This window comes from Scomber japonicus, chromosome 9 (assembly GCF_027409825.1).
Source record: "Scomber japonicus isolate fScoJap1 chromosome 9, fScoJap1.pri, whole genome shotgun sequence".
NCBI lineage: Eukaryota > Metazoa > Chordata > Actinopteri > Scombriformes > Scombridae > Scomber > Scomber japonicus.
Window position 1 is genome coordinate 12796550 of NC_070586.1, and position 270636 is coordinate 13067185.

At 38.8% G+C, this 270636-nt stretch overlaps 19 protein-coding genes across 20 annotated transcripts; 11 read left to right on the forward strand and 8 right to left on the reverse strand.

Annotated features, from left to right (window-relative positions):
• Positions 1-21388: 21388 nt before the first annotated feature.
• Positions 21389-33283, reverse strand: ptgs1 (prostaglandin-endoperoxide synthase 1). The gene is made up of 11 exons (XM_053325279.1): positions 33201-33283; positions 33037-33111; positions 30210-30326; positions 28984-29124; positions 28497-28640; positions 28225-28406; positions 28047-28130; positions 26564-26810; positions 25957-26243; positions 23591-23738; positions 21389-22739 (listed from the first exon to the last, which is right to left on the reverse strand). Exons 1-11 carry the CDS (start codon positions 33205-33207, stop codon positions 22390-22392), a joined length of 1782 nt encoding a protein of 593 aa, XP_053181254.1. The 5' UTR covers positions 33208-33283; the 3' UTR covers positions 21389-22389.
• Positions 33284-49208: 15925 nt separating this feature from the next.
• lhx6b (LIM homeobox 6b) lies at positions 49209-58059 on the forward strand. The gene is made up of 8 exons (XM_053325284.1): positions 49209-49298; positions 49892-50023; positions 50474-50595; positions 52615-52835; positions 54362-54462; positions 54596-54691; positions 55656-55827; positions 57892-58059. The coding sequence occupies exons 1-8, from the start codon at positions 49296-49298 to the stop codon at positions 57972-57974; spliced, it is 930 nt and encodes a 309-aa protein (XP_053181259.1). The 5' UTR covers positions 49209-49295; the 3' UTR covers positions 57975-58059.
• Positions 58060-67487: 9428 nt separating this feature from the next.
• krt1-c5 (keratin, type 1, gene c5) lies at positions 67488-75833 on the forward strand. The gene is made up of 8 exons (XM_053325283.1): positions 67488-67886; positions 68267-68349; positions 70085-70241; positions 71841-72005; positions 72559-72684; positions 74292-74509; positions 75103-75131; positions 75718-75833. The coding sequence occupies exons 1-8, from the start codon at positions 67488-67490 to the stop codon at positions 75831-75833; spliced, it is 1293 nt and encodes a 430-aa protein (XP_053181258.1).
• A 2782-nt stretch (positions 75834-78615) lies between these two features.
• On the forward strand, positions 78616-95144 carry LOC128364869 (protein shortage in chiasmata 1 ortholog). Its single transcript, XM_053325492.1, has 28 exons — positions 78616-78692; positions 80273-80336; positions 81262-81391; positions 82188-82275; positions 82396-82592; positions 82700-82862; positions 83024-83129; positions 83213-83348; positions 83446-83544; positions 83913-84036; positions 84180-84274; positions 84849-85097; positions 85199-85672; positions 86438-86653; positions 87249-87443; positions 87588-87680; positions 87771-87952; positions 88377-88449; positions 88852-88915; positions 89484-89656; positions 89740-89845; positions 91089-91200; positions 92003-92124; positions 92299-92386; positions 92665-92838; positions 93027-93176; positions 94208-94976; positions 95059-95144. Exons 1-28 carry the CDS (start codon positions 78616-78618, stop codon positions 95142-95144), a joined length of 4605 nt encoding a protein of 1534 aa, XP_053181467.1.
• A 5304-nt stretch (positions 95145-100448) lies between these two features.
• On the forward strand, positions 100449-100788 carry tal2 (T-cell acute lymphocytic leukemia 2). Its single transcript, XM_053325292.1, has one exon. The coding sequence runs from the start codon at positions 100449-100451 to the stop codon at positions 100785-100787; it is 339 nt and encodes a 112-aa protein (XP_053181267.1). The 3' UTR covers position 100788.
• Positions 100789-106665: 5877 nt separating this feature from the next.
• On the forward strand, positions 106666-111542 carry LOC128364690 (UDP-glucuronosyltransferase 2A1-like). The gene is made up of 6 exons (XM_053325281.1): positions 106666-107758; positions 108228-108376; positions 108465-108596; positions 109473-109560; positions 109995-110214; positions 110758-111542. The coding sequence occupies exons 1-6, from the start codon at positions 107035-107037 to the stop codon at positions 111035-111037; spliced, it is 1593 nt and encodes a 530-aa protein (XP_053181256.1). The 5' UTR covers positions 106666-107034; the 3' UTR covers positions 111038-111542.
• Positions 111543-111774: 232 nt separating this feature from the next.
• Positions 111775-120672, reverse strand: LOC128364870 (RNA exonuclease 1 homolog). The gene is made up of 17 exons (XM_053325493.1): positions 120525-120672; positions 118023-119278; positions 117828-117950; positions 117647-117742; positions 116634-116904; positions 115688-116010; positions 115408-115551; positions 115197-115311; positions 115033-115104; positions 114813-114953; positions 114546-114659; positions 114382-114455; positions 114194-114298; positions 113592-113707; positions 113200-113338; positions 112125-112245; positions 111775-111884 (listed from the first exon to the last, which is right to left on the reverse strand). Exons 1-17 carry the CDS (start codon positions 120670-120672, stop codon positions 111793-111795), a joined length of 3450 nt encoding a protein of 1149 aa, XP_053181468.1. The 3' UTR covers positions 111775-111792.
• A 1249-nt stretch (positions 120673-121921) lies between these two features.
• Positions 121922-127049, forward strand: poli (polymerase (DNA directed) iota). The gene is made up of 9 exons (XM_053325265.1): positions 121922-122041; positions 122129-122293; positions 123199-123345; positions 123589-123825; positions 123928-124106; positions 124230-124321; positions 124424-124557; positions 125573-125793; positions 125996-127049. The coding sequence occupies exons 1-9, from the start codon at positions 122005-122007 to the stop codon at positions 126833-126835; spliced, it is 2052 nt and encodes a 683-aa protein (XP_053181240.1). The 5' UTR covers positions 121922-122004; the 3' UTR covers positions 126836-127049.
• A 1820-nt stretch (positions 127050-128869) lies between these two features.
• On the forward strand, positions 128870-132867 carry LOC128365090 (ras-related protein Rab-27B-like). Its single transcript, XM_053325722.1, has 5 exons — positions 128870-129025; positions 129431-129516; positions 130594-130697; positions 131190-131313; positions 132678-132867. Exons 1-5 carry the CDS (start codon positions 128873-128875, stop codon positions 132865-132867), a joined length of 657 nt encoding a protein of 218 aa, XP_053181697.1. The 5' UTR covers positions 128870-128872.
• Positions 132868-137649: 4782 nt separating this feature from the next.
• LOC128365060 (sia-alpha-2,3-Gal-beta-1,4-GlcNAc-R:alpha 2,8-sialyltransferase-like) lies at positions 137650-143384 on the reverse strand. The gene is made up of 4 exons (XM_053325678.1): positions 143227-143384; positions 141827-141949; positions 139684-140241; positions 137650-137932 (listed from the first exon to the last, which is right to left on the reverse strand). The coding sequence occupies exons 1-4, from the start codon at positions 143382-143384 to the stop codon at positions 137650-137652; spliced, it is 1122 nt and encodes a 373-aa protein (XP_053181653.1).
• A 2345-nt stretch (positions 143385-145729) lies between these two features.
• LOC128364494 (cyclin-G2-like) lies at positions 145730-150889 on the reverse strand. The gene is made up of 7 exons (XM_053325027.1): positions 150256-150889; positions 149989-150126; positions 149452-149702; positions 149236-149314; positions 149045-149143; positions 148154-148356; positions 145730-146553 (listed from the first exon to the last, which is right to left on the reverse strand). Exons 1-7 carry the CDS (start codon positions 150391-150393, stop codon positions 146442-146444), a joined length of 1020 nt encoding a protein of 339 aa, XP_053181002.1. The 5' UTR covers positions 150394-150889; the 3' UTR covers positions 145730-146441.
• A 654-nt stretch (positions 150890-151543) lies between these two features.
• LOC128364871 (coiled-coil domain-containing protein 158-like) lies at positions 151544-163020 on the forward strand. The gene is made up of 23 exons (XM_053325494.1): positions 151544-151640; positions 151733-151790; positions 152276-152424; positions 154091-154263; positions 154361-154470; positions 154550-154871; positions 154971-155026; positions 155666-155776; positions 155891-155972; positions 156304-156423; positions 157141-157338; positions 157550-157786; positions 157897-158065; positions 158609-158761; positions 159174-159286; positions 159800-159958; positions 160426-160518; positions 160753-160875; positions 161240-161394; positions 161700-161762; positions 161943-162004; positions 162285-162434; positions 162936-163020. The coding sequence occupies exons 1-22, from the start codon at positions 151544-151546 to the stop codon at positions 162386-162388; spliced, it is 2907 nt and encodes a 968-aa protein (XP_053181469.1). The 3' UTR covers positions 162389-162434; positions 162936-163020.
• Positions 163021-180503: 17483 nt separating this feature from the next.
• Positions 180504-198273, forward strand: scarb2a (scavenger receptor class B, member 2a). Of its 2 annotated transcripts, XM_053325891.1 has the most exons (13): positions 180504-181030; positions 185801-185958; positions 186162-186309; positions 186635-186829; positions 187662-187753; positions 188801-188920; positions 189313-189491; positions 191266-191384; positions 191676-191749; positions 191908-191959; positions 192051-192203; positions 193726-193773; positions 194125-198273. In XM_053325891.1, exons 1-13 carry the CDS (start codon positions 180908-180910, stop codon positions 194257-194259), a joined length of 1596 nt encoding a protein of 531 aa, XP_053181866.1. In that variant the 5' UTR covers positions 180504-180907; the 3' UTR covers positions 194260-198273. The 2 variants fall into 2 exon arrangements, with proteins under 2 accessions (XP_053181866.1, XP_053181867.1); XM_053325892.1 differs by lacking the exon at positions 193726-193773 and having other exon boundaries at positions 180505-181030.
• A 7487-nt stretch (positions 198274-205760) lies between these two features.
• Positions 205761-218238, reverse strand: ppef2a (protein phosphatase with EF-hand domain 2a). The gene is made up of 17 exons (XM_053325890.1): positions 218187-218238; positions 216998-217006; positions 216484-216611; positions 216328-216382; positions 216061-216236; positions 215433-215547; positions 215268-215314; positions 214471-214637; positions 214319-214355; positions 213790-213939; positions 213383-213718; positions 211048-211233; positions 209646-209788; positions 209392-209498; positions 207232-207398; positions 207055-207142; positions 205761-206014 (listed from the first exon to the last, which is right to left on the reverse strand). The coding sequence occupies exons 1-17, from the start codon at positions 218236-218238 to the stop codon at positions 205761-205763; spliced, it is 2217 nt and encodes a 738-aa protein (XP_053181865.1).
• A 5367-nt stretch (positions 218239-223605) lies between these two features.
• Positions 223606-230863, forward strand: LOC128365234 (flavin reductase (NADPH)-like). The gene is made up of 5 exons (XM_053325895.1): positions 223606-223665; positions 225717-225945; positions 227387-227588; positions 228832-228996; positions 230062-230863. The coding sequence occupies exons 2-5, from the start codon at positions 225811-225813 to the stop codon at positions 230205-230207; spliced, it is 648 nt and encodes a 215-aa protein (XP_053181870.1). The 5' UTR covers positions 223606-223665; positions 225717-225810; the 3' UTR covers positions 230208-230863.
• A 5472-nt stretch (positions 230864-236335) lies between these two features.
• LOC128365228 (long-chain-fatty-acid--CoA ligase ACSBG2-like) lies at positions 236336-250907 on the reverse strand. The gene is made up of 15 exons (XM_053325889.1): positions 250773-250907; positions 249230-249304; positions 248815-249062; positions 246273-246556; positions 244838-244926; positions 244087-244207; positions 243880-243960; positions 243467-243616; positions 242571-242738; positions 242311-242492; positions 241246-241479; positions 239666-239883; positions 238357-238496; positions 238011-238254; positions 236336-237174 (listed from the first exon to the last, which is right to left on the reverse strand). The coding sequence occupies exons 2-15, from the start codon at positions 249292-249294 to the stop codon at positions 237086-237088; spliced, it is 2313 nt and encodes a 770-aa protein (XP_053181864.1). The 5' UTR covers positions 249295-249304; positions 250773-250907; the 3' UTR covers positions 236336-237085.
• A 2468-nt stretch (positions 250908-253375) lies between these two features.
• hint2 (histidine triad nucleotide binding protein 2) lies at positions 253376-256771 on the reverse strand. The gene is made up of 5 exons (XM_053325896.1): positions 256558-256771; positions 255422-255559; positions 255171-255275; positions 253990-254062; positions 253376-253891 (listed from the first exon to the last, which is right to left on the reverse strand). The coding sequence occupies exons 1-5, from the start codon at positions 256642-256644 to the stop codon at positions 253800-253802; spliced, it is 495 nt and encodes a 164-aa protein (XP_053181871.1). The 5' UTR covers positions 256645-256771; the 3' UTR covers positions 253376-253799.
• Positions 256772-257695: 924 nt separating this feature from the next.
• Positions 257696-262547, forward strand: mrps30 (mitochondrial ribosomal protein S30). The gene is made up of 5 exons (XM_053325894.1): positions 257696-258301; positions 258921-259066; positions 260024-260129; positions 260857-261033; positions 262097-262547. The coding sequence occupies exons 1-5, from the start codon at positions 257701-257703 to the stop codon at positions 262354-262356; spliced, it is 1290 nt and encodes a 429-aa protein (XP_053181869.1). The 5' UTR covers positions 257696-257700; the 3' UTR covers positions 262357-262547.
• Positions 262548-263337: 790 nt separating this feature from the next.
• emb (embigin) lies at positions 263338-268529 on the reverse strand. Its single transcript, XM_053325899.1, has 9 exons — positions 268412-268529; positions 266793-266876; positions 266215-266398; positions 265740-265822; positions 265473-265609; positions 264547-264708; positions 263727-263847; positions 263599-263632; positions 263338-263506 (listed from the first exon to the last, which is right to left on the reverse strand). The coding sequence occupies exons 1-9, from the start codon at positions 268482-268484 to the stop codon at positions 263446-263448; spliced, it is 939 nt and encodes a 312-aa protein (XP_053181874.1). The 5' UTR covers positions 268485-268529; the 3' UTR covers positions 263338-263445.
• Between the last annotated feature and the right edge of the window lie 2107 nt (positions 268530-270636).

The window sequence follows — 270636 nt, forward strand, 5'->3', positions numbered from 1 at the left end:
TTAGTGCACAAAAACTGTAATAGGTATCAAATGAAGTACTCAATTGGTATCAGTATCACTTTAAGGGCGCTTGGATTGGGACAGTTATGATGATTTTTTAAACATTATCCCTCCCTATTAATGACCCGCTAGAAGTGTGTGGTGGTGTATGTATCTACAAAGACCCTGCCCGCTGTCTGTATTTAGGTACTTATTATTTCTCTGTGTCTGAGACAAAAACATAACAATGCTGCTATGCCAAAGACACAACTCGCCCTAGTTTGCCTCTGATTTGCTTGGCCTGAAGATTACATTTCTCACATAGTCGTTACTGAAAGAACAGGAAGTTTTTGCTGTTCTTCTGTCTTGTAAATGTGCTTGAAATCTTAAAGTCTGTCATAATTTCTACAAATGCAGTTAATCTATTCACAGTATAGGTAGCAACCTACTTGTGGAGGGTGAGAAAAATCATAAGTATTAAGTTTTAGATTTTCTTGAAATTGTTAACCATGACAAGATCCAGTGACGTCTGCGTTACTGAGATGTGCCCGCCACTTTAGTGGATGAAAGAGACACAAAGGAAGCTAGCAATCCAATCACAGTATAACACTTAATGTAATTTAATGTTGTGTTTTAAATAGAATGAACAGTTTTTGAAATAGTGTTAATGTTTATTAATTAATGAATGAGTGACGGTACAGCATGAGCCATATAAACATCACAAAGCAGGCAGTTAATAATTAGACCAAGAAAATAATTATGTCTTGAATAGTTGTGAACCTGTCCTTTGCATGCTGGGACAGGCTGAATGAATGGACTTGTATTTTCATTTAAGCCAAAAGTGACCGGCCTTTGGTGCAGAGCAGGTTAAAACTGCAATTCAGGTCATACCATAGGAAAATAAAAAAGTGGGATTGTGAAATACATCTTATCTATTGTGTACATTTACACAGTGCTTGTACTGTATGCCCAAGTTCCCTAGTTTTGTGTTTTTTGTAACTATAGGAAGAAAAAGCTGCAGTGTCTGATTATCTCACTGAACTTCTGCGAGTATGAGGGGAGGACAGGAAGTCCTATTACAACTGCACGGAGGGTTAAAGATATGGGTGTTAGGTGACAGTAGCACTATGAAACCCATCATACTTTATTAGTTCCTGCAAATATTCTGCAGTAGTGGAAGAATAACTGAGATCATTTAAGTAAAAGTAGCAAAATCACAATACAGAAATATTAATTTACAAGTAAAAACATTGCATTCAAAATCTTACTGAAGTAAAAGTACAAAAGTATTGGTTGCAAAATGTAATTAAAGTATAAAAAGAGTATTCATGCAACATGACCTCACTCACTGTCATATTTATTATATATGTGTATATGCACAGTGCCTATATTCACACCTGCATCTAAAAGATATTACTAAACTTAAATGTAACCTTTAACCAACTCTTAACCCTAAAATTGGACGATTTACCTTGAAGGAAGCTGCTTTACAGTATCCTTCCTATGCTATCAAAGCACTTCCTGGTTAGTTTAGTTTGTGTCAAGAATGGGTTCAGGATAAGTCTCTACAGTGACTGAGTGGTTGTCCAGAGCGGGTGGAGTGTCTTCTTGTCGGTTCTCAGATGTCGGCTCCATCTGCACCGTGACCAGGCTCGGCCCTGGAGGTCTGGCACAAGTGTCTGACATGTTGGGGCTCTGCTCAATCACTGCCACACAGTCGTTATCTTCAAAAGCTCTGTACGAGAGACACAACATTTTAGTTTAATGCATGTTTTAGAAAGAAAAATTGCAGTTTTCTTTCACTGCATTATAACAAATTAATCTGTTCGTAGGTTTGTCCTGCTGCTTGACGTTCAGCATGTGGTATGGTAACACCTTAATTACAGTGGCTGGCTTTGTGTCTTTGTGTGTGTGTGTGTGTGTGTGTGTGTGTGTGTGTGTTGGAGGAGGGTGGAAGAGGTTGGAGGGTGTCTAGCACATGCAACAAGCGGCTGTCTGTTGCTTGTTGTTTTCTCTCCCAGCTGGACGCTCATGCATCAGGAGCACAGAGCTTCTGTGCAGACGACACAGACAGACTGTAGACGAATGGTTTGACTGCAAACACACACAACAACAATCCTTGGACACGTGTACAGTAAGTATCAATACACTCAGTGGTATTTCTATTGCACTGAAATAGATAAAAAGCTGTGTATATTGAATATCTTTCAGAAAATGCAGTTTTTAAGTTTTTAAGTCTTTCTACTTTTTTTAACTGATTGATGTGATGCAGTGTAGAGTGCTGTGTTTGTTGTAATGATCCAGATTTAATCAAGTGCAAATATAGCTCACATCTAGTTGCTGATGGCACCAGATGTTGCACAACATGCTCTAAATGGAGCAAATTTGGATTTCTTTTATACGTCTGTTGAATGCATGAAAGCAGTTTGTGGCGCTGCATTCATTGCTGTTCCTCGGGTTAATTGTTGTGGTTGTGTAGATTTTCATGAGGATGATGAGGAGAGAGACAGAGTGAGAGAGGAAGCTGTATTATTTCCAAATGTTGTTACTGGGCCATCTTGAACATAAAGAAAACAAATTACAACACTGGTTGTGCAGGTAATAAAGGACCTGGTCATTTAGATTTTAGGTGGTGCACTTGCAGAAAAATGCAAACAACAGATGAAACAACAAATCTTATAAGATCATCAAAAATATTTGAGACATAGTAATATCGGCAAACCATCATGGTGGAAGCCATTAAATAATACAAATAATAATACAAAAAAAAAACTAAATCTTTCAAAGAAGAATTAATTCAACATTTAATGTAGCCACCTAAAAAACTGAGGATGGAGATTATCTCGTACTGAAGTGACACATTTATCTTATTCAAAGCTGTTTTTGTGCAGATTACGTGCAATTTGCCTGCACTTCCTTTTAACAGTACAACCTGTAACTGTCCTGAGACATTATATTCTGCTGCATTGTTTTAAATAAATTTGACAAACACTTGGAGAAAAGCAACAGTACACTTAACAATAAGTTTTGTCACATGTTAAAGTACAAAAACAGTGAACAGTATGGATATGATTTCATTGTCCTTAAGCAATTTCCATTTATTGTCTTATTATAGAAACTACTCAACGTTTGACAATCAGTACTGAAGGAATACAAGTCAGTGTGTGGGATAAAAACATATTAATGACATGTTAAACAGTGTAAATGATCTGTTGCGAGCATTGTGAGTCAAACAAATTCACACCCCCAGGCTCTTAGCATCATGTTAGTGTAACCAGCCACTCGGCCAAATAAACCATGAAATTCACTGGTGCATGTGATTCATCACTGATGACTGATGCCCTGCTGTCAGATAGAGGTTTCAGTTACAGGTGGAAGTATTTCCACCATAATATTTTAATTTATTTTACTAATGTTGTAAATAAAAAAGAGCAAATTAATGGAGATGATAATTCTCACTCAAGACCACAGTATTAAAAATGTGATGTCACTTTGGGTATAACCTTTTGGCAATATAATAAAATATCTAGTGTATAAATTGTTAATTTAAAATAAATTCAAATGTAAGATATGTCAAGAAGCATTTCAGACCAGAAAAAGATTTCTCCTTTTAGTAAGGGGGTTCTTTTAAACATGCTAAACTGACACAAAACATCTCGTTGTTGTCTTGTTTCTTTCTGGTGCATTCTTTCAATGCACACTGAGCCCTTTAACCTTCATCATTATACATTCAGTTTTGACCCTTTAATCATAAATTAGCCTGTTGAGATGACAGCTATGCTTTTGGCATGTTTCCCTTCCATATCTCTAATACTTACCTGTGCAAATTTAGCATTGCATAAGTAAAATTTGTGTCACGTTCAAACAATAAAGGTCCTGGCCTTACATGGCCACGTTGAGGATCATGAAAGCCTATATGATCAGACGGGTAGCTTTCCTTGCAGGGACCAATAACTGATCTTCACAGTACAAAGCTCCGCAGCCTCTTTTCATGTCACTTTCATTGAGTGGAGGGCCAATGTGCGAGCTCTATAAAGTGGCTGAGCCCATTCAAGGGACTAAATAGGACAAAGCTGAGCTCGCTGCGGTGCCACAGACTCACAACCAAAATAGGAATGAAGTAAAGGGAGAAAGGGGGGCGGGGTGCATTAACAGCAAGAGAGAGAGAGAGAGAGAGAGAGAGAGAGAGAGAGAGAGAGAGAGAGAGAGAGAGAGAGAGAAACATAATGTTAAATTCAGCTGCTGAATACATTTGCTGCAAACTGATCAAAAGTGAATCGGCAAACAGCACATTCACAGCTGTTTGTTGTGCTGAAATGTAGTCTAGGATGTGGTGGTGGTGACATGTTTTCTCACCTTTTTCCATCATGTGTTAAATAATTCTGATTAAAATGAGGTAATTACGTGCTCTTACCAGGACATGGTTTTACATACATTCATATAGAGCTTATGAATAAACCAAGACAACAACTTGAACATGTCATTTGCAACATGCTGGCATCATTTAAAGAGACAGGTAAAGGATTTAATATACCTACCCACATTAATTTCAGGATCACTCACTCTGGCTTTTTGTTTATAAAATTCAAAGACTTGCCTTTTAAATGAGACCAGGATTATGACTGTAATGAAAATGGTTGAAAAGCAGTAACCTTCTTATTTTGGGTACATTATTTTCAGGCTTGTGCAGTTTTTTGTTGTTGTTGTTTTTTGTACCTCGCCAGGAATTAATGTTGGCTCCGTGCATATGGCTGTCTGTCCTGCCACCTTTGAGGCTACGGTTGTTAATACGTTTCTCCCATGTGTTGTTTGCGTCGCCCACTCTCATATTTTGGATTGTATTTTCGGCTCCAACATGCACTGATATATTTGAGCAGCTTCTGGTAGCTAACCAGTCAGAACAGAGTGATCCCATCGGGAAGGATCTTAAAGAGACAAAAGCTAAAACGGCCTGTTAAGAGACAGAGGCTGAACTGAGGGGCTGCATGAAGAGCCAGAATTAGATAAATAAGGTGTTTGTTGAACTGTAAGTCATGCAAAGATATTCCAGTACAGGCCCAGATTGAAAATATAGGCCTGGAAATGTGCATTATATGTCATTTTTAAAGGCATGCTCTGGGTGCTCTGAGGTTCATTTGAGGGTATTATTCCTCAGTAAGACCTCACATTTCTGTCAGCCAGTCAGAAAGTAGGTGGTCTGCATTAATATCCATCATAGACAGTAAAAATGACCATATTCCCATTTGAAACTCTTTCACACTTCACACTTTCCCAGCTGACACCATGGATGAAGCTGTATGGCAGTCACATTACGCCTCCCAGGGAGCTCTGCAGTAGGATGCATGTCTGTGTTTCCATCTGGATGCTCCCACAGATGACTTCTCACCTCTGTTTACTAATCCTGTCCAGCTTGGCAGTCTCAGCCCAACTTGGTGAGTAAAAGAAAGTCTGTATTTTATGTCGTCTGATTGTCTCTGAAACTCTGTATTCATACATGTGTTTTCCAGGTTTGGAAGATGTGTTCTTCAGTCCCCAGGACCAGACTGTCAGAGAAGGAGAAAGTACTTTTTTCCAGTGTGTGTCAGGTGAAAGTTCACCTCCTGCGAGCATCACCTGGGTCCAAGATGGGAAGGTGGTCACAAGAGGTAGGCAGATTCAGGTAAGCAATGATGAACAACAGCTTAATTTTCTTCAAATAGATTTCAGAATTTTTGGGATTCATTTAATGGATTTCAGCAGCTTCAAAGGACCTTAAGACACGACTTCATCTTTTAGGAAACATTTTAGAGAGACTGAAACATAACTTTAGATCATGCAAGAGAAGAGAAGATGAGAGGCTGTATTAATAGAGCGAAAATGCAGCAGGTTGGAGGAAAATTTAAAAAAATCAAGTAATTCTCTTAATAAACTCTTAATAACTTTTCTCATCTAAAAAAAAGGATTTTCATTAACACTTCACTTAACATTTATGTAATTTTGTGTGATACAGGAAATAGACACATTTAAGAGTTTAGAGTAATAAAGAATCTAATATACCAATACTGATACAAATTGTAAAGAATCTAATTTATAAAGGTTGTTTGAAAATTAATGTCTAGGAAACACTTTCTTTCTTAGAGTTTGCACAATTTGGACCACCTGCTCTGTAAAATGTCCAAGAAATTAACTTTAATTACCTTAAAATTACATAAAAAATGTCCTCTACCTGTAAAATAAAGTGTTAACAGATTTTCTTAAAGGCAGCAGACCAAAGTATTTTCTTGTTTAGGGTGAGTATGGAGGAGGGAACCAGAAGAAGACATCAGGCACTCTGCATCTTTTCAACGTAACATTAGAGGATGATGGGATTTACATTTGTGTCACACGCAATTCTTTACTAAACATCAGCAAGAAGAGTGTGCCAGCTAGACTAACCGTGCAGGGTAAGTATTTTTACATATTTTTGGTAACTTGTTATTTTAAGTCTCCATATTTAGCAGTAAGTCGGGATAAAAAAGCAACTTTACGTTGTGTATACGTCTGTCTGTATGTCTTGCAGGGGTCCCTCGACGCCTGCAGATCATGCAGGGCCCTAACAACATCACTGTTGCCATGGGAACAGAGGTATCCATGCACTGTGCTGTCCGTGGCTTCCCTGTTCCCATGGTGCACTGGTTCAAAGACGGCTGCGTCCTGACAAACTGCTCGACCTCGTTTAGCCTCCAAAACAATGGACAGCTGCTCACATTCAGGTCTGACACTGCACGGGACAAAAGGAATATTAATTCTTTATTGTTTTTCTGCTAAATTGAAATGATGAACCCAGAACTATGCACTGAAAATGTTTTATTCTGCAGTGGGTTAGCTCAGGAATATGTTTAATATATGTTACAACATTTTGCTTTCAGTGTTTAAGATGGTGGAACACAGCTTTGATTTTAGATTCATGCTGAAGCTATTATTCACACTTTCTGGAGCTTTGATGCTCTGGAAGTATTTTTAAAACATTTTTATTATTTCCAGCAATGTGACGAAGAAGGACGAGGGCTTCTATCATTGTGAAGCATCCAACCATAAAGAGACAATCAAGTCGAACCCAGCCTTCTTACTTTTAGCTGGTACTGTATGCCAACATCTGCAGTAAATTGTTTTGGAGCCACAAACTTACATGTTGTGACACATGTTGTGTTTCCAGAGATGGACTGGAGTTTCGTCCAGCAGCCCACAAACCAGACGGTGAAGAGAGGAGAGAGCGTCACACTCACCTGCCGGCCTCCGTACAGCCGGCCCAAAGCTCAGGTGTCTTGGTTCAAAAACAACAAACTTCTGATTCCAACAGCTCATATAAACGTGCTGCCCGGTGGAGACCTCTTCTTCCACAGGTGTGTGTGTGTGCTTGTGTTTTGCACCTACCTATGTGGCCACCAGTATGGTTATTAGAGGGCCCAACTTTGTTGACTGAGACCATAATGACTCTCTTTGAGTTAGTATTTCTAAAGAAAAGTGCTTTTTGACGGGGAATCAATTAGAGCCAGCATCTAGTGGCCATCAGTGGTATTACACTTTAAGATACTTCCACAGTGGCTTCTGCCTCAAGCCATGTCAGTTGGTGGTTAGTAGGAACTAGATACAGGGTTGGCGACAGAGCCGTGGTCATTCCTATAAAAGTTGATCAGTAGCGTATGAAGCCAAAAAAAAGCCACTACCCGCTAACTTTAACTTTACTTTAACTTTTTGGGCTGCTGTTGGACACAAAAGTTGTAATTCCACAGTTTAGCCACTATGTCAAATTGGCTTCAAAGCCCAGTGCACTGGGAGCTTGATTTACATCAACGTTTACTAGCTTATAGTCTTCTTCTTGTCTGCCTTTGCCATGTTTCATTGCGCATTACTGCCACCGACTCTCAGTCAGTGGAATTGGCAGCAGGATTGTGAATCATGTCACCCATATGCATGTGTGATATGAACAAAATGGAGACTGACTTGTAAAAACACTGCTCCATAGTGCTACTAGTGGTCAAAGACTCCGCAGGGTACCTTTAATATCTTGGTAGATATACCCACATAATAAATTATTGTATTAGCTTTAGCACTCTTTAACTTTATTGAAACTATATTACACGGCCTGTAATTTAAGGGCTACATACAGTGATAGGAAGGATTTTAAACATTTATACAAGTGACAAACATGGTCAAGCATGTGTTTTATGTTCTCTGCAGTGTGCAGGAGTTCGACAGGGGAAACTACTTCTGCAGGGCTGCCAACATCCACCTTCAAAGATTTCTCACCTCTAAAAGAGCAACTCTGAGTGTGCTAGGTAAGCCATTACAACAGATCTTCCACACTGTGCCATTCATCAATCAAACCAGTGATTTCTGAAGAGTCCTTCTAAATTGTTTCACCTTGCAGAACCTCCATCAGTCAAACTGTGGCCTCAGGTGCTGACGGTGCCAGTGGGTGCACGGGTGGTGCTAGAGTGTCAAGTGTCAGGTCACCCTTTACCCTCCATCAGCTGGGTCAAGAGAGGTAATTCCAAGCAGACTGGAGGCAAGATCGCTTTGGGGTAAGTTCATACAACACATTCAAAATGTGTCTTTGTCAAGAGTTTGTGTGTTCTGTTACTGAAATCAAAAGACAATATTTTCCAGCTTTTTACTCCTGTTCTCACTGATATAAAGAACAGGACAACTGGTTTATAACATGTAGCCAACATATGGCATATAACATGTGACCCAACAGATTGAGAAATGCCACCCTCATCATCCAGTCCGTCCGGAGCTACGATGAGGGCATGTACATGTGCGAGGCCTCCAACACACTAGGTCAAAGTCACGGCACAACCATGCTGAGAGTTGCTGGTAACTTTTACACCAACATACTTTGAAAGGATTTTAAAAATCCCATTCACTGTCGATCACTTGCTCTCACTTTGTTAATGTCTCAATCCTCAGACCTTCATCAAGCAAGATTCATACAAAGAGCACTGGTACCATACACTATACATAAATGTAAAAAAAACCCCAAAAAATCACAACCAACCTCTGAATGTAAACGAAACAAGTGCTGAGCTCTTACACTAGATTGTAAGTCTAATCAAAAAGTATATCAATAAATATAAATTCAAAAGGATTTTAAGGTTGGAACACATTAACCTACATTCATTTTAGCATGCAGAGTGTGACTCACTTTTTCTCTTCCCTCCTCCCAGTGAGTCCTATCATAGTGACCTCTGTAGGTGAAGTGAGATGTATGATTGGGGCTTCAGCAGTCCTGCCCTGTAGTGCTGTTGGGATTCTGCCCATCACATATACCTGGACCCGGGGCAGAGCGGAGACAAACTCCCTCATCAGTCTGACTGAGGACAGGCACATTGATGGTGAGTAATTTATGCAAGAGGTGGAAAGACATGAAAACTATCTATACCTACCTCAACTGTGAATACGTGTCAGCTCTCTGTAATTTCTGCTTTGTTATCTTACTCACGTGTAGAAGCTGGAGCTCTGCATATCTCCAGTGTGCAGAAGTCTGATGCAGGGGAATATTACTGTACTGCTGAGAACCGAGCCGGGCGACATCAGAGACGCCAAATACTCACTGTCACAGGTATGTTGATGTCAACTCACCATTTCATTCCTGTACTGGAAGATATTAACAAAAACATGCTGTTGGTATATTCAACTCGGGTACTTATTCGTGTGCTCCGTCACTACATGTCGATCTGATGAATGATCCACAATAACACACAACAAATGTGCAATTACAATATTTATATAGCTGATAAGATGATTCTTTGACAGCTTTTGCACAAGTTTCACTTCTTGCTGATTCTCTTTCATGCGTTCCTCTGACCTAAGCTGAAGATCACCCAATTGATAGAGGCAAGCAGACAAGACTGGTATTGTCTGCTGTGAGTAATGACAATGTGAAAATCTCTGCTATGGCTTGTGTGGTGACACTGTTTTTGCTCTAAAAATCGGAGCAAATCTGTACTTGCTTTCCATGTGTGGTCTCGGTCCAGAAGCTGTGATTTATTCTTAAATGTGCGTGATCTTTAAAGCTGTACATGTGGTGACTTGCCATTGTCAGTAGGTAACATTTCTGCTCTGATATTTGTGGCTTGTAACTTGGTTATTACTTGTTTTTTGAGGCAATGTTCATTTGTAATGTTGTGTGACACTTCTTTCTTGCATACTTTTATGTCCTGAAACATTTATTATCATATTTTGCAGAGCACCAACACTAGCAAAGAGCTGCAAATTTCTCCTTCAAGTGTGGCTGAGCAACATGCTAAGATAACACATCCTCCACATGTAAAGGCGCAGCATAAGGAGACCATATGTACGTGTTTGAGCTACTAAATTAATGGTACTACATATTAATGAAAACAATGCATTAAATGTTTTTTTTCACTCATTTCAGGCTCCTCATCAGACTGTGATGTTTCAACAAATAGAGCTATCCCTTTTTCTACATTTTCAAGAGGAGCGGTGGCTGAGTCTAAGATGCAACAACGGTCACTGCACCCTCTCTCGCAGCTCACGACCAATCCAACCAAGCCTTTGATTACACAGATGCAGCCTCCTATGTTGCCACCTCCTCCACACCCAAACTTCCAGTCGGTGGACCTCCACACCCAACTTCCAGTGATTAGTGATCCTCTTTCAGTTTTAAATAGTGAACCGACAATAACACAGAGCCAGACATCAGTAGTCACCAGTGAGGGTTTGGTTACAGGCCTTGAGTATCCAAGTCAAACTCATTTGACGGAAACACCATCACGTTCACGATTTCAGCATCAAGTCAGTGAAGAAATGTCAATAGAGCCTGATTCCCCAGGCTCTGACACTCAAACTTCCCACAAACCTTTTATTGAGACGCCCGTATCTCAATTGCCACCAAAGCTTGTTAGTGGACCTGCTATCTTTACCGAGCTGGATTCATACTCACTGACTCAAACACGAGGCAATGTAAGCCAATCTACAACAAGCCAATCAGTTTCAATCACCATGTCCACGTCATCACAAACTGAAATGCACCAATCTGTAACTGAGTCTCACCAGTTGGTTACAGAAAATCAATTTTCACTGACCTACGATGAGCCAACCTCAACCCAGATTACTCAAACTAAGCTGGTTCAAGCAGGTCAGTCTCTACATCGGAGAACACATCAACAGCCTTCACCAACCATCTCACAAATATCTCAAACATATCATCAGCGTTTCAACCAAAGTGTCCATCCAAAGTTCCATTTTGAGCATCATGTGCCGTCCATACAACCTCTGCCTTCTTTGGTCACCAAACCCCAAGAATCCCAGACTCACCAACAACCTTCTCCTATGCTACCAAAACCAACCTTAACCATATATACACCCCCTCAAATCCAACCTCGGTCATCCCCAACGTCCCATCGAGTGCCTTACTCAAGACCTCCTCAACCCCAAACTGAATCTTTCCCACTCCAACACACTATTAAAATCCAGCCTTCAGTCTCATCCACCCATATTCCTGTCCGCACGTCTGATCCATCACACCTTGACCCTGAGGTCCCTGTTGTCCATCAAGTGAACGTGTCCAATCAGGTACAACAAAACATTAGCCAGCAAGGTCAACCAGTTCAGTCGGCCAAATCAGCCAATGACACGGAGCTTACAGAGTGGCTGAAAAGGAACACCTCCCAATCACCTATGACCAGCAATGATCCCAGGTAGGTGAGATAAAAAGATGGTGGAGTTTTGGTCAGTGCATCGATAGAGAAAACTACAAGATTTCACTTTTGTTTGTCTCTTATACTCCAGGGTGACACAGCAGTCTCCATCATGGCTGCCAGTGCTGGAAAAACATGACATCCCCATTGTGGTGGGAGTGGGTGTCTCGCTGGCCTTCATCTTCATTACTGTGACCTTCTACTCAGTTGTCCAGAAGAACGAACCTGCACCAACAAGCCGAGCAGGTCAAATATCATGTTAGCATGCCATTTTCAACTCTGAGCATATTAAAGCCTTATACCATTCTCATATGGCAAATAGCTTTATCTAGAGTCACTTACAAGTGAGGCAATACAATCAAGCGTTAGAGGACTGTGACTCAGAGTCTTGGTACACATTCTCAAGTAGCAGACCAGGTACAAGTGCAATGAGAAAGAGCGTTAGATATAAAGTTTTGTTGTTTCTTTTGAACATTTTTTTTTAAATCATTAAAGTCAGAAACAATTGGAAGTTGATAAATGTATAAGAACTACTATCAACACAAAAAGGTAGTACAACCATCAACAAAATGCTAAAAGGTCAAAAAAGGGGTTCAGCTGAGTTTTCAGGAGTTCTCAGACAATGGGTAAGACTGGAACCTGGGGGAAAACTGCTGGCCTGACTATCTAAAAAACTGGGCCCAGCCAACAAACAGTGCTGGCCTGGCTGAGTCAGTGAGCTTTGGAGGTGCTGGTAGGTGGATTTTGTTACCAGTGAACATTGCCTGGCTGGTTATTTCCCCCTGTTTCCAGTCTTTGTGCTAAGCTAACTAGTTGCTCACTGTAGCTTCAGGTTGAACTCAAAGATAGTTTGTGAGAGTGGTATTTGGCATATTAGTATTAAAGCATTATAGTATTTCTTTAAATTACAACAAAAATGTTCTTGACAGCTCAAAGGAATCTAGGCGTCCCCATACGACACAATGAACGTCGAGCAGCGGGACGAACCTATGAAAACAGGTGAATATGTTATAATGTTGTGCAAAAAACTGCAATTTTTCTTTCTAAAACATGCATTAAACTAAAATGTTGTGTTTCTCGTACAGAGCTTTTGAAGATGACGACTGTGTGGCAGTGATTGAGCAGAGCCCCAACATGTCAGACACTTGTGCCAGACCTCCAGGGCCGAGCCTGGTCACGGTGCAGATGGAGCCGACATCTGAGAACCGACAAGAAGACACTCCACCCGCTCTGGACAACCACTCAGTCACTGTAGAGACTTATCCTGAACCCATTCTTGACACAAAGGTTTGATGACACAGAAATACATGAATGTGACAAGATGAAATTTTTGGTTCACTGGCCATTAACAGATTAAACTAACCAGGAAGCACTATGATAGCACAGAAAGGATGGAGCAGTTGCTTTTTTACCCACTCTCTGTTAAAAATATCAAAGCCCAGAGGTAATAATTAAGCCATGTTAGCAGTGTGTTAACAGAATAACAAAACAATGTTTTTTCCCAACACTGTTTTTAGTATAGTCCTCTCTGAGGCCTGTTGTGCACAATGTGGACCTAATATCCTGTATTTATTTACATCTATATTTGTTGTCTTTTGATTATAGTCTACATTTTTGGTGACTTTGGCGATCCTCGTACTTTTTTATCTTGCACCTAACCCTGCAGGTCAAAATTTTCACTTGTCCAACACCAACAAATGGACAAATTTATCATCAGCTCTACTTTGAACTGTGAAACTAAAGTTGTGAGGGAGTGAGCAAAAGTTAAAGTTGTACCTTTCTTCCTAAACCGAATCCTGACAGCAAACATCTTGACTTGCTGAGGGAAATCTATCAAGTCTCTCAAGTTTCAACATCAAAATTATTGCTATATTGTTTTTATTTTTTAGATTTTTTGCTAATATTTTTAGCAAGTTAATACATGACATTACTTTCACATTACATCTCATATTTTATATTTTGGATGTGGAGCATCAGTTTATCATAATAACAGTTCTTTTTCAAGTTACTCTGGTCCTCTGAGGTAGGCTATGGCACTGGCATAGGTTGACCTGTAAGCATTTCATGTGGTGTGAAGTGTGTTCTGTGGTTAATTTGCATTCTTATTAGTGCTAGTGGCAAAGCGAGTGTCTACCAATTTAAACTTGCTGTCTGCACATATTTTGGCTATTTTTGCTGTCAGACTGCCGTTCACTCTTTCCACCACCTCTTGTGATAAACATTCTAGGATATGTTTTTATCCCGAAGGTTTTGGTCAATTTTTTTGCCAGGCAGTTCATAAAATGTTTTGTTTGGTATTCCAAACCAGGAAATTATTCTCTTTACACCTTTACTACAGCAGTATTGTTTTTGTACAGATAACATCCTACTGATAGAAGAAAAGCAATACATGTCTCTTTGTCACATGTGACAATATGGGCCTATCAAATACTGTCCTCGTTTTTTTCTGGCATCACTCTGCTCTGTAAACAAATGTGTTCCAGGTGTAGGTGTTACAGATGTCGTTGCGCACTTTGCATTTCCTGTTGAGATAGAGTTTGTTTTATTTATGTGCGCCTCATATTTGCATATTGTCATCTGTTTAGGCACAGCAACCTGCAAATCTACCACCAGTTTGTGATGCGTAACAGGTTTCCATGTTGCAGTCAGGAACTATCATCTGTATAGATAGAGGCTGTTTTCCCATTTTGCCAATTTACATGCTTACTCTTCATGCTCTCAGTTATGCTGCTTGCAAATAAGTGTGTGGGAGTGATTCTACTTTCAATGCATCATATTGTATGTGTGTGTGTGTGTGTGTGTGTGTGTGTGTGTGTGTTTTGACCTTATGTATGCTGACCACAGTCCCAACTCTGCACTAACCAGTGTTTGGCTTTTGGATTGCACATTTTATTTGTTGCTGCCCCTGCTGGAAGAAAGGTTGCAGGGTTAGGCAAAGTAACAAAATTAAACAGTAACCAGCCATCTAGATGCAAATAGGTGAGCAGTGTTTTTCTGTCACAGAATAATGCCACAGAATTTGGTATTAGTAGTGTCAAAATTTGATAAACTACAGATAATGGCTCTTTCTGCAGCTACTACTGCTCTTAGGCAGAGTAGCTCCCATTGTTACCTGTGCTCTCCTGCTCATTTTTAAAGCTGAAACCAAATCACATCTCTTACAATAATTACAACCCTTCTAGTACCCCCAAGGTAACGAAAAAGTCAACTTGTTTGGCCTAAAATCTGTAGTGTCAGTGTTTTGATGTGTAATGAGAATTATAAATATCACAGTGTCATCCATCATTCTACAGGCTTGTGACTCTTAGTTTCACTCGGGTTATCATTCAGGGCTGCATTCCTGTCTATTTCAGATTGATCCGTCTCTGGAGGAAGAGAAGGGCTGCAGTCTATCGCAGCCCAGCATCCAGCTTCAGTGTGCTGAGGACTGCACGAGTAACAGAGGAGACAACCACAGCCCGTGCCAGGATGCTTTGCCTCCTCCATCATCTTTGCCCTCCCGCTCACCTTCACCCTCTCCGCCATCCAGACATGAGGAAAGCCTGCGCTCCTCGTTAACCCTACAAAGTGCTGAGCCATTTGTAGCACCCATCCACCACAGCCTTAGCATTTCACGTGGCAACCCTCCCCTGCTGCTCTCTCACCATGTCTCCTTGGGCCTCACTACAGTCGCAGTGGATGTCCATTTTTACCCAGCGGCCACTACGTCAATGGCATTAGGCACTAACACTCATATCAGCTCAGTTTCTAATTCCACCTCAGTGACTGCTCCTCTGTTTAGTCCCTCATTAGCTAACAGTCAGGAGAATGACCAGTCCACTGCCCGACTGCATCAGTGTAAGTAGCTACAGAACAAATGTACGGTCATATTGGTCTTAGGAATATTCACTCGGTCACCCATTCACTTTTACTGAAGCCTTAAATACTAGCTGTTATCGTGTGTTTACTATTTTGATAAAATCTCCAGTCGGCTCTGGTGGCCTCAAATAGAAAAAACTGCAGCACTGTGTTTGAGTAGCGAAGTTATTATTTTAGTGAATTTCAGCACAATATTTAGCACATTATCACACAAACGGACTATAAACTATAGTGTTGCCCTTATCAGAACCATGACATCACAACCTTTTTTAGGATCAAGCGTAGGGCAAGTTCATGGAGTTCAGCATTTTGTGAAACTTCTCTGCGTTCTTGCTGTGGGCTGGATGACAGGATTGAACGTATGGGGTTAGCTTCGCTTACCATCAAGACTGGAAGCAGTGGGAAACAGTTAGCCTTTAAGCTCACCAATTAACGCAAAGTATCTTCTGTGTTTAATTTGGAAACAAACAGAAACATAAAACTATTTCTTTAACATTGTTTGCTGTTCACATAGTTACATTTCTTTTTGTGTACAGATTCAACATATGAGATATGACGTATTAACTGGCCTGCTTTAGCAACCCTGTGTCCTAGAAATTACATTTAGACAATTAAAAGCAAGTATGTTTAGCTAGAAATGTAACGCTGGCTGAATTATGTTTTCTGTCATCATAATGAGAAAATGTTGTTAATTAACATATTTGGCAAGTTGCAAAAATGTTGGGATAATTGAGACAACTTACCAAATTGTTCGATATCCGATCTTGCAGTAAAATATCTGTAAGTAGAAACTGCAGCATTAGGGAAAGATTATGGTCTTGGTGTAATACAAACAAAAATGTCAGCCATGATTAAAAGCATAACATGTTTCTTATTTAAACAAAATTAAGATATTTCACCATACTGAAAACACGGCCGTGTTACTGATCTTCTCGCCTAACTCTTGGCAATAAAACGTATAAATGTGTTTTTCAAAAAATCAAACTTTGGGACTAGCATCCCCATATTTCGCAAATGTGTGTTTAATAGCTTTAGTGGAGCACTTTCTGTATTAATACCTATATTGGTTATATTAATTACTGTCATGTTGCATGTTTGACTGTATAGTCCAAGCTAATTCTGAATACAACTGCAGCTTTATCCTGTTATAGTCCTGCTTTCTTTCTTTATTTCACTACTGAAAAATGAAAGAGAAAATGTCTATGTGTAGTATTTCTTGTATTATTATTTATGTAAAAGTGTTTCACTCTGATTCATATTGTGTAATTGGTTATGGGTTATTTCAAGTAAATTAAGGCGTAAGTGTGTTGTAGAGTATTTACTTCTTTAGTGAAACAGCCAAGGATACATTACTTTGTTGGAAAATATTGCAAATTTTATGACTGTACACAACCTGTTTCAGTTCTGCTTGTTCTGTAATATGAAACTACTTGACTGTTACACCTTTTTTGAAACCAAAGGAAGGTAAGAGGGGCTCTATTAATAAACATTTAGACAATACAACCGTCGTTATCATTGACTTAAATACAAATGAGACAACAAGGAACAGGTGTCATGACACAAGGGCAGGCTTGGAGCTAATTGGCTGGGGTGGACACACGGAGCAGGACGAGGCTAACGAGACTGATGCAGGGCAGGTACGTAGAGAAAGAGTGCGAGCAGACAACTGATAACAGAAAACACTCCAGCCTTAAATGTCAGTAGGCCACACTGCTAACAAAGAACACACACTGTATGCCACAAAGCTAATTTGGCTGTAGGATAATCTGAGACATGCAAACTCTCTCTCGAACACTTTCTTTACCCTATAACTGATACGTGACCATTTGGAGAGTGAATTACATTAAATTTAAATTTGGCGGTTCAGAGAAACCAGGCTGAAACACATTCTCGGAACTATCTCCTCATAAAACAAACTTCATTACCAGTTCTGAAGCACAGTGGCTTTTATATCAAGTCTGCATGTAACAACATAAAAACTAAAAGACAACTCTGGATAACTTGTTTCAATCAAGGTAGAAAGCAACAGTATCTCAAGTGGTCCTGTTGTTTGTCCCACTCAGTCCAGTCTTAAACAGGCAGAAAAGCCTGAGGGCACTAGTGGAGAGTCAGATTCAAATATTATATCAACTTGTATCACAACTTACTTCAAATATATTAGAATTTAGCTTCTTATTGCAGAATTTAACATTCATTTTCATCCCTGGCATGAATTTATTTTTTAAAACTGACTGTTGCATAAATTGCTTTAGTCATTTCCATTCCATTGCTGTTTCATATGAAAATAAATTGTTAATCATATCACAAAGAAACATTTACATGTGTTTTGCATACTTTTTAAAAAATATATAAACCTACAGCTCCCTTACTGGCAGCGGTTCACAGATGCAGGTCAGCAGTGTTATGCTCTGTTGCATTTACCTTGGAAGTTGAAAGTCGGAGCTAGGAATGACGTCACATCCAACTTCGATTTGTTCCAGTTAGAAGTCAGCAAACCAGTTTTAGCCAGGTTAGCCACTGATAGAAATACCAGCTGATAAAAACCCATTTTGCTGTATTTTGCTCATACAAACAGCGTAGCAACATGTCTACAGATAGAAGTTGGACCGTGTTGTGTGTGCGACTGATTTAATGAGACACAAAGAAGACAAAACTGATAATAAACAGGATTAATACAGTGTTCACACTGTTAATGCACGGGGCTACCATCTTGGTTTTTGAGGTTCGGGCTTGTGGGATAAGTCCGACCTTCTGAGTTGGAGATCCGAGTTCAGGGGGCGTTCCAGTTTAAATTTTCAACTGGGAGCTCAGAAGTCCCAATTTGCGAGTACAACTGGAACGCACCATTAGTATTGGTTCTTTAAGTTAAATAGTTACTCCAAGTTGTTGCTATTAAAAGTCAACACATGTTCAAAGCTTGTGAAGTACTTTTATTGCCAGGCAGAATTTAAAGTGTAATTTTCTGTGTTTGTTCTGTGATAATGGAGGTTGATGGCTTCAGTCTCTACGTAGCATCAAACTAGAAAGAGACAATCAGTTCTCAATTTTCCCTTAGATCAAATTGCCGACACTTATTGTACACAATATATAATTTATATACAATCAATAGTTTTGAGTCATTTTGATGTGACATAAGCTGAAAGTCTTTTTTTCTGCCATTAAGAAACTGAAATGTTCATAACACTGCTGAGTGAACAAGTGAAGCAGACCACACTGACAGAGGTGCAACCATGTTAAAACCTTTGGAGGGCAGTATAATACTTTCTGCAATTAAAGACAGTGTTGCAATCACAAATTGTATATCATACAGTAAAAATAAATCCAGCACAGTGTAATCTAGTGTAAAGTCAATCATTTCTCTTTCAAAGCTTTTCACCACAAATGCTTCTATAGCAGTAGATTATGTTTACATATTAGTATACCTACTGGACCAAATGCTGTTGTGTCTCCAAAGTGGCTTTTCAAACAGTACTGGACTTTTTCAAATGATTTGTCTTACTGTTTTATCAGAAATCCAACAATAATTCAGTGTATATCCATTACAAAGTGCTGCTGAACTGATTGTATCTGTTTTAAGTCAAAAATCCATATACCAGTAATGCCATTGGGTGCCAGTGGAGTCATTTGTCAATCCCTCTTTGAGGTGAGTCAAGAGAGGAAACATCGAGCAGACTGGAAGACTTGAAACGTGTCTTTACTAAAAAGTAGAGACAGAGGTAAATTCTAGTTATTTTATTTTAATAATAATCAGTTCACAGATCATTCATATTCTAATGTTGTTCACATGTGATTTAATGGATGGTTTTATCTGGTGCTTTTTATTATAATGGAACTTGCCTCAAACTACGGTGGCCGAGACCCGCCATAGCTGCAAATAAAAGTAACGCTGCAAACAAAAACAAACGCTGCTGCAAATAAAAAGAAACACTGCTGCATATAAAAGAAACGCTGCAAATAAAAAGACACACCGCAGCAAACAAAAAAAACCGCTGCAAATAAAAACAAACGCCGCTGCAAATAAAAACAAACGCCGCTGCAAATAAAAGAAACACCGCAGCAAACAAAAAAAAAAACACCGCAGCATATAATAAAAAAAAACGATGCAAATAAAAAAAGACACAACGGAAGTGGATTACCGGGGACTGTTTTTGCCGAAACACCGGAAGAAGAAACAACAACAACAACAGGACTACGAATTGGAAAACGAACTTGTTGTATTGTTAGCTTCGGCTAACACGGGGAGACCACTAACGAGAGTGGAAACAACTGACGGCTACATAGTTCCGGCAGCTTATTACTGTCGTTGTTGTTGTTGCTTGTACGTGTAGGTCAGGAAAAGACGTAAAAGGGACCGTATATGGTTTGTTATTTGTGTTATTACGTTACGTGTTGGACTAAATACATGGACATATTGAGGAAAGTATTTCGATGTTATGGAAACGGATTTCATATTTCACAAGAATGGATACTTGGCGAGCTGTACAGAAAGTCCTGAGTCATAAGATGATCGTTGTGGATAAAGGGAAGACTTTGAAGGTATGTAGAGATTATAGCTGTTTTTACTTTAGCTGAGTGGCTGAATACTATTACGGCTGTGAGCAACCAATATAATTCGTGAGTGGTCTTGAATGAATCAGGGCAACCTATGCTTTCTAACAATGTACGGCATGAATAAATATGTTTAAGGGTTGGTGTTTAAAACATTCAGAAGGACTTGTGGCTACCTCCCAACCTACGACCCGTCCCGTAGGCGGAACAGCGTGTTTTAAGTGTCTGCAGTTCCGATCCTCATCCCCATGTTGGCTGAAACAGACAAGTCACCCTCAAACACTACCATTTTCACTTACTTTCTAGTTCGTTTTCCAATTCGTACTCCTGTTGTTGTTGTTTCTTCTTCCGGTGTTTCGGCAAAAACAGTCCCCGGTAATCCACTTCCGTTGTCTTTTTTTATTTGCATCGTTTTTTTTATTATATGCTGCGGTGTTTTTTTTTGTTTGCTGCGGTGTGTCTTTTTATTTGCAGCGTTTCTTTTATATGCAGCAGTGTTTCTTTTTATTTGCAGCAGCGTTTGTTTTTGTTTGCAGCGTTACTTTTATTTGCAGCTATGGCGGGTCTCGGCCACCGTATCAAACACTTTGGGGGGCTCTTTCATACCATCAGCCATTAGATGGCACGCACAACAGCTCCCAGTAGCTCCCACTCCCACTAAAAAAAGGCTAATGCTGTTCTTACTGTGTAAATCCCAGGAACATTGCACACATTTATAATCTCAGGAACTTCTGCATATTGCTTATTTATATATTGCAGATTCATTTACACAGAGATTGTTTATTTTATCATTTCCTTTTTATGCTGCTACTTTTTTCAAACTGTATTGCTGTGTCACCTCGACTCTTGAGCAATCAAGATACGTTTTATCTTGTCTGATCTTATCAGCACAGGCTGCACAGCGCAGGATGTTCAGCTTCATTGCACTAATGACCTCACTGCTTTGGTGTCATGCTCCTCTGTGTGTGCATTTCTTACAAATCTAAAGACGTAACCACAAAATTGACACATGAAACAGAGAAGTAACCCTATTAATGTGTCTTGACACAACAGCAACACCACTATACGCAACCACGACTACATCCTGTCAGTCAGTCTATGAGAACTCAGACAGAATGGCGCAACAAGTCACATCACATTTGTACATTTAGTATTGAGAGATGTAGGTTTTTCTCAATTCATGTTATGGATAATTAGTTAAACATAATTAATACTATTATTGCTTTCCTTTTTTCACTAAAATACCCAATTTTTCATATGACCACCTTCAAGTGGTTAAATGTACAAGAAACGGAGAAAAATGCAAACTCAACTGCAACAACCCAATTTATTTCAGGACAACTGACATCTGAAGCTTTTTCTCAGTGCCTATGAAATTGCAAACGTGTCCTTTAAACTTGGAGAAAGAAAAACATCTTTATTGACAAGAAGCACAAGACAGAGCGTTTTTATTCACATTTAGCCAAAACAACAATGTATCACCTCATTAGGCAGCCATTATAACCAAATTAAGTGGAAGTAAGCAGGCGGGAAGCCAGTCAGGGATCTAGTCCTGGTTGAATCTAGTCAGACTGGTTTGTTTAGGCCTCCCTGGTTTATTATTATGACTCTGGTGCCACTTAATCCCCAAACTGCACCAGTGAAAGTCCTCAGTAACAGTTTTCTCACATTTGATCTGAAACAGCCTCTAAAAACATTTATTGGGTGTAATATTAACCGAACTAAGACTTGTGTCTATTGACACAGACCAAACGTCACAGTACAGAGCTTCTCTGATGACATGTTGTTAGCAGCTTTTCATATTTGTGTTTGTCTGCTGATTCCTGAAAGCAGGACTTGAAGATGTGTTTTTACTCTTTGGGGACTTTTTTGTACATGAAATTTGCCGCAGGTGTAAGCAGAATATAGAGCCTTATATGGCAATTTTAGGGGCGTGGGTTATGCTAATTATTACATGTACTTTCTCATGAACAGGTGGTATTCATCAGGCTAAAACGAACAATTTACGACACGTTCAGTAGGAACACTCGTATGAGCAAACAGAATAGGTCACATTCACCCATTTACACACCTTCATACACCATTCATATACTGATGGGGCTACCACGCAGGGTGCCGACCATCATCATCATCAACTCATCAGATGGAGACTAACCATTCACACACATTCATACACCATTGGCGCAGCCATCAGGAGTAATTTGGGTTAAGGTACATGTGGACTGGAGGAGCTGGGAATCTTCCGATTGGTGGACGAACGCCCTATCTCCTGAGCCACAGCCGTCCCCCAATAAACTGCAAGACAATATTAGTAAAATCATTAAAGCTCTGTTGAAGGTTTCCTTGGTTTTGCCTCCTCTTCATTTCGTGGAACATGGAAGTCCACGTAAGGACACCACTTGGTGTTGAGGCACACCAGTTTCTTCAAAGTGGAGGTTTTGACGATATTGAAGCCCGTCTCTCCCCCAAAGGTGCTGGGCTTCCAGTAGTCAGGGGAGCAGATAGGGTTTCCCATCAGGCCTTTCAGGGAGAAGGGAGCTCCCATCTCTACCATACTCTCACCAAATATACCGTTAGTACGGGCCTTCTCCAGTAGGACGCCGGGGTAGAACTCCAAAGCATCTATGTCACCGTAAAGCTCCTCTAAACCTTCGGCCATTTCTACATCATCTGTTTGGAAAAGAGAAAAATCAGTCACTTATGATTAAAGAAATACACTTATTTAGAGAGTTTGATAAGAAGACTGAACAAAACTAGAGACAAGAGGTTAGTTTTTTGACTTTTTTTCCAATCTTTGTGTTTTGGTGAAATTTTGGACCATTTGGAGATTTATTGAAATGAAGCCATGTGAGAAGTTTAGATGGAAAAATCACTGGAGCTGTTAACAACTCATAGACATCTGAAATGTGAGCTTGACTACACACTGCTTTTTGTAAGACGTCAAAAGCCAAAAAAGGTTGAAAACCACTGGTTTCATCTTTAACGATGTGTTGTATTTTTTTTTTTAAAGTATATTTTTTCGAGCTTTTTTGCCTTTAATGTACAGGACAGTGGAGATAGACAGGAAACAGGAGGCAGAAAGAGGGGGAATGACATGCAGGATAAGACCGCTCGGCTCGGGATTCAAACCGGGGTCACCTGCAACGAGGGCTATAGCCTCAACACATGGGGCGGGTGCTCTACCCGCTGAGCTATGCTCAACCCCGATGTGTTGTATTTTAAAAGCTTGTTATATTATCCATTGTGTCAAATCTTCATCTGAAAAGTATTTAAATCTGTCAAATAAATGTAGTGGAGTAGAAAGTATACATTACATAAAATTAAACAATCAAGTAAAATACATGTACCTCAAAAACTACTTGAAATCTCATATCCTTCAGATGTGCACAATATCCAATAACTGCTGTATCATTATGGTTTATAACAAATATCCTGTGACCCCTTTAATGTACCTTTGTGAGACTTAAGGGGAGTATGCAAAGAGAGTCTCAAAAGCAAATTACAATATCATTCCTGCTCACCAGTGAATTCATAGAAGGAGCGGTATGGCTTGAGGTTGAACTTCTTCCTGTATTCATTGAAAGGCTGCACACGCACTGCTCTAGACTCTCTGATGACCATTTCTGCCACTTTGAGCAATAATTCATGAATATTGTGACCTCCACCTATCTGAAAAACACAAAGAAAAAAAGTTACAACAACTTTATTCTGATGAACTGAGCACATCCAGATGAAGAGCTCTTTCCTGTATTGTTGAGCAGGTAACACCATGCAGCAATCAGCCAGTCAGTATTTTTGCAACGCTGCACATCTGTGATGCTGCAGAAAGACAACATCTAAGAATCTCACTTGATTCTAAGAGATTATTTCAGGAGGAAATGTTGTGGTATAATGGTCACAAAAATATGCTGTGTCAAATGTTTCACCATCTCTGCGGTTTGAGAGAAGATTTTGTCAAGTAGTTTGAGGTTTCTAGTGAGCAGAGGAGCAGGCAGTACGTGATGAATAGGAGAAACAAGGAGTCTTGTAACAGTGTGTCCTACTATTATACCCTCTGTCTTATGGTCACTAAATGTATCTGCCAGTACAGGATATATTAGGCTCAATGTGGCATGTGAATTGTACTTGTTTAGGATACTTTTCATGAAAATCTTTCAACCATTAGACTAAGTATGTGTCATATACAACATTATCAAAACACATTTCAGAGTGAAAGATAGATGATAAATATAAGCTCAACTTCCTCTGTGGCCTCTCTTCTCGTATATCAGTTTCTTTACTGTGCTAAATGGCCTAACGAGTCACCAAGTTGCTTAGTTCACACTGTCAAAGTAGAACAGTAGTCAGGTAGCCATATAACACTTAAAAAGGTTTTGCTTGCCATAATCGTTCCTCCTTTTATTATAGCTGAGTCACCAGAATAAAATGTCTGCTTTGAATCTTTGCATTTAAATACGTAGAATATCAACATTTGTGAAGTGAAATCTATGTGAGCTGACTTTCATGTTCGGAGGAGTTGGGTGGTTGGCTAGAAATGTTGCAAAGCACATAGTTGCAAAAGCTTAAAAACAGCAGAAGCCACTGTTGGAGACCACTGCACACTTCCCCTTTCAACCGACAAAAGCAGGTATTTTTAGTGTAGTGTATTTTTTTATACGTATGGACATTTGTAGCCATTTTTCTGGCGACAAAACTGGATATTTCAACCCAAACCATGCTCTATTCCTAACCCTTACCACGTGTTTTCTGTGCCTAAATCTAACCAGACTCTAACCCACAGTCTTAAAACATAAAACATCATTATTCAACTGATAACAGCCATGTGCTTTGAATGTAAGCTACGTTCACACTGCAGGCCTTAATGCTCAATTCCGATTTTTTTGTTTGGCTGTTCATATTACACCTTTAAATGTGGCCTGTCTGCGGACTGCAATATGAACAGCCCACGCTCCTGAAGTGACCCCATGCTCAGTTGATCATTAATGACGTCACACACAGAACAGTGTTTACAGAAGCGAACATGGCAACAGCTGGTGAAGTTACTGGTAGTCTCATTTATGGTCTAATGTTAAAAACTGTGTGTGGCGGCAGCCGGGAAATTTGAGAGCGTGTGATGTTAAAAAGGAGGAAGAGGAGAAAGAAAATGAATACTTTAATGATGTTTGCAGAGCATTAGCTGTGTGTTGCTGTGTGTTGCTCCAGAATAACTTCAAAGTCGCATTAAATGCCACCTGACTGTTCAGATTGCGGTCGCATTCAAAAATCTGATATCCGATTCAGTACCACATTTGAAAGTGGCCTGAATCGGATTTGGAAATGTCAGATTCAATGCGACTTGTGCTGTTCACGTTGTCAGAAACAAATGAGATATGGGTCACATTTGAGCGAACAAATCGGATTCAGGTCACTTTTAACTGCAGTGTGAACGTAGCCTAAGTGATGGGGAAAACACTTATACAGTATATATTACAAAGTTGTCCAAATTAGTCGAATGAAGTGATTATTTTCCAAGGTTACAACCTTTCCAGTGCAAGTTTCCCTCTATTTATTACTATCCTTTCTCTGCTACTCAACATGAGCACAGATACACTTTCAGCAGATGAATGTGAAAACAGCTTTTTAGTGTCAAACGCTGCACATACATCACTTTGCACAGTGAAGCTCAAACATCCAAATGAAGGAAGAAGAATAAAAACAAATATTTGAGTGGAGGGGGACTTTAGATTTTCTATCTCATCCCTACAATATTATTTTCATTTTGAAGTTGTCCGAAATGTAACTAAGTCTAATCTTCCTGTCTAAAAAGCAAATAAACTGTAAGACTTTAGCTGCATTTGCACTGCTAACACTTGATTCTAGTGCCCAGTGAGTATTGGTGCTTCACTACCTGTCCTGCAGGCTGTCGAGAGAAAGCATCGACCATTTTCTCCACTCCGTAATGCATGAGGAGTGAGGTGTTGTAGTAAAACTGGGTGTGCGGGATATCATCTCCGTCAATGAGGAAGCTGTCAGGCATCAGTGGGTGCCAGTGATAGAGCTGGCAGAACTCCAGGGCGATGCGGTTGCTGTACTGGAAACGTGAGGTGAAGAGCAGGGGGGGATCGAACGTCAGCTTCAGCATGTAACCGCTCAACTGCTGCACGTACTCCTCTATTATAATGTTGATGATCTCCCCTGGGGGGCAAAAAAATCACACTGAATAAAGGCTTATAGAAGTGAAAAATATTTAAAGATGCTTGAAGAAGGCAGGTTTTGAAACATTCCTAAATGGCAAGTTAACACCTGGGGTGGACAAAAAAATGAGAACACACAATGTTGTGCAGTCAAATACAATACCACAGCATGTCAGCTCGAAAAAAGTTTAATATACATCTATTATGTCATTAAATATTAAACACTAGGTCAATGTTTCATGCAGAGTTGTATTTTGCAACGTATTTTCCCCTTGTATGTAAATGGCAGGGAAAGCAGGTTTTCCCTTCAGTGGCTCTCACCTATGATGATGAGTCTGGCAGTCTGGAAGAGCTGCTCATCGTCCCAGGTAGGATGTTCTGCCTGCAGGATGTCACAGACCCTGTTATGCTCCCTCAGCCATATGGTCGCATACATGGTGAGACCCGGCAGCATGCCAAAAACCTCCTGACCGATGGCCAGACGCTGCTCTTGAGGGAACTTTTCAGGATACAGCATGTGCACAGGGGCATCAGATATTTTAGGGGGGTACACCTCACCGTTTACTAACTGTGGATGAAAAAAAAATGTGTGAAGAGAAAGGTTAAAAGATAAATCATCATTCTTGTTTTTAAGCTATTTGTACTTCTCACTTTCTTTCAAGTGTTAAATATGCGTTCTTTGCGCCTTTGTGAGTGAAACACCACTCTCATGCAGAACGGCTTTTTAGATAAGGCTGGTTTGAGGAAGTTCCTCTCAAGGCCTGATCACCACTTGAAGCATGCGAAAGACAAAGTAATGTGTTATCAGCCTCCCGCGATATATACTGACTGATGGATAAAATTGTGTTTCTTCACAACCATATCCTTATCACTACTATCTAGAAAATGTGCTGCCGCTACTATTTTCAGAAGTTGACGTGACACAGGAAGTGAAAGCTATTTACAGCTAACACCCTATAGATGCACAAGACACAGACAAGAAGTGCATGCATGACTGATACCCCGACTATATCCAGACGTTAGGAAACTATTACTGATATTAACTTAATGACTACCAAAATAACTTTATATTTCAAATAGTAAATGCAACTAGTTACTTAGTAGGATAGTGTTAATAAAGTGACATTTAGAAGTGTCACTGAGGCACTTTGTCAGCTGAAATTACCAATTTAAAGCAACAATTATAGAAATAGACTTATTCTGTTTCTTTCAAGGAAGAGTTCATAATATTCCAAGTAAAACAATAGTTAGGTGCCCAAAAATAGGGAAAAGGCTTTGATTGAAGTAATCGTTCTTCCTTTTATTACAGCCCAGTCACCAGAATAAAATGTTGGCATTGTACGCTTCTGCAAACCACAGATAAATTAAATCTCTACATACTTTACAGCTGAAACTGAAAGGTCTAATTTAAAGTAACAGTACCAGAAGTACACTTATTTGTTTTCTTGTTGAGAGTAAGATGAGAAGATCTAAATTACTCAAATGTTAAGACTTTGTAGGACCCTCTTATTAGAATGGTATTTAATACCTATTTCACAATCATATCAGCAAAGTATGATGGAAAACTAGTACAGTGTAGGTAGGATATGGCTTAAAATTACATTATATAATTCAATACATTTTCAGCACTTCCCAGCAGCAGCACTACATAATAATCATTCTTAATGATGTTATTCATTAAATAAATGTGACGTGAACCCATATGAAAAGCATAAAATGGAAACGTCCCTGTTATGAGAGTGGATGTATTAGAAGATGTGTACACTAGACTGACATGGCAAACAGTGTTAATATGCATGAATACCTGATATTTCAGCTTTCCATCTGTATGAAGCCGTAGTTGATGCTGTCGCACGAGATTGTCTCCATATATATTGCTCGCATCTACCTGGGTGAGTATAAGATTGATTATGATTATTAGATTTATTGTTTAAATGAGATCTTGACTGGAAGTGACTGCTGAATGTCAGTATGTGTCTCACTCCGTGTCCTAGAGCCTTGGTGAAGCCTCCCTGAACTGCATGGTCTGTCTTGAAGAACTGATGGGTGAAATGTTGCGCCATGAAGGCAAACATCAGATTGGTTCCCTGAGGATCTGGCCTGAACTGCTTTCTCTTAAAGAAACGCTCCGCCAACACTTTGGGATCAGGGAGAACAGGTTTGCCTGCAGAGGGAGAAACATGTCAGTAACATTATATGATCTCTTGTTCTGGAAAGTCACCTGTGTGTAGTTGTGCTGGTTTAACCTTCTCACCTTTAGTTCCCATGGGCAAAGGGCAGTCTTTAGGTACAGGAGGTAGAAGCCGGGTGTAGTAGGAGGTGTTGTAGTAGGACTCCCAGCTAAGGTATCCATACTTAGTATTGTAGGTCGGAGGGCTTGAAATAAGGTCACTTCGGACTATAGGATGATGAAAGTACAAATGATGAACCAGCTGCATGTTTCATCAAAGCTGAAGCAACCTGCAGTTCTGAAATAATGTCAATATAACCTCATCACACCTAACCCAAAGCAGCCTAGAACCCAGAAATATGTATACATTTTTAATCATGGTGACAAACAAAACTCCTGCCTGTATGGATATGTTCAAGTATACAGGATACATATTGTGAACATAAGAGAAGAACTGAAGAAAATGTTTGTCGCCTCGACAAAGTGGTCTGTGGTCTGTCATCAGTGATTCTGCTGATTGTATGGGTGGAAGTTGACTCAGCGTTTAGGAGGTTTTAATCTTATCACCTACCTGTCAGCACATATCTCATAAATATATCGTGCAGGAAAGAGCTGTTGACCAGGTCCCAGAACCACTTGAAGTGTGTCAGGAGGTAGTGAACCACCGAAGGGCTGGGCTTTAGCATGCGGCGAATGCGGGTCCAGAACTCCGCTACAGACAAAAATCAAGAATAAACATTGTTGAGAAACACATAATATATACATACACATAAAATAATGTATTAATTATTAATAAAGGGTCTCTCTTCGTAAAGTAGCCCTCATATTTTAGAGCATATGTCAGGCGATTATCTGTGTTAATGTCAAAAAATCTCATGTAAAGAGCCAAACCAACAATGAACTGATCATAGTAACAAGTATAGTGTGTTTATCCAAAGTCTTATCTTATTCCTCTGTGTCATAGGCCTTCATTGTAGTCCAAAAACTATTATAAACACATGAACGAGCCACACTACTGCACTGGGTGACATGTTCGTTTTTCCCAAAGAGTATGATTACTAGTTTGTTTAGTAGCAGCTCCAGTGTCAAGTTTTTACTCTCCAGACAGTTTTGACTGAACTAAATTTCTTTGGGGAATTTACAACATCTGAGTCAGAGTCTGATCAATACAACGAGCATGAAAAAACGGCGATTGATTACTGTGAATGAAAATGCACCTTCTTGTTATTACTCTTTGGAGCCGTTTCTAACCAAACTGACGGGGACAATGAACACGTCAACCTGTATACCTATACTTGTACATTGGGTTAATTCATTGTTGTTTTGGCTCTGCACATGAGGTTTGTTGACAGTACAAAAAATATAGAAAATTGTCAGACTCTTTAAAAAAATATTCTTATTATGGATATCCATAATAAGAATATTTTTTTAAAGAGTCTGATATCTGAACCCTGTATCTGAGTGTGGTAATAGAAACCAATCCAAAACTACACCCATTTTATCCTGTTTCTGGTGACTACATCCTTTTATTTCCCTCTTTAAAAGGTTTCTTACATTTATTATCTCACCGGAAGCTGAAAAAATAAACACCATGACTGCTGCAGTAATTCAATTGTTAATTGTTCCATATCCTGGAACAACCACACTCTGTTTTGAAATTACACAGAATAAGGGTTAATGGTCATCAAGGGGAATTCGGGAGGTTTCCCAGAGGATTAAGTGGAAGTCACATGGCTGTGACTGTAATACAAATCCACAGTTTGACAAACAGATACTCAGATTTTTTTTTAAACTTACGAATAGTGCAGTTTTCCCCGTAGAAACCAGTGCGAGAGCAGTCACATTCATAGCGGTTTGTCCCAAATCTCACACACACTCCTGAGTGCTGACAAGGGTAGTAGCAACAGGGATTCGCTGCAAACAAAGAAAAGTCAAGTTCATTTTATTCATGCTGTAGATCAACATCACAAAACACAAATAAACCCCACCAACAGAGAAACTTTAACAGGTGGGAAAAAGAAAAAGGTCATCTGCTTTGTGCAACTGAACCTCAGACAGAGTAATCTGTTAGATAAAACGGTTGATCGTCACTGAGGTGACTTTGAACAGATGGTGTGATGATTCAGAGTGATACTGAAAGCAGAGGTGAAAAACCAAAGATGAAGCTCAGACAACCCAAAAGTGATGCACTAAAAGACTGCATACTTAATTATACTGTAGCTCACATTGTGTGGAGTAGATATCGTAAAGCAGCTTCCTTCAAGGTAAATCGTCCAATTTTAGGGTTAAGAGTTGGTTAAAGGTTAAATTTCAGTCTAGTAATATCTTTTAGAGGCAGGTGTGAATATAGGCACTGTGCATATACACATATATTATAAATATGACAGTGAGTGAGGTCATGTTGCATGAATACTCGCAATGTTTATACTTTAATTACATTTTGCAACCAATACTTTTGTACTTTTACTTCAGTAAGATTTTGAATGCAATGTTTTTACTTGTAAATTAATATTTCTGTATTGTGATTTTGCTACTTTTACTTAAATGATTTCAGTTATTCTTCCACTACTGCAGAATATTTGCAAGAACTAATAGTATAATGGGTGCCATAATGCTACTGTCACCTAACACCCATATCTTTAACCCTCCGTGCAGTTGTAATAGGACTTCCTGTCCTCCCCTCATACTTGCAGAAGTTCAGTGAGATAATCAGAAGCTGCAGCTTTTTCTTCCTTATTAGTTGAGAATGAGTCAGTAGATAAGCGTGGTCATGAACAACTGATAGATTTACGTTTCTGAAAAGAAAGCGTATAAATGCATGCATGTTGTAAATAGAGTAGTTGATTGAGTCAGTGAACTTATGTTGGCCTTTCTCTTTCAGGGAAGCACGCCTCAAATATTTTGATTTAGCTTTCTGATGCAGAAAAACACAAATAGTTACAAAAAACACAAAACTACAGTACAGCATACAGTACAAGCACTGTGTAAATGTACACAATAGATAAGATGTATTTCATAATCCCACATTTTTATTTTCCTATGGTATGACCTGAATTGCAGTTTTAGTCTGCTCTGCACCAAAGGCTGGTCACTTTTGGCTTAAATGAAAATACAAGTCCATTCATTCAGCCTGTCCCAGCATGCAAAGGACAGGTTCACAACTATTCAAGTCATAATTATTTTCTTGGTCTAATTATTAACTGCCTGCTTTGTGATGTTTATATGGCTCATGCTGTGCCGTCACTCATTAATTAATAAACATTAACACTATTTCAAACACTGTTCTTTCTATTTAAAGCACAACATTAAATTACATTAAGTGTTATACTGTGATTGGATTGCTAGCTTCCATTGTGTCTCTTTCATCCACTAAAGTGGCGGGAACGTCTCAGTAGCCCAGACGTCACTGGATCTTGTCATGGTTAACAATTTCAAGGAAATCTAAAACTTAATACTTATGATTTTTCTCACCCTCCAAAACTACTGTGAATAAATTAACTGCATTTGTAGAAATTATGACAGACTTTACAATTTGCAGAAGACAGAAGAACAGCAAAAACTTCCTGTTCTTTCAGTAACGACTATGTGAGAAATGTAATCTTCAGGCCAAGCAAATCAGAGGCAAACTAGGGAGAGTTATGTCTTTGGCATAGCAGCATTGTTATGTTTGTGTCTCAGACACAGAGAAATAATAAGTACCTAAATACAGACAGCGGGCAGGGTCTTTGTAGATACATACACCACCACACATTTGTAGTGGGTCATTAATAGGGAGGGGTAATGTTTAAAAAATCATCATAACTGTCCCAATCCAAGCGCCCTTAAAGTGACACCGATACCAATTGAGTACTTCATTTGATACCTATTACAGTTTTTGTGCACTAACTTTTATCCAGCCTAACAGGCGTGTAGCGTAGCCACACTTTAGAGCGTTTAGGTGGCATCTTGGCGGCTAAACTGTTAAGCGTGCTAATTCAAACCACCACAGACGGTTTGTAGCTGCTGTGGCTGTGGGCCAATCACGTTGCATTAAATTGAAGAACACTTGCGTTGATTGGCTGTGAGCAAGATCATAGAAATAGTCATATTTTCTAGCTCTGGGTGCAAAAATGGATCGATTGCAGGTATCGTTTGATGGTTTCGATACAACTTGGTATCAATTTATTTCAGTCGATACCTTAAAGGCGTTGAGTACCGATACACAGCCCTAGTCATAAGTCATGATTGAGTGTGATTTCTTTGGTATGAGTCAGTATATTGTTTTTCAGGAAAATCCTGCATAGTGTACCTTTAATTTAAATTTATTGGAATTTATTATTATAATTATTATTTATTTATTTATTATTATAGGAGTAGATTGCATTAATCACCTGTTCACAGCTGATGTTAACACGTTTTCATTTCATTAAAAAAAAACAACCACCTCGACGCAGGTTTAAAAAGACGGTGAGCTAAACAGATATAATTCATAGATAAAAGTCTCTTAACCTCAAAATTATGTATAACATGTTTTGAAAATTGTTTAACACAGTTTTACAATAAATTCACGCCAATTTTGTCCCCAAAAATCCAACTTTTCTGTCCAAATATGAAACAACTGTGACGAATAATAAAAGTTTCTTACCAACACTTGAGTCACTGGCACATGATGAGCTTTCCAGCAGCAACAAAGACACCCAGATAGTCAGGAAACTAAACCCTGCAAGCATCACAACAGCTGAAAATTACAAGTGTGGATAACATAATTTTAAAAAGGCAGGTGTTTCATCAAATATTTTTTGGACGTACCTTTCATGGCTTCCACACTACGAGAGGTCGAAATTGGTGAATAATAAAAGGCTAAAAAAAAAAATAATTAAAAAAGGTTCACAGTTTTATTCTGTTTCTAGAAAGCAAATTTGAAAACTGAAGGAGATGTTTCTCCATATCAGCACATACTGACATGGTCTAATTGGCTGTGTAACATTAATATTGAGAATGGGCGGTCTCAAAGTTGCCACTACTTCCTCTATTTAGCCCTCAATAAAACTTCTGCAAGTGACTCCAAATTATCTTGATTTCTTAGTGTTGCTCGGCAGGGACAAATTGATCACAACATAATGTTTAAACCCCTTTTAATATGTTTTTTTCTCTCAGAATAAAACGATCTGTTTCCAAATGAAAAAATATAATGTTTATGTATCATTCATATAATTAAAGTGGCAGGAAACTATCTCACACTGGTGCGACACGGGACAGTCTCACAGAGCTCTGTCGCCACCTGCTGGCAAACATATAAAACAACCAGTCTTCATTAAAGTAAGCCCATTGAATTTAAATTTTAATTAAAATACTGAGAAGCTAATGACTGATACATGCACTCACGAAACACTCCATTACCCTCAATGTTGGGTGTGCAAGATAATAATGCTAGAAATAATTATCTTTTTTTAATTATCTAGATTTTTTTTTAAAGGGCGTTCAATCCAGTAATCATAAGTAATGAATTATGTTAATTTGGTCTGAATTCTTGTTGTTTGTTAGGACTGTTTCCAAAAGCTTGCTCTGTTGACTTATGCCTGTCTCTTTATACCCTGATCAGAAGGCCTAAAAACACCCTGCAGAGGTCAGCAGTCTATCACGAAACTAACACACACATACAGAGAGAGAGACACTGACACTAATTAGGAATCTGATTTGTGTCTTTAAAGAGGAAAAATAGAAACATGAAAACTCGTTTGCAGCTGCGCAGGCTTCTTAATAAAGAAAATGAACTACACAATACAGTCGAGCTGCCAGGTGCTGCTCTTTGATTCTTTCCCATGGCGGCATTATCTGAGCCAAACCTGTGTGAGATTTTTGCCTGTTGAAGTAACTCTCCAGTGTAATTTCCCACATACTGTAGCAATTTTAGGTCTTAGCTTGTCTGCTGTGTCTTTTTTTTCAGATAAGTTCAATCTTGATCAAAAAAATGTCCTTCTTTAACTTCTCCTTGAAGCTTGTATGTTACTGAATATGCTTTTTTGGATTCAAATAGAGTCATTATCAAAGTGATTTTGTTTCCATTACCGCTGTAATTACAGTTAGTTTGTGTGTCACGTTTCTCTATTCTCACATCTTAAATATTTTCTGTGAATTCTTAACATTTATCTAGTAAAAGTCTTCCTGATTAAATGTCTGCAAGTGGTTCTTCTGATAAGGTTTGCTTTCCACATCCTGTCATCTTCAAGAAGAGTTCAGTACAATGTTGTGCCTCACGTACCGTTTTGACCCAAAACTGAATGAGCTCAGCTTCTTCTTCTCAGAGACCGTATTGTGTCGTCTGCCAAGTTTGTTCAGTGTGCGTTAAAGGGTGTGTGTGCAGCCCTAAGGCTTTAAGACAAAGAGAAGGTCCAGCTGGTCATAATGTCTGCTCTTAAAACTATAGTGTACATCTTATAATAACATTATTTTCAATCAATTGTGACAATAAAAGTGTTTAACAGGTTTGAGAAATTATTATTTCTTTGACAGAAAATGCAGCTAAATTGAATTAAATATCATTGTTTGGGAGTGTAGATGTGAGGAGATGCCTTTGAGTGCAGTGGGAAATTGTACAGTAGTGCATTTTAACCCTGCCAAGACCCATAATCCATCTTTCTCCAGAAAAGTCCTGGAAAACTGGGAATACTTTTTCTTTTTAGTTTAGGCAATGATACTCAGAGGTACCTGACATGGATATCATGTTAATAATAAACTTAAATGCTCCGGTATTATCAGTATATTTCTTGCATGCAAGGTGGATTTTTTTTGTGGATCATGGATTACTGCCTGAATTAGTCAATCAAATATGATAATTTAAATACATGTGATTCATTTTTCATTTTCTTTTCTATAGTTCTTATCTCTTTCCTGCCTCACTAGACTGTTTCCTGCACTGCTATAACTTGTGAATTTCCCCTCTGGGGATCAATAAAGCCTGATCTTATCTTATTTGTCCGATTTCACTTGTAGTAAATCCACAATGACCTGGATGAAGCAAAATCTCCATGTTGCTGATAAAGGTTGCTGAAATGTTGCTGTTATCCCACCCAACATAAATCAGTAAGGCTGCATGCCTTAATTTTTCATTTTCATTTCTTTTTTCAGTCCAAAGTTATAATCAGATTTAGCTTTTCAGAAACCAATATCAGGTTTTGTGCTTGCTATACATGTTATTTTCTCAATGTCATTTGCCACTGAAATACAGCAGCATTCAATTTGGAGCCTATATGAAAAACTTTTAGAGAGAGGAATAAATAATGAGGAGCACTTGAATGCAGCACACTATTTTACCCCTCCCAGTGCTTATATTAGGCCCTATATGCTTTCTGTTGTAGGCATAGGTCTACTCTTTTTACAACTAACCCTGATCCGTCTTCAAAACAGCATCGACTCATATTTTCACTTTGAATAAATTTAGAAACCAGAAAATTTGTCAGCCTTGTGTTGATTTTGTTTGATTTTCAGTGCTTTGCATTGTGAGTATTTAGTCTTTAAGTTTCATAACTGAAAACTTAGAGCATCAGTACATCAACCTTTAGTGGATGTTTAGTTTACCAACCAACTTCAAACAGCAACCTGTATTTGAATTACACTCTGTTTCCTAGACATGTTGGCCGTGATTGATATGAAAAAGAATGAGACGCATCAGGAACTAATTATCAAATCATCATTTCCCGCCTTACAAGTGCCTGTAAAGGACTCCTATCTGCGCCGGGCTCGTAGACGTGCTGCTGGTTGCCATGGTGCTGCTGGCACAGGCTGCAGGCCGAGCCTTGTTGCTTCCTATAGCATTCCTGGTAATTGAGATCAGATGCTCCTCTGAGTGGAACCTGGACTGGGAGTAACCTGGAAGCATTTATTTTATGGGGAAGATGTTTAGTTAAGCCATGCTCCTGCTCTAAATGAGCCTCGGTGCAGCTCTGGTGATGAATACGATTGGTGAAAGCACTGAAAGCTGGTTCCTGACTTCTTCCTTCCCCGGGATCAGGTTACAGATTAGCAGACTTCCTGTCCAGTTGTGGAATGGGCCAATCCAACTGACGGAGCGGCAATGGGGGTACAGACGAGGGCATCGTGTGTTATCTCAGATGTGGTTTTTGACAGAGCCCCACAGCGGTGGGTCCTTAAACAGCCCTTCAGGTATCATTTGTTAAACCAGCTGATTGTAGAGGAGGACAGACCTCATCTGGAGTCAGCTGGTGGTCCACATAGACAACGATAGGCGGACTGTACTTAAAGCTGCAACGGTCAATATCTTTATATAAACAATGGATCAAATGGCTTTTTACAATGTGAGGGGGGTTTCTCAAATGATGAATGCACATTGAATTATCACCAAACTCTGCAGTACCTCTCAGCTCTTTTTAACTTTTTAGTCTGGGGCCCCTCTGTGTGGAGTTTGCATGTTCTCCTCGTGGCTGCATGGGTTCTCTCCGGCCTCCTCCACACAGACCAAAAACATGCAGGTTGGGTTAATTGGTCACTGCAAATTGCCCGTATACAGTAGGTGTGAATGTGAGTGTGAATGGTTGTTGTCTAATCTATGTTAGCCCTGCGATGGACTGGCCCAATGACAACCGGGATTGGCTCTAGCCCCCCCCCCCCACGACCTTCTGTAGCATAAGCAGTGTGAGAAAAAAATTGACAAACAAACTAATTAATAGTCTGTTTTTAACTCATTGTTTTGATTTTCTACCCAGAATCATAAACACTCACTGAACACCATCTGTCCAACACCAAACTGCAGACAGACAAAGGTAGCAACGAGCTGGTGAACATAGTGGAACATTTAGCAGCTAAAGATTCATTTTTCTCCAGAATTGGTGGATAACAGAAGAGCAAATTCTGGGCTTGCATTTGTCAGGTCCAGGGAAGCTACTGTATGCTAAGTTTGCCCTTTGTCCTGTTAATGTGTAAATTGTTCACTGACAACTTTATGAGGTAATAATATGTTAGCTGTGTTTTCTGCTTGTTTCTGCTGCCCACAAGTGGCCAAAATAATCAATGAATCCAATATTAACTTGATACAGTGAACATAACAGTTGACTATTAACACATTCAGTGCCTGGAGAGCAACTTTAGCAATCACTTGGAGTCATGTTTCTGGTAACCTGTTTTTTTTTTTTCCTTTTTAGCTCTGGTTTGGTCTCCACCACCTCCTGAAGGAAATATGTGGCTCTTTAGCTGCTGAATGCTTCACTGTTTTCACCAGCTGATAGCTAACTTAGTGCACAGAGCAGTTTATGAGACCTTTTTTCTTCGTGTAGCCTACACACATTGCTGCTGTCAGAAATTAGAGAATGAGGGACCTAAAATGGGGTAAAGAGTTTGGACGACCTGCATAGAATTCAAGAGTTTGATGAAAATTAAACCAAAACATTAAAGCTGCCAGCGAAAAATCCAAAAAATGAACTGAAAGATGCGACAAGTAGAGCCGAGGGGGACTGCAGAGTCAAGTTATAATTCTCTGTCAGCACTTTAGCATTAGACATTGTCATCTGACCCACTGTTGATATAAATATATTGATTAGACCAGCTTGAATAAATGCACTGGATACTCCCAGTACCGTGTATACATTCCTGGAGAAAGGAGACTTTATTTTTAATCAGTTGGTTTGGATCTCGTCTTGAGCTTAGCGTGCTCACATGATGTGTACTGAGAATAGTGGAGCTCACGTTGTATTGTGGGTTAGGTCTTGGCGGTCATAATCCTCTGGCCTTTACACTACATGCTGCAAATGATCAGAGCGCTGTAGGAGGAGCAAGATTTGGAGTCATTCATCAGCTGTCAGAGAGCTGGCACAGCTCACCATAGAATAACAAGGGACTCCCCTCACTGTAGCGTAGTCACTCTGCACACATTTTCACAGTTTCAAGCTCATTGGCTGCAGCCCTCAAAAGTTAAGGGTGCATGAAAAACAAACACAAGCGGGTACTTCACTTAACTATTCATCACTGTGTCACTTGACCAGAAGCTAGCATTAGTCATGAAAGTGGTAAATACATGCTGTGCCACAACACATCAGGGTAAAGTGTTTTTGTCCAAAGTATATTACCTCTTTGCACTTTCTGCTTTATCACACACTCCTGCCTAATATGGTGAATGACTATTTTGTTAAAACAAACACTGACGGAGTTCTGGTTATGCTCCAGGTTGTAGATCCTTTCCAGCGCACCTCCGTTTCCTGTCCCACCTTCTTCTCTTACCCCAGTTGATCAGAGTGTAAGCGTGCCACCACCAGCCACCTCTCCTTGACACCGCTCGAGTCTGCTCCTCATTCAGAGCTGCTAGGATCAACGGAGCGGCAGGATATTGCAGTCGGCATCAAACCAAACACGCAATGCGTCCTGCACAAGTAATCTCCATGTTGAGCCTATATGAAGTGACAGTTTACACACTTGAACTCGGAGCCGGCCTGTGTGTATGAGGAGGTTGGGTGGGCGATGGTGGAGTGTACGTGCGCTGACCTAAAGGGTTTTCTGTGATTAGGAGCCCCATTCACCTCTGATTGCTCTGGGTCACAGCAGGTGAGTGCAAGTGGTCGGAAGGAAGTAATTTTCCTTCTGGAGCTGGTTACCTGATTGGGTAAGTAGCTGATCTCTGACACTGACCCAAGTCCCCGAATATATCTGAAGCTGAGGCAAAGAGCTGGATCCTGATCAGAGGCGAGACCGGGGGTGAGATTAAATCACACTGAAAAATAACAAATGTGTTCTACTCCTGAAATTGAACTTCGTATGTATTATTGTCATATTTTCGTTATCACGCAGTGTGCGGTGCAATTTACGGGAACATATTTGAACTATCATACCTGTTGTTTTACATATGTTCTACTTATTTCTCTTTTTTCTGTCTACGCTAATTGTTTAATGGCTAAATCTAAATAAAAAATACTTTTTAGATATCTGTCACACAGGGTAACATGCCTCTCCACTCTAACAGGGCAACAAATAAAATTGGAACTTCATCAATCTGCTCAAAGAAATGTCTCTTCTCACTTCAAAGAGGAGGTGAGAGGTTAAATTCATCAACGTGGTATAAATGGAGATTAGAGGTCAGACTCAGCAACACATTAGAGATCCTGACTCTGTAAAGATTTAGGGTCTTGTAGATGGATACTTCAACTTTTTGCTTGAAAACCTTAAAGGGGATATTTCATGTGTTGGTTTTTGTTGTCATTTTCAGTTTTTTAATACTGTTATGATGTTAGATATCTATGTTAAAAATAGTTGAAGTTCCAAAATTTGAGGTGAACGTGTGTAAAAAATACTCCATGAAAGTCAAAAGCCAAGACTTTAGCTTGCTCTGAATGCTTTGTTTGCAATGTTACCACTACTTCCTCCTTTTGATGACATCAGATTATTCGCCCATGCCCACAAACAGCCCATTCTGCAGCCATTTTTCAATTTTGGATAAGATTCAGGCATTTGAGAAGTTTCTATTTCCAGTAAAGAATGAAAAAGACAAGTGAAATCAAACCACTATTGTTTGGTCACATAGTCTCCAAGATGCAGATATGGAAAAGCAAACCAATCAGAACAGAGTGGGCTCATCGGTTACGGGGTCTTAAAGAGACGGGAGCTAAAATGGCCTCTTTCTCACAGAGGCTGAACTGAGGGGCAAAACATTCTAGTAAAAAAAATCACATTATGAAAGTTATCCATCTCCTTTTGTGGGCAGTAAAAAAAAACTAGCAGCAGCATTTGTTGGATCTGATGTTTGATTTCAAATGTGTAGTGATCCCTTGTAAGCTTGTGCTGGAATAAGTGTTCTTTGTTTATTGGTTTTCAGCACAAATCTGTGTCAGTAAGGGTCTGGGATCATTGTGTTGTCTCTTCTGATGGTAAGACAAGATGCATTTGAGGATTCACTTAATTTTGCTGTGCTCACTGGCTACTCGAGAGGTTTATGCTTTTACCCAGCAGAGGAGAAACATCAGCTCTCTTTTGTCCCTCCTTTAGTGGAATTGATCAGCTGCTTCCTGGCTGTAAATAAAGAGGCATACTGTAATCCACTTGATAAATATCAAGCAGAATACGGCAATCAGCCGAAAGCAATTTGCATGTCTGTGCTCAAGCCAGCGGCTCGTGATTTTCTCTCCTGTCATCTATCATAGACCACACGCTCGGGCCAAAATACACAATACCCCCAAATTGCTGTCATATGGAGTGCAAGCCCTGAAAAAAAGCCCTTCATTTTTCCTTGTCTGTACTTCAAATAAACTTGTATTTGTGAAATAACTGGTGAGAGGGGTTTTTTTCTCTCCTATGCAAAATTTCAGAGAGAGGGATGGTGTAATGTGCCATTTCCTTTGTTTGTTGAAAGCTTGGCTGCAGGACTGTAATCTAGATGGGTTTGATCTCAGAGTGGATGCAGCCTGTTGAATGTCGCTGGATGCAGCGCTGGATGGTGAGTCTTCAAATGTCAAACTGATTCTGCACCAAGCTCCCAAAGGCAAACATTCACTGTCTCCGTTTTTCTTGTGTTATTCTCATGCTTCCTTACACCCTTGGTAGCCACTCCTTTTAAAAAGCTCTCATTCTCATGCAGACATCATTAAATGGACATTTGCGGGACGCTTTCATCCAAAGTCCTCTTCTTACACAGACTGTACTCGTATCCAACTCTTATCTCGAACATCTAACAATATTCACATGAACCACGGTGGCAGAGGCTCTACACAAACAAGCTAAGACTGCCGTGTTGCGTTCAGGCCTCTCTCATTAGTCCTCTCAACATTTTCCTTCAGCCGATATTCCAAGCAGAGCATCCATCATCCCTGTTACGTGGCTTTGTGCTGGTTCTCTGTAACATGCAACCATTGAAAGAAGGCGCTATGAATCATTCCTGTTGCATTTTTTTTCTGCACCTCGCCCAAAAGAAAACTGAGAGTTGGATAACATCACGAACAACATGAAATCGACCTTTACAGAAGCTGAGAGAAGACGTTCATTTTTTAATTCCATTATCTCACAATCATGTCTTTGTTTATTTATTAATTTATCTAACAGGAACAAGAGAGATAAACACTGTTTGTCTACATACAATAACAAGAAGTAAGCCTTTGTTACTTGTTAGACTTTTTCCTTCAGGTTAAATTAACACAAGCAAACAAGTGGATGAGACCAATTCAGGATAAAAAACAACAAAACGGATAAAAGTCAAGTCTATACGCGCGTGTGTGTGTGTGTGTGTGTGTGTGTGTGTGTGTGTGTGTGTGTGTGTGTGTGTGTGTGTGTGTGTGTGTGTGTGTGTGTGTGTGTGTGTGTGTGTGTGTGTGTGTGTGTGTGTGTGTGTGTGTGTGTGAGAATGTATTGTACTGTAGCAACAAGAAGTGTTTAATGTCCTGGATCCTTTCAAAAGCCATTCAAGTTCACATCTTAATATTGTTACAGCTGTTGTTTGACTTGTTTTCATTTCATTTTTCTACATTTTAATTATCATTATCATGTGTAATTCACTCAAGCTCATTTGATTTTAGTGTTGTCACCAGATGTTTGTGATGAGGTTAAACTTTTAAGATCCCCTTCAGACATGTTTTTCGAAAGATAAAAATACTCAAACAAAGAAACAGCATTTACATTATAAACAATGTAACAATTTATCTTAAAATGACATCTACCCCTTCTCCATCATTAAAAATTACACAGAGCACAGAGAACCCTTTGACTTTGAGCAGATTAACGTGAAAACAAACTGTACAAATGTCACTCTGCACAGTGAAGCTCACAAATCGAACTGAAAGAGCAAGAAGCAAAACACATTTTGGACAGGAGTGGGACTTTAAGGGACTCTGTATATGGAAGATCTTGGCTATTTAACTTGATTTCAGAAGTCAAATGTTAGTCTTTGTGGCTGTTTCAGATGTTTATGTTGCTGTGACTGTGGATACACAACAGATAAATTACAGGAAAGACAAATGATATTTAATTTATTGTAATGCTTTCATGTTTTACAGCAATAAATGTATGGCACAAGCATAAAATTGTCTTGTTATAATCTTGACAAAAATCATTAATTATATCGTGATAACAAGGTTAGTAAGTGTTAAAGCTCCTGAAAATATCGTTTCAAATCTTACAGTTAAAATTTTAAAAAATATATAACATTTATAACACGCTACTCTGCATCATCAGGACTTCAGTGACAGTCGCCTGGCAGCAAACAATCCCACAAACTGATTGATGCAACAAAGTATATCATTGTTGTCAAAGCAGTGGAAAGAACAAATACAGAACAGCACAAACTACCCTCAGATTAAATAACCAAAACAAGTCTAAACTTTACAAAAATATGTTGATGTTGGACCCCACTGCTCAGAGTAAGAGATTATTTAGAAAAAAAAGGTTTTAGGGTTTTTTAATGATGGGAAAACAGAGTCTGACATTTCAAGATAACAGGATAATTCATGTGTCATTTCGAGACAGGAGTATAATTAACATTTGCCACCACAGCGGCTCTTGGCTGCTGTAACACGCATAGAAAAAGCTGCAGTAATGTAGCATCAGTAGTTATGATTGACAGCCAAAACCAGCTGAGAACATATTTTGATTAAGAGACGCCAAGAAGTGTCAAAGTCCGTTTGCACAACCTAATGCTGGAACCATTAAAAAACCCACAATATGTGCTTCATGGCTCATTTTTAGTATGATTGCCTGTCTTTTATTGATTGATTTTTATATTGATTTTTAAGATTTGACTTTCCAAAAAGCAAGAAAAAGTGTTTGCTTCTGGCAACAAAAAAAAATCAAGTGACTTTTTGCCGACTTCACATAATTCCCCACATTAATCCACTTCAAATGAACAGCAGTAGCTTTTAATAGTGAGATTATACGTTTTGAGGCATGACTTTAACTCATTTGGTGAGTAAAGGCCAGTGTGTTTCATAAGCATTGTTATTCACTTATAACAAAAGGACCCCACCTTAAACCTGCTTGTTTCCTAACATTCAACACCGTAAATAAGATTTTGCCCTCATTTGAACCCCCCTGAACCTCCACAGCCAGCGGACGAAGCACGTCATACATTGTTGACATACCAGTCATCAAACTGTCCACTGGGGCCCATTGGATGAGTCTAATAGCTTTAGCATGTGCTACGGTTTGTTTTTATTGTGGCAATGTGCAGGTTTTCTTATTGTTAGTGTGGAACTCAGACAGCTGTGCGTAAAGGAAGGGCAGGGCTGCAGGACAGAGTGGCCACGCACACACACACACACACACACACACACACACACACACACACACACACACACATTTACAGTAGCAATGCTGTGACTTTCACACATCCACCGAGCTGCACAGGATGCAACAGGTGACCCATCCTCAGCTATTACCATTGTCATAATGTTGCTGCACATTTTATGTCGCCATATCTTAAAGGAGGAAATTCTGTAGGGGTGAGGTACAGGAAAACACAAGCGAGAAGTCACAGTTAAAGGTGTGCTGCATTATGCACGTTTTGTTCACAAATTAAAAGTGCTGTTAATTTTTCATGCATCATTATTACTATAAAAAAAATTAAATAAATCATTATAGTAATTTAGATCAAGGATTCAGGTGTCTCAATTAAACTTAGACTTAGCACACCATTATATTTCTATAAATAACCACAAAGGATGGTATTTCCTCCATCATTGCCAATTTTTAAAAAACAGCAGGAAATTCAGTCAGAGATGCGAGAGAGCCGACCGTTAATAGAAATGGTTGACTCTACTCTTTGGGGAAATTCTCAGCAGTAAAATGGATTCTGCTCAGAGAACTAATTCCCCATGAATAAACATACATAAATATTAAATCTTAGTGAAATAAACAATACCAAGAATATAAGGAGGCGATTAGAGTGGTGCCAGGTTATAATGTCCGTACTGTACACCTACATGAATGTGATTGCTGCTACATAGTTGTTAATGAGCCAATGATTGTGATGCATGAATGAAACAGCTGAGTCAAGCTCAGAGATCTGTCTGATTTAACACCATGCTTCACTCTTTTCTCTCCACTCTGTCATTTTTGATTACCAACAGGGCAAAGCAGACACCTGCCCTAAAACTTCAAGGGCCCCAAAAACATATTTATCAACTGGTTTTGAGCCAATGTAGCTACATTTTTGTTTGGGACCACTAAAACCCAGTATGAACAGGCATGATAAGGTGGGTGCTGCTTTGTTGGGTTAGCAAACATGGACTGGGTTAATAATCATAAATCCAATACTAAGTTTGTGTGTTAATAGTGAGGATACACTAACTAGTTTCAAATTAGTGATTTACTAAATCAGGTTGCACCATTAAAACATAGGAAATGTCTTATAGTAGCTAAACACGCAAGTAATGTGTAAATCAGTTGCAAGGAAATATCTGTTGTGCCGTCCATTAAGCAGGAACTGGATAACTGTTAATCCTTTATAAATGTATGACTTTGTTTTATTTATACTCGATCTGCCTGGAGAAACTAAAGAATTAGTACTGTTCACGGGTTTACAGTAAGAGGAAAATATCCAATTATGTTAAACAACGGGTCAGATATTAGCAAGCTAACGTTAGATTTGTTGGCATTCGGCTAGCTAACGCAACAGTTACACCTGTCAGGTGGTTTAAGTTTACAGCCCTTTAAAATTAGGTAAATGTTTTGTTATGTATTTGTGTCCCTACTAATGTTGATATCCTATATGTGAATCATGTTAAATTGTTGTTTGTGTAAGAAATATGCTCTACAAATAAACTTGAGTCCACTGTACATCATACAGTGGTTTAAACGTAGGTTTTGACACTATGGGTAAATGCTGGAAAATGGTCTGCAGAGCATCGGTTTCAGTCTAATCTCTCTGAAGAGCCCTTGTGTCTGATCCAATCTGCATCTACGCTGGTCACAACCCCGTCAAACTGGTCGAGACTGGCCAAAAACCTTCACTCTTGCATACCATCAAAAACGAGTGATAATAATGGAGGTGAAATAACACTCTTTCCTCCTTTAAAACGTCCTTCATCTTGACCAGCGCACTTCCAGTTTGACCCCGCTCCATCTGGCAATTACAGTTAATGCACAGAGCCGCTGAAGTGCATTACAGTGACAATACCAGAGGCTGAGACAATGTCATTCTGCTGTTACAGGTAGGAGCCCAAATGCCTTTTAAAGTGATCAATACAAATGAAAGTGTCATTGATTTCACGGAAACCTTTACTTTGAGTCGTTTTATTGTCTCTGTATGGGCTGGAAGCTCAGTGATTATAGAGAAAGAAATCTAAAGCTGTGGCCTCGGTGTGTAACAACCTTTACCTCAAAGGAAAGATTTTTGTTCTGTGAAATCTCTAAAATGTCAACATATCAGAGGACTAAAGCTCTCCAGTTTACTTTAAGACACCAAAAACACAAGGATTGGAAAAAAGAATTTAAAAATTGTTGGTTGGTTTGATTAGCTGGCCAGTTAGTTAGATGGGGTTGGTTGTTTATGGTTGTGCCATTGGTTGTTTTTGCTTGGTTTATTTTGTTGGTTGGTTGGTTGTGTTTGTTTGTTTGTTTGTTTGGTTGGTTGGTTGTTTATGGTTGTTCCATTGGTTGGTTTGGTTGGTTGGTTGGTTAGATGGTTGTGCATGTTTGTTTGTTTAGTTGGTTGGTTGAATGGTTGGTTGGTTGTTTGGTTGGTTGGTTGGTTGGTTGTTTGGTTGAGTGGTTGGTTGGTTGTTTGGTTGGTTGGTTGTTTGGTTGAGTGGTTGATTTTGTTTTATTGGTTGGTTGTTTAGTTGGTTGCTTAGTTGGTTGGTTGAGTGGTTGATTTTGTTTTATTGGTTGGTTGTTTAGTTGGTTGCTTAGTTGGTTGGTTGAGTGGTTGATTTTGTTAGATGGTTGGTTGGTTGGTTGGTTGGCTAATTCCCTCTATTCCGCATTTATAACCAGTATATGAAGTTAATAAATGGCTTATAACACACTATAATGTAGTTAAACTCAGATGTAAGGATATTTTAGTCTTACTTATTTTCTTATGACTTACATAACTTTTCTAGTGGAGACATATTTTAGTAATATTACAACTTAATGTAATGTAATGTGCAATTATAATATTGTAACTATATTACAACGATGTGTTACTGTGTGTTTATTCATTTCCAAAGTCTTGGAAAACTTAAAAAAACTTTTGTTGTTTTTTTCCAGTTTAGTATTATAAAGTCAGGACATTGACGCTGATAATAGCTATTTGTGGATTTTTGGTAGGCTATATTTGTTTCTTAAGTATCTTCATGAGGGACTTTCATTTTGTGGGTCCATATGCACTTTGTTAGTGGCATTATTAGGGAAAAGTGAGATTATAGTATACAATCTTTAATTATCAAGTAATTTAATTAGATTTTCCAAACTAACTTAAGTCAGTTTTATTTATATGGCCGAAAGTCTTAACAGAGGTAATCTCAGGGCACTTTCAGGGCAGGTCTTGACAGTATTCTAGTTCATTTACAGAGACCCAACATCCCCCAGCACAACAGCAGAAAAACGAGGAGAAACCTTGAGCAGAACCAGGCTCTGGGTGGTGGGTGGCCATTTGCCTCAACTGGCTGTGTTGAGAGAAAAAGAAGGAAGAGTACAGAGAGAGACAGAGAGCCCACAACACAATGCAAGACCTACATAGAGATGAGCAACAATAATAATAATAATAATAAAGACTTATAATATTAATAATTGTAGCAGTGGGTGTTGAGCATCATGGGGACAGTGGGTAGCTCACAATCACAGATTCAGATTCTGCAGCTTCTGCAGCAGAAATACCTGCAGAAATAGGAGAGAGAAAAGAGACAAGAAAGCACAAAACTGTAGCAGAGGGATGATGAATAGTGGAGAGGGAGAGAAGAGGAGCTCAGTGCATCATGGGAAGTCCCCCCCACAGTCTTGGCCTCGCAGCATAACTTGGGACTGATCCAAGGCAAGCTTGAGCCGGGCCTAACTATAAGCTTTATCAAAAAGGAAAGTTTTAAAACAAATCTTACATGTAAACTAAAATAACAGATACTGAATAAGAAGCATTATACTTCTTGGTAAAGCAAAAAATTAAGTTGGGGAAAGTATTGACTCATAAAATTAAGTTGCAGTAATGGAAAATGTTGAGTTGCCCAAAACTGTGAATTTATTTTTTTAAAAACTTAACTGATTTGTCTGTTATTAGCAGTTGAAGTAATTTATGTAAGTTGGTCCAGCAAATATTTTGTTGTTAAACCTGATAAATGTCCAGTATTCATTTTTGAGTATTTGAGTATGTGTATATAGTAGGTATTAAACACGTTTTGAGAGCTGGTAAAAATACATAAAAGGGTGTTCAGTCACCAGAAATACATCAGTCCTTTTTGTAATTATATTTTGAATGTGAACCTTTCAAATTGTAGCAATGAGGTTTGTCTCATATGAGTCTACATTACTTATCTTCATGTCAATCCTGTCTCAGTCTTCAGTGTAAAAATATTGAAGACTCCCTTCTTGGGCCTTTGAATTCAGAATTGCAGCTGAAGGGAGCATGATGAACAATATGTAAAATGAAGGGGATCCCTATAAAATAATTTCTTTAGATGGATAATTATCATTTTATAGCATCATCATCATCATCCTATCACTCTGCATTCAGAAGTGCTGCAGTGGTGAAAAGATTTCCATAAACTGGTCAAAAAAAAACTCTGGCCTCCAATCTGCAACCATAATTGTTTTCAGAAAAAAAGATGAATTTGTGGGTGTTTCCAGAGTTTTTAAATCCTTTCTTCTGTAAACATATGCCCCAAATATTCCTACTAGCCTACAGAAAGGAGGTTAAGCCCGGGTCTGCTGGTCCAGCGGGCAGCATCACATCCTGTCTGACTGAACTGGGTGTAAACTTTCAATCGAGGCGGAGAGAAACCACAGCGGACCTTCAGTACTGGGAGGGACACTGGTGCCACTGGTTTGAGTCCCAGTCACGTTAATGAAGTTGGATTATTATTTGCGTGGAAGAGGGGAAAGCATCTGTCTGTTTTCGAGGAGAAAGCCTACAAAGAGCCATGGTATACGGAAATATTTGGATATTTTGCCTGTGATGTTCTGGAAAAATGAAAATTCACTCGAGGGAGAAACTTTTATTGGACGATGTTTTCGGCGCTTTTGGGAGGTTTTCCAAGTATGAAGTATATGTTTTTTAATTCCCAGCTCTTCTTACTATATTGCCTCCAATATTTATATCGAAGCTGGTCATTAACATAATCTTGCATTGCTGTTAATTTCGTCGAGATGAAGGACAACACGGACTTCGGATTGCCACCCAAACGCAGATTTTTTGGCAGCTTATGAATGCAGCTGTAATCACCCAGGGGAGCCTCAAGTACTTAAATGGGTCCATCACGAGAAAGAGACAATCAAGCTCCTTTATGCTTCAAGATCAGCTGCAGTTTCTGCACATTGTCTATTATGAATAGACCTATCTCCAATTGAGCCTCTTCACTTTGGAGATTTTTTCGATTTTCGATTATACAGCTATTGAAATTAGGATGCGACGCTGTTTTTTTGTCTCTCTTTAGCTTGGTGGCTCGGTTGCCTTTTCTTGATTGACAGATGAAATTGACACTCGGGTTGCCTCTTATGAAGCGAAGCGTTTCAATCCACCGCTAATTGCAGATATAGTCCCATCCTTTCTTTTCTCTGCGTTTGATTGCATGGGAATATAGCCTCCTATTGCGCACAAGAGGAATGATCGATCATATATAGTTTTTTTTTCTTCTAATTGCATCAAAATTTCTTTTGTTGCCAGGGTTTAAATGCAGGAGAAACTGTTATTCGTTGTTTTGGACCGGATATAGTGTGGGTTGGGGCAGAGATGCGTAATGCGCAGAGCAAGCTCCATCTTCTCTCCAAATAGGCAGCGTTCAAGACCCGAAAATGGTGAGTCACAAACATCTGGACGAGTTTGGTGTGCAGCCTTTTGATTTCTTTGTGTTTCTATCTGTTAGGTTTCCTTGATTCCTCTTCTTCGCTCTCTTCTTAAACTTTTCGCCTGCGGGTAAAACCTCCGCGGGGCTCTAATGATTTGACAGAAGGTTTAATCATGACTGTGTCTCCAGGCTGTGTGCGTTAATGATCTGGGATGAGATGGAGAATAAAGCCACTAGTTTATCCACTTCTAAATTGCTGAATAGAGTTCACATGATGCTGTATTTCAAGCTGTAGCTAATAAATCTCTATAAGATTTTCAAATGAGGCTTTAAATTATGGATTGTAGTGGCACGTACGTGGATGTGTGCGCCTTTAAATTGTAGTAAATGTAAAGATTATAGTGTCATGGAGAAAATAAATCTCTAAAAAAAATGGCATCACGTCATTTCAGTGAGACTTTAGTGTTTAGTTTTTTAGTTATAATAGCGTATTGCACCGACTAGACCGACTATTTTCAGCTATGCTTTCCTTTACAAAATACTATAAAATTATGAAACTGCTCCGATGTTCTTCTCCATATTAAACCGACTTTTATGAAACAGTCTAAGTCGGAGGTGAAGAAGGAGTCCGGGGAGTCCAGTCCGTCGGAGGCCGCCTGTCTCTGCTCTCCTCCGGCGGCCAAGAACCAGTGCGCCAGCTGTGGCATGGAGATCCATGACCGGTACCTGCTGAAGGTGAGAAACAGCCTGAAAAAAACCCCAAAACATTTTAAGCCAGAGAAGAAAAACAGAGGGAGAAATTCAACAAGAAGGGTCACAGAGATTTAACATCCTTCAACTGCGTCAATTAATCATATTTGAAGCTTTGTGTTTATCTTTGTTTTTAAGCTCCAAAATGTTTTATTTCTTTTTGCAATGGAGTGACATTTTGTTTGACATTTCATCTGATCTTCAGGCTTCATTATTCTGCTTTGTTTATTCTCCTTTTCCCCCTCAACAAATTATTTTTTAGGCCTGTTTATCTTTTGTTTGTGGATTTCCTGCTTTGCATGAAGGAAATTATGATTTAAAACCTCGTTGTTAAACATCTAAATTAAGTGATGGAGACTTTTTCTTCTCAGTTTTGTATCAATGCAATGATGACATGCATTATCTTGTAATAAGTGTGATTGTGTCTCCACTCAGGTCAACAACCTGAACTGGCACCTGGGCTGTTTGGAGTGCTCAGTGTGCAGGGCGAGTCTGCACCAACACAGCAGCTGCTACGTGAAAAACAAAGAAATCTACTGCAAACTGGATTATTTCAGGTAGGATTGGGTTTGATTATTTTATAAAACAAGCATTTCTGATCGTTAAAAGCTTGATTTAGTTTTGGATAGTCAAACTGAAAGTATCTGTTTTAATAAATAGGCTGCAACAATTAAGTCAACAGTCCTACGTCTATAATATCCAATAAACTAATATTAATATATTTTGATTAACGTTCAATTTAATTTCGTCAATTGCTGAAATTAGATTAAAACAATTCACTTATAAATTTAATTAAAATGTGTAGTTTTTTTAAAAGTTGATTTCTATTCAGAGTTTATTTTAGTTTAGTTTTTTGGTCGTTTCGTCTCAACATGTCGATTCTGGAAAAATTGACAAACAGCCTGCACACGCAAAACATGTGATTAATGGTGATAGTTTCATTTAGCTGCAGATGTGTTTAGCTGCATTTGAGAAGTGTTTAAAAGACAAAGAAATAAACGGTGAATAAATGGTGAAAAAACACACAAATGAAAAATCCGACTTTATGCAGTAGGATATTTATTTCCCTCTGAAGTAGGCTACAACTGCGTCTGCGCAGCACAAAATATCATATATATATATATGTATATATATATACATATTTATTTATTTATATTTCAGATTACCTTAAAATTCCTCACATGGACTGATGCTTGTGCTGCAATATTTAAAGAGGAAACTGTCCCTCTTAAATCGGCTTTCATCTTTTAAAAACGTTACATAAAAAAACAGCCAAATCGAATAAAAGTCACTGTTTTTATAGGCCTAAAGCAAAATTGTCTGTAGACATGTAGGATATTTTTTATGCTTTTTAAAAAAAAAATTCTGAAAAAACAAACAGAGAAAATCTCAATGAAGAAGAAAATGTTATCACTTAATATTTCAGACTTAAAATGAGGCTCAAAGATCTTCACTGGCCTGAACTGAAAGTGGAAAAAAAGATTACTGAAATATTTTTCTGTTCTGGTGATAAATTATTGGTTATAATGTGGTTTATTTTTATGGGTGTTTTTATAGCTAATTGATCGTTGGTCTCTGAGGTCAATTTGAACTCAAGTACAACACAATTTGGCTCCCCAATTTAGGGAATCATTATTTTATGAGTAAGAAATCTGCTCTCAGCAATACTGAGCTTCTCAGCACCAAACCAGCAGCAAGACAATAGTAATATAGCAGCATCAGATCTATGAACACGAACCTCAGTGAATGAAGCTGGGGCCCCAGACCATCAGATCCCTGGTTTAATGCATGTTTGTGGGTTTTGATAGTTTGATTAATTCCAAATTCATTGTCTCTTATTGTCCATCATTATAACACAAAGCTAGTTTTGCAGCCATGTCTTGGAAACAGAAACTGGCAAAACAATCTCACATCGAGGTCTATTTAGTTATTGTGGAGCTTTGTATCATATCATAAAATCCTCCTCAGTAGAGTGTGTCCAGTTGCAAATGTAGATGTAGAAAGTTCACTCTTGAGCTTAGAAAGAGAACAAAATCTCACCAGTCAAGCCTTTTATTATTTTAATTTGCATGTATTTTCCTCTCACATGGTGCATCTTCCTAAAATAATTAAATAAATAACCACAAACCAACTGATCAGTCCAGTACTGGTTAATCTCTGAATTTCTGTTTCTGTAATGAAGCTGCAGTGTGTGGTTTTGTGTATGAACTGTATGGAGTTGAACAGAAGGGGAGGGCCATCAATAGTGAATGGACTGCACTTATATAGGTCTTTTCTAGACTTCTGGCCACTTGAAGCTCCTTTACACTTCAAGCCACAATCACACACCCATGGTGGCAAGCTACCACGCAAGGTGCTGGCGCAACCATCTGGAATAATTTGGGGTTCAGTACCTTGCCCAAGGACACTTTAACATGTGGACTGGAAGAGCCAGAAGTCGAACCGCCAATCTTCCGATTAGTGGGCCACAGTCGGTCCCACAACACGTTTTTGCCTTCGAGCCTCAAATAAAAGAACAATAAACTCTGATGCCTCCAATCTAAATCTTCACCTTCTTGTTTCCTTCTCCCTTACAGTAGGTTCGGCACCAAGTGCGCCCAGTGTGGCCGTCAGGTGTACGCCAGCGACTGGGTGAGGCGGGCCCGGGGCAGCGTGTATCACCTGGCCTGTTTCGCCTGTTTCTCCTGTAAGAGGCAGCTGTCCACTGGGGAGGAGTTCGGCCTGGTGGAGGGCAGGGTGCTCTGCCGCAGCCACTACGACATCATGCTGGACAACCTTCGCAGGGCCGCTGAAAACGGTAACGCTTGCCTTCAGAAATGTACTCTGATGATCCAACAACACAAAGTCTGTAGCAGTGAAAGTCTCAGAAACAGATGAAGCGAAAATATTCTGGAAACTCTTGATCACTTGAGCTCAAATGTTTCCAGTCTTCCCTTAGGATATTTTTCCACACTGGTTGACAACTTCACACATGTAAAAAGGCCTTTTTCTGAATGTGTTCGCTTCATACACTCTTATTGATTCAAATATTAAAATCTAAAGCCTCACTTTTACTGCTGCATCATTACTGGGCAATCCTAGATAACATGTTCTTCATTTTCAACATGAAATCCAAATATTTGATCCCAAAAAACATTTGAGCAGCCGTTGTCCAAACAACATGAGTTTTTAATGATGGACACAGGTGGCCGCAACATGTGAGAGGTTTAGTAGGTTGATTGACTTTCAAAAGAAGAGAAATCTAATGAAATAATCACTTAAAATACTAAAACTTGAAGGTAGGGTGGTGACAAGGAATGCTTCATCTACTAATATCACCAACTCGAATGTCCAGTTTATCATATTACAGCTGAAAAATCATGACACACACATTAAAAATATGGGTTAAGATTTTACCCAGTTTGGATCCATATATCAAAGACACAATACTGGTTTAAAAAGCAACTCTGTTTGTTTTCACCTAATTATAGTGTTATTATTTTTTACTTTTATTTACTGCACCCAAACTAAAGCTTGTTAAAATCTACTCTACACTTACATAGTTTGTTAATGGTTGGTCATTACTGTATTTTTTGAATGTCACATGCACATTGTTTAGTACAAGAAAAAATACATTTGTGACCGTTTTTAGCTAAAACTTGTAGTGTGTTCCCAAGGCAGCATTAGTACATGCAGGGGCCCCTGGGCACTGAAGCTCATTTCCCACAAAAAGCTTTTATTTTATTCTGATTTGATAACACAGCTGTTGGGTGGAACCCTTGTAACTCCATAATAACCAAAATCAAGAGAATGGGTCAAGCGTTGTTTGGTATTCCCGTAGAGCCCAACAAAAAGACAAAAAAAAAAAAAAGCACACACATTTATTTTCTCCCATTCTTGAGGGCCCCTTTCTGCCCAAGGGCCCAGATTGCCTGCATGGTAGATCTGGCCATGTGTGTACCCAACTTCGAGTATTATTGGTACTATATCCACCCAAACTGGGTAAAAGTTTAACCCAGTGTTTCTTTACTGTTAATCATGTGCGATAGATAGAATAATCCATATTAAAAAGGTTATGTCCCCACACGTTTCTCTCTGACAACTCTGGATGTAAACTGCTGTGGTGCATGACTTCCTTCAGTTAGGCTTGACGGTCGCGATGGTTTAAATACTTTGGACTGTGCGGTTGTTGGATAGAAAACATTTTAATCATGTTACATGTGTTGTTTGGACAAATCTTCAGTTTTATAACACAGACTTTGTGGAGCTGTAGCAAGATTAAATTGTTTTGTGTAACTTCATAATATGATGACAAGAAGGAAACCTGCTCTGATCTTTCATCAGGCACAGGACTGACTCTGGAAGGAGCGCTGCCCTCAGATCAGGACTGCCAACCCAAACCAGCCAAGAGGGCGCGGACATCGTTCACCGCAGAGCAACTGCAGGTAGACTCTGCACTGACTTGTGTGTGTATGTGTGTGTGTGTGTGTGTGTGTGTGTGTGTGTGTGTGTGTGTGTAGTTACACTCTAAGCCCTCTGTGTGTCACATTCATGACTGAAGGCAGTCTTTCTTTGCAGGTGATGCAGACGCAGTTCGCTCAGGACAACAACCCTGACGCCCAGACTCTGCAGAAACTGGCAGAAATGACGGGACTGAGCAGGCGAGTCATACAGGTATGAAAAAATGAAACATAAAACAACATAACATAACACAACACAACATGGGAAAAGGTTGTGAGATGATAAACAGGATAAGAAGCCTGTTGAATATTTGCTCTCTTTCTTATGAAACGAGCCTCTTCAGGGCTTTAGAATTAGTCGAATTAAACATTTGGTTCACATTAAAACACAAATGGCGATGATGGAAACGATCACAGCTCACATGGGATGAGGTGTTGTAGATAAACGTTTTGTTTTGTTTTAAGGGGTCACAAGCCAAAAGAATTAGAAAGCCATTGACATAAATAATGCTTCATATAAAGGTTTTATCTGGTTTCTGATGAATATTTGAAGGTCGATACTGATGCAAGTATTTCCGGATTAAACAAATAATTTTTTGTTGACGTTCATATTCTTTGGATTTGACATCTTTTAGACAAATAATGAACTAAATCCAGATAATCCCCTCCACAATTGTATTCATAGAGAAATCTTATTTAGACTAATAATTCTCAAACCTTTTATGTCCCTTAAAATATGTGACCCCTCTGCATCACATGTTTGACCAAAAGCTGTTTTTAACCTGTGAGATTGTTTGGATTGTAAAATATTTAGAGACTGGAACAGTATCCAGTATTTCAAAAGAAGAAAGTAAAATGTGAAAAATGCTTTTAATCATCTTGTGACCCTTCAGATTCAGGGAGTGGTGCTTTCTTTAGACCATTTTAAAGACTCTGAAACAAAGTGTACTTCATAGTAAGGCACACTGTAGATTTTACACTTTGACCCCATTGATCTGACGACTAAAATCCTCCCACACCGCACGGAAATGATCTCCCCTATGTCAACAAACAAACAATTAATATAGGTCTGGTGAGAGGAACATCAACCCAACCAGGACCCTGAATTTCACAATATTGTTCAAATACATTGTGCACTTCTTTGCTGCATGTTTCTCAACATCTGCCACATTTCCCAGGTGTGGTTTCAGAACTGCCGTGCGAGGCACAAAAAGCAGCCGCCCCCGAACAGCTTCTCTCAGAGCGCCCCGCTGTCCAGGATGCCCCCGTCGCTGCCAGATGATATCCACTACTCACCGTTCAGCAGCCCGGACCGGCCACATCTACTGGCCCTGCACGGATACCTGGAGAGTGAGTCTTTTTGTTGGTGCCACTTTGTGCTCCCTGAACAAAGACAAATGTCACACATTTTAATGATATTTTGGAAAAAGCAGAATGACACACTCTTCCTTATAATGTTTTTAGACTATTTTCCACCATTTTAAGTGTTTTCATAATCAGCTGAGTGTGTGCAGAGATTCGAGATTCAAAAGGTTTTATTTGTCACATTATACAATATACGCAATAATAGGCAGGTGGCATACATGAAGTAAAAAAAAAAAAAAAGTAATATTAAAAAAATCTAAATTCAAGGTAAAACATAATAAATAAGTGTAATAGTACTATTTACATTACATGTATATTGGCCTACTGTGTAGGTGGGTTGTGCAGTTTTTTAAGGCAAACTATGCAAAAAATGGAGCCCCATGGTATTCGAGTGGTTACCGCTTATGCCACATAATGGCAGCGTCCCTGGTTCGATTCTGGCAAGGAACCTTTGCTGTAAGTCATTCCTCTCTCTCTCTCTCTCTCTCTCTCTCTCTCTCTCTCTCTCTCTCTCTCTCTCTCCCTCTTTCCTGTGGGCCTCTATGCCAGCTGCTTTCAAATAAAGGCACAATGCCCAAAAGTAAATCGTTAAAAGAAAAACTATGCAAAAAATCACTGTTCATGCTCAAGTGTAAATGTGTAAAGTCGGACTCCAACTAAAGATTATTTGAATTATTGATGAGTCTGTCAATTATTTCTTTCTTGTTTGGTCCACAAAATGTCAGAAAATGATGAATCACTGTTTCTCACAGCCCCAGGCGACGTCTTCAAATGTTGTGTTTTGTCTACAACCAAAAATATTCCGCTCATCTATCAAAAAAGAGGCTGAAGGCAGAATTTGGACATTTTTCTTCTTAAAAAATGACTCAAAACAATAAATAGATTATCTAAATAGTTGGGGATTAATTTAATTGATTGCAACTACTCGATTAATTGACTAATCGTTGCAGCTTAAGTATTTGGAGTCAATTTTATTTGTATAGCCCAATATCACAAATCAAATGCCTCAGGGGATTTTACAGTCTGTGTAGCAATACAACATCCTCTGTCCTGAGAGATTCAAATAAGGAAAAACTCCCTAAAAAACCCCTTAATGGGAAAAAAATGTAAGAAACCTCGGAGGAGGGATCCGACAGATGTGCAATAGATGTGTACAGAATAGACTAAAAGGGCAAAATTACGTAAATACAGCATGAAAATACAGGATAAACAAATATTATCTGAATATGTTGAGGATCTTTTTCCGTACATCAGACGATCTTTTTTATTTTATTTAAAAGGGACCATGTACAGTTTTAACCATAAATGTAACATTTGATGCACTGTATGAGAGTGAACTTAAAGCTAGTTTTCATCTTTAGTCACAATTAAAATATATTACAGCACAGTCAATAAAAAGCATGATACAGAACATAAAGAATGAAACAGAATAAACATAGTACAAAGGATACAAAATATTACAACAGCACATCACACACGGCCAAAGTGTCAACTAGAGTGACTAATGAATGTTTGTGTAATTATAATCAAGAATATTTGTGTTCATAAGAAGATCATAGGATGAGACTTAAAATCAGTGGTTACAGAGCTGAGCAGATTTTACTGTACCGAAGAAGCTGCAGCTCTTCATGTTATCAGGTGGAGAAGTCCACTGAGTCGAAAAAGCTGACTGCCCAAAATGCAGTATGATGACGAGATATGGCACAATCTCATATAGACGATATTCTTGGGGATTTTATAGAGTTCACGGAGCAAAAATACACAATAAATCAGTTTCTAGTGGCTTAATTCATTGTTTGCTTGGATATTTTCAAGCAATCTATAATAACTCTACAGACATCTTAAACTCTTATGTTGTCTACTTTGTGTTTGTCATTTGTCTTGTTGCGTGTGATGTATGCACTGATGCTTTTACACAAATTAAGTTCTTAATGGATAAATAAAAGTTGTTTTGAATTTGAATTCGACACTTTGGGAGTTTCCATCCCTCCTCTTAACCCTCTTGTGGTTCCTCTAACTCATGTTGTCTCTCTTGTCGTCTTCCTGCAGGTCATCCCTTCTCAGTTCTTGCACCCCCGGGCCATTTGACCCATCCGTCCATCTCTCTACCACAGCTTCCCATCAGCCGCTGACCGACCCCCCCGGCGTCAAAATCTCCACTGTCACCACCACTCTGATATTGTGAAAACCAAAAAAAAACTTTGGGACACACTGTCAGTAATCTGCTCTGCTTGGAAGTCTAATCCTCGGGCGACTGGAGCTACAATCCGACGATCTGTTTTCAATCTGCCGGATTCTTCGTTGTGAAACTGCTGAGCTAAACTTGTCTTTTAAAGACGGCAGACTGTGGAGAAATGTCCCGCCTCCATGCCAACATGGGAGATTTTTTATTTTTTTTTGGTGATGCAGAGAAGAAGACCACTTTTGTTTCATTTTCCTTTTTTTTGATGGGACACAAAACATTGCATCAGGTCAGGATTTTTTCCTTTTGTTTACCCACTCATACAAGGTATTTTATTTGCTGCAATATGAGCTTTCCAGAAAAAAAAAGAAGAAAACAAGGAATGTTTTAGCAGTATTACAGTAAAACCTCAGCATTTTTTGTATTGGTGAAGAGCACATTTGCAGCTTTATTGTCGTTTGTTGTTGTATTGTTGTCATAAAAATGGAAACTCTTATTTATTCAGAACAAGACTTTACAAAAAGCACTTTTAAATGTGTCTTGAAATGGAGCAAATCAGTGATTGTACATTGTAAATACTGCTACGGTTTAATAAAATGTATCAGATCTGTTATGAAAATGAATAATTCAGCATCAGGTTGATTTATTCGGGCAGAGAGCAGGAAGGGGAGTGTGTGTGTGTGTGTGTGTGTGTGCTTTGTCACAGCCTAATTTTGGGATGAATTTCAGACTTAGGACCAGTTACATGGGGACCTTTTGTGCAACTGAGGACAAAAGCAGTGTCCCCAATTGGGAAAAGGCAGATTGGGTCAGTGGTTATGGTTAGTGTTAGCTTAAGTCTCCAGGAAATTAATGTCTGTGTCATATGTCTATGCAACGTCCCCAAGAGTGACTGTGGTCTGACGGGAAGTGAGGCCATTTTAGGAAAGTGAAGACGTTTTTTGCCAATGGGTTTAAGTTTGGTTTAGGGTAAAGATTGGGGTTAGACATTTAGTTGTGATGTTTGAGGGTAGGTTTAGGGGCTAGGGGGGAATGCATTATGTCAATAAATGTCCTCCGTATGATAGCTATAAGAATGTGTGTGTGCCTGTGTGTGGCTGAAAATGTCAGGACTAACCAGCATTTTCCAAGACAGAGAGATGTGCATCCACATTGTATCAGGAGGCTATTTAAACACCCACAGCTACTAAATCTAAAGGTCGCCTGTCGAGAGGCCAAGTACTCGCTGTAACCTGTTATTGAGAGCAATAACCTGCACATCATCTTCAATTTAGATGCTGTACTTAACGATTATAGACGCCTTCACTCAAAATGTAGCCATTGATCGGGCAGTTTGTTGGCTTCCAGGAGGCATTTTAACACAGATTATCTACAGTTGTTACATTGATTGATGGCACTTAACCGGCCGTGATGGGAAAAATAAATGAGAGACTTTGAGTTAAAGGATATCGTTATATCTGGATTTCCTAAACAGGATCAATGTGCCTTTTTGTTTTTTTTGTTTTTTAGCACTGAAGTAAATTCTTTGAGCGAGCCACGCCCATCCACTTCTCCCTTCACAACCCTGTTTACATTTACAGTACTGACACTCAGAGAGAGGCGGCAGAGAGGGGCCGATTCACCATTGCTAAGGAAAATTTTTCTTAGTTTAAAAAATGTGACAAAAAGATAAGATATTATAGCTCAGGCCATTAAAATAGGTTATTGAAGAATTGTGTCATTATACAGTTAAAAAAAAAAACCTCTAGATGACTTCAAATATATCTTCCACCGCAGTTTCACGTTACCTCTGGTATATTCATCAATACTAATTCATCTGCAATAAGCTGAATATCAAATTTACCATCGCTAATAACCCAAAGAACATCTTTGCAAGATTTAAAACACTTCCGCACTGTAACCATTTTCCATATGCATACGAGAAAAATTACATCATACATAAAAAAAAACTTCTCTTGAGTTGGAAATTTAACCTGAAGGCTGATCTCAGGCAATTTAATAAATAAACTAATACTCCTGCAAAGAGAGTGGCATCAATCTTCACATCTAACACTTGTCAAGAAAGTGAATTGTATTTCCCAAAATGGGTTTAAGGAGGAGGGGGAAAGAAATCCCTGTCTTTTTAGGTTGCTGTTTATTCTGTCCGAAATTGGATAGTGTTGACTGGCTAAAGGGTCTTTTTTTTCTTTTTTTTTTTTACAGTAAACCTGAACACAAACATCTAATTCGAACAAAAATGCAGAAGCAGTAGCATCAAATCTGCATTAATACAGTTTCAGGTGACAGCAAGGTTTGCTCGTGGAGGAGCAGGAATGTCAGAAATACGACAGTTTGACCGAGCACTGCCTTCACACAGATAACATGACTACAGCAGATAAAAACATACACACAATGGCTCCCTTATACCGCTTTGAGATTTAATTAAAGATGGCCCAACATTGACTGGGCCAGGTGTGTGTGAGCATCATTGTCTGATTTTTTTGTATGTAGGAGTGTACTGTATGGGATGAAGGTAGAAGAGCACGACTTATATTATCAGACAATGTGAAATATGAGATTGAGATTTCCTGAACTTCTTCTTAAAATTAAACTTTCTTCTAATCAGTCACGTTCAATTAATTCAATCTAGGAGGAAACCTGTTCAGTAAAACCATGTTCCTCCTTGTAAAATCTTAGAACAAAAGCTGTCTTCATGCTGAGCAGAGAGATGATTATCAGGCTGATACAGTGTGGGCCACCTGCCAGTACTACACTGTAAAAACTCACATTTCTCCCCCATTTAAGTCCTTCTCAGAAACGAGTGCTCAAGGCAGCGTTTAGGCATGCCTCTCTCCATGCACAAGCATCCCTGAGCATTTAAGCCGCCCCGTTTTGTCATCATGTCATGCGTCCGCCCCGGTGATTGGCAGCTTCAAGTGGTTGCAGATGAAAGCGGCCCCCCATGCTAATGAATAGGCCTCTGATTGCAGAGCTGCTCGCTCGCTGAATTACAGCGTCGCCCGCCTAATGAGCAGATACACTGCAGTGCCCCTCGTCTCTGCGTATTCACATTTCTCTCCTTCAACGCTGATGAGCTCTCCCCTGCACAACAGTCAACAAAACCTCTGTGGAAGATTGCAATGTGAGCCATCTTCATCATCAGCCTCCTCCTCAAGTTTATTTCAGATGCTGCCATATGCTGGCAGAGTCTGCTCATTTTTTTGTCTGCGAAGTTGTTTTGTTTCCTGCTTTTCACTTAAAGATATTATGTGACTGAACTAATGTTGCCATAGAAAGTGTCTGAATAGCTGATGAGCACGATAATGGCTCAGTTTCAACTCTTTAGTAGAGGAACTTGTATAATAAAGTTTAAAAATATGCGATAAAAGTATCTCATGAGATTAAAAAATATATTTTACTTTACTACTACTATATAGACGAAAATGTAAGGCTTTGTTTGTTCATGTACAGATAATTACAGACAAACAAAAGATCAGCTATCACAGTTATACAGATGATGCACAACTTTACATTTCACTCTCTGCTGATAGCAAGAGCACTTTAGATTTATTATAATATGCATAAATATGTTTCAATGTGTGGATAATTACCTGAAAAAAAGAATAATTGTGTTTTCGTTACCTTAGAATGAGCCCTTCATATCCACATAGGGAGTGGGCCCTCTTCCATGTTGCACTGCCATGTTTCACATGTTTACAGTAGCCCAATTAGACACCATACTATCGGTCTAGAGAGGGCCTTTTGCATTTTTTACATGTTTCGTGGCCACTGTAGATTCTCCTACATGCTTGTAAGGGATGGGTGTTCAATTTACTATTAGCTTACTATGAATTTTGAGAGCTAAATCTGTCACCGTTCTTACTGTAAATGACATTTGTGCCGCACCATTATGTATAAAAAGATAATAATGCACCATCATGGATAATAATGTTCGATAATGGAAATCCTGATGTACGAAGGGAGGGATTTAGCTAACGGTTGATAGCTCATGCACCAGCAACACCACCAAAGACTCATTGGTATTTGCTAACTCATAAAATTAAGTATGTTTCCGTCCTTACCCAGATAAGATACATTTTAAAAAACGCAAGAAATATAAGTTGTGCATTTTGTTGTTGTTTCTCTCCTGTTCCATTACATTGGTAGACCTACTGCTCTTTTCTGAGACTCCAATATTTATCTTAACAGTCATATTCTATTTTGGAAACATACACTGTTAAAATATTAGAAGATAACTGTACACTGATTTCTCAGCAATTGCTGCTTATCTAGCACTTTTATCCAAAGCACATTGCAATGTTTCTGCTGTTCACTCACCCATTCACACACACACACACTAACTGACACACCGATGACGGCAGAGTGCTGCCACAACTAGAGTGAGCAATTTGGGGTTCAGTATTTTGCCCAAGGACACTTTGACATGTGGACTGGAGGAGTAAGGGATCGAACCACTGACCCTCTGATTAGTGGACGACCTGCTGTACCTCCTGAGCCACAACCGGCCTTGTTGTTTGAAGTCATAACTGTAACTCCTCCTAGCTAAGAGTTTGTTGTTTTTTAAAAAACGGCACCCAAAAGGCTTTTAGGAAATCTAAAAAAAATCTGTTGCTTTCTATCCTAGTCGGGATGAAAAAACACTGCATGTGTCACCAGCACTGCACCTACACGTCTTCTTTTAAGACTAAACTCAGGATGATGTTGTCTGGTCTAAGCTTTTAATTAGTTTGTAAAGAATGCAATCTTGTCTTCGGTTTTCAAGATTGATCTTAACCACATAAATGTGTCATCCAGGTCAAAATGCAGGGCGAGTTTTCCTCCAACGACAGCTGGCTTTTTCTGGAAACACTCGAAGCGTCACCTCTAAATGTAATGTAATTCATCAGCTGTTTGGTGACACAAGGCGGAGGAAACTAGCAATTTAAGCTCCTCTCAGACTGAGGGTGACTAAATTTTTAGGACTATCGGAGGGTTCGGAGCAGGACCGCACCAACAAACAATAATACAAAGTTTAACATTGTGAACATGTGTGAACATTTTTAGGTACAACATCATTTCTTTAGGCAAACTCAACTGCGATGAATTTACTTTGCGGGTTCGGGTGTTTTTGTTTAAATGAGGATATTTCGCAGGCCCGCCATTTAACCCCGGCTATGAAATCTCTACACGACTGGATTCAGTTTCCAAACAAAGACAAAACAAAGCTAAATTAATTTATTTGACTCTGGTTGTGCGAGTACATACTGTGCAATAGAAAGTCTGGGAAACAAAGAAACTTTTTCACGTGTAAACTGACTCGTACAGTAGCACACGAGCACTGGAGGAGAGCTGACGAAAAGCAAGGAACTAGCTGAAACATATGATTCACTTCACCCAGGCTGACAGCCAGCCGCGCACGATTCAAAAATAAACACGAGACTCCACAGCAGGTTCCCAGAATGTGTTTATTTTGAGGGGGGCGACTTTTGAAATACCACAGCACTTCAGTTTGATTTATAAGAAGCTGGAGCAGGATCTAAATCACTCTCCTGAGGCTTGTTGGAGGCAGAGATGCCTGTCCGCTACATGTGAGGATGCAGATGGTGGCGCTACAGCACACTGGAAGACTATTTGCACCCATCAGATGATCAAGGAGGAGGATGAAACCCTTCGAAATTAACAGTTTTTGCTTATATTTCAGCAAAAAGAAAGAGTACAAATTAAGGGGAGGGGAGGGGAGGGGAAAAACTGAGAAAAGCAGCCTGGAGGAGAGCAGAGAGGTGGTAAAGGTAAGGTAATTTATTTTTAAAGTGTCATGCACCAAAACTAACATACCAAACAAGAGCAGTGATATAATGAGAGGAAAAGAACATATACAATAAACCTCCATACATGTCAATCAATGTCAGGTCCAATATGAACACAATCCTGCTTGTTAGACAGCTATAAAACAAAATTTAGGCAACACGTCAAACATGAAGTGCCTTCATATGTTGTTGGTAGTCATTTAACACAGACTGAGCAGGTGCTGAAGTCTACATTCATCAGACATAGAAAACAAATTAGGATATTCTGCAAACATTTTGAGGAAAATAGTGATATAATAGATGATAAAAGAAAATGTGCATTTCATTTTCGAAAACAGCTATAACAGAAGCAGCATCGTGTGCAGTAACTATTTCTGTTGAGCCAGAAGTGCTTCTCCCTCCATGATCTGTAAATAATGTAGTACGTTTTTACAGCCACTAGATGGCGGTGCATTCACGCTGCATCACTTAAAATTTCCACAGGCTTCACCTGCTTTCATCTGACTGTAACAATAATACCTCACAGATGCAGATTTGAGGGTGTATTACCATTTATTAATTAAATTAATTAATTTATATATTTGATCATCCAGAACTTAATCATTAAAGATTAAGTCACAAACCCCCAAAAAGGCTAATTTACATCATGGTCCTCCACATATAACAAACTGCAGGACAATAACAACATGGGACAAATGCATACATGTACACACAATTGTATACAATACATACAAAGGCAATGTAGCTTTGAATATGTGTTCTGATGAGTTTTAGGCTTAAGGGAAGCCAACAAACCTTGAAAGTCTGAAAACAAAACCAAAAATTAGTTCATCTGTCTTTTATTAAAAAAAGAGTGTCTTTAATCAATGAAAAAGTAATTTATATAAATACAGAGGCAGTTGTTCCGAAAAGGTATTATTTGGAAAATGATAAATACTGTGTATATGTAATTATATGTTTTATATGCGTGTTTGGTGGTTTGGTTGTGTTGTTGTAGGACTTCTGGCACAGCAGCCCTGCAATTAAAGGACAAGTTCACAGTTTTTATTTAACTGTCAGGTACCTAAATGAACATTGAAACCGATTATTCTTGCTGTAATCATTCCTCCTGTTCATACTGAGTATTAGAAGATAACGCACTCATAATCTTCTGTTTGTCTGAAGCTAATATGAAGCTTCAGTCTACAACTTCAATATTCACATTACAAACAGCACAAAACAAACTTCCACTGGCTGTAAGAATGCGATAGAATACCTCACAACCCTGAAATAACATCTCCTTCATTTGCTGTTCAAGTCTTAATTTGATCATAAAGATCTCAACAGCTTAGGTGTCACGTTGTCCTTTTATTTTGTGAGTGTGCGTGTCTATCCAGGGAAGGCATGGGTGTGTTTGGGTGTGTTGGGGCAACATTAAGGAACTAAACTAGGTCAGAGTCACTGTGTGATCTGATCGTCTCCGGAGAATAATGCTCACCAGAGGAATCAAGAATTATATGTTTTATTGTACAGCAAGAGAGGGCTGGGAGACAGTTGACACAAACGTGCAGAAAGATGTGTGCGTGTCTGCTTCTGTGTGAATATAAGCTTGTTCAGGCAGACCTACGCCCTGCATTTCTCAGGGGTCTTTACTTTCTTTTCATTATTTCACTCCATTGTTGCAGCTTCCTCCCACTTCTCCCCATCCCGCCGGGCTGTGCTCAGGTGAAGCCGGCTTCTCACGTCGCACATCGTGAATGCATTGTGCTCACACTCAATGGGATCAGTGTGGAGACAGCGGAGACCATGTTTACAGCCAGCCGCACTGGTTCAGACTCCAGGTTTCACCAATCGGGTCAGACGATGACCTGAGGAGGTTGATGTCACTGTATGGAGACATGAGGCCAAATATAGCTTTCACAATCAATTAGTGCACTGAATAACAATGGTGGGAATAATGCACTCTGATTTTATAGCATGTTAACATGGTAGTGACTCAAGCCAGTGCTTTTATCCCTTTATATTTTACTCTAATATTTTGTTTGTTCTATTTTAGTATCTCTATAATGAATGCTACCTATCAAAACCTTAGTTTCTATAGTTTTGTTGATATTTACATAATTTAATGTCTAATATTTTGTAGTTTAATGTCTTGCTGTAGGATGAAACCCTAAACAACTAGGTGTAGACTCTATTTAAAGAATGTGTTCGTTTTTTTGGTCCCTCTGTGCAACTCACGAACTACAGATGTATACACGGACAAGCATTAAAACACATGTGCTTAACAAATGTTGTGAAAATAAAAAAAGATTAGAACCGAAAAAAAATATTTTTTTAAAAACAGGTTAAAAACAATTAAAAGCCAGAGATTAAAAGTGATCCATAAACTGCATCTTAAAGGAATCAACAGACTCAGCCAGTGTGAAGGGTGCTAAAGAAAAAGTCCTGAACGGGAGAGCCAAGATGCCACAGTGGGAGGATCTGAGGGGTGCTGAGAAGTTCTGTGTTGCATGTAGGGGCGAGACCACGGAGAGATGTATGGACAATAGACAGTTAAAAGGATTTTGAAGTTTATCCCGAAATGAACAGGGAGCCAGTGTAAGGATATAAGAATAGGGATGATGTGGTCTCAGTTCACCTTGTTAATAACTGGGCAGCAGTATTTTGGATCAGTTGTGAACAGTAAATGGTAGCCTGAGAGTCACAACTGTCTGGCCTGGATGATATTAGTGCATGGGGTCAGAAAGTGACAGGAAATGCCCTAATTTGGGAGGTATTTCTGAATTGGACGAAGCTTGATCTGCCTGTTGAAATTTAGTTCACCATCAAATATAATATTCAGGTTTTTGATGTAGGGGGAAATGTGACTGAGATTCTAGAGAAGAGTAAGGTTTGAAGTCAGGGCCAAAGAGTAGGATCTCTGTCTTGTCCTCATTTAACTGAAGGAAATTATGAGCTAACCAGTCTTTTGTGTGCACTACAGCTTTTTTTTCTTTTTTTTATGGCATAGTGTCACGTTGCATCCTCCTCTTTGTTGCAGACGGATTGGACACACCAGGAGCTGCAGTGGTGGCTCCTCCCCTACAAAGAGAGTCGAGTCTCTGCAGCCAAACTCACCTGTGAAATCTGGTCCAGCAACAACTAATTTGCACCATCAGGGTCGAAACCTGACCAAGCGTCACCAGGGAAGACCTACGGAAGAGCTGAGCTTCATGTAAGTGTCAACATGTTTGTGTTTTGTGCTTCTTCCTCACCAATTTTCTCCTAATATCACTGATTTAGCCATAAAGTAAACAGAGCTATGATGTTTAGTACTTGACACTATCATCAGTCTAAGTTTTAGTAGATTTTCTGGAGTTTTCCTGTATGAGACTTTTCAATCTTTCTCAGCAGATGGGCAGTTGTTATCTGTTTGTATTTATTTGTACTTACAGATAAATCCGGTCAAGTCAGTTTTACTTATATACCCCCCAAAACTACAAATCACAAACCTGCCTCAAAGGGCTTTACAATTTTTACACCATCCTCAATATTTTGATCCTCAATTTAGAGAAGGAAACCCACCACCAACCACAAAAAAGAACTTTAAAGGGGGAAAAAGGAGAGACATCAGGTACTGTAGAGTAACAGAGGTGGGATTACTCTTCCAGGACTGACAGACTAACTAATATTCATATAAATCTTCTGCAGTGGACACCATGGCCTCCACTCTCTCTGTGCGCAGCTACTCGGTACGCCAGCCCTCCTTCTCCACCATGTCAGTGAGGGACAGTGGACGCAGCATCCGCTCCAAACCTCCTGTCGCCTCCATGTCCTCTGTCAGCAACCTGCCCCTGTCCCGCTCCCTGTCAGTGGGCAACGGCCTTAACATGGTGGGTTCCAGCCTATCCTTCAACGGCCTCACAATGGGCGCCAGCGAGAAGGAGACGATGCAGTGCCTGAATGACCGGCTGGCCAACTACCTGGACAAGGTGCGCACGTTGGAGAGGTCCAACACTGAGCTGGAGGTGAAGATCAAGCAGCTTATGCTGGAGAGGGCTCCGAAAGGACATGACATCGAGGCCATGATGGCTCAGGCACACGCCATTGGACAGGAGGTCAGTGTCCAGCAGATGTGGATATATACAAGATATTACTTCTAATCAAAAATGTAACTCTCTCATGTAACTATGATGGAAACGTAACTGTCTTCAAAGTAGAAATTAACCTTTTAAGTTACTGCTTTGAATCTCTGAAGGCAGCAAAATGACATTTGGGAATGTGACTCTACAAATGAAGTAAAACTTGCAGTAGTCTCAGTAGTTAATAACGTTATTTAGGTAGTTCGTTGAAGCACAAAGCTCCTGCAGCCAGACTGATTTAGGTGTTTTGTACTGTGGTGCAATTACAGTATCCAGGACATTATAATAAAAAAGCCCTGGACATCTCTAATCCTACATGCCACATCCTAATTATCTTCAACATGTCCCCTGCTCAGGTGAGAAAGAAGACGCTGGAGAACGCCCGCATCATGCTGGAGATTGATAATGCCAAGCTGGCGGCTGATGACTTCAGGGTCAAGTGAGTGTCACACAGAGGTTGCTTTCTTTTACTTGCCTGTGAGTGTTCACATGGGAGCGCCAGACTGAGAAGCAATGTGAATAAATGACCTTTTTGTCAGGTTGCGAAATGAGAGCCCCATTCCCACGGTGCTCAGGCACCCGCAGGAGCCGAACTACCGCGCCATCAGTTAGCGCAGGATGTGATACTTTGTTCAGCTCAGAGAGACGTCGTCCATTTCTGAGGTGTCCAAAGTTTGGCAACGTAAAGCTGGAGGACAGATGATAAAGTCAGGATACACCTACAGTTTACCTTACATGGATATCTTTGCATGAGAGCAGGTGGCACTTTTCACATGTGGGATACATTCCCGGGATTTTATAAGTTGTTTCCTGCACTTGTTGGTGTACTACTAACCGAAGTCTGCGCTTCACGTGTTATCACTTAATTCAAAGATAAAAAGCAAGATTTTTTTTTTTTTTAAATCCTTTGACACTTGCAGCAGTTTTGAAGGTATTTCCAATATCCTCAAAAACTTGTTTGAACATCTGGATCAAAGATATTCATTCAGCTGCACAATGACCTGTTAGTCCAATAACAGATGTCAGCAGGAAGTGACATACAGCATATCTTTCATTGTTTTGTGTGACACAAGAAAAACTGTTTTGAAAATATTGTATAAAATAACGAAAAAATCCAAATATTAATTCACATAAATAAAGTTTATCAGCTTTTTAAGGCGCACCTCACAGTTTTTATCAGTTGATTGGAGGCATTAAACGTTAATTTACTGATGGAGGCTGTAAGATATGATTGAAAGCATTGGACAAAGCCAGAACCTTTTGAACCTGTCGCCTATTTCTTTCACACTCAAGATTTAATTTTTCATTTTTTTAATGTATATTTGGATACTTCCAGCAACCATGTTTGTTTGTTCGGATTTAAGGATGGGTTCACAATTTTTCAAGCCTGTCTTAAAACAAAAGTCAGAAACCCAAATGAACATTTAAAACTTTTTACTGTAATCATTCCTCCTGTTCATACTGACCATCAGAAGATCCCTTCATCATGCACTTATAATGTAAGTGATGATGGACAAAATCTGCAGTCCTCCTTCACTTCAAAAAATTAATTTAAAAGTTGATATGAGACAAATGAATGAATGAAGCTTCAGCTGTCCAAATGAGTCAAATCAAGGAGAAACGTTAGTCTTTTTAGTGTCAAAGTCCCTCTTTTTGTTACTATACTTCTACCACAGCTCAACAGGGAAACACTAAGAGGGAATTTGATGCTAAACAGACTGTAAATGTGGCAGATATCCACTTGATATGACTAACTCAGACTGCTGAGGCCTCATATAAACTTTAGACAAACTCTTAAATGCATTTTTGCACAAACAGAAGGGATGATTATAGCGAGGAAACCTTTTTTCACTGTTCATATTGCCACCTTGACAATGTTGTTTTAAGATGGAAAAACTGAATTTATCCTCCTAATAATTTTGGAAACAGTTTAAAAATCTTTTTAACTCTGCAGCAGATTGATTTATTTTAGAGGATGCTGAAATTCTGGATTAAACAAACCTCCTGTTTTTGAAAGATCTCCAGGGTTTTAACTTGCAGAGAAACAGATCCACAGCTCTGTGACTCAAATGTGATGATAATACACGAGACACGAACTGCAGCTAGTGTTACACATGTCTGCTGATGACCTCCTTTTCTACAGTTTTAATCCCTCTTTGTGTTTTTGTCTGCAGATGGGAGGCAGAGGCCACCTTGTGCCAGTCGGTAGAGAGAGACTGCCAGGCTCTGAGGAGGGCAAAGTCTGACCACGACCAGATCATCGCCACTCTCCGTGGAGACCTGGACAGCCTAAAGGAAGAGCTCTACTTCCTGAAGAAGAATCACGATGAGGTGAGATCTCTGCCGTGGTGAAGGTCACGTCAAACATGATCAATGAGTGTTTATTTATCATCCTAATCACTTCACAAATTGTCGAGAATATTCTTATTTTATGTCTTTGAAGCACACTCTGTTCTTGCTTCAAATTTCTCCACCTCAACATGATTTATCATCCGCAAACCAAAGAGTTGTAACACAGTCCAGAGCTTGTTGTTACTATCAGCAACACAGCTGTAAACAGGTCGAAACAAACCTGTGCTGTGGTAGTTTGTGTTTGCTCAGTCAGTCAGGCCTGAAGGTTTAACAGTATTCAGTATCTGAAACGTGATAATGTTAAGTGTACAGTACGGCAACTCCCTCTCCCTTTGTAGCCACGGTGCTTCCAGATGGCAAGATAACACCAATGCACACAACACAGGAGAATCTGAGCCAATCCAACCTCAGGGATTATGTGTTTGGACAGTAAGGTGTGGTGTCCAGGGCGTGGACCATGACTCTGCTCCCTGCAGACAGTTTTTATTTTTAATCTGAGTAATCATCTTGTATAAACTGAGGGACCAAAAGAAACTTTGGTGCACAATATTGAAGTCTTGCAGCTGCATCACAAACCACTGTTTTTTTCATAAATTGTTTTTACTGTTGATTAAAGAGACACACTGGGAGGGGAAAATTATTTCCAAATGTAGGTTACTGAGTTTTTAATAGTGGTGTACATGCTCTCAAGTACAATTGATGCTACTTTATATCCCACTCCACTGCATTTTTGAGGGAAATATTATCCTTTCTACCCCAACCTTCCAACCTTTTTGTCTTTTGACATCTTACAAAAAGCAGTGTGTAGTCAGGCTCACATTTCAGATGTCTATGAGCTGTTAACAGCTCTACCAAAAAGTGATTTTCCCTTTAAACTTCTCACATGGTTTTATTTCAATAAATGTTTAAATGATCCAATATTTCACTAGAAATCAAAGATTAGAGAAAAAGTTCAAAAACTGAAAACAGATTTGTGTATCAGAACTTTGTTTTTCCTTCTTTCCTCTCCCATTAATCATCTAACAACCAGATTTACTTATGATTTCAATGTGGCTGTACATATATAATGACAACCGGCTCAGATTTATCTGGTGACCCTTTGGAGGGGTCCCACCGCTAGGTTGGGGACCACTGGACTAAACTAGCTAACTGTATATAAAGTAGTGTAAACTAGCTCCACCTCCAGCAGCTACAACAGTAACATGCTGCTCTAACACTGATGCTTCACTATTAATAATCTAATGATGTCATAAATATAATAATATATCAGTCAGAGGAACCAAACCACTACTTTACTGTAATAGTTTAACTACATCAAGCTAATATTTGTGTACCTTTACTTAAGTAGGATTTTCATGCAAGACTTTTACTTGTAATGAAGTATTTTCACATTGCTGTATCTGTATTTTCACTTAAGTAAAGGATCTGAAAACCTCTACTAGTAAATGGTGCTAAAACCTTCAACATGGTCTCCTATCCACACCACTCTGTGATGGTTGAGGCTTTCAGGATGTGAGGAGAAAACGATTTTACAGCATTTAACAGTGTTTGATCTTTCTCCTCTTTCACCTGGTTCAGGAGATGATCTCTTTTAAGGGGCGTCTGGCCAACGAGCAGGTGAACGTGGAGGTGGATGCAGCTCAGGGTCCTGATCTGGGGGCCATCATGGCTGAGCTGAGGGTCCAGTATGAAGGCATCACTCGTAAGAACAAGGAAGAGGCCGAGGCCTGGTACCTGAGGAAGGTCAGTCATCCCTTGAGTCTTTAACAAGGGTCTTTCTACGTTTTCAGCGTATCTGCAGGTCTTGAACATTTTTAAGAAATACTGCTCATTTTCCTAAAAACTGAAATTAATTTAAGGAGGTGTTGAACGTTTTTTATCTCTCAGGAGACATTATACATCTATAAACTACAAGTGAGACTGATGCGACTGTGGATTGGGCTGCAGAAAGCTGTCAAGTGTCAATATTAGCAACAACTTTCAAATTAATTTAAAATAAATACTTATTTTGTGATTTATCAATCCAACATTAACATTCCAGGTCACATTAATTAATTACAGCTGGAAAGCACTGACAAAAAGGTCATAAAGATCCATGAATACATTTATTAAACCTTATTGTATCTGTTGGTTTTCATTGTTACCATGACCATGAAAAAGGCATTAGATTGCATTAGTACTATTGCATGTGGCAATAAATCAATCCGATGAAAACGGCAGAAACCCTGATTTTGTTCTTTAATTTCTGTGGTATTAGAGACTATAGATGGTATTAATTTTGCCTGTTTGTGTGCAGCTGGAGTCGGTGCAGTCGGAGGTGAAGGAGAGCAACGAGGCGCTGCGTTGTGCCCAAAGTGAGCTCTGCGAGAGACGACGTTTCCTGCAGGCTCTGGAGGTTGAGCTCGACAGTCTTCGCAAGCAGGTACATGTACTTATACAGTTGGATGAAAAGATCGATACCCCTCTCATTCATCACAACAAAGTGACTAAGACTATTTCCTAACATGTCGAACTATATCTTTAACCTTATAGTCATGCGATGAGGTCATGAGGTCAGACAAAGAGTTTCCACCTGTGGATATGAATGAATGAAAGTTTTATGTTGACTGTCTTGTACTTTCTTTAGGGCTCAACCCCTCTTTCACCTTTCCTCTTCTGTATAATGCAAACATTGCTATATGATGGTCAGGCAGCTGCTGTCTCCATGTCAACAGCGAGCTACCGGCAGCACAATGTACACGGCTGTTTCATACTGCTCCAATAATCAATCAGTGTGACAGGACACAGAGTCAGACAGGCCAACGTTTTGTGTGTGTGTCTCCGCTACATGTGAACACAGATCAAACCAGTGTATAGATGTGTTCAGTGGAGGCAAATATAGCTCATGACTGTTTGCTCAGTGTGATAGTACAGATATTATGGTGGTGACAGTTCCTGCTATCTCTGGTTGAGTGGTGAATGTATAGGGCTTTACAGGTAAACATTGAGAGTAGTGTTGGCTGGGAGAATATGTACATCAAAGGATTGTCTGAACTTTTGTGGGCCTAAAAGAGCTAATTATATGTACTGAATATTATCTGTGTGAGTTTGAGTTAGGCCAAGAGCTTTAAGCTTTTATCTACATCAGTTTTTATCTTCACATTCCTGCTGTTAGGCTGCCTAGACAATTAGAAGGTGCACTTTCTACCATTTACAACTGCTCTTAAGTATTTATTATGTTGAAAGTGTGTCTTAGTGATGATACCAGCAGAGAATTATCAATCCTGAATTTCCCATCTGTTTGTTTTTGGTGCTCCGGCTCACAAACCCTTCTAGTTAAACTCGTTTCCGCTTGTAGCCGGCAGCCGCTTTCAGTAAAAACACTAAACAGCGGATATACAAAATTAGCGAACATATCCACAAAGGAGCCAGATATTTCCCTTAGGAGTTGGTGGAGACAAAGCTGTCACAGTGAAGAGCTATATATTCTGCCAAATTTTGCATACTGTACATTTTTACCAAATTTCCAGAAAATTGGCAAAAGACAATTCAAATGAATGCACGACTGATTTGCAGATATTTTGAGTAGGATCGTCAAGATAAAAGTTTAAGTTATATGCTTCATGTACAGTTACGTCAGGATTTAATCATTACATCTGTTTCTTTTGCCAACTTTTTCACCTTAAACAAATGGGGGGAAAAAATTGTTACATTTTGAGATTTTTTTTTCAATTTTAGCAAATCAAAAGTGCAAAATAAAAGCAGGTGGATTTACACCAATGAATACTAATGTTGCTCTGTGTCTGCTTCATGTGTAAAAAAATTTAAGTAAAAAGTGTGTGTCTACAGTTTGTTTCTGCTGCCCCCCCATGCTTCCCTCATGTGGCCAAAAACCTGTTAATGCGGGTTTAAAGCTCAAAAGTTGAACCTTAAATAGTCTATAGGGCTGGTTTTTACTATATTATCACTGCTTCACTACACTTGGGTTTGTGCTGTATGAAACTGTATCACAACCAGTTGTCACTGAACATTACCTGTATCTGTTCACAGGTGGGTGTGTTGGAGGGAAATCTGGGGGAAACTGGACATAAGTACTCTGTGGAGATGGACCGCCTTCAGACCTCGCTGACCCAGCTGGAGGACGAGCTGTCTCAGCTGCGTTTGGACATGCAACGCAACAAGACTGACTATGAACAGCTGCTGCGCATCAAGCAGAACCTGGAGATGGAGATCGCCACCTACAGGAGGCTGCTGGAAGGAGAGGAAATGTAAGAGAGTGGGGACACCAATACAGCGATATAACTTTACCTTTTATAGGAGAATAAAAAAGACATTCACAATCACTATTTTATGGTCCAGGAGAACAATTATAGAATATTTTAACTCAAGTCTGGCTGAAAGAAATGTGTATATTGTGTTTTTACATCTCTCAAATGTAAAAATGAACCCTGAACGGTATGTTAGGGTTAAATGATGCTAAATTTCAAATGACTATTAACCAGAAATAACTTTTGAATATGTAGTATTTTAAAGCTACTTGATTTTTTGTTAAATACACATTGTAATCCCAAAATGGATTTAAGACAAGTATAAAGCTACATCTAATAATTACTTGCATTATTGATTAATCCATTGATTACATCCTCTATTAATCAATTAGTTGTTTGGTCAATAAACTGTCCGAGAATGGTAAAAAAAAAATACAGATCATTTGTTTCCCAAAGTCCAAGAAAACAAACACAAAGTTTTGTTCTCAGCAAAAGTCAACGATCCAAAGATTTTGTAGAAAACTAAATGAATCAGAAAATATTAATTTGTGCATTATTTTATATCAATATGAGATATTCTTTCTGTTCTGCAGGGTGAAAGAAACACCTCCACCTCCTAAAAGTAAGTTTGCATTATTTTATTTACTGAATTTAGATCTTCTGTTTAAAGTTTTCACATAGAACAGATGGAAACTGTTGCAGGATATCACTTATATAAAATCACCTGTTAGAGGATCAGCATTGACTTGTGTTTGCTGCATACCTCTCGTCTTTTCATGTCACTCAAACACAATCAAATCTGATGTGTTTTTCATATTTTCTGTCTTAAAGTCTTACAGTAGACTACAGACATGCTGCTGTAATTAGGAGCGTCCCAACCTTTAAAGTTTAGCAAATTCCTCTATTTCCCCACATGAAATTCTGGTCTTGGTTGTGTGATCACTCGACACCTGCAGGATCTGATGAGAGGCAGAAAAAAAAGGATAACAAAAACAGCCCCAAAGTAACGATGATTCACCCAATGAACGCTGGACTCACTGACATTTAATCTCCCCTATTTTTCATCGTTGCTTTTGTGTGTTGTGACAGTTGTACGTGCTGCGTGCAGTTTGCTGACCTCAGGTTACATCTGTCTGTGCTGATGTAATCCATCCTTAAAGCCCAAAAGCTATGTAACTAACTGACCCTGGTTTATTTCTGTGCTACAGAAGACCCTGATGTGCGTACCAGGAAGATTGTAAAAGTCGTCACCCAGACGATGGTTAACGGCAAGGTGGTGGATGAGTCCAGCGAGGTGGAGCAGATTGAGGAACGTAAAAAGTGAGCCTGGAGTGTCTGCAGAGTCGTCAATTCTGAAACCCAAAGCTTCTTTCTAGCTTCTTGTTTTTATGTGTTTGTGTTTTTGTTTCTGTGTTTTAATGCCTCAAGCTTGCCAAAAATGTGCTGAACTGGAATTCAAGTTCAACCTTTTCAGTAACACCGTAGGTTTTTTCCCCTAATCCTCCTCTGACATGCTTCAATAGTCTGTTTCATAATGAACCTGCTAGATTGTGCTGGGATTTAATGAGGTATCACTCCACACACAGAATAACAGCCTTATTTTGAATGTATTTGAAAATCATAACATAAGGTTCACTTACTAGCCTTCTCCACAGCTTTCAACCATCTCAGATGACAATGTTTGTCATCAAAAAAAGGAAATGTTTGGAAAATGCATGTAAGCGGGCCTGAGGTTAAGATTTTTATTTTTTATTTTCTTTTTGGTCAAACTGTTATTTTCAAGGTCAAGAATGATCATTTCATTTTAAAGGAATAGTTCAAGTATTTTGGGAAATACTCTTTATTTGCTTTTTTGTTGAGCGTTAGATGAGATAATCCATACAATACATATAAAACTCTTCAATATAAAGCTACAGCTACAGCTGGTTAGTTTTCCTACCAGTGAGTCTAAAGCTCACTAATCAACACGTTACATCTGGTTTGTTTAATCTGCACAAACATTAAAGTGTAGTCAAGTCTTTTGCTAAGTTAACTAACATGTTGGCTTTAACTCCACAAGGAAAGCAAATGAGTGTATTTTACAAACTGTCAAACATTTCCTTTAATACTCACTGAAGAGATTTTGGGCAAGGTTGCAGTAAAATTGTATTTGGACTTTGTTTTCATTGTATAAAAAGGTTATCTTCAGTATGCACATGATAGTTTCACTGTAAAAAATAAAATTAATAATGGGGAGTGCTGTGATGTGGTTTTATTGTAGAAAGAAACAAATCATACAAACTGTACAGTAACAATAAAATGCAGTGTTAAAAAATACAGGAAGTGATCCTTTTGTCATTGTAGAGATTTGAGCTCAAACAGAAACTTTGACTGATACTCAGTGAACGTAACAGGAGGGAGAAACGAGGAAATATGCGATTCTGCACCAAGAGGGCAGAAACTACGAAACCTACACAGCAGTGTCGGGTAACAGGCTATTGTTTGTCAGTCTTAGGTTTCGATGTCTTTCTCTGTATGTTTTTGTGCACGTATACATGTAGCTCCGAGGAATTTAAAGTGGTGTTGTGACAAAATGTCTAAATGCTGAAAACACATTTCAGATGTCGACACTGTGTGGAATCTGTGGCACAGAACTGAATCCTGCAGTGAATAAAGGCTATTGTGTTGTTATTCTGGGTCACTGTGATGAGGGTCAGATATCACAACTACACTAATACAATAAGCTCACAGTTAAACAACAAAAAGTGAAAAATCATGTCAAAGGTTTTATGTTTCCGCCTAATATTTATGAAGGTCAATAATTTTGTGATCATTTTTATCATGAATCTCTCAAGTCCTCAGAAATGTGATACTCTTGTGTGACAAAGCGCTCCATTTAAAGCCTGCAGAGAGCTGCTTATGCTGTCGATTAAGGATCCAACCGCTGAGTTTTACACTTGATCACTGAAGCATTTTGTTCGTGTGAGAAGTTTCACAGAGAAATGTTTGTTTTAAGGAGACATAAATAACACTGGAAAAACAAAAAAGTTGAAAAAAACCCTCAAAATTTTAAGGCAACAAACTTCTGAAGTTTGAGTTTGGGCTTTGAATTTATCCAACTAAAACATACTTTTAACTTTACTTCAGTAAAAGTAGTGGTTAGGTCCCTCTGACTGATATATTATAACATCGTTAGATTATTAATAGTGAAGCATCAGTGTTAGAGCAGCATGTTACTGTTGTAGCTGCTAGAGGTGGAGCTAATTTACACTACTTTATATAAAGTTAGCTAGTTTAGTCCAGTGGTTCCAAACCTAAGGGTGGGGCCCCTCCAAAGGGTCACCAGATAAATGTGAGGGGTTGTGAGATGATTAATGAGAGAGGAAAGAAGGAAAAACAAAGTTCTGATACACAAATCTGTTTTCAGTTTTTGGACTTTTTCTTTTACCTTTGATATGTGAAATTTTGGATCATTTGAACATTTATTGAAATGAAACCATGTGAGAAGTTTAAAGGGAAAAATCACTATTTGGTAGAGCTGTTAACAACTCATAGACATCTGAAATGTGACCCTGACTACACACTGCTTTTTGTAAGACGCTGATTAAATCAACTCCGTATTCTTTTACAATTAAGTTTAATATTATGCTGATTACTTAAAAAAAGCAGCTAAGGCCTGAGATAAAGGACGGTCACGCTATTAGCACCACCACTACAAGACAAAGACTGTAACCTATTCAGGATGGCATTTTAACTACGTAACAGTCAAAATTGGTTTCATTGTGGTATTTCATATATTGTATTCTATGTGCAGCGGCCTGGTAACTCTTGTTTTGTAAGGTGCTACAGATACAAACTTTAGTCAGCCGTGTTACAGGAAAATTCACCTTTCATTAGAGGTCCCATGATGCAGTCTCATGTCAGTGTGAATATATTTACAGGCTGCACTTGGATGTGAAAAGCTTAACTATGATGCAGTGAAAAAACACATTCCCAGACTGAGATGTCACTGATGATAACATGTTTAAGCTTTAAATGGCTGCAGCATCGTGAACAGCCCGACCTGAACATCGACTAATATTGTTTTTCTCACCTGTCTGAGAAACTAGTAAACCTCACATCCACACATGGATGAGTTTATTAACTTCGACTCTGAGGTCATACATGAGCTTTACAAGCACATGGAGGTCACAGAAGCTGTTTTGTGAGACATAGAAAGGAGGACTTGATCACACTGTCCTCAACTTTCAGAAACCGGACAGTTCAGCCTCCTCTAGTTTCTTTCTCTGAAGATCATCTTTGAGATATAACCTAAGAAGGCGATCGAGTTACTGAAACTTTGTGTTACTGGTTTGATTTGATCATATAATACCATGTTTTAGGTGTTTTATTAGCTAGGACAGGGGCACAGACGTACTCACATATGATAGTGTGGTGAATAGTGCCTCCCTGTGGTAAAAAGCAGCATTTCTCTAAACATTTGCTCACTGTTCTGCCTTAAATAAACAATTAAGATATGATAAAATAAGATAAACTTTATTGCCCAGAAGGAAATTTGTCTTGGGCTTAAAGTGCTGAATACGGCTGCATATAAACAACATATATTACCAGTGACAGGACCAAAAATGCAACAGTGAACACAATAACATAATAGGACTGACATGGTTTCACAGTATTCAGTTGCATATTGGACATGAATATTTCATGTACCCTGTTAAGCTCAAGGTAAAAAAGAAAAAAAAAAACAATAAATAAGCTATATAAAACATTCAAGCAAAATCTATTTTAAAAAACCTTTAAAAATCCTAGAACATAAGTAATAATAAATAATAATAAATGTTAAGCGATACATAGGCCTAGTATCTCAAAGTGATCTCAAGTTAATAGGGACAATTCAACAATAGATCCTGAAAAATGTCTCTATTGTAATAGAAATGTGAACAGTGGACTTACAAATACATTAAATCAAAGAGTGAATATTTAAATGTCTTCATCTTACCTTGTAAACCAGTGGTAAACAAAGAGTGGCCTGTAAGTCAAACCGGCCCTTAAACAAAAATATTTGGCCCCATAATGATGTATCTAAAAATAAAAAGTTTTAAAAAAGTTAAAAGTTGTGTATTTGTCAGTTTACATAGGCTACAGAAAAAAATAAATAGCTTATTATATAATTCTGTGAGACAAATCCCAAAATTATTCAACTTAACTGATGAAATAAATCAAGATTTTCATGTTTTTTTAATGTAGCTATTCTTTGTTTTGGATATTTGTGCTGTTTGTTTCTAATGGTACCAAATATTTATTCTTTCTGAAGATAATTTAAGTGTTGTCAGCAACAATAAAATCATCATGCCATTATCATTTCAAACATTTAACAGAATAAATATGAGATTAAACTTCAGTTATTGTTGTCATAGTTTCCCCGCTCAAATAAAAGCCCCTGGCCAGTGCGCATGCGTGAGATGAAACAGCTCCAGAGAACGCAGAGGAGTGATTCATGTCAACACAGACGATCTTTGATTGAACAACCCGCCGCCAAAAACACCAAAAATAAAACTTATATCACGATGTAAGTTTGATATTGATGAATAAAATCTTGATATTTATGTTTATTTCGTTCAGTTTGTGCCTTAAATCATTGGTTGTATTAAAATACGTGGTTGATTAAAACAGTTCAGTTAGTTTAGCAGGAAAATCAGATGATTCAAACAGGTACAGGTTTTCATTGAAATAACAAGAACATTAAATTAACCTGTGTGTTTGTTTCTCTTCTCGTGTTTACAGGTGTGAAAATGATACTGAAATGTTTCCTGCTGTCAGATATAAAGCTCTGGATTATGTGTTTGAGGTGAGTTTATTTTAAATCAGAATATCACTGAACACTAGAAGTAATGTTGTCCTGTCTGTCAGTGGTGGAAAATAGCTGTGAAAATAGTTTATTTCATTTTCAGAGAACTAAAAACGTAGCCAAGGGCTGATTTCCATTGGCAGTCCCCCCTGCCAGATGTTACCGGCACAATTCCTAAAAAAAAGTCATTACACATAATATATACGAGGTAATTACAATAAATAATCATAACAGTCATAGCGTCACAGTATAGTTGCTTCCAGTACCTTATGCTTGTTTAAGCTTTATACCCTGTTTCTAAGTGCAGCTGAGTAGTGATCAGGCAGGGGAGAAGGGACTGCTTGGGGTGTGTAGAGACTGCAGCAATGTAAAATCTGGTCCATAGGTGTTACTGTGGTTGTGATTGATTATAATGGATGACAGTGGTAGATATATGGACATTAGGGGTTAAAGTGCTGTAGTGATGATTACCAAGTGCTGTCAGTTACATAGTAAATTAGGCTACATGATGAAAAAGGTACAGAAACATAAAAACATAAATAAGTAAATTAAAATTAAAAAAGAAAAATGAAATAAAATAAAAATAAAATAAAATAAAAATGAAAACAAACAAACAAACAAAGCATACATTGCAAGTTAGCAGTAATTACAGATTTGGTCATTTTTAAGCCACCTGTAATTTGAATGTGGCATACGTGTTACAGTCCTGTATCATGGAGGGTAAGCTATTCCAGATGTGGCTACCTGCAACTGAAAGTACTGACTGCCCACATGCGGTGAGCCTGAGTGGGATTATACAGTCCCCTCTTGTAGTGACCCTGGTCGTGTAGTTGATGTTTTCTTTCTGTTTGACATAATGAAGTATTGATTATGTCAAAGCTCTGACTACTTCTTCCACTTCTGCTCTCCTTTCTTTCTCTTTCAGACCACCACCAGTCTGAAAGTAATGATGAACCTGTTGGCGCTGCCAGCACCTTACCTCACGGGTACCAGTGACCTGTATCCTCACAGCGGCAGCCTGCCTGAGGTCACCTACAGGACGCCGTGGATCAGAGGTACACAGGTGGCCAAAGCGATGTCACATAAATATTATTCCACGTATTGAGCTCTGTTAAATGACACAGACGCTGGTTTTATATGTGAAGGTAATGACAAGAGTCTGGATTACATTTTGGAAAATAAACAGTCCTGAATACTTTGGATGGAAATTATGGACGTTGCCTTCAGCGTTTTCCAGCAAAGGAGATCGACTTTTGATTCCTCTTCTTTCTTTTTTTCCTTTTTCTTAATGTTCTACTTTCACACATCACAAAAACAAAAAAAAGAGTAAAAGTATGTTAAATAAAATGGACACTAAAGCTTAGAATAATGATTATAAATTTAACCTTAGTGTGATTAGTCGATTCAATGTTTTGTAATCTCTCTGACGTCTTCAAATGTCGTTTTGTCCGACCAACAGTCCTTGTAAGGTGATATATAATGGGATAGGTGATATAAAATAAATAAAAGCTGTAAATTCTCACATTTATTGAGCTTAGACCAGCAAATATTTATATAATTAATGTGACTTGATATCAGGGGGGACTTTGGTATTAACACCATGATAGCGCTTAAATTTGTACTTTCTGTGTTAAAGGGTGAATTACACTTTTTTACAGCATCACCACAGTTGACACAATTTCTGAATGCTGTGCGTGTTATCTACGTTCTTGCCGCCAACACCAATTATGCTCACACTTGCTTGTAGGCCTGTACACAATAAACCTTCACCACCTGTTTAATTGCTTCAATCATGCTATATTTGATTCACATGATTTATGATTATGCACTTAAAATGTATACCCTTGTTAGGAAAGATCATCTCCACCTGCAGACTCTTCGTCAGCGGCTCTGTACTCGACGACTTGGGACGGAAAAAACAAGTTAATTCACCAGAGAGGTGTTGTCACTTTCACACACACCTTTTCTCAATGTGCATCATTTTACCCACATACTTTTCCACTCATCACTTCATTGTTCATTTACTTACTGTATGTACTTGATGATGGATAATTTCCAGATTTAATGTCACTCTGAATCACGTGAAAGACAAGGTGGAGGTGATTCCCAGCTCTAATCCTGACTCACTGGACGATCCCGACCAGGATGAGTGTATTCGTCTTTTAAAAGACTCAAAGATCAATGATCCGTGTCAGGAATCCTTTTTCAAGTTGTCGGCTGATCAGACGTATCATGAAAGTGAAAATAAGAGCAAAGGTAAATCAGGAGTCTTGTCAGTCTTTGTAAAACATAAAAATCTACGTTTCCACAAACTGAATATTAAAAGACTGACTTTTTTTTAACTTTGGCATTCTTCTTTTAAGATCTCCACCTCCCAGAAGAGATGATGGTTGTCAATTTCCTGCCACAATTTAAGAGACATCTGCCCACGCTGAAAACCAAACTGTCCAGACTGAGGACGCTTCCTGTGGCCGACCCTCTGCTGAGCTCGACAGGTGAAGCCATCTCTGAGGAAACAATATTCAGGTGAAAACTAGCTGCAAGACTTCATCCTGAAATGTGTTTCATAGTTACGTGATTCAAAGTGGTTGCCGTATGTATAATTTAGTTACTGGGTTAATTGTTCCAGTCTTGTCCTGGTTTTTGTTATAATTATGCATTATATTAAAACTTATTGACCCTTTCAGACACTGTGCACCCTATGAGACGCCTCCTGATGTTTTCCCCAGTGACGTTCAAATGTGTGCAAACATTTACGAGGAATTTGTTAAAGACTCACAAATGAAGGAAGAGGTAATAAAAAAGAGACAAATGAATCTCAAATGATTTGTTCATCTATGAAATGACTTTAAAGTTGATCATTTCCCCTCCTGTAGTCTCTGCTGTTACCTGATGTTCTGGACGATTTCAAACTGACCTCAGAAAACTTCACCACTTTTTCAAGCATACGTGGTCGTGTGAATGTTGTTCCTGAACAGCTGGATGAGCAACTTCCTGTCCTGGATTTGCTTCGTAAAGGTAAAGAGAAGATTTTAGATTTAATTAAAATACACAGCAGTGCAGAAAAAGTCAAATGATGAAGTCACATTTTCTTCACTTTCCCTATCAGATGGACCAGTATCTGTGGACATTTCCCAGTATGTTTTACCAGAGGAGCCCAGCAGAGGATGCAAGATGAACGGAGGCCTGATCGACACAGATTTACCAGGTACAAGATAAAGAGAGAAGACACAAAAAATACCATGATTAGATGTCTGTGAATAAAAAGGTTAACTTTAGAAACAGAAAACACATTTTATACAGGTTCATGTCAAAACAGCAGCCACTTTCCTGTATTTCATATTTTTCTGGTAGCTTCCTTGCTCCTGGATTTAAAGGACAGGTTCATTGTTTTTTTAAGTCTGTCTTAAAAGTACAGTCAGGTGCTCATATGAACACTGGAAGAGGTTTTCTTCACTATAATCATTCCTCCGGTTCATACTAACTGTTAAAAGAGACCTGTTTGCTCCTGATTGTTGTTTTAAGACAGACTTTAAAAACTGTGAACTCATCCTTTAAGCTTTATGTTCCTTTCAGTACGTTTGTTGCTTCCAACTGAAATGGAGCTGGACGTGACTTTGACTTCTGAGACCAGTCAGACTTTCATCTCTCTGTCGACTAAAGATCTACAGAGGGAAGAGTCGTCCCTGCTCAGCAGACTGTGAGTGATGTTATAATGTTACAGGGTAGAGTAACATACAGACTTCACAAGTTCAGTAGTTACCTGAGAGTTAAAAAGTGTTGAGATCTGATCTGGTGTGTGATGTTAGTGTAGTTATGTGACATACTGTGATCGTCACGTAGATGTTTGGTGCCAGAGAGAGCTCAAAAGGAGATGGAGACGGCACTTTGGATGGCAGAGAAGCACCCAACCTTCATTCTGGGCTTTCTGTTGGCAGGTAATATCAAGATTTAGTTTTAAAATTTGACATTTAAAGAAGCGTTCCACCCATTTTACACACTGAGCTCAGTTTACCTGTCATTGAAAACAGTTGTATCACAAGGAAACTTTCCAAGGTCTGAAAATGGGTTTCTTAGATTGAGTTTGGAGGCTCCAAATGTTTTAATAAAAAGTCTGCGTTACCAAATGGAAAAGATAAAAGCATTTATCAGGCAGGGAGGGTCTAAAAAATTGTTGGATCTTGACCAAGAGACTTAAAGTCATGATATCTGGCATCAGTTTTGACAGCTTGACTCTCGCTGGTCATGGAGCACCTCTTTAAAAAGTAGCCACATGTATGCATATTAGCATACCGATTATGATATTCACTCCTAGCTTACTTTAGATTTTTGTTTAAAAATGTAGTCTGATGGTACAATAATTATCACTTTATTGCAAATTTTGTGTTCAAACCTCATTATAGTTTTAAAAGTGCAGATGTGTTTGGTTTGAGAGTCTCAGTGTTAAATCAACTTCTCGTTCAGCCAGTTTTATTTCTTATTCAAAAAACTAAATCTGTATTTTTTTGACAGAACCTCAAATATACGAACCTGCTGATTTCCAGCCTCTGTCTGGAGCCTTGAAATTATTAAAGGATCCAAGTTTTGTCAGTGTTGGTGACCAACTGCAGCCCCAGATGGAGTCAGGAGTCCTGCAGGTGTGTACAAGCAGCTGCTGTGAGTTCACAGAGAGCCTGAGCTCCGAGCGTCCGTCTACCGAGGAGAAGGAGGAGAAGGAGGAGAAGGAAGATTTCACCAAACTGTCACTTGAAGATTTGGAGTGTGAGTTTAGTCTTTTTATAAGCACACATTGATTGTTACTTTCAAGCAATTGTTGAAACTCTTGGAGGATTGTTTTAGCATATTTTTACTTCTGGTCTCAGTCGCCATCAGATCGATCCAGATAAGTCCCACAAACGAAACTCACCTGAAGTCACCTGATCAGAAGAAATCTGAAGCTGTTGCAGCCTCTCTCCAAAAAGAAACCATCACTGATTCATCTCAGCACAGCCTCCCGATGCACGCTGTCAACACAAACAAAGAAGTCAAACCTGCAGCGTTAATGTTTCCAAAACCTGAAACCCTCACAAAGACCAAACATGGCGTCACAGACAAGATGTTTTCAGAGGTTGTATCCATCTCTTCTGCTCGTAAGAACGACATCAGGCCCACAGGTAGAGACGTCTCCGAGAGCCAATCACAGCTGAGTAACGTCCCCTCCAGACCGAACATCAGAGACAATCACAGAGGCATCCTGGTCTCCAAACGTCCACGAGAGAAGGACCTGGACCCTCTGTCCACATTCATGATGCTGAGGTCCCAGCAGAGGTCCCCTCAGAGCTGCGTTAACACTGCAGGTACACTGTGCTGCTGCTGTGAGCCTCATATGGGATAAATGAAAGCTGGTTTTGTCTTATATTTATACTTTAAAAAAAATATTTATACATTTTCTGTTTTCATGCTGCAGAAAATTAATTACAGCTTTGTGGTTTAATAGAAGCTATAAGCATTACTTGGATATTATACTGACATACATGTAATACTCTTGACCTTTATAGTAATACTCTTGTTCTCAGGTCTCACATTGTAAGATTTTCGTTAGTGTTTGGGTTTTTAAATTATTATTAAGTCAAAAATATATTTATCCATATAATTAAACTGTAGGATGAGCTTTTCTGTGAACCTGGCTCCATCTTGTGGTCACATGAAGAATGACGCTGATAGAAGTATCAACATGAACTAACCATCGAACACTGCAGGTGTTTCATTATTCTTCAAACTAAAATAATTACAGATATAATCACATAAAGTCCCACAAAAATAACTTTGATTTTATTTTAAGTTCTGATTCCAAAGGGGAAAAAAGATTAAATCTCTAAATGGATTCATTAAAACTACCTTTTTAAAAATTAATAATTTAGTCTGCACAAGAAAACCCCTAAATTCAAACATTTGTGTTGTAGTTACTGCAACAAATAACTCATCAATTAATCATTAAAGTGATGATCAATCGAAAATTTAAATAATTGTTAGCTGTAGCCTATTTTTAACTATTACCCACATCATGAGGTTTTAAAACTTCTTCATGATATGTTCTGTAACTTCACACTTTTATTTTTTAGCACCAAAGGTGGACAAACAACCTCCACCGTCGGAGCTGCGGCCTCCTGCAGACCAGATTCAAAAACCAGACAGGACACCAAACTTGATGAATGCTGCTGTGTCAGGAAACGCTACCAGAGAGCAGAAAGCAGCCGGTCAGCCGACGGGTCGACTCATCAGTCCGCTCGTCACTCAGGACAGAAAGGAGAGCAGAGTCCTGCAGGTCCAAGCTACCGGTACGACACATTCTCAACACCTCCAGTTCAGAGACACTCATATACATTGTGTAGTTTAGTGCTCGGGCCCTAATTATAAGAGAAGAAGAAAGAAAGAAATTCAGCAATCAAGCACTTTTTGCATTGTTAGAGTTCAGCACTCAACAGAATTTAACTTAAAGCTTATTCAGTTATTTTTTCAAAGTACTTTCACCTCTGATGTACATTTTGCTGTTAATACTGGAACAAACGTTACTTAAATTAAAATGGAAGTATTTCTCCATTAAGCAAGGTACCACATTTAAACAACGAGACAATTCAAAGTGGTTTATACAAAACATAAATCATGCATCAAGAGGGGCTATAAAAGCAACACAAGACATTTAAATATGATTAAAAGTGTTAAATTGGAAATGAAATTATTAACTAAAATAGATTAAGACAGATAAAACAGGAGAATAAAATGTTGCAGTACATTGCAGTGTAAGATATTATGGCACAACTACTGGAGTGCTTTCTTACCACTGACCAAACAAAATTGTACATTTATGGAGAATAGAGTAGATAAGTTGAAGTTTGTATTTTAAGTGTTCTTGCTGATCTTGCTCCTTTACAGCTAGCCAGCAGCGTGCGTACTGTGAGCTGCTGGCCTTCGCTGAGCCCCGTCTGTCCTCTGCCAAACAGCTGTGGCTCAACTTCCCAGCGTGGGGAGACTTCAGCAGCCTGACCTCGGACCAAACACACTTCCTGCTTAAACAGCAGGAGAGGGCGCTCTGCAGGACCACCGCTCAGAGCGCAGAGCTCATCAGAGGTACGAGAAGTAATTTTATGATGCATAAGTACAATATTAGATTTTAAAAGCTTCCCACTGTATACTAGAGAATGCATCTTTTAATCCATCAACTCTGTGTGTGAAAGAAGTAAAAGTCTGCTGCTGACATTGTGTTTCATGCAGATCAGGAACTACTTTTCAACCAGGTCGCTCTGATCCACGTGCTGGTGACACTGAAGGACCTGCTGCTGAAGTGTGACCTCGGCACTGCTGTGGGTCGGTAACAACACGCTGCAGTTTAACTTTAACATACAATCGTATTCACCACACGCAGCGTAACTTGCACCCTTCTCTTTACGCCCTAAGAGTACCTGACGAAGGCGGCCGAGGCGTGCGCAGAGCAGAGTCTGAAGCAGCTGGTGAAGAGGCTGCAGATCATCCTGTACCTCAGTCACAGGGACCAGGAGTCGCCCCACAAACTGCTGGAGCTGCATCAGCTGCTGGCCGCATGGCTGCAGGGCAGGAAGGGACAAAACAACAGGGACAAAGTGAGCGTCCACAACAAGAGCAGAACTACTTTAACCCTTTACATACTGTTCATATTCTGACTCATAATTAGTCTCTACACCAATTCACATTCATAAATCCCCCTTCATGTTTAATCCTTAATGAAGCTGTTAGAAAGCAAACAGTGTGTATTCTATTTATTTATGGGGGAAAAAAACTTTTATAGTCAAGAACAGTTTAAAGAATATAAAAAATAAAACATGCTTGAATAGTAATTTTTTAAATGTTGGTGTTTTTCAATGTAAAAATGGGTCAAATTTGACCCTGAACAGTATGTAAGGGTTAAAAACTGTTTATTTGATTTGCAATTCATATAAAAACTGCTCTTTTCTCTGGTTCACATTGTAAACAGAAGTCCTGATGACTAAATGTTAATGAATGATAATTGATTCTTCTCTTTTGTAGATTCTTGTCATAATATCAGTCGACTCTGACGACAGCAGATCCACAATCATCAAAGATTTGAACCAACTGACTGGTGAGCAACTCGTGATCTTTATCAGACATCAATTCAATTATTCAATTCAATTCAATGCCTTTACTGTCATTACACAGCAGTAAACAACATTATGTGTTCCCCCGGTGACTAATAATACACACAAAAAACACAGCAACAGACCATATATATAAAAATGGTAGTAATAAATATAGATGCAGTAACAAATAAGAGCAGTAGTTACAGACTTAATTACACATGCCGGAACATTCCAGATGTCACTCTGATATAATAGTTATATTTTTCGTTCTGTGGATGAAAAAAAGCACTTCTAATAAATCAAACTGATCACAGGTTAAAAGTTAACATCATCTGTAATATTCAGTAGTTTGTGTAAATGTCATAAAGTTAAGTGTAGTTGTGTTTTTCATTTTTTGGGTGCAGATGTAACAGCTGTTTGTCCTATGGAGGATAAGAACAAACTGAATGGTGCCAATGTGGTCAGCAGGTGGGTTTGTAGTGTCCACTACATGAAAAATACAAAGCTGTTTATGAGTGTTTTGTGTTTAATGAAGGTTTCACTGGAAGCAACACTATTTCACATAATGGGGCTGCAACTAATTACTCTTATTGTTAATCTTTTAGTCCATACAACATTAGAAAACCATAAAAAATTATTGCAATATTGTAGAAGTGACATTATCGGACACTTTGTCTGACTAACAGTCAGAAACTGAAAAGAGAAAGAAAAGCAGCAAAAAACTCGATTATTAAAATACTTTAGTTGCCGATTAACTTTCTGTCAGTAGACTAACAAGTGAATCGATGCAGCTTAAACATACTTCATTATATTCCATATGAACATCTAGATAAAGTATAAAAAAAGCATTAAGTAGAAAACAATACCCTCATCAGGCAGAAACATCTGTTTTTTCCCAGCTGGGACTTTCATCAGGGAGTACATGAACTGTATGAGAAAGTTCCCGGGGTGGATAGTTATTGTTTTAGGAAATATTTTGAGCTGCTACTGTGTGTTGTACAAAGTGTTATTTCACACTCCCATCCTGTTCCACTAGCGTGCGTGACAGTGTGTGTGCGCTGGTGTACGAGAAGCATATAGGCCCCGACTTCCCCTGGAACTGTTTCTCCCTGGTGGTGGAGTACGACCATCCAGGCCAGTCTCCGTGGGCCGCAATCTGCAGAGAGAGGAGCATCAGTCACCTCACCTTCAACACCATCCTCCATGACGGTGCTCAGCAAATACACGCTGTGTTCAGACTGCTTTCACATGGTCGTAATTTGTATGTAATTATGTTCTTTTTTTCCATGAAGAGAAGAAGAAAGCCTCTTGGTGCCTGGAGGACAACGTGCCGTACGTATTGTTTGTGACTGAGGGGCTCCTCAACTGTCCGGTGCTGCTACAGACGCTGGAGTCAGTGTAAGGTTTCCCATCCACAAAGACACGTCTCATTACTTCTTATCCAGCTAGTAAAAATGTCTGGGTTGACATTAATTAGATACTGCAGACACTGCGCTGTGCTCCCAGTAGACCTCATGTAAGAGCCACTCATATTAAACAGACTTTAAGAGGCCAATTTGGGCCATTCATTAACTTTTTCACAGTAAGAATTTTTCTCCTAGATACATATGAAGTGTTTCAGACGCTCAAGTCCTGTGCAGATTGATCTGTCTCTTTCTTCAGGGGACAAACATTTGAACACAATTATCTCTTGCTGGTTTATTGGAGGTTCACAGCAACATCTGAAAAATCACCCCAAAACTACGTCTTCTTCCCTTAAGCCTTTGACTCTAGTCTACTAATTTTACTGGATTTTTTCTATTATATTTATTAAAAAATCTACAGTGTGTCCACAGAGTCATTTAAAAGTTGATCTGAAGCTTACATGAGGCTTCAGCAGTCTGAGTTAGTCATATCAAGTGGATATCTGACACATTTATAGTTTTTTTTGCATCAAATTCCCTCTTTATGTTTTCCTTTTGAGCTGTGGTGGAAGTATAGTAACAAAAAAGAGGGACTTTGACACTTTAAAGACTGTAATGTTGTAAGATATCTACTTAATTTGCCTAATTTGGTCGACTGAAGCATCATATTAGCTTTAGATAAACTTTTAAATATATTTTTTTGCACAGGAGAAGGATTTTGTCCTCCATCACTTACATTATAAGTGCATTATGAAGGGATCTTCTAATTCTAATGTTCAGTATGAACAGGAGGAATGATTACAGCAAGAAAAACATGTTTCAGTGTTCATTTGATTGTTGTTTTAAGACCAGTGAACTGTGAATTATGAACCCATCCTTCAAGGCGCCCAAAGTATGCCAAGAATATTTTCCTCACACCATCAGCCTGGACTGTTGACATGAGGCACAATGTTACTGTGGTCACTAAACTGACATTTGTTCTCCAAAGTAAAGCTTTGTGTTTTCATCCAACCTCCACTTTAGATCTTTGAAAAGTACTTTTAAAAATATATATATTAAATATGCAGCGCGGCTCACTTTGGATAAAATATCCTCCAAAAGAATAAATGTACTTAAGCTATTTAATGACTAAGTAAGATTTTTTTTGTCAGTTTCTTTATTCTTAGCTGCTTCTGCCTGGTTTTGGGTGTATGTTACTCCTGATTAGAAAGATTTATTCCATGTGTGCTGTGTCTCAGGTTTAATATAACTGTGCTGGAGAGAAGTCACTGTCCGTCCCTCCAGATGCTCGGCGGGACTCATCACTACTCTGTGATCACGGTGGATGAAAGGACCGCTATCGTTGTTCAGGTAGTGGGGACGGAAATACCTGCTGCAACACACACACACACACACACACACACACACACACACACACACACAAATCAAGACATAAATCAAACAAGACAAGACAGAACGTAATACAAAATGTGAATTCACACGGTTGACAATATGGTGATATACATAAGAACTGAGAATATTCAAAGGTGGCAGCAAAAAAATGAAAGGTTTAAAGTTTGAGATTAAGGGTAAATTTGAACTGTAGCTCATGCTTTGATGTGGTGAGTGTGTGTGTGTGTGTGTGTGTGTGTGTGTGTGTGTGTAGAAGAGTAGTGGGGGCGAGTGATTTGAGTTGAAGAACCGAGAGGGGGTAGGAATGAAAATTATGAAAGGCTAAAACATAAATATTAATAGTAAGAAAGTATAAAAATGTAAATGTTTGAGTCTTATCAAGTGAAAAAAATATTTTTAGCTTGCAAACAAAAAAGAACATTTGGATATGTGGGAGAAGATCTGAAAGGTTGGCTTTTAAATGGAGAGGTGACTAGCAGCGTCCTGGGTCCAACACACAAATGAAGATAATAAAATCTGCTCTGATATTCAGTGTTTTTTCCAGGTTTGAAAAAAAAAGATACTAAAGAATAAAGTATAAATAAATCAGCTCTGAAGCTTAATCCCTCCCTACTGAGCTTCTTTGTTATTTCATAAAAAATCCAACCTGGAAATATAAGTTACACTTGATGTATCATCAGTAACTCTGTCTGTCTGTGCATGTGTGTGTGTTGCGTCTATCTGTGTCTGTGCGTGTGTGTGTGTGTGTCTGTGTGTGTAGGAGCAAGATGAACTGTGTGCGGAGCGGGCAAGTGAAGGAGTGGTGATGAGGCTGACTGCTCTGTCTCTGCAGTACAGCTGCTGCTGGATCATCCTGCACTGCCCAGACAACCGGGAGGGAGGGTCAGTGTCCGCACACACACACACACACCCCTACACCTACAGACACACACACACACACACACACACACACACACACACACACACACACACACACACCCCTACACCTACACACACACACACACACACCTTGTTCACAAAGTCTCACCATCACTGTTGCTGTTTATGTGACTGCAGATTTTCTGGTGAAGCTTTCAGCAACTTGGTGTTGATTTATTCGTCTCTGGTGCTTTTCGGCATGAAGTCGGAGGATCTTGATGTGAAGGTAGAACACGTACATGATCACGTTTTCAGTCTTTAACATCTTTTTATACTACACGTCCTGCAAAGTCAGAAAATACCACAATTACAAAGTCTTATTCCATCATTAAACAGTTTTGTTTTTTAAAATAGACAAACATTTGACTTGCTATAAATCTGTGTTCAACCACAGTGAATGGGGATCTAGTGATGAGTCATTTTAAATGTAAGAATATGATGTAATATTATGGTGGTGAGCAAAATCATTCAAACAAACCCAAACTATTTTACCCTGTCTGTCAGGTGCTGATTGTGTCGGAGGTGTTGGAAATCGCTAAATGGATCAGTCAGATCTGCTTCCTCAGCCTGATGTCCAGTGACAGGGATCCTCTCAGCTACCTGGACAGAGACTGGCTGGCTGTGACGCCCTCACAGGTGACCCCCACATCACAAAACCAGAGCAGGAGAAGGTTGACGGCATGAATGGTGGACTATAGCTATGTTTGGGTCCAGAATTTGGTTGAGAAGGTTTATCTTTGGTTTATTAACAGTATTAATGCTTCATATCATTTCTAGCCTGAACCCCAAAAACTGTGTGTAGTGTTCATCTTCCTGCTCCACTATGTGTGTTTGTTTGTGTTTATGTAGTTTATCTTCTCTTTTAGGAGGAACAGTCTCTGCTGCAGTTCCCGTGTATTAACCCTCTGGTTTGTCAGCTAATGCTGAAGAGAGCGGCCTCCTTCCAGTGGCTCCTGAGGGCCTCTCTGCCTCAGCTGAAGGAGCTGCTCCCTGAGGTGCCACATAAAGTCCTAAAGGTAATATTAAGTTTATCGCTCCCCTTAAAAGGGAACAGTTCCACATTTTTTGAAAATCCATTTATTCATTTTCTTGCCAAGAGTCAACTGAGGAGATCATTACGGCTCTAATATCTGAAATGTATAAGAAATATGACCGTTTTTTAGCCGGGAGCAGGAACTTCCTGGAGTTTCTGCTGGCTGTGTAACATTGAGTGTGTTTATATGCATTTTAGGAGTCTTATCCTGGTTTAGATCATATTAAGGATTTGGTGTTAACACGAATATGAGAAACCTACTTATTCAGCCTTGTAAACATGATTCTAACAGTTTCCATTTTTTGAACATCTCTGCTACTTACTTTCCTTCAACAGTTCAAAATGAACACATTTAAGTTTTCTGACCTTCTGGATTTAACTTCTCCACCTGATCACTGTTAATAGAAACCAAGAAAGAAAAGTCAATGATCAGGCTTTCCCTTTATTTCACTGTGTTCATTATTATTTACAGTCTGATCTCTTGTTTTACTGAGGAACTACTAATGTAACCTGAGTTGATGGCAGAGAATAACAGAAACCTGAGTCAGGTGTTTACATGACACTGGATCCTGTTTTTTTTAATCGGAGTACGTTTGTGAAACCATGATCTGATAAAAGCAAAACATAACTGAGATACACCAAAAACCTGAGCGTGATAATATGATACATGTAGGCATAAAACACACTCAGTTTAACAGAAGGTTGAAAGAAAAAACCCTCTATAAATGCACAAATTCCCATTTTTACAGTTTGTTAGTTACTTATTTTAATTGATTCATTATTTGTAATGAACTTCATTTCTTTAGGGAAGTTCATCAAGTTTACTTTTGATTTGAAAATGTTTTATGTGAAAAATATTTATAGTAAAAGTCTGAGACCACTTTTCAAACTGAAGTAACCACAACATCCACAGACTCCTTTTAACCCTTCTCTCTGTCTGTCTGTTTTCTTAAGTAAAATGTTGTCAGAGTCAGTTCAGCCTTTGACCCTCTGTCCTCCTCTTCCTGGTCTCAGCTGTTCAGTGACACCACCTCTCTGTACACACTGACCGCACATCCAGACCGGCCCGACTCTCAGACTGTGATCAATGAAACAAACCATCAAACCAGTCCACCTAACAGCCCGTGGACCAAAAAACCTGACTCTGATCCACATCCACAACTCCCCATCAATCTGGATGCAGAACCAGAACCAGAACCATTCTCTAACAACCACAGCACCAACTTCCTGTTCGGAGCTGAGAGCGCAGATCCAGACTCAACAGAGCAGGAGGGAAACACAGATTTCAGACTAGATCTGGGTTCCTCCTTCGGTAGCCAGGACCTCCAGAGGAGCTGGACCAGCAGCGATCTGTGGAAGGAGGACGACAGAAGCAGGGACGAGGCAGCGTTCTGTGGCTGGAGGGGCAGATCCGGAGCAGTGGGGCGAGTTGTTGGGAGAGTAGATGATGAATGGGCGAACAGAGCTCCACCAAACCTCAACGAATACACAAACTACCTACAAAGCACACCTGATAGTCCCCTAAAACTGGACTCCACCTTCAGTTACAGCTCCGTCCTGCAGCAGCCAGCCAACACCCAAACATCCACCTTCTCCGCAGGCCACGGCGACCTCGGGCTGAGCCTTCCCGCAGAGGTCACGCTGTGGGATCGAGGTCAAAGCGGCCAAGACTTCGCCTCTAATCTCGGAGGGATGTCGAGAATCTCGGCGACCTACGGCTCCAAATGTTGGATCGGACACGAGAGGAAGAGGAACGGAGAAGCTGCTGGATTGGTTGGCACAGGTGAGCGATGGCAGCTGGGTGTGTTATTTAATTGAAGTGTATAAAACAGATTCAAACGTTGACTGTTGTGCTTGTGTTGCAGCGATGTCGCCACCGAAGATGGGGAGGTTAAGTTACGAGAAGGTGCCCGGCCGAAGCGACGGACAGACGAGGCTGAAATTATTTTAGGCGTGACTTTTGATATTCCCGTCGAAGTTATTAATTGCAGAATTCATGTTTAGATTCAGAAGATTGTTTATTTTGCTTGTTTAAATGCATTTTTCTAATTAACTTGTAAATGTTAAGACACAATTGTATTTTTTAATGACTAAGTGTCTATTCTTGAGGCATGAAAAGAATATAAAATGCAGTTTTTTTCTTACAAAATAATTACAGTTGCTTATTTCTGTGTTATAAAATACTCATTTTAGTTTATTATTATATTGGTGCTACATTAGAGTATTTATACATATTTTAAGCTACATTCAGCTGCTGTATTTTAACACAAAAGCAGTGTTGGTGATTTGTTGCATTAAATCACTTCTTACATACTATAAACTGTTATTTTTCCGGTTCAGCGGTCTTGCACCCTTTTTAAATCATATTTCATTAAATGACCTAAAAACAACATTAAAAAAACCCATAATAAAATGCATCTAAATTGTGCACATTTTGCTTTTCCTTTAAAAAAAAAAAATCTGATTCTAATTGTGAGTTGTGTTGTTGTTGTTTGGGAAGTGGGAGCGAGGGTCTTTCCCAGCTAAACTGATAAAGTCTCTCATTTTAACAGCTCCAATGGCAGGGGCTATTTCTTTTTTTTTTTTTTCTCCCTTCATTTAGTGAAGCAATCCCCTTATCGTCGTCTCTCAGCATGTGGAGAGAGTGCTTATCTTCACGAGCCAGCAGAGTGAAGCCAGCTCCCTCAGGAATGATCCCCAGACAAAGACGACCCCCGGGGACATCGACTCCAAGCCTCCCTGCCTCCGGACAGCCGTATCCAACACTGGCTGGCCACCATCAATAACCCGTCGGCTTTTTCTTTTAAATGCATCCCTCTCTCTTTCTCTCTCTCTCTTTTTCAGTCTCTCTCTCTCTCTGTCTCTGTCTCTGTCTCTGTCTCTCCAGCCTCTGTTTCTAACAAGCCCCGGACGAAACAAAAGAGAGACAAAATGTTTTGTTTTTTAATGGCTCGGGAACAAAAGCGGTGGGCAGGACGGTTCCCATGTGAAGCGAAGGTAAACAGCAGAGTAATGGTGCAGTAATTGCCCCCCCCCCCCACACAATACTTTAACCCTGGACTGAATGGGACAGGAGAGATATTGTGGGAATTAGCAGGCTGTTTAAACCCCAAGCCATCCTTTAGATTTGGATCGTACTCTGACTACAGCCGTAAAGGTCACGCTGTTGTTATCTTTAATCACAGGCGGCAGTTAACCGTGTCACCTGTGTCTTTCCTCTCCTCTCTAAATAAAAACCCAGAGCCAGCCGAGGGCGGTTTCCTGTGACCCTGCAGCATCTTTTTGGGGTTACTAGATAGAGGTGACGGATAAATGATGTGTCCCAGAAGAAAATAAAACATAGCAGAGTGTATTTCACAAAGAAAAATAGAAAATAAAACAAGAGATAATGTCCAGTTATCTGACACGGTGCTTAAAATTAATCATTTATACACCCCAAAACCACCTGTACACACTGCAACAATTAGCCAATTCATCTATTAGTGGAGCAACAGAAGAAAAAAACAGCTATTTGGATAATTAAGTCAAGCAAAAATGCCAAACATTCGCTGGTTAAAGCTCTAAAATGTGAGAATTTGTTACTTTTCTTGATTTTACATAAATATAAATGTCATATTTTTGGATTTTGGACTGTAGGTCAGACATTTAGAGAAATTAAGACATTTGAGGACATAACCGCAGACTCCAGGATGTCTTGATGGATTAATGGTAAATGTATTTTAGGATTATTTTTATTTTATTTTAGATTAGTCAGTAATAAAAAATAATTATACAGCCGTACAGTGGCCCAATAAGCAGTAATTAAGCAGTTTATCGCCCCAAATAAAAGCTAGAGACTAAATTTCAATATTATGATTATTATTATTATTATTAAGCTCACTGTTTAAGACTAACGTTTCATAACTGCAAAGTCCCTGGTTGGATTCCTGCAGTGGGTATTTGTTGCATGTTCCCCATCTTTCTGTCTTTCCACTTGTTCACTCTTGACTGTTCGACAATAAAGATAAAAATGCCCCCAAAATAATTTAAAAAAAAAACATTTTAAAGTAATTAGTATATCTGATCCAGACACAAAATGATTAATTTGGAATTTAATAATGAATATGTCTGCCAGTTTATACTATAAAATATCAATCTCTTGGTTTTGTTCTGTATTTTCATGTCTATTGTTCATTCTCTCAAATTAATATTATAATTTATAGATTTAATTCAATATCTCGCCAAGCTTGATTGAATCTGCCGGTATTTATACTATTTATACATTAAATAATTTATGAGTATTGACAGTGAGGCCCACATACAAGAGACGCAGCTTTAAGGAAACTATTAATAGAACAATAAATCATGTTTATTAGGAACAGTTATTAAAAGTAAGGGGGGAGACAAGAGATCCATTCCCTCTTTAGCGTTTATGTATTAGCTTGTAAAACCTGGTTCATGACAGCTACGCTCGGCCCGCGGTGCTTTACAAGGGACCATTTTTGTTATGTCTGAGTATGAGTAGGAAAGAATCCAGACATTCAGACGTAATTTCACTACAAATTATTCTGCTTTAAAGTCCCACTCCACTCAAAAATGTGTTTTTCTTTTTGCTCCTACAGTCGAATGTCAGAGTTTCACTGTGCAGAGTTTGACAATAGAAAGTTTTCACATTCATCTGCTGAAAGTAGAACGTTTCTGAGCTCATTGAAAATCTCATTTTAAGGGGTGGGCCTACGAGCATGATTTGTCACTTTTAAGTTTGAAAGCCAATCCTGGTCCAGTATTCAATTTACACTTCTGTGATGTGGAAACTTGAAGCCTCCAGCACACAAACACAGACTGGACAGGACAGTAGATGTTTCCCACTTGACTGTAAAGTATTTAACTTCTGTCATTTTTAATGAGGGAAGGAGGGCGAGAGACCATATCAGACACAAATTATTATTATAAGTAGAGTAATTTATACATCTCAACAACATGTCTGGAGGGAATCTTTAACAGGAAAGATTTGGCCAGAGAAGACATAAGCTGATAGTTATTTGTCTTCTTAACCCTTTACATACTGTTCATATTCAGGCTTTTCTCAGTATCCCTTCTTAATTAGTCTCTATACATCATTGTGTGTGTAATTTTGTGTATCAGTTGCACTAAAACATTTTTAGATAACTAAAATATATTTAAATTTTTCTTGTATATTCTAGGTCACATGAAGATATGTCATCAAATTTCTAGCTGAGAGAAAAGTTTTTAATGTTTTTTTCTTCTTTCAAATGTAAAAAAAATGTTCAAATTAGACCCTGAAGAGTATGTAAGGGTTAATACTACTGTATAGACTACAGAACATTAAATGGGTAGAAAATGACTGTAGTGTCATCTTTCATTGAAGCCCTTCTAGACTGAGTAGACCTGATGAAACCGCCAAACAGACTCTCATCATGTTCTTACACTTAATTCAGTGTAATTAAAATGAGAAGGGGGGCTTCACAGATAAATTACAGGTCAGGTATAATCTTCATGTGGCCTTGCAGGTGTGATGAAGGTCAACACACTGGCCGAAAACGCCCCGAAGTCAGCGCTGTGGAGGCAGGATGGAGCCAGAGTGTCGCACTGCCCAGCCTGCAGGTGCAGCCTCTTGGACGTGCAGAGCGGCCCATGAATGGCCGATTCAGAAAAACGGCCCCCATCGGGCCTGTTCTCCAGGCCCGAGGCTAATCCCAGCCCCTAATCGGATTATGTAAATTCCTACTCCACACAGAGACTTTTATGGAAGGCTGCGTCTTTGAAACAACACTTGAAGGGTGTAAAAAGAACAGTGACAATTGGTTAAACTAGATTTTTTTTTTTTTTTTTTTTTACTGAGCGGAGGTTGAAAGTGGGAGGCAGAGAGGTGGGGATGAGGGGGAGCAGTGAGGAGTGGTTGGAGAGAGGTGAGTCAGGACGCTGTAATTTATGTGTGGCCCCTTGGAATGGCTCAACAAGATTACCATAGTCATAACAAAACCCATATTGTTCGACTGTCAATCTGGATATGGTATTTTTACCTTTTGTGGCCCAATCAGGCTGAATTCAATAGCAGGGCAGCCAGTGATATCAAGCTCTTTTCCACGGCGGAGGGGACAGTGGGTTTGTCCATGCCTAATGTCAGAGAAACAGAAAGGAACAAGTGTCCACAGCAGTAAAAGAAGGATCAGACAGATGAACGTCTCAGTTTCACTTCAATGGGAATTTATTTGTCACCTTTAGTGCTAACCTTCAAGGATTAAATGAGCAATGAATCATAAAAGCAGCACAAATAGTCACTTAAAAGGCTGTTGAGGGGCTGAGAGTGGACAAAAAAAACTGAATCCCCTCAAATGTTGCACAAAAACACATCAAAATCACTCTAACCATGATCATATTATATAATCTAATCATGGAGCTACCTCAGTTAGGTTGTTAGGATAGACAGGAGGGGGGTGTGTGTTAACAATCACTCCTCAGTTAACGCCAACCTCACACAATGACAGAGCGGAGAGGCTCCACGACAGCACACGTCACACAATAGGGTTCACTCTGCTATAAAATGTGGTGGGATGCGAGCATGCAGCAGTCTTTCCCCCCTACTCTCTCCCTCTCCCTCTCTCTCTCTCTCTCCCTTTCTCTGTCTGTACCCCATCCCTCCCTCTCTGTCTCTCTCCCTCTTTCTCTCTCTCTCACTCTCCTTCCCTCTTACTCTCAAGGATCTCTCAGCGAGCATGAGAAGACACAACTGAGTGGACATTCACACCAGACTCCCGCAAGCGGTGGACACTGATGACCTGGCAGCACATTCGCAACTCTGCACCTGAGATTTCTGCACGTTCCTAAAAATAAAAAGACACAGGTGAGAATTTTTTTTTCCATCCTTGAGGGCATGTGTTTCCACTTTGATCAAGTAAATAATTTATCAGTAAGCGCGTGTAATGCTATGTCTCACAGCATGATGCAAAAAGTGGGAGATTAAATGATTTAGATGTATTAATGATCATTATTTGGGTTTTTGTTGTTGAAGAACTGTTTATTTAACCAGTAGGTATCTTGAAAATGAATTGACATTTAGAGGGAAGGCCTTCTATTTTTTTAAAACAAGGAAAAAATATGAGGGCAATCCTTCTCGAAAAGAAGCAGAAAACAGCAAAATTAACATTTAGAAAACATTCTTGTTGGTTCCCACTTATAATTTGAATTTTTTTGTGCCTGCCTGACAGACATTAACTCTTCTACATTTCTCCTTCCAGTCAGTCGACTAATCACCATGACCAGAAAGGTGTTCACCAACACGAGGGAGCGTTGGCGCCAGCACAACGTTAACACGGCCTTTGCCGAGCTCCGCAAGCTCATCCCCACCCATCCTCCGGAGAAGAAGCTGAGCAAGAACGAGATCCTGCGCCTGGCCATGCGCTACATCAACTTTCTGGTGCAGCTGCTGGAGAGCCAGAGCGGTCAGCCGGCCAGCCATTCGCCCACCGCTCTGCTCACCTTCCTCAGAGGAAACATGGAGCAACTGCACTCCCCTCCTCACCCGTGGGCCATGACGAGTGACACCGAGGCTATGTCACCTGGGTCCAGCTGCGACAGCACAGAGGCCTGGTAGAAACCGGAGACCCTGAAAAAGAAAAAAACATCTTGAGTGGACTTTCTGACTGTCTCTCTGGGTCTAAAAACTGATCCTTCCTCCAGACTCTTTTTTTTTTTTGTCTCTGCATGTCAGCACCTCCTGAGTCAGGTGGTTCTGACCCGTGTCTCAATGCAGAAGATGCAATATTTGTGTGATGTTTGTGGATTCCACACGTGGCTGAAAACGAGGCACCGCCACCACGCCGATCAGTGTTGAAATATTATTTGGAGGTGAAAATTAATTTACATTCTGCATGGATGTGTAGAACCTGGATGTACAATATTCCTTTCATGTCTTCATATTAATATTCCTTGTTGCCGGCCCGCCTGGAACTAATTTAGTTTTGCAGTAAGAGGGTGTTTTGCCAATGAGGAAAATGGAGGGGATTAAGGAATTTCTCATTTCAAGCAATAGATTCAGCGAGGCATTTGAATAGATAATGGCTCAGCCAATTCTCCAGACTGTAATCGTCTCAAAATAGCCAAGGGCACTTTTTTTCTTTTTTTTAAAAAAATCGACATGCTATTTTCTCCTGAGAAGACTAAATCTGACCTTTCTTTTCAATTATCAAGGTTATGTGAATTCAGAAGAATCAATTCTGTGAAAGCTTTTCTTTTCAGTATTGATTGATTTTCCATTTCTCCGAGCTAGGATTGGGTTGAGGAAGTTTGGCAAAACTGACAATCCTCTTTTAATAATGATAAGCTTCACGACACAAACTCTTCTCATTTAAATGTGTTTTCATCGAACTTCTGTTTTTTGTTTTTTTGGGTACAACACGCATGTCATATAGCCAAAGAATATGAATTGATTGTCTACTGTGAAGAGTGTGCTAATTATCTTCTGATACCTCTTTTGTAAGTTATTTTTGTTTGCTTGTGAATATACAGTATGTTATTTATTTGAACTATTTATTTAATAAATGATTTGTTAATAAAACACTTTCTGAATATTTTTAGTGAAAGCACCATGTTATTTTATAACCATCACACACTTAACAAATGTTTTTTTAGCAACAATTTCTGAGTAATTTCATATTACTACCAAAGTCGTAGCAGGTTTTGGGAATAAGGTGTTCTCATTATAAGTTTGCTGTCTATGGACACAACTGTCCAACAATGCAACGCACAAAGGACGAGCTACATTCTAAAGTGCACATTGTGCTATCAATTTGTTAGTATGTTGACGTTTTTGTATACTACCCATAAAAATAGTATATAAGCTATATGTTGTATACAATTACTACACAGAATGGACACTTGGGACATTATTTCACACCACATGAGACACATCAGATCTGAAGTTAAGAGCAGAGCTGCTGCCTTACTGCGGACACTCTTTGTTTGTGCTCAAGAAGCCCGAAGACATTTGTAGACAAGTCCTGTGATGACCATGTGGACACAAAGCTGACCTCTGCACTCCGTCCACTGACCAGAGGCCTGAGAGAGGAGCGCTGAAAGTGACAGCTTAACTTGTGACCCTGAGGTCATCCTGGGAGTCAAACACTGCCCAGTTGACCAAACACGCAGATGGACAAGAAGAAATTCCCAGTATGTTTAAAAATGCCATTTAGTTGCTGCACACGATATCTGATATAACTGAATTCACGATGACGAGTATAACAGCAGGAAATACTTGAATACTTGATATTTACAAGACGAGAGGCAGAAATGCCAGATTCCATCAATGAATATCTGGGTTAGATATCTGGTAGATTTTAATCAATCTAATGTAAACTAAAATGGAATAAAGGATTACAATAAAATTTTGTGCTGTGCAATTAAATGTAAGCATTTATGAGAAACGCCATTTAAGTATAAAAAAAACCCCAGATGAAAATCAACTGTAGTTCCAATTAGGGCTGCAATGCTTACAGTTTTCATTTTTTAAAATTTATTGCCAATTAATAAACTAGTTGTGTAGATTATAAAAAGCCAAAAAAAATGTTGCTTTTTTAATTCCTAGAAAGCAAATTCTTCACATTGCTTGTTTTTTCTTAGGGCCAACAGTCCAAAACACAAAGATATTCACATTACAAACATAAAAACAGACAAATTCTCACTGTAGAGAAGCTGCAACAAGCAAACAATACATTCCCAATTGATCAACTAATTGATTAAATCACTCAATACAAACTGTTTTTTTGTTTTGGTTTTTGCACCCGACTCCACATTTGCAGTGATGTCACCAGGACGTTTACACCGAGGTCAGACATCTACATGCCTAATCGCCTATTGTGGCTTTGCAAAATGTGCCCCATTTCTCAGGCAAAAGGCTACAACTAACTGAGCTGAAGAGTAAACACCGAGTTGGTTTCGGAGCGCTTTCACCCCGGCTATTAAACTCTGGCTAATGGTGTGTAAACGGAGCAGAGGGCAGCTGGACACACTGACTGACTGACGGGCTGTGGGAGCTGACAGGTGACTCTTTGTAATCCTACAAAAAATACTAAACAAATCATATTGTAGCGGGACGATGATAACCACTGTACAGCAGCTCCCACAGCTTGTTTTTGGGGAGGCATTTACCTCTTGTGCAATTTCACAGTGAATTGAGCAATTTCATGGTGAACTGAAATAACACTTAACTAGAACTGCTGTGTTTATTAATAGCTAAAATGCCTGATAATATGAGAGAAGCAGTGCGGCAAAATGGATACTTCTTTGCATGTTGAATATGTCATTTATTATCCAGTCATCATTTGAAACTGGATAGGATGGCATGTGGCAACTTTTGCACACATGCTGTCAGGCTATAAAATGCATTTTGCTGATACACCTTATTTACAGAATTTGCCCAATCGCGGTGTGAACACTGCTCTGACCTTAACTTTCTAGCAGGATTATGAAACCCTGCATTGAAAATAATAACAAATCTGTACACGTCTCATTCCCTCAACCAAGTATCTTTGCCTGATTGACTATTCTCTCCCAAGTATGTGGGTAATCGTCTATTGAGAGCACATTTCCTTATCAGTGTCTAGCACACTGTCTGAATCCGTTATCACAATGGGCCAGATCAGTGCAGGCAGCCCCTCGCTCTCCCGGCTGAGGCGCCCATGAAAAAGAATTTCTGGAGTTGGGTGCCAACCGATAGGCCCTGAGCTCTTTATCCCCTTAAAGCCAATTCACACTCTGCATGTTTAAATATCTCAGCTCAACCCCTGCCCTCCCACTCCCGTCATGCACTCGAACCCCCCCCCCTCCAACCCACTCCTCCCCCGCCTTTCCTCTCGCTCTCTATCACCCCTACACGGCTGCGAGCCCAAACATGCACTGCCGCCGCAGCCGACCTGCAGCCCGGGTGGGTGGGATGCAGGTGCAGGCTGGTTGGAGGGTGAGAGAGGAGGGGAGTCCTCCATTGTTGGGCTGGACAGCACCCTCTCTCCTCTGGAGCACCCACTGATGGGGGAGCCCACTGACAATCACACATCCTAATCTGATTATGCAAATATCTACTTCAAAAAGCAATACGCTGTATCCCTTACCCTGTGGTGGGAAGGCAGAGCAAGGGAGAAGGAAGTGAGGAAAGGAAGCACCAGGAATGTAGTGAGAGAGGAGTAGAGGGTTGAACTCCTCAGAAAATTAAATACAAGAGCAATACACAGTTATGATTCTGCATGCGAAAAGCTAATATACCCATCATTTGTTTGTTTACAGATCCTCTGCACCACCAGGGGAGGTCTGAGGACAACACAGCACACACTTCCACACTATGAATGGCCACTGACTCCCTCAACAGGGCATTGAATCCAATATTCAAATGCTTATTGTTTTTCCAGACGCTCCTGAATCCAACGTCAAAAGGAATCTACAATGTTAATGAGGGGGACAAAGTACCCAGAGTAAGATTTAAGACGCCCTCACAGTTTGAGGTGACATTTCCCAGAAACAACACTGGCTCAACGCCACTGGTTCCTAAAAGGCATGGTCGACAACCCCCCACCTCCCCAATATTCAAACCGAGCTGACCCCTCTGTTCCCAGTTGGTTTCTGAAATCAGCTGCCTCATTCGACTGGTAGATACATCTTTAAAACAAGAAAACATCAACTGCTCTGTGAGGCAGTGCTTTGGCTCTGAGCTAAATGTTAACACCAGTAGGCTAAGTACCAGTAGATATTTTAATTAAATGTGTTAATTGGCACTAAACACAAGTCAAGCCGAGGCTGATGGGAATGTCGTCAGATTTCCAGGTTGGTCATGAACCAAAGTTTTGGACAGAGTAAAGGATGAACAGGATGTGCAGACATTTAACATGTAACCACTAATATAAAGCCCCTTGTGTTGGTACTAAAGGGGATTAGAAGATTTCATGAATGTAAAGAATTTCACGGCAATCCATCATGGATGTGTTATAGACACTGCATATCGGACCCAAAGGTAGCGTCTAATCAATCAAATAAGAATTGATCGACTGGTACAAGAGTCAAACAAAAGTTTCTCACATTGGGATTGGGTTAAAGTCACAGATTTTAAATTGGCTTTTCGAGGCACGACAAAAGTTTTGCAAATATAAAACCTTCATGGATTTAAAAATATTACTGCAAATAGTCATAATTCATCTTATTTGTAGTTGGAGGTGTCCTGTCAACATTTTTATAGAGGTTTCTTTCATAATGGCGGTCTATGGAGAAAATGCCTTTTAGACAGCAGGGGATTTTTTTTCACTGCGGTACCGGGAGTGGCCTCTAGGGCTGGGTATCGGTCTATCGGTACTCCTTGCCTTTAAGATATCGATCAAAATAAATATAATAAATAGTATCGATACCAAGTAGCATCGAAACATCTCCCGTCAAATGATACCTACTATTGATCTTTCTTGCAACCAGAGCTAGAAAATATAACTATTTGTATGAACTTGCTCATAGCAAATCAACACAAGCGTTGTCTGATGTATTGCGATGTGATTGGCCCTCTGCCGCAGCAGCTGAATTTGAATTAGTGCACTCGTCTGTTACACCGAATAAAAGCACAAAATGTGTCATGGGTATCTAATGAAGTTCTCAGTTGCTATCGGTATCACTTAAAAAAGGTACTTGGATTGGTACTAGTACTGTAAGTTTTTAAACATTGTCCAGCCATAGTGGCCACAAGGCAAAAACTGGCAGCAAGGCTGAGTGGCACCTGATCCATCTCTCTTTATACATCCACGCAACCCATTCAATAGTTATTTTGATATTTCAGTCTGTACAAAAGTGGCACACAGACCAACACTGCCATCCCTTGTATGTATGTAAGTTTTTAAATGCCTACATAAGAACAAAACCAACAATGAAATAAAATGATTATTAATTCATATGTTTTAAAGTATGCAGAAAGATAATTGTTTTGCTCTGTGTCTTAATAAACATACATTTTCCAAAGTGTGCCATGGTGCTTTCAGCTGTGAAACACTACAACGCAATATACCTCTTCTCTTTGTTTTCTGTGTTCAGTCATTTGATATTAATGTGGCATGGAAAAGTCAGTTGTTAAAAACAAAAACCTACCTAATAACCTTTTTAACATGTATTTCATTTAATAGTGACACAGTAAACAGGAAATATAACATTATGTATTGTATGACTGTTTTTAATTGTCTGATTAGTTTAATGTAGGCATTTTAGATCTTCCATACCCTTGAGCCAAGCTGCTGAAGTGGTTAAATATAACACTGAGGGATTTGTCAACTTTTCTAACCTTTTTTTGCACTGTGGCAGACTCAACACACAAACAACCCTAAAGTCATGAACTTACATCTGCACTCTCACACAGATGTGTTTATGTGTAATCACTAGGACTCCTAAATGATGTCTAGGGAAATTTTTGCACAAGCTCTCACATGTGATCACAACTTCCTCCGATTACGCAAGTGTGTGCAAGCCCATTTTCCTTTTGTGTTATTATACTCCGTCTCTCCGCAGCTGCTGAGTACAATCTGGTATTTTAAAGTCTGCTTTCTCATCAAAGGATTTCTATTTGTGGATTTCTAGTACAGGTTGGACATTATTCTTTTTTTCCCTTTTTTTATCCTGCATGGATAACTACTAACCGTTAACTTTACAACCATTACCTTTCACCTGTCATCACTTGCCTGGGGTGCATTTGTTATCTAATGTATCACGCTGCACAAAGAGGAACGACATGCCAGAGTTCAGCTTTGTTTAGTTAATAATTATTCTTCTGGGAGCGCCTCTTAAAATCAGTCAGGCCACAGTAAGTTTTCCCTGTACACACAGTCACCATGAAGCTGGGGCTGCGTCTTTCTTTTTGTGCCCTGCTGGTATTTTGTGCGGCAGGGTGCACAAATGGAGGGAACATTTTGGTGTGGTACACGGAGGGCAGCCACTGGATTAACATGAAGCCAGTGCTGGAGACGCTGATCGACAAAGGACACCAAGTGACCGTCCTGGTCCCAAGCGCTTCTATGTTCATGAACACTAGTGAGCCATCTCGCTTCCGCTATGAACCCTTCCAGGTCTCGGTCTCAATGGAGGCCATGGAGGAGTTCCTTGAAGAGTTCCTTTATTTCTCCATGTACGAGATGGATCACATGAGCTACTTGCAGATTTACATAAGATTTATGGAGCTGATGAAGGTCGACCTGGCGTATTCTTTGAGAACTCTGGATGGTGTGGTGAAATCAGAGGCCATCATGAAGAAGCTGAAAGAGGCCAATTATGACCTTCTTCTGGCCGACCCCATCTACCCCGGGAGTGACTTATTAGCAGATATGTTGGGCATCCCTCTGGTCTTCTCCCTGCGCTTTTCCCTCGCCAATAACTGGGAGAGGCAATGTGGTCAGCTACCTGCTCCACCTTCATTTGTCCCCGGTGCTATGAGCAAACTGACCGACAAGATGGATTTCAGTGAGAGAACTTGGAATTTTCTCTTCTACGCCTTACAAGATGCTGTGATTACTAAAGTTATTTGGGAAGAAGTAGATCAATATTACTCAGAGGTCAAAGGTGGGTAACTCAGCCATATGGGCTGTTGATGATACTTTATATTGGTTTTAGGGCTGGGCAATATGGGCAGAATCAAATAAATATTTTTGACCAAATAATTCGATAGATATATTTTGACAGTATTGTAGGGATGACTATAGGTGCTTTCACAAAATATTTACGTAATGAGATTTTTGATAACTAATCATCAGTTATGTGGATGTAATGACAAAGTGGATAAATGCAGATAATAGAACATTGTGTTAAGCTCAGACAGTAATGCAGCCTTTAAAATAATAAAGAGACTACACTAATTCCATATCACGATATTCAAAATATCTATTAATATCACAACATAACAATATACATTTTGCCCAGCCCTAGTTGGTGTAATTGCTTTCTATTATTTATAATGCTTTTATATCCAACATTTTAAAATCAGCAGTCTCATCAACAATGCTGGTAATACTTTTCTTCTGCATTGTGACAGGAATGCCCACAAGCGCGTGCGAGTTGATGGGTAAAGCAGACATTTGGTTGATTCGAACTTATTGGGATTTTGAATTTCCTCGTCCTTTCCTCCCGAACTTCAAATTTGTTGGTGGGATCCACTGCAGACCGGCTAAACCCTTACCAAAGGTAGTGTTAACTCCACAGTCATAGTTTTTACATATACATATAAAAATATCAGTCGTTTTGCATCGTGATGATACCTCTCTTCTTACAGGATATGGAAGAGTTTGTGCAGAGCTCTGGAGATGATGGTATAGTGGTTTTCACTTTGGGGTCCATGATCAAGAACATCACCTCTGAGAAGGCAAACATGATCGCATCGGCCCTCGCTCAGGTCCCACAGAAGGTCAGAGGACGCTCTTTTAAGTGAATAGACTTGAATGACCTTTAACGCACAGCTTTATGGCTATGAGCATATTCGGTTGCAGAGCTTATGCATGGCTCAAACAAATGAAATTGCTCTTTTTTTTAAGCAAAATAACGGTGGATTGCTTGCACTTACACTTACAATTTCTCACTGCATAGAATGAGGTTTACAATTTTTTCTTGCATGAAAATCAACTTGAAACTTTATTATAGAATCATAGTAAACATTTTGCAAGATTTTATTCTTTGTGTTACACTGATGTTTTATGCCAATCCAATAGCAAGAGGACTGTTATACAAACCCATTTAATTTTAGTAGTCGTTTGTACATTTACTGCTTTTTGACCATCTTTGAAATGTTCACTGTAACAAATTATCTACCTAAAGCAAGTTTCAGGTCAAAGACAAATGTTCATACCACACTGGCAGCATAATAAACCAGCCCCTCCCTGGAGCTTTGCGTATACAAACATGTTTTTTTAAAACATTTTCTTAACTAAATAAAATTGTATTTGTCTGGTTGAATCCAGTTACTGTAATAGGAGTTGGGATTCTCAAAAATAAGTAATGATTATGGGTTGGATTTAATATTTTCACCTAAAACCAAAAGAGAATCAATAAAAGAAATAACCCTTTTTCAATATAAAAGTAAGCTTTAACATAAACGTCTTACTTTTTTAAAACTATAGCTAATCAATAATATAGCATTTATAGACTGCTTTTAGCTTCATAATTAACATTTTTCTATCAACTGAGTGTGCATTTGTTGGATCTGCTGCATTAGATTGGAGGGATGGATACTAAATGGTACAACATTTGCAATGAGTTAATCTGAAAGTCTTTGTTTATACTGTAGGTGCTGTGGAGATACAGTGGAGAAAAACCAGAGACTTTGGGTGCCAACACCAGAGTGTACGACTGGATCCCTCAGAACGACCTGCTGGGTAAGTGAAGCTTTTGTAAAAGACGCTGAACAGTGATCCTTAAGACTTGGTTTTAAATGAAAGGTGGTCTCCATCACACAGGATCTTTTAGATTATTTAGTCTGACAGTGTAGTATCCTTAAGAGATTCACCAACAGGGAAATTTTGATTGCTATGAACTTATTAAAAAGGCATTTAAACTGTTATTTTTCAAGGGGAAGTTAACTGAGCAAGTAGATTCAAAGACTTCAGCTGAAGTTGAGAGGTTGGCTTTTACTATTGTTTTCTGTCCAGTTTTTTCCAGTCTGAAATCTGCTCTGGCAATCTTTCAGCCACAAGCCTCTGCCAACACTTATTTTTATGCGCGATAACGTACATAACTGATAAGGTGTACTGTGACAGCCTTTGACTCATGAAAGTAATGTATGTTTGAATGTTTCATGTTCTTTGATCAGGTCATCCAAAGACCAAAGCTTTTGTCACTCATGGTGGTACAAATGGGATTTACGAGGCCATCTATCACGGTGTTCCTATGGTGGGCATCCCCATGTTCGCTGACCAGCCAGACAACATGGTCCATATGGAGGCGAAGGGCGCTGCAGTGACTGTGGAACTGAACTTTATGACGAGTGAAGATCTTAGAGATGCAATAAACACTGTCATCAATGATAAATCGTAAGTTGTCTCACCAACAATTAAAAAAGGAAAGGTTCACAATTTTTCAACTGAACATTAAAAACAGCTTTGCTCGCTGTAATATTTCCTCCTGTTCATATTGACCATTATAAAATCCCCAAGTAATGCACTTTCAATGTAAGTGGGGGAAACAGTGTTTTTGTTAGTCTTTGTTTTGAGCAAAAATGTATTTAACCAACCAGTCAGGGTAGATACCCGCCCATCTAGAGCCCAGTTCTGCTTGAGGTTTCTTCCCATTAAAAAAAGGGTTTTCCCCTTGCTGCTGTCACTTTAGGCTATGTTCACACCGTATACAAAAAAGAAAAATATGTCTAAAATTATTAACCTACCCTTTAAATCTATGTCAGGCATTGAGAGATTATTGCATTTGCAATACAGGTAAGATTTATGACATGTTATAAAAAGGAGACATAAGATAATGCAGTATGTTAGAGTTTCAAAGTCCAATAGATTAGAAAACCACTTGAAGGACTTCAATGAATAAAAAAAATAAAATAAAAAAATGTGTATCCACATTCATAGGTACAAGGAAAATGCCATGCGGCTGTCCAGCATCCACCACGACAGGCCGATGAGCCCTCTGAAGGAGGCGGTATTCTGGATCGAGTTCACTATGAGAAACAAAGGGGCCAAACACTTGAGGGTCCAGGCACACGAGCTCACCTGGTACCAGTACCACAGCCTGGATGTCCTGGCCTTCCTCCTCGCTGTCGTCATGCTCCTCGTATTCCTCTTCATTAAGACCTGCAAATTTTGCTTCCGGAGATGCTGCAGCAGAAAGAAAAAGACAAAGGCTGAGTAATGGACTGATTTTACATCTCATGTCAGTAAAAAAAAACAACTGCTGGTCCACAACACATCATGTAACCTGAGATCATACAATGTGACCTGTGAAATCTTTGTTTCAATATTTGCCACCACACACAAAACATAGACCAATGTTCTTCCAAATGAATCTACTGTCTCTTAAAACTCTAATTCTGTTTGAACATATCTGTAGAAGACCATGTACTTTGTTGTTGTACTTTTTTGTTTTACCACGATAAACTCAGGGTCAGTCAGCTTCTCCTCCAGCCTGAAGTTAAAAAACAAACAGTTAACCTCTACACATACAAATACCGTGTATTTGCTTTCCTCATAAGTGGACATTTCTTTTGCTTCCTCCTTGATGTATCGTCAGTAATCAGTGCAATCACATGCAGGTGCGCATTTTCTATTTGCACATTTACACCTGATGTCAATAGGTCATTAAAAGCTGGATGTTGATTGGTTGGTGTAAGTAAAATGAACCAAAAAAAAACAGACAAGGAGATTTCATTCTGTGCATTTACTTGGTTAATAATAATGATTAGCCCCTCCCCCCACCCACACACACAATACAACACACACAAACAAACACTCTTCAGGTTTTGTTACCGCAGTGCATTAATACTCATACAGGCTCCAAATCAAAATTTAACAAAGGGAAAACACTCTTAAACAAATCAATTAAATCAAACAGCATTTGTGTTTTTATGTGCAGTGTGAACAGTGTGGGGATGAGTTTTTGCTTTATTTTCATGATTTTTTCAGTTTTCCATCTTCTTTGCCCTTCCATAACATGAGCTCCATGCAGGCCGCAGCATCTTCTGCAGTGTCATGGCCACAAACTGGGAGAAACAATACAGTATTTAAAGTATACATTAAACACGGGTACGCCACATCCTCAATAATAAATCAACTGATCTTACAAATGTATACCTTTTTACACTCAAATTTCCAAGATTACTGGGATTTATTTATTTATTTGAAAATAGGTTCTGTCATTTAGTCCTGTAATGAAATCTAAACTTCATTTAATCAAATAAACATGTGATGTGAGATGGTTGTGGTTATCCTCGATGACCCACCGCTCTCTTGGATGATCCTTCTGAGATACTCAGCAGTGATGTTGTTGAGAGTCAGCTTGTGAGGGGGGCCCAGACGGTGGGGAAAGACCACAGATGTGTCTACCACTGTCCCATGGAACAACTACAGTGAAGAGGAAGATACTTTCTGAAGCTCCTACAGTATCACTTAAATATTAAATTTACTCAAGAGGATGTTAATGGGAGGTCCAGGGGAAAAACAAACATGACATTCATTGATGGAAAGAATGATGTGGGTCCCAAATAACATTAAATATGACTTCTGGCCTCACTTTTACACCTGTGAGATCACCATGGTAACTTGAAACCCACATATTTTATAGATAGTATAGGGAAAGACAAAATAAAAAATAAATAAATAATAATAATAAAAAGAACCTCATCTCAAGCAGTTGATATACTATAAAGGCTGAATGACAACTATTTAACAGTTGACCTCAAACACACACACACACACACACACACACACACACACACACACACACACACACACACACACACCTGTTAGTTTCAATATCATCCTCAGCATGTTGTATAATGTGTTATATTTTATCATGACATATCACATTTTGCAGTATGTTGTTTTGCGGACTATAAATCCTCACAGCTGACAAAGCTGGTCATTAGCCCTTGACCTACTTTACAGCAGTGTTATTTCATTTGTCCTTTTTCACAAGAGGTTTACATTAAAAACATTTTTACAGGTTAACTATACAAAAAACAAACCTGACCTGTAAGTCATCCAAGAAAATGGCACTATTGTTAGACTATCTTTATGACCTTTTTAGAAAAAAGAAAACTATGAAAACTATGGACAGAAAACATGCATGTTACCATGTCACTGAAACTACATCAAAAGAAAAGCTCTTTGTGAGGAAATGGCATTTAGAAATGGGAAGCTTTTTGTTTCAAACCTTTTGTTTTATGTGAAGGCAGTCACTCAGTTTCGAAATGACAGGACTTTTATAATAATTTCCCAGGATTGCAACACGGGTGTTGTGAAAGAACTATGCAAGAAAAGTTTGGGGGGATAAGAGTTAATGATTGTGAAAATCACCTTCAGGGCACAGAGGTCTGTTTCCAACTCATGTCCGATCAGAATGGTGTCAGCACTGATGAAGCTCAACAAGGTCTCCTGCACCACTGTGAGAGAAGTGTGGGTCCCCTTCACATCTTCCTCACTGATGCCTGAAAACCTGCACAGGTAAAATGTCAAGCTTTCGATGGAGAGATGAACAAGATAACACCACTACATGATGTTATTTAGCATTAGTGCCAGACATTAAAGGGGGCATGACATGCACATTTACAGGTCTATATTTTTATTTAAGACAAAAGGAAAGTTTTTAAATATCAGATTATTGGTTACTATCAAGAGGGACACATATAAAAGCATAAAAACCTATTTAAAAACACCCCCTTAAAACCTAAGTAATCTATTATAATTACCTGGTGTTATAGTCAATGACGTCATTATCAGGCCTGACGTAGGTGTCGTAGACGACTTGAAGACTAGTGTTGACAACCGTTACTCTGGACAGCTCCAAGCCATGAATGGTGTAACACTGAAGACAAACATTTAACACATTATACAGCACCAGTCAAAGGTTTGGACACATCTTCCCTCGGGAAAGGGTGTCCAAACTTCGGACCATAATCACACATCAGAGTGCTTGTTCTGCACCAATACAAAATAGTGACCTTAATTAGTTTGGTATGTAGTAGGGGAAGCTGGAAATTTCTATTAAAAAAAAGTCACAGCATAATTTATTAGGAGAAAATACTGTAAGAGCACAAGAGGATATGATGTCAAAGCAGCATTTGTCAAATATTGTTGATGAACAAAAACATAAAGTCTGATTTAAAAAGGCAAAATACTGCATTACTTATTAATTGTATGTGGCATAATCACCATTTTCTGCTGTGAAGTCTTGAATTCTAATAAAACCCACTATTATAAAAGTAGTTTCTGATGGCTTTAAATGGGGTTTGGTGCTTGACATTAGGGGAAGGTTTTTAAAAACTGTGCCCCTTGAAGAAAGTGGCATCACCATTTCACAATCCACGGCGTAAACCCCAGGGCAACTCGTATCTGAGGGACGTCTCGGGACGGTTGCCACAAACCCATCCAGGCTGAGGGAATCGTGGACATGCAACTGGTAAAAAGAAGAAAACCAAATCAAACCCTGACCCACTAATAAATGAAAGACATTAGAAAATGAAGTCTCCGTTTTCCTACCTTAAACTGTTGGCATCCAGGCGCTCCCATAACCGCCTCACAGCAACTGTAACGGGTCTCCACTCCACCTGGCACTGCAAAATTTCAAAATATCCGAAAATGCTTCAAAAAATGTTTTACGATACAACTTACATATTTGAAGCATAAATCTTTGATGCATTCACCTCTTTTCTCAATTCCTTTCCCATAGTGGTAGTTGCATTCCTCCTTGCGGATGTGTTTGCCCGTTTGGCTCACAGAGTACGTGGCCCCACAGCGACAGCAAATCCTCTTTAGGGCTACAAGACAGAAAAAACACCATCACTGAAGACCAATCTGCAGGGAGAGAAACCCTCAGCACAGGTGAAGTTCGCCCTCTAGTGTTATAATGCTAGAACAGCTCCAGATCATCTTTTCAGGGAGTTTTGGGGGTTTCTTTTTGTTGAACTTACGGTCTGTGATGCCTTTCTTATTGTCAGCAAAAAGAGCAGCACAACCAGGTTTCTCCGGGTGCTGGACAGGATAGTTGCTCTCAATCAGCTTTTCCTCAGTCATAATATAATCCTTCAAACTCTCATACAGTGACTTATCATCTGCTGGGAAAAAGAAATACATTAACAGCATTTTACAACACTTGATTAAAATGAAAAGCCCTTAAAAACTGAGCCTCACCGTTTCCTTTGAGCTTCTTCAGGTTGAGAGGAATGGTGCCTTTGGATTTTTGGCTGCTGAAATCATTTTTAGCTGCACCAGAAAAAAATAAATACAGATTAAAGTGAACTGTCATCAGAGAATGAAATGAACTACACACAGCTTCCCTGAGAGCTTTTAGTCACCTTTAACAGTAACAGCATTTTGATTTTTGAGCTTCTTCAGTGCATTCACTGCAACACTCAGATATTTGAGTTTGTTCATGCTGCGATTATACACCGTCTTCTCTTCAGCGAGCGCCTGCCGACCATAACACGAGAGGGAAAGAAACAAACATTCAGACTGTAGTTTTGTCAGTTATTATTAGATTTAGTAGAAAGGACAGACCCAGTTCACCTTTTCGAAGGCATCATTAACATTGGCCGTCATTTTGAGGAACTCCTCTGTGAACATGTTCACGTAACGCTGCCGGACGTCATGAGGCACTTTGTCTTTGGGTGCATCGTACGCCTGCTTCACTTTACGCTTAGTTGGCACTGGCTAGATTTTTTTTTTTTTATATATAAAAAAGGATGTTCATTAGTACACTTTAAGAGAAGAAACATTTAAAAAAAACTCATACCAGTCACATAAAATAAATTAAAATGCCTCAACAAATGTATTTTTCACTTTTCACCTTAGCAGCTTGAGGAATGGCGGGATTGGCTGGACCTGAATGTGCTGATGCAAAGCCAGAGTTCAGCGCAGGTTTACGTGCCGGCACAGGAATGAGCAGAGGTGGTGCTGAGCGGTATCTTTGAAAAGGGGTAACTGCAGGTGGATGGTATGTTTGTTTCATGGTAAGGCTTGTATGCACTTGACTGATTGGGGTTAGGACTGAAGTTACTGGGTTGGAATTGGACGAGACAGGCAAAGGGAAGGTCGCCTGCGGGAGGATCAAGTGCAAGTTGTTGCCCACCTCGATGACTGCGGTTCCCAAAGGTATGTAGTTAATGTAGGCTGTGTGATAAGACAGAAAAATACATGCAAAGGAATTCTGGCACAGACAAACAAATCAATTTGGTCTGCAAAGACACTAAATATATGTTGCTTGATTTACGTGTATGAAGATGAATAAGGGTGTTTAATCAGAATCCACATTCAAGATTTCTTTCTGGCATATAAATCCTTTGTTCGGGCAACAAGGACTGCGACTAACAACTAATGATTTTCTCGATTATTTGGCTTTGTCTAGAAAATGAAAGTTATAATTATCTAGAGGAAATGATGATGTCTTCAAATGTCTTGAACAGTCCAAACAAAAGATAAAAGGCAAAAGACACTCAACATATGACAGGAAAGCTTCAAATCTTCATATTTGACAAGCTAAAACTAGCAAATATTTGTCAATAATTAGATTTGGTCATCAGAATTGTTCTAGTCTCTTTTTGGGAAAAAAATGCCAATTAATTTTGTGCAAGTCAACTAATTAATCAACTACTCACTGTAGTAGTGAATAGTAAAACTGAACTAACCCTAACCCTGCGTTAGATTTATTTTTATATAATTCTGGATTATTTTAACAGTAAGAAATTATTTTAATGAAAGGAAAATTCAATCCATTACAGTCAACTGGTGCTTACCATTCTGCATAGGAACAGATTGTGCGTTTACTGAGGTCTGAGGAGGAGGAGGAGGAAAAGGAGAAGTAGCCATCATCTGGGTCTCTTGTTTCCTCTGACAGGTGGAGGAGAAATAAGCATGACTGCCCTCGACTGAAGCAGTCTGCATGGAGGCTCTCTGCTGTACCTGCTGGATGTTAGTAGTGATGGTGGGCTGGGAGGCAAATCCTGGTGTTACAGATCCACGAAGTGGAACCAGGACCTGGGGCTGAGGTCTGCTTTTAGCCACTGGCTGCTAAAAAGAGCAGGTCAATCACAAAATGTTAGGTGACAATTTGAGCTTCATCATTCTATGGTGTTTTGCATTGTTTACCTTGAGCTAAATGCTTTTATTATATATGTAAACAAATTTACATATCAATTTGGCAGGCAATTTTCTTAAAATTCTGTTCTCCTCTACGAACTGCTGTCTTGATAAACTCACCAACTTGAAACTACACTTTACTTTTCAATTTTATGGTTTGTTTGAAAGAAGTTGCAGTGTATAAAATGTGTGAATATTTAGAGTAAATATTCTGTGTTTTATACAAAATGATTTACAATTAAAAATATTTTTAGTTTTAATTCATAATGTCAATTATTTGATATTTCCTATTTTTCCTATTCAGGAGTGTGTCCCCTTTAAACCTACTAGAGACTGAAGAAAGAGTTTTCAGGCAGATACTGATATCAATATTTTAGAGTTTAAGATGATCAGAAAATTATAAATCAGCTGATATTAATATTCTTTACACAACCCATAACGTTTTGAAATAGGGTCATTTTACATTTGTTTTATGCTGGGCAGGATATTTGTCCACAATTGAAAAATAAAGATGTCACTACTCTGGTGAATAAACTACAGACTGATGACATATCAAAACATTTGACATTTCTGTACTACTTTCCTGCCATTTATCAGCCAACACCTTCAACAAAGTATCTGAGATGGATTCATATAGGCCGATATAACAGATCAGTCATGTGTGTCAAACCTCTGCATGTTTGGCTTCATGAGCTGTCCTCTTCTTTCCTGACAGTGCTTGAGGTTTGACACTAATCTCTGGTTCCTCCACATCTGCAGCTCCAACCTAACAACGACAATGTAAGAGAAAAGATTCTTTACTCAAGAAAAGACATTTCATCTCAGGTCTGAAGCACCAACATCATACTTACAGATGCATCAGGCTGCTCTTCATTTCCTTTCTCTGCATTGTTTGCCTCCATGAAGATCCTGTAGCATTCCTCCATTGGGTCACTGTCTGAAAGCTCTGCTTCTGAATAGTTGAGCTCTTCCTCCTCGTCGGAGCTGGAAACGATGATTATAACCTCTCCATTGTCTGTTTTCACCCAACGCTGCCCAGTTGATGCAGATGAAGACTCAGCTTTGTTTGTCAGATGTAAGTTGACAGGTGTTTCTGAACCGTATTGAGCCTGACACTGACTGCTGCCTGAGGCTGGTTCTGCCTGCTTCAGGTAGTCGTCAGGTGAAGCATGGTGAATAACAGTTTTAACCTGTGTCTGTCCTGGCGTTTTGTTTAACGTAGTCTGAACCGTGTGCTGGGTGGGATCCTCTATTTTCTGAGCATGCTTTGTATGTTGTTTGTATGGCGAGAATGAGCCAGCAGCTGAAGTTTTATAAAAAAGTGAATTCTTGTTTGGAAAATTATGTCGATTCATTTTCTTGACACCACAAGGGAGCTCACTCTGAGGTAATTCGATACAAAGTGTGTTTTCTTCCTCTTCCACCTCCAAATTGTTCTGAATGTGATCTGGCTCGTCTACAATGAGAGGAAGACTTGCAGGTACAGGACTTTTCACCACTTCTGTTTCAGTAGTCTGAAAACAAGTAATTTTCTGATGTTCACCTCCCAAGTCCTCCAAACATCCAGTTGAGGAAATAACACTGTTGTCAAGTGTTAAGTTTTCCTTTAACACTTCAGCATTTGCAAGTAGCTTTGGTGGGGAATCAAGTAAAATTGGCGCTTGTTGGATCTCTTTGAGTTCCTTTACTGTATCCTGTGTTGTGTCAGGAACACAATCAGCAGGTTTCTGAGATCGACCTCTCTTTCTGTCAGGCGACGGAGGAATGTCAATAATCAAGATGCTGTCATCATTAGAGTCATCGAGTAGGTCTGGAGAAGGCAATCTGGAAAGTTGGGCCTGATGTGTGACTGGTTTCTTTTGCTCACTATTAACGTTTCTCCCTCTTTTCAACCCTTGTCCGTTTTTGATTTTCTGCTCCTTACTTGATGAGCTGTAAGACTGCAAGGCTGCAGAAAAGTTGGACAGAGGGTCATACTCTAAATCAGTCCTTGGTTTTGAGTTGTCAACGACGTACTTCCTCGCTCTGGAATATGATTTAGTTAAGTCTGTGCATGGAGGGAGTCCATAAGAATCTTTGTGTATATTTTTACCTGCTGTCTCAAACTTGGAAACTGATAAGTCACGCACTGTGTTCCTGCTGTCTGCCTGCACAGTCTGGTAGTGCGACAGTCGCCTTTGCTCCTGCTCCACCTCGTGTTGTACCGTTTCAATCTGCTTGTTGATCCACTCAAGCTCCTGGAGGCATACGCCTTTGATCACTTGTGCTCCACAGACAGCAGACGGAGAGCCTTTCTGGGCTCCTGTACAAAAGGGAATAAAAAAAAGTAGGACTCTTTATTAGTATTAGGAGTGGTGGCAAATAATACAGGATGGGAATAGTTAAATGATCCTTCATTTGTTGAATGAAAGGAAAACAATGTGGCTACAACAGCCTGCAAAGGCCCTGAGGTATTTACACTCCCTCTTTTCTATACCATATTTCTATCCACCCAGATATGTTGTGTTGCAATGCATTAATTTGAGAATACTCATGTATAACCACCAAACTGAAATAAAAGTCTAATGATGGGAGAATACATGATTTTATGTTATGTCAGGATTAATCATTTAATCATGATGAATTTCCATTGGTGGAGTAATCAGGAATAACCTCACATAAGACTTCACAAAGCAGTCTCTCTCATTAACATACAGTCCTAATGATTTCCTAAGTCAATTTTGAATTGCCATTTGCCACAAAAGGTGAACACACCTCTTGTGGCAGTCATTTGTAACCATGGCTCAAAATGTGAATGCTTGGATATCAGGTTGATTAGTTAATTATTTTATTATTGGATTTTTCTCTCTCATTGTGATAACCTGCCGGATGAGAGTCTGAATCTGTCTGTCTCCTAAAAAGGAGGTTCACACCCAAATAAATTTTCTTCACAAAATGTAAAATTAAAAAAATTCCAGTATGTTGTAGTGTCATTTTAAGAGTTTTAGGCATGTTTGATGGGTATCATAATATGATGAATTGCAATTTTCATGTTTTTCACCAATGTTTTACACAAATGACCTCTTCCAGACAGGACCATGAGATCAGGCATTAAAGAAGCACCCAAGGCCCCCATTATATCTATTAATTGTGCTTTAGAGGTTCCTATTATATTTCTATTGCTGGTAATCCAAACTTCACAAAAAATTACTGACAACATAATTATCAGATACTTGTACAGTATTTTCGTTTCCTGCACTAGTAATAAAATACCCAAAAATGTGCATATATGTGACGACTTACTGTAAAATAGGAATCCAAACCAAAGAGTGGCTAAATTATTGTCGAAGAAAGTCTGACATTTAACTTTGGGACCGTTTTTATAGTCATTTATATAAAAGAGAAGTGAATTACTTTATTGTCAAGCAAATCTAGTCAAAGTTGTTTAAAACATTTTAGCATACCCCACTTCACTCTAAATGTGTTTCTTAAAACCGATAATCACGACTTTTTAAACTTAGGTTAGCATTAACACCACAAGCTAGCTTTAATACACACCTGATACTGACCTGCAAAATCATCTATCGGTGATTTGAAGGAGGCAAACATATTTCGCACTTTTGTGGCATGTTTGTACAAACAATGAGGCCGCTCACAAGGCCCGCGTTTCAAGAAAGGACAAGTTATGTCAGCAAACAGACCAGACGAGGGAAACATTAGCAAAGAAAATCCACTTTCCACGATATTGAGAACCGTCTAATTAGGTAACTTGCTAGTCACCAGGTGCGTCTGGAGGCTCCAATTAGCCCAAAATGGTGTCTGCCTTCCTTTTATAGCCTCTGTTCGGGTCACGAGGTCACGACCGTTGCTATGGAGCCCAGATTTGGCTCTGGAACCATAACTGTTGCTAGGTTACAAGGGTTGGTGTTGCTAATTATTCGATATATTTTTAATTCCTGTATTAGTTTTGGGGATTTAAACTAATTTAATTTGTTAAATAAATTTTGTTAACGAGAAATTGTTTCATTTGTTAACCGGGAAATAAATCTGATCTCATGCATACCTACCAACATTTGACAGGTATTACTACTTTCGTCACATTTAAGCTTTTAAATTGGGTTTAATTAATTTTTTCTCCAAGCAGTAAACGCAACACAGCAGAAAATGTGCAGGGATATTAGTGTTTGCCGAGTGGGTTAAGATGATGATAGTTCACGCAGCACATCGTGGTTTTTAATAATTAGTCAGTAAACCCGCCATTGTCTGAAGCAGGCTGGAAAATATGCATTTTTATTTACAGTTTAAAACATTTAAACTGCGGCGGCTTCCGGTCTAAGCTGTCAAAATAAAACCTCTGTTATTGTGCGCTTCTTATTATTAACAAACTAATTTGGGGCTTGTAAATTACGGGAGATTCCCGGGAGAAAAGACAAAATGGGAAGGCGGCGGGAGATGGGGCTGAAATATGGGAGAAACCTGGGAAAAACGGAAGTGTTGGCAGCTATCGATTTATGTTGTTTATTGAGTCGCAGTAAGCCCTCCGCGATGACAGGTGTCACTGCTGCACAAACCTGAACTGGGGATCCACAACAACAAACAAGTATTTTTGCATGATGTGTAACATGCCACACTTTCCCTGCAACAATATCAGTATTATCCGGCATATTTAACCCTGTATAACACACAGGTTGTGTTGTTTGATATGGATAACAGCGAGGATGAGATGGAAGAAGATGAAACCGAGTGGAAGAGCAGTTTCACGGACGCTGCACCACTCAGCTCTGCTACTGCTGCTGCTGCTGGTAAAGTAATGTTAGAGACAGAGTTAGGGAAATTTATCGAGCCAGAAACTGAAACCTGACAGTTGCTGCTTTTTTTGACATGCAAAGAAAAACACTAATGTTCCTTACAGACATCTGTACGTGTCAGCTTCTGAGTGTTGTATTTATGCTGCTTTCTGTTTCAGGGTCAAACCTCTGTAAGATACCAACACCTGCACATAGAGTGATTGTACATTTTGACCTGGACTGCTTTTATGCTCAGGTGGAAATGATGAGAAACCCAGCATTAAGAGATGTCCCTTTAGGTAAAATGATGAGAAATGGTCCTTTTGTAATGAAACCCAAGTTGCTCTCAAATATATTTCTGTTAAGTCTCAATCTCATATCATCAGGTATACAGCAGAAGAACATCATAGTCACCTGTAACTATGTGGCGAGGGAGCAAGGCCTCACCAAGTTGATGTCTATTACTGATGCAATGGAGAAATGTCCTCAGATGGTGCTGGTTAAAGGAGAAGACCTGACACACTACAGAGAAATGTCCTATAAAGTGACAGGTAGGCTGGAGTAATATGTCACCTGTGTGCTACACAAATAAAGCAGCTTTTTACTTTGTTCTAGTGCAAACTGCACTAGAACAACGGATGTTGGTATTTCTGGCCCAGCTACTTTAATAGTGGGGAATAATTAAGGTAAATAATAAAAAGTAAAAAATTGTGAACCCCTTCTTAAATATTATTTAAGGAAGGGTTCACAATTTTTTAAGTCTGGCCAGGTGCCTATATGAACTTTGAAACAGATTTTTCTTCCTGTAATCATTCCTCCTGTTCACACTGACCATTAGAAGATCCCTTCATAATGCACTTCATAATCCACAGTACATCTTTTGATCAAAAAATACTTTTAAAAGTTTATCTTTAAATAAAATGCATCGGCTGTCTGAAGAATCATAACAACAAGAAGGAACATTACTTTACTTTAAATATTTTTAAATACTTTTTTGGACAGGAGACAGGCTATTGATTTTGTCCCCCATGACTTGCATCGCAGATCTTATTAAATGATCTTTTAATGGTCAGTATGAACAGGAGGACTGCTTACAGCAAGAAAATCATGTGTTAATGTTAATTTGGACAGCTGACCGTTGTTTTAGGACAGACTTGAAAAGTTGTGAACCTATCCTGACAATCTGACTCTGGAAATTAAAGACTTCATTGCTTCTTTCTAAACTTAATATTTTGCTCTACCTGTCACCTTTATACATGGAGAGGAAGAAGACAAGATGTATATTGTTCAGCATAGCCTAACCCTAAGAGACCAGAATGCAATATAGTGACATAATATGTTACCAATTCTCTTCTCTTCTCTCAAATGTTTCTTGTAACATTACATCATTATTTTTCCAATTTATGTAACATTAGGAACGCTCACCTTGCTTTACCTGCCTTTGTCGTCTGTCCAGAGCTGCTGCTGTCCTACTGTCCGTTGGTAGAGAGGCTTGGATTTGATGAGAACTACATGGACATCACAGAGATAGTAGAGACAAGGCTGGCACAAACTCTGGAGTCTAACAACTATTCATTTAAAGGACATGTCTACAACCATTTCAGTAAGACACGTTTGTTCTTCGTGCCTGTTGCTCCACACGTACATCTGGCTCATGGAAACCAGGAAATGAGTTGTGAAACAAACTAAGAGGCCCAAAGTAATGAAAAGCAAATGCAAAGCAAAGCAGATGTAAAAAACATTTGCATTAAACTTTCAGTTTCCAACACGCATGAGAAGTTCATTTTTTGTATTGTCCTGAACAAAGTTAAATAACATGAAGTGCTGATGTTCTTTGCCCGCTCAGGTGCAGAAACTAAAGCCGCAGACCACCCGAGGCTGGCTTTAGGTTCACACATTGCAGCAGAGCTGAGAGAAGTCATCCACAGCAAACTGGGCCTGACTGGTTGTGCTGGCGTCGCCACTAATAAGCTACTAGCCAAACTGGTGTCAGGCACCTTCAAACCCAACCAGCAAACCACACTGCTGCCGGAGAACGTCAGTGACATCATGGGCTGCCTGAGCAGCCTCCGCAAATTACCAGGTACAGATATTCAGTTTATACTGTTTTCAGCTTACTCGTTTTATACATCTGTCACTCATAGAAAGTGTCCCTGTCAATAAATGTTTCATCATGTCTCCTCAGGGGTGGGACACCAAACCACAAAGAGACTTCAGGCCCTGGGATTAGTCAGCATGAAAGACCTACAGCAGTTCCCATTGACTGACTTGGTGAGAGAGTTTGGAGGCCCCAGTGCGCAGCGCCTGAAGAATCTCGTCCTCGGTGTTGATGACTCTCCTGTCACCCCTACTGGGGCCCCTCAGGTTGGGTAGAATATCCCTGAAACTTCAAAAATATCATCATCTGACTTTTGAATTATTGTCTATCTCTGTGTATAAATGTATAATGTTTTTTTGCCTTTTATTAGTATTCTTGTCATTTTTCAGTCTCTTAGTGATGAAGACTCCTTTAAGAAAATCTCATCAACTAAAGGTGTGTTGGAGAAGATTCAAGAGCTCCTGAACAGCCTGGTGGGGAGGTCAGAGCCAGTTCCACTGCCAGTGTAACTCCTCAAACCAATGAATGTGTCAGTGTGTCTTCAAGACGTGACTCTAATCTTTATTATCTGTTTGAAAACAAGGATGCACAAAGACGGCAGGCAGCCTCAAACCTTCCGGCTTACGGTTCGTAAATACTCAGCGACCAACAAGTGGTTCAGTCGGGAGAGCCGGCAGTGTCCAATCCCCAACAACATTGGACAGAAGATCACATCTGGTAAGCATTTGCATCAGGAGGGACATTTTAAAATCACATATGAAGATACTGCATTATGTTGACACTTTGTGGGGACTGACACTCTAAAAAAAAACACTTGAAAGTACAATTATTTGAGATAAATAAAATGCTTTAAAATTAATAGGTGACCTTGAAATTACTTTACTTTTTAAATTAAAATATAGCTCTCTAATTCATTCTCAATCCATGCCTTGCACAGATAGAGGAGGTGTGGACTCTTTTTAATATTGCATCCCAAGTTTCATCAAGTATGGTCTCACCTAAATCCTGCTCCCATCTATGTTTAATGGGGTCAAGGGATACCTTTTTTTGGGATGAAAGTGCACTATATACTGTAGGGTAGATATTATACCTTTAAATGACTGCACAGGTGCCAAAAGAGAGTCCTCTAATTCATTCTCTTTACTCAAAAGCAACTTTTCGTTTCTCAGGAAAACGCTTTTCATCAAAATTGAGTTTTTTCTAACAAAAGCAGATTTAGATTTAGCTCCAGTGGCTACAAAAACAAACAGTAGTAGTCAGATTTCCCTTCTATTTACAGCTCTTTACTCAAAATATAAACTTCTTAAATACATACATACATGTTAAAGCCCAAGTCCATGAATGTCCTGAATAGTGGGAGCAGTCTGGCGTCAGTTTGATGGGTAAATAGATGTAACTTTGCAAACAGAGCATTCAGAGCAGATTGAAGCTCTGGCTTTGTATTTGAGGGCAATATTTTATATACATTCTTATATAAAATTTGACCATATTAAACATTCACATCCAACATTATAACAGTTTATAAATGACAGAAAACCTCACAAAGAGTGTTATGTCCCCTTTCAAATATTTCAAATGTGAGAGCTTATATTTCCTCCTTGAGCTTGATTCCAATTTTATTCTCTATAAAGACAGTTATGACTTTGTATCACCAGCATCATCAAAATCTACATAACATGCTGTCCAAAATTGTTTTTAAAGCACTATTAATGTTCTTTAATGTCTCTGTTAGGCAGCAGTGATGATGCTGTGGCCCAGCTGGTCCCATTGGCCATGAAGCTTTTCCACAAGATGGTGGACACCAGCGCAGCCTTTCACCTCACCCTCCTTAACGTTTGCTTCAGTAACCTGCAGACCAGAGGACCTGCTGCCAGCGGAAAGGGCTCAATAACGTCTTTCTTTTCACACAGCACGTCTCCAACAAAAACACAAATCCTCTCATCACAAAGCCAGGTAGTAAAATCAAGTTATGGCGTATAATCTGTTTCAACATTATCTTGTTTTAGATGATTTCATTATATTTATGAAATCTTTGAACTTGCTTATTATTTCACACTGTGCTGTTAAATGATTCCTGGTGAGTTTCCCTTCCTAGAAATAGTGTGTTGCTACTCCTGGAAATCATTTGTGCTCCTCCTCCTTTATTCCCCAAAAGGACGATTCCTCTCGGAGCGGGGATAGCCACCACACGGATCATCGGTTCACCACCCACAGCATGATTACTCAACATACCTCACAAAAGACAGTCTCCACAAAAAGCCCCTCTAGCTCTGAGGCAGCATTACGTGGGTTCAAAAGAAAACAGAGCACTGTTGTCCCTGGAGAAGCGCCTCAGCTTCGGAAAGTAACCTGCAGCACAGTGGGTTCAGACCCTGATGACACAAATAACACTGTGACACATAGACTGCCCCCAAATGTTGATCCGGAAGTGTTCAGGCTTCTCCCAGAGGAAATCCAGAAGGAGCTGTTATCTCCTGCCTACACAAACTCCCTTACCAGCTCTCTGATGGCTACTAGCAGCCAGTCCACCTCTGTTACAGTCACTGATATGCCCCAAATATCAGAGAACACCTCTCTTCAGTGCCCTCCACCCTCCAAACATGTCCCACAGTCATTATCAGACTCACAAAATGTCACAGACAGAAAAGAAGCTGTGAACAGATTTGTTCCATCTGACAGAGCGACCACCGTGAACAACCAGCAGCCTCGGGAAACATGTTCAGCTACCGTAGAAAACATGATGGAAGAAGGGAGACTCTCATTCCCTCAGTCTTCTGACTGTGAGTTCCCGGTAAATGTGGACCCCGAGGTGTTTTCTGAGCTCCCGCCGTCTGTTCAGAGAGAGTTGATGTCTGAATGGAAGCAACAGAAGCCGGTTCTGAAGATCCCCGCATCGAGTAAACTGGGTAAAAGCTTGATGACCAAAGACAAAAAAGAAAAAGCAAAAAAAAGCAGTCAGGCAAACAATTTGTTGAATTATTTCAAACCCAGTTAGAGAAGGACACGTGACTTCTGCTTGAGATCATTTATGATGATAAAACTGTATTTTAGTATTATTTCTATTGAAGAGTATTAGAATATTTTATTTGTAATGTTTGAGTTGTTTCTCTTATACAGCACTCTGTATTATCCATTCAGATAATAACTATTTGGTGACGCTGTTTGGTTTTTGGGGACACTACTGTAAAATAAAATGAAGAGAAAAAGACAGCAACACAAATGAAGGCAAGGTTACATTTGTACAGCTTTACTCGCTGCAAAATAATGTATAATAGCAAGTCCAAAAAATTATGCAGGCATGAGAAAACTAAATAAGAAAATTTTATTAAACAACAGGAAGGGGGGTTACAGTTAAATCCTCACCAGCATTAACCGACAATAAATTGAATTATCGATTGATTATTTCAATTAATGACTCACCATACCAACAAAAACATTATAAACTTGTCCAAGCCGGTAAAATTTGTTTTTTGTAAAGTTTTTCTGTTGTTTTTTTTTTGTTCAGATAAATTGCCTTTTTGGAAATAAAAAATATATATTGTTAATGAAACTTTATAATGATTTAGTTTTACTCTTCTTTTTTTTAACATTCTGTAACTTCTGTTCACTTGAAATGAACGTATTACATCAGTCCTTATAAACATAAAGTTATTAGATATTTCAGAAAAGTATATTCCTAAATATCCAGGCTGAAAGGAAGTCTTAAGCTTCATTGTTTTTGTATTGTTTTCATTGTTTGCAGAAGTAGGATTATTTCGCTGAGCCTGTAGAAGAGGGGCCCTTTCTTTGGGTGCATGATTTCCACTGAAATCCACAGAGGCACACATTATTCGTCGACGCAATCCAGTTTTCAAAGAGCCTTTTTCCTCCTGAGAAATACCAGAAAACACAAGGTCTGTGAGCACAGCCCTGCTTTGGTTCCTGCTGGTCTGAAACTCCTCCCTGGATCACATGTGGGAAGGGGAAAGGTTCAGGAGATATACTATGTGCCATCGCATCATGATAGAGATTATTTTATTTAATCAGGACGAGCCCAGGGCCCTCTGAATGGACGTTGGCACTTCTTCAGGATAAATTGGTAAGGCAATTAATTATTTTTCATCAGTTTAAAGGTGGCGATGGATGTCGGTGGTCATGTTGCTGGGGAATATTTGCTTTGACACTGAAATGTCATTTACCATGTGGAGAGATATTTTAGTAAATCACCTAAATATAGTTTTATGGTGTTTTCCTCTTAGAAATATGTAATTCCTAATAGAAATAATCATCAGATGAGCAGAGAGGCTGTTTGTTGGAGGGTTGTTTTCTCACCTTTTCCTCAGTCTGCTGATTGCATAGAAACCAATACCATTAATTATGCACATATGAAATGACTCAAGTTCTCATTGTTACTGGATTATGGTGATTTATCCTAAATACATGTATAATGTAGCCATACATTCACCAGAAAGAACATTTTCTTTTGTAAATATAAACTAAAAGAGATGTTATTCTTCAGGGATTGTTTGTGCCCATGGGGCCTCTCAACCAACGCTTACATAAGCAAATCTGATTTGCCATGCTGCCTTTATTGGCCTGCCTTGCCCAGGCTGCAAGTGTAACCGAAGCAGTGCGGTGACCTGAGTGGTGTCATGCACTGTTGAGCTGTCCGCCCATAGCTCCCTGAGTCAATAAAAGGAGTTCTGTCTGCCAAACAGACCCTGTTTTTTTTTTTTTGGCTCAGCAAGTCAGAGAAAACTCTGGAGAAACATTTGACTGCTCATGTGGAAGCCAGCTCCAGTCATGTGCTAGTCCCTCTCTGATCAGCGTCTAATGAGTGGGGAGTTATGACGTCCCACTAAGCCTTTACCATGGTCCTGCACCCTCAGACTGAGATTTTATTCCACCTTTCTTTTCCTAGTTTAGTTTCCTTATGTGTGAACTGTAAGACCAAAAATAACTGTTTTCTAGATTTGCTTTCATGACACATTAAACTCAGCACAGCTGTGCACTGTAAACTTGAACTGTGGCAGGTTGAGCACTCAGCATCACCATGACTGATTGGGACTATGACTATCTGATCAAGCTGTTGGCACTGGGAGACTCCGGTGTGGGAAAGACCACCTTCCTCTACAGGTACACTGACAACAAGTTCAACCGCAAGTTCACAACCACAGTGGGCATTGACTTCAGGGAAAAGAGAGTGGTGAGTGATTCGAACACCAATTATGGATTATTTTGGGGGTATTGTACTGGACTCATACTGAACTGGAGTTAGGTACTATAGAACCTTTATGTCAGATGTCGATGTGTGGACTTCTATCAGATTAATCCACACTCACATATTCCCAAAAACTAGCACTATTACATGCAGACATCTCCTCAATCTGAGATTAAGATTAATATATATATCTACAGCACAATATTTCAGACTGATATCATTTTACTTACATGTCACCATAAGTGCTTAACATGTGTGATGCACAAGTCATTCAAGACCCGGTACACCATGACGTCATATCTGTACAACCCACTGTTACTGTATTTTACTGCTGATGCTGTTACACCTTATTAGTTATATTGTTGTTGCATTTTATACTGTTTTGTTCAGATGTACATGGGCACAGGTGCTGATGGGGCGACTGAAAGGAACTTCAAAGTGCACCTTCAGTTGTGGGACACAGCAGGACAAGAGAGGTAGCTGTAACTTCACTATGTTAATACTATATTTCAGTTTTTAGACATTAAAAGTTAGGTTTACAGTTTTTCAAAAACTGAAAGAGGTTTTCTTCGCTGTAATCATTCCTCCTCTTCATACTGGCTATTAAAAGATCCTCTTTAAATGTGCTTTCAATGTAAGTGATGCTGGCCAAAATCCACAGTGTGTCCACCCAGTGATTTTGTGCAAAAATACATTTAAAAGTTGATGCGAAGTTTATATGAGTTAGTCATATCAAGTGGATATCTGACACATTTACAGTCACACACACTGTACAGACACATTTTTAGTATCAAATTCCCTCTTTGTGTTTCCCTGTTGAGCTGTGGTAGAAGTATAGTAACAAAAACTGGGACTTTGACACTAAAAAAACTGTAACGTTGAAACATATCTACTTGATTTGACTCATTTGGACAGATGAAGCTTCACATTAGCTTCAGATAAACTTGACTCTTGTTTTTAAGACACCTTTTGAATAATTGTGAACTTTTCCTTTAAATCCTGTGTGTTTAGGTGTTGAACATTTCTGACAATGGCGACTCCTAGTGGTGATGTCAAACATACCACAACACAGCTTGAGGCTAAGTTATAATGTTAATGACGGCTCCCACTGTCTCCCGTTAAACTTCGTTTTGGATATACTAAATCATTGTTTTTTTTTTCATTATAGTCTCAATCATCACATTCAAGCCCTTTAATAAATGTACTGGAGGTCATTTTGGAAATGATATATCCGTTAATAACATTTGAAAACTTATAGTGGGCTGTCATGTCTGCCGTGTGATTGATTTGATTTACAGTTACAGCCGACCATAAGCTGCAACTCTGCTTCAAACCAGTGCCAATAAAAACCAGTGGGTGACTTCACACCTCGCTACATCCACAGTCATGTATAACACCCATAGAGAAAATGGGCTGAAAGCAACACATTAACCAATATTAACACATTTTTCTACAAAGAGAAACTTAAACCATTTTTTCACCAATTAGTTAGGAAAAAAATAGTTAAAAAATCTACTCTGTGTAATATATAAAAGCTGTCTTCTTGTTTTCAGGTTCCGCAGCCTCACTACAGCTTTCTTCCGAGACGCCATGGGCTTTCTGCTGATGTTCGACTTGACCAATCAGCAAAGCTTTCTCAACGTCAGGAACTGGATGAGTATGTGTCATCTCAGCAGCCTGCTCCGTTTCAGATCAATAGTCTTTTAGATCGATGTCTTCTCTCTTTTCGCCACAACGGGTGAAATCTGTTCAGTTGGTGTCAGTGAGAAACTTGACCAAACAAATTTATGAGCACAGTTTCAAATTTGCTCATACGTGTGTATTTGCATTAAAGGACCAGTGTGTAAGATTTAGTGGCATCTATGGGGAAGGGGCTTGGCAGAAATGTTATATAGTATTCATAAGTCTGTTTTAATTAGTGTAAAATCACCTTAAAATAAGAACCATTGTGTTTGCAAACACTAACTCTACAGAGGGCCTTTTATGTTTTTTTGCATGTTTCACAGCCACTGTAGGTTCTCCTAGTGGAGGGGGAAGGGTGAGAGATATTAGTCTGGTTACAGTCTGCAACTTCACTGCTAGACGCCACTAAATCTTTCACACTGATCCTTTTAAAAGAGAGTAAATGACTTCTTCTGTGTTGGTGCAGGTCAGCTCCAGGCCAACGCGTACTGTGATAGTCCAGACATTGTAATGGTGGGGACCAAGGCCGACCTCAGAGAGATGAGGGATGTTCACGCCAGGCAGGCCAGAGATCTGGCAGATAGATACGGGTGAGGCGTTACGCTCTGTATGATTGTGTTTGACTTCCACAGACCGAGAGCGAGTCCGTATGAAACGAAGATGAGTGTAGGTCAGGTTGCAGCTAATGTGGCAGCTCTCAACCTCTGCCTTTTCTTCAACGTTGGCTTTGGCTTTTGGACTTCTAACAGCATAATAAAAAGTTTAATCTGCTGATCTCTCAATTTCCCCACTTAATTATAAATTTGTTATGTTTAAAGCACAAAACAAAGCCACACATTGTTTTCATGGTATGTTTAAACCAGGGATAAAATATCTCAGGACTGCAGTAAATAGAAAATGGAATAAAATATTCAAAAACATTAAAACGACAATACTAATAACACAGATGGGACATGTTGAAAATAAAAGTGTTATAACATTAATGAAAGGATTAGTTTTTAAGAGATGATTTAAAAGAACCAGGAACATGGAATGAGTCATACGATATAATCCTGTTTATAATTGTTCAGTCTGTGACTCTGACTCATTATGGAGCAATAACTCAATACAATACAACTGGGAGTTAAACCACTAAGTGTTTTAAAGGTAATTAAGTAAAACCTTCAACTCAATTCAAAAACTTCTGGCTGTAGTTTTGACATTTGTAGACAGGGAGCCAAATGTCTGATGTTTAATGTTAAATCCAGTCAGTCATTTTTTTTTGCAGTTTGGGGCTTTGAGTTTTGGTGATGGGGCTTTTTGATCGAGTGTTTACCTTGTCTACATGTCTCGCATCACCCCTACTGGTCTGAATATGTAACTAATGCAACAGTTTAATAGTTTGGGTTACAATGACTTGGAAATTAATTTTGCCTCGACCTTTTAAGGAGTGTTTGTTTTGTCTCTTTTTAATCAGGTGTTTATATTTTGTCTGCTGTCTACAAAGCACCGATTTATTTTGCTGGTTCACCACAGGATGGTGCTACTGAGCTGATTTCAACTCTGCTCCACTGATTGTCTCTAAGGAGGCTTCTCAGTTAATTTTGCAATGGTTCATAATGTGTGGGTCAGGTCTCCCCCAAAGGGACGCCAAGATAAATCTGACAGGTCATGGAATTAATAGATTAATATAAAAGAAGAAAAAACATTTCTGCTACACAAACGTGTGCTTATCTATTATTAAATTTGCTTTTTCCATTTGAAATACTTTATAGATTTACCTCTTCAGACCTCTAAAACGTATACAATTCTTTTTTTGGGTGAACTGCTCATGATTATATTATTCTCACATGTCAGAAAATGTTGTGAAAACTAGTTTTACAACTTAAAAACAAACATTTTTACACACGTTCACTCAATATTAGCTCATCCACATCCTGCTCCCCTCATTATTTCCTCTCTTCCTTCTCCTCAGCATCCCCTACTTTGAGACGAGTGCAGTGACGGGTGCTGAAGTGGACAAAGCGGTGACCACCCTGCTGGGCCTGGTGATGAAGAGGATGGAGCAGAGCACCAACAGGGGTCAAAACTCTGAACCCAATGGCAGCCCCATAGCCAGCCATGAGGTGGAGGAGGCCCCCGTCAGGAGGAGGTGTGCCTGCTGATGTCGCCTCTGGCAGCAGGATGCATTTTGAGATGTTACTGAGGGTGTCTGCTAGATGAAGAAGAGGAGCATTTTAGGTGGTAAAATATAAAATCTGATCTGTACTCGAGAGCTTTGTAAAATGGTCCAGTATTGTTTATTTAACAAAATATTCAACAATTTAATAGTTGTTCTGTGTTGTCATTCTGGTAAAAAGAAAAATCACCAGTTGCGATTAAAAGTACATTTAATCACATTTTCAGTACTTTTCAACTGTAACAATATTTATTAGTAATAAAATTAATCAATCAGTCAAAGATCTGATGGTACTGACTGAAACGCCACAGAAAAAGGATTTAAACAGCTTCCTGCAGCATGATCAGGAAGTCACTTGTAGTTTATAAATATATACCCAAACCTAACCTCCCCAAAAAAGCAAGAAAAATATTCAAATTAAAAGATTTTTCAAGACCTGCAGAAACCCTTTCTCTTGATATTTTATCCGTCTGTAAAGTTATTTATTCACCTGCCAGCATATTGTTATGAATGAGAGGAAGACACTTTAAAAAATGTATATAGTAACTGAATAGATAGATATTGTTAAAAAGACGCCATGTAGATGTGATTCAGCAAAAAAAAAAAAAATCTTCTCAAATGGGTCATGTCAGAGAAAAATACCATTTTTATTTGACACAATGAGGCATTGATGGAAGGAATATGCAGGCACATAACGTATATTTACCATGAAGTATAATCAAAAAACATTTAAGACATGGTTACATTTCTTATATGGATGATCGCTTTTGTTAGAACAACCAAGATAGCAAAGTCCCTTACATGATTTATGACTTTTATACGACATGTACATAAGCAGCCAAGCTTTTTTCGTTGTTTTTTAATGCGTTATGGAACAAAGTCGCCATGCAGAATAAACAAAGTACAAGAATGTTAAAGGGTTGTTGGATCGAATCCTGCTGCATTTTGAATAAAGTCATTTTATGTTTAAAAGTCATGAATGTCACTGTATTTGTCGTTTAAAATGTAATGCACAAAAAAGCTATACTGTTATTTTGACTTGAATTACAATCCTCACAGACTTCATAAAGCATCGTTATGTTTTACACATTCTACACAATGATTTTGGAAATAAGAAGGAAATCACGTTCGGAGAAGGAAAAATGTCCAGCATTCATGTCAAACCATCAAAATAAATCTGCAGGAGGACATTCATGGAGTCACAAATAAATAAAAAAATCCACCACATTACCTTGGCTGAAACCTAAAGTATTTTAAATAACATTTGTGCCACATCAAGTGATATTCAACATCAAATTCACAAAAAAAGGTATAGTCCATTTAATCTGTAATAACACCTGTTGGTAATTGTCAGACAGCTTCAAAAATCCCAAATCAATCTGCAGCTACATGATCTTTGGTGTACCTACGAAACATTCCTAACTTAGTGACTACAGCAATTATTTCTCAGTGTACACTTCCATGACATCAATTAAACAGTCAAAAATTCAGCAATTTTTTTTTTAAAATCAGATTTGTCATTTTAACGGTGGTTTTAGTGAATGGGCTGTGATTCGAAACACATAATATCTGAAATGCTCATCTTGGCAAAGGGAGGCAGACAAAAAAAAGCTTTGTGTGGCAAAAAAAAGAAGATGGCCAAGCAAATGCCCACCACACTAAATCTGCACACACAAACACACACACACACACACATTACATCTGGTTGAGTTCAATGACTGCATTGCTCTGTGTATTAAACCTCAGCCGCGGCCAGAATCGCAACAAGGAGCACATGTTGCGGAGTCATGAGACGGTCATGTGGCTAGCTTTCAGTGTTTAGGCCCGAATCATCCTCAGTCACTGACCCTGAACACCAGTCTGCTTCAGTCTAGCATGACAGGGTGGTCTTATTTCGAGAGAGAACCCAAGATTATCTACAGATATAAAAAAATAAAGCTTGTTCATTTTTAAGTCGTCTATATAAGACAAAACAATCTGTAGAGGTTTTGGTCCCATGTGGAGTATAGTAGTAGAGTTATATTTTTTTTTTTAAACCTTCAGACATCTCTCATACAAAGTCACTGGTGATATTCGTCAGAAATACACCATCAGGAATACAAACAATAGCAAAGAACTACATTTTTACCTTCAAAACAATCTTCAAAAAGGTTGTATAAAACTAGCCTTAAAGATTTTTAAGTGCCTCTGACATGCAATGTCATTTAAATGGATCATGCTCTTTATACAAGATGCAACAAGTCATATAACATTCATTTATTTATCTGCTTTATGTCACATATTGGAGTTGATATGGTTACATGATGAATAAATAACTTTTCCACCAGTCAACAAAAGCTCTATAATAAATATTCTCTGCTTTCACATTTTTAGAGAGTTGAAATAGTAGTAAACCTCAAGATCAGTTGTTGGTGTATACTAAATTAATGAAGAAAATGTGTCCAAAATGTTGAATTTCCTGATGTCATTAGCCACGCTAGTGCCATTATTTGGGTGGACTTTAATCAAACATTACAGCTATTTTGTAAGAATAGCAAAATCGTCTCACATTTTCTTTCAAAACAGTTGGTTGCAGCTTTTCGTGAATTCAAACTTAGCTTATATGTTCAGTAAGTGGAGATTTACACATCACTAAATTAAAACAGTTTCCACCAAACAAACTAGTTCTTACGTAAATATTAGTCGCCACTATATATTTACACCTACTGAACAAAAAAAGTGTAACTACTTGTTAACATATGAGCTGTTTGAAGTAAAAGAGATAATATAATTTGGTTGACACATCAGATCTGTGTAATAATAATGTTAACATGGGAGATTTTAAAATATATAACAAAAATAACACAATATATATACAATATGTAATGTCAGTAAAAGACTAAATGACCGAATTATGTCGGTTAGGTTAGCACAGAATGGCTCTCGGTTAACTGGATGTTTTCCACTCTTGCTAAACCACATGAATACTAATCCAAAACACATATTTCACCTTGTATGCACATACATTTACAAAGGATTGGCAGTTATCTAATTTACCTAAAACTATTACACTAAGTCATTTTACAGCTTACATTAATAAAGTCTTTCCTAGTTAAGACATTTCTGAGTAGTGCAAACTGATTCATGTAGTATATCACTAGTTTGAGACTAGCTTGTAGTTAATTTGGAAGGACTTTACGCAAACTTAGTAACGAATTTACAAATAGCTGGTGCAACCTTAGCCCCAGTTTGTGGCTCATCTATTAACAGTACATTTAAATCACAGATGTAAGTATCCAGTTGTCCCAATAAATAAAATTCTCAGCATTCTTTAAGCAAAACCCAGAAGGTCTTTTAACAACATTTAAAAGGACTGGTTTGTAGGATTTAGTGGCATCTAGCAGTGAGGTTGTAGATTGCTGCCAAAAAATATTCTGTCCACTGAATGATGAAAAAAAGAAGATTTAACCTATATTTTCCCCATTTGTGACTGTGGGCATGTATGTGCTTGACTTTTAACAACATGTACTTTAACAATTGTACTATCCATATAGACCAATCTGTTATTGGAAATGTTCAGTTAGTTTCGGTTTTGTTGTACAAAAAAGGACGATGTGCCATTTGTAGCTTGCTAGATAGAATATAAAATTGAAACTTGGAAAATGGGTTGAAAATATTTCTTTAGCGTGCAGTGGACGTAACGTGTTTTTCAAAGATTGACAGATATTCACAGTATTTTTCAGAAACTCAATTCTTGACTCTGTAGCTCAAATGTATTAATGATTAATATCTGCGAGGCACAAACTGGGACAAATTCAATCTAATCCAATAATGAGTATTACACCCTTACTAGCGTGGCTACAGAGTTGTAGTCTCACTGGAAGATATTTTAAATGTCTCAAAACCTAATGTAGGCCGATATCACGTCCCTAAAATTCTGTATAATAATAACGTACTTTCCTCTGCCTGTAAATTTATGGCTTATTGTTGGAATGTTGATTGTTATTCCAAAATTTTAAAGAAATTTGAAGTGGACAGCTACACTGTCTACACAGAACAAAAGACACACAGGTACATATATATATATATATATATATATATATATGTATATCTATGCGTGTGTGTGTGTGTGTGTATATGTATATATATATATATGTATGTAGTACAGTCTTGTAAACAAATACCATCTTCCAGAGCAGTGCAGATTGTCTGACACCTCATGGGGGGGGGGGGGGGGGGGGGGCGCTGAAAACAGAAACTGTACCTCTCTTGAGGCATTGAATCTGATTACAAAAAAACACTGATCTAACTCCTTCCCTGAGATTAGGCAGTGATTTCAGTGTACAGAATCAGTATACTGTTGTAAAAGGCGATTAATCAAACAACACTATTAAACAGAACTGGAAGATTTGACTATATATATGTTTCCACAGCTGAAACTCCAACAGACTCCAGTTAAAATAGACTGTTCAAGCTGTTCAGCAACGGCCCACAGCCATGCAAAGGAGAGTAAGGGAAGCAACCGAGCAGCGTTAAGTCTTGACTGTAGTACTGAACACAATACCGAATGACGCTGTGGAAAGTCTGTGATTTACATCCCACGTGAGCTGGACATCTTCGTGTGAAATTATACCTTGACATGAGTGTGCGTTTGTAGTATGGGGGTGTCATAAATTGGGTTAACATTTATCATGCAATGTGGGTCACAACAAAAAGTTTAAGTGGAGCTGATGTATCTGCGTCACAGTCTCTGGAGTCACCCCTTAACCATCAAACACATGCTTTGCATCTAAGAGCAGTGCGTCAGGCTGAGTTTGATCACACCCTCTCTGTGTAGCTTGTAGAGCAGCTTGAACTCGGTGGGCAGCTGGTGGGTCTCCTGCCACTTGGTGGTGAATTTGGTCCCTTTCTTGTCGTAATAGTGGTAAGGCAAATCCTTGCCTGTGTTGGGGTCCCAGCCGAAGGGCCAGAAGCCGTAGAGATGGATCTCGTCACACATGGCGGAGGCCAGAGTGTACATGAGGATTCCAGTGCTGAGCCGTTTGGGAGAGAGGTTTTTAGTCTTCCAGTATCTGTGAGGAAAACGACAACTCAGTCATTAAAAATCCAACATCAATCAAAACCGCCTTTAAAGGTGCAGTGTGTAGGATTTAGTGGTATCTAGTGGTGAGGCTGAAAATTGCAACCAACTTATCATACCTCTCCTCCCCTTTCAAGCATGTAGGAGAAATTGCAATGACCATGAAAAATGTGTGTGGTTATGGTTTTATCATCTTTATACTTGGGGTTGAGCCAGAATTTTAGAAATGGTCATGAGATGAATACCCGACAATAGACCCTTTTGACAACATAATTTTGACCCATTTCTTTATATGGTTATCTGCTCCACACACAGTATGCAAATTCACTGCTCTGCTCTGCTAACATTATGGGATTTTTCCACTGTTCTAGGGTAGTCACACAGAGCCATGACTCAAGTCTAGTTGGCATGATGCTATGAGTCGTTTTTTTATTATACAGCACGGCAAACATCAAAACAGCAGTCTACCTGTTGGAGGTGCACTTGTTGTCTGCAGATCTTCAACAAACATCATCATCACTGTGGCTGTTTCTGCTCGTATTATTTCACCCCGCATTATTTCTAACTGATACAAAGTGCTCCAAATATCTTCAAGCTGGCCAATCAGAACAGAGCAGGCTCATCAAGAGGGGGCCTTAAAGAGACAGGAGCTAAAACTGCCGCTCTGTTAAGGGACAGAGGCTGAACTGAGAGGGCCAGTAGAAGATGAATAAGGGTTTTTTTTAACAGTGAATCATGAAAAGCTACTTTAGTGAAGTCCCAGAGAAAAAAATATTAATTTCATTCTTCTCCAAACTGCTGGGAATACAAGCTGGATACTGAACATCAATACTTTTTTTGTGCAGACCAAAATGTGTCTTGTCTGTGTATTAAAAGAGTGTCAAGTACTGAATGGAATTCTGTTACATTTATTTTGGGATTGACCAATACTATGTTTACTTTGGTCTATATTTTCGACCTGCTTTCCAAAATATAAAAACAAACTATCTTCCCCTACAGAGACTGTGTTATTTTTGGATGTACAGAGGACACTCAATCTCCTCCCTCTAGTATACAGGCAGCTTTGATGATAAGAATACTGCTCCCCAAAAAACTGATTCACAAAGACAAGGAGACAACAATTCGACCTTCTTTCCAGAGATATTGATTGTTTTCGGGAAAAAGGTTTTAACAGCTTGAAATGTCTAAATGCCCTCAAAGATGACATGGTTGTTGTCTTTGTTGTTGTTTCTTTCTTACCTTGTTAACGAATAAATACTAAATTAATACTTACTTCATGGTTAGAGTATTTTGTTACTTGATGTTACTTACTTACTGTACTGAACGTGTTCCTGTGTTTCAGTGTCTGCTGACATCACTATTTATTAAAATCTCATGAATAGAAACAATAATATTTTAAAATATCAGGAGATTTATCTGATTTTAGACTGTATGTTATATAGCTTTATATGTACCACTGTTGCACAGTTATTGTTGCTTAGATACCCTGAAGGGAGATGTAATGCAGGCCCCAATATAACCCATTATATACACATATTTAAATAATCATTTAATGTTCTCAAATGTAAGTATATTCAGTCCAAACATTTTTTTTTAAAACTAAAGCCCCAGTTTCCTAAAACACTGAAATTGATTTTAGCGTTCTCCATGGTAGCTGGTAGCTCATTTTGGTATATTCCAGTTAGCTTTTTAATAACTTAAGTTGTGTAAATATTAAATTCCTAATCAGATCAACATTCTTACTTGTTAACATCGTGCATGATGTTTCCTGGCCAGGCCAGTTCGATCTTCAGTTGGCCCTTGTGCTCCACAAAGAAGTCCACCAGGGTCCGGGTCACTGTAGCTGAAGTATGGAGGAAGAAGGCCGGGATCCACAGAATGGCGCCCTCAAGCTTCTTCAGGTTGAGGAAGAAGTTATTCCTATCTTGTATTGTCAGCAGGTTATTATAGTACCTCTCCAGGATGCTGGGGTTAAACGTGGTCAGGTTGGTCTTCCTTCCCACGTCCTTGGAGTAGAACTCCGTTGGGGCGAAGTTGCAGCGGAAGACAAAGTCAGCCTGGTCAATTTCTGGGCCACAGTGGCTTCCAGTCAGGATGCCGCTGTTACCCACCACAGCACACATGCTGTAATGCTTGTTGAAGATAGGAGAGATGTCTGGGAGCAGGGACTTGAAGTTGTTACTGATAGAGAAGACATATTTGTGGCTGGAGTAGTCAAAGTGCATCAGCTGGCCAACGCGTACGCTGTTCTTTGTGAGTGAGAAGTTGGTGGGAATGTCAATGTAGCTGAAGATATCTTTCCTGGAAGAAGAAGACATTTAACCACTATTACAGGCAGCTACTGGTGATGCAGATTCATATTTATACTTTTAGATAATTGGATAAATGAGCATCTAAATCAGTAAACTGTGGGTACATATAGGAATTACTTATTTATTATGCAACATCTAACAATCCCATGTCAAAGAAAATGGAAAATAGGGATGTTGCCTAGTGGTTAAAATGCCAACCATATAACTGCAATGTTCTTGTTCGATTCCCTACCTCTCTCCCTTGACTTTCTGTCGATATCACTACTGTCAACTATTAATTAAAGGCAAAATGCAAAAACTCAAAGACAGAAATTGGAAAAAGACCAATTTCTTCACTGACCACAGCCTCCATAAACACAAATGAAACGTTGTACATTAGTGCAGCTATCACTTAATGTAATTGACTTGTCCACAGAGACATTTAAACCACAGCTGAATGCAACAGATTAATCGCTGCTTTTTTTAAAGGAAGGAAATACTGGGAAAAGAGTTGAAAATTTCCCCTACTGCTTAGTTATAGGTGGTCAGGTGGTCAGGACACAGTCTCAAGCTCAGTCATTCCCTTTGTTTGAGGGAGCGTGCAGCAGAATCCGTTATCTATGTTTGCTAATTGATTTTCTCTCACTATCAGCTGTTCGGTGGATGCATTATCTGTGTATGCTATCAATTACCACTTATCAGTATTGCATTGTTATCTATTTGAGGGCCTCTCTCTTATCAATTATTGTTTTCATTACAGCTTCACAATCAATAACAGTCAACAATGCAGACTGAAAAGTGATACTTGAGAAAGACAATAAAACTGTGTGAGTCATGTGCAGACAGTGTGTTGCTAGCAGCATTATTAAAGAGTAAGAATCAAAGAGTAAGAATCAAAAGTGACTAAATCCGATGTTGAAGAGTTTCCAAAGCTATTAGACCGATAACGATAAAACACTTCTGATGGAGCATAAGGCCCCTTAAGGACCACACCGGTATCTAACAGGACCTAGTGGTAGTAGTGGCCCTTCAAACTGACTTTTCCCTAGTGAATGTTTTTTCTGTGGCTTGGCTAAGCTGCAGGACAAGACTTTCGTTCATGTTTGAAAGTTAGATAAGAAGGAGACTTTAGCAGGAAAGATGATGTGAGTTGTTCACAGTTTGTGGCTCTTGTGTTGTGTAGCAGGATGCAATCAGGCTCAGTGTGACCATCTGATCTGCCTATGATAGACTTCCACATTATTGCTTGATGTAAGTATTTGATTGGCTGCGACAAAGTTCTCCATTTGTGTATACAACTAATGGTATTCTGTCAAATAAATGCAAACCTAGGGGGCGCTATCATAAAACCAATAATTTGGACTTCCACTGGTTTGCCACTGCAGAAACTCTTTAACAGACTACTCGAATCAGCTACTAGAAACATGCAGAAATAGTCTTCCCCCCATTTTAAAGCCCTTTAAGCTCAAGACCACCTTGCTCCCCAAAATTTAGTTTGAATAATGCGTATTGCACATGCGACAGGATGACAGATATTCACACAGAAACCTTCACAAACTAGAAAATAAAAATGTCAAATAACATCTATATCTTACCTCTGCTGATAAAAAGCGGTCTTGTTGAATTTCCATTTGTATGGTTTTCCTTGGAGCTCCTCATTTAGGGCGTTGGTTAAGGGGATGAAGGAAGGGTCCAGAAAATTCATTGCAAACTGAGACCTGAGGACAACATTACAAGAAATAGCACGCTGAATCACCGTACTGGCTGGAGATATTGAGACAATTCTGTAGAAGGAGATCAAACCAGATCTGCTGTTAGCTATCTGGTTATTTTAAGGTGGCCATACAGGAGTGACCCCAAAAATGTATACTCATAAACTCATAGATTGTAATCAAATTCTCCATTTTAAACGCTATTTCCTCAACCAGTTATTGGAAAACTAAAACCATTTTCAATGGGCCGCCCTGGTAGTGCATGTACCATGTATCAAGGCTGAGCTGTTATAAACCAATTTTATTAGTGGTTAATAAATCATTTACTAAACCTGTATGGGTCAGCAACAAAAGTGGATATGATGTTTGTTTATGATGATGATTTCTGTTATGTTTGTATATCTCAGCAAATAAATAACACAATCCCTACTTTAACAAATAAGGGCATTAAGTTAACAAACAAATGAATGAATAAGAGGTCAGATTTAAAAAACAACAACAAAAAATATTTTGTTTTCCTATATGGAACTGGTCAAATTTTAAGTATTGTTTGGCCTACATGAATTGAATTCTGTATGCCTGAATCCTTTACAAAATATATAATTGATAACAGTTTTGTAAGAGAGAACAAAAGTCATTATATTCTGTTATTCTGTACAGTAATTTATTCTCTAGCAGCTATCATTTGCCTTTATCCACACTACTGATGATTATTTATCAGAAATGTCATTGTGAACATCTTGTGAAAGCACCAATAGTCATCCCTACAGTATCGTAACATCAATATCGAAGTATTTGAAAATATTGTGATATTGTGATTTTGTCCATATCATTCAGCCCTATCATAGAGGTCAATAAAATAACAGGTAGTGTCATAAGCACATGGAAAACATGAAGCCTCTGTTGCAGCATCTTATTTAATTATTTATTATATTTATTTATTTTTAAAACAAAACGTAATGACATTGAATTCCCTCACATTATGATTCTATTTAAATTTTTTCATTCATTTATTTTCCAGCTATGATGTCTGCTCTTTTAAGTAAAAAAAAAAAAAAAAGGCACTGTGACACTCTGGGATTCAACATGAGCACCATGGGCAGCTCACCAGTTTTTAATTGACAGGAAGCATTTGGCACAAATTTGAGGGAAAGTGATGTGTGGATCTGGCGCATTACATCCAGGATTTGAATCGTGCCCAGTGGGCCACAACAGCTCCTGTGTTTATATGTGCACAGCATCACATCCACCACCTACAATCTCTGCTGGAGACGAGCACTCACCGAAAACCTGCGTGAAACATAATCCTCGGGCCTCCCATGTAGTATTTTGAGGAGGTGAAGAGGCTGTCTTTTCTGAGGGATACATAGCTGATGAGCGACAGTATGAGCACGGCGACGCACAGGATGACCAAACCCAGGGCCTTGGCGATGCGGACCATCTTGGGTGCTTTTTCATTCCCTGTATGGATCTGAAGCGAGGCGTTGGCCTATGTTGTCATCACCGGGACTGCACACTACTGCCTGTCTGCGAGGTACAGACACACTGGCGGCGGCGCTCATCGGCTCATATAATCGTGTAAAATGGACGGCTGGTGGTGGTCGGCTGCATGGTTGTGATGCCCCGGCTCGGTGCGCTCTCATTCCTGCCCAGCCCCCGACCGCTGCTGCTCCTCTGCACGCTGCTGCTGCTGCTCCTCTTACAGGCTGCCCCGGTTTTTTAATCAAGGAGATGGAGGAGAAATGTCTGTCAACACATCCAGTCTGCAACAAAACGAGCCTCGTCCTCCTCCACCACCAAAACCACCCCCTCCCCTTTCTCTCTCTCTCTCTCTCTCTCTCTCTCTCTCTCACACACACACACACACACACACACACACACACACACACACACACACTCTGACCCAGCTCTCAGCATAAAGGAAAGCTTGTCCAGTAATAAAATGAATGGGTTAGAAAAGGAATGAGGCTCTAAGGGAGGAAGCATCATCCACTAATTTATGGCCTCTCATATTTAATATGAGCCTGGCTGTGATGAGAGTACTAAACATCTGCCCCCCTGGAGACTTGTTTCCAGACATCAAACAATCAGTAATTTGTGTCTGATATGTTTTTTTCCACACTAAATAGGTTCAATTAAAGGCTGAAACTATCAAAATGACCCCTACTCCCAATTCCTTACTAAAAAAAAAATCCAGATAGAGATATTTCCTGCTGGACCTTTTCACTGTCAAATCCATTCTCAGTTGTCTGTACACTAGAGATTCCCCCATCACACTTCTGCAAATTACATTTTGGAAATACCATATATGGCTCAATGTCAGATTCAGATATCATGCCCCATATAGGTAAATATAATTAAGGTTAGCAGAGAAACGTTCAGCCTTCAGCAGATAAAAAACATCTTTCTGAAGGAACAAGAAGACAAACACATTTTTAATTGGAGGGGCACTTTAAATAATGCTTCACCCAGTATGGCTCATTGTTTACTGCAGGATGTATCATGAATACCTTGTACTCAACAACAGGAAATGATTAGGTCACCATGAATTTATGTGATTAGATGATGCATAATAAGTAATCAATTAATGATATTTAATTCACAGTACTTCATATGCAACAAAATAGTTACTTTAGGTTGCTCTGCAGTTCATGCCAGCATTGAAAACCAGTCTCTGAAACCTGTTAATCCATCCTGCTGTTACGGCTGTTCACTATGAACTCCACTAAGGATGTTAAATATGTCTGCAATTTATATAGCAAGGCTTTAAAAATAAGAACGGGTATGTTGATGCCTTCTGGAGGACCATCTGACACTTTAAATCACAGCGTTGAGTGCAACAGTTGTCTGTAATAATGAATGGAGTAGCACTGGGGTACACGGTCTTCAGGGGTTTAAAATAGTGGCAGCAGCAATACACCCATAATCAAATGTGGATAGCATGATGGATTGTATGATGTTTTTTCTGCTGTAAAAAGAACTTTGCTCTGCTTTGTTGGAGAACTGAACTTAATTCCTAAATATGTACAATGCTGCACTGTTGATTAGATTTTCTTTCAGAACATAGACAACAACAGGAACATTAAAGAAAGCTCTGCATTCTCGTTACGTTGAGTTCATGACAACCTTTTAATTTAATAAGATATTTAACAATCATGAAAAACACTATAAAGTGGAGAAAGCCTGGTTTTGGTAGAGCAGAATTTGACACAAGGCCCCTCTACGGGACAGGACCCTCACCATGACATCTAATATTGCACTTTAGTGGTGCATACTCCTCAGCAAATCTGCATTTCATCAAATAACCACAACCTGATTACCACACAGTCAACCTAGGCCTGTTTCGTAATCCAGACCTGCATGCTGGTTTTCTGATTTTACACCTCCTGACCTTGGTTAAACGCTACTCGAGAACTGCAACAAATTATTATTTTCATTGCTGATTAATCTGTTGAGTATTTTCTCAATTAATCAAGTAGTTGTTTGGTCTATAAAATGTTCTGAAATGGTGAAAATGACTCAAAGCCAAAGGTGATGGCCTCAAATGTCTTGTTTTGTCCCAATCAAAAGATACTGTCTGCTGTCTTATAAGACCAAAGAAACCAGAGAATATTCACATTTAAGCTGCAAAAAGATAATTTGGGAATTTGATTATTAGAATAGTTGATGTAATTCATGCACCTCTACTCATCTTTAATATTAAAGTGTGCACATAAGTGTCTAAAATAAAGATATGACGCCTTGGTTTAACTCATGAAGAAAGTGAATTGAGTAAAACAAACAGGATAAAAAGTACTTTTTTTATTTGGAAGAATTATTTCTAACCCTTCCGAGATATTTCATTTTTAACATAATATCCAAATACAACACACATAATCTCGCATTCACAAAAACATGACATTTTTTCTTCTATTTTTACACATTATTTACATTTTTTTAAAACTTTTCTCTCTCTTTTTTTTTACAGTAAGCTTATCGTGGTGAACAAAGTAAACAACAACCATTCATAATCATATATTTCAACATATCCATGCATATGGTATTTTCACACTACATGGTTTTTATATGTCACATTAGCAGAATACTGTATATATATGTGTGGTATCGAGTATAAAAACAGGTTTTAAAAAAAGACTGAGGATGTGCTATGATATTTTAGCTGGTGTTCAACAGTAACTTTATGACTCACATCCGTAAATTCTCCCGTGAGCGTCGCTATTTTTCCTGGAATGTGTCAAAACTTGGACACAAACAAACACAAAGTCTTGGAAAAAAAAAAAGACATTCTGAAGTATTGCAATCAAGCTGCCAAGATTTTGCAATTTTCCACGTTGCATTAATACACTAAAAGACACAGACGGTAAACTGAATTAACACAGGCACTTAACGATCACTTGGCATACCTACGTACACGTGGCAAGTGAAACAGAGGTCTTAAAATCAGTTACACTTCAGAGGACAATCACACATCCGTTGTTACTGCACAGAGAGGAGGGCGTCACTTTCTGCAGTTGAGAAAGGCGGAGCGGAAGAAAGCTCCTTCTCCGTCACTGCCTGGTGAACCACATGGGCTCTCTTCTCCACAGCTCATGTCCTCGCAGGAATCCTCGCTACGAGAGAAAATGGGGCATTAATCATCAAAATTCATACTCATATAATGTACGATGGTTCTACTATTGCATTTTACTACTACTCTGAATCTGTGATGATGTTTACTGGATTAATGTAAAGGGATAATTAGCAAGAACAATTATCAAATTATCAATCAGTCTTTTCAGTGTCAAAATTTTTGTTACTATACCTCCACCACAGTTCAACAGGGAAACACAAAGAGGGAATTTGATGCTAAAAAGACTGTAAATGTGGCAGATATCCACTTGATGTGACTAACTCAGACTGCTGAAGCCTCATATAAGCTTCACATCAACTTAAATACATTTTTGCACATAATGACCAGATTCTGGCCCTGGGTGGCTGAGGTTCAGGAGGTAGATCGGGGTCATCCACCAAATGGAAGCATAGCTCCTCTGGTCCACATGTCAAAGTGTTCTTGAGCAAGATACTGAACCCCAAATTGCTCCCAGGGGCTGTGCTATTGGTGGTTGAATAATTAGAAACTCCTCCTGATGGATGTGAATGAGTAAATGTGGCATTTAGTGTAAAGTGCTTCGAGAGTCTGAAAAAAATAGAAGGGCGCTTTATGAGTGCGGTCACTATCACTTACAGTGAAAGCGCATTTGAAGAGGATCTTTTAATAGCCAGTATGAAGAGGAGGAATGATTACAGCGAGGAAAACCTCTTTCAGTGTTTCAATATTGAGTGAGTGTTGTTTTAGGACAGAGTTGACAAATTGTGAAAATATCCTTTAAGGATTTCAGGATGACAGCTAAGGCACTGGTTCCCAGTATTGTTGATTAGTGACTTCTTGGAATGAAGCAATGTCTCATCACAGGTCACGGCCTGAGCGTGTAGACATGAGTTGTGAACAGCTCAACCAAACAGTGAGTTTCTCTTTTGGACTGTTTTACTTTAAGAACTTTTCAGGGCCACTTGCACCAGCAGTTGTTAAGTTTTAACTTAGTGGAGTACCAAGTGATGCAAACTACTTCTAACAGAGATTAGTTATGACTAATTATTGACACATGCTAACTATCAGGTTTAACAGCTACATGGCTAACTGGCAAAGCGAACTTTAGCTCCAGTTGGGTGTACTAAAGGCAATGACAAGGTCAGTGGGTTGTATGTACGCCTGTAAATATAGAGTGGGCTTGGCACATCATGTGACTGTCAGCTGACCTGGGTCTTTGTGTATTTAAGATGGCGACTATACATTATGTCTTTAGTCTGAAGAAGAGCAGATGGCTTGAAACGTCACTTTAAACACAAAGTCCTATTAAATTATACATGCATTAGCTACAGTGTGCAGACTTCACCAACCATCAGCTGAATAGTAGCAGACTGTCTTTGCCACCAGATGTTTAACCAGCTATTGATTACAGATCTAATTCAACAGTTAAATGTAATTTGTTCTTAAATTGCTGTTAGGAACTTTGAGTGAAGAATCCCAGGAATTGAGCAGACTTAAAAATCACTAATGCAATAACATTACAATCTGACCATTTTGTCAATATCTCAGCGACAAAGCATTGTGTTTTCATTCAAAAGAAGCAGCAACCAGGTTAGTTAAGGAAATCAAAGTGGACTATTAACCTCTCGCTCTCATCCCAGCTCCCCTCAGGAATGGTTGGCAGGCCAGGTACACTGAAATGACTGGCCTGAAGATTCTGAGCTGTTCTCCGGGACACGATCCAGACAAGTTTTTTGTTGTCAGGTTTGTTACATTCGCTTGAGCGGTACTCGGTCATGCATTTGGCCACAAGCTCCTTCCAGTGGTGCAACGTGCTGTCGCTAATCTGTGAAGTCAAACAGGAAACATCTGAGAGGCTGCAGACAGAAATAGTCTCAAAAATATGCTGTCAACAACATGTCAAGTGATGTTTTTTCCACATCATAAAGCTGCATGATGTCAGGTGTCAGACAATGATGTCGTCATACCACATTGAGCAGTTTCGTCACGAGCGTTATAAGAAGCAAAGAAATGTAAAAAATGCTGGAATTGCAGGAGTAAAGAAACAACTCAGTGTATAGAATGTATATGCTGCTACATGAGCCAATCTCATGTTTGTGTTCAAATAGTAACACAAGACGGGGACTTATGAAAGTCCAAAGAAACAGTGAAATCAATGTTATTTATCCAGAATATAAATGTATCACCAGAGTCTATGAAACTGCAACTACCAGCTGATAGAAAATTATTCAGCTACAATTTTGATAATTGACACATTTTTAAGCCCAATTTCAAGTGAATATTCTGCAGCTTACTAGAATTTTATGATAATTTATTATATATCTTTGGACCATTAATTGGACAGAACAGGACATGTGTTAACCCCATGGATTGTGGGAACTTATGATGGACAGTTTTTACTATGCGTTGTCATTTTGTAGACAAAACAATTAATTTGAAATATAATTAGTAGATTAATCAATAATGAAAATAACCTTTAGTTGCAGCCATACATTACATTTCTCTTTTCATACCTTTAGATGTCTTTGGAATTGCTGAACAATCTTCAATGCGGTGATGGACTGAAGGGTGTCAAACTCTTGGGCAATGAGGGCCAGTGCCAGCACTGATGGCTGCGGAGGAAAAAAACGACAGATTTATGAGACCTGGGACTCATAATCAGCACTGCTATGCTGTGACAATATCATCTGAGAACAATCCTTACTTTTGCTTTAGAGAAAACAAGCCGGCATAAGCAGGCTTTTAGCTGGGCTTCCAGTCTCCCAATGCTTGGGATCTCCTCCCTTAAAATATAGAGGGAATCCTGTGATCCACCAGTACAAACCTCATAAAGCAGAATCTGTTTGACCAACTCCATGCAAACAGGAGTAAATCTTCAGTGGTAACAATAAAAGAAAGTAGCAGAAAATTAAATGCTTACCTTCCAGCAGACAGGGAGGTGAAGGCTGAATAGTAGAGCTGTAGAAAGGTTAAGGCCGTCACTGCTTTGGGCTCCACGCTGAGCTTCTCTGAGATGATTTTCTCCATACGACAGAGGTCTGGCACAGTGAACTTGCTTTGGCTGATGCGAATTAGTTCTTGGGTGGGTGAGATATTGCTCTCCTCCTCGACCATTTTGGCTGCAATGTGGAGACAGCATACTCCAATACAGGGCAAGTGTTTGGGCTGCACCTGTCACAATAACACAACAGTGATAAGTGAGTCAACATCCCATGATTCAAGGTCAAACAAGGTCATTGTTGTCACGTTTTGTCTGCTGAAGAATCTAAAACCAACAAAGTTATGTAGTAGATGCTCACATATGGAATAAAAAAGCATGTTCTGAACCAAATAACTAAATCTAACTAAAAATCTAAAATAAAACCTGAAAAGTTAAGAGTCTACGGCTGAAAAACAAACTGTAATTGAGTTATATTATAACAACAGCTTGTGCTTGAATGCTATATTAAATTCATACCTTCATAATGGTGAGGAATCTGTCAAGCAAATTGACAGCTTGCACAAAAGTCTGGGTGCTGTAGCCAAAGAAACTGGTCAGACCCCACAACTCTTCCACTCGGGTGTCTCTGCTTTTGGCTGACACTCCACCATGATTCTAAAAAAAATGCACCGTAACATATTACAAATGAATCGCTGGAAATAGCAAGCATTTTATGCACCCTTAATATAAAATGCACGCCTAATACAGACAGACAAAAATAAAAAAAATGGGTCAGTGGGTTACCTCTGTGGAAGTCGACTCCATCAGCTTCAGGCCAGTCTCCCTTGGAAGAAAGTTGTTCTCTTTGGTACAGAACGACTTTAACTCTTTCAAGAGCAGGCTGTCGACGCCTTGGAGATCCCTCATCCTGGAAAACAACATTATGTCTTACTTCTTCTGCATTGTCATACAAAAGCCAGATATGGACAGCTGTTTTCGTGCAGTGAGGAGTGAAGACAACAGAGCAAAGTAAATGTTGTCTTGTAAGTTAAGACCACACCTACTAACGGGTGTCAAGTATCATAGGAAAATCCCCCTACCTACCGCCCAAAACCTTACAAATACTTTCTCTAAAAGATTATATCGCAGCTCTAACCGTGTTATACATCGATTAATTGGGATATTGTGCAAAAAATGACATGTTGGAGGAAAATAAACTTTAACATTAATTGAGCCATAGTGGGTTTAACCTAAATGTCCACTGACCACCAGAAAGTAGGTCACCAAAATAATCACATCAAGAGTAATGTTAGTCATTTCGCTCGACTTAGACACTTTAATCTCCTGTGTAACTTTCACCAGCTTTTATAATACAAAGTTCAGGGGAAACAACATCATTCATTAACACGAAAACAAGTGAGCTAGTCAATCTACCTCTCCTAGCTTGCTATTAAAAACCCAGAAACTACCCTTCTTACCTTATTTGCCCCCTCAAAAAAAACAGCAGCGGTGCAGGATATAAAACCAGGGCTGCAGCTTAATTACCCTTCTCAGTTATTCACATTTCCATTTTGACTCCAAAGTTTGTGCTGCTAATGTTAAAAAAACACAAAATCCTTGACCTCTTTTGCTCCTAAGGAGTGTCCACTTCGAATAAACAAACAACCCTTTTATTTACTACATTGACCAACATGCACCGCGGTAGACGCATTTGCTTTGCGTGGCTACGTCATAATAAACTGGAGGGAGGGAAAAAAAGCGGATGTTTACAGTCATGTTTGAAACGGTGCGCGCTAACTTTTCTTTTTACCATAATTCTTTAATGTCATCATGCCAAATAACTACTTAACCATATGTAGCGACTACTGTAGCTAGTCAGGTAATGTTACCTAATGATTAGAACACAAATAGATCCAATAATCGACGTAGTAAGGGGTTGCTAGGTTAGCCATGGATGCTGTTCCCATGGTGATGAAACTTTAACATAATGCTGTTCCCACGGTAATAATAATAATAATGAAACTTTAGCTTCGAGCAGCGGTCCGGATAGTTCATAGTTTTATAAATACCTGGTCTGCTAATGTGAACAAAAATGTCATCGAAGTTTCAGCCCTCTGATCCTCATAGTGAAAACACTGAGCTATCGTCGCATCACATGAAGCTGAGAGCAGCAGTAGCAACAACAACAGGTGAGCGAAAGTTCAATGGAAATGTCTGTCAGCACTTTAATTAGATTGACAAGTGTTTACAAGTCATTTTTTACTTTCAATTTACTTTACAGAGACCCATGACACCTGCTCACCGCAGAGATTCAACAGTCTGACCCTGGATGAGTTGAGGTATTTATTTATTAATGGATCTAGGAAAGACACCAACACAATATATCGCATTGACTTCCAGGATGGCCCTAAGATGTTAAAAAACATTCATTTTTGCCATTCATACACATCAACAGGCAATTTTAACTGTACAGAACAAAATCACCTTGAGATTGGGCTTCATTCCACACATATGTAAGATACCTACAAATATAATAATGCTACATAGGGTCAAAGTAGACACCATAAGTCCATCACGTAGAGAATGAAAATCTTAACCCAGGAATGTGATAACGGGTCTCCATGTCCTCATAAATATATGCATTTTTAGCTGAAGGAGGACAGTCATATGTTCCATCAGATAGACATATCTGATTTTTTGTACCAATTGAACTTTTGCAGGAGGGTTAGGCTTCATCCACATTTTTACATCAAAGCATAGTTTAAGATACAACAAATTGATAGCTCTCATGAAACGTAATCAGTAGCTTTTTATTTCTTGCCAGTGAGGAGCTTAATAGGCGCACCAAGGAAACCCAGAGGCTTCAGCAGGAGGTGGAAAATGCCACCAAAGTGGCCTTGGAAAGATTTGGCTGCACATATGACATAAGCAGCACACCTGAGCACAGCGGCTATGAGTACGAGCTTAATGTCGGTGAGTGCAAACAGCTTCAGTCAACATTTTACTTATGTAGCTACCAGGCAGATGAAAAAAAGTTGGTTTAGGATGAATTAATGTTAAGTAAGGCATATCAATGTATCAAACTATACATTATGGAGAGAACTACATTAAAACTATAAAATTAAAATTGACTTAGCTTCCAATTTAAAACAATTTTCTTTTTCTCATCCAAGTGCAAAATTATTATGGGCTGATATGAATATATATGCACAAATGTGTGTGTATACAAGTGTGTATGTATGTACATAATGTAGATTTTGTTAGGTTACTAGGTTACTTTATTGGTAAATTTGTCTCGGAGATAGGGAAGAAGTTGCAGGTTGCAGTAGGTTTATTGTTAGGATACCATTTAACAATTTTCCTGGGTATGACAGATTCAATGCAAAAGTTAATGTAGTAATGTCAGTAACCGCTTCTGTAGCATTGTTTATGTCTGCATCCTTGAGAAAAATATCCCATTCTGTGCAAAGAAAGCATCCCTTCAACTCCTCCAATTTGTCATTAGTCCATACCTTCACAGTCTGAGTACCTGGTTTAGTAGATTTAAAAACTGACCGGTATGTGGGAAGCAGCTGGATTACATTATGGTCAGAATTTTTAAGTGGAGGTCTGGCTCTAATAATATAGGCATGCTTTATATTTCCATAACATTTATCCAGTATGTTATTATTCATGGTGCTACACTTCACGTATTGGTCAAAGCCTGACACGGTTTTATTTGAACTGCAGTGATTGAAATCGCCAAGTATTTCTAAGTGATGATGGACACAGTCTGCAAATAGATTCACTGCCTTGCCCGCATTCCCGCTGGGTGGGATATAAACAACGCCCACAAACAAATTAGTTAATTCCCTGGGGAGATAGTGTGGCCGCAAGGTAATATACAAAAGTTCTACATCAGTGGTGCATATTCTGTCTCTCACTGCAAAGTTTCGGCACCAGCGGTCCTTAATATAGATACACACGCCCCCTCCGCGGAGTATATCCGAGTTTTCATCTCTGTCTCTGTTGTGTATTAGAGAAATGGATCCTCACCTTGTTGTTGTTTATTTTACTTTGTTTTCTAAAGAGTGTATTTTCTCTCTGGTTTGCACATGCGCACACATTTGAATACATCTGCTCTTTAAAGAAAACCTGACCTGAACCTGACGAAAACGTTACAAAAATAATTGATGAATGAAAAACAACACCACTCAATCTTGAGTCTAGGAAATCAAAATTTGAAAAATCAAGATGAGCAGAAGCCTAGCCATGTATATGTTGCATGAACACATGTTTCACCAACCCCAGAACCACTGACAACCTGAACATGTATATTTTATACTTGCTTGGTCCAGTCAAAGGAAATTAACTTGCACAACTCTTGATTGCACTGCTTTTTTAGCACAACTTTAAATGATTTTATAAATGAATGTGACTGTGACCTTTCAATGGATGACAAAGTTCACTCTTTTATAGTCTTTTGATACTTTTAACTACTTTTAACTCTGATCGTGATTGTTTCTTATCAAGTTTGGTTGTGCTGTGTGCTGCGATGATATTCTATGTCACTGTTGTTTTTTTGTACCGTCACTGCAAACTAAATTTCCCGTTAAGGGACAATAAAGCTCTGAACTGAACTGAACTGTTTGCTTTGCAGATGGCTCACTTGATGATTCACCCATTCTCTCAGCCCACCACCAGAAAGGGAATCAGCCTCTTATCTGTAGTCCAGAGCGTTTAAACCAGGAGGTCAGCACTCGTGGAAAAGAGGTGTTGGAGAATGTATTAGATGACTGCCTCCAACAGATGTCTAATTTGCAGCTCAACAAGGTTTATAGTTTTATTTCAGTCATAAATCCTAATAGTTTGATGCTGTGTAAATGACTGAAACAGTGATGTATGTGTTATTTTACTTTCTGAAACACAGATGTGTGACCAACCTGAACAAGAGCCATTTGGTTTTGACAAGGCCATCATGGACCTGCAGATCAAGCTGCAGAAAGTCCAGATAGAGAAGAACGTCCTGTCTGACCTCAGGTGAACACACTGATAAAATCTTGCTTGAGTAAAGAAATTGTTTAAAATCCCTTTGACCCACAGATCTTATAATTTGTAGAATGAAGGATTCGAGGAAACACGTTGATCAGATGGAAAAGATGCTGCGCATGTTGGAGGAGATCAAAAACATCAAAAGTTCTGAGGACCAGAAGCTGCAGAAAACGGAGAATGAGACGTTGGCACTTAACAGGAAAGTAGAGACACTGGAACTGAATATAAAGGATTTGTACCATACGCTGTTATCTCATGAGAAACAGTGTGCACACAAATTCATCACCAGCTCTGAAGTCACCAATATTCCAAGACAGCCACCGTTAGCTGTTAAAGTAACTGAGGATCATTATGAAGAAAAAGAGGAGCTACAGGAGAAACATCTTTTAGTAAGTTATAGAAGTCAGTTAAAGATCAATGTAGTTTAGATTGTGGAACTTCTCCTCTTAAGCTTTCATCTGATTGTTTTTTTATCTGTTTTATGGCAGTCAGTGGAACATCTGGGAAATGAACAGTGCAATGGAGTAAATACGCAAAAAGAAAGGTAAATAATAATTTGAAATAGTTGCATATTAAAATCAGAAAAAGATGTTAATATATACTTTTTACATTTTTATTTTTATTCTTGTAATGCAGTTTTATGCAAGACTTTTTTAGCATGTGTTGTCACTTATGGAGTAGTAGTCAAGTTCATTGTTTAAACGAGGATGTGAAAGTGTAAACGAGGATGTGAAAGTGTGAATATGCATGTGAAGTCATTTTGTGCAAAAAATACATTTAAAAGATCTGAAGCTTATATGAGGCTTCAGCAGTCCATATCAAGTGGATATCTGCCACATTTAGTCTTCTTTGTGTTTCCCTGTTGAGCTGTGGTGGAAGTATAGTAACAAAAAGAGGAACTTTGACACAAAAAAATACTGTAATGTTGAAAGATATCTATTTGACTTGACTAATAAGCTTCAGATAAACTTTTCTGTACGGAAGGACAGTGTGATTTTGGCCCCCATCACTTATATTGTAAATGCATTATGAAGGGATCTTCTAATGGTCAGTGTGAACAGCAGGAATAATTACAGCAAGAAAAAACGGTTTCAATGTTCATTTGGGCTCCTAACTGTTAGTTTAAGACTGAAATTTTAAAATTGTGAACCCATTCTTTAAACTGTGTACATCTCTGTCTTAGAATGGAGCAGCTGATAGCGAGCCTTGGCCAGGAGGTGGCGATGTTGACCGACAAACTGAGTACATCAAAAGACAGCGGCATCAGCTTAAGTGTCAAACTGGAGCTGCTAAAGTAAGTTCTCACATGGATTTACAAATATGAATCTTCTTGGCTGTGTTTTGTTACTCAGCAACCACACGTGTCAGAAATCATCACAAATTTTTAAACATTCATTTTTATTCTCAGGAGACTTGCAGAGGGACAGAGATCATTGCACCAGCGTCAGGTCAGTGAACTGGAGTCAACCGTCACCAGCCATAAAGATAAGGTAAGGTAGTATGTAAAATACTATGAGCAGTGAGTCATTGGATATGTTAAATTTTCATATAAACCAACCACATGTTACACACACCACTGAATGCACAGAGCATAGTGACGCATCCTTATCGTGTGTAGTTGTTTGAAAAGTGGCTCAAAGATTACACAAACATAACAGCCACCACCTTCATTTTCATGCTGGTGTTAAATTTCAGCAATTATTTAACTCCTTGAATGTGGAAAACCAACAGAGTTTGAAACTTCTGAGTTTTTCTGATTTAGAATGGCAACTAAAACTTGTTTTTTGTTTTGGTTTGTAAATGGGACTTACTACATTGTAGGTTTGTCGTCTGGAGCAGCAGCTCATTCATGCTCAGTCACAGCTGGTGAACGTCCAGAGAGAGAAAGAACGATCACTACAACAGACAGAGGAGCTTCGGTCTCAGCTCGGACAACTTAAGGTGTTGCAGCTCATTTCCAAGTTGGTTCATGTTTCATAACATTAAGGATCCCATTTAAAGTGGCAACTGCACAGTCAGGTTCATTTCACATAATGTAATTTGAGTGATACTAAAGTTGAATGTAGGCTTACTCTGCTGGAGCTGCATTACAATCTGGAGGTGTGTAATCTGCTGGTGAAAGAGCTTAAGACTGTGGTGGAAACAGTCAAAGAGGATTGCCAGGCTCAGACGGAGGTTCAGGTTCGGGGGTGGGTTTTGCTGACTGAAACCACACTTCCTGTTGTAGTGCAACATAGTGATTTTAAAATGGCAAATGCAGAGGCACCTGTATCATGGTGCAGCAATTTTGTGGCTTATTGGAAATTTTTAGAGAAAAGACGATGAAAAAAGAGTAGTTTTATATTAAGATCGCACAAATCATGCTTATGTAAAAAAATCAAGTGGTTTATACCATTATACTAAAGTCCAATGCATCTATTCATGTTGCATTTTTACAATTGAACTGCTCAAACGTCATCGTCTCTACTTTCACATGAGCATGAGTGTCAATGTTCAGTAGTTTGTTTAAACACAGAGCATGCTCGGTTCATCAGCTATACAAGAATAACAACAGTTTCTTTCCGTTATTAGTATCCTATTTCTTCACACTGCCGAAATATTATTTCTTGCCCATTTAAATGCAGCAAGCCCACTGTGCCACTGTGCTTCATCTTCCAGAGGTGCAGTGAGCAGCAGCAGTGTGTTTTCCAGGAGGAGGTAAAGGTCCTGAGAGGAGAGCTGGAGGTGGCGAGGGAGCAGCTTCACAGAGCTGGGGAAGAGAAAAAAAATCTAGTGGCCCTGCTGGATCAGAGGGCCCAGGAGGGGAGGAAATCCCAGGAGGAGGAACTCCAGCGCAGGCAGAAAGAAGCCGAAGAGGTAACACACCATTGAAAGTGTGATTGAAAGTGTGTGTGTGTGTGTGTGTGTGTGTGTGTGTGTGTGTGTGTGTGTGTGTGTGTGTGTGTGTGTGAGAGAGAGTGAGTGAGTTTGTGTGTGTTATCCTTAATATCATCATCAGTTATGAAACATACCACCTTGATCTGATAACTACTTCCCTGTGCCTGTTTTTGCTCATTGCTTTATTCAGCACCTTGCCAGACTGGAAGACGCTCAGAGCCAGTGCCAGATCCTGCACGCAGAGAGGGAGACACTGAGGCTGACACTAAGTGAAAGAGAGAAGATGGTAGAAATTCTCAGGTTGCAGATGGAGAACAGTAGCCAGATGACGGCGCAACACAGCCACACCATCGACACCCTTCACCAGGAGAACAGCCTCCTCAACAACCAGCTGAACCAGCACAAACTGGAGATTCAGCAGCTCAGGGTTAGCAGCGAGACAATTTAATGAAAAATGACTTGACTTTTCCTAACTATTTCCACGCCATCGCTAACTTCACGTCTCTCTCTCTCTCTACTTTCCTCCTGTGCCATCAGGCCGAGTTAGATCACCACAAGTCAGACCTGGCAACTGCGGAACACGAGAGGTGCCAGCTACAGGCGTCGGTGACGGAGCAGACTCGACAAGTTCGGGAGGAGAGCCTGGAGAAACAGCACCTCACCACCCGGCTAGAGGTGCACCGTGTGCAGTTACTCACCCTCAATAGTGAGTTGAGCTTCACTGAATGTTTTTCACCACACTGGAGGTCCATATCCATCACAAGCAAACTTTATTCATAAAACTAAATTGAACTGCTCTTATAAAACTATACATCCTCTTCAGCTGGTAGTCTTGGGCTGGGAAGGGACAGACTCCTGCATAATTTAATACTGATGTGTTCATTACCACTAAAAATATAATGTTCTGGCTTTGAATTTTCACCATCTTGTGTAATGGGAAGTTAAGAAAGGACTATGGCCTGTAGGAGTTTTGTTACCTTTGAGCAGCAGACTACAACTGGTCCTTCCAATCTCTAGGAATTATAGATCACCACAGTGCTCTTTCTAGAAGAGTCCAGCTGTCAGGTTTTTTTGCCAAATCAAATGATCTTCTTGTCCCGCTGTGTTAAGAAAGCAAAGAACCATGTTTGGTATGTTTACATTGTCAACCAAGCCCTTCTATTGTTGCATGTGTTTGCTCATGTGTTAATGTGTGTGTGTGTCTCTCACTGCGGCTATAACGCATGTGTTTTTGCGGGCGCAATTTCAGAGGAGCACAAGGAACTGCAACGGCTTCACAGCTGTAAGATCGAGGAGCACGAGGGTGTGGTGCTGAAGCTTCAGAGTCAGCTGAAGAACGCCCAGGCAGAGCTGGACCAGGTCAGGAGCACCCTGAGGACCCTGCAAGGGGCTGATGAACACGGTGAGGTCCAAGTCATTATTTAATATGAGGCTTAATTAAAAGAGCTCATGCACAGAGAAACATCTGTCGTTTAACATCCAACCACTGATTGAGTGTAGATAACTGTGAATTATTTGGATCTTAATGAAATCTGTGAATGCCGACACCAAGAACTAAAATAAAACATTAGTACCGTAAATTTAAAAGAAAACTGGATTTATATATGTCCTCCTTCTGCTGCATCGCAGACTAAGAGATGTAATCTGACATGTGTAACCATTAACACCAACTTGATGTGCACAAAGACTCTCCGAGATCAAAGCGCTGTGATTCATATTCTCAATACATTTTGTCCATGATGTTTTCTCTCACTTATTAACCCCACTGCTTTCTTTTCGTCTGTGTTTCTCTCACGTTTTTGTCTCCACCTCAGGCCTTCAGGTGGCCATGGGCATGCAGAAAGAGATCACTGCCAGGAGAGAAGAGGTTGACTCTCTGCATAGTAGGATCCAACATCTCGAGGAGACTGTGGAGAAGCTGCATCAGGTGAAAAGCTCGATGTACAGCTGTTTGTGTAGATTCTTTACTGGTTTTTCTCCAAGTTTATTTTTTTGTCATCAACATTTTATTCCGTTTTTTAAAGGTAATTTTATTTATTGTAACATTCATATACCTTCATTTTTGTTTGGGTGAAATTGAATGCCTGGACAGCAGACAACTTGAGAAGCTAGACATTCACCTCCATGGAGATCCTGATATCTCAAATCAGGCACAAAAGAGAAACTACTAACCATTTCACTTTTATAAATTACTTTTTAAAATCTTAGTCAGGTAGAAATGAAACAGTGAGCAGTAACGACATTTGAGTGCTTCCAAAGCAGCGGAGCTATTATAAATCATTAAGTTCTTCTAACGTCTGTAATGCTTTTTTTTTTTTTGGAAATTCCATTTTTTCTACTGAGATAACATTTCTCACTCATCTCTCCCACCAAACTATATATATTTCAGATGCTGGTATTGTTTCACCATTTTCTCCATTTCTATGCTCTCCCCATCCAGGAGAAGCACTACCAGAGCCTGGAGAACCAGCGTCAGCTCCAGGAGCTCACCTTTGTCAGGGAGGAGAAAAGACAGCTTGCTAATGAGCTGGAGGCCCTTCAGTCCAAAGATAAACAGTTAAGGGACAGGATCAGCAAGCTGGAGTCAATCCTTCACAAGGTGGCGCTCATTTACACTAAATGTTTGTTGTTATAATACCACCAAATCTGGCTTTTGGAGTAACCTGATTAAGATGGTGACAGGCTGTTTTTTCAACAATGAATAATAATGTACATTAAAATAGATTCAGTTTTCAATAACATATGGTTGGGGCGGCCTAGAGTTTGACGTTTGAAGCTCAAGTCCAGCTGTGGCCTTCACTCCCCATCATTTGCTGTTATCTTTCTGCTGTCAGCTGACTAATGAAGGCATAATTTGCACCAAACAACTACGTGATTAGAAAAGGTCACAAAAGGATAACAGGCATATTAATGACATCTGAATAACTTTTCCCCTCTGGAAACTAATGTTTGAGTTTATAAATTCAGGTAAAAAAAGAACAGTATCAGTGTTTTCCTGCTCTGTTTCTGCTCTGTTTGTCTCTAATCACTGTGTTATTGTTTCATATGCTCTGTATCTTACCAAAGATGTCAGAGAGCTTCACAGACTGTCAGGATTTTATCCAGCTGCAGGAACAGGAGTTCTTTCGTCTGAAACTCAAACATGCCCTGGATTTGAAGGTAGAGTGGATCACACACAAATAGCCCATTTTAGATATACAGTACAAGTAAAACGTTTGAAAACACTTTCTCTTTCAAGTGAATGGAAAAGTATGTCCAAACTGGTACTGTATATATATGGTAAATGTATGTATATAAGTCCTCTGTTTTCTCTTCATTCTACATGTGTGATAGTAATATCACACAACTCTCATTAGATATCTTGAGATATAACCTATTTTATCTTTTCGGTAGGAACTCCAAGGTCAAAATTTGCGCACTGCTCCGAATGTAACTCCACCTGTCCTGGACTCTCCGACCCCGACAGCACTCACTGCTCCACCCTCTTCCCAGCACGTCTCCAACACCCACATGAAGGTACAGTCAGTCAGAAACTCCCTATATCTCTCCCTATCTCGTATGATTCCGGCTCATCGAGTGCATGTGTGAATCATTGTTTATTTTGCCACGCAGACACAAGCTCAGCACATCTGCTCGGCCTTTAAATAAAAAACATACACAGCGTTACATTCCTGCGTCACAGAGAAAAATCAGACAGTGAAATACTGCTTTGTTTTGTCTGATAATGTCACACTGCTAATACAAGATCTTTATCATGATTAAAGATCATTCTCACAGAAATTGATTGTGTGATATTGGTTTCTCTTTATGATACTGACATCACTACAGCAGTATGTTGACTTTGTCTCCATCTCCTTTGTCCTCCTTTCACTGTTGGAAGTCAAAGCAGCAGCAGGAGAGCCACACCTGGGAGCTCAGGTCTCTCGTGAAAGAGCTGCGTGGAGTGATTTCGGAGAACCGCAGACCACACACCGATAACAGCGCTACTGGCAACAGTTTCCATAGGAGGCGGTCTGCACCGGAGAGAACTGCATTGTACGTCTGGCTCCATTCCCACACACTGGAAGGATTAGCTTCATCCTTAGGCTAGCTTAGGTCAAAAGGTCACATCTGAAAATCATATGACGCTACTAAGTGGCTAGGAAGGGAGGGAGGGAGGGGCTCCCCATACATGAGTGGTGTCACTGACCACATTGTGATTCATGACCTGTACTGTAATGTACTTGTAATGGACTCTGTTAAGAGAAAACACGCTGTCGACTTTTTCGTCTCTGTTGGAATGTGATAAATTCATTTTGTGAAGTCTCACTCTATGTTTTAATGTTCCTCTGTTACTGCAGCAGTGCTGACGAATATGAAGAGGTAAAAACTGGCTCCAGACTGAGAAGAAAGACTTGTGGCAGGTAGGGAGAGTGTCCCAGTATAACCAGCTCTGTTTTTGTTTGAATGCTTTGAACATGATTTGCCTTCAAGCTCGAGACGGTCACACCATCTACCCATGTGACCTTTTTAACCCTCATGCAACATTCAAGGAGCTGCTAAGTGCTACAGGCTGTGTAATGTGATGTAATGTGTGTGTACAGTGAGCCGCATTTCCTGAAGACAGCTGAGCTGAAAACAATAAGCAACAACTCCTTCAGTGAGGGTGAGTCTTCATCACTAGTTCCTGTCATTTTCCTGCAATCCAATGAAAAGCTCCCTTTTTTCCAATTACCTGTTACTCCTTTCATTAAAAACGATGTTCATACAACGTACTGATAAAATTCCAACTTTGAAGATGTCACCTTGGACTGTGATGGGCATTTTTCATTATTTTCTGACATTTTATGGAACAAATGATTAATTGTCAGCAGATTCATCAGCAGTCAGCAGATTCACAAGTATTGCTATATAATTCTCTAACATAGACATTGTGGCTCTTCTAGGTCACCTAATATCTGGTCCACAGTACACTTCCTCCCCAAAGCTACACTCACCAGGCCGCAGGTCGCCCGTGCACGCTCTCCTGACCTTTGACCCTAACAGCTAACAGTGACACAACACTACAACAGTCCTGAGGCTGGCTCCTCTCAGCAGTAAGTTGTTTTGTAAATATGCAAAATTTATCACATCATTACGAACACAGTGTAATAGATTGTGGTCAAGAACACAATATTTCTTTGTAGCAGGAATAAAAGCAATGAAAGTCTGTTGACCTGGTTACAACGACTGGACTAAGTCATTGTGTTTTATTTTTTTATGATACAGTATCAGTTCAGTGGCTCCTCCAGAAGCTGAGATAACAGAGTCATACTTAACTTAAAGAGAAAGTTTGACAACGTCCACTCAAAAGTCAAATACATAGAGCTCATCAGTAACAGCCGACGTCATCATTTCATGTGTAATTTTCAAGTGCAACAAATGTCACAGGACCAGTCTGAGGTGTTGAGAAGATGTAATAAGCAAACTAAAATATCTCTTACATTTGTTCCTTCAACAGTTATCAGACGTAACTGTGTAAATGTTGATCATAATCTGTGTCATCTCGTAAATCTTTAGAATTAATATAATTAGAAGTCATTTTGTTTGTCTTGCAGAAAGCTCACAGAAAGAAGTTGGACGTCAAAGGAAGGTTTCATAAAACTACTGATCAGGTGTCTTTTTGTGATTGTTTAAATAAAGCTTTTTTCAAAATGCAAGTGTTCAAGTACTTATTTCAAAAGAGCAATGATGCCAGTTAAGTTTATCCTACATAGTTTAGGTTTATCCTACGTTTATTTATTTGTCAGTATTCACTTTGAGGGAGAAATAATGATGATAACAATGCAGCACAGACTGTATGTTGTTTTTATTGTTACTTCTCAAAGATCATTCAGAAACAACGAGACATGAGTTCTCTTTTCTCGTTCTCATATGTCTGCATTTCCTGTTTTCAAATGCTCTGCGTTCACACTGAAACCAAACACTGGTCTTTTGAAAGCCTCTTCTAACTATGGCCTTACTTTTACCCTTGACACTCTCTGTCTATTGTGGATTACATATCTCCTTACAGCTGAGGTAACATACATCTGTTTCAGCTCCTCATCTTGTCAACAAACCCAACTGTTTCACACAGTGAACGGATGGCGAGGGGACACGAATTGTCTTGAGATTTTGTGGCAGATGCTTATCGCCACCTTCTCGCTTGTTTGGATTTGAAAGAGGAGCTCTTTAGACGTGTTGCTTGAGTCTCGCTGTGGTTAACCTGCGTCAGTTTTCTTCCAAGTTTTGGGTTCCGGGTGACATGTTTCATACTTTACGTGTTCATGTAAAACCTGTAAAATTCATAAATCCCTGCTGTTCATGGGCTTTAGATTGTGTTAGTTTTAAAGTCACCCTCAACTCAAACATATGTTCAGTTAGATGTTTTAACTAAAGGTTCAGTTATCTCGTTAAAATTCTTAAAATGCTTAATACCCCTTCTACCTCCATTAAAAACCTATAATCTATTAGTCTACTTGATGTACTGTATTTCATTTCAGAAGTTTGAACTGCTGCACACATGATGTCTCCTACTTCACTGTTGTGTCCATTCTCAGTCTATGTGCGCTGAAAACTTCACATTTCCGCATCACACTTCCTTGTTTCACTGGACAACAACTGGCTCCAAACTAGTTGTGATATTATGCTTGTTGGTACATGTCTTTAAAAAAAAATCTGATTTAAGGTGAGTTCAGTGAAAACAGGCCTCTGGGTGTCAAACTATGTGGATGCGTCATTCTGCAGGGTGAAACTCAAACAACCATATTTTTGAGTAGAAGGTGACTTTGTTTTGTACTTACATGCTCTCTTTTTTTCTTAGTTTTGGTTTTAAACATCACTGTGCTTTCCTGACTTGAGAAATCTTTTTTTTTTCTCCTGTTGAAAGGTGAAAGTTGATGACGAAGACTCTTGAAGGTCACTGTCAAAACATCCCACTGTGATGGATTCAGTCTCTTCGTCCTGCATGGAGTCAAACAAAAGTCGCTTGTTTGATTATTTTAGCAGTACACATGGTTGTTGTGTAAAGTCTGGAAACACAGAAATAGTCATGTTGTCACTCCACTTTGTTTGCTGTCTCTTAAGTTGCTCTGCTGCTTTTACCTCTGAGGCCAGCCGGCTACTTGAAAAGTTTCGCGGCTACTTTTATGTCCTCATGAGAGCTCAGGTGATTTACTTTGACTGCCCGGCCTTTGTCGGTATGATTCCTCTTTACCTGCAGCATATACAGGTTTTTGAACATCAGTGCTTCTGTCAAATGATTTAGAAGTAATGTGCAGTCTTATTTTTGGGTCATTAATAAGTTATTTTGTTTTTGTCAGTTGTATTTTACTGGCAGTATTATTATTGTTTTGCTCTGTCCACCTCTTCCTTACTTGGCTCTGTGTAGGTTTCCTCTTCCTTCTCCTCCTCCACATGTACTAATGCAAGTGCAGGAAGTGCAGAGGAGCTGTTTACGCACATGTCTGAGTCTAAAACAGATGCTATCTTATCAAATGACTGGGGAAATAAAAGAAAACACAAGATAAACTTATTTTGCTTTGTTCATGGCCTTCATTCCTCATCTGTTCTGGCACATTAACCCTTTACATACTGTTCATATTCTGATCCCCATCCCCATCAGTCATTAATGATACTTAATGGAGCTGTCAGAGAGCATGTATAGAGAGTGTATTTTATTTATTTATTGAAAAAATAGACATTCATGATCACTATTTTATGATCCAGCAGAACATTTTATAGAATATGAAGAATACAACATGTTTTAATGGTGATTTTTGAATTAATTTTAATAAACACAGGTCAATTTTGTAGAATTACATATATTAAAATGTGTATCAGCTGCACAAAAAATAGATGAGATGCATTTTATGTACATTTTTGTATACTGTGGGTCACATTCGGAAAAGTCTGGCTTAAATAAATGTATATAGGGTGATTTTACAGCTCTCAAATTAAAAAATGGGTCAAATTTGACCCTGAACAGTATGTAAGGTTTAAAGGGTCTCTGCTCACCTCTGGGGATTTGTGATCTTTGTAGTGTGGGTACAGGGCTAAAGACGTACTCTCTTCGGATCTGCTTTGGGATCATCTGTTTTGAGAAGCAGGCATGTGTTTTAGAGATATGCTTTTGAGGTGTTTTATTAAAGGAGTGGTTCAGAGCACCGTTGATTGGTGTGACGCTTCTCTGGGCACTGGTTAGATTTGTAGAGCTTTCATTTAACTCATCGAGGCTCCTCACGTTAACAAAAACCAGCAGCTGTTGATCGAGGGTATCTTGCTCGTTGGGTCTTAAAGACACTTATGCTGCAGCCTCTCCTTGGACCTGAGAAGTGACAAAGAAGAGCTTTACTAATGCAATAAAGCAATAATTCACTTCATTTTACTTGTCAGAGCTGACGAGCCAAATGTGTAAAATAATAAGAAAACAAGTTAAAGATAATGATGAACAAAAGTAGTTTTCAAGTAAACAGCAGCATGAAGAAATAATGCCTTGCCCCAGAGACGCTAACACAGACACTGTAATAAGGTCACTGTATAGCTGCTCCTGAGCATCTCTCTGTAGAAATAATGTTTTTTTGTTTTTTTTTATTGGTCACACACTGTTAAGAAGACTATTCTCCATAATACACACCATGACTCAAAATTATTACAGTTTATTTAAAAGATTTGAAATAAAAAGTTATTTTCAACCCCAAAGAAGGACAAAGTTTATGGAGTGAGAGACTTAGCAGTGTGTGATTAAGAAACTCAAATTAGCAAAAGTTGATTTTAATTAAAGGGAAGGAATCACATTATTAATTTAATGTGATTCTTTTATAGTAGCAGATCTGAACAGTATCCTTAAAAAAGGACTATTCCACTTTCACTTTTAGCATAAGTAGACGTTTGCTGTATTTGAGCATTTTTCAAATTCAAACAGGCAGTGCGTTTCTGTTTCTGTTTCTCCCTTCCCCTCCTCTCATCGACCACAAAGCATTGCTCTCTCCAAGTCATCTTTTTATATCTGCCTTTATCTTTTTGCCAGTTGGATGCTACAGACTGTACTTGCTGCAGATCCGTCGCATCTCACTGACGAAAAAGGAGATGATAAGACAATTTTATATTTTCTACTCTCAGGGCCCGAGAATAATTCAGACCTCTTTGATGTGTGGTCTTTTAATGTTGTTTCACATGAAGTTAGTGTCATGTTACGTAATGAGTTCATAGATAGATAGATAGGTAGATATATACATAGACACATAGATACATAGGTAGATACATGGATGCAGAGCACTGTGTTTATGACTCCTATAAAAACATTTCCCTGATTAAATGTTCTTTCTATAGTTTTACAGTGTTTGTAAGTCTGGTTTATTGTGGTTTCATAATTACAGAGCAGTTTCAACTCAGGTCAACTGTCGCTTCTTCCCAATTTAAACTAAAGTGGCCATCAGTACTTCCCATTTCCCAGTTTACACCAGATTAAGTTACAGTTTACAATGACAGTGTATTTTCCTGTAATGCTACTCAAGACTGTATGATTTAAAATTCTATGGATGGACAAAATACTGTAACCAGGATTTACAAACTACACCCTCAAAAATTTGCCATAAAATTGTATCAACACCTCTCAGCACTGTCAACAAAATGAATGTTGTATGCTTAGAGACTTAAATATAGTATTGATTGTATGTCTACTGTACTGGTCACAAGATGAAGGGATTATTTTTATATTTTTATCATTCATTTTGGACTTTCACACAACATTTAGGAGGAGTCAGCTTACTTACAGTTCAGGTCAAATTTGACTGAGTACACATACGTACATACCCATACACATGTTTGTACATAGAGAGCATTCCTAGTCAAAACATGTTATTGTTGCATTCTTTATATTCAATAAATGTCATTGAATAATCGTGATAGATGTTATGTTGTCCTGATTCAGGTAACATGAGGCAATAATATGGTGTGATTGTGAAGGGTCTTTTCTCCATAGACAAATAATGTAAAACCAGAACTGTCACTGCTCTCTGAGAGCTTCATTAAGGATTAATCGCCTTTTTATTAATGACTTGCGCTGAATGAAAAATATATTTGTGGTTCATAAATTTGGTGTAGAGAACAATTATGAAGTGAGAGTGTAAAGGATCTGAATATGAACACTATAAGGTTAATGTTGAGCATTCTGACGATATGTACATACCATAGAATACGTTTGTCAACTCTACATAGTATCAACCACCGACTATATATTTATATACAGTCAATAGTATCAATATGTCATTATAGTGAGGTATCGGTGTCTTTAGTATGTCTGAGTGTGTTAGGCCATTGTGGGAGATATTACAAATTAATTAACAGGGTTGTTTTATATCAATATTGGATATTTAAACGGAAATGATGATGAAAATCCTATCTGCTTATTTTATTTATGAAGTTTCTTTAATTAATTTCCAGGAAGTCAATATCGTTATATAAGATTACATGCACCCCTCATGATAGAAGATTGTATTAATAGCTTCCACACTTTCAATTTCAGATTCTGAATTTTTGTTATGTTTGATTTGCCATTGTTTGATGAGTTCAGAATATATTTAGTCTATTTTTTTAGTTTTCTTAACTGTAATGGAGGGAGTGTACTTCTCCTCAACAGAAACAGAAATCACCAGCCTTCTACTATTTGACTTACCCAGAGGTCTAAATGAAGCAGCTGGATGACTCCTGATAGCTAGCTGTACATGCTTACAGTGATTGGGTGGAATATGTTTGTTTTATCTATTCCTTCCTCCCTGTTTCTCCCATCTTGAATACCAAGCATTTCTCTCCTCCTCTGATATCACGCCATTTTTCTGTCTGTTTCAGGTCAGGTAAGCAAACTGAGACAGAGTAGCTATAAAGGATGAAAGTAATATTCCATAACATTTTCATATGTAGTGGGCGGATTTAAAGGTCTGAATCCAGGCAAGTAAAAAGTATCTTTATTACAGTTGATATGCTAGGCAGTTTATCACAGAGGTAGACAGCACATTTACGTATGTCAACACTCAAATAGCTACATATTTGAAGAACTTGTGCTCAACTTGAATGTTTACTTTTTATGTTTCTTTATAATTCTCCTCCACTATATTTCAGAAGGAAATATTTTTCTGAAAGCTGTCTTTATTCTTGTGACTTTGCAGATTCAGATTTTACATAGCCTACAAAACATCATCTTATAAATTATGATACATTGTTAAATATTAAACTACCCTAAAACAGTGAGAAAGTTCAAATGAGCCACAAAAAGAAAAAAGCACTGCAAACAATAATGTTAATAATAAAACACTGCATATTGAGTCACACTGCTTTTACTAATACATTTTGCTGATAATATTATCACAAAATGTTAAAAATACTGGATTGGATGATATATTCACTACAAATCACCTAGGAAACCACTGCTAATTACTAATGTACTGTAGCCCAAATTAAGACTTCACTTTATATTAACCCCAAAAAGAAAGACTTTACAACTCACCAAGGGAAAATTGGTCATGTGTTTTTTTATCTCTATTGTTTTATGAACTTACTTAATCAAACCTGTGACTTGTGACCTGTGTCAGATTGCAATATTATTTCTCCTAGGATGGCGAAGACATATCCCGTCCTTCTCTGCCTCAGATGCAGGTCATGGGTTGGGTCATGACTTCGCCATCCTAGGAGAAAAAATAGCCCCCAAAGGCAAGGCAGTCGTTTTACATTAAATTAAATGCTTACACTTATCTTTACAGGTTTCTAGTATCAGTTTAAAAAAAACAAAAGCAAACACAGCTTCTTAAAGGAGTCTACATAAACCAAAATAGATGTTTCCTTTAAAATTAACGTTATTTCTTCCACTATGCTGGGTAGCTATGTGTGGACTGTATGTGGAGTGTAGAAAGCCTATATACAGGTATTCAAGTTGCTACAGCAAGAGGTTATATTTATAGGTCCATTTATAGAGTGTTAGACTATGTGCTTACAGCTGTTGTGTTGTTTGAGTAGCAGCTACTATAAACAGGACTCACCCAGCACACGTATAGTAGTTATGTTTGTAGGTTCAGGTATGTTTAGCTGATTAATTTTTACCATATAAGTGCACAGACCACGAGCAGGTTTATAGTGACAGAGATAAAGCCATAGAGATTTCTGCGAGTGGAGCTCACTGTGCAGGTATTTCAACACCAGGGGGCTCCGCACTGTTAGAAAAACTGGCAAGTTGAGTTTATGCCACCTTGAGCCAAATCCTGTACAGTCATGACATCTGTAATCACTGTCAATAAAATATGTAATTTTACTGATATATACCACCTAAATAAGACATGAATCTATAATTTAAAAAGCTGAAATGGAAGTGCATAAACTATCATCAGCTAAATGTACTTTTTTTTTTAAACTAAACCCCAAACTACACCATATCAATGTTATAGCTGGTTGGACTGGAGGTGATTTTAACTGCTTTATTTCATTTTGTATAGACTATTTTAAACTATTATAAAGCCTAATTTTACATCAAAGGGTTGTATGACTTCTGTAAATATTTGAATATGTGAAGTAAAAGGAAACTGTAGTAATGCAAAATATGCCCGATTACAAGTTCCTCAAATTTGACATAAGTACAGAGTACAGTTATTCTCAACCACTACTCAATTTCCTGTATGCTAAACAATCTGCTTTTGCTTTTATGGTAATATATCACTGCAAATGTACCAGTAGTGCTTTTACTTCCCGCATAGATATTTATGCAAGTTTACTGGTTCACTACTAAGATTATAGACAGAGACATTCATGGCATGGTTGCATAGAAAAGTGATTGTTGTTGACTGGATGTGATCAGGCCATTCCCTTCTGGGCTGGTGAATTAGCTAATTAGCCTGAGTTAAGGTCCCCGGACTCTCCCGCTGTTCAGACATCAGGGAAAACACTGCTGAGACAGAGGGACTTCTGTTTCCCCTTTATCAAAACTGATGACCCCTATTTATAGCAACAAACTAACTCAGTAAACAGTTTCAATGCAGTCAGTGAACTGTCTAATGTGCTTTTTTAGTGTGTTTGCCAGCGGAGCAGCAGCGAGTTTCAATGCAGCCATAAAACAATCAGATTTGAATACACATTTGAGATTTGAGACTATTACAGGCAGCTTCAGTTCATTGTGTACAAGGGCTTGAATTTGGTTTAATGGTCTAAAAGATCCCATTTTTGATGGAGCAGTAGAAGTAGTAGCACCTGTTGAGTTATTACCAAATGAAAGAAAGTGTTGAAAGCAACTCTCCCAGTAAGTTTTCAATCAGAGCAATGTTTTTGTGTTTCGGAAAAAGTCCTGGAAACGCATCTGTCAGCTGATTGAAAGGTCAGACGACTGCATGACTTTTATTGTCCGTCTTTTGTAGTTGGTCACAAAGAAACCATTAAAATCTTATAAATACGACAAAAACTATTCCGATGTTTTGATGCCAGCAACTCCAAGCCTCTTGAGTGTAGACTAGTGAATGGGTTTGTTTATCTCTCCTTCTGTCCCGAGCATCCGACTCTTGCCTATAGATTCCTCGTGCTGTCACAGGACCGCTCTGAGGCGTCATGATGCAGCAGCTATTTGGATCAATGAATGGATGATGTTGTCATGACAATGCGACGTCACTATGGCACCATGTACTCTGAGTAACTTCCGACTTTAGATTGATGTTGAAACTTCCCTCATGTGACTCCAATTTTCCCAGCAAAGTGTTTTAACAGCCTTTTCCCACATACCAAAGTCAGACCGGGTGATGTATGGTGACCCGCAAAGGCCGAGTGTCAGGTCAGCAGAGTGACTTCTCCTTTGCGGTCTGCATATGACCCCAATTTTTTGTTTCTATTTTTTCAAACTTTAAGCACGTGCCAAACCTTACACCCATGTAGAGATATACTGTGGCTGCTGACATCTGAACTTTTCAGGTTTCGGTGTATCCTCAGGGTGAAACTGCAAGCTCAGTTTCTAAGTAAGCTCCTCATAAGGAAAAGACAAGTTTAACTGCGGCTGATATTAGAAAATGTTTAACTCAAGTGGAGGTTATTTTCATCTCTTATCAACTCATATTAAAAGCTACCTGGCCTTCTGAGGACATTTCTGCCATCCTGCCTTGTGCTCATAAGGAACTCAAAATCAAGTTATCTTTTTTATCTGTCTTCTTGAGTGCAGTGAGGAAACGCCTGAGACCTTGTTTACCCCACGTTTACATACCGTACCTTTCTTTCCTGTAGAGGAGGATTTCCTTCTCATGTGCTCTGATTTACAAATATTGAAATATGACACTTTGAAATTTGTCATTGTCTACAAACTGCTCTCTAAATGGTTGTTCAAAGATGGTCTGACTTTGGAAAGCTCAGCCCCTTTAGAAAAAAACCATGAAAATAAATGGGCGGCATGTTACTGTGCATGTGGACAACCATATCTACTGTTTAATTGTGTTTGCTGTATGCTTAGTGTGTTCAGTGCAGCGGTGGAGAAGAGATGAAATTTGAAGACAAATCCCAGTTTTATGAATGGATCCATACACATCCAAGATGACACAGACATTAGTAATTTTTAATCATTATTTTATCAACTTTATTTGCATTTAATTAGCATAGAAGAGGTAAAAGTGAAGAAAAAGGACATTTCTTATCGTTTGCTAGATGTCGTGCATTGTGCAGTTTGTTTATTTAATCCACTCAAGTACAATTAAATAAACAAAAATCAAAAGCAACAGGACAACGTTAATTTTCCTCTAGAGACTTTCTACTTCTCATCAACAGGAGAAGTACAATTGGGGGAAACTGGTGTCATACACAGGAAATATTTTTGTTTACACTGAAATCAGAGGGTTTGGCAGCATGCTGGCTTTCTGGTGAAAAAAAGGTTTACTGCCATTTTTAACAGTCTTTCACAGCCTTAAGGATGTTAAGCAGCTGAAGAGAACAATACACCAAATAGGATGTGAATCTGTACAGGATGTAATTCAGGTGTTGCATGATTTTCTTTTCTTTATTCTTTGAGGGCCTGAGGTCAAGGTCCTGCCATCATCCCACTTACCATCAACGAGCGTCACATCATGCCACAGATGCTATTGGTTAGAACTTTATAAACAATTGAGATCTTGGCACCACATGCAGGCTATTGTTTTGAATGTGTTTTGTATATTTCTATATTCTCAATAAATTTGGTGACTTTAAGTAATCATACATTTACAAAAACTAACCATCACAAGGGTGCAGAGATACACAATAGATGATGACAATTTATAATAATGAAGCAGCAAATCCTCACATTTGAGAAGCTGGAACCGGAGCATGTTTGGTATGTTGTTTGTTAAATTACTAAAACAATTAATAGATTACCACTGTAACTGGTAATTAATTGTCTGCCCATCCACTAATGGATAATTGAAAAACATAATTTTAAGGCTTGTATTAAGTCCACCTGTTAATGTTGCAGATTAAATCTTTCTCATTTAAGAGACAATATAGTCTAGTATAACGCTTTTTAACATTCCTAGTACCTGAAAATGACTTTGTGTGTTATTCCCTGTCATTGGTTACTGTAATTTAGCCTCCCAAAGCCAGAGTATATCTTGCAGCTTCAGTTTTTCCCCTTCACAGTTTAACGAGTGAAGCAAAATTGTGGGCTGGCTTTGTCAGGCTATGCCTAATGCACAGCGCATATAGCCTTTTGTTGCATAACTCTCAACCCTGAGGACAGCAGGGCTAAGCAACGGCACCACAAAAAAAAAAGTTTCAGTCATGACAAGCAAACATCATGTTTTGATAAAATTGACAATATATTGTAGATCACCAAGACTTTTTCTTTTCTTTTTTTTTTGCCATTGTGATTTGGTGTGACAGTGGTTCCTCCTTCAATGTGTGTGGGAACCATGAGCGGCTGTCTCCTGTTACAAAACACATTAGCTGAATGCTGGGAATTAACCACACCTAAGGGGGGTGGGCAAAGGAACGCTATGTTCGGTCCATCACTTAACTGCTGTTGAGTAAATAAACTAAAAAGTCTGACCGTGAGAAGGCAACACGTACAATGACACAGTGCACAGTTTGTTGTGTTTAAATTACAGTACAGTTAATGTGTAGTATATCAGATCCCATCTAAGCTTTTCTTATTATCGTTCATTTTGGTTTCTTACATTACAATGATTTTTTTCTGTTGCATCCAGAGGTGGAAGAAATATTCCGATTCTTCACTGAAGTTTAATTACCAATGCAACAATGCAAAAATACTCCTTTTCAAGTAAGCACCCATTCAAATTCCTACTTACATGCAATGGTATCATCAGTAAAATGTAGTTTTATACAGTTTTAAGTAGTTTAGTCCATTGTTTCCCAACCCAGGGGTCAGCCCCCCTCCAAAGGGTCACCAGTCTTGGAATGACTAATGGAGTGGGATTGAGAAAAATACTTAAACTTTTAGGCTCTTCCCAAAACTTTGCTGTTGTTGGGAAATATTGGTTGATTTTACTTGGAACTAAAAACAAATCCTTAACTGAAACCATCTGGAGAGTTAATCTCTCTTGGATGCAACAGCTAACAAACTGATGGATGTCTGAGTCCCTAACTGCTTTTTTTGTTAAATCATTAACAGTGTATTGCATTTCATAATCACATCTATGTTTTCTCTTTTGTAAAATCTGAATCTGAAAAGTAACCACAAACTGTCAGATCAATGTAGTAGAGTAAAAAGAACAACAGTTTCCTCTAAGACATAGTGGAATAGAGTATAAAATGCTTATACTTAAGTACAGTACTTGAGTAAACGTACTCACTTACTTTCCACCACTGGCTGAAATACAGCAAGTTCTTTCAGTTACTGTATTCTCTCCAAGGAGAACATGCAATAGATTAACCCTGATATAAATTCACTGTAGTGTACTCTTCCCATAGCACTTAATGACTCCGTTTGCATTCATCACCTCTAGTGAAAAGGTCTGGCACTCCTCACAAGTCTCCACCCCCGCAACTATGCCTGTATATCAGTCTCTTGCCTTACAAAGCCTGTCTTAGCCTCGAAAGTACCGTGACTTAATGTTCAGTACCAGGCTCCACTGTGGTGCAGCCCTTGGGGGTGGAGGGCAACGCTTATGTCAAGCAGTATTTACATGAAGTGTTAATGTTGTTTCTGTTGTGTTGATATAGGAAGGGAACTGCAGATAGGGAGGATGGATGCTGGAATGTGACTGGTGATTGGATGATGGGGTTGATTTTCAGTTTTTAATCTTAGAGACAGCAGATTGTTGCTGTCAAGTGAAAATACGGATCCTGCAACATGTTAGGTATAAGAAAAGCTGCCTCTTTTGTACTCTATAACGGTGTAGTGTTTAGATCACCTGGTTAGGATGATAGAAATTCCCCAAACCATAAAGAACTACATTTCAAATTGCAATATTGAGCTGATATAGAGAGTTTTATTGTGTTTTATGTTAAACTAACTTCAGAAGAATTCACTTATCTTTTGCATTGTGCAAATGTAGTGATAATACATTCAGACAATCTTATTATATTAGATTTGACAAAAAAAAAAACCCCAAAAAACAACAACCTCAAATTAAACTCATTAACTTTTTCTGGATCTTTCAATTGCATCCAAACTCAGTCCACTGAGAACAACTGCAGGATGTAAGATAAAAAGTTGTTGATATAACCCTAAGCGAACTGTGGTCAATAATGAACTTCTACAAATGATTTAATTATAGATTTTTAAATTTGATAGTGAACAAATTTCTCAACAGGTAGCAAGGAATGTAATAACCTAAAATGACTGCGATGTTTGACTCAATATTTACATTTACCTTTCTATTCACTCAGTTCAAACACGCCTATTTATCCTTGTTGCCTTGTTGATACATGAAGATATGTCCTCAGATAGCTTTCGAGCGAATAAGGGCGTTGGCAACATTATTTGTACAATGCTGCACATGAAGACAGTATATCAGTATTTGAATGATATGTTAAAAAAATGAATCCATGTTTGCATACTGTGTGTTCCCAAGCTAGGGCAAGGTAGTTTACATTTAGCCTCTGCAGAGTTCCCAGTGAATCCACCCATCAACCTCAAACATGATTTTCTTGAAAGTTGTGACCATCTCTGTAGTCAAACTAATGTCTGTGTTTTACTGGAAAACAAATTAGTTCATCATATATGAAACAAACAAGACTTACTGAGTTACTGACTCACAATCGAACTCTTATCATAATTATTGGGTGTGTGAGGATGGTGACCTTAAATTGCTTCTAAACACAATGTGAAGTAAAGCCCACACGAGTTAGCACATAATCCATTTTGCACTGTTATCACGGACGACTCAGAAATGTTGACTTCGCATAATGTATGAAACATTCAGAGAATACTTTCTCTTCCTAACTCATGAATGGACGTTTGTGTCCACGTAAATGTGTTTGCTGTTTGGCTGAATTTGCACTTTTAGCCGTGTCTTCGAAGTGCAAACTAAAAGCTAATGGTGCAAATTTTTCTGATGGGGAACAAAATGTGTTGGAACACAATGAATGATTTGTGGGGACAACAGACACCCAGATGTGTTCGAAGAACTTATCCAAAATGATTTACCCTTTGGATAAAGTCCTCCTTGTTGCAGCGTGTATGAATGGTTGCCTTCTTCTGTCCATGAACCCCTTTTATCCTGGTGTGCATAAAGATATTCACATAAAAATGTTGATCCGAAGTCATCAAATAGCTTTGTGTAGGCCTTCAAAGCTGGTTGTCTTCAGCTTCCAACAAGTCCAACAACAAAACAAAAAAAAAAAGAAAAAAAATCAGTGTCGCTCTGTTGACCAAACATAAAAAGAGACCATCACAAAGGTTGAACTGTTTTACCCCTCTTCACCCTCCCACCCTTTCTTTTGGCAGAAACAATGTTGCTGCATTACTTGACTGTTATCCTTCCCCCCTGATGATTTTCTTTAACATTTTTTACTTCTCTTGTTTGAACAGATGCCGCCCCCCTCCTGCAGTTCCCATCCTCTGGGATTGCTATAAGGCTTAGTACAATGAGGTAACACTCAATTACATTAATGTTAAGACTCCAGCCCAGCCAGTTCCTTCCAGTAAGCAACTTCAAATGATATGATGTATATCACTTCCTGAGGGAAAATGGTAGTCTTTTGTCCTGTTTTATTTATGAACAGATTATGCAAGAGGTGACTGCATGACCGTGGTCACCTTTCAGTCCGTCCATTACTGACCACACAGCATTTTATCGCAGGATGTGTCTAAATATGCTGGCCAACAACCAAACCTCAAATAACTGAGACAATGAGAAACAGATCACCTGATTCAGATTTTTTTCTGAAGGCTTAAAAGAGATGCAACCAGCTGGATGAAAGACTGGTGAAGCTGGGGAGTGGAGATAGATTTACCTGCCTCTCATTTCATTAGGTACCTTGTATCTGAACGGTAATCTCGTCCACCAGAACTGTGGGTAAAAGCTTTGCTGATTGAGATAAGCAGTTGGTGTTGTCTGTAAATAAGGATGGTGGTGGCTCACACTTCCCAGTGTCCAATTTCAGCCCTACACAAGTTAGATGCTTTGAGTGCCACAGAATCCAAAAAGCACTGTTAATCTTGGAGAAATGTCACCTCTGACCTTTTCTGACATTTAAACTTGATCACATTTCGACCAAATTCTGGTAACAAATTCATGAGCTTGACGTTGTGAAGACCTGATGGTATTTAAAAGTATGAAACATTAACTTAAGCAAGCGTTAGATTGTAGCAGACAATGTACATGTTGTCCATTAGGTCATCTGGACTAGTAGCTTTTTAGTTTAACTCTTGGTTAAACTAAACACTGATGAGCTGTGGTGCCAGCTACAGCTCACCAGTGACATGTGGAGTGACCACTTCCCTATACTTCTCTACATGCAGATTAACATGTACTTCATTTCTGCAATGCAAGACTCTCACACTGACCTGTAATGAAACAATTGCGCATCATTTAGGTAAATAACAAATAATCACTCTACTGTCTCTCCTGTGTTTTGCTGTTGTTTATGGTTGTGCTAGGTTTCTCTCCTCTCCAGACAGACAGCGACAAAAGCTAACAGTGATTCATTAACGTAATCTGCACCAAAGATGGAGAGACGTCGAGGGTGCAGCTTTTAAAATTACAATGCTATGATTGTATAGAGTTCAGTGATTGACGTCTGTCAGCCATCAGGGATGCAAGCTTATTTCACAATTTAATATGAGTCTGTTGACACGTAAATTTGTATGTGGCTACTTTCAGTTTTGCAGAGAGTGTCAGCTGAGTAGGCTTTCCTTTAATGTGGCATGTGGATGTATTTATGTTCACACTGCTAGAAGAATATAGCCATATGGGGCCCAGACCGCCACCAAATGTGGTCTGAACAATTAGATCTCAAAGCATCCTCTATGTGTCTTGGGTGCATCCACACCTGTACTCAGAGCTCTCCGCTTTTGATCACATCACCCAGGTGTGAAAAGGCCATACTAACGTTTCCAGTTCAAGGAAGTCTTAAAGTACTACTGTGCTAGTGTTCCTATCTCTGCTAGAACCAAGTTACAGTGAAAAATGAACACTCAGAGAAAAATTTGCTTTGAGCAAAAATCAATAATCACTGGACCAAAGCTCTGAGAGAAGTGTCCAACCAGCAGGCCAGCACTGCATAGCACAGATCAGTTTGCTGGGCTGAAACAAATGGATTTCTTTTGAGTGTAGCTGCAAAGTTAATGTCATTGCTGTTTTTCTTGCTGCGTGTCACATTCACAATTCACGCCACATCAGCTCCCATTTACACATTAAAGGCTTTACGACAACACGTGCATCTATAAAAGGTAACTATCATGTCATTTATAGTTGGTATGATGCTGGAACATCCTGCACTAAACTGGGAAGCATGTACTGTAAACCAATTGATTTTTTTTTTTTTTTTAGATTGTCACTCGTTTAAAGTCATTTACATTCACTTTATTCTACCAAGATCCTTCCACACATACTACTTTCTAATGAGACACTGAAATTCCTTCACAACAAAGGTAACTGTTTTTGTGTAGCTTTGTTATGCCCAAAACCTCGACTCAAGGTTAGTTTTCATTATAACAATACAGTTGACAACAGTCTTGTTGTTTTGAAGAGGCATCTCACGGCATCCTGAGGTTAAATTTAGGCCTCCGTCTTGCAATTGCACGGAAACTCAGTCCACTGAGAAAGACTGCAGGATGATGATTAAAAGCCCTGGAAAAAAGCTGTTGACCTAACCCTAAGCGAACTGTGGTCAATAATGAACTTTTACGAGCCATTTAGTTATCGATTTTTAAACTTAATCGTGTACACATTTCTCAACAGGTAGCAGGGAATTACCTAAAATGACTGAGATGTTTGACTCAATATTTACTTTCACCTTTCTATTCACTCTGTTCAAACACGCCTATTTATCTGTTACCTTGTTGATAAATGGTATTAATTCACTTGTTTTAATGTAATTTACATTTACTTTATTCCACCAACATACTTTATTCCACCTAAACATACTACTTTCTGGTTAGTCATTGTAATTTCTTTAAAATCTCAACAAATATAATTGTTTTTGTGTAGCTTTGTTATGCCCAAAACCTTGACTCAATGTTATTTTACATTACAACAAATACAGTTGACACCTGAACTCTTGTCTTGCTTCGTGTCACATTCAGGATTCACACCATTTCAGCTCCCATTTAAACATTTAAGGCTTTACAACAACACGTGAGCCTATAAAAGGTAACTATCATATAATTTATGGTTGGTATGATGCTGCAACATCCTGCATTAAATTTGCAGGCATGTGGGCTTTTTATAAATCAATTTAAACAGGTTTTATTTTGTATTCTTTTACAGATTAAATCATTAATTTGAATGTAATTTAATTCCACAGAGCTTCCCAAACATACTACTTTCTAGTGAGTCATTGTAATTCCTTATGAAATCTCAACAAAGATCAGTGTTTTTGTGTAGCTCTGTTTATGCCCAAAACCTTGACTCAAGGTTATTTTACATTACAACAATATTACAGTTGACACCTGAACTCTTATCTTGCTGTTTTTTACAGAGGCATCTCTTCCTTTCTTTATAAAGAGTATGTAAAAGCTCGTGTTTGTCAATATTTGTTGGCTTTTCTTGCCTCATGATGAGCATAATGCAGCTCATAGTAAATCATCCGCATTTTTCTGGTGTTTCCAACTACATCATCTGTGTGCTTATAGTGGGCTCCGCTCGCTGCCGGTCGGAGGCATCACGCCGGCCGGTCCCCCTTTAAAGGAGCCCCGCCCCGAAATCAGTCGATCAAATTCAACATCGCACTCACCAGCGTCCCGCCAATCAGCGCGCGGAGGGGGTGGTCTCGAGACGGTGGTCCGTGAGGCCTTCAGCCAATGAGCGCGCGAGCTGGTCGGACAAAGGGCTCGCGTCAACCATCGTTGGTCGCTTGAACACGGCATTATTCATGTCCACGCGGAGCTTATTTAAGGAGCCGCGATGAGGCGATGATAGCGGAGGCTTTATATATATATAAAAGGTAACGGATCTCTCTGCCGTCTGCACATTTCCTCTCATAGTTGTTTAGAGGAAGATGTTTGAAAACCCTGACACATGTTTAGTTTTTAACACAAATGAATGTATTATGATCATTCTCTCTCTCTGCATGTATATCTACACATCCCTGAGTTAAGCTCATTAAAAAGTGGCCAGGTGGAGTGTGTACTACCATGTGGATGAGCACGCTGCTGCTGCTGCTAATTCATTCATAATCCTTGTGTGCTTCAGTGCTTGTGCTGCACAAATGCAACAAACTTCATGCATTGTCACTACAGGGAAGAAACAGTGTTAAAAACAAGCTAAAAAATTGAGCTTAATCTGCAAAATAATTTCAACAAATGCAAAATAAATTGAATATAAAAGGCGCATGATTAAGTGAAAATATAAGTTTTGCTTTTTGCTAATATTCATCTTTATTTTTACACTGGTGACATCAGCCCCCCCTCCCTCCTCTCCCCCTCTCCATCCCATCACCGCCTTTCTTTCTTTACACACACCCACCGCCCATGCACTCACTCAGCCCAGGCTTGCCGTAGCAGAGAGAGAGAGAGAGCGAGGGAGAAAAAAAAGAAAAAGAAAACGACGCTTTTCGCCTGACCGAGTTCATTAATGCGTAGCGGAAAGGGGAGGAGGTGGACAGCTCTTCATTTACGTCCCGATGTGCTCAGAGCCGCTGTTTCATTTCACCACCGCCTCCGAGCAGCTCAGTCCATCCTCACTTTAGTATTAGATAGCTCGGATTAAAGTGCCAATGAATTAATTTCTCTATCTGAGGTTTATATTCTCAGCTTCAACCAGGGCGGAGAGAGAAGTTTAAACCAGAGATCTGACGGACCCACACCTCGCGCTCGCTGTCTTTAGTTAGTGTATTTTTTTTTAATTGTTTCGGGGGGGTTTTTTTGAATCAGGGTGAAGTTAACCTTGACTTCAGTGAAGTTATTTTTCCTGTGTGAGAGAGAGAGAGGACAACCGGCATCATGACTCGGAGATCCTGTGCCATTTACGCCACCGGGATCGTGTGCGCTCACCTCCTCATCGTGGGGATCGCCCTGGTCGTGGCGCAAGTCTTCCAAACAATGATCCATAGCCGGTTAAAAAAGGTGAGCCTCGCCCTGCTTATGCTTTAACATGGAGGGGGTCATTACAGCTGCCTATTCCTGTATGTGTATGTGTGTTATTTTTCCTCTCACACTTCCTCCCATCTGTCACACTTCAGGGGTTTAAATGTTAAAGTATCTGCAGTGGCCAATCATGCGCATTCAGCATCTCACTGGTGGCTGAACATGCAGAGGTCACAAGATCAGATCAGCCGTGTAAATGTGTCTAAATGTGTTGGTCACTTTAGTGGTATTATATATTTTTTTTATCCCCACTTTGTAACCGTGCTGCAGTATCAGCCACCTCCAGTCCTGCTCTGCGGGGATCAAGGCTTCATGAATCCGCATGATCTGAGTCTGTGTAGCAGCAGTAACAGCAACAGTAACAGCAGCAGCAGCAGCATGGTTGAGTCCCTTCAGGGTTTTGTTTAATGCTTGTATTTAGACAGATGATTCAGTAGAGTGTACAGATGCGCTAAAGCACCTGATAGATGCTTAGCTCAATGCAAAAAGCCCCTATATTCCCAAAGGGGGGGACTAGTGACTCTCAGAGATGAGTCATGACCTTTCCTGATATTCTGGCAATTAGAAATCCTCTGATATGTTTTTTTTTTTTAATTTAAGTTTCCTTCATGGATGTGCAGCATTTTGTGATTTCCATTTATCACAGGATTCATTTCTTGAATGTCAGACACTGTGGAAAAATGAGGAAAGAAGAGCATGATGTGAGATTTCCCTTGGCTTGATACTGAGTGTAGTTTTTTTCATTTGATTTATTTATTTATTTATTTTTCATAATCTGACCATCCAATCCAAGCATGACCTGGTGACACATTTTCTGATATTCGAGGCTGACCGCTGTGAATGGTTGGTTTATTCTGTGCAGGTTTACCAGTAGTGATAGTAGAGTCTCCAGTCAGCAGGGATGGTGGGTATATGGGGGTGGGAGGGGGGAGGTGTGTGTGCAGGTCTGGAGGGAAGGATGGGGGAAGGGAGTCTTGAGTGGCAGGGAGTCCCTGACTTCTAGTGTCGGATCTAAAACAAGTTTTACACGGTTGTTATCCCTCCTTTTTGTTAATGAACACCAAACAGAACAATGATGATCAGGATTGGGACTATACATGATTTGAGATTTTAAGCTCCATGTCCAGCAGATGCACCAGTTTGTGTGTATCGCAGTCCGGCACAATCTGCGCTATGTTATTAAAATTACAGTAGTGTTCTGTTGAAGTCTTACAGCGTCACTGAGGAGCAAGACTTGGATCAGTTGCTGTAGCTGAGACTAACTGAGACCAATTCTGTCCTTTCAAAGTTTCTCAATATGCAGTTTGCTTTTTTTGTAATGAGTCAACGTTTAGGTTGATATTATGACGTCCACTCAGGCTAAACATTAATTTTGTGACTGGATTGAAATCTGTGGAGTGCAGCTTCCTTCTCCTCCACTCACACAGCTCCCACAGGCTCAGCGTATAAAACATAAGGCAGTGTTCAAGTCGGTAGAAGATTGTATTTCTTCTTGTTTGTGATCTCGGCAAATTGAGTAAAAAAAAAAAATGGCTGGACTGTGGCGCGTCTTCTTTCTGGAGACCGCTGGGATGTTTACGGGTGAGGCCGGACTAAAGAACTGTATCTTTTCCTGTTAGTGTAGTTATGTAGGGTTGATGGGGTGTCAGCTTTTTAGGGTGTATATGTGGGGAGGTGGGAGTGGGGGGCGGTGGGCGGTGGGTGTTGGCAGCTGACACAGTATCCCACCCTACAGACCCACCACTGACCTGACCTTTTTAAAATTGTTCGCATTCCTCTTACTGACATGAATGGCAGTGTTGGATGCTCTGTGCGACTAGTAATCTGGGCTTAAAATCTCTCCACAAAGTCGTTTCCCCACACTTGAGAAGAAAAAAAAGAAGAAGAAGAAGAAAAAAAACAACAAGAACCAGAACAGGTCAACCTTGACACAATAATTTTGTCCAAGTTAGAGACAAACAGCTGCACAATTTGGACTCCTGAGGTTAAATTTAGGTCTGCGTCTCATTTCCCCCTCCTCATTCTGAAGCACAGCGGCGTCCCCAAATTAAGAGAGTTCATCAACGGGGGGCGGGAGGGGGGGATAATTCTGATGTGGCTCGCGATTACACAAAATGACAGCATAGCTAATCCTCTTTCCACAGTCTTCCCATTGAATTAGGCGGGCCCGGACATGCTGAACTGACTCCAAAAAAATCTACCTAATCTGGTGTTTGCATGTGGTTCTCTGTAATAATGATGTAGCCTAGTTGTTTGGGACAATTCAAAAGCTACCTCCAGGACACAGACTTTTGTGTATGTGTGTGTGTGAGCGCTGAGTTGGGGCGTGGAGGGTAGCAGTGAAAGAAAGAAAAGTCAAGGAAGGAACTTGACAGACTTCTCGGCCTCGAGGGCACGATTTTTTGCCTGAGAGCGCGACCTCGTTAGAACCTTGTTCTTCCAGTCGCAGCCTATCCCCAAGTCTGCTGCGAGGTGAGAAAAGTGGAAAAGGAGAACTCCCCCTCACGCCACTCCTCTTTGCAGTGTTTTGGAGAGGAGACCTTTCAAGGTAGTATGAGTGATTGAGCGTTGAAGAAAAAGGTCATGCTGGTAAAACACAGCATGTTTGTTTCACTCAGCCATTGACGGGCAGTTTAAGGACACTTAATGAACATAATGATGATAAAATATCCTCACGTTTTATATTTTAATGTTGACTCTTTTTCTTTTTGCACGTGCTTCTGAAAGCAGGATCTTGTCACACTACACCTAAGCAGCGCCTGAAGTTGTTTGACTAAGGCCCAGAGTATACTGACACTGTTTAGTTTGAGTCTTTAAAACTCGCTCAGTCTTTCCTCCAGCGAATGACTGTTGTTTTTTAATTTTTTTATTATTTCACTGACAAGCCACTCCGCTTTGTCCCTCAGCTGTGTTTTTGTTAGTGATAGATCAAGGTTTTCTAACAGATAAGTGGTGTTCATATAACTTTGATGAAGGTCTTTTGCTAGACCTTTGTTCAAGGTTGGCAAACACAAGGATTCATGCTGTCTGCAGTCACACATTCAGTCTTTCTCAGATGCTGCAGGGCGAAGACCAGGGGAGACAGAGAGTCCTGTTTCAGTGTTTCAAAGTGACAGAGTGTGCAACTCTTTTTTCTTTTTCTTTTTTTTTTTAAAGGGAACAAATTAGGTGATTTATGCTGGTTTGGCACAATTTTCTTTCCATCCATCAGTAGTGCTCTGACTACTGCTCATAACGGTCACATGCCTTTGCAGACCGTCCTTCTGCATTACCTGGCTTCACTTCAGCTCTTAATTAACGCAGAATGATTAAGTCCCGGCTGATTCGCAATTCTTAAATACAGCAAAGTTCGTCCTAAATGTGTCATCTCTAATTCTGAAGACACAACTTTTTAAAGTGGTTACGCAGCTGTGACGACAAGCTGGCGTGATTGTCATGATTTCCTGGTTTGAATCTGAGGTCTGGCCTCCGCAGCATCAGTAATTCTTAGTTACTGAAAATGGGGAGAAAAATGTACAAAAGAAGCTATAAACCTGCTGAACTCTCTAAACAATGCACAAAGGGTATATGATTCATTATTTCATAACCAAATCAACCTTTTTTTTTCCCTCCTGCATCTAGTTGAACCATCTCACCCTTTTTTTTAAATAGAAAACTATCAAAGTGGTTATTTCGGTTGACGGTCAAAGATCTAACATGAGGTTTTTGTAACGTAGCAAAGGGGGGAGAGGATGCGACAGAAACCGGCAAACAATTGTATAGATAATCAAAACATGTTTGAAATTCGAACGTTGTAAACCAAACAGGAACTTCCGGCCACACCTTAAGCTATAGATTTTAATGGTAAGAGCCTGTGAGAGTGCAGAAAACAATGTATGGCCCCCTTGAAACAGAGGCAGCGAGGGTTTTTCAGGAACTCACCATGTAACAGACACGAAAGGAAATGAGTTTTAAAAATACCCCCCCCCCCCTCCAAGAATGGAAAAAGCTTGTTTGTGTTGCTTGACTACGAGCACCTTAAGCCACTTTTTCTTCACTGTAATCGAAAGCTTTTTTTTTTTTTTTTGCTATTTTGAACAATTTATTTCAAGTTTACCGTCGCTCATGTTCAGACATGTGGCAGCCAGGTTGGTGACACACATCGTTACCACTGACATCAGTTTTCAAACTTGTTTTTTCCTCCACCCGATAAGTGGAAACATCAAACTGAAACCATCTTCCACTTTTTTGTGGTCATCTGGAGCTTTCGTTGTTTGTATTCAAAAATCTCACCTGACTTCTCGTCTTGTAGCTTAATGCTTTATGTTGCGCAGACGTCATGCCACTTTATTGCAATACATTACAGCATTGTGTGGGTTGTCTAGCCCACAGTCAGATTCTTGCCTAGGCGTGCTGAGGTCAGGGATGTTGTGCAGTTCTTTTAACAGAGATTTTCTGCCTGTCCTGACGGTTTTTCAGCTATGAAGGACTTTTCCCTGCTTCCCTCTGGGTTTTTGGGGTCTTGGCTCGGCACCAGTTCTCTGCAGAAAGTGCCATGTGTGCTCTCAGATGGCACTCAGAGTGGTGAAGTGCTTTGAAAGTGCACAAATGTGAATAAAACATTATCCCCACCAAAGTAAAAATTTGAGAAACTGAATACATTTTTTTTTTTTGGCATTTCTTTTCTTGCTGATGCGACACATGAGTTTTTTTGTTTGTTTTTTTTGCTTTTTCTCAATCTGAAACTGAATTTTCTTCTCTTGTTGACAGGAAATTACTCTGACAGAGAAGAGCCAAGTGTTTGAGTCATGGAAGAATCCGCCTCCACCTGTTTATATGGAGTATTACTTCTTCAATGTGACCAATCCAGAAGTCTTCTTAAAAGGTGGCAAGGCAGCTGTCCAACAGATCGGGCCCTACACCTACAGGTAACTTTTTAACGGAGTCTTACTGATACATACTGATGGAAAAGGAAAGAAGTTATCATTTTAGCCATATCGGTTAGGTAAACCATCTTCCATCTGGTCCAGCTGGGACCATTTTGTTGGTGTGAAATCAAAACAAGAGACATCTGTATAAACTGACCAATGTAAACTCTCTGTTTTCTCTCCGGCACCCTTTTCCGCTCCAGGGAATACAGGCCAAGGGAAAATGTCACTTTCCTGGAGAACGGCACAAAGCTTTACGCCCTGAACCCCAAAACTTTTGTGTTTGTGCCCGAGAAGTCAGCTGGTGACCCCGAGGTTGACCTCATCAGGACTGTCAATATCCCGTTTGTGGTAAGACGTCGTCCGTTCAAACTTGTGTGTGTCATTGTTACCTTTTAGCTGCTGAAAGATTTGTGAACTTTGGTCACTGTGATTGTTACTCGTGTTGAATTTTCTGTCAGTATTTCTGTGTGTACTGGAACATTTTTTGAACACATGGTTAATTGCTCCGCTGTCACACTCCAAGCCATTGTCCTGCTCATTTTTATTGTGACATTTTAATATCCTGAACATATAAACTTCCCACCAAATGACATATAGTGTCACAAATGGAAATTACACTGTTTGTGGTGAGAGTCTTCCCAACCTTTACCCCCAATCTTCCTCCCCTCCCCAGGCGGTGATGAACGAGATGAACTCCTACTCCTTTTTCGTGCGTACGTTTGTTTCCATGTACATGAACTCCCTGGGCATCGAAATGTTCATGACCCGCACTGTCCACGAGGTTCTGTGGGGCTTCAAAGACCCTCTTCTCAGCAAGATCCATTCCATGAAGCCCGATGTGGATGAGTACTTTGGGCTGATGTGGAAGGTAAGCTGGAGATTTTACTCCCTTTTTACAAGTTGCTGTATACATTTCTTCTTTTTTTTCTCCCCCCAACCTTGACGTTACCTTAGAGCAAAAACCTTAAGAAAGCTCTTGTGTCTATTGGTAGTTAGGGGTTACTAACACAATAGACAAGAGGAAGCTTGTGGTAACATCATGTAAGAGAAGTGAGATTGCCTTCATGCTGATGGAAGACACTTGTACTTCCTGCTTATGCATGAAGACACGTCAGCAACTTGGCCCACACAGTGACAGCTCCTGCCTCATGACCCTGTGGAGTTAGAGGGATTAGTCAGCAACAAAAATTACAATCAGCAGCTGTTTTGATTGATTTTTTTATTTCAGTAATATTGTGGGGATTCGATTTCGAGTTTTGATATTAAACTTAAATGAATTTTGGGTTTGGACTGTTGGTTAGACAAAACAAGCTAATTAAACAACTCTGGCTCAAGAAAATTTTGACATTTTGTGTCAAAATAATTTATCTACTATTAAATAGTCGTTAGTTGCGGCCCCTAAATGTAAAGATGGTGAGTAAAATATCAATGCAGCTTTCTCTGAGGACAAAACAGTTGATATAAAAATCCTGTAATTCTAAGTTTTTGTTCTTATTTTCTTCAGTAAATTACTGAGGCTGACTGAGACAGTGAGCGGCATGTCAATAACAAACACAAAGCAGCATTTCTTTAACATTGTCCACGCTCCTTTGTTACCAGACATACACTGTTTCTGATTCAGCACCGCTCTGCAGTATCCTTAACACTAGTCTGTCACAGCAGCTTTGTCTGGACCTCATGTCTCATCTTGTTTTTCACAGAAAAATGGGACCCATGAAGGGGAGTTTGTGTTCCACACTGGCGAACAGAACTACTTGGATTATGGCAAGATCGACACGTGGAACGGCCTGAGGTAAAGGCGCTGATAACAGACAGTGTCAAGTGTCAAGATATTTCCTTTTTCCTGCTCTCTCAGCAGTAGGGAACTCTTTCCTGTCGGCACACTGCTTCCACTTCCTCCCACTCATGATACTCACATCTACTTTGTTACACAACTTGTACGAGGGTCCAGAGGAGAGAGCCTTTGCTCCCTATCTCTATGTACAACATGATTGCAAAATAAATGTTTGGATATCCGAAGTGACTTTGCACTTTGAGTGTAATCAACCTGAGTAGGTAGATTCAAGTGTTGGAAGAGCAAAAAGCGCTGAATCCAAAATTCTTCTAAAACACAAGTATTAGCTGCATAATGTACCTAAAAGCACAGTTAACAAAGGTGAAAGTACTTGTTCTGCAGAAAAAATGAGTTGATCAAGGAGGAGCTTGTTTTAAACTACTTTTCATACAGTTTGACATAAAGTTTAGGTTCCCGACCTCCCAAAGAGTCACTAGATACATCAGAGAGGTCATGAGATGATTAATGGAGCAGGAAACAAGAAAAAAGTTCATACATAAATTAGCATTCTTTTTTTGGACTGAATCTTTTTTTTTTTTTTGCGTGTGAAATATTAGAGTTTTACTTCTTTGGCAGCTTAAATGAAACCATCTCAGAAATTAAATAGTTTGGTGCAACAAGCTGACAGGGACAAAATTAACACCAGCCCACAGACTAATACTGGTAAAATATGCAAGCTGCTGGTAGATTTGCTTCACTCGCCAGCCAAAAAGACAAACGGCGATATTTGAACATTCACGAGCCATTTGGGTGATGGACTAAAAAAAAGTCACAATACAAACACAACTGAAACCTTTAATTTCTGCTTTTTTGTGGGTTGTCACGAGCCAAAGTGGTCAGTAACCAGTGGTTTAAACAAGTCAATTATCATAAGTTTTATTTTATGTGTAATCTTGAGCAGAAAAATAATTAAAGTTCAATGCTTAAATAAATGTTTGAAGCTACTTTGCTGCTTGCTTCACAAACACTAACACATCCTGTTCTTTCCTCCCTCTGTACCAACAGGGAGATGTCGTGGTGGTCTTCCAATCAGAGCAACATGATCAACGGTACGGACGGCGCGGTCTTCCACCCTCTGATCAGCAGGAACGAGCTGCTTTACATCTTCGCTGCTGATCTCTGCAGGTACGCACATGTGCTTGGGCGGCTAAAATTTGTTTATAGTCAAAACAACCACGCGGAGGTCAGGACTTCCAGTGCAGGTTAAGTGAAGGGAAACAGTCATATCTCAGTCATAAAATATTCTTGTGAATCCACTGATAAGCTCTACGCATTCTGATAAGACTGTCAAGGAAAAACAAAACACACCTGTGATGTTTTTGAGGAATGTCAGTGATCATACAGGAAGTTGTGAGTGACGCCTTTTTTTTAATAGTCATAACCGCTCAAAACGATAAGAGGTGCACTTTGTTCCCGAGGTCACTTAAAACCTCTCATGATCTCAATTGTCGACACTTGTAACTGTTATTTTATAATTCCCTAAAGTAGGCGCTAAGATCTGTTCCCTTCCTTTTTAGGTCTATCCATCTAGCCTATGTGGAAGATGTGGACGTGAAAGGCATCCAGGCGTTCCGCTTCGCACCCCCCAATGATGTACTCATGGCCCCTAAAGACAACCCCAATAACGAGGGCTTCTGCGTGCCAGCTGGAGACTGTCTCGGCACCGGGGTGCTTAAAGTCAGCGTTTGTCGAGAAGGTAGGAGCACCGCCTGTTTCAACACCCCCTCCTCTTCTCCCTCTACCCAGACCCCCTCAGTTACCATAGCGCCTGACCCAGTTCCCTTTGATGACTGTAAACCAGCCCCATGACACAACCCCCCCCCCCCCCCCTCTCTCTATAGCCCCCAAAAATGTCCTCTCAGTCAGCAACCGCGTCCCCTGCCTGGTATCTGACATTTCCCACTGTTTGAACACACCAGATTTTACTCAATACACGGTTCAATGATTAACAGCGCTGACTGTGCGTGGCGGCTATTGAAGGTATTTTATGGTGGTCATTGAGTGGAGTGTGATTGCTCTGATAAGGCAATCTACACTAGGCTTGGCTCACACGGAAGATGTAGTAGTATCACAGAGAGAAGTGCTACTGTTTGGATTAGAGCATTTCATTTTAATTAATCCTTTTTTGTAATCAGTATTTTCTCATATTTGTTCCTCTATAACAGTCTAGTAGGAGTAAAGCTATGTCAGAACATAATGGAAATATTTGTGAAAGTAGGTTGGCCCTGATTAAAGTGTCATAACACTCAAATCTGATTGGCTGTCTGTGTCAGCTTCTCTGACTCACATGCAGCAGAGGCGCGTGATTGGAGGGATTTTAGTGATGCTTCATCGAGAGCCAATCAAGCTCGAGCCTCGTCGTCATGTGTTAGCTGGTGCCATTCTGAAACTGTGTGGTTAAAAAAAAAAAAAAAAAAAAAAAAAGTCTCTTCTACAGAAAATCATTCAAATTTGAACTGTCATTATATCTGATGTCATAGTTTCTACTTATATGGAAAAGGTGTGAGAGCTGCTATTTGAATGCAAGAGAAAACATATATATATAGCCTGGTTGCAGCCAGTACTGATGACATTAAGGTCTTTTTTTTTTCAATTCTGGACAAATGTTAAAGAAAACCTCATTGAACAGTTTGATATATAAATTAGTTGTGAATACTCCAAATAATGAAAGAATGTCTCAAAACATTTATCAAAAATCTCAATAAAGGTGACGTCAGTATTTCTAAGGTGCTGACTAAAGTGAAATGAGTTTAACACTCGATGAAGGCAGGTTAATCAATGTAGAGGAAGAACACACTGAGGCTGTTTTCAAAGTGCTTTACAAAAGAAGCCAAATTCACTAGTGCTGCTCATAACGTGAACCAATTATGGATGATACCTTTGTCCTCGATGACTGACCTAAGCAAATTTACAGGCATTCCTGAGGAGTGTTTGGTGGCATTTAGGATGGATGTTATTATTTTAGCGACCTCAAGAGTTCATAAAACACATACAGTATCTTGTGTCCTTTCAGTTTCTGTTTGGTAAATTAGCTTTTAAAAATGTTCTCTCCTAAGATGTTCCTTGTGATCATCGTTGTCCTTGGCGCTGTGTAGCTCAGGACACTTCAATCAATTTAACAGAGTGAATTTAAAACCGAATGTTAAAGGAAACATACGTGCACTAAACTGAACATCATTATTAAATCGATGTTTAGAGCCTTTGAAGCTCTCTTGTTTTGGCTTCGTCAGCTTATCATTATTTGGACTCAATACAAACTGAAACATTCTTCAGCTATCAGCAGCAGTATAGCAATTACCGAGTGAATTCTTCCTTGACACAAAATACCGGATAGGGTTTTATCTTTTATCTTATCTCACGTTTCTGCTTTTATCTTCTTTTTTTTTTTTAGCCCTTGTTGGTAAGAATGAATCAGCGAAGGATATAAGCAACGACTGACTCATGTGTTTGTCCTGTTTTATTTCCTCAAGGCGCTCCCATCGTGGTGTCTTTCCCACACTTTTATCAAGCGGACCGGAAGTACATCGAAGCCGTCGATGGGCTCAACCCCAACAAGGAAGAGCACGAGACGTACCTCGACCTGCAGCCAGTACGCCTAAAACTTCATATCTTATTTTTATTTTCATTTTAGGTCATTTTTGTATTCTTTCTTGACAAGTTTACATTATTAAACAAAAATGACTTATTGTTTTTTTTTTAACTCATATTCAGTCTTTCCTTTTTATCTATTTTCCAAACTCTATTAATTGAATTTAAGATGTCAAGCTTTAATTCACATTCAAGGAGACATTAAGTTCAATATTCATTCATGATATAGAATGATCTCGTATTTCCAAACCTAGTACTTTTTCTAACAACGATATCTTTTTATCTTTTCTAGACCACAGGTGTTCCCATTCGTGCCTGCAAGAGAGCTCAGCTCAACATCATTCTGAAGAGAGTTGCAGGCTTCCCGTAAGTTGGACTTTGTTGAACTGTGACCTACATCGCTGTTGACACACACTACCCTTATTTCAGCCACATGTTGAGCCAGATGTCCTGCCTGACCTCCCCGTGTCTCTCTCTCTCTCTCTCTCTCTCTCTCCCTCTCTTCCTCTCTTTCTACCCCGCAGCAAAACCAAGTTCATCAACGAGACCATTTTCCCCATCATGTTCGTCAATGAGGTGAGGAACCAGTCCGGTAAAAATCTGAGATAAACTTGATCAAGCTGATAATGTATAAATACAAGTCGATAACCATCTCTCTCAACTCTAGACGGCGACTATTGACGATAACTCGGCATCCCAGATGAGGACGCTGCTCTTAATTGTGACTCTTGTGTCAAACTTCCCCTTGCTCATCGTGGGCTTGGGTATCATCCTACTGCTGGTCCTCGTCGTTTTGTTCTGCCGAAACCGCCAGAAGAAGGTAGGAGAGCAGCCGTGCGTCTGTGGACTAAACTGTAGCATTAATCCACACAGTTACCCCCCATCCCCCAGTGTGTGCTACCCACTGACATTAGCTGACAGTGTAAATGTAACCATAGATGTTATGATAGAAGTTAGCGATGTGTTAAAGTACGAGGTTTTGAGTTTGTTTGGTTTTTTGCTTTAACTTGACTGAGCTGCGGCAGGTTTTAACCCCTCGAGCTACGCGCATGTTAACTAACACATTGCATGATTCCTGCACATCAAAGCCAGCATGAGCAGTTTTTTCCCCCCAATTCTGGATCAAATGGTGTTCTGTTTTTTTTTTTTCTTTGTTGAACATTTTCTAACAGTCGATGCATCCTCTGTGAATCTTTATATTTAGGAAGAAAGCGTCCTAGTTCCCCCTTTTTTCGGTCAGTGCATCTCACGAGTTAAACGAGTGCTAAAGTGCACTGAACTGAAATAGACCCCAAAAAAGCGGGACAGACGGCACAGTTTCGCCTCTTATCTTTAGCTAGCAGATTGTTGATATGATCCCTGACCCCCCCCCTCAGATTACTGAAGTTCAGGTTAACCACTGTCAGTGGCCGGCCTGCGAGCTGTCAGAGGAAGAAGTTTGACATTTTTGCGAAATACAACTTTTTTAGTTTCTTGCTGAGATTTTAGAAAAGAAGATTGACACCTCTGTACGGTAAATGTGAAGCTACAGCCTGAAGCCTGCTAGCTTAGCTTAGCATAAAGGCTGGAAACACAGAGTAGCTAGCATGTCTCTGTCCATAGGGACAACAAAAAATCACCAACCAACGCCTCCTAAAACTGAATAATGAACACTTTAATATTCTTAATAACTTAATTTATGTAGCATTAGAATGAATCACCAAATATTTAGATAATCGATTTAATCATTTTGAGTAATTTTTTAAAGAAAAAAAAAAAGTCTTCTTAAATGTGAATATATTCTGATTTCTTTTGATATATATGACTATAAACTGAAAATTTTGAATTGCGGATAAAACAAGATATTTGAAGACGTCATATTGAGCTTTGAGAAACGGCTAATGAAGACCATTATCAGTTACAGCCCTGTAGCCTACAGCTTTTTTCTAAATAAAGTGATTTTAAGGTAATGAACAGAAACAGAAAAAGCAGATACATGGACATAAGAATATTACTGTACATAAAATGATATTTAAGATTGTCCAGGAGATATAAAATACCAATCTGGTGTTGTTAATGTTGGTTTGACACGTCGTGATTTAAGGTGGATTTTGTTACTTGTAGACGGAGCCAGGCTAACTGAGATACAAGACAGTAAAAATCTTCTTATTTAAACTCTCAGCAAAAAAAAAATCTTACTTGCCCAAAATGTCCCAAAGTCTTTCGTGTAACGTCCACACATGCAGCAGAGTTTAGCTTTGACACGATGTTAAAGATGCTTAATTGCAATGTGAAGAAGTGTTGTATTAACCATGTCCTAATTTTAATTTTCTGTAACCCCCCTTTTTTCCTTTCTGTTTTAGAATGAAGTAAAACGTATTGATTTTACTGAAGCTTTTCATTCTTTTACTGTAAGTCTTCATTTTTGCCTTGTTTGCTGTTCTCCTTTTTTTTTTTCTATAATTTATTATCCATCATCTCTTTATTATCATTTTTTAATTATCTTAATTGCTCATGAGTTCTCGCCTCACAGTGTAATTGCTTTTACTTTTTCTATTTTTAAGTTAATGTTTCCCGTGGTGGTTTTTGTGCTCTGTATTTAGATTGTTGTGTTTTTTACTGTGAACATTTCAGTCAGAACATTACTTCCATTTTAACGTCAGTCTTAAATATACACTTGTGCTCTGTGTGTGTGTGTTGGACGTATGCCACTTCTGTGATTTGTAGTAACACGCTCTTTCCTCCTGACTCTTCCTGTCCAGACGGCAAAAGATGACACGGCATACACTCAGGTCAGCGACAAACCTGACGTCGAGTCGTCAGAAACGCCGGCCAGCCAGCCAATGAGGAACGGCTCCTACATCGCCATGTCTCCAGTGGAGGCCCAGAAGTGTTGATCGAGGATCTCCTCCCCAAGTCTGGAGCTCAGGAAGGGGGCTGAGGGAGCAGTGCGGGGGTGCTACTTTACCATACCACGGTTGGGGGTTTACAGTACACACCGGGGCTCATTTTCACTAGTTTTTGGGGGGTGGGGAGGATAGGGAAGGAGGTGGGACACAAGCCCCCAGTAAATGTTTAGTCAACAAAGACATTGCTCCTCTCGCAGAGCCCTCTTATGACTGTCCGTCATCCTCTACTCTACCTGCTGAGCATGGCCCTCACTGCCTGCCGTACTGCAACACAACAAACTCCCACACTCTATTCCACATTTCCGTCCTGGTCGGGGCCCCCGAAAACACATGAAGGGACTCTGGGGGGGGCTTGACCGGGACACGCCTTTTTTCCGTAAAATCTTGTGAGGGAAACACGGTAGCATAGGTGTCGCAGTCGCACATGGATGCATGAATCTTCTGAGCTGACTCTGCAGATTAACGCGGCTCACAGAGTGTTTTTAGTATTCACCTGAACAACAGCGGGCGGCCTTAACAGTCGTACTCTTGCTCTTTTTTTCCTCTCCCATCAATGTTATGGTTGGAGAAACCGCTAAGCTAACAGATTAAAATAAAAAAACAGCCCCCTCGTTAACTGAACCCTTAGGATGAAAACCTCTGAGCTCCTGGTGCTCAGAGGATAACACGGTTTTGCTAACAAACCTGAACTTGGCATATCCTTTTTTTTTTTATAAAGAAGAAGAAAGAAAAAAAAACAGACTGAGCCAAACTATTTATAGCCTTGTTTTCCTAAGATTGGTCCGTGCATCCATACACACAGTTACTGATGGTGTGCGTACACATTTATCTTTACACTTCATTGTCCTGTTTTGACGGACAGTGGGCAACTATTTTCTTGATGCAGGCACAGTGTAATGTGACACCTGGACTACTCGTGAATTTAAAGCCCCCCCCTTCTTCTTCTTCTTCTTCTTCTTCTTCTTCGTATTGTCGTTTTTTTGTCACATTCTTTCCAAAACACTAGATATACAAAGTCCTCACTAGCTAGCTGTGAAATCATTAATTTTGCCTACTGTAAGTTGATAAAGTTGCACCTTTTTTTTTTTTTTTTAGGCTTTATCACACGTTTAAAACAAAAAGGAAAAAAAAAAAACACCCACAGAACTTACAAGGGAGACTTGAACCTGCTTTCTGCCTTATGACGGTTCAGCGTGTTCTTTATTTTCAAACATTGTTCAAATAAGCTGGAAAAATCTCTTCTGTCGTGTATTGTACATATGTAAAAGGGGAAATGTTGAGATACCTCTGACCAAATCCAGCAAGCAGTCCTCGGTGTGCTGAAAGACACTTCTTAAACGTTGTTCTGGTGTTGACCGCTCCTGCACGTCTACACTGTTACTTAGACAAAGCACAATTTGGATTGAAACCAGTCCTCACACAAGGCTACCAGGTTTTTTTTTTTTGTCCTCTCTCTACATACACACACACACATACACACATATATACATACACATATTTACAGTCAACCTGTCAAAGACACTGTCGAGTGCCGTGACCATTTAAAAAGTGGAATCATTGGGTGTTAAACGTTGGAGGGAGCCCCTGTGTGCTGTAAGGCATTCAGGCAGACGCAGCACACAGCACTTGAATCACTGTTTGTCTTACGTTTCATGTTTCGTGTTTTTCATTTTTTTTTCTGTCCAGCCACACTTGTCCTGGGACACGTCAACCCCCCTCCCACTCCCCAAGCCGCCAGCGGGGAAATGAATTTAAGGCCATAAAACTGTCCCTGCACTTTGCCTGGAAATTGTGCCCTGTGTATTTTTCTGTTTTGTTTTTTGTCCTTTTCATTTCAATGAAGGTGGTCCATGTGTACAGTACATTTCACTGGTTCGTCCTGGATAGTATTACTCATGAAGGATGTTGTGTGTTGTCGTACAACAACACATCCACGCCTGTGTCTCTTGCTTTTCAGCCCATGGAGTGTCTTCTTTTGATATACTTTTGTATTTGTTATTGCTGCTAGAAAATGCCATAACCTATGGACTTGTATTTGTATATGGGTATTTACCATAAGGTGCTCGTATTCACTTTCAGGTTGGTCCACAGAGGCTTTTTTTTTTTTTTTACTTTTTTTTTTTTTTTTTTTTCCCAAGTCTTAAATTTCCAAAGGCTTTCTGTGTTTTTCCAACCGTTTGACACCTGGGAATACCTGAGCACAAGATACAAAGCCCAAAGCTTGCTGCCATTTATTGGAATTAGCAGTTACAGTTATCACTAGAGACGTTTTTTGTTTTTGTAAAGTTATCACACTTAACCACTCATTCCTGTACTAGCAGATGATTTTACCATATCATATGTATTATCGCTAAGGTTTCTGTTAGAGCTAGTAAACCTTACAGTTCGCTGGAGGCTGGAGGTGCCCCCATATAAAAGGGCGAGCCGCTTTAGCACCGTGTAAGACCGGTGCTCAGGAGTCTGACACTAGGTGTAATAACACTGTGGACGGGGAGGGGTGGGGGATCCTTTTTAAGGTAAAATCAACTCACTAAAGGCCTTTTTTTACTCCACCTACATGCAAGCAGCCACAGCCTTGTGCAAACTCGTCGATATCCACCTTTTTAAAGATCTTGACTTGAACCTGAGAGACCTTAATCCTGCGAGTGTTGCGTGTATGTATGAGTGTGTGTGAGTGAGCTGCTCATGCGGCGTCTGTTTAAACACACACCTGAGCCGTTACTCCTCCACCTGTCTGACTTCTACTACACTGACCTTTGAGTCCAATCCCTCAAGCCCATTGGCTCGTCCCTGCTTGACCAAAGATAACCTACATAGATCTGCCCCAGCGCTGTGTTTACTCTCCTCTGCGATAACGGTCGTGCCACAACCCTCCCCCGTTTTTTTTTTTTTTTTTTAAATATCGTGCCACCACTTATGTGAAGTATTTGCGACAGTGTTGTGTGAGCTTGTGTGTATGTGCCTTTTTTTACATCAAGGCAAGAAAAAGTATATATATATAAAAAGTCACACTCGCTGGTTTGATTGGTATTGCTTTCTTATGTCACCCGATGCAAGAGCAAACAAAAGTAATCAGTGCTTTTCGTGAGCATGAAAAGATTCTCAGTATTATGTAAAACAAAGCAATACGGAGTTGTGTTAAATAAAACTTGTGGATGTTTTGTTTTGGGGCCACACAATATTTATGTATCTTATGTATCGTTTTATTTTCTTTTTCTTTTTTCCTGAATTTGTGATTTTTATTTTTGTTAGTTTCGGTTGTGTAGGAGTATTTCTTTTAGTGTGATTTAGACTTTTTTTTTTTTTTTTTTTAAAGAAAATATATTAAGCTTGAGTCAAAGCACATTTCATTTTTTTGATCATTTCAATACATTTTTCACAATGAAAGTATATAAAAAAAGTGTGTACAAAAGACATACCAGTATGTCTCACTGCGAACAGTCAGAGCCCTGTAAAATAAAAGTGTCTGTGAGAGTGTTTATGAATGGGTATAAAGATGTGTCTGTGATGGATGAGAATGAAATGATGTGCGAGTTGACTTGAGTTTGTGGAGCCGATGTTTCTGTCAAACTGGAGCGATTTTTACTGGAAGGCTGATTATCTTGATGACTGAAGTAAAGCCAACATGCTGTGTGAATTCTCTAGATGAATGAAGCCCTCCTTCAGGGATGAGCACTAGTGCCATACCATCCTCTGTTCTTTTTTTGTTCCATAATTTGCTTTTTGGTGTAAAAAAAAAAAAAAGAAATATATATGAAAAAAGACAAAGCTCATCTCCCCCCATGACGATGTTCTGGAGTCACTAACAGACATTTCCTATTGAGATATATACTAATTTGTTTTGCTGCTGAAAATGACAATCCTCCTTGTCATGTTAGGTGCAAAATTATTTAAAAGTAATATCCATTTTTAGTTTTGATAATTCACACTGCACAGATGTTTCTACAGTGCTTTTGTAAACATTTCTAGTGTATTTGCAAAAAAATAAAAGTGCAAAGTTCACACTGTTGTCTCCTGTTTTTTGTCAACTATTTTCCATAAGAAGGTGAAATATATGTATAAATCATATTAAAGTCACTGCAAGGAGTTTTAATTGTGTTGATTTTAGCGCCCCCTGTGGATAAAAGTGGTATTTTGTTTTGTCTATCATCCAAAGGAATGTTTGGATTTTACCAACCACTCAATAGATTACCATTTATTTAGGTTTTTTTTTTGTTTGGCTAATGAGTGAAGCAAATCTAGCAGCTACTTAGACATTTTACCAGCATTTGTTTGGTGGTTGGTATTAATTTTAAGCCCCAGAATGAAGACTTGATCTCCCATGAACACCGTCGCCTTGTGCTATAAAGATTTTGATCTGACGTTTGTTTTGTAAACCAAGGGAAAGAAACATAATCCTGTTTTTCCCTTTTTCTTTTAAACCACCATTTTAAGGAGAAATTAGGTAGTAAATCTATTTGTGGTTTTTTAGGATTCATTTTGCAACATGATGACAGTATTATGGTTTATGATGATGGATATAAAGTAGTGTAAACTAGCTAACTGTATATAAAGTAGTGTAAACTAGCTCCACCTCCAGCAGCTACAACAGTAACATGCTGCTCTAACACTGATGCTTCACTATTAATAATCTAATGATGTCATATATAATAATATCAGTCAGAGGGACCACACCACTACTTTTACTGTAATACTTTAACTACATCACTCATAATACTTGTGTACTTTTACTGTAATACTTTACATCAAGCTCATATCACTTATGTACTTTTACTTTTTCATGCAGAACTTTTTACTTGTAATGTACTGTGTGAGTATTTTTACATTGATTTATTACTACTTTTACTTTAAGTAAAGGATCTGAATACTTCCTCCTCTGTATTAAATTACAGTCTTGACGTGTTTTAGGAGAAGATCTTTGTCACTATGACTAAGCATTGAGTAATGAGGCCTTGTTTTTGTTTGTTTTCCAGTGACTCGCTAAACAAACAAACAAACAGAGCAAGGACTTTCCTCTCAAACCCAATAATTCTAGACAAAGCCTTTTTTTTTTTTTTTTTTTTTTGAAATGATGCAACACAGCAACAAGATTTGTTATCCTCACTGTTATGACTTCTCCCACATGTGAACACCCCACACGTCTGAACCGCAGCTAGTACAGGCAGGACTTTCATGTTATCTAAGGAGTACATTTCACATTTCAGCTGTAACAGATAAATCCTCATATCCTCACAGGCTCTTCACATGTGTACACAGGGGCAGCCGGTGGCCTCGGGCAGTTTACACTCTCCTGGTCTGAACCCTTCTCAGAGCTCACATCAGATATTTCTGCCCTTGAGATGATTGTTTCAGGCTCTGCAGGCGTCAGCATGTACGCACGTGGCTGCCTCAGTTTATCCATTAAGTGTGTGTTGTATTTTTTTGTAGGGGGGCGTGGAGGAAGTTGTCCTACCTCTCTGCTGACAGTGCATCTCCACTCAGCTGATTATGTCATTTATTCTCATGCAACATAGTGTTTCTCTTTATTTTCACAAGTCACTTCTGTTGCCCAACTACAGACCAACAACTCTGATTAATCTTTGAGGGGTTTTTTAGATAATCTGTCTGGTTGTAAGTGAGCTAACTATAATAACGTCTCTTTCCAACTTGCTTTCGTCTAATTGTCCTTTGATGAACAAATAAAGTGTTTTCAATTGGGAAATATTGCATAGGGTTAATCCAGGGCTGGACCAATGGTTATTTCCATTATTGAGAAATGTTTCATATAAAATGGTGAGAAAATGGAAAATGTGACGTCTTCAGATGTCTTGTTTTGTCCACAATCCAAATATATTCAGTTTACTGTCATTAAAGTCTGAAGAAACCAGAAAATATTCATAATTTAGAAGCTTGAATAAGACAATATTAGTAAGGTTTTAAAAGATTTAGAAACATGACATTTACACAACACCTAGAAAGTGGCTCAAAACAATTAATTATCAAAATAGTTGATGATTCATTCTCTGTCGATTGACTACTAATCTATTAATCGACTGATAGTTTAAGCTCTATTCCTAATTGAACAATAACAAACAATAAAAAATGTTGTGTGGACAATAGCTGCAAAACTTTATGTTACATTTATAATAACTTCTTATACTTCATGTGTTGACTTTAACAGAATATACTGAGAGAAAGAGAGGGTTACATTATGTCTGTTGATCCAGAGACGTTATGTTTATGTGGCTCCTTTACTCTGTGTTTTTAAAGGGTTTTGGAGGTAAAACCATCCAGTAGGCTATTTCACAATAAACAAAGAACAGTTAAAAGTTTAAAAAAAACAAACTCACAAAACTTTTGTTGCAGTTAAATCATGTTTTGTTTCTCATCTCATGACCCGTCAGACTGAGCTTATGACCCCTTTTAGGAGCGTCTGGAGCGCCTCTCTGTCCTGATGACAGGTTCAACAATGGAAATGAGCTCACGAGTCCATAATTAATGTGTTTGTTTGTTTTTTTTACAAATTTATTATGATGTCGTCAACAAACCAAAGGCTTTGGATCCACTTTTACACTTTATACAACAAACGGAGGTGAACTTTGAACCATTATTTCTTCCTCTTCCTCTTCCTCTTTAGGTTCATGAGATCATATGAGGCACCTTCTGGTCTTTACCTTCCTCCTGATTGGCTGTTTCAACAATAACAATACTTTATTTTACAAGCCTGTCATTTCTTAAGAGTTTGCTGAAAAGTTTCTTGCTTTCATGGTACATTTCTAGTGTAACTTTAAAGGTCTTACGTCAGCAGACAGCAGCTGATTCAACATATGTAGAGAATAAAGTTTCCAATCATACACTTATATTAGGGTTTAAATGGAGCTTTTATTTTTTCAAAGATGTTTTTTTAGGTCATTTTTCATAAACAGAAGAAAGACCAACAGAAAAACTAACAAAGTGCCCCCCACCGTTCAGCTGACCTGATTGAAAAGCCTCCTTTGTTCACGATTGAAAAATAGAAATATTACATTTATTCAAGTAAGTCATGAGGTCCTAATGTATATCAATAAAGAATATATTACAACATTAATGAGACAATAAGGAACTCAGGAGGACGAGTTTCATCAGAGTTTCATCATCAGTCATTACCCAAAGAAGTTGTAATGACGGTAGTAAGACCAGAGAAGAGCCCTGTATTTCTTCACATGTTGCTGGTTTCCTTCTCACACTGTACGAGATCTTTTCAGGTGTTTTATAGGACGTTCATTTAGATTAAATTCAGATTTCCAGTAATGGAGCACGTCTTTAAAGGAAAAACTGATGAAACTCGCACAGAAAACTAACTGATCTTAATAACAATCTCAAAACTTTTAGTTTTCCTACAATTAATGCCATAACATAACTTCTTCTTTCTAGGAAACATTATAGGACATTATTCAGAAATCATCCTGTCCTTCTAAAATGAACCAATTCGGTTTAAAAGAAAACTTAAAAGCCTCTTCTAGTTCTTTAATGGGCCAGGCCTTTTTTTCTGAATGGTGTTTGAAGCAGGGAGAAATGTATGGATAATTATGGATCATTTTATATATTTGATATTAGGGCTCCACGTTTCCTCAAGACTGGGAAAGTATTGAAGACAAACTGAATTATGGGGAATGTTTAAAAAAATAACAACCCAAAACTGAAGAAACAGATGATGCAGGTGAAAATAAAATACACTGCAAATATTTATGGCCTCCTGGAACACACTGAGCTCCACAAAGTAATCATATCTTCCCATATTAATGATTTCCTTTAAGGCTACTGAAGCACTTCCTCTTAAAAGTACACTCAGGGCTTCGGCTGGTGCCAAATCTACCGAGACTGAGATCACAGCGTGGTCCGAGATGCTCCAGTTGACTGATTCAAATGTCTTCATCGGGGTAAGCTCCAGCAGCTTTACAACTGTAAGACCACCTGCAGACAATGAACAATAGACACCCCCCTCTTATTCCTCAATACAATGGAAAACTAGGTCTAACTGCCTCCTCCTTTGTCCCTCTTGTCAGCAGTATGTGAGTTTTCATGTAGGGGGTGGTGGGGGCTGGATTTTAAACAACATCAGAGTGGCAGAGAGCAGGCGGCTGCATGTCAGCCTCCATATCTCAAGTGTTTACAATGACGCTTGCATTTTTAAAAAGGTGATGTTCACTCAGAGAGAAGTGGATTAAAGACATAGGTCCACATTTTGGGAAATACTCACCTTCTTACCAAGAGTCAGATGACATAGTGATACCACTTTCTCATGCCTGTCTGTTAAGAATGAATCCTCAGGTTAGCTTGGTTTGGCATGTTTATCATAAATAGGTTAGTGTGGTTCTGATCTTCTCTATCTAACCGCGTCAGGCTCTCAAGAATTTCTCCTAAATGTTAAACATTTCCTTTTATGAATATGTTTATATTACAAATGTCTCCACAAATCAAGAAACTGCAGTAAAACCACATTAGTCTCAGATGTCCTGACCCCATTTGTCAGGGCATTACAAGACTGTGTGTAAACTTTGGTTTTGTGTAATCCTTTAAAGGACGAGTTCACATTTTCTGTCGTAAAAACATCAGCCAGGAGGCCAAATGAACATTGAAACTTTTTTTTTTTTTTTTTGCTGTAATCATTCCTTTTGTAGTAAATTCCCTCATAATGCACTTAGCACAGTCCTCCTTCTGAGCAGAGATCCACTTGATATGACTAACTCAGACTGCTGAAGCCTCATATAAGCTTCAGATAAACTTTTAAATGCATTTTTGCATAAAATGACTGTGTGGACATACAGCGAGACTGTTAAAGCCTCATATAAGCTTCAGATACACTTTTGCTTGAAAGACATGCTCGAATAATTGTGAACCCATCCTTTATATCCAAGCTTGTTCTAACAGCAGGGGCAGCTCTGGACAAGATATCCGCCCACTTAAAAGAGGCTAACTTGGAAGGAAAACTATTGTCCCAACCACAAAGGTAGCTTAGGGAATTTTCCATATTGCTGAAGCTTTAAGTCAGGGTGTAACGCCTTTGTTTGCTTTTCAAAAAATCTGTAACAACTCAGCCAATTATCTAGTGGATTCTTATCTTTCAAATCACAGTAATTGCAAATTTGGGCTTACTGTGTTGACATCCAGACTGATCGATGACTCAAAGCTGTACTAATTGGTCTTTTGCGCCCCCTGGTGGTGACTCTGACAACTCCTAATCATTAATTGTCACTATCAGCATGTATGGCCTCATAAAAATCATGTGTATACAAACAGAGCAAACATATCAAAAGTAAATGAAACACTTGAAGCAGATAAAAGCAAATTATTTTATTGATCAGATCACTGAGTTAATGCATTAGTTAGTTTTCTCCTCAATATTAACACTTCTTTATGAGTGATGGCTTCTTTAAATTGCAAACTAACCTCAAACACAGACACACAGACAAACACACACACAAATAAATGCTACAAATGTGACTTTTACATGGTCAGCATGCTAAAACAAACAAACAAAAAAAACCTCTCATATATACAAATTATCTTTTTAAAAATGTCTCTTGTGATAAATAATGTAGGAATTAAAACTTTAAATGAAATAATTTAACAATGTCGTCTTCATGCCTTTAGATTCAGGAACAATCTGAAGATGCATCAGACGCCTTGATAGTCAAATGAATAAAAGCCTGAGTTCTCTGTTGTGGACACGGTGAGGGGGGGCTCATATCCTGATGGACCCCGGTACATTGTTGGCAGATGACACGCTGTGCACGCTACTCTTAATTTCATCACCATAAGTTTAAAAAATGCTCCTACTGCTAAGGCACCGGCAACTTTTAGTTGCTATTAATTTGTGCATATGATGTACAGTAGAGCTGCAGAATTACATACATGTTCAGTTTCTAGTGTCTGTAAAGTCTTTAGAGGAAGAGTGTAGTTATTATTATACACATCACACATGAAAGGCTACTGCAAATCAGCATCAGTGGGAAGAGTAATGTCTGCACGCTGACTCAACGAGAGCTTAAAAAAACTGTATGTACAAAGTAAACTGATGGTTGTGCATCTCATAGAGGTAAATCGCCCAGAGTCCGGCCTGAGATTATCAGAGAGACTATCATACTCTTCTTCTACATTTTAAAGTCGAGCACACAGAAGTTCAGTGCTGGAAGAAATACTCAGATCCTTTACTAAAGTAAAAGTACCGATACAGTGATGTAAAAATACTCCATAACAAGTAAAAGTCCTGCATGAAAAATCCTCCTTAGTAAAAGGACACTATTAGCAGCAGAGTGTAGTTAAAGTAATACCGTAAAAGCAGTGGTTTGGTCCCTCCGACTGATATTATTATATATGACATCATTAGATTATTAACAGTGAAGCAGCTAGTTTACACTACTTTATGTACAGTTAGATAGTTTAGTCCAGTGGTTCCCAACCTAGGGGTGGGACCCCTCCCAAGGGACAATAGATATATAGAGGTGACAAATCTGTTTTCAGTTTTTGGACTTTTTCTCCATTCTTTGATTTTTGGTGAAATATTGGATCATTTGAACATTTATTGAAATTAAACCATGTGAGAAGTTTAGAGGGAGTAATCACTATTTAGTGGAGCTGTTAACAACCCATAGACATCTGAAATGTGAGCCTGACTAGAGAACTAAAGTTCAAGTACCTCAAAATTGTACTTCAGTACAGTATTTTTTTTGTATATGAAATATCTATGATGCATCAGTTATGTGTGATTGTCTTTCTACTCACAGGCAGTTTTCACTGTATGCTTCTTGAACTGTAAATCATTTTAATACGGTTTTCACCTTTTGCCATTTTTAAACATTTTGATCTCACAAGATCCAAAATATTTATTCAAAGTCCTCTTCTACTCAAAATCAGTTTTGATTCTTGTTCAGATATTTGAGCTTCACTGTGCAGAATCATGTACTTGCAATCGTTCATTTTAAGAATTTCTATTGAATAATTGAATTTCTTTGTGAAAAAACCTTATCAGACACATATTTATAAAGTACAAATGTATATTTTTATGCCTTGTATTTATTTAAAGATCCCCTCCAGATATGTTTTATGGTTTGGAGTCAGTGTGCAGCAGTTATTCTTTTCATCTTTCAAGTATTTTGCTATTGAAAATAATGGAAGATGTGGATATAAAATGTAAAAATCCCTAAAATAAGTGTATTATTATTATTTTGTATTTTTGTATTTTTTTGCATGCAAAGTTCATCACTATTCTAACTGTTCAGCTTCACCCACATTTCCTCAGTGAATAAAACGACTTCGAAATATGAAACGAGCATTCGCTGTCAAACATCCTGACCTCTGACCTCTACCTAATCCCATGTGATCCACACGGCTGTTGCTCGGCATCATCCTACGTCTTTGTGTGCGTCACTAAAGCAGCTTGCGTTGGCTGCACTTCTCACCCTCTCCTTCTCTCTGCCTGCCTGGCAAGGAGAACGAGCTCCGCTGTCTGTGTTCAGTCTTTGCTCCGCTCAGATGTTGGGGTCTCCCTCCAGCTTGGTGAGGTCGTTGGCCGTCCCTATGAACATGCTGCGTCCTCGCTCCAGGCGGCTCTTCTTGTCTGTGAGGCGGAAGGCCTCCATGAACTCCTCAATGTCGATGCTGCCGTCGTGGTTGGTGTCGATGGTGACGGCCAGGTCGGAGATGGCCTCCTCTGTGATCTCCATCTTTAGGTAGACGCTCAGCAGCTTCCATGTCTGCCTGAAGTCCTCCATGGTGATGAAACCTGCGGATGAGGTCAAAGGTCAAACATGCAGGATAGTAAAGAGGCTCTTATGGATTGAGTGATGAGAGGAGATTATTATAAATGGAAGGAGAAAGCAGAGCATGGGTATTAGATGAAGGTTGGGGGAGGGAAAGATGATCAGTAGATCAGTGGGTTAATCCTCGTCTTAACTGGGAGGATTCAGGAGGCGTAACCTGCTGCGGCCTTGTTTGCTCGCCACAGGTGGATTAATGGAGGCTGAACTTGGTTGTCGTCTCTATCTGGACACAACAAACAAGTTACAAGTCTCTGACACACTTTACACCTGCGCTGAGACAGACGGACCTTGGTTAAATCAGTCAGTCCATTAATTAATTAACTTATTGACCACAGGGAACATCTAGTTAAAGTTAGAGTGACACGTTTTATCCAGAAAGAAACACAACTTTGTGGATTTACTGCATTCTGGTGCAGGTTAATGTAGCACTGCATCTTTTTGGTGCCAAACTTGAAATTATTATTAAGAAACGTCCAGCTATTAGATTAATTTTGATGATATCCGATCTCTCTTATTTTCCTTTATTTTGTATAATTTTTTTATTTTACTGGTTCATGTTTTTATATTCATTTTAAAAACTTTTGGATAGAGTGATCCACTGTATAAACCTACAGTCTCTTGACATCTACTGTCTCAGCTGTTTAATTTCTGTTTTCTCCTTTTATGCGGTTTGTGAAGTGTAAATACATTTATTAATAAACTTGTACATCCGCCTTTTTTCCATTACTGTCTCCGTTAGAAGTTGATGCACACTATTAAGTCTTAAGAAAAGCACTTAAATTGGTGAAGTAATGGCAGTAAAACATGATATGTAGACTATCGCCACCTAAAAAAAATACACAAAAGCAGCAGAACAGACCCAGAAATGCACGGTAACATTTTAAAGTGAACTGTAAGAGAATGAGAGAACAATAAAATATGTTGTCAGTAGCAACCAGTGGTGTGTTCAGAGGTTTTCAGTTAAAATGTAAGTTGTTTTAATGATGATGACCAAGTGTTTTACCTGAGTTATCTGTGTCTACGATTCTGAAGATGGTCTCCAATGTGGAGCGATGTCGGTACAAAGTCTCGATCAGACCCTGGTCGATATGCTGCGAGAGAAAAATGTTCAACACAGAATGAGAACAATCCTGATAAATGTAGTATGCAGTATATAACTACTGCTCTGATGTGTCATTACATCAATGTTGGGTCCTCTGATGGCGAGCTCGTTGAACCACTCGTAGTAGTCAATCATGCCTTCGCTGGTCTTGCAGGTGACCAGCTGACTGCGGAGCATCCTCCAGGGCAGACTGAGGTGCATCACACTCTCCACTGCAGTGGCCCAGTTGTTCAGAGACACCAGACCTGACAGAGGCGCACAGGACAGGAGAGACCATCTTATTAAGAGAGACCTCAGTGGTCTTCAGTGTAAGGACGACTATTTTCTTCACAAAAGTTTTCCATTATTTTATCTTTACTTAAAATTAAATTACAGTTGACATTCAAGTCCAGTCAGATATACTGCATTTTTCAATATCAGCTTTCAATCTAGGATTAGATGTGCACATTTCATTTTCATGAGCTCTACACATCCTACATTTAGTTTTGCAATATTTTTCATAGGAAAACGAAGAAAGAGAATCAAATGCCAATTGCCATGTTTTCATTTTGTTGTATAGTTTTATGATGGGTCGTAATTGATTTTGTGTGACGCTGAATATATCTAGAAGTATGTATGTATGTATGCTGTAGTATGTCAAAATACCACTGTGATGGGCACTAGATAACAAATCTTATCTTATCTTAAAGCATAAACTAAAGAAAGGGTGAAAGAAACTACAAAGGCAGCATCAAAACAGAGAAAAAGAGAGTCCACTTTTCATTTGTATTCCTTTCACCAATCAGTTTAATTGTAGACATTTCAGTCAGAGACTCTAACTTTAAGGAATGACCATTTATAGCACTGTAGTTATAGTTATGTGTGGTTATATAGTTATTTGGAGGAAAAGGCTCTGCTGTTTGAGGGCGCTCTCACACAATCTGAGCAGCAAGGAGGATTCTGCTCAGAGACACACATGAACATTAAATCTTAGTTAAAATCAACTATATGAAATGAAACACCACATAAGGAAGAGGAAGTAAAGGAAGAGGAGGAGAAGGAGGAGGAGGAGGGAGCTGTAGCAGAAAACTACACTGGTAAACATGTCATGGGCAGAGTGAAAATGTCCGAGGTGTCCGCCTGCATGACTGTGTGACTGTGTGTTACTAGAAAACAGCTGAGATCAATCAGTTGATATAAAGTGTGAACTCACGCTGTGCTCAGTGAGGTAAAACTGTCTCATGACCACGTGCAACTGCTGCAGGACCTTCGTTACTGCCTACCGCCTCCACACACACAGAGTGTCTTCAGGGTTCACCAGGTTTAATTTAAGACTTTAATACCACAGTTTAATTCCTACTTCATAGTCCTATTAGCCAAAGTCTGAGAGTACGATGGAAAACCAGCAGGGGTGATACATTATTGAATAACATTTTATTTCCAGTGCATACTTCCACAACATAATGGCATAAAAAGCAAAAAATGGATGACTAAACTAGTACAACATTATTAAATTAGCCAATGAGCTCCTGTAGTGAACAGTAGTGACAGTGACTGAAACTCATTACAGCATTAAACAGCCTCCAGTGACACGTAGTTTATCACATTTGCCGACAGTTTGTTCAATAATCGGATATAAAGACATTTTATAATCAACGTTACGGATTACGACAGGCAAGAGCAAACATTTAAGAGTTAAATGTGAGACTTTTTATTGGTTTCTAAGGCCTGAGGAGGCTGAATTCAATGCTTTTTAAGACTTTTAAAGACCTGCAGACCTCATTTACAGACATGACACACACACACACACACACACACACACACACACACACACACGTTTTTGAAGTTTTGAAGTTAATTGGTGCTCTGATGCGTCAGGATTTGGTCATATAAGATTTTATGAGAGAGTTGTCTTTGCAAGCAAAAACAAAGGTACATGTGAAGGTGTCGTGTGACGTAAAAATGCTTATTTATTTATTTATTTATCTGTTTATGATAAACTTGATACACAAACACTGAATGAATAAAATTAAATCCCCAAACTGATTTCAACAGGTTCAGCTGAACTTTCTGTGAAACCATCTCCTGTTCTTGGACTTCCTGAACGAGGATTACAATGATCCACACAACATACAAAAAGGCACTCTCACATTTCTTCCCAGCCAACATTGTCCTCAGAGACAAACACAAAGGAAAAAAGGGAAGGGATGAACACCTGGGAGTTAAAATCTGATCCAGTGGGGACTGAACGCTACATACCTGTGTTCTGGCTGTCTAATTTTTTGAAGGCACTTATGAGGTCAGACTTGTGCGAAAACAGCTGCTCCCTCAGGACTTTGAGGGCCGAGCGCTCGGTTCGTCCCACACTGCAGACAAGATAACAGCAGATACAGAACATAACATTTTTCCATCATTTGTTGGACAAAAAAAGGAATTTCTAGACTAAATAATTAATGTATAAATCTTTAATACATGAATTAGCTGCATGCCCAATGGGATATGGGATAATTGACCTTTGTCTCACGGTGAGCTCTCTGATCATGCTGCTGGCCAGGTACTGAACCATGTAAGGCACAAGGTTGGGACCCAGCTTGACGTAGGCGCCCCTGTTGCTCCCCACGTCGTAGTAATTGGACGCAGAGAAGAGAGTGAGGACCTGAATGAAACGACAGAAAGACGTGATTGTTGTATTTTTAATGATGTTGTAATGTTATAAATGTTGGTGTTTGATTTAAGTCACATCAGACAAATCTACGGTAGCTGATCATATAGTGACTTTTCAAATGTGGAGTCATCTGTAACATTGCCGGCTTCATTCACAGAGGCTATATTCGCCTTCCGGAGAGAGAAAAATGTTATGATAAATTAAGGAAGAAGACTTCTTTGTTCGTTTACAGGCTGCATCACTGATCAAGTCAAGTCTGTTTTATTTGCATCACTGTCACAAATAACTAATTTGCCTCAGGGGGGGCCTTTACAATCTGTGCAGCGGTACAACATCATCTATACTTAAAGGAAGTGATGGCTTTTAAAACTGATTTTGATGCTTGAGTCTCAGCTGCTCGTCCCTGCTTGCCTAAGTGAATCCACTGATAGTGTTACTGTCAATTTCACCATTTAATGCTATTAGAGAGCTAAATCTGCTGCCTGTTTTATAAAGTCTGACATGTCGTTACTCTTTAATTCCTGTTTGCTCAAATGCAGATAGCATGAATGAAAACCGAGATGTGTACTGGTCTGATTGTTACTGTGATTATGAGGGTTAACTATAAACTAGTTTTTATAGATATGTAAATCTGATATGAGAAGGTTAACTAAAAGGATGGGTTTATAATTCATCAAGTCAAGAGCTCAAATTAACTCTGTAATCATCCCTCCTGTTCATACTGACTATTAGAAGATCCCTTCATAATGCAATCTAAGTGGTGGAAGACAAAATCCATAGTCCCCCTTCTGTACAAAAATGTATTTAAACGTTTATGGAGCTAATATGAAGCTTTAGCTGTAAAAATTAGGCAAATCAAGTAGATATCTTTCAACATTACAGTCTTTTTAGTGCCAAAAAACTGTGAACCTGTCCTTTAAAATGGACTCTTTCACTGTTCCTAGTTTATTAAACCAGTTTTGTGTATCAGAGATGATGATCTATATATAAGATCTATATAAATTGATGTTAAAATGTGAAACAGGACACACATGTTCTCTCTCAGCATGTTTTATCTTTATCTTTATGTTACTATAAATACATTCAATTTAGACTCAGTACACGCTTGTTCTGTGTTTAAAGCGATAAACAAACGTTACAAGTCATGACTTTTACATAAAGGGTTCTTATTCAGACGCAAGACTGACATGTTAAATTGATTAACGTGAAGGGCCACGTGTCTGAAAGGGGGCTTTAGATCATTAGCTCACTTTACGGTTGTGACAGAACTCGTAACCCTCCTGTTTGCACTCGTGGGAGCGGATGATGAGCTGCAGGTTGTGCCTGTTCAGGAAGTCCTCTGTGACGTCGGGGCCCCAGTAGCAGCCTCCGCCCCTCAGCTCGTTGGGGATGCAGCCATCCTGGGGCATGGGGTCGCTCCACAGCAGGTCCAGGATCTGGTGGCAGAGAAGAAGGACAAATTTCAGCTTGGAACTGCAACTTTGGTACAGAAATGATCTTGTTATTCCACCAAATGAGCCTTTCTGACATCAATCCTCACTGCTTCATGGATTATAATAGATTATGTTGACTGTAGAAACTGATAACCTGTATTCAGTCTTTCTGCTATTTAAGATGAAATACCTTAAAAATTAAAAGCACTGTATCACACAATCTTCCTGATGAGGAAAAACTGCAAGAATTAACATTAAATATCAACTTTTGAGCCAAAATAGATAAGAAGTTATATTGATGTGTATTGATTGTTCTTAATCCAAATGTCTGTTTGTCTTTCATCCGACTGTACATCTTTGCTGTGTGTAGAGTTAGAACTAGAGTTGAACTAACGTGCTCAGAAAACTGGAAATACAAACGTCTACAATATTGTGATAACTGATGATGAATGATGAATGATCATGTGATGATCGAAAGCTTTTCATGATTTCAATTTGATTTATTATATTTTGGTACGAATCAAAATCTATTTAAATCTGTTTAACTTTTTTTAAATTCACATTTTAACATATTAAAAAGAGGACAGGACACCCACACACTGTCTTCACTTGCTCAATAAAGACACTTCAGTCAAAGATTTTTATATATAAAAATATCTGTAGTGAGCAAATGAAGAAAGTGTCATCCGTGGCTCCTTCACCAACGCACCTGTCACAAAGACGACTCAGGTGTGTTTTTGATGTTTAAATCTGAATTTCAGAGTGAACACCTCAAAGCATCACTTCACCTTTCAGACTGTTTACTGACGATATTTACAGGCAGCACGTTTGAGAGCCTGATGAGACCACTGACTTCACAGCCGGAGCTTAAGGGTAGTGACGGCCGCTTTGGAAAGAAGATTGAGTTTGCCGTACGGGGATTAATGACGCAGTGGATTACGGCATTTTAAGGCCCACGCAGGCAACAATCCACATTACCTCCTCTGAGGTGAGTGTTGATCACTGATTGTTGTGACTGAGAAAAAGGTCATGACCTCTCAGTAGAATAACCTCTCCATGACACAATTGCCCCTTATTCACTTATTAACTGCTCCCTGTATAATAAACACTTACTAGTGAGCAGCAAACATTGGACACTACTTTTTTCATTCAGTTGTGGAGTATTTGAGAGCAAAATATAGGTGGAGGCATTTACACTCTCAGCATTCGGACACTCAAATAAAGTGTGTGAGTGTAAATGTCGGGAGTGATGTGCACTGTGTAGTAAAGTCTGCTCTCATAACTTCACTCACAGTGGGAAACATATCTGATGATGACTAAACACTGACACCTCCTCTAACAAAGTGCTTACACATAAATATATACAATATATATATAAATATAAAAGTTACATTATGTTGTATTTGAAATTAAAGGAGCAACATTGTTTATAATGGATGTGTGACGTTTTAAATTAAACTGTTTGTTTGACGGTTTTAACCAAAGCATGGTACAGAGTTCAGATGTCATTTTAACTCTGAACAACAGTTTGCCCAGATAAGCCAAGAAGCATTCACCCATCTGTTTTTCAACACAAGGTTGCATAATGGGCCCACTGCATCTCCTGTTATTGTTAGTGTGCTTCCCCCTGTCCCCCCTAACCACTGTTGCAGCTGTGTTTTGGCTTCCGCTTGATGATCGTGTACCCTCTCCCATCTTTAAGGAGTCTCACAGTCTGGTTTCTTACTTATCCTGACAATTCATCAACATGTGGAGGCATGTTGGTTATTTTAAAACTTCACTCAAATAATTAGTCTTAATTAAAAGTTGCACCTATACTCACTTATGTCACACTGAGGTTGTACTTTGAGGCCTGCATATTTAGTTTGGCCTGTTTTAAAATCATAGATATGATTATAAGATGATAAAATGAAGAATCAATTAACCCTTACATACTATTTCATATTTGAGAGCTGAAAAATCCCCACCATATACACATTTATTCTAGCCAGACTTTTTCCAAATGTGACCCACAGTATACAAAAATGGAAATAAAATGCATACATTTTCTAAAAGTTTGTTATATATTGTACAAACATGGTGTTTGAATGGGAGTCTTAAAAAAATCAGACATGGTGGGATCAAGTTAGAGGGATACAGGATTCAGTATCACCTGCTTCCACTCGTCCTCGGCGCTTTCAATGACGACAGATTCAATGGGCAGAGCTTGGGTTGCCTCGTTTTCTGAACTGTTGACCCCAAGGCTGAAGACGGATAATTTCCTTTGGCGGGCCTCCAGGTCGTCTTCCACATTCACTTTGATCCGGTCAGAAAAATCCTGCAGTGAGCGGTTCTGGAAGCTGGCGCGGGTTCCCATAGGTTTGGGATACGTGAGGGAGGCCCGGCGCTGGAGGAGCTTGTTGGACCAGTCCTCGTCCATGTCGGAGTCGGTGGATGCGCCGGTTGAACTGAGGTGTCTCTTCTTTGGAGGCCGCAGTGCTGAGACGTACTAGAAAAACATAGATGTGTTAAAATCTGTGAAAACAATGAAAATGAGGGAGGGTGCATCTGTTTCCTCACATTGTGCCTGTCTACTCTGGCGAGGATGCTGAGGTCCGTGGTATCGGAGATCCCACCGTGGACAACCAGCACCTTCTGATCGATCACCGTCCCCAAGGGCAACCAGCTGAATATCTTCTGCAGCAGCTTCAGGATCCGTTTTCCATGCATCTGAGGAGAAGAACAAACAGTTAGTGACTTTCTGTCTTTCATCCTTGTATTCTTCTTCTTCTTCTTCTTCCTCTACTTCTTTAGTTTGCAAACCATATTCTACACAGTATTATATCAGTTTAAGGAAGCTTTTATTCTCAGAACTGTATCTTCTTTAATATTTAATCCAAACAAAATCAGGAAGAAGATACAGTATGTTTAAGTCTGTGTGACATCTGAGGTTTCCTTTGTGGGTCTTTGGACCACCATGACCTCCCTGACTCCTCACAAACCCCAAAGTGACCAGTATTTGTAAAAAAGAAGATGCTCATATGCAACATCACTGGGATGTTTTAATTTGCAGCACGAAAGATAAAAGGTCGACATGATAGAAACTTACCTTGTATTTAGACAACACTTCTTTAGTGAAGCCGTACCTGCAGCAGACAAACAACGAGATAACTGATGAACAAATCTCTTTCTAAATAAGGAGATCAGCTCATATTTGAGAATTTAGGTATCAGTGTTTCTCAGTTTTGTTCATTTTTTTACCTCAAATTGATGATGTGGTCCTCGTGGTTTCCTCGGTTCAGGTGGACTTCGGTGGGATAAACCAACAGGAAGGAAAACAGAATGAGGAGGATCTCGATGGAGTCTCTGCCTCGGTCCACGAAGTCTCCGTTAAACACGTACGGCTTCTCCAAGGATGGCATGCCATTCTGTGATGTGAACGACAACGAGAGAAAGGAGCATTAATGGGCCATTCTGTTATATGAATGTAAAGAAAAAGACTGGATCACATGTAGGTCCTGTTTCATGTGCATGAAACAGGACCTACATGTGAAACTACAGCATGTTGCAGTGAAGCAGCTGTGCTTTCACTAAAAAGTTAAGTCTAAGATAAAAAATCTGGTTTGGTTGTTATGTTACGTAGACATCGGGTATGTTGGACAGAGTCTGGACCATTTGATGTATCTCACTCATATATCTTTTTTGGAAATGTCACAGAGTAAAATATTTGGGGGGAAAAACAACTAGACATGAGGTCTTGGTGAGTAATATGGCGCTGTTTCTCTCTAATTTATCTAATCAATGAAAGTGTGACATGAAGTAATGAAATACTGTTTCAAGCAAGTAAAAACTCTTTTAGAAGAAACTGGGAGAAGGAGGTGCTGCTGATAAAGGACCAATGATTAATAACTGTTGAGTAAAACTTCTTAAAAGAAAAACTAACATAGATCTTGAGACTATAAGAGACACAGCTGGAATAAAAATGGGAAAATGATTTGAATGAATTGTGCCTCTAAATCAAACATATTGCACAAGGCTTTAGAGGAAAAGGTCCCAACCTTGTAGAAAATCAGCAGCAGGTCTTCCAGCTGCCCGTGTAAATCACCTGTAATGAAGAAGAGATAACATAGTTCATCAATAGCAGCAAAGCAGAAAAAACAAGTCCTCAAACTTTTCCAGTTAATTAAAAATATAAAACAATGAAACTTTTAATTTAAACTCACCACAAACAGTGATTTCTTTGCTTTGGCAGGTGGAGACGCGACTGATATTTGGCAACATCCGGAGCTGTTTCCACGTCTCCAGGAGAAGCTGGAGGACGTAACGTGAGTGTAGCTGCTACTGGGAGAAAGACTTGGTCAACAAGACGAGTTCAAACAGTCCCATCACACTGCCTCATAACTGAGGTGAAACTGCAAGTCATACATTCATCTATTAATCCCTCAGTGCTTTCACATGATACATAAATGGCAATTATGAACATTTGCTTGAATTCAGTATAATACATTTTTTCCAAGATGCATCTTCATCATCCATAGCAGATATGTCAACTGTTTTATCCTCATGTTTCTGTCAGTTTCCCACCATCCTGCCTCTGAAATTCAGGACTGACTCCGACAGTCAATCAACACAGTTCAGTATGACACCATCAATTAATCAATTAATGATTTTGTGTCATTTATTCAGAAAACAAAGCCCAAATTCTCTGAGTCCAGCTTCTCAGGTGTGAATATTTTCTGGTTCTTTAACTCTCTGTGACAGGAAACAATAAACTATTTGGATTGTGGACAAACAAGACATTTAAGGACTTCACATTGGGCATTGGTTCGTGAAGCGCTGGTGTTCACCTACTTTCTTGTTCCTGAACGCCTCCACTAAACCGACTGCCTGCTCCACAGTCAGAGGAAAGGTGAGGTGAGGTCCCGAGTAGATCTCCGGCACCTCGATGTTCTCGAAGCAGAAGTACCTCTCCCACTCTGCTTCCCGACACACCTCGTTCTCTCTGAAGATGTGAGAGATCAGATTTCCTAGAAGGTCGAGAGGAGGAGAGCTCGAATTCAGAGGTTTTACAGAAAGAAAGAATTTGAACACAACTCGTGAGTGAAGTAGAAATCTTACGTTCATTGCTCGATGGTGTGAAATTGTCCATGAGGTAGCCGAGGAAATTATAAAGCTGCACAGGGAAGAGAGATCAAAGTTGGAGCCAGTGGTTTTATTATTTCATCTACATCTACAATACAGAACCAAAATGGATAATCTGCTGCAGTTTCTCACCTTGATCTGAGCCTGTTCTCCAGAGTATTCGATGGACTGGAAGATGTGCCAGGTGTACCTGCGTCTCATCTCTGTGCGGGCCACATACTGCCGGTACCATCGCTGAATCAGGACGGCTGCCTTTATCGCTGAAACAGAGAGCACAGACGACCAATATTTCAGAAGCTAAGTTTGATTTTCCTCAATGGATGAAAAGTGAGCAGTCTAAGAGAAGAAACCCAAGTTAAAAGATGTCAGATAGAGATATTTGACTAATACTACAACTATTGACAGCTGTTTTTTAATTATAAATACTCTTTCTAAAATGTAGCTTTTATTCTCAGTTAAGTAGTCTTGTTTGTTTACTTCAACAGAACTTGAGTAAAATATTTAATGTTTTTTTCTGCTTGAGTTTGGACATTTTTCCACCAGATGTTCTGATCCAGATATATCTGGTTTAGGCTTCACAACATCTGGTTTCTCTTATTAGACAGAAAAACAACAGGACAAATAAAGAATAGCAGATGTGACTTACATGTGACGGCTGCATGCAGCAGAATAAAAAGTAGAAAAGAAAGAAAACATTCATGAATACAGCACATATAAAAAGGAGAGGACAGTTATAGTGACGTGCAGAGAGGACAGACAGCTTGGTGTTCAGAAAAGTAGATCTTAGTGTGAAAAGTTTCTCTTGAATAACTGCTTCATAAAGTCGACTCAGATGTGAACAGAAGAGTCTGATATAAGAAATGACACAAACCTGAGTCATCAAACACAGATCACATCAATTCATAAACAACCACAAACACAAACTTGTGACACAGTTGCAGAGCATCCCAGATTAATATCACTGAACATAAAATATTTACACCATGAAGGAAATGAATCACCGCAATAAACAAAGACAAACAAAACTTTTGGCTCCATGTTGCAGACCAGCAGTGAAGTAAGGCTGAACTCCTCCTCTGTTAGCAGCACTCTGTTGGGTTCATGTCATTAAATGCTAATATTAATGTACAAGATGTGTGAGATGAAATATTAAATAATACTCCAGAAAAAAATGAGCATGTAGCTGTGTGTACTCCAATGATGATGATCAGCTCCCTGTCTGTGTTTATACATTTTTAAACATCTGGTTGTCTAATTTAATTGACAAGTGACATTTTTGATGAATCTAAATGAATGTAAGTGACGTTTATAGAGAGAGAACAAATTGTGCTTTAAGTGCTATGATGATTCGTTATTAGCATAACAGCAGAGCATTTAAATGTGCATATGTGAACTGGAATAAAATGCAGATATTTTAGGTTAAAAAAGTATGTGTTTAGATTTTTATAGTGTAAAAAGTGCAGTGTGATCAATTATAAATAATGTTCTGTAAACAGACTGAGCAGTAAAGACAAACCTTTGGAGAAAACTCTGTATTTCAGTCTGTCAGATTGATTGTAAAAGAGCTCAAACAGGAGGTGAAGCTGTAAAAACTTGCCTAACCTGAACCAGTCTCGTCTGGAGGGAAACGTTTCCATGGTAACTTAAGTCAGACTTACTTAAACCTGCTTTATGAAACTGAATTTCATATAAAATTAAGCCTGATTTAACTAAAGTAAACCAGGTTTATCTGGTAATCTTTCTTTATGAAACACCCCTCTGGTTGACAAATACATGGTGACATTTTTCTGCGTTGGCGGATGATGAATTGAATCAGTCTGGAGGATCATAGTTACCTTTTTTGGATTGTTTGTGGAACTGGTTGGACTTTGTGACGCCACATCCCATGACTATTCCTGTTCAAAAACACCAAACACACATCAAATCAGCCAAAACTGATGAACAATGAAGTCATTTATCTGCAAGACATTGACTCTATTCTCTAAGCGATACAAGCTGATTACTAAAATTAAACGAGATATGAGTCACAAATCTGAGTTTACATACAGATTTAGATAAGTTCAAATTGCTACACACCCATTCGCAAATGAGTTTCCTGCACTCTTGGCCTAGACACGCCCTCATTCCCAGAGCAAAAGGCTGAATGCGGCTCACGAGCAGCAGCTAGAGGATGTCCACTTCATGCTGCGTTAATCTTGTTATCTGCTGGTTCACGTCTAACCTCGATGACTGGCCTCAATCTTGCAGGGGAAGACTGTTTCTTCCTGATTTCTACGAAGGCTTACATAAAGCAATCCACACACAAAAAACAGAGGGGGGGGGGGGGGGGGGGGTAAGAGGAGATACCTTCATGACCTGGTTAGTTAAGTAATACACAAACACTGAACTTAAGAAGAGGTGGGATGTTTAAATCTGGACGTGAGTAAGGAACTTTTCTTGCTTTGGCCTCCTTAAAAGGAACATATGGGTGGCTTTTGTCACATGTAATGGTATTTAACACCAATGACAATGAATCATTTCAACTAATCAGAGAATTTTAAATGAATGCAAAATGAGAATTGCACAAAATAGCAACTACTTCAAGTACTTCAAGTAGTGCAAAGACTTTTCTTCTGACACAAATCAGGCAGATAAAGTCCTGCCTGTATCTGCTATTTTGAGGTTTTACAGGCTGTAAAAATCTTCATCTCTAAAAAGTGCTCCTTTACTTACGTGGTCACCTTCTCTCTCCAGTCACCTCCTCCCAAGTTTGCCTGGCTGTCAGTTTTCTGTCTCGGTGAGTATTTAAGCTGACATTTGCTCTGTTTCATCCTCCACCAGTCCACCAGCATCAGGTTGAGAACTGCAGGGTGTCAATCAGATCAGTCATTCCCAGGTGGATGAATGCACAGCAGCGCCACAAAACGAACCCAGTAACTCACCACAGAGGCCTCATTTGTGCAGCGTATCCCCACTGTGCTGCTCCCTCTGGACTGGCCAGTCCCTCGGTGCACGATCGCATAATCAAGGCACTGAGCCACAAGTGGATTAGTTCTAGCTAATGACTTGATGGGACTAGACTGATCTTTATATAGGAAGATGGCAACGTGCAAAGGTAAACATGGTTGGAGAGAAGGGAGGCCAGCACCTGTTTTTGGAGGCATTTTTGATTAAGGTGCTTTTTTTAGGAGGCCAGGATTGTGTGTGTGCATGTAGTCAGGTGTTTTTACTGCACCAAATCTCACTGGAGCATGTTTGTGACTCGTTTCTTATGATACTTTAACTAATGTTGAGGTCCGCTGACAGGCTGAAGGACAGTTATAATGTCCACTTGAGTCTTTATTAAACGCATGTATTATTGTCTATTGTTTCAAAAAAAAATCAGCAGTCAGTTATTTTACTCTTTTTTTGACACCTCAAATTGTTTTCACTGATCTGAAGTGATAATGATAAAAAGCTCAATTACGACTCCATTTTACTTCCTTTACTTCCTCCTGATGGTATTACTCAGCCAATGAGCCCCCCCCCCTCCTAAAATATTAAAGATAACAATCCAAAACACAGAAGTGACCTAGAAACAGTGGTTCACCCCCAAAAATGACCAGAATATAGTTAAGAAAGGTAAATAGACTGTAGTTAATTGTGTGTGTGTGTGTGTGTGTGTGTGTGTGTGTGTAGTTTTTCTTTTGTGATTTGCTAAAAATAGCAAAACATTTGAAGTACTAGGTCTTTTAGTTCTGTATGCCATATTATTCACTTCTATGAATAAAGTATGTTTTATTTCATTTTGTTTCTTGTGTCACTTACGTTCTGTTTTGTGGTGTTAGAAATTATTGTTGTATTGTTGTATATTTTTCTATTTTATTATTATTTTTCTATGTAACACCTATTTAACAAGGAAAATAAAGAAAAATCTGATTTAATACAGTTTAAACAAACAAAAACATATTTATGCCATACAAAGTTATAGTTATTATTTCATCATTATTATATTATTATTTCATTTTACACTTTGAGTGACAAAAACAGATTAATGCATGCTTTTGATATTCAGTAGTCTGGACTACTGTAATGTCCTCTAAACTGATGTAAGAAAGTTAGATATCAATCAAAGGCCTTATCTTTTGATTGATTGATCTATTTTATTGTTTATTTGTTTTTTATATTCTGTATATTAGTCTCACTATTATTACTTACTATTTTCTTACAATTACTTACAATTTAACTGTTTTTAAGCTCCACAAATTAGCCTACATTTGAACCTACAATGAAGATGTAGACCGCAGTAACAATGTGGTGAAAAATGATCACCCTATATATAATTATTAATTGGTGATTTGTTATTATTGATCTACCATCGGTTTAAAAATGTCAAAGATAGACTAATTGTAAATGCGTGTTTTGTCTGTCAAATGCCATAAATTTAAAATCAGTTTGTTAAAGGCAGAAACATATTGACTTTAGGAAGCTATTTCTAGAAAATGAGTGCCTTATTTACTTGTAAATAATAAATAAAAAGGATAAATTACTACTTAATTATTACAATTGATGCTAATTTCCCACTAAGCTGTACATAATGGGATGTGGTTTGTCAGTAGCACCAATGAAAAATAAATAATATTCATTTACTGCATTCTGCTTATTAATAAAGCTATTAAATTAGTTTTAAACACATATTAAATGTAGTAACTTGTGATATTAGAAAACGTTTCTTAACATACACTCCTGAACGCTGCCGCCCTTGAACGCGCTTCCCTCTGCATGTTGACAAATGCCAAGGTGAGTTATCTAATGTTCACTGTTTCACTGTTTCATATCTCTTAATATTAGTTAATTTACTACTGACACTAAAATACCACTCGTATCTTTAGGAGGTAAAAGCCTAAAACCCCAAAATGAAATGTTTTACTAAATATTTGGTTTACGTCACCCTGTTTTAACGCGAGACATCAGTGTTTCCGTTTGCTCGAAATCAAATGTAACACAACCGATCCAATAACAGCATGTAATGTGCAATGTCATTGTTAAAAATAGAACATTTACGTTTGAGTACCATTTACTGTGTCCACAAGTTTTCATCTACAGGATCATTTTAAAAAGATGGGATTAATCAATTTAAGTAATCTGTTTTTAAGTGAAATACTCAAAGGACAAACAGTCTCATGTTTGAGGCTAAAGTTATCCTTAAAAATATCTGTTTAATTTAAATAATGAATCTATCAGATGAATATTCATCTATCTATCTACGAAGAACTACATCATCTGAATGATCTTTAACAGGACTGAACTGAGTTTCGTAGAACATCAAATCAAAACTCTTCGTCATCAGAAATAATCAATTCTGTCCGGTTCAAAAAACTAGTGTGTTGTTTGTTGTCTTGTCTCGATTAGATGAAGGTTTTTAATCTTTTATTAGTGGGCTGTTACGATCCTGAGCACAAGATTCCTCTCACTGACATCATATCATTATTCATTATATTGTATCATTATATCATTGGAAATTAATTATCGTTCATGTTTTGAACTGTTTATTAGATTTTTAAAAAGATTTGAAGACGACACCTTTGGGCTCTGGGACCTTTTACATGACACCATTTCACTATTTTATAGACTAAACTAATCAATTAATCAAAACATTTATAAATTGATTAATCAACAATAGCCTACATTTTATTCAATATTTAAAACCTTTTTTCATGACACTGCATTCTGCTTATTAATAAAGCTACTAAATTAGTTTTAAACACATATTAAATGTAGTAACTTGTGATATTAGAAAACGTTTCTTAACGTCGCCCTTGAACGCGCTTCCCTCTGCATGTTGACAAATGCCAAGGTGAGTTATCTAATGTTCACTGTTTCACTGTTTCATATCTCTTAATATTAGTTAATTTACTACTGACACTAAAATACCACTCGTATCTTTAGGAGGTAAAAGCCTAAAACCCCAAAATGAAATGTTTTACTAAATATTTGGTTTACGTCACCCTGTTTTAACGCGAGACATCAGTGTTTCCGTTTGCTCGAAATCAAATGTAACACAACCGATCCAATAACAGCATGTAATGTGCAATGTCATGATGTTTTAGTTTTTATTATATTCCAGAGTAGCTATGTCTTTATTCTGTCACTGAAATATCCTAAAAGCGGACAGTAGATCCAAACGTCTGCAAGAACAGGAGACACCTTAAAATGTTCCCAAATAATGTAGGGGAGAACAGGGTTGGTAGTCACACTTTTTTTTTTTTTTTTTTTTACTTTCCTTTGAATTCCTCATAAACTTCTTACTGAATAGATTCCCTTTTAATTTGTAATGAAAGTCTAAAGTGTCAGGTAGTAATAGAGTGGTCTTACTCTCCTTCAGCTGATTCTGTGTAAGATATGAGCTGCCTGTCCACATCCTGGAGTTGGTTGTCCCTGTGTTACTTTAATGGAGAAAAATTAAAAAAAATGTAGACAGTCTTAAAAATATATTTAACATTTTTAGTTGCATTGAAATCAAGGGGGGAGTTGTGGGTTCTCCGAGTGAGGACCACTTCCGCGTTCAAAAAGCTGCAGTTCCCCCCGCGGCCTCTGGGGGCTGGACCCAGAAGTGAGCAATTTCCCATTGAGCCCCATGTTAAAATAGCCGACTTTACAGCTTAAAAAAACATATTTAAAGCCTGGACCCTTTGACTTTTTTGGTCTTTACCATTGAAATACAACAACCTAACACATCTTCTGCACCAAGAGAACATAAACAGGACAAATTATGCCTATAAGTGCATTTTTTGTTCTTATATAACAATATTTTGTGTTTTCACCTCCCTGACTGCTCTGGGCATCACATCTGGAGGAGTCTGGCTCTTTGTTTGTTTTCCTGACAAAATTCCTGCTCATTTTGCTATCTTAAAAGAAAGAAAGAACTCAATATATCACACTATGTATGTATATATGCCATCATGTGACAACCAACCCCAAAGAGAATTTGACAAACATCCGCAGCTGGGATTTTTTGCTACTAGCAAAGCAAAGTTGTTACCACATGTTTTAGCTAGGGAAAAAAACCTACCGAACTATCACTCTCTCTTCATACTTTTTTAATGGTAATGATTGTTTCATTATAAACTCATTGTGTAAAAGCCCAGAACAGAAACACTGAAGAGTTGGATATTTATATTTTCACATGATAAACACTGAACATCCTCTCACCTCAATGTCAGTTTACTCCATAAATGACCTCTGAAGTAACATCTCACCTAAATTCTGAAACTTTCAGTGCCAAAACTTTTTAACAGCGCCCTCTAGGGACCGAGATCTGATGAATGTGACAACCAACCCTGTTCTCCCCTAAGAGTGTGGCAGTCTTTTAATGCCCTAAAACAACATTCATGTGCTCATATGAACACTAGAAGAGGTTCATACTGTCTGTTCAAAGATCCCCTTCAAATGTGCTTTCAATTTATGTGATGGGTGACAAAATCCACAACATGTAAACACAGTTATTTTGTGCAAAACTATGTTTAAAAGTACATCTGAAGGTTATATGAGTCTTCAGCAGTCTGTGTTAGTCATATTAAGTGGATATCTGACACATTTAAAGTCTTTTTTTACCATCAAATTCTCTCTTTGTGTTTCCATGTTGAGCTGCGGTGGCAGTATAGTAACAAAAAGAGGGATTTCGGGACTAAAAAGACTGTAACTTTGTTTAAAGTTATATATTACTTTTAAATGAGCTTTTAACTACATTTTTGCACAGAAGGAGGCTTTTACATTTTTGCCCCATTTTAAGTGCATTATGAAGACATCTTCTAATAGTCAGTATGAACACGAGGATTGAGTACAGCCAGGAAAACCTGTGTCTCAGTGTGTTATTTGGGCCTCTTACTGTTGTTTTAAGACAGACTTCAAAAAATGTGAAACTGTCCTTTAAAAGCATCTGTCTGGCTATAAATGTTGTGATTTCTTGGTGAATCAGTCCGTGTGATATCTCAAAAAGAATGCTGTTACTTTCTGTGTCGGTTTGAGAAATGATGAACATTTTCACTCATATTAAACATGTTTTAAGATTTAAGACTTATTTCAGACTTATACTTCAGGTACACACTGTTGAACCACAGACCAGTGATTATATTTATTTAGTTTTTTATACAGTACTACGTATACCGTATTTAATATAACAAAAATACATTTAAATTCAAATTACACTGCACTATGAGCAGCTTTGCCTCTTATTCCTCGATGCTGAGCCATTTCAAGTGTCGTTAATGTGTGCGTGACCCTCAGCTCGGCTTCACGGTTCAAACAAAGCGCTTCTAGATTAATTTGAATGATTTTTCAGGACAGGCTGCACCTCGGGGAGTCATTAAAACTGCAGTCAAACACAAAATTCTTGATCCTATCAAACGTTACGTAACACATGTTTTCCTTAATTTTTCTAGGAACTGGCACTTTTGTGAGTTTTAGCACGAGAGCAGAAGAAGCAGAGCATGAAATGACCTTTGACCCTCGGTGTGATCCAGGGTCACAGGAAGTTCTCTGTCATAGTTATTGTTAAAAATAGAACATTTACGTTTGAGTACCATTTACTGGGTCCACAAGTTTTCATCTACAGGATCATTTTGAAAAGATGGGATTAATCAATTTAAGTCATTTGTTTTTAAGTGAAATACTCAAAGTACAAAAAGTTATCCTTAAAAATATCAGTTTAATTTAAATAATGAATCTATCAGACGAATATTCATCTATCTGTCTACGAAGAACTACATCGTCTGAATGATCTTTAACAGGACTGAACTGAGATTCGGAGAACATCAAATCAAAACTCTTCGTCATCAGAAATAATCAATTCTGTCCGGTTCAAAAAACTAGTGTGTTGTTTGTTGTCTTGTCTCGATTAAATGAAGGTTTTTAATCTTTTATTAGTGGGCTGTTACGATCCTGAGCACAAGATTCCTCTCACTGACATCAGAAGTATTAAAGTTTGTCTGACACATTTTCTGTTTAATATCATTGAAAATTAATTATCGTTCATGTTTTGAACCGTTTATTAGATTTTTTAAAAGTGATTTGAAGACGACACCTTTGGGCTCTGGGACCTTTTACATGACACCATTTCACTATTTTATAGACTAAACTAATCAATTAATCAAAATATTTATAAATTGATTAATCAATAATACATTTTATTCAGTATTTAAAACCTTTTTTCATGATACTAATATCTGTGTTTACAATAATAATAATGAGTTTAATAAAGTTTTAGTTGCAGCAATAATCCAGTATTTTAAGTTTTATTTCTGCATTTATCCTACACAATATGTCAGATGACCAAAATGTCCTTAAATTCCCAGAAGAAATCTTTTTTTATTGGACCATGATAATCATGTTTTCTGCTTGTGAAACAGGGAAGGGAACCTCCCTGCAGCTAGAGGTCAGACTACTGTGGTACACGTCGTTCGTCGCAGCCCCGACTGATCACTGTGTGTCAGAGTCTTGAGGATGAAGATCGCTGTGCTGGGAGCCACTGGGCAGACTGGACAGTATCTGGTCAACCAGGCGCTACAGCAGGGTCACACGGTCACTGCCATCGTCAGGAACCCGGGGAAACTTGCCGTGCATCATGACAATCTCAGGGTAATTACATATTTAGGTCAATTTGTGCTGCATGCCTTTATAACTGCTTCTCGCTGCGTGTTGGATTCACAGTTCACAGTCCACACAGTCAACATTACATCACATGATAAATTTTATTGTGCCTTAAAAGAAGTAAACGGAGGGTTACATGAGGGGAAACCATAAGTGCTGTTTGACAGAAGTCAAATGTTCTTGATTAGGTTTGACATCTGGGTGTGTTTAGGTTTGACATCTGGGTGTTTTTGTGCTCACAGTGGTACAGATAACACTACTCAACTTCAACACTGCAAATATAAACCTGTTGTGTGTCTGTATTTTTCTTACCGGCAACAAATCCAATGAAAAGATCAACAATTAATTTATCTTGCTAACAAATATCACCTGATGTTTTTTCCTCCTCCTTGCAACAGACTTCCACCGTCATCCAAAAGCTATTTAAATCATATCAGAGTCGAACTGTTGCACTAACTTCATTATGATGAATCACAGCTCTGTAGTTTATTTAGATGTGATCCTACTTAAAACCTCCTACTGCTGTAAACACTCACCAGAACAACAAATATGTGTGTTAAAAGACAAGTTCGCAATTTTTCAAACAGCCAGGAGCTCAAATGAACATTAAAACATGTTTTTCTTGCTGTAATCATTCCTCCTGTTCATACTTACCATTAGAGCCACATCCAGTCCTCCTTCTGTGTGAAAAATTACTTTAAAAGTTTATCTGAAGCTAACATAAAACTTCAGTCATCCAAATGAGTCAAATCAAGTAGATATCTTTCAACATTACATTTTAGTGTCAAAGTCCTTCTTTTTGTTACTATACTTCCATCACAGCTCAACAGGGAAACACAAACTGTAAATGTGGCAGATATCTACTTGATATGACTAACTCAGACTGCTGAAGCCTCATGTAAGCTTCACATCAACTTTTAATGAATGATTACATCAAGGAATTTGGGCTCCTGACTGTTGTTGAAGACAGACTTTGCAAATATTGTGAAATCATCCTTTAATCCGTAGATGACAATGACCTCTGTTTGAGTATCTTTACTATAGCGTCCAGCTGTTTCAGGAAATAACTGAGCCATTTATAAAAGTGACGCTATCGATTCAGCTGCTGCCAGTGGGCTTTATTACCACAGACCAGGGTGAGAAGACAGAAAGTATTGAGAGATGGACCAAAACACTCTTGGTTTTAGTCTATTCGTGGGATTTGCTGACAATACAAAAAATACAGAATATCATCATCCTTATCCTTTAATACTGCAATACGTGTGGAAGATCTTTGTCTAATATAATTTGCTAAAATAAATCACTTGATCCTCAGCCGTAAATCAATAGAAAATGCTTTAATTTGGAAGTAATCTCAAAATAAATGAAAAAAAAGAAGCACACACTGAAGTCATCGCTCCATCACTTGTGTTCCCGTCTCCGCTGACAGGTCGTGGAAGGTGACATTTTCTCAGAGGAAAGCCTGAAGTCTCATTTTAAAGGACAGGATGTCGTCATGTCCTGCCTCGGCTTCCCAACATCCTTCTTCTCCGCGGTGACGGGTTACACCCTCTCCATGAGTGCAATGGTCAACGCCATGCGGCAGGCCCGGGTCAGCAGGATCATCACCATGACGTCCTGGTACACTGAGCGTAAGTCGAGAGCGTGTGTGTGAGGCCTCTTATGATTTGATAATGAAAATAATCCACCTTTTAATGTTCATATTACAATTTAGGATGTTTGTACTGTAATTAAATCTCATGGTGCACAAACTGCTCCTATTTAAGCTTCTCAGAGTTACCTTAAACAACCTCCACAGGACAGGTGTGAGTTTGTGGCTTTCAGTTAAAATTTAAAGCCACCGATTCAGCTAATTTGTGAACATTTTGCCTCCTTGCAGAATCTTATTGTCGTCTATTGAAGCTTTCATCACAGAATTTGATGCCACTACATTTTCTGACTCTTAAATATTGGTTCAAACATCGAGAGAGAGGCTTGTGTTTGAGGCTCTGACACCAAAACTTGCATTCATTTACTTTCCTGGAGCTTTCTACAGCACTAAATTGTCTTTATCAGCAGATTGAGTATACTTAGTCGTCATGGAGATGGTTTTATTGTCATTATGCAACCTACCTGATCCATCTCCATGGCAATGGAGCAAACTCCATGCACTGATGAAGACTGTAGTCTGGGAGTAGGTGGACTAGAAAGTGGACTGAACTTTCACAACTCAACTGATGATGAATTTATCTTTTGAAACCAGCAGATTGATATTATACATTGATATTAAAACATAAACCAGTAAAATTACTCTACAAAAAAAGGAGCTTTATAAGCTCCTGATGACGGTTTTAAAGTAACAATTTGAGCTTGAAACTGCATCAATTCTGAGACTGATATGTTGAAAACTGGACAAAATGGATTATATGATGCTTCAGACTATGAATATGTAAATATGCATCAGAAACACACATCCCAGTTTCCCATTGTGTATGCGCTGGTATGTGTTAGTTTATTAATCTATTTATAATTATCCTGTATTTAAAATCGTGTTTAAAATGTCATATAGTGTTGATTTGATTTATGTCCTTGATGTTCTTTCTCTCTTTAAAAGTCATTAAAAAAGAGGGTTTAAAAAGTCTAAAAAAGGTCATCAGGATCTGCTAAAAATAAATAAATAAATCAAACAAATCCAAGCAAGCAGTGAACATCTCTAAAAAGCTAAACTAAAACTTAACAAGTTAGTTTAATAAAAAGTTTTGATTGACTCTTTAGCACGTTGTCTTGTGACCCTGATGAAGGCTACAACTGTCACTGTAGTCTTAATCCCTTAAAAAAGTGTAAATCTGACATGTGATCTTCTAATTTCACCGTGTTGTTTCTCTCTGTTCGTAGCTAACTCTGGAACTCAGTCGCCGTACCTCATCCGGTTCCTCCTGCTGCCGATGATCCGCAGCATCCTCACCAACATGTTCGAGATGGAGCAGTTTCTGCAGAAGTCCGACGATATCAACTGGACCGTGGTTCGCCCACCTGGTCTCAAGAACCTGCCCGCCTCAGGTAAAAAGCAGACTGACAGTGACCAGCAGGGGGCAGAAACCTGTACACAGATTCAGGAACCACATTTTTATTTAAGGAGCTCAGACGGCAGACAGTGTGACTGTGAGAACATGAAGAAGAACAGCAGGACTTCATTCAGTCAAGACTTTACAGAGACTTCCTGCCTCAGGACCCATTTTGTCATAGTGCAAGCTGATTAGCATGTGCTCTGACTACTTAATGCAGTGTTTGTGAGAATGAATGGGGCTCTTTTTTATTTTATTATTATACATCTCATTCCTTTTCCTGAGGTTTTCAGTCATACTGCTGTGTGCCTTTCACCAGTGCTGGAAGAAATATTCAGATCCTTTAATTAAGTAAAAGTAACAATACAGCAATGTAAAAATACTCCATTACAATTAATACATACATTAAAAGCCCTGCATGAAAAATCCTACGTAAGTAAAAGTATTATAAGTGATGTAGTATGCAGTATTACAGTAAAAATAGTGGTTTGGTTCCTCTGACTGATATTATTATAAATGACGACATTAGATTATTAATAGTGGAGTATCAGTGTTAGAGCAGCATGTTACTGTTGTAGCTAGTTTACACTACTTTATATACAGTTAGCTAGTTTAGTACAGTGGTTCCCAACCTAAGGGCCGGGTCCCCTCCACAGGGTCATCATATAAATCTGAGGGGTCATGAGATGATTAATGGGAGAGGGATAGTTCTGAAGTTCTGATACACAAATCTGTTTTCAGTTTTTGGACTTTATCTCTAATCTTTGATTTTTGCTGAAATATTGGATCATTTGAACATAAATTGAAATGAAACCATTGTGTCAAAACTTCATCTGAAAAGTATCAGTGTCAAATAAATGTAGTGGATTAGAAAAGTACAATATTTCCTTCTGAAATGTAGAGTGTAAGTATAAGGTAACATGAATAGAAATACTTTAACTAAAGTAGTTGAGTAAATGCATTTAGTTCCTTTCCGCTGCTTTTCTCTGCCTTAAGGGAAAAATGAAAATGACGGGTCGACTGGTGGAGTTTTTGACTCTGACTCTTTTGTTGTTTACAGCTCAGGAGTTTATGACACATGAAGGATATTTTGTGCCCGACAGCAGCGGCAGCTCAGTGGCAAGAGGAGACGTGGCTCGCTTCATGCTCTCTCTGCTCAATACCAACGCCTGGGTGAAGAGTGCTGTTGCCGTGACTACCAAATGAGAAAGAAGAAGCTGGTGTTGGCATTATTGAAGGGTTGCTTCACCCAAATTAGGCTACATAAAACACTTTTTCTTACTTGGTGCAGATAGGTTTGGTTTAAGTTGTCCTGGTTTTAAGTATTGATTTCTGTAAAGTTTGCCTCCAGCCAAAATACCCTTGAGGTGAATGTAACATTTTGATTGAATGCATTTAATAATTACAGCTAACATCTAACTGGTGAACATATTGGAGCATTTAGCAAGTGAATAGCCTGATGTTTATCTGGAGGGCAGAGACGTAAAGTGAATGAATATTGAATGTTTTCAGGTGAGCAGAAACACGACTCAGAGTGAATGATTTTCTGTGTTTGCCAAATGTGTAAATTTAAAAAAAGCTTTGATAATGAGTACAAGGTGATGATATGTCAGGTTAGTCTCTTCAACATACTGTAAGAAGAGTTCATTATGAAGTTTTAGAGCATTATTGAAGAGCACCACAAATCATTTTAGTGTGAGTCCCTGTGTCAAATCTCAGTGTGTCAAAACCTGGACCAAAAAAAAACAACAAAAAAACTTTACTAGAAATAAGTGAGAAAATATATTTGGTTGTAATTTGGGTGAACTGACCCTTTAACAAAATGTACAGTCTCTTCCTCACCTTCACAGTGAGCTTCACAGCAGCCTTAATCAGTCTGATGAATGTCTTTATTTACTGTTTTAATGCTTTTGTCTTTGAATGTTTCATCAATAAATGAGCCATTTATGTATGTTTCTGCTGTAAGGAGCCACACATGTGACTGTAATTTATAATTTCAGCCACATGAGGGCGATGTTGTCTTATTCAGTAATATAACAGCAACTTAACCATACTGTGTGCTTTTACATACAATTGTACTACAACCATTAAACACTCTATTTTGATAATTGATTCATAGTTGTTTTTTTAATGTCCACATTTTCTGATTCCAGCTTCTTAAATGTGAATATTTTCTGGTCTCTTTGGTCTTTATGACTGTAAACTGAGTATCTTTATTATTATTTTTTTTACTGTTGATCAGACAAAACAAGACATTTGAAGATAATAATTGTCAGTTGCAGCCCTAATTTGTATGTGTGATAGAAAAGCCATTAGGTGCTGAAATACTTTAATATGCTAATGCACAAATCAGCTGCAGCAATAAAAACGTGCATCTCCAGATGTGGAAAGTTGAGAAGCATGAGAAAGAAGTTTAGGTGAAAACCTGATTGGTGGAATTTGCTAATGCTGACAGCTGCTAAGTGTTATTTGAGAAGTTTAGGGGAAACATTTAAAGTGTTCTTTATAAGTCGAGTTAGTGTCTGAAGGCAACCTGTCTGCTGAGCTGTTAACAGAGTATTTGCAAAATTTACTGAAGATATTAAAAGTACTCATTTCATAACATGTATTGTGTGTGTCTGACTGTCTTTCAGTCTGTCCACCACCCAGTACATATAATAAATAAAGTATAAAAGTATTATATTTATTTGTATTCAGGGTTTGTTCTACTCTTTAAACTTCTTGTGAAATATTATCTCTGAGGGCCTCAAACAATTATTTAAATGAAGCAATGTGAGAAGTTTAGAAGCATCAAAACATTTCAAGGAGCCACAACACTGTTTCCTTGTGAGAGGTCACGAGCCAAATATTTTGGAAAACAAATATTTAATCTTTAACCAGGTGTTTTCTTTGTTTTATAGTCTGTCATATGCTCATCGGACACTTTACGAGGTATGTACAATCTAATGTAATCCAATGTAACAACTCAGCTGTAAATTCTACTTTTATGAAGCTTATAAAGCTTCAGTTTTTGTTGACATTTCCAGAAAGATGTTAATTCTACTTTATGTTTATTACTGAGGGCATAGTTTGGGTGGTGCAGGTCTACTGAAGTGCTTTATATTGAATGGTGTTCGTCATACTTTGCATCCTTCATGAATGTTGATAGGTTGGACAGAATAGAAACAGAAACAAGAAACTAAAATATGAAATAAATGTAGTGGAGTTAAGAAGGCACAGTAGAGACTTTACTTTCTGAGACTCCTCAGAAAGAACCATGTGTCACAAAAACTGCTTGTGTCATTCTCGCGCTGCTAAATAGAGAGTGTGTTGACATACTGCATGTGTGTGTGGTATGTCGGCTGCACAACAACACAAAGGAAAACACTCCACAGGGTCATCACCACCGCCAAGAAGATCATTGGCTGCTCGCTCCCCTCCCTAGATGAACTGTACAGTGCAAGGTACCTTAAAAAAGCTCAAAACATCCTCAGGGACCCATCACAGGGACCCATCACACCCTGGACATGAATTCTTTGAACTGCTGCCCTCTGGCACAAGATACAGGTCAATAAAATGCAGGACAAACACTTTCAAGATTTTACCCAACAGCTATAGTGTCGCTGAATGCAATTAAGGCTTGAAAAAATGTGTCTGATAATAATCTGGTGATTGTGCAATAACTTGAATGACATGTTGTATGTGAGGTGTGTGCTTGGTATGTATGTTTTTTTATTCATTTATTTATATCCTAGTATTAATGTTTTATCTTTGCACTATAAAGATTTATTCTGAATTCTGAGTGTGTTGTCTCCCTCTGAATTGTAGTGTAAGAGCTTAAAGTAGTAAAAAGTAAAAAATATAAATTACTCAAATTTGTACTTATTTTTAGTCTGTCAGAAAAACATGATTAATCCTTCAGAGCACAGAGAGAGTTTATAATGTAATGTACTGTATTCAGAAGGTGCGAGGCCCAAAAGCACAAATTCAGAGACAAAAAACAAAATTTGACATTTAATGACTTTAATGACTTTTCCTAAAGTGCCCAAAATGCACAAAAATAACAAAATTTGAAAATGTTATACTTTTTGAATTTGACCCGTATCTATTGACATTGAATTTTGTTGAATTAATAGTGAAGAGTTTTAATAAGATAGTTATGATGATTTCTTTTAATGATGTAGCAGTGAAGACTGCTACATTGTGCAGCTGATACACATTTTTAATTCCAAGAGTTAAACCACAATTTAAATAAATAAACCAGGCTTCAAACTAAAGAAGGTAACTAAACTAAAAGAGAGAGGCCCAAAATAAACCTCTATCTCAGGCTGAGATCAGGACATGTAGACAGGGAGGGAGGCTGATGAGGATGATGAGGGCCAGCTGTGGAAGAGGGTGGGGAAGCTCAGGTGAGGGGAACGAGGTTACAACAGGGCAAGGATTGGAAATATCTGGGCGGGGAAGCTCAGGTGAGGGGAATTAAGTGGATTTCAGGGGCAGGGAGTGGCAAGATGTGGGCAGGAAAGCTCAGGTGAGAAGAATGAGGTGATTGCAAGAAAGAGGGTGGCTGGATCTGCAATGACGGGAGAGTTAGGGATAAACAGTCCTCAGCAGATGATCCTGAGACAACTTTTTGTTCATGGAGGGAATTATTACATAACTGGAGTAAATGAACTTATTTACATTCAAGATGATGGTCAAATGTGTCACTTCAACTCTGTCCACAAAATCTCTCTTGCAGGTTCCACACATACCCGACCTTTATCTGGCGAGGCAGAGAGATGCCACGTGATTAATCTCACTTCCTTTTTTTGTTAAAAGTAACATTTTACTTTCTCTACCTGAGGAAGTTGTTGCTTTTAAACACAGCAGAAGATTCCCACAAATGTTGTCGAACATCAATGATAAAGATCTACAGTTTACCTCCGGTCAGAGAAAATGACTTAAGATCTGTTTCTCTTTTCTATCAGTTAAAAGAAAATCAGATTCTGTCAATGGAATTTGGTGCAGTGGAGCCTGCTGTACAGGTATGGTGTACAGTAAGAGCAGAAACAGCTTAAATAGTCAAATTATTCTGATGGTTAAGGTGTTTAGATAAGATCTCATTACCTCTGGTTGAACTGAGGTATTTCTTGCACCAAAGGTTTTTGTAAGTTCATCTGCAAACCTGACCTGAAATGAGAAGCAACACAACCAGTCGTCCAAGAATGCAATCTGACATGTTTTGGTGCATAAAAGGGGTTTTATCTAGATGTTTCTCACACAGTTAGAAAACAGCACAGAAATGCAAAAAACCTCATTAACATCTGCAGTGATGTGGCCAAGATCAGATGACGCCAACTTTATCAGTGAAGCCAACAAGAAATCACAAATTCATACAAGTAGAAGGCGGAGTGCTGCATGCAAACTACAAGTAAAGTCCAAAACTAGAGTCATAAATCATTAACAAAGCATTTATTATAAAGTATTGGAGACCTCAGAGTAAATAATAATAAATAATCCTTCTTTTTCAGGCTTTTGGGTTAGGGTTAGCAAACTTAGCTGTTCATATGAACCCTTAAACAGGCAGGAGTGGAAAATTAATGAATTAACTTTTTGTTTACTTTTAAATGTTACTTGGCATCTCATTTGCTCCTAAGTAAACATTTCCACAAATAATTAAAAAATATTTTGGATTTTATGAGTTGTATCTCCACCAGGATACGTTGGTATAAAGGTAAAGGTATAAAACATGTATATGTATTTTCTGTTGTCTGTTTAAATCAGCAGGATTCATCATCATCATTTGTTCAGTACAAAAAGAAACTAGGACTCACTTCTTCATTTAAATCCCACAATCAGTAAAGTTCCTCCTGAATATATTTGAAGCCACCGTCAGGTCCAGATCAAATTCCTACAAGGCCCCCGGGGCAAAGGTTGACCTCTTGACCCCCACTATACATGTTATGGCGCTTTTCCACTATACCGTTCCACTAATACTTGGCTCGACTCGACTCGGTACGGTTCCAGGAACGACCTTTTCCATTACAAAAAGTAGTGCTAGAACTGTATAGTGGAAAAGTGCCGTTAGTAGTCTAAAGCTGAAATGATTAGATGATTAATGGATTGAAACTGATTGGAAACTGAATTTAATTTTCTTTAAAGCAAAAGTGCCCAAAATTCACTAATATCAGCTTCTCAGATGTGAATATTTGCTAATATTCTGCTTTCCATCATACCAAAGTCAACCTATTTGGGTTTTATGCTGTTGGTAGGACAAAAACAAAAGTAATCTGAATATGTTGGACTTCAAGGAATAATGATCATCATAATCCACTGAGTTAAATATGGAAAGTTATTTTAAAGGTGCAGTCTGTAGAATTTAGCGGCATCTAGCAGAGCAGACCTGGCAGAAATGGAATATAATATATTCATAAGTATTTTTTAATTAGTGTTTAATCATAATTTTTTTGTGACCTTGGAATGAGCCCTTTAATTTTTACATAGGGACGGGGAGAGGGAGAGGAGTGGTATTAATTTGGTCGTAATCTGCAACCTCATTGCTAGACGCCACTAAATCCTGCACACACCTCCTTTAAAATGTATTCATCATCATCATCATCATCATCTTCATTTGCCCTGGTGGTAATCCAGCTTTGATAATCAACCAGCCTCAGCTCTTATTGTACAACTATGACAAACTAAATTCTGGTAATTTGTATTTATGGTTTATTTTCTTCATTCATTTTATGATTAAGTTCATGTGAATAATTGTAATAATATTTAATTCAAGTATAACTGTGAAACATCTCAGGATTTGTCAAAGAAACCTGACGATATCTAGCTACATACAGAACCCTGATATCTGTAACTCGACGACACATTTTTGGTTTCCAGATAAAAAAGATGATTCACAGGCAAACTTCGGCTTGATATGAACATCCAGTGTGTCCTTTCTCTTTATCGAGAACATTTAAATCAAATATGAGACACTGAAGATAAATCCTGACTCAGAGCTCTGAGTTTAAATGTCCTCCTCCATGTTTGCTTTTAGGCGTCACCTTGGTTTCTATTACATGTAATTATGCACTGCCCCGTCCTGTTGGCGTCCCATTTTCTAAAGTGACCCTCGTCTAAATGACCTTTAGGTTAATGAGGGTGTCAATAATTAAAGGGTTAAATTGAAGCCTGAGGGAACTCATTTTTAAAGGCTAATTTCAGACACTGCAGTACTTAGTTTTATAATAAAAAAGCGGGGTAATGCATGCAGTGTAAAGCCATTAAAAAGGTCAAATTAACACATTTATCTTTGTACCTCAAACTGCATTTTTGCCTCGAAATGAAGTTAAATAGCAAAATCAGGTTTAGACTTTTTTTTTCTTAAATCACTCAATTTTTTATTGACAATTTTGATGGAAAACTCCACCACAAAACAAACATCTCAGTGTTTCTCAAACTGTACACGGAGAAACACTGACAAAAAAAACAAAGCGAAAATGTACATTTTACAATTTCCACATGATTCAGGGAATTCAGACTATTGCTCTTAATACATTTATGAATACATTCACGTACTTTAAACATCTCTTATGAACACAACATGACAACTGGAAACATGCTGGATGATGATGAAACGGCGTCTCTTCAAACATTAAAACACATTTAAATTTATTGATGACACCATCCAATGTGACTGGGGATCAAACTACCCGACCATCGACTGGCCGACAGCTGGCTCTTATAAAATATGATACTATAACGCTGCCTTGTTACTGTACACTTCGCCTGTACGTGCAAACGGCAGGATTTGGCTGTGATTGGATGGTTTATTTACAAATAGTGCAAAGTGAAATCGTATGTACATTTAAGGGTTTAAATATTGATTCGGACCAAACAAACAAATGGAGAAAAAATGTGACATATTAAAAACATCAGCAGCACAAACCTCTATTCCCTTAAATAAAATACAACCATACTCAAGACTTTACGCCTGAAACCAAAACAGCTACATTTTAACATTCAGGTAAAAAGTCAACATTTAATAGAGGTTTATACATTTCTGAAGGCATCCAGGTGAAAATTCAATGTTCATAAATATGTCTAAGGTTTCTCATGACCACCTTCTTCTACTGTGTCTCTGTTACTGCATATATTTCATTGATCGTCTCCTGGTACATCTTCACTACAATGGGCCTCCTCAGCTTCATGGTGGGTCCTACAAACATAAAAAGGGAAAATAAAGGGTTAATTCAATGTAAATCTCAAACTGAAGACTACGGAAGAGGATTAGGGCCACTGTGGAGAAAAAAAGTTTAAACTCAGAAAAAGTCTGCTGCTGTTTGAATGTGGGGTGAATGCTGTTTCCTCCTGATGAGCAGGTTGGCACCCTCAGTGTATGAATGTGTGTGAATGTGTGAATATGACATGTAGTGTAAAAGCACTTTGAGTGGTCCAATGACTAGAAAGGTGCTATATACTGTAAGTACAGTCCATTTACCATTTACTATACAATAAAGTAGGTAAACCCAGAAATTTAACGTGGGGGTATTAAAAGGAAAAAAAGGGGGTGGGAGTATTGAAAGGAAAAATAAAATAATGAAACAACTAAGAAGAAATGTGATTAATAAGTAAAAGGTGAGTTACAAAGGAAAACAATCAGGAAATGAAAATTGGAAAAAAAGGATAGTCCCAGTAGTAAAACAGGCTAAAATATAAAATAAAAGAGAGATGAATAAATACAATAATGTTCTATTGAAAGCCAGATTAAAAAAGGTATAGGTCTTAAGTTTGCTTTCAAAACTTCCTGCTGCCCTCAGGTAAAAGAGTTTCAGAGCTAGAGATCCGATCGCAATCCAATCAACTTTACTGAAATGCCATCAGGGAAACCACCCAAGTCACAGGACTCGTCTGATTAAGATCTTGATTGAAAGCCGATTAACCTTTTACGATAACATCAAACATTACGGCAGGATTAAATACTTCCTCCTTCCTTTAAATATGGCTGAGTACGTTAACCCCCCCCCATGTCGTGACTAAACACGATTATCTCACCCAGCTCTCCTCCGCCGACAGAGAAGTCTCGCTCCAGTATGACCCACTTCTGGACCTTCTGGGCGTTGGATGTCGCTCTGGCATTGACGCGCTCCATCCCCTCCTGAATGGCTTTGTAGATCGCTGGCTCCTTATTGGCGATGATCTCTGACACCTTGGTTGCCGTGACGCTGTGCTGCCGGCAGAAGTCCAAAGCCTCAGGGCTCAGGTCGTCTGTGGGGTCACCGTTATCGTCCACGACACACTGGAAAAAAAGAGACAGAGGGAAGGAGAGAGGGGTCATTCTTGTGTCTGTTTTATGTATTTAGGAGCTGTTGATGTCTGCAGGGATGAGAGGCGCGGTTACTTTGAGGGTGAGCATCATGGACAGGAACTTGAGCTTGTCTCCAATCAGCATGGCGTTGCTGATGATGGCCGTTTCGCTCTTTACCGAGTCCTCGATGGGGACGGGAGGGATGTTCTCTCCACCAGCGGTAATGATCAGCTCTAAAGCACGAGACAGATTCAAAATTATAAGTCACCCTGCATGTCAGCATCTTTAATTTGATCATAAAACACACGCTTTTGTGATTTTTGACAATAAATTATATCATCATTACCACTCCAGACCAAATATAATTATAAACTGATCAAAAAAAGACAATAAAGCCTCAAAATTATGTAAAAAAAAGTTATTTAAGGTGAGCAGAAAAACTTGAATATAAACAGAGGCAAACTGGACAACACTGGTGGAAGAAGTACCGAGATCTTTTACTGAATACTCCATTACATGTAAGAAGTATTACTGCAAAATGTAAGCACCTTTCATATAGGCCTACTGTTGGGTAGTTTAATCTCATCAAATGAATTTCATCATATAAAGTAAGACCAAATGAGTCAAAAGCAGTGATAAATGTAGGAGATTAAGAGTGTAAAGTAGCATAAAATGAAAATATTCAAGTCAAGTAAAGTACCTCAAAATTGTACTTAAATAGAGTATTTACATCAATGTACTTAGTTATATTCAACCACTGCTGTAGTTAAGCTTTTTTAGTTTTTGTGTCATGTGTCATCTATTTATATTTGATTATTGTTTTTTTTAATTGTGTTTTTGTGTTTAATATACTGTTAATTTTATTTTTGCTTAAATGATATGTGTTATAACTTCGGTTTGGAAAGGTGCTATAGAAATCTTAAAGTTTATTATTTGATGATTTTTGTTGTCATTTTCATAATTAAGTGTACTTACAGGTGAAATGTTCTCATTGTAGAAGGGATGACAATGTATGAATAACTATGTAGTGGTTTAATCAGTATGAGCTGCGTTCCTCTGTGGCGTCACTAAAATGAGAAAATTGCTCTCTCTGTTGTTCCTGAGAATGAAATCAAAGCCAAACCAAAGCTCTGTCTGTCTGAGCCAAAAGGTTAAATACTTTCCTACAAGGACAGTAAAGTAGGTTAAAAGTTTGGCATTGTGTTCCCATAACAACATCACGCTGTTGAGCCAGTTCAACCTGTTAAACTACTAAAACAATATCAGTGTCAGCTGCCCTGAAATGTGACAGCAGCTGCTCCTGTTGCCGGGATGGTTGCTAACGAATCAGTCCCATGATCCCCGCTCAGACCCAAACACTGAAGGCCGACACGCAGACTATACAGCTATACATCATTTTTACCTTTAATCCTTCCTGTGATGTACAGGAAGTCGCCCTGGTCGTGTCTTCCCAGGTCTCCAGAGTGCAGCCAGCCGTCCTGGTCCAGAGCCTCTGTGGTTTTGTCAGCCATGTCCAGGTAGCCCATGAAGACGTTACGACCCCAGAAACAGATCTCTCCATTCCCGTCCTCGTCTGGGTTCTCCAGCTTCACTTTACAGCCTGGCATCACCTTTCCACAGCTGGACAGATGAAATCATGAGTCAGAAACATGATGTTGACCAGCAGCTTCACTTTGCATGCTGGTGTGTGAAAGTGAAGAAGGATTATAGGAGCCAATAACGACTAATAAAGTAATACATTTGCCCCACATTATTAGGGATTTACAATTGGTTTGATCATTTTAATCTAAGGTTGTGGATGTAAGATCACTGTTTTTGCCTCATCACTGTGTGTCTTATGGAACGTGTGTTGTTGTCTTTAGGAGGCCCATTGCTCTTCTTCTATCTTGGCCCCGTTTCTTTGTCCTAAAAAACTATAAAAGATGTTAGTTGGACCTTGTATAGTAAGATAGAAGACTGATTTTTTCTGTGAGTTCTGTCTCCTTATTGATCAATAATAACTTCCTTTAATCTTCTGATCAATCAGTGTCTGTTCTTTCTTTCTTGTGTCTATGTCCAGTGTTTTAGCAGTAATTCCCAATAGGTGGTTTAAAGAGACCACATCAAACCCTGTACTGGTCTCACTCCACTGGTGAAATATATATTGTTGACTTTAAGACTCTTTTATTTGTATTTAAAGCTCAGTTACTTTCGGTCAAAATAAAAAGTTTGCTCCTCACTGTCAGATCTTCATCATCTATCAACAATTTAAAGGACCAGTATGAAAGATTTAGCTGCGTCTAGGGGTGAGATTGTAGAGCGCAACCAACTGTATACTCTTCCCACCTCACTCTCCCCCTTCCAAGTGTGTGGGAGAATCTACAGTGGCTGTGAAACTCATGAAAAATGTGAAAGTCCGTCTCTAAAGGGAGTGTTTGGTTTGTCCCTTCAGGGCGACAGTAGAAACATCATCATCATTTTCTCTTACTACTAGATTTTAATACCTCCCCTGGCTTTCCTTGTTGTTTGTAAATGTATTGTTTATCCTCCAGGGACCATGAACGTCTGTATAAAATGACATGATAATCACCAACAGACAGACATTTCCATCCCTACAAACTTAAATTCTGGAGTCTGGAAATCAACTCTCATCAACTCTGTAAAGCGACTGTGACTGTGTAGAAATACATAAACCTGTCTGGTCTGTGATACACTATCAAACTGGTAGAGAGAGGTAAAAGGAGAAAGTGCACATTTAATCCTTTTTATCATGGGCTAAAAGTTTGATTCATTGCTTCTTGTGGGCAGAGAAATTTCCAGTTTTAGTACAAATTGGCTCAAATGCTGTTGCAAATGATCTGCGGTAGAGATCACACTTTCTTATTTAGGATAAATCTGTTTTAAGTTCAGTTTTTAACCCAAAAATGGAGAGAAAATGACAAAACTCTCACATCCGTATGAACAGCACAGGTGAATAAGAGATGGTACGTTCGACCCGCTGACCTTGTGATGTGGTAGTCGTTGTTCACGGAGATGGTGTGCGGGCCGCTGCTTTCACTCATGCCGTACAGCTCCATTAGAGGGACGTCCAGGCTCATGAAGTACTCCAGAGTGTCTTTGGTGATGGGGGCGGCGCCGGTGAAAAAAGACTTGCAGCGGTCCAAGCCCAGCGCGGCACGCACCCTCTTGAAGACCAGATTGTTTGCCAGCATGAAGCCCCAGGGCACCAGATACTCCCTGTAACCCAAAAAAAGTACATTAATTTAAAAATACACCAGGGAAGGAGATTATATTATTTAACCAAAACTGACACCTGACTTTGTTCATATCTACACATCCTGCTGTACTCTCAGATCCTCTACTGTCATCTCTGCACCATCTGCCCACCTTAAAACCATTGAGTCAGGAGCCTTCAGCCGATCTCTCACAAGAAATTCACAATTCAGACTCTATCCCCACCTTTAAATCCTAAAAACACACCTAATTCTACTAGCATATTCAGTCTCATATTGATTATGAAATCTTTTTTGCCCCCTGAAGATGGAGCTAAACCACTTTTTAAAAAAATCTCTGGCAATGTTTGTTTTCTTGCGTGTTTGTAAGGTGTAAAATGCATTCTTATTCTTCTCCTTCTTCTTCTTCTTCTTCTTATTATTATTACCAGCTCTCTGCATGTTTTGATTAACACTGATGCTAAGACTAATCTCAAGACATTTGCTTAAAAAAACTTTTTAAGACAGTAATTTTACATTTTCAAAATCTGATAAATTACTTGATGAATTAAAACATTTAAATAAAGTTCTGGCGCCACTGCTGATAAGATCGTTGATTAAAATCAACAATGAAGTCTGGGTCATGATAAAATGTGAGCTAAATATTGTCTTAATGGTGTGATGTGTCATGGTAAACATGACGATAGCTAGACAACTTGGTGCCTCCCAAAGATTGTAACAAGCACAGAGAAGTTATGCAGTATCACATATTTAGATAAGATGGCCTTCTTGTCACATAATGCAAAAACATGTTTCTTTGTCAAATTGTAACAATGATCGTTTGCGGCTGTCTCACTTGTTCATGGCACTGTAGTTGTACTGCAGTCCGATGGACTTGGCCCAGTCTGCCACTCTCTTCCTCATTGGGGACGACTTGGCACCCATCGCCTTCATTTTCTCCTGCATCTTCTCCCACACGCGAGGAACTCCCAGGAAAGAAGTCGGACGCACATCTTTCAGTGTTGCTCCTAAAGAGCCCTGAGGAAATTGAAATGGATTGTGAGTTTTAAAAACAACATTTATTGATAATGTTCGCACAGCATGAGGCATCCTCACCTTGAGGGCGTCTGGCTCTGCAAAGTAGGTGGTCCCGGCAAACCTCATAGAGATCCACATGTCGTTGACCTGCGCTGCCACGTGGCTGAGCGGCAGGTAGCTGATCAACGTCTCCTCGGCGCAGTTCAGATTCACCATGGTGCCGGCTGCACGCGCCGTCCATGTCAGCTGCACGTTAGGAGGAGAGAGGAAGTCATCAGAGAGTTTTTTAATATTAGATCCAGCTGCTGTCTGCCTGATGCACTGAGAGGTGATGTTGTAATCGTAGACCTTCACTTCTCTTTAACATACATAACCAGCTTTTAAGAGTATTTTATTATAGTACATTAGTATATTTATAAGTATTTATTTAATGTCTTATTTTAATCTTATTTATTTCTACTATTGTTTTTACGCTTCTTTTTTTTTGGCTTGATTGATATTATTGCACTTGCTGCTGTAAATATAAATTTCCTCCCAGGAATGAATAAACTACCTTCTTACCCTCTTACCTATGAACACTGCATAGTCTAGTCTGTAGTTTAATAACATATTTGTTATTTGGTCCAGTGCCTGCTTTCTTTCTATTTCAAGATGTGCGTGTCCACCACAAACTTTTTTGACATTTAAAATCTCACAACCCTCTCACCCACTCAGTAACCACTTTACACAAGCTACAGTTTACTAACCCTTATTAGTTTTTATTTTATTCAGCCTCATTTTAACACAGTGTACATGTTTCACTTTATTATCTGCTGACATTCTTCTGCTGTTTTCCACGATATGTCCACATGTGTAATTGTCTGTTTTACTTTATTCCACATCTCTTAAACACCATCACCTTAAAAGTGTCCAGTCATGTCAGTACAATTAAAGTTAAAACAAATTAAGTGTCTCAACCCGCACTAGTTACTCACATTATCGTGGCTCAACATGACACCTTTGGGGTTGCCGGTGGTCCCTGAGGTATAGATGAGGGTGCAGCACTCGTTTGCGCGAAGGCTGTCAATCACTGCATTGAGCTGTTCGTCAGGCACGTCCTCTCCCACCTTCATGAACTCTTCCCACTACACAAACACAGAGGTTAATTAAGTTCATGTTTGCTATGTACAGGATGGCAGAAGTGTTTCTATCTGTGGCTTTGTTCTGCTGCTGTTTTTATTTTTAGTCTTTGAGGAAGTAAAGTTGAAGCTGACGTTTGGGAAGATTAAAGAGGATCAATGGTGCAGTTGTCATTCTGTCATACAGCATTTCTTTATTCTGGCTCTGGCACAGTATCAGATTATGTTGTTATCTGTGTTCAGTCAATATGTTTGTCATGTGAACATACTGTGTACAGGAATGGTGCCTTCTGCTGCAGCTCGCCTTTATACTGGACAATGGCCTTCAGAAGAGGTAGTTGGTCTTTAACCTGTTGGTACAGACAAATTAAACAAAAGACATTTAAAAGATTGATTTTTATTTTTTCATAAGCTGCCACTGACAGCTACAGTTAATCACGTCCACAGTGCAGGCTCATAAGAGCTGTAATCCTTACCTTCAGGATTTTTTCAAGCTGTTTCTGATTCTCCACAACCAGGACGTTGGCCTCACAGTTGGCAGCCACGTACTGGCAAGCTTCGGGTGAGTTGGTCGTGTAAATGCCGGTTGCCAGACCTCTGTGGCACAAATCAGATACTGGAGAGTAAATCTCATGGAATGTGTAACCTGAAGAATTTACTGATAAAATAAAGTAAAGCTACAACATTTAGTCGATTATCCAATAAGCAGAAAATTAAGGGAAACTATTGTCTCATCTCATTTTAAAAAAAGTAAAAAGCAAGAAATCTGCTGGTTGCCGCTTCTTAAATGTGAAGCTTTTAAGCTTTTCTGAGTCATATGTGACAGTAAACTAAGTATCTTCAGGTTTAGATTTTGTTAATAAAACAAAACACATCACCATGAGCTCTACGAAATCACAAGAATTGAATAACTGCCTGTAAATCTGCAGTTTCAATGTCATTATACTACCATTAACTATACTATAATTATACTCATCAATCATTTTGCTGACAAACAAGGTAGTAAGCAGTGCTGACAGTGTGCTTTTCTAAATCCATAAACTGGGAGGAAATGACACCCACATCAGTGTTTTCAATTGGTACCTAAACAGGTGTGCAGACAAAGACTTAAGCACAGACTAAGATGCAGTGAAGTGTCAAGTGCAACAATGGTGAGGTATCTTATGGACAAAAGAGACTTTCTCTGTCTTATTTACATCAATTTCAGCTCCCTACTTGTGATCTTACCCAGCTAAGATGCAGCCAATGTCTGAGATGAACCACTCTGGAGAGTTGAATCCCAGAATACCCACACCATGGTAGCGCTCCAGCCCCAGCTGAAAGAAAACAACAACAAGATGTATCTTTAATGACGCAGCAGCACAGTGCCCTCCATCATGTTTGGCCTACATCACGGTTCAAAAGCTACCCCACTTCATGTGACACCATCATGGGTGTGAAATGAGAGATGTAATATAAGCTGTGAATTCCACACGCCCAAGTATTAGTTTTCAGCCCGCCCTGTCACACACTGAGAAGATTACAGGGGGCGATGGAGTAACTCTGCTGCACTGTTTACAGACCAGGAGCCAGGAATTAAAGGGTCTTGTGTAACCTTTAATTAGAGAAATATAATTCATGTGCCAATACTTTTTAATCACTGCTCATTCAGGCTGTAACTATAGAATAAGTTGTACAGTATTAGGACATTTTTTCATTGTTTTAGACTATATTTCAGCAGCTTTAAAGGTGTTTAAAGGTGTTCTCGTCCCTATTGTCAAACCTGTTGAACCATAGGACAATGCGTGTGGACAATCGTAAACAAGCGACAGGAATTTGCTATTAATGGCTTAAAAGTTGGAATGTGCCTCACTGGATAGATTGGTTATGTAAATGTGTTCATGCATCAAGGACAACTCCTCTTAATAAAACCACCACACTGATACAAAAAGTAGGAGAGCCTCCTAAGAAGCAAAAAAAAAAAACAACAACATTTATTTCATGTGCAAAAAGCTCCAAACTAATAATAATGACTCAAAATAAGAGTCTTTATGAGAATTATGTGATGAAATAAATGGATTATTTTCCTATTTGAGGAGCCTCTTCTACTTTTTGGTCAATTAAAGGAACTCTTTTTTATGAAATGACACTACTATGAAACTTTTGAAAAAGTCCTGATTCAACAGCGCAAATCCTGTCATTATTCTTTGTATTGCTGAAAACCAGAAAAGCCCTCGAAGCAAGCAAGAAAAGAAGTGAAGCTGTCTGCAGTAAAACTAAAACTATCACTGTCTATTAATGTCTTTGGGTTGTGATGACCTGACAGTGACATGTCCAATCTGCTCCCTTTTAACGTTCATGTGTACAAACTGAAACTGTTTCTTCTACATAATTTAATTTCCATTTCCTTTCTCAGTTTCTGTTCCTTAAAAAAACTACAGCATGTATGAAACACTTTTAAAAACCCAGATTCAGTTCCTACATTGTGACTCTAGAACAGATGCGGACATTAAAAGTTAAGCACCTTAATCTTTTGGTTAATGTTTCATTTAAAATTCAATGAACTTTAATACGGAACCAACACAACATAAAGCCTGTGTCATTATCCAAATACTAACTTGATTTTACTACAGCACACAGCCAGAGTAAATAAATAAACATGCAGGTCCAGCTGCTGACAAACCTTGAGGAAGCTTTTGGCAGCTACTCGACACTGTTCATAGTACTGCCTCCAAGTCAAGTTGACCCACTGCCCCTCTTTTTTGGAAGACAAGGCTGGATGATCCCCGTGGCTCTCCACCGCCTCCAAGAACATCTGATGGATCGTGATGGGAGTCTCCGACGCCGGTCCTGATCCCTCCATCCTCAGCCTGACTGCCTGGTCTCTGGCACAGCACCATAGCTGGTCAGCCGGGGACAAAGTCGTAGCTACATTCGCCGTCGACAGGGGAACTGCCTTGAGCTCCTCTGCATTGGGACAACAGGGGCATTTAGCAGCCATTAATGACGAGTTAAAGTGGAAAAACTCCCACCACAACCAAGACACAGCAAGCTCAGCCTTAAGAGGAAGAATGAAGTGTGTGAGAGGGCTGCAGACATCTCTGGACTGCCTCTGTGGGTGTGTTACACTGACTGTCTCGCTGCAACTTAATTAACAGGTTGGGCAATGAATGAGGAAAGACTACACTGTTACCTGAGACAAAACAGGAAGCTGTGGATGCCTACCAGTCCAGTTTAGAGAGAGGAAGTGATATAGCTTGTTCACATAGTTATTACAGTAGATTAATGGCACGAAACAACAGACAGAAATATGAATAATTTGTTTTCTAAAAATGTACAAATGTGTATTTCTTCTGTTTTATTGAATGTAAATTTAATTTTAATTTAACAGTTTAGATGCAAACATTTGATCTATTCTTAAAGCTTTTGACCTCAGCTACATTTTCTTCTTCATGGTGAGGCGTGTGGTAGGAAGTATTACATAACTAACAGGGTGTATACATACATATATATATAACGCTGCATATTGAAAGGTCAATACACCCCGGCCTCAACTCGAATCAGAAAGTTTCATTACCTATTTTTGTTTAGTCGTCAAAACTCTACTCTTTGTTGCTTTATGTCATAAAAATGTTTGCTCACTTACTAAAAGTATTTTCAGTGAACTCAATCTTGGGGATTTTTGCTTTTTAAATTAATAAATTGGTAACACTTCAGTCGGGAACTTCTCAGAGCTGCATCTATTTAAATAAAATGTCTCACATTTCTAACAGTCGATGCACAAATTAGTGCAAACAACTTTTGTTTTGTTTCGAGCCTTGTGCATCATTTGATACAGTAAACATGTGATTTTTACTCAACAAAAAAAAAGCCTCTTCACTGCAACTGAAATGCCCACAAGGCGTCTCAGATACATCATTAGACTGGTTCAGATCACATTTTACTAAGGGAGCACTCTGTCTGTCAGTGTGTTATCCATCCTCTGTGGTGTTATTTTCCTTGGTTATATTGTCCACAAGCACATGTTGCTTGCATGACAGACAGAAATATTTCCATTTTGACAGTTTGAGCACATCTCTGACATAGAAAACTGCAGGTCACACAGTAGCAAATGTAAAAATATGATCATCGTCCATCTGACTCTGACTCTTAAAAAGGGCCAGTGTGTGGTTGAGGTTGCCACGAAACTCACAAAAGTCCTCTCAAGAGTCAGTGTTTGGTTTGTCCGTTCTGGGCTACTGTAGAAACACGACAGTGCAACATATTGGGCTGTGTGGAAGAATTAAAACATACTTATGAATATAATATTCCATTTCTGCCGAGTCCTTTCTGTCATATGCTACTAAATTTTACACACTGCACCTTTAAAATCTGTAAAATTTGTACTTAACTACTGAATTTTGCATCAAACATGTAATTGACAATGAGCGATCTTCTCTGATTCTATTTTATCCATCAAACATACAGGATAAAAAAGATGTGAGCAATTTCAAATTACAAGCTGCTACAATGTGCAGCTAATTTACAAATGGTCATTGTTACATTCATTCAGTTGCTGTAACTACCTGTATTTTTATCTCTATATCACACATACAATGTGTACAGAGTGCTGCGGCAGAGGTTGCTTAGCACCAAACAGATAATACACTACGCTGGTCTCTCATTAGTTTCTATGTAAATAGCTTAAACACTATTGTGTAGAGTCAATCAAGATGACCTTTGAACTTACTGCCAATGGGGAACAACTGTTAAATCCTAATTTCTGCTCCATTAAGTTAAAAAGACATTTGATACCGTCGAAAAACCAGTCAGAGGAGTTTGAGGTAATTAATCTGTTCAGTCCTCTTCAAATCCATTTTAAAACTTCACTTTATCTAACAATCATTATATTCAAATTGAAACTCATTTTTCTCAGGTTTTCATGTAATGTCTGTGTTAATACACCACATACAGGTTTTTTTAAACATCCCTTTTGACCTTTTTTTACATTTCTACAGTACATGTTCAAGTAAAGACTGATGCTGCCCTCTCAGATTGATGATATAGAAAGTATTTAGAGGCCTGAAGAGTTATAACAAAGACTACAGAAACGTTTGACAGTCTTATGACCCTTTAGGGCATCCTGACGTCCAGGTTAGCTGTGCCCCACAATCACCAAACCACAAAGTAAAAAAAAGCATCTTAATTTTTTGATCACATTAGTTCCTCTCCTGTCAGACTCTCACCTGGTGTAATTCCTTCAGTAGTTTTCTCTGGCCCAGGAGACCTTGGAGGTTCGGCGGGTGCCTCGGTGTCCCTGGAGGGATCAGTCTCCTGGGATTGTGACTGAACTGCGGACCCATTTGGAGTCACTCTGTCCTCAACTTTCACTGACTCTGCAGTTGTGTCCTCTTCGCTGAGGATGAGGGTGGATTGGGTCTCGCTCATAACGTTTGTGGGGTCCGACAGTATTTGTGACTTTTGGGTAGCGATGCTGTGAAAGCCAATGAGAAGGCATGAATGAGATGCTGATATCCCATCATGTAAAAATTGTAATTTTCTTTGAATAAATAGTTAAAAATCAAAGAATCCTACGATCAAATCATAATGAGTGGATTTAGGCTTTAGTTCCCATTTTAAGACATGTAACATTTCTCATACCTCTCCGTGTCAGCTTCCATGACTGCCACACCATTGCTCATAACAGAATCTTCTTGGTCACTCATGTTGAATTTGCTGGAAAAAAACAGAAAACTATCTTCAGTGGACGTAAAGTAAAGTGAGCATTAAGCAACTCTGGAGGTCCTCCACTGAAGACCCTTCAGGCAGATAAGGTTATCTACAACTATTATGAAACAAGCACCACTCTGCTCATTTATATGTGACTTGCCATTCACCACAGTCATTGCAACAGGTCCGAGCCAATGACCGTCAATACTAACAATCACGTACTGCAGTGGTCCACATGTCGAAACTTAGGATGATGGTGCCAGTAAGCGTTGGGACATCTGTGTGCACTATTTATACTCTTCACATCAACTTTTAAGCACCTTTGACCCACAAATTCACAGTCAGGAACACACTATCCCGTATCTCACCCATCAATAGCTCAATATAAGCGGCTAATCAATAGTTAAGGTATCAAATAAAATGTAAATATTGTTGTGCCTGCACCAGAAACAGTGAAATAATGCCATCTAGTGTGGATATTTTGAAACAGTGGAAAGATTTTAAAGTACTCCACAGTTACATCTTGTTATCTGTCTTTATACCATTAAGAAACTGCCAAGTACAATCAGTCATATCTAGAGCGATAACAGTCACATAAGCAAGCGACACATTCACTATAATTCAGAACATTATAAATATATAAAATAACATCAGATTAAGAAGTGTCAACCCAGCAGACACTCCGTCTGACCTCTGGTTTTTTAAGATAACTTTGGTCAAGATTCCTCTAGACCAAAGGTCAGCCAACTTACAAAACTACAGTGTGGCAATGTTAAGTTGCAAAGGCAAAGTCTTTGTACATGATTTACAAATGTCAATGAAAAGTGTCCTTCATGACTAAATTTTTAAATTTCAGTCTCATGAATGACGTTAATTTAGATTTCTACATTACCCTGTAAGTTGTGTCGATCAAAATTTCTAACAGAAGCAGTCGTCCTGTCACATTTTCAGTAGTTAAACATTATTATTAGAAAGAAAAGATCAGGAAAATCATCTTTTCTCTACAAAGCAGTTCAGCCTCTGTTGACTAAACAAAAGTTGACAGGCCTGCTGAAATCCAATGGGGGTTATATCTGTCCCCTCTAAGTCACGTGTTTGTCTTCAACATGTTTACCATTAATTCCATTCACACTGCGTCAGTCGGCATTTCAAAGACCCCTCCTCCCCCCGCAGTGTGTGTGTGTGTGATGATGGAGTTTTCTCAGCTTTTTAATCTTAAAGTAAACTGTAAAACTGATTTATCACACTCTGCAAATAAAGAACAGAATAAAAGAGGAGGAGGGGGGAAAGGGGCTAAAATGTCCATTAACAAAGATTATCTATGTCAAGCTTGGTGTGGAAATCCTCACATGGGACATGCAGTCCACACTAAAGTCAGCAGATGAAAACTGAGCTACCTAAATAAATAATTTCACACACACATACACACAAGAGAAACATGCAATAGAAACAAACTTTATAAATGACAGCCTACCTTCTTCAGGAACAGAACTGAACGACATCGACGTGACAAGAGTCAGGGGTGGACTGGGATGAACCTCTGCCAAGCGCAGGTGCTAGACTGTTGCCCCCCCAGGGGAAAAATATCAGCCTATAGGAGAGTTGCATGAGGGCAGATCATACTACCCTACCACTCACGCCTCGTCCAGCACTACAGTTGACTTACGCAATCCTGTCAACACCTGCTGCAGCAGCCGCGTCGGCCAGTTAAAGATCCACCAACAAACTTGACCAAAGGTTACAGCTTCCTCAAGGTGAAGCGGACCTCACAGCTAACACACAAACTCAAGTCTCCAGCTGGTAGAAACAAGCTGTGTTTATAATAATTATGTTGGCTGACGACCGTCGGTGTTGGTAACAGTCCTAAGATGCTTAAACAGTAGTGAGGAGATTTTAATGTGAGTTGGTGACGGTTGTTATTGAGAGTTTTTATTATCTTGAACCGACTTATGAGGACAGTCTCCTATCAAATACGCACAATGAGGCCCGTCAGAGAGAAATAATGATAAAATAGATAATAGATAGATAAGTTCTCTTCTGACTGATGAGGAGAGATGAGACTTTGACCCATAAAAAGTTATCCAACAGTTGTACAAAATCTTGTGCAACTCACCACTCTTTCTACAAGATTAACAAATCAAGAAAAGACTGTCACATGCCAGAAATACACATAAAAATTAAGCATATTGGTCAGATTTTGTGTTGGAGACACTTTTGAAAGAGTCTTGATTATCTTAAAACCTCTTTATTTTCAATGTACATCTAGTTTTCTGTGATTGCTATAAGCTAAATAATGTATATCAGTAAGAGAGGATGGTTTTAAATTGCATTTACTCATAACAAGTTTTAGCTGCCTAGAAAATAAACCTCTCTACTCTGCTCATGTGTCAATAACAGAGGCTTTTGTTCTCTCTGAGCTACATATATCTCACAGCTGTGTCTGTCTGATAGCCGTGTTTAAGGAGGTGAACGTTGCTTTTAAAGTAAATATGGGGGAAAGTTCAACCTCAGTCTCAAATGACACACAGTACCCTTATTCACGGGCACCAAGGTCACTGAATCATACCACCCCGTCACACCACATCTGTCTCCAGTCCGAGCCTCGCTGCTAATATCTGGGCACGAAATCTGCTATCTGTGGAAGTTGTGAATGATTAGTGAGGGGGATTTATTACTAGCGGCACTTCTAAATATATTAGCGGTAAAGTAGTTTACACCCAAGAGAATATAAAATGAACTGTAGATGATAAATATTTCATCATCATGTGTCTTTAATGCCAGATTTTTTTTGCATTAATTTCAGTCACTTCTTTGTAAAATATTTTAGTAGGAAATACAGAATTTTTATCAAATAATTAAATACAAATATACAGTTTTTATAAAATTCTATTAGATAAGTCTACAATAGTTAAACATGATATAAAAAATAATAAAAAATGGTATATTTTAAAAATGTAAAAACATTATTTTACATTTTTTACTTTATTATAATACTTTTCTGTGTTCACTGTGTATGTATACTTTTTGTCTGTGTGTATTATCATTTGAATTGAACATGTAACACAACAGGTGTGTAAAAAGGAGATGTTGTGACAGTTTGAATTACAAGTAGCTATAAATGAGTCGGCAGTTATCAAAGAGTGGATGATAATGAGACACTTTATAACTTGTGCGCTGTCTCGGTGGAGTAACCTGAGGTCAGTGTCCTTTTATTGTATATCAATGACTAGAAATGTGCTTGTTTGTGCAATTTCTTGTCTTTATGTGAATAAAGATGTTTTGACAACATCTCATAAAGATAAAATCTCAGCGGAGTGAGTGGAGAATATATTGCACTCTCTGATAATAAACTGAGCTAAGACAGTATCCAGAACTTTCGGCCGGTCAGAGAATAATCACAGATAAACCTACTATTGATTATTTAGGTCGCATGTTACATAATCAGCTCTCACAGGGAGGCCATGGCACCCAAAGCACTTTGTAAAATTTGTGAAGATTCAATTCGTGGCCAGGAAAGTTGCCCTGCTAGATAGTGTAACATTAGCTGGGTCACGAGTTCAATGTCACTTTGATTACGTTGCCAACCTCTGGTACAACAAGCTGCTGACCACTAAAAATAAGCACAGAGGTCATATCCAAACTTCATGCCAGAACACATCTAAGCAGAGTCAGTCTATCTATCTATCTATCTATCTATCTATCTATCTATCTATCATCTATCTATCTATCTATCTGTCTATCTATCTATCTATCTATCTATCTATCTATCTGTCTATCCATCTATCTATCTATCTATCTATCTATCTATCTATCTATCTATCATCTATCTATCTGTCTATCTATCTATCTATCTATCTATCTATCTATCTATCTATCTATCTATCTATCTATCTGTCTATCCATCTATCTATCTATCTATCTATCTGTCTATCTATCTATCCATCTATCTATCTATCTATCTATCTGTCTATCTATCTATCTATCTATCTGGCTATCTATCTATCTATAGCAGTGTTAGAATAAATCAATTGTGTTCATTTTTCAGCTTTCTGTGTAAAGAAATAGCGTCTTTATTCACAGTTGTATCAAACATAATCTGATTGATTTTCATTTTTACAAGATCAACATATTTACAAGTCATATTTAGCTAAGTGAATTAGGTTGTTTTGAAAAGAAAGAAATTGCATGTTGTTAGAAAACACAATGTTGTTGTTTTATCACAGAAATCAAATTATCCACTTATCCATTTGGATAATTTGGCTAACAGTGAGACTAGAACCTTTACTATCAATTATCAAACATGATTTCAGTCTTCACTAGCGCCAAATTTTGCACCCCACATTGTAAATTTAGGTTATCTGTTATCATTATTTTAATCAAATTTATGACATTTTTGAGTGTATGAACCTCTGGATTAACTATATCTATCATATGTTGTATCGTGCTCATGGGAATACACATGAAAGTAGGAAAGAGGGACACACAAACACATATAAAACCATTATCCTGGTGGCCAGTTCATCTGTCTCCCTCCCAGGACGTGGATGTGAAGGTGGTAAACAGACTGAGCTCCGTGCTTACCATCGTTGATCACTGCAGAAGAAAGAAACACACCAAAATATTGAAGCATAAGCAAATAAACAGTCGATATTTTAAGATCTATCACTCGATGTGGTGATCAAGTAACTTACCCACTCGGTATCCTTCACTTAAAGATTCCTGCTTTGCCACATTTTTGGCGACAACCAGCAAATGTCCCAAGAGCTGAAAGTTTAAAAAAAAGCAAAGAGCTGAAGTCACATTTTTCATTACACATGTGCACAATAATTACACATTATCTAAAGAGATTTGCACTGGTGGTATTGAGATTATAGGTTTTCAGAATTATAACACTACAATAGTACAGTAGTGGTTGAATCTGAAGTCAGGAGGTCGCGGCAGAAGTCAGGCTATATCCAGGAAATACTGGTTATAACCTTTGTTGCCTTTTCCTGTGAGCATTATAACATCAAGTATGTTTAATTTACCTGAAATAAAATGTGCTGCATATATAAAAATACCATGCCTTGTTACAACACTTTAATAATCTCATCTAAAAATACTCCACTACAAGTAAAAGTCCTGCATGAAAAATCCAACTTCAGTAAAATTACATAAGTATTAGAAGCAAAATGTACTATATAAGTATTTAAAGTAAGTAAAGTGATTTTTGGTCATCTGAATATTTATTGAAATTAAACCATGTGACAAGTTTAGAGAAAGAAATCACTATTTGGTGGAGCTGTTAAGAACTCATAGACATCTGAAATGTGACCCTGACTACACACTGCTTTTTGTATGAAGCCACAAGACAAAAAGGTTGTTAACTACTGGTTTCATCTTTAACAATGTGTCGTATTTTATTTTTTATATTATCCATTGTGTCAAATCTTCAAATGAAAAGTAACTAAAGCCGTTAAATAAATGTGGTGGAGTAGAAAGTACAATAATTCCCTCTGAAATGTAGAGGAGTGGAAGTATAATGTAGCATCAGATGTAAAAAGTACAAGTACCTAAAAAACAGTACAGTACTGGAGTAAATGTACCTCAAAATTGTAATTAAAGTGGCAGTCTGTAGGATTTAGTGGCATCTAGTGGCTTGTGTTAGATCACTGGGTGCTACAGTTTGTTTTCACTGTGCACAGAAATGTAAATTCAACCTTTTATAGCTGCTTTTAGCCTGTAGCTTTAAAATGAGATGTTTAACAATCACATATGGGTGCACTGTCTGTTGCTCAATGAATGCATGTATGCCTGAGGATGTATGGCTCTGCTCTCCCCCACAACCCCCGAACAGGATCAGCAGGTATCGACAATGGATGGACTACTTTACCTCTGCATCATCATCTTTGGCCTCACTTATTCTGGGAATTGGGATCCTGGGAATGACGAGAAAATGAACGGGGGCCTGTGGAGTGATATCCCTGAAAGCCAAACACTGATAAAAAAAAACACACAAACAACTTTTATAAATTGTTGAGTTGCACAACTTTACTTTAAATCCTTTTATCTACATCTCAACATGTTATGGACTCCACGTGGAATAGGCCAAATGAGATAAGCTTGTTTTGAAGACATGTTTACCTTCTCATCTTCATAGATAATATCTGCAGGGATGCTTTTGTCGATCACTTTGGAGAAGATGGTTGGAGCCGGGGAGCCGTACTTCTTGCTGGCCTCCTCTGCCAGCCGGACCTCGTCACTTTTGGTACACAGTGGTCTCTTAACATATGAAACAAGAGGAACATAGTGTTAAAGGACAGGACAGGATCACAATCTTCAAAATCTGTCTTAAAACAACAGTTATGAACACTGACGTTGCTCATTTATCTGCTGTTTGTTTTCTCGATTAGTTGTTAAGTCTAAAAAACGTCACATCTCCCTAAAGATTAAGGTGTAATGATAAAATTGCACGTTTTCCCAGATCAAACTATAAAACAAACAAATAAGTAACATAAAGAAAAGAATCAAATACTTAATAATTTAGAAGTTTTACTGTATTTTTTATTTAAACATTGCTTAAAGAATAGGTTCACTAATCTGAATCTTATCCACATGTACAGTACAGTCTGTTTAGCATCAAATTCCCTCTTTGTGTTTCCCTGTTGAGCTGTGGTTAAAGTATAGTAACAAAAAAGAGGGACTTGACACTAGAAAGACTGTAATGTTGAAAGATATCTACTTGATTTAACTCATTTGGATGGCTGAAGCTTCATATTAGCTTTAGATAACCTTTTAAATACATTTGTGAAGTAAGAGGCTTGTTGATAATCATTCCTCCTGTCCATACTGGCCATTATAAAATCTCTTAATAATGCATTTTCAATGTAAGTGCTTGGGGACAAAATCCACAAGCCTCCTTCTGTATAAAATGTGGGAAAACATGCATTCCTTGCACAAAATGACACACTGTGGATTTTGCCCCCCATCACTTACATTATAGGTGCATTATAAGGGATTTTCTAATGGTCAGTATGAACAAGAAACAACGTAGCCTATTTCAGTGTTAATGTGGGCACTTGACTGCTGTTTTAAAATACAAACATATTGCAGACACACATATGTGACCAAACCTCTGGGTGGTGAGAAGCTGCAGGTGTCCCACAGCTCCCACCAGGGCTTGTTGGACAGTCGTGAAAATGCTCTGCGGCACTTAATGAAAATAAAATGTTTAAAGTCACTAAAATGAACACAACACTGTTTATTTGTAGAGGAGCTACCTCGGCTCGACAAACACGGTGTAGACGGCTGAGGTGAGCCACTCTGGTCCCGACCAAATGTGTCCGTAAAATCTGGCGAAGATACATAGTCAGCTAACTGGCTTTTAACTATATTTATCCAAAATAAAATAGCATTTGTTTGGGTTCTTGTGCACAGGAGAAAAGTCCACAAGTCTGCAGCTCACGTCTCTCTGACTGTCATGCCCTACGTAAACTAGTGTTGCCTTCACAAACCTTCTCCCATATAACATTTTAGCGTTTCGGTTGAGTCTCTTGACTCTTGAATACTAAAAGTCTCAATTAAGCAGGCTAATATAAGAAAGGATACGTTGTTAGAAAAAGACAAAATTGATGTTTTATCTCAAAAATCTATTTATATTTTGTTAACACACAGACCAGATTAAATATTATGCTTATAGGTAGGGATCTCAAGGATAATTTTACTGGCCAAAAAGGTGACACCTTTACTATAAATTGTTAGTTATGACTTCAGTCCTCATCAGCGTTAAATTATACACCCTGCATTGTAATTTTTGTAAGGTTATCTGCTTCTCATTATTTTAAGTTAATTTTGTATTTGGTCAAATTTACGACACTTTTGAGTACCACAAAGGCAGCATTTTGCAGTGGAGTACAAAGGTCGCTTCAAGATCCTCATCGTTCACCGGTGTTAACCATGATGATAATATTAGCTATAAATTAAAAAATAAATCATATTTGGGAGGGTATGGCACAGAACGTTTTTTGCAAACAGGTGGAAATATTTAGTTCCCATATAAAACTTACAATATTGTCTAATACACGAGGCTGAAGTTAGTTTCAGATTCAGGACTGTTAAGGGAAAACTTGAGGGGAAAGTTAAGGGAAACATAAAAGATTATGTTTAGCAGCTGACCACATTGACTCGATGGCTTACACCTTTTTATTTTTATTTCATTATTATTTTATTTTATTTTATTTAAAAATGTAAGTGGAGAATATGCCGGTAAATGTAACTTTCCCCTTAATATTTCCCTTAACTCTGAATGTGCAGCAGGGGGCGCTGTGGCGGGACAGTTGACCCTCTGCCTCTTCTCGTCTCACTAGCTGCAGATGAACCGGAACAAGAAGCAGCTGTCACACTGCTGCACTAAAGCACTAAACATGGCGGCTCGTACACGGCTGCCCTTGCTCTTCCCCAAAAATTTGCCCCCGCTCAGGAACCAGCAGTTGGCTCACACCCAGGCCGCGGTAAAGGAGCCCTCGTACCCTCCTGTCGTCGCCTCTTTCACGGCTAAAAGTAAATCGGCCCGGCTGCGTCAGGTGGAGGAGCAGATCCAGAAGATCCGAGCCTCCACCGTGCAGGAGAAGATCGACTTCATCACTCGTATCCAACGAGAGAAGTTCGTCATCTACCCGCAGACTTTCTCCCGCAACCCGGACAAATGGTACCAGCACTTCACCAAGACCGCCTACATCCCCGGCCTGCCCGAGAAGTTCTCCCCGGCTCAAGAGCAGCCTGAGGCTGCAGAGAATTCGCCGCCAGCCGCTGAGCACCACCAGGGGAGTGAGGATGAGGCGTTCAGGGACATCCGCTCCCTGGTGACCCGTGTGATCTTACAGGAGCACTGGCACATAAATAAACGTAAAGTGTTCTTGTTTAGAAAGCAGGAGCAGACTGTGGCACCTTTACTGAAGAACCTGGTGGCTGGGCTCACCTACAGTCTGGCCAAGTACAACCCACTGATCCCCCTCTCCAGCTTAGGTAATTGATTTGGTAAAAGCCAAACTGACCTTATGGTGGAAAGTAACTAGTAGAGTACATTTAAGATAAGATAGGATATTCCTTTATTAGTCCCATAATGGGGACATTTGCATTGTTACAGCAGCAAGTGGACAGTAAAATAGCAGTAAGAAAAGAATAAAGAACAATAAATAATTTCCTCTCACATTAATCATTTCACCACCCTTCACATTTATCTGATGAGCTTTTGGAGGGGCCCGACCCCTATGTTGGGAACCACTGGACTAAACTAGCTAACTATATATAAAGTAGTTGAAACTATTTCCACCTCCAGCAGCTACAACAGTAGAAGATGCAGAAGATATTAAGACTAAAACTATTACAGTCACTTAGCAATAAGGATAGTTTAGTTTGTTTTACTGCTGCAGTAATCATATTATTAGTCTATGAATCTTTTAGTGTATCAGTAGAAAGTCTATTGAAAATATTTTATTGGTTCATTTTTTAAGGCTTTTATTAATCAAACACTGTAAACATTCGTTGGTTAGAATAGTAGTATTACAGAGATATTTGGCTCAGCTCAATGATTACTTAAAGGTAAAGACTAATTTCACTTCTGCACGTCTTTTGTGTTTCTCAGATTTGAATCCCCAGGTGAACTTCTACTGGAGGAGAGGGCAGAGGTTCATCCCAAAGGGCCACAGGAAGGGCCGACTGGAGCCAACCAGGTTCCAGATCGACGACCACCCGCACAGTCAGATTAGAATAACACAACAGCTGCCACAGGTACAAATCAAATCATGATGATTATTAATTAGAAAAACAGAAAAACACCCAAATGTCTCCATGCCACCTTCACGTTCCTTGTTGTGTTGTAAATTTTAAAATGTTCAAAGGATAGGTTCACAATTTTTTAAAGTCTGTCTTAAATCAACAGTCAGGTGTCCATATGAACAGTGGTTTCAGTGTAAGTGACTGGGCCCACAGACTGTCATTTAAAAGTTGATAATAAACTTATATGAGGCTCCAGCAGTCTGAGTTAGTCATATCAAGTGGATATCTGCCACATGTAGTCTTTTTAGCATCAAATTCCCTCTTTGTGTTTCCCTGTTGAGCTGCAGTGGAAGTATAGTAACAAAAAGAGGAACTTTGGCACTAAAAAGACTAACATTTAAATATATCTGCTAGATTTGACTATTTGAATGGCTGAAGCTTCATTTTAGCTTCAGATAAACTTAAATACATTTCTACATAGGAGGACTGTGGACTTTCTTACCCTTCACTTCCATTATAAGTGTATGATGAAGGGATCTTCTCATGGTCAGTGTGAACAGGAGGAATGATTACAGTAACAAAAACATGTTTCAATGTTCATTTGGGCTCCTGACTGTTGTTTTAAGACACGCTTGAAAAATTGTGAACTCGTCCTTTAATGTTGCTGAATTCTTTGTGTTGCATTAATGAACTCTGTAGTTTTCTGCTCCATTGAGTTTGTGCTATGGATGTCACAGGTTTCCACTTATGACATACTTACTCAGCAGGAGAAAGTATCAAAAGAAACCATTGCACACCATCAAACAAATAATTATATTATAATAATAACATTGCAAAAATGTGATAAAATGCTACAGAGCTGTTATAAAGCTTGACCTTGACAAAGTGGCTGTGATACATTTTTAAATCAGACTCTGAAAATATACAATAACACGTTGTTCTTTTTTTCTGTCACTTTAATCTCTCTAGTTCACTCCCATGGAGGCCTCGTATTCAGCCGAAGTTCCAGAGATCACGTTAGCGCCCAACGTGATGCCTCTGTTCAGAAGACAGTACGACAACACCATCTACACAGGTAACACAGAGACCAAAAACCATTACTGTGTCTGATTTCACCCTCATCATGTGATATTTAAAATAGCCAAAATAATGTTCATTGAAAATTTACCATGTAAGATTAAAAAAAAAAAAAATCAGTCTAATTTAGTTTTATTCAGTTAATCTCATGGAAAGTTTATATTAATACATATTACTGTAATAGGATAGAAAGCTGGTTTTCATCCATAGTCACTGGCTGCATGGGAAGCTGACAGCTAAACATCAATAATCAATAACATGAATAAACAATAATCATGATTATGACACTTAAACACTGTGTAGTGAGCATGGACTGTGTATCTGCATATTTACATGATTAAAAACTGTGTGCAAATAGTATTAACAGGATATATATGTACAGCTAACAATTAAAGAACAACATCTATATACATCTACACAGTGCAGGACAGACAGTACAATATGAATTTGAATGATTTAGGGTGAAGTGTTGGTTTCAGTGTCATACATGTATATAGTAAACTAAACATCTTTGGCTTTTGGACTGTTGAAAACAAAAAAATTATGAATTAAAATAACTGTCAGATTAATAGATAATAAAAATAATCGTTAGTTGCACCTCTGCGTTACATAGAACAGCTTGCTTAAGTTTACTCATGACCCTGAAATAAAATGTAAGCGTCACTCACTCTTCTCTCAGCTTTGCTCTGATAAATCAAATCTATCCTCTTGATCACGTTAAACAGGCTCTAAGCTACCAGACCCGGCTTGCTACGGTCACACTCAGTTCCACCTGGTGCCGGACCGCTACCACAGAGACCGGATGGCCCGACAGCAGCAGTCTGACCAGGTGGAGCCTTTCCTCAGAGCCAACGGCCTCGCCAGTCTCTTCGCCTGGACAGGAGCTCAGGCCATGTACCAGGGTGAGTAATCACCACAGAATACTCATACATACAGCACCGCTCGAAAGCTTGGACTCTCTTTCTTATTCAAGGGAACAGGAAGATGTGTCCACATGTTTGACTGGTTCTGTGTCTCTGACTACAGCAAACAACTTTCTACTGCATCAATTTGAAAATCTTTTTTTCCCTCTTTAATATATTTTTAGAGTAGAGGTCAGCCTTCAAGTTAGCTCTTACTCTCAATTTGACAGTCTGGCATGAAAATACGACATTTAAGTCCAGTTTCTCAGACACAGATTAAGACTAGTCCTAGACTAAATATCAGATTCTGTGAAAACAGGTCTAATCTTGGACTATACTTAATCCCTGTAGCCCTTACTGTTTTTCCAATAGGACTGTGGTATATTTACTGTTGCAAGTTTTCAGTTTTACGGATAAAAGCTGTCAGGTTCAGGCAACCTAAAACATTCAAAATATCAGACAAAGGAAGACAAGACACAGCGTTAGCAAGGAGAACGGAGAAATATGCTCAGTACACATCTCTTTCCGCTCTGAAACATACCTCTCGAACCCTCGCTTTTTATTTCATTTAGGCGGCCCCTAGTTACATAATCGTTGCTGCTCTAAAGGATGGGGTCACACAGCAACAACGTAATCAAGACGAACATCTTTGCATAATCACATATCAGCTTCTTGGCACATGTTGTCTTCCTTTCGTAAGACGGCTCTGACTGGTTCCAATTTCTCTTGAAGTTGAGCACGGTTCCTGTTTGACAACGATAGCTCAAGCTTCTGCAAGTCATCAGCATACAGCACACTTGTACATTCTAATAGAAAAGGTTAGTTGCAGTATAAAAGGTAAATATGAGATAACTTATGTACAATTATTCCAACAAAAGCACTATCAGGAGCAAGTATATGTGTCAGGAATCACCTAATGAATACAGTAAATATGCTTGTCTGATACTGACATTTATGTTTTAAATGTTTCAATGATCAATAATTATATGAGGGTTGATTTTTCATTAAGAACATTTAGAAAAGAAGGAAAGGCCACTCACACCTCTACCTCTGCTCCTTTTAGGTTTCTGGAACCACGAGGACGTCACCCGGCCTTTCGTATCTCAGGCCGTGATCACAGACGGACAGTTCTTCTCATTCTTCTGTTACCAGCTCAACACGGTCGCTCTCTCTGTGGAGACGGACAGCGACAACCCCAGGAAAAACCTCCTGTGGGGCACGGAGAGCATGCGACTGTACGAGAGCGTGCAGGACGGAGAAGTCGTGGGACTGGACGACGGCGTCATCAAGCTGCTGATGAAGTTCCTCATGAACCAGCCGTAGAGCTCTTCAGGTGACCGGCATCATGAAAAAACATCTGAAAGGAGATTTCCTTGAGTCCAAAGGCATTGATTGAAAGATGCACGAAAATGAGGAAAGAACATTTGAAGAGCAGAGATGAAGCTGTTTCAGATTGTATAAAGAGTTAAGTAACCTTATAAACAACAAATAACTGTACAAGCGTCACGATTATTACTGTCCAGATTGTATTTATGCTGAGATAAAACAATGATCTCAAAATCGACACTGTTGTCTGTTCATCTTTGATTACAACAACTACTTTCAGCTCAGTTTCCAGAGAGACACTTTCATACCAGCTCCCATTAGAAGGTTTCATAAAGTTAATAGTTGTTTTTTTTTAACAGGCTTTTACTGAAATGAACACAAAGATGGTGATTTGTAAGGGTTTTAATCTGCTTGTTTACACACACGGTGGTACAACAGTGAGCTAAAGTGCATTTTGACAATGAAAAACAAAGTTAAAGTCATGATTAGGGGAAAATATGAGCTTCTGATTCATTAACATTAAAAATAGATACAGATCTGCATATGTGATGATATATCTTGTTTGACAGTATTTAGACATCATTATATCAGGCACAGTTCTTCTAAGACAAACTAATAAGTGACAAAGTTATTGCAAGCACAATGTGAATAGCTGGTAATTGTTATTTTTTTCTTTTGAGAGTGTAAGGCACTGCCACAAACCGAAACAACAGCAGGACAGATTAGTTGAGATTTAAAAGGAAGACTGCATAGGCCTACCTCCTTTTTGATAAATAAGATATGAGGCATTGTGATGTGTGAAGCCAACCACATTTTCACAGTTAATCGACAGGAAGTGAAGGCATTCAGACTTCAAAGCTATTATGACACCACTGTTGTTGATGAGAAAATGATAAAAATCTTCCATTGAAGAAAGGAAGAAAATCTTCCAGAGCTGGTACGTAAAGAGGAAACCTGATATGCAACAAAAATAAAAGAATCAGTTGTGATTATTGCACTTCATTATTATTATTGATCAGATAAATGAAATATTGCTTTAAAGCTCAATCGTTCACATTTGGATATAAGCAGAGTGTGTCACAGTCTTCAGACTTTGCGCTGTCTCATTGATGAATTTCCCTCCTGTCCGCTATTTTCTCCCTGTGACCTGATGAAGACATGAACACGTGTAAGAAACATACAGCAGAAAAACAAACTCTCCTCACATCCTCAAATCTGCACCGATCTCTCAATACTCACAGCGTGTTGGTGCTGTCGGCATTCGTGCTGTTTCCTGTGGTGAAGACAGACAGAGAAGTTATCGCACACCATCTTATTATTAAAAATGCACTGATATAAATGAGAATTTGCGTTTGCTGTCTCATTACCTGCTGCAGGTTCATCCTTCTTTGACTGAGTCTTCTCGTAGAGCAGGATGATGGCGACCAAGATGATCACCTCGACTAGGATGGATATGAAGGGCTTCAGGGGCTCGTAAAAGGTGATGATCTTTAGCAGTGGTGGAGGAAGTATTCAGGGCTTTTACTTAAGTTGAAGTACCAATATAACAATGTAAAAATACTGAAGTCCAGCATTCAATTCCTTACTAGTACAAGGACTACCTGCTAAGAAAACTGATGATATGACATTAATAGATTGTTTGATGCAACAATACAGTGACTGTTGTAGCTGTTCAAGATGAACTCATCTGAACTACTTTATATAGAGATGGGTAGTAAAGTCCAGTTGTTCCCAATCTAGGGATCGGGGCCCCTCACAAAGGTCACAAAGTAAATATTGAATAGTCATGAGATTATTAATGAGAAAAAGAAGAAAAACTATTTTGTGGATTAATCATTGCTTTTTTTGTTAATAAAATAATAGTATTATGTCTTTGAGCCTTAAACTGTTATTTAAATGACACAATTTAAGTAGTTTTATGGGTAAATCACTCTTTGATGGACTTAAAAGGCATCTGAAACAGAAAGTGGACATGTTAAGAACCACTATTCTTTAATCTTTAACAATATGATAGGCCTATAAACTCACTACTGATTTCTTTTGGTAAAACAATGAGAGGTAACACATAATTATAATTTACTTTAAACTTCACTCTGTAGCCTTTTAACTATGGTGGGGAAGAAAATCAGACATACTTAAAGTTAAAGTACCTCAAAGCTGTGTCATGTACAGTATTGAGTGACTGACCTTCAGCTCCACGTGGCTAAACGTGGTAGTGATGGCGTACACAGCGCCGCAGTAATACAAGCCGGAGTCGGCCTCCGTCACGTTGTGTACCACCAGCCTGGTTTTCCCATTGTCGTTCTTTATTTCATACCGGAGAGGCTCTGCAGCGACGTCGATCTGCTCCTGGGACAAAAACAACCCCACAGATAATGACTTATTCTATAATATCCTATAAAACCCCCACATACATCATCTTTACACATCCACTCACACCTGAGAAGACCACATGTCTTATGGGATTAAAACAAACAGTTTAATATACAGTACCAGACAAAAGTTTGGACACATGTTCCCATTCACATCAATGAGAAAGAGTGTCCAAACTTTTGACTGGCACTGTATTTATTCTAATTTAAAACTAAGACATGTATCAAGGGTTGCTGGAGAGGATGTCCTGTGGGCACAACTTCTTGCACAACTTCTTACACACACACACACACACACACACACACACACACACACAGACCATATACCCTTTTGTCACTACCCAGGACTTTATGGTGACTGATATATGTGGCATATATGGTCTCAGTTTATTGTCACTTGCTTTTATATGTATATTCATTTCATTATTATTATTTATTTTATTTTATTTTTTTGGTTTTTGTTTGTTTGTTTGTTTGTTTTTCTCCATTTATATTCTGATCTTCATCACTACCAGTATTTGGTGTATGATTTCCTTTTTTCTTAATGCCTATTCTCTACTCTGGGGATGGGGTGGTGTGGGGTGGGGGTTGATTTACATGTTTGATCTGTTTGTATCATGATGAGAAAATTGAAAAACTCAGATTAAAAAAACCCCAAAAAAACGATGACAAGTGTTAAAAGCTTGATTTGAAAATCACCAGTGACATAAAACCACTTTAAAAGACTCTCAGCAGTCTCACCTTGTCTGTACCATTGTCTTTAAACCAGTGCCAGGTGTTGGGCTTTGGTTTGCTTTCCTCCATTTTACACAGCATCACCACAGAATCGCCCACATAGCTGACTATCGGCTTATCTCGCACCTCACCAATCTGTGGAGCTGAGAAAAAATGACATGCAAAACTAAGTCTAATTAATATTCATTATTATGTAGAAAGAGAAACGTTTGGGCTGGAAAATGTGAAATATCAGTCAGACAGTAGTCACAGTCAAATGAAAGGAAAGTGTACCTGCCAAGATAAAATCTATTTTTGCTTCATTTCCAAATATGCATGAGTAATTTCCGAGGTCTTCTTCATTTGCAATGCTGAACCTGTAGAGCAAAAGAAAAAGGACAAAAAACATTATAGAAGTGTTTAGAAAGTATAAATTGTATATTTTTAATAAAACCATGACTATTCAGGTGATTAAGAAATGAAGTGAAAATAATAGAGAAAGCTTCCAGGTGCACTGAATCTAAGATAAATAAAATCAATCAAACTAAATCCAATCTAAGAGACTTTATGTGATGAATTAAAGTGATGAAACTGAATTAACTGTAGATATGAGCTGACAGTGGCTCATTAAAGCCAGTTTTATACTGTACAGTAAGTAGTTCAGCTCTTTTTAGATGAAACAGTGGAGACAAAACATCGAAAGCTGCTCTAATTTTATATTTGTAAATTTATAAATAGACTTTCTGTAGCTCGTGGACACAGTACTTACTCTCTCATGAGGTTATACTGCTCGTTCTCCAGCTGCACTGTGAGGCGACTGTTCTCCATCTCATTCCCATCTTTGCTCCAGTAACCGGTTATGTTTGGCGGTTTGTTGTGACTTCCAGTCCAGGTACACTCCAGCGTCAGACTGACAGGATTCAACACAACAACCTTCTCAGTCTCACTTGTACCTGTGTCGAGATGTTGTAGAAGAAACACAAAGACAATTAATGATCAGACTGTGAATATATTTGAAGGAACTTAATAAAACAGCCGTCTGTGTCACCAGTGGTGGAAAAAGTACTCAGATCTTTTATTTAAGTGAAAGTATGGAAGTAATACCAGCTAAATATGCTTAGATGTTATACTAAGATTGTGTAGGAAAGAAGAAAAAACATCAGTAAATACATATCCCTTTTAAGTACCTTTATACTGTACTATTACTTAGCTACTTGAATAAATGTACTTAGTTATATTCTACCATTACTACATGTTATACAGGATCAAACATTGCTGGTAGGAGATACAATAAATATAGTCATTGATCAAATATAACACATGTACTGATGGACTGACTGCAGTTACCTTTCAGGACGACACTCCTCACATCTGCTGGGAGAGGACTGACGGGATCCTCTGGCAGAGACGTTGGCGTTGGACCAGGTGTCTCTGACAGGAAGAGAAATAAATGTACATAAATGTTGGCACAATAAAAATGTAACTCTGTATCTCGACAGTGATGATAACAAGAACCGGTTAAATTATTATTAAAAGAGTCTGGGTCATTAGATGAGGTGTCTATTATGGTGTTGCTATGGGGTTGCTATGGTACAAACTTTCATTATGTTAAAGAAAATGTGCAAAAATAATGTATTGAATAAATATGATATAAGGATATGGTGTAATATGGTACTTGAAATAGTATTATCTAATGTTTAAAGATTTTTACAGGTGTTCATTGATTGATTTATTTTATTAGTGATGCTCTAAATTACTTACTTATTTATACGTTTTATAATTTGTAAGTATGAAGTGGAGAACACAGTGAAGTACTTGGTGTTTCGGCGATTGTAGACGACTAAACATAAAAAAATGTCAATCTTATTTTTAAAAATTTAGTTAAATGTGCTTTTTTGAGATGTTATCCAGCGTGATAACATTAACATTTTTTCTTTACGTTCTGCAGACTGAAATAAAGTTTGATGATGAGGAGCTGGCTGTAGGTGTTTATTCCAATTGGTAGCTAGGATGTTGTTTGGTGTACTAGATGGTTGCTATGGTGCTTTTTTGTAGTCAATATCAATATTTATATGGTACTTTTCATATAGTGGTCCAACTTTGATAAATAGATGGTTACATACAGTGTGTACAGTTGGGCAATATATCAATATTATATCAATATTATATCAGTATTATGGTATGAGACTAGATATCAGAGATCGAGATTTTGGACACATTTATGTAATATTGTGATACAGTTTACATGTTGTCTTTTCCTGGTTTTAAAGGCTGCATTACAGTAAAGTGATGTCATTTTCTAAACTTACCAGACTATTGTAGCTGAGGTATTTGGTCAAAAATATGATATTTTGTCCATATTGCCTAGCTCTAACAGTGTGTTCTGCTAAGGTGTTACCAAGCTGAGTCATAATGATGAAAGTAAAATGTAAAATGATGAGTTAAAACAAAGAAAAAAAGGAAGTGGGTAAATATCTCAATAGTCTAATGTAGAAGAAAGATAAGAAAGACCTCAAGAAGTCTTCCTGATCATAATAAATTAAAACATCAGTTCATTTCCTGAAGACTGTGACTTGAAAATAAACCTTTTCTGTCTTTTATTTTGTATACTGACCTTTTTATACATATTTTTTCATCTGGTTATTTAATGCTACACATAAACACTGCTGATTATTAAATGATTGATCTTGGCTGTAATTGAGAGTTGCAAAGTCCCATGATGACATAAATAATTCATATCCAGACAAGAATACTTTTGGAGGGGACACTCACAGGACAAAGGAAAAATGAAGTTGATAAATAACAAAAAATCATCTGTCTGGGTCACAAACAAAGGGGTGACATCCTGTGACATTTTTTTTTTTTTTTTTTTTTTTACTTCTTCTCACAAGGTTACAAATAATTTAGTAGGAAAAAAGAAGCAGAACAACCACATACAATCAAAATTAAACCCAAATAGACTTTACTTGTATTGATGTGTCTGCAGGAGACGACAAGCAGGAGGAGCTGAAAGAGGAGCTGCTTCCAGGAGGGTGACATGATTATTATCCGCCTGTCCTCTCTCTCTGCTGCAGCAGGTTTTCTCACTCGGTCTCTCTCTTCCCTCTGCCTGCTGCATCGTCTGTCCACCCCACCCATCCTCCCTCCCTCAACTGCACAAGTGACGCAGCCACAGTATCAGCCTGCAGCCTGTGAGAAGCTGACTCCATCCATTATTCAGCCAGACAGGGTTCATGTAGTACCTCACTGCTGTGCTGAAGGGTTTCTATGAAGCAGAAATGTTGCCTTTTTGTGTATTTGAAGGCCATATTTTTAATTTGTCCTGATCTGAGTGTTATTATGTTGCTGTACTGTGCAGCTTTTTACAAGGTATCCTGTCCCGTTATGTGAGAGGACCTGGCAGCTGAAGGTCACATGATCTGTGGTGGAAGTATAATAACAGAAATAGGGACTTTGGCACTATAAAGACTGTAATGTTGAAACATATCTACTTGATTTGACTTTTAAATACATTTTTACCCAGATGGAGGACTGAGGATATTTGAAGGGATCTTCTAATGGTCAGTATGAACAGCAGGAATGATGTCACTTAACTATCTGTCTTCTTTAAGTATTATCTTGATGTTAAGTTTTTGTTGAAACAGAGTGACATAGACAGGAATTTAAAAAAAAAAATGCCTTGATGACGATATCCGCTCTCAGAATATGAGAAAATGGGTCATTTTTTGTTAGTTTGCTAGTGATTTTGTTTTTTACTATTCTAAATATGAAAAGAAAATCAAAGCATTTCTTTTAAAGTTCTGCTCATCTCTTTTTGACCAGGAAATTTAATCTATTGTATTTTAAAACGAAAATCAAATAAACAATAAAGAAAATTGAATGTGTTATTTTTTTCCTTCCCGTATGATAAAAGACAACACTATATTAGCTGCAGAAATGATATTTCAAAAATACTCTGAACAGTAGGACAGTGTGCTTTTTGTTTTCACCCTCTGCCCACCTGCACTCATTCTGCTGTTTGTCAAGCTTGTGGAGATGGCCCATGAGGCATTTTTGAAATTTTGTATATATAATCAAAACATTTTCATGATCAAAATCCTCTGTAAACATTAATGTAGCCTAATAAATCATGAACTCTGCTTGGTCTTTTCTGTTTTAGTAAAAATACTGTATTGTTCCTAATTGAAAATATCTATTGCTTTTGTTTTTGAAGGTTTTGCAATCACTGTGCAATTGTGCATTTTTTACAATTATGCACATTGATGACATTTACTTATCTTTTCCTTGCTTTATAAGATTTGGAAGTTTTCCCACCACAGTCAAGATGTCCAATACAGACTTCAACATTACCAGGGGCGATTCTGATAACAGCAGTGCAGTGGACTGTACATGATTCAAGGTTTCACACATAAAAACATTATTTCTGCTTGTGCCACGCTGCCACACACTTCATGTCTGCTTATACTCTTTATTTTAAATTAAAGGAAAGCTTCTTTGATCATGGGATAATGTGATCAGTCAGAGTTGTACTAGACTCTGCCAGCTCCTTGGTCTCTGATCTGTCACATCAGGACTAAAAACAGCAAACCGGACTCGATGTGGGAGGTAACGAGAGGGAACAGGGGCATAAATCCTCAGAGGAAAATCACTGGGTGACCTTTTGGAAAGTTTATGGTTCATTGAGGAGCAGACAAAGACTACTGAAAAGCGTAACAGAGAGGAGGTGAGAGGTGCAGCTGGTGGAGGAAGAATAAACCTTTGAGGGGAGCAGCTAAAGACTAAAAGACTAAAAATACAGTTTTGCATGGATGTTTTTAATCTGATTTTATCCCATTATTCCAGACATTTTTAAGTTTTTATTTCCCCTCCCCTGGCTCATTATTGGTTTACTGATGGTATTAAATACTGTAATTATTCACACTGTGCAGCAGAGGGAGCCGCTGCAGCCCGTTTCCTCACCAGAAAACACATGGACATACAGTCAGATTAAGTTTTTGCTAAAATTGACATTGACCCATTATGAGACATTATTCTCAGTGTTGACATTTTTAAAAGTACATTATTATTTTATCTATTTATTTTTTCTACACATTTTTATCCTCCTTATTTTATCTTGCTTGCATCATTCTTATTCCCTTTTTTATGTGGTCACTTGTTCTGTCTTATTATCAGATGATCCACCATCACTGTT

Excerpts from the sequence above, each read along its gene's own strand:
- ptgs1 (XM_053325279.1), bottom strand. Across the intron at positions 28,131-28,224 it reads CCAAGGCTCTAGGACACGGA|GTAGATGCGAGCAATATATA; the intron begins GTGAGACACATA and ends ATACTCACCCAG. Across the intron at positions 23,739-25,956 it reads CTCGACAGCCTGCAGGACAG|ATAGGTGGAGGTCACAATAT; the intron begins GTAGTGAAGCAC and ends TGTGTTTTTCAG.
- lhx6b (XM_053325284.1), top strand. Across the intron at positions 54,463-54,595 it reads TCACCGCAGAGCAACTGCAG|GTGATGCAGACGCAGTTCGC; the intron begins GTAGACTCTGCA and ends CTTTCTTTGCAG. Across the intron at positions 54,692-55,655 it reads TGAGCAGGCGAGTCATACAG|GTGTGGTTTCAGAACTGCCG; the intron begins GTATGAAAAAAT and ends CACATTTCCCAG.
- krt1-c5 (XM_053325283.1), top strand. The coding sequence starts at position 67,488 with ATGGCCTCCACTCTCTCTGTGCGCAGCTACTCGGTACGCCAGCCCTCC. Across the intron at positions 72,006-72,558 it reads AGGCCTGGTACCTGAGGAAG|CTGGAGTCGGTGCAGTCGGA; the intron begins GTCAGTCATCCC and ends GTTTGTGTGCAG. Across the intron at positions 72,685-74,291 it reads TCGACAGTCTTCGCAAGCAG|GTGGGTGTGTTGGAGGGAAA; the intron begins GTACATGTACTT and ends ATCTGTTCACAG.
- LOC128364869 (XM_053325492.1), top strand. The coding sequence starts at position 78,616 with ATGGATGAGTTTATTAACTTCGACTCTGAGGTCATACATGAGCTTTAC. Across the intron at positions 81,392-82,187 it reads CAGGACGCCGTGGATCAGAG|GAAAGATCATCTCCACCTGC; the intron begins GTACACAGGTGG and ends TACCCTTGTTAG. Across the intron at positions 87,444-87,587 it reads GAGCGCAGAGCTCATCAGAG|ATCAGGAACTACTTTTCAAC; the intron begins GTACGAGAAGTA and ends TGTTTCATGCAG.
- tal2 (XM_053325292.1), top strand. The coding sequence starts at position 100,449 with ATGACCAGAAAGGTGTTCACCAACACGAGGGAGCGTTGGCGCCAGCAC.
- LOC128364690 (XM_053325281.1), top strand. The coding sequence starts at position 107,035 with ATGAAGCTGGGGCTGCGTCTTTCTTTTTGTGCCCTGCTGGTATTTTGT. Across the intron at positions 109,561-109,994 it reads CCCTCAGAACGACCTGCTGG|GTCATCCAAAGACCAAAGCT; the intron begins GTAAGTGAAGCT and ends TTCTTTGATCAG. Across the intron at positions 110,215-110,757 it reads ACTGTCATCAATGATAAATC|GTACAAGGAAAATGCCATGC; the intron begins GTAAGTTGTCTC and ends CCACATTCATAG.
- LOC128364870 (XM_053325493.1), bottom strand. The coding sequence starts at position 120,672 with ATGTTTCCCTCGTCTGGTCTGTTTGCTGACATAACTTGTCCTTTCTTG. Across the intron at positions 117,743-117,827 it reads AAGAGCAGCCTGATGCATCT|GTTGGAGCTGCAGATGTGGA; the intron begins GTAAGTATGATG and ends TGTCGTTGTTAG. Across the intron at positions 114,299-114,381 it reads CTGGATGCCAACAGTTTAAG|TTGCATGTCCACGATTCCCT; the intron begins GTAGGAAAACGG and ends TCTTTTTACCAG.
- poli (XM_053325265.1), top strand. The coding sequence starts at position 122,005 with ATGATGAGAAACCCAGCATTAAGAGATGTCCCTTTAG. Across the intron at positions 123,346-123,588 it reads ACATGTCTACAACCATTTCA|GTGCAGAAACTAAAGCCGCA; the intron begins GTAAGACACGTT and ends TTGCCCGCTCAG. Across the intron at positions 123,826-123,927 it reads CAGCCTCCGCAAATTACCAG|GGGTGGGACACCAAACCACA; the intron begins GTACAGATATTC and ends ATGTCTCCTCAG.
- LOC128365090 (XM_053325722.1), top strand. The coding sequence starts at position 128,873 with ATGACTGATTGGGACTATGACTATCTGATCAAGCTGTTGGCACTGGGA. Across the intron at positions 130,698-131,189 it reads CAACGTCAGGAACTGGATGA|GTCAGCTCCAGGCCAACGCG; the intron begins GTATGTGTCATC and ends GTGTTGGTGCAG. Across the intron at positions 131,314-132,677 it reads GATCTGGCAGATAGATACGG|CATCCCCTACTTTGAGACGA; the intron begins GTGAGGCGTTAC and ends CCTTCTCCTCAG.
- LOC128365060 (XM_053325678.1), bottom strand. The coding sequence starts at position 143,384 with ATGGTCCGCATCGCCAAGGCCCTGGGTTTGGTCATCCTGTGCGTCGCC. Across the intron at positions 141,950-143,226 it reads ATGTTTCACGCAGGTTTTCG|GTCTCAGTTTGCAATGAATT; the intron begins GTGAGTGCTCGT and ends TGTTGTCCTCAG. Across the intron at positions 137,933-139,683 it reads ATCATGCACGATGTTAACAA|ATACTGGAAGACTAAAAACC; the intron begins GTAAGAATGTTG and ends TTTTCCTCACAG.
- LOC128364494 (XM_053325027.1), bottom strand. The coding sequence starts at position 150,393 with ATGTTGTTTTCCAGGATGAGGGATCTCCAAGGCGTCGACAGCCTGCTC. Across the intron at positions 149,315-149,451 it reads ACCTCCCTGTCTGCTGGAAG|GGAGGAGATCCCAAGCATTG; the intron begins GTAAGCATTTAA and ends CTATATTTTAAG. Across the intron at positions 148,357-149,044 it reads AATTCCAAAGACATCTAAAG|ATTAGCGACAGCACGTTGCA; the intron begins GTATGAAAAGAG and ends TTGACTTCACAG.
- LOC128364871 (XM_053325494.1), top strand. The coding sequence starts at position 151,544 with ATGTCATCGAAGTTTCAGCCCTCTGATCCTCATAGTGAAAACACTGAG. Across the intron at positions 157,339-157,549 it reads GGCAGAAAGAAGCCGAAGAG|CACCTTGCCAGACTGGAAGA; the intron begins GTAACACACCAT and ends TGCTTTATTCAG. Across the intron at positions 158,066-158,608 it reads GCAGTTACTCACCCTCAATA|AGGAGCACAAGGAACTGCAA; the intron begins GTGAGTTGAGCT and ends GCGCAATTTCAG.
- scarb2a (XM_053325891.1), top strand. The coding sequence starts at position 180,908 with ATGACTCGGAGATCCTGTGCCATTTACGCCACCGGGATCGTGTGCGCT. Across the intron at positions 181,031-185,800 it reads TCCATAGCCGGTTAAAAAAG|GAAATTACTCTGACAGAGAA; the intron begins GTGAGCCTCGCC and ends TCTTGTTGACAG. Across the intron at positions 191,750-191,907 it reads AAGAGAGTTGCAGGCTTCCC|CAAAACCAAGTTCATCAACG; the intron begins GTAAGTTGGACT and ends TCTACCCCGCAG.
- ppef2a (XM_053325890.1), bottom strand. The coding sequence starts at position 218,238 with ATGGGATGTGGCGTCACAAAGTCCAACCAGTTCCACAAACAATCCAAA. Across the intron at positions 215,548-216,060 it reads AGGCGTTCAGGAACAAGAAA|CAGCTACACTCACGTTACGT; the intron begins GTAGGTGAACAC and ends TTCTCCCAGTAG. Across the intron at positions 213,940-214,318 it reads AAGTGTTGTCTAAATACAAG|ATGCATGGAAAACGGATCCT; the intron begins GTAAGTTTCTAT and ends TCTTCTCCTCAG.
- LOC128365234 (XM_053325895.1), top strand. The coding sequence starts at position 225,811 with ATGAAGATCGCTGTGCTGGGAGCCACTGGGCAGACTGGACAGTATCTG. Across the intron at positions 225,946-227,386 it reads TGCATCATGACAATCTCAGG|GTCGTGGAAGGTGACATTTT; the intron begins GTAATTACATAT and ends CTCCGCTGACAG. Across the intron at positions 227,589-228,831 it reads GACGTCCTGGTACACTGAGC|CTAACTCTGGAACTCAGTCG; the intron begins GTAAGTCGAGAG and ends CTCTGTTCGTAG.
- LOC128365228 (XM_053325889.1), bottom strand. The coding sequence starts at position 249,294 with ATGAGTGACCAAGAAGATTCTGTTATGAGCAATGGTGTGGCAGTCATG. Across the intron at positions 246,557-248,814 it reads TACTGAAGGAATTACACCAG|AGGAGCTCAAGGCAGTTCCC; the intron begins GTGAGAGTCTGA and ends GTCCCAATGCAG. Across the intron at positions 237,175-238,010 it reads TGTCGGCGGAGGAGAGCTGG|GACCCACCATGAAGCTGAGG; the intron begins GTGAGATAATCG and ends TTATGTTTGTAG.
- hint2 (XM_053325896.1), bottom strand. The coding sequence starts at position 256,644 with ATGTATCTTCGCCAGATTTTACGGACACATTTGGTCGGGACCAGAGTG. Across the intron at positions 255,560-256,557 it reads ACCGTGTTTGTCGAGCCGAG|AGACCACTGTGTACCAAAAG; the intron begins GTAGCTCCTCTA and ends TCATATGTTAAG. Across the intron at positions 255,276-255,421 it reads TTATCTATGAAGATGAGAAG|TGTTTGGCTTTCAGGGATAT; the intron begins GTAAACATGTCT and ends TTTTTTTATCAG.
- mrps30 (XM_053325894.1), top strand. The coding sequence starts at position 257,701 with ATGGCGGCTCGTACACGGCTGCCCTTGCTCTTCCCCAAAAATTTGCCC. Across the intron at positions 258,302-258,920 it reads GATCCCCCTCTCCAGCTTAG|ATTTGAATCCCCAGGTGAAC; the intron begins GTAATTGATTTG and ends TGTGTTTCTCAG. Across the intron at positions 260,130-260,856 it reads CGACAACACCATCTACACAG|GCTCTAAGCTACCAGACCCG; the intron begins GTAACACAGAGA and ends CACGTTAAACAG.
- emb (XM_053325899.1), bottom strand. The coding sequence starts at position 268,484 with ATGTCACCCTCCTGGAAGCAGCTCCTCTTTCAGCTCCTCCTGCTTGTC. Across the intron at positions 266,877-268,411 it reads CTGCAGACACATCAATACAA|AGACACCTGGTCCAACGCCA; the intron begins GTAAAGTCTATT and ends TCTTCCTGTCAG. Across the intron at positions 266,399-266,792 it reads GAGGAGTGTCGTCCTGAAAG|GTACAAGTGAGACTGAGAAG; the intron begins GTAACTGCAGTC and ends ATCTCGACACAG.